This window comes from Leptopilina boulardi, unplaced genomic scaffold, assembly GCF_019393585.1.
Source record: "Leptopilina boulardi isolate dan_hultmark-lab unplaced genomic scaffold, ZJU_Lbou_2.1 LbouV2_137, whole genome shotgun sequence".
Lineage (NCBI taxonomy): Eukaryota > Metazoa > Arthropoda > Insecta > Hymenoptera > Figitidae > Leptopilina > Leptopilina boulardi.
Window position 1 is genome coordinate 1,956,215 of NW_026137682.1, and position 206,324 is coordinate 2,162,538.

At 26.3% G+C, this 206,324-nt stretch overlaps 18 protein-coding genes across 28 annotated transcripts; 10 read left to right on the top strand and 8 right to left on the bottom strand.

Annotated features, from left to right (window-relative positions):
- The first annotated feature begins 7,169 nt into the window (after window positions 1-7,169).
- On the top strand, window positions 7,170-11,504 carry LOC127291399 (breast cancer metastasis-suppressor 1-like protein). 2 transcript variants are annotated; one of them, XM_051320522.1, is made up of 3 exons: window positions 7,170-7,267; window positions 8,014-8,231; window positions 8,483-11,504. In XM_051320522.1, the coding sequence occupies exons 2-3, from the start codon at window positions 8,014-8,016 to the stop codon at window positions 8,955-8,957; spliced, it is 693 nt and encodes a 230-aa protein (XP_051176479.1). In that variant the 5' UTR covers window positions 7,170-7,267; the 3' UTR covers window positions 8,958-11,504. The 2 variants fall into 2 exon arrangements, with proteins under 2 accessions (XP_051176479.1, XP_051176480.1); XM_051320523.1 differs by having other exon boundaries at window positions 7,180-7,358.
- Window positions 11,505-11,866: 362 nt separating this feature from the next.
- LOC127291398 (homeobox protein unc-42-like) lies at window positions 11,867-69,937 on the bottom strand. Of its 2 annotated transcripts, none has more exons than XM_051320520.1 (7): window positions 69,805-69,925; window positions 59,443-59,694; window positions 46,762-46,889; window positions 42,755-42,862; window positions 20,922-21,104; window positions 18,254-18,353; window positions 11,867-13,288 (listed from the first exon to the last, which is right to left on the bottom strand). In XM_051320520.1, the coding sequence occupies exons 1-7, from the start codon at window positions 69,890-69,892 to the stop codon at window positions 13,182-13,184; spliced, it is 966 nt and encodes a 321-aa protein (XP_051176477.1). In that variant the 5' UTR covers window positions 69,893-69,925; the 3' UTR covers window positions 11,867-13,181. The 2 variants fall into 2 exon arrangements, with proteins under 2 accessions (XP_051176477.1, XP_051176478.1); XM_051320521.1 differs by having other exon boundaries at window positions 11,868-13,288; window positions 59,443-59,891; window positions 69,805-69,937.
- An 18,180-nt stretch (window positions 69,938-88,117) lies between these two features.
- On the top strand, window positions 88,118-93,734 carry LOC127291402 (multiple coagulation factor deficiency protein 2 homolog). Its single transcript, XM_051320528.1, has 6 exons — window positions 88,118-88,282; window positions 90,276-90,432; window positions 92,163-92,314; window positions 92,392-92,478; window positions 93,311-93,465; window positions 93,588-93,734. Exons 3-6 carry the CDS (start codon window positions 92,163-92,165, stop codon window positions 93,716-93,718), a joined length of 525 nt encoding a protein of 174 aa, XP_051176485.1. The 5' UTR covers window positions 88,118-88,282; window positions 90,276-90,432; the 3' UTR covers window positions 93,719-93,734.
- LOC127291391 (ribosomal oxygenase 1) lies at window positions 93,714-100,319 on the bottom strand. The gene is made up of 6 exons (XM_051320507.1): window positions 100,236-100,319; window positions 99,154-99,752; window positions 98,768-99,045; window positions 94,354-95,083; window positions 93,998-94,190; window positions 93,714-93,884 (listed from the first exon to the last, which is right to left on the bottom strand). Exons 2-6 carry the CDS (start codon window positions 99,750-99,752, stop codon window positions 93,813-93,815), a joined length of 1,872 nt encoding a protein of 623 aa, XP_051176464.1. The 5' UTR covers window positions 100,236-100,319; the 3' UTR covers window positions 93,714-93,812.
- A 9,019-nt stretch (window positions 100,320-109,338) lies between these two features.
- Window positions 109,339-126,369, bottom strand: LOC127291389 (protein argonaute-2). Of its 2 annotated transcripts, none has more exons than XM_051320491.1 (15): window positions 125,600-126,369; window positions 123,877-124,136; window positions 123,486-123,551; window positions 117,744-117,859; window positions 114,715-114,849; window positions 114,328-114,608; window positions 113,878-114,184; window positions 113,428-113,650; window positions 113,204-113,351; window positions 112,844-113,125; window positions 112,454-112,772; window positions 111,969-112,320; window positions 111,425-111,758; window positions 110,692-110,891; window positions 109,339-110,277 (listed from the first exon to the last, which is right to left on the bottom strand). In XM_051320491.1, the coding sequence occupies exons 3-15, from the start codon at window positions 123,503-123,505 to the stop codon at window positions 110,169-110,171; spliced, it is 2,826 nt and encodes a 941-aa protein (XP_051176448.1). In that variant the 5' UTR covers window positions 123,506-123,551; window positions 123,877-124,136; window positions 125,600-126,369; the 3' UTR covers window positions 109,339-110,168. The 2 variants fall into 2 exon arrangements, with proteins under 2 accessions (XP_051176448.1, XP_051176449.1); XM_051320492.1 differs by having other exon boundaries at window positions 112,862-113,125; window positions 125,600-126,367.
- On the top strand, window positions 116,623-118,824 carry LOC127291404 (uncharacterized). The gene is made up of 3 exons (XM_051320530.1): window positions 116,623-116,845; window positions 117,946-118,058; window positions 118,162-118,824. The coding sequence occupies exons 1-3, from the start codon at window positions 116,700-116,702 to the stop codon at window positions 118,308-118,310; spliced, it is 408 nt and encodes a 135-aa protein (XP_051176487.1). The 5' UTR covers window positions 116,623-116,699; the 3' UTR covers window positions 118,311-118,824.
- LOC127291405 (uncharacterized) lies at window positions 118,832-119,705 on the top strand. Its single transcript, XM_051320531.1, has one exon. The coding sequence runs from the start codon at window positions 118,832-118,834 to the stop codon at window positions 119,018-119,020; it is 189 nt and encodes a 62-aa protein (XP_051176488.1). The 3' UTR covers window positions 119,021-119,705.
- Window positions 126,370-129,883: 3,514 nt separating the features above from the next.
- LOC127291396 (proteasomal ubiquitin receptor ADRM1) lies at window positions 129,884-134,672 on the bottom strand. 2 transcript variants are annotated; one of them, XM_051320517.1, is made up of 5 exons: window positions 134,470-134,672; window positions 134,008-134,124; window positions 133,564-133,927; window positions 133,287-133,423; window positions 129,884-130,367 (listed from the first exon to the last, which is right to left on the bottom strand). In XM_051320517.1, the coding sequence occupies exons 1-5, from the start codon at window positions 134,668-134,670 to the stop codon at window positions 130,119-130,121; spliced, it is 1,068 nt and encodes a 355-aa protein (XP_051176474.1). In that variant the 5' UTR covers window positions 134,671-134,672; the 3' UTR covers window positions 129,884-130,118. The 2 variants fall into 2 exon arrangements, with proteins under 2 accessions (XP_051176474.1, XP_051176473.1); XM_051320516.1 differs by having other exon boundaries at window positions 129,884-130,535.
- Window positions 134,673-135,558: 886 nt separating this feature from the next.
- On the top strand, window positions 135,559-147,834 carry LOC127291392 (uncharacterized). 3 transcript variants are annotated; one of them, XM_051320509.1, is made up of 7 exons: window positions 135,943-137,496; window positions 138,489-138,703; window positions 139,239-139,921; window positions 140,972-141,394; window positions 143,088-143,582; window positions 143,802-143,924; window positions 144,014-147,834. In XM_051320509.1, the coding sequence occupies exons 3-7, from the start codon at window positions 139,276-139,278 to the stop codon at window positions 144,106-144,108; spliced, it is 1,782 nt and encodes a 593-aa protein (XP_051176466.1). In that variant the 5' UTR covers window positions 135,943-137,496; window positions 138,489-138,703; window positions 139,239-139,275; the 3' UTR covers window positions 144,109-147,834. The 3 variants fall into 3 exon arrangements, with proteins under 3 accessions (XP_051176465.1, XP_051176466.1, XP_051176467.1); XM_051320508.1 differs by lacking the exons at window positions 135,943-137,496; window positions 138,489-138,703 and adding an exon at window positions 135,559-135,711; XM_051320510.1 differs by lacking the exon at window positions 135,943-137,496 and having other exon boundaries at window positions 138,443-138,703.
- Window positions 146,191-152,503, bottom strand: LOC127291395 (peroxisomal N(1)-acetyl-spermine/spermidine oxidase). The gene is made up of 3 exons (XM_051320514.1): window positions 152,291-152,503; window positions 151,371-151,911; window positions 146,191-151,291 (listed from the first exon to the last, which is right to left on the bottom strand). The coding sequence occupies exons 1-3, from the start codon at window positions 152,466-152,468 to the stop codon at window positions 150,466-150,468; spliced, it is 1,545 nt and encodes a 514-aa protein (XP_051176471.1). The 5' UTR covers window positions 152,469-152,503; the 3' UTR covers window positions 146,191-150,465.
- Window positions 152,504-152,593: 90 nt separating this feature from the next.
- On the top strand, window positions 152,594-157,225 carry LOC127291394 (protein TAPT1 homolog). Of its 3 annotated transcripts, none has more exons than XM_051320511.1 (7): window positions 152,594-152,999; window positions 154,608-154,762; window positions 154,894-154,991; window positions 155,164-155,495; window positions 155,706-155,803; window positions 155,918-156,133; window positions 156,259-157,225. In XM_051320511.1, the coding sequence occupies exons 1-7, from the start codon at window positions 152,804-152,806 to the stop codon at window positions 156,850-156,852; spliced, it is 1,689 nt and encodes a 562-aa protein (XP_051176468.1). In that variant the 5' UTR covers window positions 152,594-152,803; the 3' UTR covers window positions 156,853-157,225. The 3 variants fall into 3 exon arrangements, with proteins under 3 accessions (XP_051176468.1, XP_051176469.1, XP_051176470.1); XM_051320512.1 differs by lacking the exon at window positions 152,594-152,999 and adding an exon at window positions 153,189-153,361; XM_051320513.1 differs by lacking the exon at window positions 152,594-152,999 and adding an exon at window positions 153,657-153,675.
- A 1,240-nt stretch (window positions 157,226-158,465) lies between these two features.
- Window positions 158,466-163,144, top strand: LOC127291444 (GTP-binding protein 2). Its single transcript, XM_051320589.1, has 7 exons — window positions 158,466-158,623; window positions 159,837-160,113; window positions 160,413-160,694; window positions 160,916-161,176; window positions 161,280-161,673; window positions 161,814-162,099; window positions 162,193-163,144. The coding sequence occupies exons 2-7, from the start codon at window positions 159,846-159,848 to the stop codon at window positions 162,475-162,477; spliced, it is 1,776 nt and encodes a 591-aa protein (XP_051176546.1). The 5' UTR covers window positions 158,466-158,623; window positions 159,837-159,845; the 3' UTR covers window positions 162,478-163,144.
- Window positions 163,010-174,800, bottom strand: LOC127291420 (uncharacterized). The gene is made up of 10 exons (XM_051320549.1): window positions 174,662-174,800; window positions 174,384-174,489; window positions 173,973-174,194; window positions 173,285-173,523; window positions 172,906-173,198; window positions 171,854-172,128; window positions 165,738-165,941; window positions 164,965-165,197; window positions 163,797-164,089; window positions 163,010-163,694 (listed from the first exon to the last, which is right to left on the bottom strand). Exons 2-10 carry the CDS (start codon window positions 174,478-174,480, stop codon window positions 163,355-163,357), a joined length of 2,196 nt encoding a protein of 731 aa, XP_051176506.1. The 5' UTR covers window positions 174,481-174,489; window positions 174,662-174,800; the 3' UTR covers window positions 163,010-163,354.
- A 413-nt stretch (window positions 174,801-175,213) lies between these two features.
- On the top strand, window positions 175,214-179,715 carry LOC127291441 (zinc finger protein 37 homolog). The gene is made up of 2 exons (XM_051320583.1): window positions 175,214-175,411; window positions 175,878-179,715. Exons 1-2 carry the CDS (start codon window positions 175,355-175,357, stop codon window positions 178,758-178,760), a joined length of 2,940 nt encoding a protein of 979 aa, XP_051176540.1. The 5' UTR covers window positions 175,214-175,354; the 3' UTR covers window positions 178,761-179,715.
- Window positions 179,716-179,999: 284 nt separating this feature from the next.
- LOC127291442 (protein O-GlcNAcase) lies at window positions 180,000-189,759 on the top strand. Of its 2 annotated transcripts, XM_051320584.1 has the most exons (13): window positions 180,000-180,411; window positions 180,737-180,788; window positions 180,864-181,197; window positions 181,302-181,746; window positions 181,823-182,403; window positions 182,571-182,903; window positions 183,014-183,188; window positions 185,047-185,100; window positions 186,506-186,591; window positions 186,722-186,891; window positions 186,959-187,154; window positions 187,310-187,469; window positions 187,629-189,759. In XM_051320584.1, the coding sequence occupies exons 1-13, from the start codon at window positions 180,342-180,344 to the stop codon at window positions 187,760-187,762; spliced, it is 2,790 nt and encodes a 929-aa protein (XP_051176541.1). In that variant the 5' UTR covers window positions 180,000-180,341; the 3' UTR covers window positions 187,763-189,759. The 2 variants fall into 2 exon arrangements, with proteins under 2 accessions (XP_051176541.1, XP_051176542.1); XM_051320585.1 differs by lacking the exon at window positions 185,047-185,100.
- Window positions 189,760-189,823: 64 nt separating this feature from the next.
- LOC127291448 (uncharacterized) lies at window positions 189,824-190,798 on the bottom strand. Its single transcript, XM_051320596.1, has 3 exons — window positions 190,598-190,798; window positions 190,382-190,502; window positions 189,824-190,036 (listed from the first exon to the last, which is right to left on the bottom strand). Exons 1-3 carry the CDS (start codon window positions 190,672-190,674, stop codon window positions 189,908-189,910), a joined length of 327 nt encoding a protein of 108 aa, XP_051176553.1. The 5' UTR covers window positions 190,675-190,798; the 3' UTR covers window positions 189,824-189,907.
- On the bottom strand, window positions 190,714-193,286 carry LOC127291421 (uncharacterized). The gene is made up of 8 exons (XM_051320550.1): window positions 193,107-193,286; window positions 192,838-193,002; window positions 192,246-192,435; window positions 192,021-192,176; window positions 191,806-191,944; window positions 191,052-191,156; window positions 190,891-190,973; window positions 190,714-190,814 (listed from the first exon to the last, which is right to left on the bottom strand). Exons 1-8 carry the CDS (start codon window positions 193,284-193,286, stop codon window positions 190,714-190,716), a joined length of 1,119 nt encoding a protein of 372 aa, XP_051176507.1.
- Window positions 193,287-193,780: 494 nt separating this feature from the next.
- Window positions 193,781-205,336, top strand: LOC127291443 (homeobox protein 5-like). Of its 2 annotated transcripts, XM_051320588.1 has the most exons (6): window positions 193,781-194,027; window positions 196,350-196,485; window positions 197,899-198,015; window positions 198,488-200,581; window positions 202,512-202,674; window positions 202,783-205,336. In XM_051320588.1, exons 3-6 carry the CDS (start codon window positions 197,917-197,919, stop codon window positions 203,028-203,030), a joined length of 2,604 nt encoding a protein of 867 aa, XP_051176545.1. In that variant the 5' UTR covers window positions 193,781-194,027; window positions 196,350-196,485; window positions 197,899-197,916; the 3' UTR covers window positions 203,031-205,336. The 2 variants fall into 2 exon arrangements, with proteins under 2 accessions (XP_051176545.1, XP_051176543.1); XM_051320586.1 differs by lacking the exons at window positions 193,781-194,027; window positions 196,350-196,485 and adding an exon at window positions 196,839-197,448 and having other exon boundaries at window positions 202,783-205,335.
- The last annotated feature ends 988 nt before the right edge of the window (window positions 205,337-206,324 follow it).

Consider the following 206,324-nt stretch of genomic DNA (forward strand, 5'->3'; position numbering starts at 1 on the left):
ATTTTTTTACATTTTGCGAAATTTGGAAAAATTTGCAGATATTAATTTTGAGACACTTAATAGAGAAACAAAAGAGGACTAATTCAATAATGAAGTAGTAAGAAAGACGGTGAATTTTAATTAAGAAAAGACATTAAGGAAGCAATTCTGTGTTACTTAAATAGATACGAATTACTGTGCGCGGAGGCAACTTGAAGAAAGAGAGAATCATTTTTTAATTTGTAATGCAATCAACTTTTGGAGTACAAGAGAAAAAAAAAATTTTTTTTTTTTTTTATGTAAGAATTATACATGATTAATTTGGAAAAGATGGTTTTCTATATTGAATTTTAAAATAGTTACTTTTTTTTTTCAAGAAAATTTTCCTGAGACCGCATTTGTAATTTTCAATGGCGAATTCTCTTGAAAAGCTTCGAGTCATACGAAACTACCTCGTCATCAGAAATAGCGTCGGATCTCTGATAAAAGCCGATGTTCCAATTCGACTAAAGTATCATGGGGACATATCTAGGGACAAGATCAACACACTTGTTCTTGAATGAACCCTTTAGACTTTCTCCTCTTTTTCTTTCACATTTTCATTTATCAATTAAATTTCTATCATTTTTTTTTCTATTACCATTTTTAGTCGTTACTTTTTTTCTCCATTTTTTTTTTTTAATTGTATTTTTAAAATTTCTGTACAATTTTTTAATTTTTACAATTCCTTTTTTGTTGATGCGCATAAATTAAAGTAAAAAACCTCCTTTTTTCTCTAAGACCAATTTTTGAAAAATTACATTTTCAAATTTCATTTCTCTCTTCCGCAAATTCATATACACAATATAATATTCGCAATAATATCGATCATCTTTATGTAATTTCACAATTTGAAATAAAAAAATGAAAAAAAAAATACATTGAAAAGAAATTGACGTAACGTCAATATGTGAAAAATGTCATATAGAAAAAAAAAGAAATAAAAAATTTTCTAAACTTTTCAAAAAAAGGGGCAATTGAAAAAAATATGCTCGATAATTCACATCGACAGCAAAAGAAAAAAATCTAAATATTGCAATTTCTCAGAATTATCAAAAGAGAATCAAATATATATATATATATATATATATGCTTATTGTCGCGCGTGTACATAATTTTAATATTAAAAAAAAAAACATATTCATAATGGTGTGATTATAATTTGATTGTAATTTCATTATATTGTAATTGAAATAATAACACTTTTATGAAAATTGATAATGAGGTCAATTTGAACCTTCTATTTCTTTTTATTTGAGAAATTGAAATGTTTAGAATAGCTGTAAAAAAGAATGTGTGGATGTGTCTCAATGGGCCTTTAAGGTCCAATATTTATATATAATAAGCATATAAAATAAAAAAAAAAAAAATGGACCCGCGTCACTATGTCAATTTCCCTGGTGGTACTTAAGATATAGGTCCAGAAATACCTTCTTCCTCTCCCAGAATCTTTATTCACTCTCCCAATTTCTATTATTTCTTCCCCTCTATCTCTATCTCTCTTTCTCTTTTTATATCTCTCTTTTTTCTTCTCTCCGAGGTGAAGTACTAGACGCGCTATTTTCGCGACAATTTTCCTCAAATGGCTGCTGGAAATTAGCCAAAAAAAAAAAAAAAAGAAAAAAATTACTCAAGGGTATAAAATCTAGAAATTGTTTTTACAAATCAAAAATCTTGTCAGAAAAAAGAATCTGCAAAAGAGATAATAATTTATCTCTAATATCCTGATACTTTATATTCGTGAAGAATATTTTTTTAATCGAAAATATTCGTTTGATTTGCTTTAAAAAATATTTTTCTTCCGAAGAATTCTTTTTTTTTAATATGCAAAAAAATTTCTCAATTTTCAAATCATCTTTTTGTTATACGTACTGACTTTTGAATTCAGAAAATTTTTCTATTCAAATAATTAATTTTTGTAAAAAAAATTTTCTGAAAATATTTTTCTTTTTTTTGTTTTATTAAAAAAAACAATACTTTTTTCTTTAAAATATTTTTATACAAGAAAGAAAATTATTTAAATTTTTATATCTTTTAAAATTCATTTAAATATATATGTGTCAAACAAATAAATTTCCCTCAGTGTAAAAAAAATGTATAAAAAAAAAAAAAACAAAAAAACTAGGTATATTATTATCTTTATTAGAAAATCAAAATTTATTTCAGTATATAAACATTTACTGTACATAAGTTATATATTCAGTAGAAAATATTTATTCTAAAATACATACTACGTGTAATATGAAATATTCATTTTTAAATGTATAGATTTCCCTCTCATGATAAAAAATAATTTCTCATAATTGAAAATTTCTTTTTATTTATAATTAAAAAAAAAATCAACTAGTTTATTTACAAAATTAATTATAATTAAAAATTAAATAAATTTTTTTTTAAATTATTATTATTAAAAATATATTATTATTGGTTTAAATTGGAATTTAAATATATAAAAAGAAACATTGGTAAACCCTTAAAAGTATATATATATATATATTAAATATAAATGTATGTTTTTGGGATGCAATAAAATTGTTTCCCAAAATTTGGAAAAATAAAATAAAAATAGTATATAGTTTATATGATTATAATGTGTCTATATGATAAATATTTATAATATAGTGATCGCAAAAATTTTGTAAATATATAAGTAACCCATTCGCTTACAAAAATAACGTCTGTAAGACTGATAACATATAGTTATATGTATACACATATCGATATCGTCGAAAGCTCCCGCGCGTGCGATGGGCGCTTATAATAAACTTTCTCAAATAATTAAGACATTTATAAAATGCCTTAATAATAAATTTTTGCAAATAAGTGTGTGTGTATATCGAAACGTCCACAGTATAATTATTATTATACATATTAAATATATATTACAAGTCATCAGCCTATCCAAAGATGAAAGCTCAATTTTTTCATTTTTCTCAAAATTTTATTGCAAGTAAACTTTATTTTCTTGCAAATAATTAAAAGCCCCGAAATATTTATTATTATAATGTTTATTTATTTGAAAAATAAATTTTCAGAAAAAAAGAGATGAGAATAATATTCGTAAAAAAATATTTTTATTTTTTTATTTTTTTTTTTTGACAATCACGCGTTGTATAAAATTTTCAATTTTCCATTGTCATACTTTGACAAGCCTGCAGTTGCATTTATCTCACCATCATTTTTAACAAGCTTATCGCCAAGAGTCATTGTGAGTTGAAACTGCTTCAGATCCTTTCAATTAAAATCCACAATCATTTGTTCTCTCCGGTTGGGTTAAGAAAATTTTCCAGACTTTTCTAATTAAATTTCTTTCTATAATCTTTTTTTTATCGTGAGAATTTTTTTCTATTTTTTTTTTTATATAATATTTACTACTTTTTTTTTCTATTATTTATTCATAATTTTCTTGAAATTATTAATTTTTGCTATAACTAATTTCTACTATATGGTTATAATTTAGTGATAGTGATAGCTTTTTTTTTTTTATTTAAAAATTTGACAAGTAAAATTTGTTCATTTATTATTCAATATGTGATTAAAAATCTTGAGAAGGAAAAGTTACCTTTAATTAAAAGATTTTCCTTGATGTATTTAAATTATTTATCATGTTGAAACTGGTTTGCAAGTGAAAGTAAATATTATACACACTTCTGTTGGTAGCTGAGTAAATTTGGTATTCCAGAAAAAGCTTTTAGCTACTTGACTAAGTTTCTTTGTTGAAATATTAAATCCGTCTTAAACACTCTTATTATAAGTATAAATTTGACATTAGGGAATTTCTCTATTTTCTAAATAAATGTCCCCTTTTACTTGAAAAAAGTAAAATAAACACTTCCGTGAGTTGAAAAATAATTTTTTTTTAAATGCATTTTTCAATATTCGAATTTTATTTAAATTTTTAAATAATGCAACAAATGTGAAAATTAAAAATTGAATATATGTTATTATTTTATTAATACATTTATTATCACATTTATTAAAAATAAAAAGAAAACTTTTTTTCCAAATAAAAATTTTTAAATATCATATATATAGAAATTAAATTTATAAATAAATGCTAAATAAAATAAAAAATAAAATGAACTTTTCTTTTTTTTTTTTTTTTTTTTTTAATTAAAATTTATTTAATAATGAATAAAAAATGTATATTTATTTAATTCATTTTTGGAAAGCTTGTTTTCTCTATATCGGAAATAAATTCCTTCTTTGCGAATTTATTTTTCTTTTTCATTACACAAACTTTCATGGACTCATCGTGACTCGTAAATTAAAGGAGAAAAGTCTGGATTAAGAGATATTTAAAACATTGCATTTGATATTCTGACCTGTCTCCTGAAATGCTACTCTGTCATGCGCATACTAAAGTAAGAGGGTCAAATCGATGTACTTTTTTTTCCTGAAAAATCGTTATTTGGATCTCATAAACCGGTAAGCGAATGGGTATACAGAGCATATATATATATATATGAAAACTCACCTCGGAGAAAAATTCTGTGTTCACAAGAGAGGAAAAGAATAAAAAAAAAAAAATTAAGAAACAGGTGTGTTTCCTCGTAAAAATAAACAAAATGTGCATAGGTATATTGTCACGAGAAAAATTATCGTTCCTAAATGCACCTCTATCTCTTTCTCTCTCTTTCTCTCTTATAGCGAAACAAATTTAACGTTGATCGTTAACCAATACTGTATACAAACCTTAAGAATACGATCGCGGGTTTCAAAATATTTTTCTTTATTTATTAGAACAATGAAAATTTTTGGAAAATAGAATTTTTAAAAAAATTTTCAAATTATTTTCTATTATACAGAATTATTTCAAAAATATTATAAATATATTAATTAGTTTTTCTTTATTTTAAAATTTTGTTATATTTTTTTTTTTATTATAATAATTTTTATTGTCTATTGTTGTTTCTTTACTGTTTTTTTTTTTGAATTTTATTACCTATCTTATTATTTATCTATTATATTTATTATATACTGTTATTGTTAATTTTTGTTAATAATTTAGAATTTTATACAATATATTGTTAATAAATATTAATTCACGTATGACATAAAATAAAAATGATATCACGAAAACTAAATTGAATTTTAAGAATTGAAATATATATATATAAAAAAAAAATTTATATATAATATTTTGAATGTAACCCACGATGGTATTATACGATAAATGTTGCATGTTAAGTCTCGTTGAGGTTTTCGTCGCACGGAATGTTAGAGACGTATACGAAACTTAATTCGCAAAATAAGAAAATAATGAGAAATTTTGCGGAAATAAATATTTAAGAAAAAAGGAAAAAAAAAATTGTTCAAATTTGCACGCAATTGGGGAATTAAAAAAGTTTTTTTTTTTTTTTTTGTATAAAACAATGAAGGCTTCTTATATAAATATATAAGAAAAAGAAGAAGAAGTAAAAAAAAGAAAAAGGAAAAAACTAAGTTTCATACGAAATGCAGAAATTTTTTGCGACTTTGTAAACTTCTATTCGCGAGATGAAAAAAAAAAAAAGATATTTAATCGAAAGTCTTCAAGAACAAATGTAACTGAAAAACATGCGAATAAAAATGAAAAAAAAATTATATATATATATATATAAATAGAAAAAAAAATTTATATATATATAAAAGTATTAATATATTGCTAGGATACATATATACTATATCGCACAGTTATGCGAATGTTGCATTATCTGTCTGTTTGTTCTATACAGGTCCAAATGTATTATTGTATCTGATGGAATATTATATAACGAAATATATAAAATATATATTTATCTCTGAATTTATTGATCCCATTCTAATATGTTATATTTAGATAGACATTCAATTTTTTTTTTTTAATTTCGTTTTTTCTCATGTATACGTTTTTTATATACAAAATAGATTTCTTTTAGTATAAAAAATTGTATTTCAAATGTCTTTTTTAATTACAAATATAATTTATTAGTTTAATAAATATTATAGTAAATAAATTAAATAATTTATAAAATTAATTTTGTCCACTTTTGAGAATATATAATAGATTTTTTAATAAAAATATTCTTTGCCTTTTTTTTTGGAAAAAAAATATACTTTTTTGTTATATAGAAATCGAATTTTATTTTTTTGGTGAAAAAAATTATTCTTTTTATCCGAATACAACTTGTACTGATTCATAATAGAATCTGGGAGCACTAGAAGAGATTTTTTTTTTGGGTCAAGCACCTCCAACACTAATAAGGTAAGAGAAAAGTCTGTAAAGAATCACTAAAAATAAATAAAATATTTATTCAATTTTTCTCTTTTTTTAATATATAGAAAATCTTATAGAGCATATATTGTCAAAACTGTTAAAATTTGTTAAAATTTTTGATTTTATAAAAAATAAAACATGTACAGAAAAAAAAGTTTTTTTATGCACAAAAAAATAAAAATTATTCAATTTTTTCCCTTTTTTTTATGTACCTAAGCTTTTTTTTTTCTTTTGAACCATAAAATAAACAAACTATAGCTATGAATAGTTTGTATAAATAAATAACAAAGAGAGGAGAAATTTCTGCGCGTAAAATGTTCTAAACTTTTCAAGCGTTCAGTTTATTTTTCTCATAAAAAATGTTTATTCAAAATTACTCGAACAGTGAAAATTTTATGAATCTTTCATCGCACATCTATATATATATATATGTGTGTGTGTTTTTAAAGAAAACAAAAAATTTGTTTAAATAAGCAATAATACTTTAGACATTCAAAAATATTTGTTTGTTTTTTTTTTTTGTTGCTTGAATTTTGAAAAAGTTTTTTTTTTTTTTAAATAACTTTTGCATAATAAATGCTATTTAAATTAAAATAACTTAAAATTCCATAACTTTTATTTAACATATATTAAAACAATACTGTATATTTTTATTATTCTTAAATATTTATTATTTTTTTTAATTCATCACACCCTCTTGTAATTCATTTTTTAATGTATATAATATTAAAAAATAAATTACCTTCAATTTGTAAATAATTTTAGAAACAATTCAAACAAAAACTTATTACAATTTTAATTAAATTTTATTGTTTTGAATAAGTACGAAATTCAAATTTAAAAAATTCCCACCAGAATTATTGCGCCTGGGCAAAGGCTACGTGTAATACTGCGCAGGCGTCGACATAAATTAATTGCATATGGCCGACAAGTGTTGACAGGTCATTTTTCTGATAAAAACAAACATTTTTTTTTTTATAATACTTAACATTGAGATAAGAATTTTATATCGTAAGTAAATTTCTACAGATTATTGCCTTGTTGTACTTTATTTTTTTATCATTTTTGTGTCAAAAAACTTGAAACTCCCATAATTAACACTGTGAGTATTTAAGATGTTTTCTTCGGAAATTTCGCGCTCTTTCTAATTTCTTATTATTTTACATCTTTAATCTAAATATTATTTATGTTTTATTTATACTATTTTTATTATATTTACAGTAATAAAGTAAATATCTAATTTAATATTGATAATTTAAAATAAAGAAAAAAAAAGTTACATAACCTAAATAAAGTTATTACTTCGTTGATATAAAGTGCGTGTTGTTAATTAAAAAAATTAAGTTTTACATGAAAAAATAAGCATTAATTTACCATTACTTATTTTTATTTATTTATTTACATTGCTTTTATTTATATTAGTTTTTCTCAGATTACTTTTGTTTTGAGGTTAAGTTAGCATTGGATTGTAAATTCTATAAATTTATGTACATACTTTTTTTTCCTTCTTAATTTTAAAATAAATTTTATGAAAATTGTATCGGTAAAAAATATCTTATTGAAGTAAAATATTTTTTAATTCCCTAAATGATGTTTATTGATAGTTTTTTTTTTATAGTTTTACTCATTTCAATTGTATTTTATATTTTCTAACATTCTGTTGAACCTTATTAATTTCTATTACTAGTGCCCTTTTTATTGTTATTCTGTTGTAAATGAAAAAACAGTTTTTTTTCAAAATTTTTTGCATTTTGCAGATGCCAAGTGTAAAAGATGAATCTGAACCAGAAGGCGAGGAAGTTTCTCACGACAGTAATGACAGTAATCAAAGTTCAGCATCCTGTGACAGTAGTGCAGAACACACGGACAGTGATGATTCTTCTGAAATGGATGAAGACGAATGTGAAAGGCGAAGAAATGAATGTATAGATAATCTTGTCGATCTAGAAAAACAATTTTCATTTCTCAAAGAGCAGTCAGTATTCCTTTACTTTTAGTTGTTGTATTTAAAAAAAAAAATTTAAATTTTGCATTAAAAATTTAATTTAATTTTTAATATTAGAGTTTGAAAATAAATAATTTAGAAATATAATTCAAACCAAAAGTAATAATTATAAAAAGGTTTAATTAAATTATTGTTTAAGTATGTTTATTATTTTTATTGTAAAGAAAGGAATTTTTTCTTCAAAAAAAAAAAAATATTTTAATATTTAAAAATTCTTATAGGCTTTATCGCGAACGAATCACTCAGGTTGACACAAAATTGGGAGAGGTACGGGTTGGAAAATCAGAGGAATATCTCATTCCTCTTGAGCGACTAAGAGAAAATATGAAAATAAAACAAGAAGTTGCTGATATTTTAAAACAATTTCGATTGCAAAATATTCAAAATAAATATGATGCTGAAGAGCAAGCTGCTTCGCAAAATTTGAAAAGTGAAAAACAACTTATTTGGGATGCAATTCATAGTGATCTTCAAGAAAAAATTCGCCGACTTGAAGAGGACAGAAATAATGTTGATATTCACGCGGATTTATGGCAAATTTCAAGTGGTAGACGAAGAAGAAATCATACTGATCGAAGAAGAGCAGTTTCCGTAACTGGTCCATTCATTGTTTATATGCTCAAAGACGAAGACATTCTAGAAGATTGGGCATTAATAAAGAAAAGTTTAACCAGTCGAAAGACGGAAATTCTTTAAGAATTACACAAAATAGAGGTGAGGAAAGAATTTTTTTTGTTTCAATGACTGATACATATAAATATAATAAAAAAAAAAAATAGTGCATTAAGAAAAAATTTTAATATGTGTAAAAGTGACAAACTTTTCATTAAGAGTGGCTCTTGTGCTTTTGAAAATGGGAGCAATTTTTCAATCCTAAAACATTTTGTGGTAAATAATAATAATAATAATAATTATGTAAAGAAATATATCTTGATAGTTGAGCGAATAATTATTTTCCGTAGAATTCTACGAAAAATATATTTATTTAAAAAAAATGTTTGCAATAATTTTTTTTTTTTTTTTTTTGATTTTTGAATAAGTTACCGACCAAGTTTACTGGTTGAAAATTTCGCTGACTGATTATACCGACTTTTGATAATAAAATGATGGTAGAAAAAAAATGTCGGTAATAAGTAAAATCGATAGAAAAAAAAGAGAAGCTAATTTTTTAATTAAAAAATATTCAGGAATTTTTCTTTTGCGTATCTTTAAACGCGAAAATTATCTGTAACCTAATGAGAAATATTTTCTTAAAAGATACTGTTTATATTACTCATCAAAATGATGAGAAAATGTAAATACATAATATGTAAAATGTTGAAAAAAGTTTTCCTGAAATAAGTAGAGTTTTTGCAACAATTATTATCTTTTTTCTCTTTATTAATCACAATCATATTGATTAAAAACAATTAAGAGCAATAAAATTTATAAAAGATTCATCTTCATTTTTTATTTTATTTTTGTTAGACAAAAAAAGAATTACAAATTCTAAAAAGAAAATCGAAACTACTTTTGAATATTTTATGTTATGGTATATGTTACAATTACTTTAGTTTTTCTATAGCGCTTTGTACTTGACATTTAATATTAATATAATAACTCTACGAGTGTAAATAGAGAATAAAATATATCAAGGATTCGAAACTGAAAAACAAGATGGATACTTTTAAATGTTAATTTTTATTTAGGCTATTTACAACACATACGTACAATACGTGACCCTTATTTAAAATTATGTTGCGCTCGACCGAAATGGCGCTCCCGTATAATTCATAGTCCTTTTTTTTTTTTTTTTTTTTTTTTTTTCTTATACTTTTCCAATGTTCAGTTTTGTTCGTTACAAGTTCGTCGCTCATTTAATCACGCGAGCATGTGATATGTTACAAACTTTTAGGAACATTTTCACGAGCGATTTTCTGAAAAGTCGCCAATAAAACAGCACCCTATGAAACAATTCATTTGCAGATTTAGCAAATAAGGGATTTTCAACCTCTTTTAAAAAAAAAAATAAAATTACATATTTTTTATATAGAAAATTTTTAATTTAAAAGATTTTTTCTTTTTATTTATCACCAATTCAATTAAATTATTAGGAGAAATAAAAATGAATTTAAACATTTTTTTTTTAATTGAATAAAAAAATTTCTCGTTGAAATTATGCAAGTGTAATTTTTGCTATTTCTGCAAGTGATTTATCTTCATGTGCGCAAAAAACAATGCAGCTCTCTGCAGTTTTTTTTTACACCTCAAGTCCTTACAATGAGTAGACAGTTATCGCAAAGTGACACCAATATAGACAATTGTCGATTGGACAGATTCCAAATATCACGACAGAACGACGCCAGGGTAAGGACGATTCACAGTATTAAATAATTAATAACTTAATGAATAACACTAAAAAAAAAATTAATAGAATCCTTAAACGCAAAAAAAGTTTTTTTTTTAAGTAAAAACTTGATTTTTTGATGAAATTAAATTTTACGTTTCTTTTTTGCGTTTATTGAATCCATTAAATATTTTTTTTTATTTGTCAAGAATAATATATATAAATAAAATTAGAACGACGGCCCTGGCGTCGCATAAATTTCGAACTTAAAACATCGTCTTTGTCGAATTTTTAACAACCAAAGCATATTGAAACAAATATCTAACAGTTTATTTTTAAGGGTAGGATGCATACATTTTTAAAAGGACATTGAAAAATCGCATACGCTAGAATATCTGTTGATTATATACTAATATACGTGTCTATCTCCCTCGTTTATGTACAGCGTTCCTCCTAATACGAGAATCTCACTCCTCCTTTTTTTTATGTTTAAATTTTAACAAAAACATTTTTCACAGATCGTTGTTAAGAAACTAATGAAAGAGCTTGCAATTTTTATTAAATACTTTCAATTTTTAGATTTACTCGAGTCCTGTACAAGGAAAATTGGAAACGCATTAAAATATCATTTTTTTTTAGATTAACTTCCCCATTAATTATTATTATTAATTGTGAAATTACTAATTAAGGTACTTAAGTTGCGTTAATCTCTGACAAAAGTTAATGCTAAGAATAGCAGCTATTTTTTTATTGACTATTTTACAAATATAACTCAACATAGTAAAACAGATTTGTTATTTGATTTTTAAATTTGTTTTGCACTTTTTTGTGTTATTTACAAAAAAGGATGACGGATTTTTTTTTAATTTTTAAATTATGTAAAAACGATTTCTTCTACACTTTTATGTAATTTACAACAGAAATGTATAATCAATTTATTTTATATTTTTCAGATGTTTGTTATTTATTATTCTTCAAATAATATTTTAATGAGATATAAAATTACTTAAATTTACAACACGTTTTAAAATCAATATTGTTATGAATTTTTAATTAAAATTTTTTTTAAATTACAATTACTTTAGTACGATGATTTTTTAATGAAAATAATATTTAATTAATGGAATATTTTTATTTTTTCCAATTTTTTCCTTAAAAACATTCTTATTATTCTTCTCTCTTATTTGAAAGTAGCAAATAATATTTTTCTAGAGATAAAAAAATTTTATACATAAAAATAAAATATTTTAAAAAAATTGTTTGCTAAGAATAAAATTAATGGGAAATTTTTAAGCTTTACAAAATAATTTTAAACTTTATTACAATATCGTGATATTTGAAAATTTCGACGTTTTTCTTAATTTGTAAAATACTTGAAAACTAAAATTAAAGAGCAAAATATTTATTTCTAATTAACAAAAGCGAAAAATTTCTATAATCATTTATTGAGTATACAACAAAATAAATTATTTACTTGAAAACTAAAATAATAATTAAAAAGTATTGAATTAATAATTTTAATAATTTTTAATCTTAATTTTTTTATGAAAAAAAATAAAATACTATTTTATTAAAATCTTGTGGATTATCAGCGTTAACTTTTAGCGGAAACTATACTCGCACATAAACTACCTTAAAATAATTTCCAAATTTTTGTCTCAATTCATAAAGAAAGAAAAAGAAAATTTGTATAATCTCCCACCGCCCACTCATATAAATAGCATAAGACTTTTATTTTGTGATTTAACCGCATTATTCACATTCGGCTAAAAATTTGAAAATCCATTCAATTTTCATTATTTTTTTTTCTTCACGTTTTGTGTGTCTTTCACTGGTCACAATAATATTATAATTATTACTGTAAACTTTCTTGGACATGTAGACGCGTCTACTTAAATATAATATAATATAATGCTCTTACTCTGATATGAGCGATATAACGAACGTTATTTATAATAAAAATAGGCGATCTCAATGACGTAGACTCGTGTGACGATAAAACACTAAAAAATTATCATTGGGACTAGATTTTTGACTAGCGCGAAACGCGTAGACTTCCTTTGTACAAGAAATAATAATATTGATTCTGTCGAATATTATATTTGTAAATAAATTTACTGTTTTTTTTTATAAGATATTAAAAGATTTGCAAAATCTTCGTAATAAAATCTTTTTTCTTCGACATAATCAATATTAATTTTTTCACAAAGACTTTTATTTTATTTTTTTTTTTTAATAATATTAGCACTTTCTTTTACGTGCAAACGAACAAGTTCCTTCAATATATTTTCAAGCCAGTGAAGTAACTCATTCTTTTTTTTTACTTTGACATATATTATTTCATTTCTCTTTTTTTGTCTATTGACAATATTCTTGTTTTTGTTTGTTTGTTTGTTTTTTTTTTTTTTTTGACTGGGGCGAAATTCTTTTAGGACTTCGTTAATGTTTCATGTCGAATTTCGAATGCGATCAGTTTGCTGATCGAACCACTGACTCGACATGGTGGTCAGCAGTTTTGTAGTACCGAACGAAAGAAACGAAGGTCCTTCTTCATCCTTCATTGGAGAACTCTTCGCGCCCTTCGTCGCCTAAAATTATGTTTGATATTGCAGCATTGGTGCTGCAAGATTTGGATGATGTGCTGTATTCATTCTTAGGGCTGAGATACTTTTATTGTACCATTCGTCCTCGGCAGACATTCCTAAAAACAAAATTTTTATTAATATATTATTAACAAATATTCTTTTTATATAAAATAAAAAAAAACGGACAAGTGCGAGTTAAACTCGCATTAAAACTGAGGGTTCCGTACACTTAAACTTAAAATTTGAGGGGTTTAAAGTTTGAAGGCCTAGATAGAAAACATAGACATAAACATAGAACATAATCTAGGCATAAATTTGAAAATAATGTGAACACATAGATTTGAAAATAAATTAATAAAACTAAAAAATAATAAAAATATTAACAAATAAAAAATGTCAAAAGATAAAAAAATAGCAAATGGTAAAAAATAGAAAATGGCAAATTATAAAGAATGGCAAAACACTACAAAAAATTGGGCAAGCACAATTGGAGTTGAAAAAAAATCAAGAATTTGCCACAAAAAAAAGAAGAAAATTTTATCTTTCTGGGTCAAAAATTGTAAAACTTAAGGAAAAAGTACACTTTTTAAAAAAATTGTATGTTTTGAAAAAACTCAATTAAAATAATTGCCTATCATGTTTATTAAATTTTTACTGTAATCTGCATGCAAAAATACGTAAAAGTGTATAAATTTGAAACTTTTTAGATAAAATTTTCTTCATTTTTTGGGGAAAAATCATAATTTTTATCGAAAATTATCAGTTTTTCCTTGAAAACGCTATGATAATCAACTCGAATTGTTCTCGCTATATTTTTTCTGTAATCTACACGTAAAAAAGTATAAATTTGGATCCCTTAGGATAAAATTTTTTTCTTTTTTTATTCGAAAAATTCATTATTTTTTTTTTTTAAATATGAGTTTTCCCTAAAAACAATATGATTATCAACTCCAATCGTGCTCGCTATATTTTTTCCTGTAATCTACACGCAAAAATACGTAAGTATACCAAATATGAACTGTCTTGGTCAAATAGTGTGTGCGCTAGGTGGATTAAACGCTTTTTTTTAAATTTTTGATTTTTCCTTGACAACGCTATGTAAATTGATCCGAATCATGTTCGCTATATTTTTCCTGTAATTTTCACGTAAAAATACATAAGTGTACCAAATTTGAGCTCTCTATGTAAAAAGATGTGGCAACCAGGGGGGGGGGGGTCATAGTCATTTTCAGGGATTTTTCGTAAAAATTCATGGTTTTTCCTTGACAACACTATGATAATCAATTCCTATATGAGATTTGCTATATTTTTCCTGTAATCTACACGCCAAAATACATAGGTAAATTTCAGCCCTCTAGATAAATTCGTGTGGCCCCTAGGGGGGGGGGGTATATGCCTTGCTTCACTAGTCTCATTAATAGTTAAAGTTTATTTGATTCAAATAGGTAATCAGTTACTTTGATTTTTATGAAATAAATGTTTATTTCTATTAAATAATTTTTATTTCAGTCAATTATGACATTTGTTACAAATACAGAAATTATAGATTCAAATACAATTTATTTAATTTAAACAAAAATTATTTGGTTCAAGTAAACATTTATTTGGTAATAGTCAAATAACCGATTATTTGAATCAAATAAATTTTATTCACTGTACTCTCTACATTTGAATTATTAGCGAAAATTTATAATAATTTTTAGTTATTTTTCACTAAAAATTTAGTTAAAAAAATATTACTAAATCAAATTGTAATATTTTACTACAAATTAGTAAAAATTTCTACTAATTTGAATTAGTTAACGAATTCTCACTAATTCAGATTTAGAAAGTAGGATAACGTTTATTTTTGTTTCATTTTTTTACTAATAATGTAATAATAATTAAAATTGTGTATTGTAAAAATATATAAATATTATAGTAATTATTATTTTACAAGCAAGATGATGATACTTTAAATTTCTTTATTTTATTAATTAAAGTTTATTTATATGACATTACTTCGAAAGTCTATTTCGATATATTATATCAAATAATCGTGTGTTTATTTTAAAAAAAACAGAAAAAAAGAAACGGAAACAGAGCAAATCTGTGAAGGTTTCTGGGTGTATACGAAAATCGCTTGCTTCAAGACGCTCCATTTCCGCTGAAGCGCCGTCTTACATCATTTCCGGCACAAGATGGGAATATCGCTTCTAAATCGAATCAAGACTATTCGCGAATTGCCTATCGACTTCTCTAGAGCTCTTTACGATCGACAACGTCGGGATATCTGCTTTCATCAACGATTTACCGTCGATTAATCATTTCATTTTCCATCAGACGGATCACGAAATTTAATTTTTACATCAATTTTATTTTGATCTCATTTATTAATAAAATCATATTTTCACATTATTTTTTTTAACGTCAATGTAAAACTTTATTCTATCAAAATATATTATAAGAAATTTATATAGATTATTCAGGGACGCTTAAATAAGTTCTAAAAATCAATTGTTAGAATTTTCTTTTAATAGAATTTCATTACATCTATAATGATCTGGGTTTTTATTGCCAAAAGGATTTTCTCGACTAATGGAGTCCGGGTACCTATTTTGACTAGTTACTTTAAATCTCGCTAGTTGGCGTGAAGCGCCATCTACGTTTCTATTAATTTCGGAACTATTTCTTACTATGATGTAGAGGAGAGGTGTAGTCATTGACGAGTCTTTATTTAATCTTTCGAAAGAGAATATATTGCTTAAATAAAAGAACAATAAAATATACAAAAATGAAGTATTACAAAAATGATATGAAGAAAAGAATCTATACAATGCAAATAAAATAGTAAACTCTAGGAAACATAACGATAAAAAGAACTAGCTATTCCAGTGGAGCGTTCGCTGAGGCTCCGATCGCGCTCGTCATTAAGGGGGGAACACCAGTTGTAACTTTCGAAAAATCGATTTTTTTTTGCATTTTCTTAAAGTATACATATTTAGAAATGTGTCTGTAAATTTTAAACTTGATCCGGTAAAAAATAAATGAGATATACAGAACACTGCAGCGGCGCGTCCCGTGGCTTCAGACAAGGTGGCCAGCCATACCTGACCCTAACGACAGATGGCCTTTTCCTATGATTTAGAAACGGCAACCACTGCGGAAGAGTTATTATATGGTCCAGGAATCGATGACTCTTTGTAAATTGGAAACAAAATTTCTTCTGAACAAAAAAAAGTAAGTTGAAACTTTGAATGCGTTTTTCTCAAAATGACATTTTCCAAGTCGGTGACCACGATTACTCGAATACCATTAAACCGATTTATTTAAAATTTAGTGTGCTTCATTTACACATATAAGTCTAGTTCGTGATCGAAGGATTTTTTTTTATGCAAAACTTTTTTTTATATAGCTGAAAATCGACCGTATTTTTTTAACGAAAATCATACTTTTGACTTTGACAGGTCGCCATTTTGTCAAATTTTTTTTTTTGAATCCTTCGATCACGAACTAGATAATCTTATAATAAATGTAAATCAATTTCATTTTTGTATTTCAGACGAAGTATACTTGCAGAATGCTGGTCACCGCAATTCGCCTTTTTTCTTAAGGCGCCACTTCAATGGCTCATATCTCTAAAAGTTTTTGTTAAAAAAATTTTTTTTTTCTTTCAAATCACAGCTTTTAACATGTACTTTTAAATAATAAATAGTATTCTTTAAAAAGATTCATTGTTCTTTTGGAAAATATTCTTGTAAAAAGCATTATTTCTTGAGTTACAACTGGTGTTCCCCCCTTAATTCAGAATTCGCGATAATGTTGGTCAGGACGACGCGTATTACTTTCACGTGGGGTACTTTCTAGAATTTACACCCTAGACGACGGTACGGACGGATACTAGGGTCGTGCACGCTAGGTCGATTATTATTCGTAATCGGGAAGAAGCTAGATATTGGATTCGGTTCCAATATTCATGCCCGACGCGAAGCTAGTGCAAAGTAATATTCACTAGGTGTCTCCACCCGAGAAGCGCCTCGAGGACGCAGGAGCGTCTACAGGAACAAGTAAAGCTCCTTCTAGGAAGTGAGGAGAGCTCTGGTGTTCAGAGAGACGCACCTCTACTGAGCACAAGGTAGCCAGAAGTGAGTCGCTTCCAACTGTCAGAGAAGTACTTCTAGACGAATTGGAAGAAGACTGACGAAAAAGGTGCGAGACGAAAGGTATATCACTAGCAGCTAGGTGACAGCGAGTGGTGGGGGAAGAGAGTGACACTACTATTTACGCTGTCTACTTTCTCTCTTTTCGCCGGGCGACTATACTATGATATTCTATCGTTACACATCTAATTTTCATTGGGTCAAATTTTATTTGTTCGAATTATTATTTTGCAGAATATTATCATTTAAACGATTTTTTATATTAAAGAATTTTTATAAAACCGAAAATTCACTTCACAGAATTTTTATTTGCTCGAATTTGCATTTTCTATAATAGCCATTTAAATGAATTTTTATTAGGTAGAATTTTATTGCATAGAATTTTTTTTAGATGAATTTTCATCTTTTCGAATTATTTGATAGAATTTTTATATAATCGATTTTTTATACTGCAGAATTAACCGAAAAACCATTTAACAGAATTTTTAATTGATAGAGTTTTCATTTATCCGAACAAAAAATCGACAGAAATCTTTCGGCGCAATTTTTAAAAGTAACCAATCACAATTTTATGAATAATTTTTGATTGGTTGGTTTTAAAAATCGCACCGAAATCTTTCTGTCGAGTATTTATTCGGGCATTTGCAATGTCGGACAAATGATAATTTTATCAATTAGAAATTCTATTAAACGATTTTTCGGTTAAGTATAAATTCTGTAGTATGAAAAATCGATTTTATGAAAATTCGAAAAAATAAAATTCGGCTTAATTTATCTTTATCTGATAAAAGTATATTTAATGAAAATTTCAATAATTAAGTTTTATATAACTTATTTCTTGTCCCTGTTATTTCTTGTTATCAAATTTTAATAACATTTTTTTAAGTTAAATTTTACTAATTACAATATATTGAAATAAAAATATTTTGCAAAAATTCTCACCCATTGCATCTTGCCGCATGCCAGTAACTGCGGACATATTCGATGCGGAATGCGACATCGAGAAGGGTTGAGTCATGCTTGGATATGATGTCGTTCCCATCTGAAACAAATATGAGAAAATTTAATTTTGCAAAATTTTTTTTTATTGTCAGGCAGATATAGATTACTTAAAAACAAATGAATCACAGCAAAAAAAAAAATCTTAAATTAAGAACCAGTTATAACTTTTTAAAACTTGGAATCTTATTTTTCCGGAATTAAAAAAAAAGTTTTGAATTTTTGTTTTTTCTGAGTATTTATTTTTGTAAAATGTGAATATACCTGTTAGAAAGATGAGATTCAAAACTATAATTTTTAAATTTACTAGCTAATTATTTCTAGATGCTTCTTTGATGTTATTTTATTTATCCTCTTTTTATATTATAAAAGAATAATGTTTTATTATTATATAATAAACAGGCAAAGGAATGTTTCTTTGATTTAAAAAAATGATTGATATTTATTTTTGTAATAAAGGTACTCTGCATTTGTTTTAATAATATGAAATTAAAATACTATTGAATTTTTTTTTCTGTCAATAATAATCATGGAGGAAAAATTTATGCATATTGTAAAATTAGGAAAGTTTCGTTAGAAATCTAATAAAATGGCTATATAGCAGATGTGAAATTTTTGCTATAGTGGTTTTGACATTAGGTAGAAATTATTGGTTCAATTGATACGATAGGCATTCGGTTATCTATCCGACCCAACTAATTAGTCCAAATGCAATTTACCCGAGTCGGCGAACGGCTAGGCAGACTCATATGTAGATACCTACATACGTACAGCTGTACTTCAATTTGATACCTTGGTTTAAATCATTAACGAGAAACGCATCGAATTCATTTGCTCGATCTATATATGTACCGGGATTTCTCTATCCGGTTTGCAGAACTATATATTATTATTATTATTATCTATATATTATTATATATACTACCTAATAGAATTGCATGAATTGAATGTAAATTTAATATTTAACAAATAAATGTTATGTTTTTAAGCTTATGTTTCTAGTAATTAACATTCATTAAATTTCTGTAATAATTAATTTAATACGTAAAACATTTCGGAAGTTAATGGTAACCGGAGATGAGTAAAAATTTTCAAGGTAAAAATCAACTCCAACAGTGAGTTAACATTAGATTAACTTTCTTAGCATTAACTCCGTGGGCATGAAATTAAATTCCTTTGCTTTAACTCCAAAATGGTGGGAGTTTTATATAGTTAATTTTTACATTTTTTACAATGTATAGGAATTCTGTAATAATTAATTATGCCTGACTAAAACTATATCATTTTACTGTTGAAACCAGAATTAATTGAGCCGCACGTCTGACTAAATATGTCCTTCACTACTGAGAAGATTTCACTGCACTGTAAAAAATATTTCGTGAGTTAAACGGCTATCAGAGTTAGGAGTAAAATTTTTCAAATTAAAAATCAACTCCAAAAATGAGTTAACATTAGATTAGTTCCTTTATCATTAACTCCCTCATAAAATTAACTCTATTAGCGTCAACTCCAAAAGAGTGCGACTTTTATAGAATCTCGTTGGGAGTTAGAATTTAACTCCCTTTTTTACAGTGTACAGTGTAAAAAACTATTGTTTTTTTTACCGACGCAAAACGATAGTTTATATTTAATTCATTTCAATTTAATTTAAAAGTGTTAAATTAATACAAAAATTTTGATCAATTTAATACTCTTTCCGTGTAGAAATTGCCTTACCAGGACCCTAGTAGGGAATGAAACACCACATCTGATCAGGGCCAAATCAGGGCGACCAGAAAATGTGGATTTCCTAATCAGGGCTACATCAGGCGCGGCGTTTCATTCCCTAATAGGGCAGCCTGATCTGGCCCCGATCTGGGCCTTGGCAAAATTTCTGCACTAGTACCTATATCAATTTGATATATTTTCAAGTTGTATATATAAAAATGAAAATTATTCTTTCAAACTAAAACTATATTCTGCTACTGAAATGAAAATTAAACAATTTGCCTGACATTAATATATCTGTAACTTTTAATTTAATCTTACATGAAACTAAAACTAAATAAACGTTTGATTTATTTTTAAATATTTTCCAAACGAAGAAAGAATTTCATTTGGTGAGACAAAAAAAAGTGTTTTTTTAAATTATTTATTCTTAAATAAACAATTGTTTATAAACTGATTATTCTAGACCTTTATATTAATAAATAAATTATAAAAAAAATGTTTCATTTAATTTGGTGAGATTACTCCGAAAAGTGCTCTCTAATATCTGAATTAGTAGTTTTCTACTAATGAAAGAGTGCGGATTCGTTTACCAATTGAATTAGTAACAGTTTTGACTCTTTTTTAGTAGAAAACTACTAATTCATGAAGTAAATCTGCTTACTAATTTAAAATAGTAAAAAATACGATTTACTCTATGAATTAGTAGTTTTCTACTAAAAAAAAGTCAAAACTGTTACTAATTCAATTGGTAAACGAATCTGCACTCTTTCATTAGTAGAAAACTACTAATTCCGATTTAGAGAGTGATAAAAACAAAACTCATAAAATGGCACATATAAAAGAATTAAAAATCTAAAATTAAGGATAAAATATAATTATTTAATTAGACTTTTAAGCTGACCTGGGGGTAACGATTTATTCCGTTTATACTGTTGTGTGGGTGGGGATAGGGTTGATAACCTCTGCCAGCACCGGGGTAAATGTTCCTCATCATAGCTCCCTGACAGGCAGGAATTGGTGCAAGAGCTTTTTGCAGTTGTTTTTCCTGTTTTCTGTACTTCGCTCTCCTATTTTGAAACCATACCTGCAAAAAGAAAAGTGTTACAATTTAAGACATCAATAAAATGTAGACAATCGAATAAAATGATAAAAAAAAAAAATAAATAAAAGTTATGGACTCTAAAAATTTAATTCTAAACAAATTTATTAAAACTTATTAATAAATTACAAATACAAATTACAAATACTTATTCAAATACTTATTTTATATTATATACTTTTTTTTATTTTTATACATACCTGGAAATACTAAGAATATTTTGCAAAAAGTTTTAAAGTAGACCTGATAATTATTTTTGTTTAAATAATTTGTTTAAAACAATTTTTTTTTCTTTTTTCTTTATTTTTTAGAATAAAATGCATTTTAGTTTGCTTTTTATGGATAAAGTAAAAGAATCTGGTGGAGAAAAAACTTTTTATTTTGAAAAATAAAAAGAAAAATGAAAAAAAAATTTTTTAAACAAATTATTTAAACAAAAAGGATCATCAGGCCTATTCTAAAACTTTTTGCAAATTATTCTTAGTATTTCCAGGTATATAAAAATAAATATAAATATATATTTAAAAAAAATTAATTTTTCCATGATCAAGGCTTTGACAAAAATTTTTTTATTATACCTAAACGTATTAAGATTGTCAAATTTGTCCCACTTTTTTCATTTGAAATTTATTCATCCATCTCTACCAAAAATTAACAGAGTTTATCTATTTTAAATAATGACCGCAAAATTATGTTGTGGTCCAATCTAAACAAACTGTATAATAATATGACTTTAGTTACAATATAAACCCAACAAAAAATTGTCAGAGTTGACTAGTGGTACCAATATCGCGCCAGTACTGCGCCAGTAGTCAATTTTTGATACACGGAGAAAAATGGAAAAATACTTTAAAAGTAAAACCTGAACTGACAGCAGTTTCTGCGCATTTCTGGCAATTTTTACTTTAGAAATAGTTAAATTTACTCTGAAAATAGTAAAATTTACTCCTAAAATAGTAAAAATTATTCCAAAAATAGTAAATTTTACTATTCCTGGAGTAAAAATTGCCATAAATGCGCAGAAACTATGGACAGTTCAGGTTTTACTTTTAAATAAGCAGTTCAATTTTCTATTTTTCTCCGTGTAGGGAAGTATTCTGAAAGTAAGAAAAAATTCTTAAAAAGGAATATCTATTTGGAATTTATAATAAAATAATTTTCAAGAAAAGTGGAAAAAAAGGGATAGAAATGAAAATTTTTAATGAAAGGTATCGATAACGGAAACGTGAATATCGCCATTTTGTATCGGTCAATTTCCATTGTTTCGCGGGATTAGTAAACCCATAATGGGGTTGCCCAAAATGCCACCACCATAAACCCACCCTCACGCGACCCCTCTATAGCCATAAAGAGAGATATATATATAGAGAGAGAGAAGCCTGCGGCTTTTGTCGGCAAAGAGGATCGACGAGGGTGTCCACCTCCGCGATTACGTCACTGGTGCACCACTATTGGCCAGTAACAGGCGCCTGACGTCACTTCTCGCCCTCTCATTGGCCAACACGTTTTATCGACATTTCCATCCACCCCGGAGTAGCTGCAGGGAACACAGAAGCATGGCGTTTTCAAACGAGTCGCTTCGCTAAATATCTGCAATGATGTTCATTTATTGGCAAAAGAAAGTTGTGCAAATAAAAAAAAAGATGAAAAAATTCAAATTAACTAAAGAAAAAAAAAATTTATATTAGGGTCAGAATTTCTTAAACGGTTCATCTAAACACAGTTTTCCTAAAAGTATCGAATTGAGACCAAAAATTGCATCAAATCTTTGCAACGTTTTGATGCACATAAGTTATATATCAAAAAGAGATCGTTTTGTGTATCATTTTTAGATATGATACACGAAACGGTCTCATTTTTTGATGCAAAAAATTTAATCAATTTATATCAATCATAGCCGAATTGAATCGACTCAAAATTAAACGAATTTTTTTCAGATATTTTGGTAATAGTACAATTGCGGAGACCATTTCACTATTTAATTTGAAAATGAAAATAACAGAAAATCAAAGACAATGTGCAATTCGATAATTAAAAAGTGACAGCTTATAAACATAACCTAAAATGCATGAGAAAAAATTTGTCGATAAAATCAATATAGCCGGGCTTTTTAGAAGGTAGATGGCAGCACTCATCTATTTTCTTTCTTTAAATTTTTTCTGAATCGTTTTTATAAAAAGCAAAACTGCCATCTACCTTCTAAAAAGCTCGGCTATATTGATTTTATCGACAAATTTTTTCTCATGCATTTTAGGTTATGTTTATAAGCTGTCACTTTTTAATTATCGAATTGCACATTGTCTTTGATTTTCTGTTATTTTCATATTCAAATTAAATAGTGCAATGGTCTCCGCAATTGAGTAGCTGCCTGCAATAACTCGCCGAGCGCTTGGCCGATCGCTCTAACGCCAGTCAAACGTTCAAAAACGTGAAAAAAATGAAAAATCAAAATTTTGATTTTTGAAAAGTGCAATCTTGTAGGACATAAGATGGCGCATCTTTTTTTCCTTTGAGTTTTTTTTGTAGATCAAAAAATAGAGTTAATATATGCAAAACACTTAAAAATTTTATTTCACAAATTTCATTCAATTTTTAAACATAAATCACAGTATCTTTGACAAATTTCAATGAATCTTATTGAAAATTAATATACATACGTATTTAGGTCCATAGAAGACGACAACATAATCAAAAATATTAAAATCATCAATTGTTTATTTATAATTAATTGTAAATGAAGACTTGTCAATAATAATGTTTACTTACCTTTGTCGACATAAAGTGTGTGGGGAACTTCAGAGTTGAAGAAACTTCCAGTGAGACATTTGTTTATCATAATGTAAGGAAGTTTTTTGTAAAATTGAAAAACAATTTATCAACAACTTTAGAAAATATAGAACGTTTAAGAAAACATGCGCGACGCGCTAGCGAGTCTCCGCGCGAAGAATTGCACACAAGAGTTAAGAAGGACGTTATGTTATGTTGTGATATATTATGTTTTGAAAATGGAGCCAACATACTATCACTGTTGATATGTAACAATACACTAATTTCTTAAAAAAATGAAGAAACAGAAAATAAAGATATACCTTAATATTAATTATTAAAAAACTTATTTGGAAACTGCACAAACAGTACATACAAGCACCAAAATATTTTAAAACTATTGATTATTTAGTAAATATTAAAAAAACAGTTGTTCAAATTTAATTTGCATTTTCATAAAATTAACACATATTTTATTTGAAAAACATTTCTAAGAATGTAGTGACAATATTTGTTTCTGTATTTTCGGTCCTCTACAACTCTTGTTTGCAATTCTCCGCGCGGAGACTCGCTAGCGCGTCGCGCATGTTTCCTTAAACGTTCTATATTTTCTAAAGTTGTTGATAAATTGTTTTTATATTTTACAAAAAACTTCCTTACATTATGATAAACAAATGTCTCACTGGAAGTTTCTTCAACTCTGAAGTTCCCCACACACTTTATGTCGACAAAGGTAAGTAAACATTATTATTGACAAGTCTTCATTTACAATTAATTATAAATAAACAATTGATGATTTTAATATTTTTGATTATGTTGTCGTCTTCTATGGACCTAAATACGTATGTATATTAATTTTCAATAAGATTCATTGAAATTTGTCAAAGATACTGTGATTTATGTTTAAAAATTGAATGAAATTTGTGAAATAGAATTTTTAAGTGTTTTGCATATATTAACTCTATTTTTTGATCTACAAAAAAAACTCAAAGGAAAAAAAGATGCGCCATCTTATGTCCTACAAGATTGCACTTTTCAAAAATCAAAATTTTGATTTTTCATTTTTTTCACGTTTTTGAACGTTTGACTGGCGTTAGAGCGATCGGCCAAGCGCTCGGCGAGTTATTGCAGGCAGCTACTCAATTGTACTATTACCAAAATATCTGAAAAAAATTCGTTTAATTTTGAGTCGATTCAATTCGGCCATGATTGATATAAATTGATTAAATTTTTTGCATCAAAAAATGAGACCGTTTCGTGTATCATTTCTAAAAATTATACACAAAACGATCTCTTTTTGATATAACTTATGTGCATCAAAACGTTGCATTAGAAAAAGATACAACCAAGTTTACTGTGTAAATTTAAAAATTTAATTTTCAAGGTTAAATATGAGGCATTATTACACCCAGAGAAAAGAAATATTTGTCTCAGAGGCAAATAAATATTTATCTGATTTAAATAAAAAAAAATTTATTTACTTTAAATAAATTGGCTATAGTAAGCTCTGAGACAAATATACGTTTATTTCTCATTTCTCTGGGTGTTGAATTGAGAATTTATATTAGTTACTGATACCAATTAGTTAGTCAGCTTAACCATTTGGTTAGTAAGGTAACTAATTAAATAGTTATTCTAAACAAACTAATTAGTTAAACCAACTCATAAAATAGTTATGGATTATTACTGATAGAATCTAGATTGCTGTCCGTATATGTAAGATCAAATATGGTACCTGGTACTATCTAGATAGTACCCCGTACCATCTATTTCTCTCCGTGCTCAATTGGAAAAAAGTTAATTAGTAAATTATTATTTAATTATGTAATAATTCAATACTTAATAATTAATATTCTTTATTAATAATAATGCGCAATTAGCATTTAAATCCACTGTCTCTTTTTATATAATGAATAATAATTGAATGTCCCGAACAAATAACTCGACCGACGCTCGGACGATTAACGCTCTATTACCAGTCAACTTTTTTCTCTAATTGAATGTTATTTTTTTTACAACAGTTTTATACTTAGAATTGTATGCAGAATATTAAACAATTTATAAATTTAAAGAAACAAATTTTTTTGTTTCAATATTTTCAGAAACTTATTTACAATTAGTATAAAAGTGAAAAAAAACTATTTAACATTATTGAAAATTAATAAGTTTTCAAAAAATTTTAGGCGATTCATTTGAGAAATTCTGACGCATTGTCAAATTATAGTTCTAAAAATAATTATAGAAATAGTGAAAATATAATTTGTTTATATTATTAAATTTATAAAGTATTAAATTCAACCGCAATTATCAAACAGGACGCAATTGAGCTTCTATTAATGCGTCATAAAATCTTTATTTGCTAAATTAAAATTCTTTTAATTGGATCCAAACAGCTTCCTTCTCCTAATCAGTAATAAATGATTTAATGTTGAAATGAAACCGAATAAAATGGTATTTTTCTGCTTAAAAGATAAATTAATGTAAAAAAAAGAAAAAATAACTTTAACATTATAAAAGGCACTCAATTCTTAATGCAACATTACTATATATAATATATATATATATATATATATATATATATGCTGGTGGAGAGATACTTTTTTTCTGCTTCTACGAAGAAACTTTTTTTTTCTAGAACATGCTTCCGTGTCCGTGAAAGAGCACCCTTACAAGAATCGGAAAGCTAAGAGTTCGCAATTTAATAAACGTTTTCCCCTTGGATCTCTCTACTCCTATACTTTTATCCTTCGACGCCATTATTTATGGAGGTCAACCAAAAAAAAAGGAAAAAAAAGAGAAAGTTGACTGATGAAAATAACTGACGTGAAATACTGAAAAACATCTTTACAATATCTGTTTTTACTGTTTTTAGTAAAATTATAAAACGAGTTTATATAATGATCTGTGTAGAAATTGCTCCACTTTGCCCTATTTAAAATAGGATTATGGCCAGGGTATCGCCAGTTTTCCCTATTTGAAAAAAAGTGTAAATAAACTAAGTACTGAATTTTTATTAACAATATCTTTTCTGGATCGTTGTACTAGTCACAAGGAAAGCTTTATCTAGACCTTATAGTTTAAGTATAGAAGTTTGAAGTTTAACTATATATAGAATAGTAAAAGTTTTAACTGAAACAATTATAAATTTTTCTATTCTAGTAAAACCTTTCGCTGTTCTAGATAAATACTTTTTTCGATGGTGTTTTAATAATTTTTTTATTTTAAAGAACCATATTTGTTTTATTTGAACCAAATATAATATATTTGAGTTAAATAAACGTATATTTGTCTAAAAGTCTATTACTAGCCCATTTATTTATGGCGTAAATAAAATTTTTTATTTAAATCATATAAAAATTTATTTGAATCAAATAAATATTTATTTGGCTGTGAGACAAATATATATAAAAGGGAAATAACACGTTAATAAGCTTTACATTTTTAGATTCTTACGCTTGCTTATAGGCAGTCCAAAGCAGATGCACATTTATTGGTAGGCGCTTGTGGAGGGGGTTATAATGCGAGTTTGGAACTGAGTCCAAGTATGCTTAGAATGTGTGCAAAGCGGTGTGGACCGTTTCATTTAAAATTTAATGCAATAACTGCAATCTTTTTGTAACCTATATTATTATATTTATTAATCAACACATTTATATTTCTTGCGATTATTAATAAACTAACTATTTTTCATTATTATTTATTTATGTTTCTATAAAAAGTATATATATTTACTTTTATTAGAATATTCAATTTGGAAACTAAATATAAAATCTAAAAATAAATTAATTAAAAATATTAGAATAGTTTTAATTTTAAGCAGCTTTTCAGAGGGATTTTTATTGTATCTTTAAAATATTTAAACATCGAATCTCTTTAAAAATTAAATCTAAGTTTTTTTTTATCTTTTTCACCAAAGGCTTTGTTTTTAAAAATTTTTTTAAAAAGATTCCGCACTTAAATATATGTATGAAGATAAATAAAAATCTCATTATAAAGATTTTTAAAATTCAAAGTTTTCTAACATTTTTATTTATTTCATTCTAGATTTTTTATTGAATTTCCAATTGAATATTCCAATAAAATGATAAATGTTTCCTCATGGAAACATATTCATAAATATCTCGAATAGAATAAGAGATAGATAAATAATTTTTTTTTATTAAATAGGTCTCTCATTTTCGGACAATTAATGCGAGTACTTTGGCTAGATAATTAATTTTTTTTTCATTTAAAAATTTTTCAAAACCCGTTTTTTGCCTCTAACCTTAAAAAATCTTGTTAAACTTATTGTTAGAGATATATTTTTTTATTTCGTAGATTTTTTCAAGACGAATCTTTAGACCTATTAAACCTACCCGAAAGTTCTGGTTGAAGATACATGGAGTTGTTCCCTTGAATTAATTCATCATTAGCGTTTGATTCATTCATTATAAACTAATAAAGCACGCACACAATTAATAATAAATACCGGTATATACACGCGGATGATTTACGTTTATAATGCCCGTTCCGGGCGTAATACAATGGTGATCAACATACTGACACGAGCGCACAGCGCAGGCGCGTCTATCTCTGCTGTACCTGTGTGGTTGCACCGAAAAAACGGTATTCTAGTTTTAAGATTATTATTTTCTTAAAAAAATATTCTTAAAAATATTCTTAAAATATTCTAGTTTTAAGAATGTTATATTCTTACATAAATATTCTTAATAATATTCTTAAGCAAATTCTAACTTTAAGAATATTTTCTATGTACTAAATCTTCTTCTTCTTAAAACAAGAATATGCGCTAGAATTGACGTGCTGCTAGCTTGTTCGCGTCGACATTGACTAACGAGTCGTCTTGCGCGTCAGAGTTTTTTTTTTGACAATCATAGTGAAAAATGGAAGAAGTTACCGCCTGGCTGCGGAAAAACTCGCTAGATGAGTTAATCTTTAAAAATTTAATAATAAAGTTTAAAAATTTATAAAAAAAAATATTATTGCGTTTCTTAATCTTATCTACGTAATTTAAGTTTTTGTGATCCCAAATTGAAAAAAATGTTCGACAATTGGTTAACATTGTCTTTAAATATTAAAATTGTGTTCTTTTTTGAAAACTTTAATAAAAGTAATATTTTTAAAATAAAAATGCTGTACTTTTTCTTCATTTGAAATTATGTATATTTTGGTTTAAAATTAAGTATTTACTATTCTTAAATTAAGTTTACAGTATTCTTAAAACTGCTAAAAGTATATTTCTTAATACAAGAAGAAAATATACTTATTTTAAGATTATATTCTAAAAAAGTGATTCTAAGAAAATATTCTTAATGTAAGAAGATTCTATTCTTAATTTAAGAATATATTCGTGGCGCCTATTTAAGTCTCGCATATTCTTAAAATAAGTTGAAAATTCTTAAAATTAGAATACCGTTTTTTCGGTGTGTGTGCTTATATGAGTATATGACTGACCAAAATCGTTTGGGAATGAATCCAAAGAAACTTGGAGCGAACAATCTGCTTCAAGTAAACGCCAATACACAGTTTCTAATCATTTAAAAACTGAATTGAAATAAATGTAAATATAATAATTGTTCTCAATACTTTGCGAGTTATAATACATTGCTTTCAAAAATACTAATATGTACACAATTAATGCAACCTCTAATAAAGACTTCAATTAAGATTACATTTCTCTCTACAACACGATCATAAAATTTATTTTAAAGTTATTCCTTTACGAGTTAAAACAAATCACGGAAACTGATAGCACTCGCTTAAAGGAAAATATTAGCGTTTACTAAGATGTTTAGAATTCATTTTAATTGATAATCATTATTAAACTTTTTGGGATAGAAACCTAAACTTTTCTACTCATTACTACGGTAATAGGAATTATTCCAATTGTTTTATACTCAGTCTGATATCTCAATTTTCATTTTTCTCCGTGCGATATTATAATATATAAAAATTAATAAACGTGGAGAAATTTTTTTAGCAATGTACACGGAGAGAAAAATCTGCCTTTTATAGTATGAAATAGATTGCTGCTATTTTTCTTTAAACTTTTCATACTAATAGAGCAAAGATTTGAGAATTTTTAGGATAGTATTTGTCCGTACTAAAAAAGCATAGTATATATGCTTCTATAGTACAAAACATGTAGTTTAATAGCAACAACGCCATGCGAAGATCGCACATAACATCATCCTACTATGTTTGCATAAGTTCTATGCTTTTTCGGGGATAGGCTCTTGCAACTGGCGATTAGGCCACGCCCACCTTTACTGAATTGGAACTGCCCTAATCGCCAGTTGCAAGAGTCTATCCCCGAAAAAGCATAGAACTTATGCAAACATAGTAGGATGATGTTATGTGCGATCTTCGCATGGCGCCGTTGGATTAAAAGTATAATAAGTATGTAATAAGAGGCTATATGACAAACTTTATTAGCATAGACAAGTTTCATGCTAAAAAGACATACGATTGTACTATAATTACTCAAATTTCATGTCTATATAGCATAAAAAATTTCTGTGCATTAAATGTAAACCTTTCTATACTATAAAAGGCAGATTTTTCTCTCCGTGTAGAATCACATAGCGTATATTCTTCTACGTGTTTAAATAAATAAAGATATATAAAATTGAAAATATAGCGAAAATTTCTATATGTAAGTAGATATTGACTAGTAGAAAAATTTATATTCAGTCAGACAAGTGGTGATTGATAGTTAACCAGTCAGTGAATTAGTAGCGAAATCCATGTTTAGTCAGACAACAAGAAATAGCTCATTTCATTGAGAAGTTTTGCTTTTTTACAAAAATAGTATATTATTGTATAGTGAATTTTTATTATATCTATATAACAAGATAACGCTTTTTCTTCTTTATAAATAAATTAAAATAAATAAGATAATAAGACCTCACATAAAAATAAAATCTTTGTTATAAAATATTCTGATCAAAAATCGAATAATTAACGTAAAAAAAAGGGGTCAAATAAAAACTCAACTAACTTAAGATTGAAGCTTCTTTTTCTTTTATCTCGCCCTAATGGAATTTCTTGTGCGCGGTGATTTGAGAATTATTCTTTTATACTGCGACACCATCGTTTTAAACAAAACCATTATCTTTTTTTTACTCGCTCAATATTATATTATATGTTTCGATTACGGTTGTTATACGCAGAAATCAAAGAATATTATTTATTTTTTTGTTCTACACGGAGAAAAAAGATTTCTTTTATAAAGTAACTTTTACTCCAAAAATAGTAAAATTTACTCTAGAAATAGTGAAACTTACTACGGAAACAGTAAAATTTACTACAGAAATAATAAATTTTACTATTTTTGGAGTAAAAATTGCCAGAGATGCGCAGAAACTTCGAGTTGGTCCAGTTTTACTCTGAAAGTAGTAAAAATTACTTTTTCTTTTTCTCCGTATATAAATCAATTTCTGCAATCTACATAAATATAGAACAAATCTCAAAACAAGTTTCCATATTTTTTTAATACTCCCCTGGTAGAATTCAAATTTATTAACGTTTAAAAAGTCAAAAATTTTGGAAAGATACATGATTAAATTTTTTTTTTTTTTGAATATTAAGTACTAATTTTACTCAGTGCCACAGAAAAAACCTGAATTCAAATTGAGTATAGATTCTATACTCAATTTGATTCGCAACAAAAATGAAACTGGTTGTCTCATTTCGAGTTCTAAGGTAAAAGTATCAAAATGAAACAGGCAAGTTTCATTTTGAGAAAAAGAAAAATGGAAAAATATTGTGAAATAACGAATAATTTTGCACAAAAACATGAAATATAATAATTACAAAGAAGTAAATAACACGCTAGACTTAATATATTTGATTAAAAATTGCTTGTAATCGCGTAATAAAATAATAAAGGAAATATGTTTTTAGGTTAGAAAAATGAAAACATGTGTTTTGACAACAGGAACGGTACTGCCAACTTAAATAATAGCGGTAAATTTAAAAACTTATGAAATTAATTATTATCTACGTAAATAATAATAAATAATTTTTATTTAAAAACTTCTAAATATTCGTACTGGTCAAAATAATCTTTCTGGTGTTGTTGAAATATTAGAAACAATAATTGAAATACAAAATTACTCTGCTTATGATGCCAACTTAGAAATCTGAAATTCCAGCCAATATCATTTTGAATAATATGAAGTTTGTCCCATACTCATTTCGATACCCAAAAGAAAATGAGTTGCAACAAAAATGAGTCCAAGTTTTTTCTGTGTGTTCAAATCGTTCAAATCCATTAAAGTCAATTTAATTCAAATTATTTTTTTTTTAATTTTTATTTTAAAATCTTTATGCAACCCTTTAAACTATCATAACTAGATTAAAGAATTTTAAAACATACCTCGATTGATCTATTTTGTGAACCTTTTATGATCAAATATATTATACGGAGCTATTAACGCGCTCTCAAAAATAAAAAAAATTTTTAATAAAACGTGATTTTTTGAAAAGTTTTAGTTTTTATAGTATTCAAAAATTTTATAGAAACGCATCTTTAAAAAATACATCTTGAAATCACTTTTTAAACGTTTATAAAAGTATCAGGGTGGGTATAAGTGTTTTCATTTTTTTATACTGCACTCTCTAAATCTGAATAAGTGAAATTTCACTTAAAATGTGTCAAAAGTCTTCCACGTAGAAAAATAAGTGTATTTGCACTTTTAAATAAGTGGTTTTCACTCAAAAATAAGTGAAGTTTCACTTATTTTTAAGTGCATATACACTTATTTTTCTACGTGGAAGACTTTTGACACATTTTAAGTGAAATTTCACTTATTCAGATTTAGAGAGCACTGAAAAATTAAATTTAAGAATATCATCTCAAGTGTCAAAATCAATGAATATTTTTTGTTTTTTACAACACTCATTCATTCAACACCATTCATTAATTACGTAAGGGTCCTTAGGGGGAGGGGGGGTTATAAAATCTCTACATGGTCTTAAGTCGGGAGGGGGAGGGTAAAAGCTAATCTTACGTAAGATTTTTCCAAGTATTTTCCATTTGTATTGTTGTAATTAATTTTTTAATTACATTAATATTGTTAAAAACTTACGTAAGAAGGGGAAGGGGGGGAAAGGGGGGAGGTTCGAAAAATCTTATGTATCCTTACATAGGGGTAGGGAGGGGGTCAAAATTAGCCAAAATCGTCCTTACGTAATTAATGAATGGCCCCTTGAATGGCTCTACAGTTAACTAAACTTTTGGTTATCAATCAAGAAAAATTTCATTTGGCTCGATCAAATTCTTTCTTCGTTCGAAAAATTTATTAAAATAAACCAAAAACGTTCATTTACATCAAATAAATTTTATATTGCTTTAACCAAAAAATTGTGTAAATACAAAAAAATGGTATATACTTGGTTATAATTACGCCCCGGTATATCTCTCCTAAACGTTTGGTTTATTTTGATAAATTATTCGAACGAAGAAAGAATTTGTCGAGCCAAATAAACTTTTGATTAATTCAACTATATAAAAGTTTAGTTAACTGTATAGCAATTCATTTATTCAATATTGATTCAACAAAATTTTGTTGTTTCAAACAAATTTTTTCTAAGCGTGAAATAGAGCCTAAGTAAATAAATTTCTAATATGTCATCTTAAAATTATATTCAAAAGCAATATAATTATAGAAAAAAAAATACCTAACTAAAAAAGCGAAAATTTTGTCATCGAATTTAAAACAAAAATTGCGTTAGAAAATTCCTATTTAAACGAAATGGCGATACGATGCTGGACAAGTATACATGTATATATATAGAGAGAGAGTGAGGGGGTTGACAGAACGCAAGTGATAGAGCTTGGGGGTGGCGCGTTTGAAGGGAGATTGAGAGATGAGGGGACTTGAGAGGAGGCATCGGAGGGCTACACGAGGGAGGCAAAGTTGAGACGAGTTGGGGTTGGGCAACTCTATACCAGGGCCTGCCATTATATCTGAGCCGCCATTTTAAATTGAATTTTCTCCACCCGAGATAGATCTGAAACGTCTCTACCTTAGTACGCGGAGGCTCTTCGCGTTGGGGCCCTCTTTCTTTACGAATACGTCCCTATAGCAAAGCCATCTCATCTCACCCTCTTGCGATGGATACCTTCCTACAAACTCATCCCCCATGTTCGTTCTCCGCGAAAATGGCGAGGGAGGATACAACAGATGTATATATATAAGCGAAAGTCTAATTGAAGATGCTCGAGAAACGTGACTCCCTCTTTATGTGTTCTTTACTTTTTTTTTTAAACAATTTTTTCAAAATTCACAACATTTTTTAATATTTCAGTTCAAAATACCTTAAAAGGACTTAGTAGAACCACAAAAAAAAGAGAAGTGTTATTTTAGCATCAAATTTGGTGTTTAAATAACATATGCACACTCTAAATCTGAATCAGTGAAAATTTCACTGAATTCAAATCAATGGCTCAGTTTTCTTTAATTCACCAGTGGAATTTCACTGAGAATCAGTACACTGAAAAAAAATTTTAGTTAGAATAACCAGAATTCTAGTTAGAATAACCAGAATTCTGGTTAGGGTATATTTAACATTTTGTTTCTGGTTAGGTTAACCAGAAAACCAGAATCAAAATGTTAAATATATCCTAACCAGAATTCTGGTTATTCTAACTGAAAATTTTTTTCAGTGTACTGATTCTCAGTGAAATTCCACTGGTGACTTAAAGAAAACTAAGCCACTGATTTGAATTCAATGAAATTTTCACTGATTCAGATTTAGAGTGTTCAACAAATTTTAACCATGCAGTGAAATTTTAACACCACGTTCGATGTTAAAATTACTTTTTTTTTTATATATAAAAAATGTCCTAATTTAATTTAAAAGAGAATTTTATTTTAAGATAGACATTTTTAAGACAATCTTTATATTAATTATTTAAGGAGATTTTCCTTAGAAGAAAAATGAGTTTGCTATTATACATGAAAAACTAATTTTTATTTAATTATGCGGTAGCTCATAATTAACGTTTTGATCTGCTTTATGAATTAAAAAAAATTCATTTGATTCAAATATAATCGGCTACTTGACTAATTCTTAAATAAATATTTACTTGAAACAAATAATTATTATTATTGAATTCAATAAACTGTATTTGAATCGATAATTTCTTATTTGAACCAACAATTTCAGTGTTTAAAACATAAATAACATTTAATTGACTCAAATGATAATTATTTAATACAAAAAAAAATTATATAAGTAACCGATTATTTGATTGAATCAAATAAATTTTTTTTCTTTAGGGATCAATTTTATACCATCAAGTTAACAGAGTGATCCTGATTTTAAGACAATTTTTAATTTAAACGACAAAAAGGAATCTTACACCCAGAGAAAAGATATATTATAGTCTTAAAGTCAAATAAACTTTTATTTGTTTCAAATAAATTTTATTTCTGGCAAATATAATTTTTATTTACGACAAATAAAAAAGTTATTATAGGTATTATATACAATTTTAAAAATATATTAAAAAAAAAATTACAAAATTTTAAACAGAATAATTTCTATACCTATAATAAATCTAAAAATAATTTTTTTAATAAATTATCATATTTTAAGAAAAAATATTTTAGAATTATTCTGTACAATAAAAAATTGTTTCAACAATAGAAAAATTGTTTAACACATAAAGAATTTAATGAGTTTTCTCTAATATATATAAAAATATATGAGAGACCGGAGTAAAAAATGTGAAACTTTTTTGAGAACAAGATAACATTTTAATTAAATCTTTTTGTAATAATTTGTACTAATGAGTGTAATTTAAAAAAATTGTAAAAATTTCATTAAGAAGAATTATGAAACCACTTTGTGGCAGGGTTTTCAGGCTAAACCAAAAATTTCGCAGGTCTCGGAGAGCGAATGGCTAACACTTTGTGCATGGCTTATAACCGGTGACTAAAAGCAAACCGCGTTTCACTTGGCATAGCAATTTAACAGGGTTAAGTCGCAGCGGTTCCCAGGCTTTTAACACAAACAACACTGTTGCATTATATATCAAAAGAGCGAAACGCAGCGTTGACTGTTTTAATATGTACCCGTACTGAAATTCTTGGACCGAGAATACACAGATTATATATGAAATTTGTACAGATCACGTCAACGAATATATATGCATATATACATATGTAGATAGAGACTGATATATATATTTATTTATATGGAAGGAAAAATATATTAAAATTTTTTTTTTACCTAATAAATTAATATACATGTATATATAAAAATATCAACATTCTATATAATCTAATTTACTAATAGATTTTTCTACATATCCTTTGAAAAGTAAATAAAATTTATATTTTTTAGTAGGTACATTTGAAAAATGTTTTTATTATTTGTCTTAATAAATCAATAAATTACATTATTTTAGGACAGTAAAATTGTCCTAAAATAAAACACCTCTTTTTTTACATAACCTCAAAATTCAACGTCAAGAGAAACCAACCTAAGACCTATGTTTTTGACATATATGGTAAGTACATAGGTCTTAGGTTACTCTTAAAGGCAGGTCAAAGTACTTAGAAATGTATGCAGAATATTAAACAATTTATAAATTTAAAGAAACAAATTTTTTTGTTCCAATATTTTCAGAAACTTATTTACAGTTAGTATAAAAGTGAAAAAAAACTATTTAACATTATTGAAAATTAATAACTTTTTAAACAATTTTAGGCGATTCATTTGAGAAATTCTGATTCATTCAGAGAAATGTTTTATTTGGCGTACATAAAAATTTTATCATAAATATAAAATTTGTGACAAATAAATATTTATTTGGCTCTGAGACAAATATATTTCTTTGGATGTTGAACTAAATAATTTTTATTTGAATTGAATAAATTGTATTTGAAATTTTAAACTAATAATTTTTAGTTTTTACTTTTGAAACAAATAATTTTTAATTGCGACCTAAATAATAATTATTTAATACAAATAAATATATATTTGATAATTATCAAGTAATCAATTATTTGAATCAAATAAATTTTTTTTAGTGACGTTTATTTTGAGATAAATAAAATTTATTTAAATTAAATAAAAATATATTTGTCTCAGAGCCTAATCATTTTTTATTTGTTTCAAATAACAAATTTATTTAAATACAAATAACATTTTTATTTAAATCAAATACATATCTTTTCTCTGGGTGTATATATATATATATAAAAAACTAAAATTGAAACACATATATTATAGTTATGAATTGTGAATATATAGTGAAAGTATCAAAAAACAATGTAATTTTGTTAGTGGAAGACAAAATCCATCTGATCAGTGCGTAAGATAGAAATAATCGACAGTCCATTATTATCCTCTGAGCGAATTCTCAATCCCCGAAAAACTATATGGGGTGTCTTTGGATTGACATTTGCGCATGTAATTTAATTTTATCACCCTACACATGCGTCTTTGATTCAATTACAGATGAGTCATGATAAAAATTTAAGCAAAAAAAAAAGTCATTTTTATTTTATCGAAAAAAATTTTTTAAACAAAAGTCTATATATATAAAGACAAATAGAATTTTTTGCATTTTTTGACCCAAATTTTTTTTTTCTATTTTTCTTCCAAAATGGTATATTAAGAAGTGATTAGAAAATAATTTTGAATATCATTTTTTTAAAAAAAAGAGAAAAATAGTATTAGTTAAAGAATAATAGAAGTTAATTTTAATAGTCGAACAAAGATGACTATAGAGTGGTAAAACAAAAGAATAAAATAGAAGAAGAATGTTGACTAACTTCCTAAATGATTACTTGGAGAAAATATATACATCTGGTATTATGTGAAACTTTAATGTACTTAAATCCTCAGTTCAGATCCGACCATGTTCTATATGTTCTTTACTTTAATCCATTTAAGTCTTCGCCTAGATTTACATGGTTCTGCACTCATATTAAAAAAAAAAAAATTTAATAAAACATACGCAGATACTTTTTTTCAATTTACGTAACTAACTATATAGAAGTGTAAAATAATGTTGAAAGTTTTCAGAATGTTTAAAAAAAATAACATTACTTACACCGAAAAAAACAATCTATTTAATACTTTAAACACAGAAAAAACCTAGTCTCATTTTTGTTGCAAATCAAAATGAGCCAATGCTAAACGACATAGACAGTGGCGCCACCAACCTGGTTCATTTTTGTTGCACATCAAAATGAGCCGCCTACACGGCGCATTCTGAGTTCAGTTTTTTTCTGTGAAGGAATCTTTTTATCTTAAGTGGATTTTCCTATTAATAATTATTAGAAAGGATTTCCTCTTAGGACAACAGGATAGTCCTTTAAAGTTTATCCTTTATTAAATGAATTTAGTTTACTATTAAAAGAAATTGTTTAATAGGTTCAATAAATAATATATTTTCTTAATTAATAATAATAGATTATTATTTTTTAAATTATTTGTGACGCGATCTAAAGAAAGGGATATTAGAAGCAAAAAAATTATAGGTATTCTAAGGTCCCTTTATTCAGATCGCCTCACATTTATTAGTAACTATTAATGATTAATTAACGGAGTGGCTATATCGCCCGTCGCGGGCGAACTAATTAATTTCTGTTATTTCGCCCGTCGCGGGCGAAATAGATACGACTGTGTGAACTGGCTATTTCGCCCGTCGAAATGAATGTGTTTTAGAAAACGGGCAAAATAAGAAAAATAGATTATTTCGCCCGTTCAAGAGAAAATCGAGTATCTGGAAGACGGGCGAGTATATTATTTCGTCCGTTAAGTATAGACAGCTGTTTTTTAGATAATGAGAAAAAATAATTTTACTTTTTTTAAATATAACAAATAAGATGCATAGAAAAAAGACGTCTGAGTATAGGTCTAATATTATTTATTTATATCTTTTGGAGTATTTGGTTTAATAAAATAGAAGAAATTTAAATAAAAAAAAAGTTCTTAAAAATTCTTAAAATTAATACTTAATTATTTTGTGTTTTTTTCAAAAAATTTTATTAATTAAAGTTTTGAGAATATTTGTAACATAAAATTTGTTTGTAATTATTAACTTAAAGATTTTTCAAATATTTATTTTACACGTTTTTGAGACGTGACTTTAAAGATCTTTAAAGTCACGTCTCAAAATTTAAAGATCTTTAAAGTCACGTCTCAAAAACGTGTAAAATAAATATTTGAAAAATCTTTAAGTTAATAATTACAAACAAATTTTATGTTACAAATATTCTCAAAACTTTAATTAATAAAATTTTTTGAAAAAAACACAAAATAATTAAGTATTAATTTTAAGAATTTTTAAGAACTTTTTTTTTATTTAAATTTCTTCTATTTTATTAAACCAAATACTCCAAAAGATATAAATAAATAATATTAGACCTATACTCAGACGTCTTTTTTCTATGCATCTTATTTGTTATATTTAAAAAAAGTAAAATTATTTTTTCTCATTATCTAAAAAACAGCTGTCTATACTTAACGGACGAAATAATATACTCGCCCGTCTTCCAGATACTCGATTTTATCTTGAACGGGCGAAATAATCTATTTTTCTTATTTTGCCCGTTTTCTAAAACACATTCATTTCGACGGGCGAAATAGCCAGTTCACACAGTCGTATCTATTTCGCCCGCGACGGGCGAAATAACAGAAATTAATTAGTTCGCCCGCGACGGGCGAAATAGAAACAGCCATTAATTAATTACTAGTATTATTTGTAAATTTCACATAAAAAATTAAATATTCTGAAATTAAGAATAATAAATAAATAAATAATAAAAAATAAAATAAAAATATAATCTAAATATTAAAAATATTTTTTCGCCATTGACATGAAAAAGTGTCTTTTTTGTGCCTGTTTTGGGCAGATAAAGTAGCCAACTGCCTAAAAAGACTTTTTTTCGCCATTGACATGAAAAAGTGTCTTTTTTGTGCCTGTTTTGGGCAGATAAAGTAGCACTTTTTAAGGCAGTTTGGGCCAACTGCCTAAAAAAGACTTTTTTAGGCAGCAAACTGCCGTATAAAGTCTTTTTTAGGCAGTAAACTGCCCTATAAAGTCTTTTTTAGGCAGTTGTTAATTTTTGCATAATTTTTTTTTTTGCTTTTATTTTATTTATCAATTTTTATTATTTTTTTTCTTTAAAATTGTTTCACTTTTTCATAACAATGGCGAAAAAAATAGCGTATGTGGCTCGCACGTAGTAATTTTTAGGTTCGGATGATTTCAATACTCGCTGTCTGTGCGACTTCGGTTCGACTCGGCTCGCTTTCGGCTCGACTCGACTCGCCTTCGGCTCGTCTTCATCTCACCTACAGCTCGCCTTCGTCTCACCTACGTCGCACTAACGACAGCTCGTACTGAAAATTACATCCTCACCTAAAAAGTACTACTTTACGTGCTTGCCACATAATATACTATTTTAGGTAGAAAACTGCCCTATAAAGTCTTTTTTAGGCAGTTGTTAATTTTTGCATAATTTTTGTTTTGATTTTATTTTATTTATCAATTTTTATTATTTTATTTTATATACTATTTCATATATATTATATTATATATTATATATATATATGTTACGGTTAAAGTGCGAAGTCCGGTGAATGTGCACATTAACCGGTCAATGTGTACATTCACCGGGCATTTTGGTAAAAGTGAGAAATCGGCCATTTGGGGAAGATATTATGTACATTTACCAAGTAAATTGGTGATTGTACACATTGACCAGCCTTGGTTGGTAAATGTGAAAATTTGAAATGAGTGATTTGTTAAATAATTTTTTTATGCATATAAAATGTGAAAATGGAATGAATATTATTATTAATAAATTGATAAGATAATATTAAATATAAATTGTATTAAAGGAATAGAATTATAATAAATGAAAATGAAAATTATAAACAGAAGTAGGAAGACAAATATAAATAGAAGTTCAAATGTAAATAAATATATTAATTGCAAAAATAAATAAATATTTTCTTCCTACATAGCTATATTTAAAGTTAAAATTTTTAATCCCAAAAAATCTATATATTATTCAAAATTCAATATTTTCTAAAATACTTTATACTTTAAAAATAGCAAAAAAAATGTCAAATTAAACAAAATTTCATGAAAGTCGCCCCTGCAAAAATAAATAAATATATTTTTCGTACGCAGCAAAATTTATTTTAATCAAAACGATTTGGGTGAATGTGTACATTTACCGTAGACGAAGGCGAGCCAAGTCGAACCGAAGTAGCACAAACAGCGAGTATTGAAATCATCCGAACCTAAAAATTACTACGTGCGAGCCACATACGCTATTTTTTTCGCCATTGTTATGAAAAAGTGAAACAATTTTAAAGAAAAAAAATTTATTTTTTAATAGAATTTATATATATATGTGCCATTCCAGGAGTTTTTTAGCACTTTTCGGAGTAACCTTTCCAAATTAAATGAAACATTTTTTTAATAATATTTATTAATATAAAGGTCCAAAAAAATCACTTTTTAAGTAAAAACAATTGTTTATTTAAAAAATACAACAATAAATAATGCAAAAAATTCACTTTTTTCCTGCAACTCCAAATAAATTGGTTTAAAGATCAAAATTTTCCTTATCTTTCAAGCTTTAATACCGCACAAGAAACATTGAGTCCGGGAAAATATTCAACTCACAATTTTTTAAACAATGTTTGTTTACTTTTTTGTATTTTATTTACTGTGAAACGTCTGCTAAAGCTGCGCGCGACGTTTGGAAGTTGTCGCTTTCCTTATTGAGCAGAAGCTCATTACACTAGCGTAGTAGAAAGCATGTTGTGCGAAAAGTGAGGTTATGTTGTCATTAAATGAAACGTAAAAATTTCTGGTTATCACATTGAATGGTTTTTAATTATCTACTTTGCAGTAAAAAATCATAAAAAACATTTTTGAAGGATGAAAAACCTCACTTTCCACACAACATGTTTTTTACTACACTAGTGTAATGAGCTTCTGCTCAATAAGGAAAGCGACAACTTCCAAACGTCGCGCGCAGCTTTAGCAGACGTTTCACAGTAAATAAAATACAAAAAAGTAAACAAACATTGTTTAAAAAATTGTGTGTTGAATATTTTCTCGGACTCAATGTTTCTTGTGCGGTATTAAAGCTTGAAAAATAAGGAAAATTTTGATCTTTAAACCAATTTATTTGGAGTTGCAGGAAAAAAGTGAATTTTTTGCATTATTTATTGTTGTATTTTTTAAATAAACAATTGTTTTTACTTAAAAAGTGATTTTTTTGGACCTTTATATTAATAAATATTATTAAAAAAATGTTTCATTTAATTTGGAAAGGTTACTCCGAAAAGTGCTAAAAAACTCCTGGAATGGCACATATATATATAAATTCTATTAAAAAATAAATTTTTTTTCTTTAAAATTGTTTCACTTTTTCATAACAATGGCGAAAAAAATAGCGTATGTGGCTCGCACGTAGTAATTTTTAGGTTCGGATGATTTCAATACTCGCTGTTTGTGCTACTTCGGTTCGACTTGGCTCGCCTTCGTCTCACCTACGTCGCACTAACGACAGCTCGTACTGAAAATTACATCCCCACCTAAAAAGTACTACTTTACGTGCTTGCCACATAATATACTATTCTTCTTATTCTTAGAAATTATAATAGAATTATAAAAAAATGAATTGAAATATTTTAAAATCGTTTAAAAATAGTATAATTTTCATAAAAATCTTTGAATCTGAATTTTATTAAATGGATTAATTAATTTAATTTCTAATTCTGAATCTATATATATTAAATATACAATTAAAAAAATAATAATTTCTTTTAACGCTCAACAAAAACTGTACTTTATCTTTTAACAATCTTTTACTCACTTGAATTCTGGCTTCGTTCAATTTCGTGCTCCTCGCTAATTCCTCTCTGCAGTATATATCCGGGTAATGGGATTTCGCAAACGCCGATTCCAATTCCGCTAGCTGCTCCTACGAAACAATTCGAAACAGCACTAAAATACCCGTCTGGTAATGGTCAAGGGAAAATACAGTAATACTCGAATAACATCCTCGACTAGGCTAATGAAATATCCAGAACAAACGATTCATTGAGGAGAAATAAAATACGATATTACTTTCAAAATTATTTAAGAATATTATTTCGTAATTTTTGTTTCAAAAATGGGATAATATGATTATTTTGTTTTCCCTTCTATTTCAATTAGTTCTTGTTGTTTTTCTTTTTTGTTTTTCGTACACAATTATTTCAATAGAAAATTTTACATTGCCATATAACAAGAATACACTCTCATTGTAAATGTAAAATTTTTCAAATTGATTTTTCATTCTTTTCCGATTATGGATATTCGCAAATCAAACATGTTTTCTGTTTCATATATCGTTAATGATGATAATATTGTTCTGTCATATAAACAAATAATGGAAAGAAAAATTTTAAATTCTACTATTTATATGGAAAAATTCATTCATTCACGTTTTAACGTTATAACTATAAAAAATTAATAAATTTAATAATAATAAAATCATAATAAATTGTAATAAATAATAATCTTTTTTTAAACCATTTTCCTTTTGCGCTGAAAAAATCCTATCTTAAAAACGAGACGTGTAATTGCCTAACTTCAAGTGTAGACACCTATCCTTATTGGTAGAATTCAAAATTGTGAGTTGTGATTGGTTAAAACTGACGACATACTTTCATCAGATACTTGCAACTAACTTCAAGTGTAGACACCTTTCTTTATTGGTTATTTTGGAGACGACTGCTTTTCCCCGAAAGGACAAAATGTCGAATGGACAAAACGTCGAATAGCAAAACGTCGAGTGGACAAAATATCGAAAAGCCAAACTGTCGAATGGACAAAATGTCGAAAAGTCAAGACGTCGCATAGTCAAAACGTCGAAAGGTCAAAATGTCGAAAAGCCAAGACGTCGAACAGACAAAATGTCAAAGAGCCAAAATTTGAACAGACAAAATATAGAATTGCCAAAATGTCGAATAGTCAAGAAGTCTAATGATTGAAACGTCGAATAGCCAAAACGTCGAACGGACAAAATGTCAAATAGCCAAAACATCGAACGGACAAAATATCGAATCGCCAAGACGTCGAACGGACAAAACGTCGAATAGCCAAAATGTCGAAAAGTCAAAACTGCGAATGGACTAAATGTCGAAAAGTCAAGACGTCAAATGGTCAAAATGTCGAATGGACAAAATATCGAGACGTTATTTTGCTCTGAGTTTCCCTTCTATATAATGCACACGAGTTTAACTGTTTAAAATTAAAAGTTTGTATTATTATTATTATTATTATACTATAATAATTACTTTACTACTATTATTATTATTATTATTATTATTATTATTATTATTATTATTATTATTATTATTATTATTATTATAAAAAATGTAAGAAAACATTAAAAACAATACAACTGGCGATATCTATCGAGTGTTAAACGCAACACAAACTGGTGCATTATATAGAAGGGAAACTCAGAGCAAAATAACGTCTCGATATTTTGTCCATTCGACATTTTGACCATTTGACGTCTTGACTTTTCGACATTTAGTCCATTCGCAGTTTTGACTTTTCGACGTCTTGGCTTTTCGACATTTTGGCTATTCGACGTTTTGTCCGTTCGACGTCTTGGCGATTCGATATTTTGTCCGTTCGATGTTTTGGCTATTTGACATTTTGTCCGTTCGACGTTTGACTTTTCGACATTTTGTCCGTTCGACGTCTTGGCTATTCGACGTTTCAATCATTCGACTTCTTGACTATTCGACATTTTGATAATTCGACATTTTGGCAATTCTATATTTTGTCTGTTCAAATTTTGGCTCTTTGACATTTTGTCTGTTCGACGTCTTGGCTTTTCGACATTTTGACCTTTCGACGTTTTGACTATGCGACGTCTTGACTTTTCGACAGTTTGGCTTTTCGATATTTTGTCCATTCGACGTTTTGTCTATTCGACATTTTGTCCTTTCGGGGAAAAGCAGTCGTCTCGTTATTTTGCACATTCTTCTTAATTTTGATTGGTTAATTTTTTTTAATTGAAAAATAAAATTTAATATTTAAATATTTTCTTTAAGGTGTACTTTCACCATTGTTTTTTCATATAATTTTGATTCAATTATAGTTTCCAGGTTATATAATAACGAAAGATAAAAAGAAATTAATTTATACAACATATGCATAAATTATATTTTTTAAGGTCATTTGTATTTAAATAAAATTATTTTTAATTGAAACATTTGTAGTAATAAAGGTGCATAAATAGAATAAACATGACAGAGGGCATGAGCTTATGCATTAATTGATGACAGTAGGCACATGATAGCACTATTGAAAAATTTGTGTCAGTTTGTTATTCATTGTGAGTGATTACAGTGTTTTCAGTATTCATGATAATTTTTTTTGTGAGAAAAAATTGAGAGTGTTAGTTTGTAATTAATTATAGTGACTTCAGTATACATAATAATTTTTTTGTGAGAAAAAAATTGAGTAATAATTTGTAACTAATTGTCAGTGATTACAGTGATTTAACTATTAAAAATAATTTTTTGTATTTTTACAGTGATTTCAATTTTTGTGTTAAAGAAGTTATGAACTGGGCAAGAAAAATGTATTGTGTATTATATTCTTTTTCTTTGTTATTGTCATATTTAATTGAACTTATCTATTTACTAATTTGATAAGCAAACTTTTGAGATGTCTGACTTGATCTGTGCAAAGATGTATTTAATCATGGTCAATTATATGTTGCATTTTCACGAATTTGGTCTTGGAAATCTCTCAAATTTTTTTTGAAAGTCAACAAAGAAAATATTGTTAAAAATTATGTATATATACAAAATTATAGGGGAAAGGGCCCGTAGATGGACATTTGATATAAAATTTTCGTATAAGTATATATATCGCCTCATAATTTTTTTTTCTAATTTAGTTTGTTTAGATGAAGCTTTTTATATAAACACGGATCGGAAAGAATTATTTTTCTTCCTGTAACATATATCACGTGAATTTTTCGTTTTAAAAAGTTTTGTAACAGTTTTTATTTCAGTCGGTAAAATTATCTATATTTTTGATTTCGAATAGGTGCATATCGTAATAACCTCATTCAATTATCGTATAATAATATTCTAAAATGATTCGGTTGACACTGTGTTTGTAGATAATTTTTATTTGCACCAAAAAAAATAGAGTCATTGTACCTATAAAATGGACAGTCTGGTGGCCCTAAGATGCACCTCACACCTTAATTTTATTTATTTTTAATGTTACAGTTTCTTAATAATGCATCTTGGTGCCACTTTTTTCAAAATCAAAACTATGTCCATCTTGGGGCCCTCTCCCCTACATTTATGATTTAAAATTAATAAATAAATGTTATGATTCGTTCAAAATTTTTATGTTATTAAATTACAAAAAATTAACACGCGCGCACAAGCGCGGTCTCGTTATAAGTAAAAGACTCCAGGAAATGTGTTTGGCTAAAATTCATTTATCAAATTGTAAAAACAAATGTTACTAAAGCTTTAAATGAAAAAATCTCCAAACTGGTCGACTTTTATTTACTTTAAAAATAAAAAATTTTAATTCAAAAATTTCAATCATAATTCAATATTCTATATATATATATATATATATATATTTATAATTTTTATTTACAAATTTATGCAACTTTTTATGTATTTATATATCTGGTTTTACGTTATATTTTCCCAAGATTTATTTTATTACAAAAATTAAATTAATTAATTAGATAATTTTTAATTGCACTTAGGTAAATCAACCCTTTATTAATAAATCTTATAGTGATAATTATTTAAGAGTAAAAAGAAGAAGAATAAAACGAACCTGGGTAAAAGTGGTTCTATGCCGCCGTCGAGCGGGGGTCGGACAACTTGCGGTGGTTGGTGTGTGACCAATGTGTGGGCTTGAGGCGCAGGGTTCCGGTTTTAATTTTTTGAAGGCTCCTTCGATTCCTGAAACCAATAAAAGCTCCACTCAATGTTTCTATAAACAAGATTTTAAATTAAAATTGCTCAAACAAAAATATATATTATATCATTAAAAAAAAAAAAAAAAATTATATAATGAAATCATCAAAATATTTTTGTTAACTTAACAAATTTTTAATACTTCAACTGAAACTTAAAAACACAGTTAATTTATAAACATTTTTAAAAAAATACCATTTTTGGATTTAATTTTTTTTCCAATTTGGTAAAAATAAGGTAGGTCCGATCGCAGAAAAACAATTTTTTCAATATTTTCGTAATTTAAAAAAAATTTTCGAAATTTTGAATTTTTTTTTTTAGAAAAATAATACTAGAATAATAATAGTAAAAATTATCAAAATTCTGAAATTTTTAAAATATTTATAAAAAAAAATTTGAAAAAAAATTCTAACAAATTCAACGATATATATGCTGGAATGGAGGAATCGTCAGTGAACATTTTTTTTTTTTTTCAGCGAATTGAGATAATTGAATTTTTTTTAAATTATTAATCTCCAAGAATACGATGGGGACTAAAGAATAATAATTATAGGATTCCCATTTGGGAATCGTACCGGGGAGTCATATAGACTGTACCTCACCCAGCTTTATGAACGGAGTAAGCGACGAGGTAACCGTATAGCCAGCGAAGTCCCTCGCACTATGCTAACTTGGTTAGAGCGTTAATGACCTAATCATGTTACATGCTGATTCAATGTTCAAGGATGAATGCTGTCCACTTTACATACCTTGCCCCATTACCTAGTGAACGAGAGGAAACTCGGTCAAGTTCGTTCAAGAAAATCAAGCGACAGATATAAACTTATCAGCCACACCTCCGCGTGAGAAGACGCGCGTCCTTTTCAATAATTCCTTATATATGAGGAAAAATTCTGAAGTGATCCAAATCAAAAAAAAAATTTCTTAGATCGGGCTGCAATTTGCATAACATTTAGTACTATGGGTTAGTCATAAATTATTATTAATTTTTATCAAAAGCTGTAGAGGGGGGAGATGATTCAAATTTTGGTGGAATATAAACAGTGGATTTTTTGAAAAATCATAACTATTGTATAAAAGGATGAAAAAAATTTTTACCTATATAATTTCGAAAGGTTTTTTCCTGCTCTTTCGAATGGTGCAAAATGTTTTTTTAAAAATTCAAAATTTACCTCTTTTTTGAAAATCAAAAATATTTTTGACTTTTTTTTTAATAAAGGACATTTTTTATTTCTTTTTTTTACCCTTTAAAATGAAGCTTAAAATGTATGCTTTTAATAACAAATTAAACAAAATGTCTTTTTTTTATTTTCGAAATATTAACATTAATTAATTAATATCACTAAAAAAACGATATTTTTTTAAATTTGTTTATTAAAAACATAGTTACATTTTAAGCTTCATTCTAAGAGGTTAAAAAAATGTCCTTTATTAAAAAAAAAGACAAAAATATTTTTGATTTTCAAAAAAATGAGTAAATTTTAAATTTTTTTAAAAATTAAAATAAAAAATTTATTAGGGGCAGTTGGGGTAAATAGAAACAAGGGGTAAATCGAAACAGTAGTTATTTCAGTTAAATAAAAAATTTTAAAAATAAATACGGCCTCAAACCTTGTTGGGGGTGATCTAAGGTTCAAGATTTGAGGCCGTATTTATTTTTAAAATTTTTTATTTAGCTGATATAACTACTGTTTCGATTTACCCCAACTGACCCTATAGAATTTTGAACTTTGAATTTCAAAATCTGTACATAAAAAATCATTTGAAAATTAGTCAAAATTATGAGATTTAGAAATTAATTTTTTAGTAAAATTGTATTAGAAATGTATACTTTTGGAAATATTTATTTATGAAATTCTAAAATTCAAAAAAACTATAGAAAACCCTTTTTTATATTCGCAAATTAACACACATAAAAACCCATAAACGGAAATTAAAAATATATTCTTGACGCCTTTTTAAGAATATTTTATACTTAAATTTAGTATTTATATTCTTATTTTAAGAATAATATTTACTAAATTTAAATATAAAATATTCTTAAATATGCGCCAAAAATATATTCTTAATTTCACTTTACGATTCTTTCAGTGCATTCAAAAAATTTATATTTTCTTGATTTAAACATATTTTCTCTTATAGGGCTTATTGGGTCGAAATAAATGATTGAAATAATTGGAAAGGTGCATGAAAAAAAAATGCCATTTAAAATCTGTTTAACATCTTTTTCCATACAATAGATGTACGGAAAATTTGGAGTAATTTGAAGATACTGAAAAGGACATATACATATTATAAGGAACACCTGGACAAAAATGGATGAAAATAATTAGAGATGCGATGATTTTAACTAAAGTTTGGACATTATTAAGCCTTTTGACGTTTAGCGTAAGCTTCAGCTGTCATTTGACCACTCTGGACCACTCGCCAGCATCTGTCGAGGATTACAGTCATTAGAGATTTTGTCACTTTTTTTCATGTCACTAAATTGAGAATTTTGTATTGGGAAATAATTTTCTTCTATATGAGGCAAAATTCCTGAAATGTCCGAACAAAAAATTAAAAGTTCTCGAATTTAATCCATACTTTTCTAAAATGTTGTTATTGTTGGTGAAAGTCTAAAAATCAATTATTATTGAATTTAATAAAATAGTTTTTGAATTACAACGTTTTTAATTTTTGACTTTTGAAAAAAAAAATTTTTTTCAATGTACAATATTTATAAGAAGAATGCATAAAAGTTAACATATATATAATGATTTTTGAAGCTTTTTTGACGAGCTACACGCTGTTAATAAAATTTTTTTTTTTTAAATAACATTTGACCTTGAAATTCAAGGTCAAAATGTTAATTTATGTTTATCTCAAAATCGGATTTTTTAAAATTATTTTTAACTATCTCAATGGAAAGCTTGACTAATTTCCTACAAAACATGTAATTTTCAGAGTGAGATCTTTTAAAGTTTTTGAGATATTAATTACTTAATTAATTAATGTTTATAACAAATGAAATATTTTACAAACGAATAAAGTTACCGTAATTCTGAAGTTAGTAATTGAAAGTTAACGTAATTCCGCATCCAACGAGCCCTATATGAAGTATTTTGGATAAGTAGATTGTTAATAAACAATTAGTTAACATTGCAATTGTTTATTAACAATCTACTTATCCAAAATGCTTCATATAGGGCTCGTTGGATGCGGAATTAGCTTAACTTTCAATTGGTTAGTTTAGATTTACAATAACTTTATTTGTTTGTAAGATATTTCATTTTTTATTGTTATTTAACTAAAATTGAACAAAAATACTTCATATAGGGCTTTTGGATGCTTGTTGTTAGTAAAAAATAAAATATTTTACAAACAAATAAAGTTATGGTAATGCTGAACTTACGAATTGAAAGTTAAGGTAATTCCGCATCCAACGAGCCCTATATGAAGTATTTTGGATGAGTAGATTGTTAATAAACAATTGCAATGTTAACTAATTGTTTATTAACAATCTACTTATCCAAAATACTTCATATAGGGCTCGTTGGATGCGGAATTACGTTAACTTTCAATTACTAACTTCAGAATTACTGTAACTTTATTCGTTTGTAAAATATTTCATTTGTTATAAACATTAATTAATTAATTAATTAATAACTCAAAAACTTTAAAAGATCCCACTCTGAAAATTACATGTTTTGTAGGAAATTAGTCAAGCTTTCCATTGAGATAGTTAAAAATAATTTTAAAAAATCCGATTTTGAGATAAACGTAAATTAACATTTTGACCTTGAATTTCAAGGTCAAATGTTATTTAAAAAAAAAAAATTTTATTAACAGCGTGTAGCTCGTCAAAAAAGCTTCAAAAATCATTATATATATGTTAACTTTTATGCATTCTACTTATAAATATTGTACATTGAAAATTTTTTTTTTTTTCAAAAGTCAAAAATTAAAAACGTTGTAATTCAAAAACTATTTTATTAAATTCAATAATAATTGATTTTTAGACTTTCACCAACAATAACAACATTTTAGAAAAGTATGGATTAAATTCGAGAACTTTTAATTTTTTGTTCGGACATTTCAGGAATTTTGCCTCATATACATTTATATCCCTATTAAAATATATCGTAGACATTCAACAAACAAAAACGATAGAAAAATTAAACCAAAAAAAAAGGTGCCTAATTCATAAAAAATGTAAACGTTGAAAAACAAATTATCTAAATCTCAATGCAAGAAAAATAATTTGATCACAATCCCAAAAAAAAAAAACAAAAAAAAAACAAAAAAAAGAACAGAAAAACAAAAAATAAATATTTAAAAAATAAAAATACAATGTTTAAGAATAAAATGCATAGGAAATATTCTTAAATATGCGTTAAGATATTCTTAAAAAAAATTCCTTTTTTTTGAATATCAAAACAAAAATTTGTTTCTAAAATTAACATAATATAACAAATTATAAAATAATAAAAATGAATTTAGAAAAATATATTTCGAGACTGATCCATTCTTTTCAAGGTCAGGGATTTAAAAAAAAAAAAAAAAAAAAAAGATGAAGAATGAATCAAAGTTTTTCACGTTAGAGTGCAATTGTAATGCAAATGAAAAATTGTAACATTGCTCTGCGATGGTACACCAGAGGGAAAAAGGTATGAAGTGGAAATAAAGAAAAAGTGAGGGAGAGAGAAAAAAAAAAAGTTGCACCTAGCGTTTGGTTGAGAGAAGGGATGAGAAATTAATGTAGTTAACTCTACAAGTTCAGTGAGGTATTAAAAGTACCTTGTCGATGGGCTTTTCCCACCCACTATTTTCTTGCCTCCACGTTAATAAACGTGCGCGTAATTTCCTCTCTCAGAACGGCGGAAGACAGAAGATTCGTCTTATAATTTTCCCAGTCGGGTGGAAAAAAAAAAAAAAAAAAAAAAAAATCTCGAGGAAAAGTATAGCGACAGAAATAACGTTGATGTCGCACGGCGTACTCAAGAAAAATCAGACCTTATAATATGGATTTCCGTCGAATCAGAGATAAAGTAAACCGGTAGTTGAAAAAAAAAAAATTCAGTGAAAAATTGCCAGTCTCATTGTCTCAAAAAATTATAATAATTAATTTTCGCTAAAGCAAAATTATAGATTATATTTATATATATTTTTATCTCACATAAAATTGTAATATCAAATTATCATTTTATTACTAATTATAAATATGTTAATGTGAAAAATTTGTTGATTATAAATAAAAGCAAATTGCCGCAATTAAATAAAATGATTGTATATAATAAAATTATAAATCAATGACTATATAATATATATAAAATGATTGACACATGATAACAAAGAAATAATTTATTGTTGCATATATAATGGGCTTATTTGTTTTATACTTTGACATGGGGAAATAATAATGAAATGATTTGACAAAGTAAATAAGAGAATGTAATTTTGAACTACATGTATATGTGTATATATATAAATTGAAATTAATGAAGTAATTAGCTTGATTAAAAAGACTCAAAATTTTGTAAATATTTGTTGTTATTCTCTGTGGAATTTAATAAAATTATCCTCTCCTCGCTTTTTTAGTTTGAATTTAATTTTCTGAAACAGCATTTCATTACATGGTAATGAACATCTGCATATTCATGAAAATGGTTCAATATATGAAGCTATGTAATGACGAGTAATTAATGCACTCTGATGTGATTATCATGTGTGAGAACGTTAGCGATTTGTGTGTATGATTTCACATTGCAAAATGTCTTAATTATACTATATATACAGATTTTACAAAAGAAAAAAAAATATAATATATTTTCTCAATAATAAAATAATGATATTGGAAATTTTCAATAAAAATATGAAATTCCTTTAATTACATAAAAAAAAAAAATTTTGGCAGAATAATTTTAAAAAAGTAATTTCAAAACTGTAATGAAAAAAAAAATCGCCTATAAAATAATTTTTCTCAAATCTTTTCTTATTTTAATTAATATTGTTTTTATTTATTTAATGGCTTAGATAAAAAAAAATGTTATCGTATAACTAATAAAAATTTTGAAATTCGTTAATTAATATGTTTGATGTTCATTTTGAAAGAACTAAAATTTTGACTTTGTTGAGTTGAATTTACGTTTATGATACTCGAAAGAAAGTGTTAAATAAACAATGAAATTTAATGATCCCTTTCTGCAATGGGGAGGTTATTCGAGGTGCCAGATTCGAGTGATTCCTATATATATATGTATAATATAACTCAGAACTGCACTACCCCATTAGTGTTTCCCCTAGTGTTAAGTCCCCTTAATCCCCCATGAGCACATAATAATAGCCCATAGAACAGGTAGTACCATATGTCTGCCTCATTTGTCAATACGTCGTGCCGGCTTGTCACAGTACCACCAATGTACATGTGTATAGTACAGTAGGTACTTAAGACTCAACAACCGGAAAATTTGTGTATCTCGAGATGACACGTTGTCCATTTTTTCAAATTTTATCGCATAAATATATATAGGCATTTCTATTTTCTGTGTTTATATTTTTTTGATAATATACACCAAGAGAATTTTTTTTTAATAAATAAAATGTCTTTCAATTAAATAAAAAATATATTTTTCTCAGAGCTAATTAAATTTTCATTTGAGGCAAATGAAATTTATTTAAAACAACTAAATACTTCTTTTGTTATACGATAAAGAATAGAAAAAGAGAGGGGATAAAAAATAAATTCAAACATAATCAATTTTAAATAACGAGACAAAAAATAAATAAATAAAAATTATAAATATTAATTATAAATTACGTATAGAAATAACAAATTGTTTATAATATTGATACTAAAAATTAATGTGTAAAATTTTACTATATCCAAAGTTTATTGAAACAATTTACAATTTATTTAATTCACATAAAATTATTTCGTTCAAGTAATTATTTATTTGATAATAGTCAAGTAAAGAATTATTTGAATCAAATAAATTTTTTTCAGTGTATATAATAATTAATTCAACAAAAAAGCCACAAAAATTCAGATTTATCTATTTAATATTTTAAGAGTAAAATTCCTGAGAAAATTAACATTGTGAACCTAACAATCACATGCTATTAAGAGTGTCTTTATTCAGCTCAAAAAAAAAATTCAGATCAGATTTATTCTACATGAAGGGATCGTAAAAAACAATTTTTAAATATTTTTTTTTTTTTTGAAAATGAAAAGTGGAATAAACCCTTAAACAAAAAAAAAAACTGCTATTATAAGGAAAAGATAAAAGCAATAACAGTAATTGAAGAAATTTGAAGATTTTTCAAAATTAAAAGATGAATATTATTTATAGTTTTATAAAGGAAGTAAATTCTATAATTATACTGCATTCAGAATCTACCTATGATAATTCAATTATTTAAATTTTTGTGTCACCTTGAAAAAAATATAAATATTTATGTTCTTCATTGAAAAAAGAAAAATTTACTTTTTGGAAAAAACTAACCACCCTTATTTAAACTTTTCAAATTTAATGGTTCAATATAATGCACTTAAATTAGTATTAATACGACGGTGTTAACATGTGATTTGTTATCTAATGATCTAAAGGGCTTTTGCCTATATGCATGTACTTTTAATAAATTTTATTTATTTAATGAAATTAAGCTCCTACACTGAAAAAAACTAGTAGGTTTTACTACTTTTTAACTACTCTGAGTAGTACAATAGGTCCTCAACTGAATTTAAACGGTTCTATTAACTATATAAAAATAGTTAAACCAATTAAAAATGTAATTGGTAGAATGACATTTTGTGATTGTATTAACTCAATTTAAAAATGTTAAAACAACTCAAGATGTAAGTAGTAGATTTTACTACTTAAAGTGGTTCAATAGGCTTTAAGAACATTTTTTTGGTACATTCAATAAATCTTTTGCAATTGAAACTACTACTTTATATAGTAGATTTTACTACTTAAAATAGGAAAATAAAATTATTTTTTATTTATAATTGTTTATTATCAGTAGAATTGCCTTTTTCATCCTCTCTCCTATACTGACGCTTATTTTATGCCCTAACGATTATGTACCTAACAGATAAAATTTCTAACCGACGGGAATTGAACCCTCGACCCTAACGCTCGCAATTCGATACCTTAACCAACTAACCACGCACGCTCGCTACGACAGTCTGCAAACTACTCGAAGACTACTTTCTGCTTGTCCAATTGGTAATTTAACTACAATTTAAAGTAGTCATTTTTACTACTTGTATTAGTTGCTATAACTATCCTTTTTAAGTTTTGACTTGTCAATTTTTCATCTTTTAATTATATTATAAGTTGTTTAATTGCATAGTGCAGTAAAATCTACTACTTAAAGTGATAGTTTTAATTGCAAAGGATTTTCTTAAAGCCTATTGAACCACTTTAAGTAGTAAAAGCTACTACTGAAAGTAGTAGTTTTAATTGGAAACGATTTGTAAATTTTACATCAAAAACGTTTTTTAAGCTTATTGAATTAATTAAAATAGTAAAAAATTACTACTTAAAGTAGTAGTTTTTATCACAAAGGATTTGTTAATTCTACAACAAAAATGTTCTTAAAGCCTATTGTACCACTTTGAGTAGTAAAATCTACTACTTACAGTAGTAGTTTTAACTGGAAACGATTTGTAAATTTTACATCAAAAATCTTCTTTAAGTTTATTGAATCAATTAAAATAGTAAATCTACTACTTAAAGTAGTAGTTTTAATTACAGACGACTTGTTAATTCTACAACAAGAATTTTATTGAGGCCTATAAAATCATAGAAATTAATAAAAAAAGTACTACTCAAAAAGCAGTTATATTAATTAAAGAAAATAATTCCTTTTACTGCATTTCATATAACTGGTGAATAGTAGTTGGATTTACTACTCTACCAATTTTGAGTTGACTACAATTTCACTTGTTTTTACTACCTTAAGAAAGTTAATTTTACTACCTACCAGTAGTTGTACTTTAACTACATATTTCCGTAAAATCAACTATTACTTATTAACTTCTTAAAAATAGTTACATTAACTACATCAACATGATTAGATTAACTAAAAAAGTAGTTATTTTAACTACTTTCTAGTCAACTACCCAATGGTATAGTTAAATTTCTCAGCAACATTTTTTTCAGTGTAGGGCTTCAAGCCCACTAAGGAATGAAGTACATATAGTAATTATGAAATCTTAATTACATAGTAAAACTAAATATCGAATATAATAGAAAAGAGTATATATAGTAATAATCATATAGTAAAAATAATAACAACAAGTTAGGTATTAATAAAGCCTCAATTGAAATAGAAAAGAAGAAATAGAAATTTTATAGCATCAAAATCAATTCAATTTAACAAAGTTTATCAATAAGTAATATTGAAAAACCCGTCATTGGTTTTAAATAGAAAAACAAAAAATAATCTTTTAAAGGTATATTGGGATGAAGCTTCTAAAATTGTTTGGTAGCTTATTCCACATTCTCGCACTTCTCACAATAAAAGACTTTTGCATTTTACAAGTTCGGTTAGAGGGTACTGTTATAGGGGATATCTTTTCTTTCTTGGAGTCTGGTATTTGCTTCTCTACTGAATTTAAAGAAATCGAGAAGATATAAAGGAGTCTTGCTGTTAGTAATAATAAATTGTATAATAAGTATATAAAGTATAATAAATATTATAATAAATATGTATAATAAATTGCCTTCTAGTCGCAACATTTAATAGTTTCGATTTGACTCTAAATTGGGTGATATGCTCAGTCGTAGGTAAGTCATACACAAAACGGATGCAGGCATTCAATGCTCTTTTCAGCTTATTATTCAACTCATCGGTAATGTCATCATAAACAGGGCTGCAGTAATCATAAAAGGAGAGAATGAGTGATTTAACTAATAATAAGCGAGTAGCCCCGAGTCGAAATTTTGATTCTTCTTTGATTCTCTTAAACTGTAAGTTTTCGAGAATAAAGAGAATCAAAAGAGAATATTATTGTATGTAATTTTTTTGATTTCAATTTCCTGGAAGAGATAAATAATAATTAATCGATTATAAATAAACTAATACAAATACCCCGCTCGACATATGAGCATACTATAGGCACATACACGGAAAAAAATTTGGAACGAGCTATTTGGGAATATAATTAATATGAAGGAACGAAACATCCAACGCTGTGAATAAGTTTCACCGCAGCAGCCGAAAGTTTAGCCAATTCGGCTATAGTGAATTTAGAGTTTAAGGGGAGGGACCGCTGAAATTTTAACACATCAAAATTAAAGCTGTTTAAGGGTGGTCAATTTTTTTTCTGACAATATTAATTATTTAAATGTATAATATATCATGAAAAATTGAAAAACTATAAATTTGTTAATAATTTTTAAAATCAAATTCAAAATTCTCGAAAATTTAAAATTTAAACTTCTCTCACAATTTTAATTATTTTTGACTGCCGATTTTTTTATACGCTTGTTTCATGATTCTAAACAATCAAGCGTATGGATTTTGAAAAATTTCAATTTTTTCAAAAAATGAAAATTTTGAAAAATAAAAATATTTGTAAAATTGTTAAAAATTACCTTTTGTTGTTTTTCTCAGTAGAATAAGATTTTTGGTTGAAAAAAAATGTTGAAAAAAATTATTACCCCTAAACAAGATCAATTTTGATTGCTTTCAATTTTAGTGGTAATTTTGAAAAAAATTCAACTACTTCCACAATTTTCATTATTATTTATTGTCGAATTTTTTTTACGCTTTTTTCACGATTTTAAACAATCAATCGTATGGAATTTAAAGAAATTTAATTTTTCCAAAAAATAAATTTTCTAAAATGGCTAAAAAATTTTTTTTTTAAATTTTAATAATTTATAATAATTTTGGATCCTAAATTATGCCAGAAAAAAATTGACACTCTTTAACAATAATAACTTCAGTAGGCTGAAATTTCACCGGTCCCTCCCCTTAATCTTTCTAGTCAGCCATTTTGGCAATACAATATCGCTGGTTCATTTTTGACGAAATGTTTAATTGTTATGGCGAAAAAATTCTCAGATGCAGTTGTACTTTTTTTTCCGTGTAATAATTAAATAATATAAAATAATCAATATTTCGACCTCTTGACACATAATTTGACACACTCTAAAGATTTTTGTTAAATCTTGATCATTAAAGTCATTCAAAATAAGTAAAAACAATAATACTCATCCAATTTTCGGAGAGATTACATATGAGTGAAATTGATACACACAAGCAAAAATCCAAAAGTTTGTTATACATCTGACTTGGGGAACCCCAAGTGATGCTTTCTTTTACTTCATTGACCTCGCGATAATCATCCCTCGAGATGTGGTGTCTTGAAATCATTTGTATAAAAATTCAAAAATAACTAACGGCCACACTTTACACAAAAAATATTATCACGTAAATTCACAAAATAAAGTCGAAATAAAGAAAAATAGAACAAAGTAAATTAATCTACCTTTCTGTGTCCTCGGCCGGTACATGAGAGTATGGCCATTCTATGTCTGTGTCGATGAAAGGTGAAATTATGACTAAACTATTCAATTAATTTCCTCGCTTTGACATCCAAAATAGTGCCCCCACTCTATGGCCATTATAAAAAAAATTATTTTAAATTAGAGAATGATGAGAAGTAATCAAGAATCACCATGGTATAAAAGCAAAAGAGAATCAAGAAAAGTAATCGAGAATCAAAATCATATAATTTATATAAAAGAAAAAGAGGACCAAGAGAAGTAATCGTGAATTAAAATCATATAAAATCAGAAGAGGATCAAGAGAAGTAATCGAGAATCAAAATTATATCATCAATAAAAGCAAAAGAGGATCAAGAGAAGTAATCGTGAATTAAAATCATATAATCTATAAAAGCAAAAGAGGATCAAGAGAAGTAAAAGAGAACCAAGAGTAGTAATAGAGAATCAAGAGAAGTAATAGAAAACAATAGAGTATCAAGAGTATCAAGAGCATCAATAGAGAAGCAACAGAGGACCAAAAGAATTAAAAGAGATGCAAAATTTGGACTCGGGAGAAGAAGGAAGGGAGTATTTGTTTCTATTCAACTGCTTCAAAACCATAAATATTTTACGCGAAATATTGTAAACATGTTCTTTCCATGATAATGTTCGGTTAAACATTAAACCAACAGTTTCACTGTATGATATATGGGAGTACCATCTATCTTAAGAAAAGGGTAGGCAGATAAAGTTTCTACAGAGGGAGTAGTTGATTATGTAAATATCATGGCATGAGTTTGTATTCAGTATTTAAAGTAAGTGCATTATTTCTGCATAATCAATGTCCGAATGTACATTTTTAAGCATCTCAAAAAAAGCAGATAATGGATAAATTTTAAATTCATCAACATTCTTTTTAAATATTAAACTATTTTTACATTTTACGTTTTTAAGACCTAAATGATAAAAGAAAAAGAAATATATAATTTCCACCAATCATTGTAAAATTTTAAGAGGTAAGAATTGAATTGAAGAAACTAAATAAATAAACTCACCAACAGTGCTGGCCGATCCAACGCTATTTCTACCGGGCGTTGCGGCGGGCGTCGGTGGACTCGCCTCAAGTCCCTGATGAACCCCATAGAGACCAAAATCCTGTTCATTCGAACTGGTACTGCTACACTTTCTCTTCTCTTGATTGTGATTCAAATGAAATGTATCATTATCAACAAGACCAACGCCCAAGAGACCAAGATTTGGTCTTAATTCGTCCATAAGTTTATTTTGTCCACAATTTGCAGCGGCCGCTGCTGAAAAATTAAGTTGCCTACTAAATATTGCAGGAAAAATATTGAATTGCTGATGATCCAAACTCAATGCAGTTGTTGATAATGATGATCCACTACCGACGGATGTGCCACCGACGGAACCAACTCCGCCACCCGGCCCGGTACTTCCTGATAAATCGTTAGCCAGGATGATGCCGGGGTGACCTTGCCGAGGTCTACCAAAAGTAAAAAAAAAATTTACACTCCTTTAAATGAACATCATCTCAAATTTCACACTCACAACATATATATATATATTTCTCATTCACTGATTTAATATAAATTTTCCAAAATATATATATATATATATAGATGTACTTGAAAAAATTTCTTTCAAGTATTTTTCAGAATTATGTTGTTTCTAAATAATAGAATGTTGTTATTATTATTCTCTTTCTTCTAAATATTCTTTTTCTAAACTATATTCCATATAGTTGATATTGTGTGATGTTTGACAAAAAAGGCCAATAAATTTTTTAGTGAACAAATCAATGAAAATTTGGCAATTTTATAATGATGTATCCATTATGTTTTAATATGCCTTATGTATATCAGTTTTCAAATGTTGAAGGAGATTTTTACTGGTCTTCATTTTGAAAAATTAAAAAGAAGCTGTTTTCGAGCAGCTTGTTGACAAATTTTCAAACTCTGGATGATGACTAATAAAGAAGCTATTATATTATTTAAAATTGTTCTTCATAGAAATAAATTGTATGTGTAATCACTGTTTATTACAATCACTGCTTCTTTCAATCACTATGTTACAATCACTGTATTAAAATATTTTGTGATTGTATATCATTGGTAGCAAATGCAGCAGGTACTAAAGTTGGATGCAATTTGAAAAATTTCTTTATTTGTATTTTTAATTTCTTTTTTGTATTCCAATTTGATTTCACTTTTTAGTTACAAGAAATATTTTTCTAATAAGAAAAATGTACAAATAAAATATTCTTTCCCTTATGCAATATAAAGAGGTAGATTACAAAATGATAGATTGCAAAATGCTCATAAACTTATTTACAAACGATTTGTAATCAAAATTTCTTTTTTTATAATCGATCATTTTTCCAATAATATTTTTAACTTATTCTTCCGTCAATCGATACTCTTCTATCCAAATATTGATATCTTCTCTGGCGTTAATTTTTCCCTTTATCTTAATACTGATTTTTTTTTTATCTCTTGTTTACATAAATTATTTCGTTTTGAAATATCCGTTTTTTATCCGTAACTGCGATCCTTATTTCTTCTTCTCTCAGATTCCAATATTGTTTCACATAAAACGCAAGTTCGTAACTTTTTCCACAAATAAAATCCAAATGATAATTGTAGGAAATTGACAAATTTCCAGTGACCTTCACCTCACCATTAAGGACCAATGACCCGAAAACAATCGCGGACTCCGGAAGAAGAAGAAAACAGATTTGTGTGTGTGATGCCGGCAAATTGTTTATATATATATATAGTTTCGATTATAAGATCGAAGCGCCACGACACGAGATATACGTTAGATGCGTCGTGGTTGGCCTGGTCCGATTCGAAATTCAAATGACATTATCGTCGTCAATCCAATTAGGGTTTCCTCTCCCGCGTCGTACTTACGGTGGGTGGTGTTGGGTGGATGAAATGGGCAAGGAGGGGAAGAGAGTGAGAGAGAGAGAAGTGGATATATTTCGTAATCCGTAATGGGTTGTAAATCGAGGGGGGTGAAAGGGGGAGGGGACCGCGCGCGAACGGCCTTGAAAATTCAAATATCGAAATAATTGGACCCAAATGACGTTATATGCCGAGAACACCCAAAAGAGAAACGAGGATAACAACGAGAGACGATTATATATATATACATATATATATATTTGTGTGTATATATAGGTATATATATATATATATATTTGACGACGAGTTGACGAAAACGTTGAGGATCAGTAAGAGAGAGAGATACACACCGAAGGGGTACCGCTCACCGTGAGTTCTTGCGGGATTCTGTCCGCGAAATGCAGTTATCCTGCTGACTTGGGGGTTTGGCGGGAGGGGGGGTGTATTATGGGGGCGAAACGACCCCCCCAATACAACTAGAGTCTCACCATCCCCCAGAATACGATGAGAGGAGCATAGCGAGCTGGGATTGGAGAAAGCGGGGAAGCGTTACCATGACAACGACCAATCGGCATTGAGCTCACTACTTCGCTACCCTTAACAGACAAAATGGCGGCCATCCAATGAAAATTCCTCCGGAAAATAGCCTGCAAGCGATTTTCTTTACCCGCTCTCTGCGTCTTCGTCCCTTTGCCATCACCCTTGTCATCATTCCACCCACCAACCGGTGACGCTTTTTTTTTTCCTATCCTTTTTTTTTTCATCATCTCGCGGCAGATAGCTTTTTTAATTCTTTTTCCTTTTTCGGGATTTGATTGTAACGTATACCACACCGTTGTACACGCGATATCTATATTGAGAGGCTGGGAATAAAAAGCGGTGTATGAGTAAAGATGTTGATGTTAATGTAAGTCCTCTGTATATTACATATATATATATATATATGTATGTGTGTGTGCACACTATATATCACCTGCGATGCACACATGCATCCAGTTACAGAATTCTAGATAATGCGAAAGTGGTTTCCTCTTCGCCGATTCACCTTCTGCTTTAGATATCTAGTTGCTTTCTTGTGTCTTCCTTGTATACATATTGCCAGCAAAGTTTCTTTCTTGTAAAGGAATACGGAAAAGAAAGATTATTTCCAAGCCGCGGATTCAGATATCAATGTCTTCAAACTGATGAAAAAGTTGGTGCAAAAGTTTTCGGAATCTTGAAAGAAGATGAAGAAGAAGAAGAAGAAAAAAGAAAAGAAGAAGATGGCAACTGAAACTGAAAAAACAAAATTTTTTAAGAAACCGAAACCCTTTATTATAAAAAATTTTAAACCATTATTTCGAAATCTAAGTTTTGTTTTTTTTTATTTTTAATATTAAAGTAGACAAAATTATTCGAACAAAAAAATTATTGTTTGCTGCAAAAAATTAATGAAAAATTTTAATAAAATAATTATTTTTATTTTGAAAATTCTATATTGTGTTCGATTATTTAAAGTTTTAACCCTAGAATGGAAAACAGGGAGGTGATTAGGCACATCACGCGAAGTTAAAAAATATTAATTTTTGAGAAATTTTGGTTTTTTATATTTCGTTTTTCTAACTTTTCACACATTTCTTTTTACTTTATTAAAAAAAAAATGAATAGTACCATCGTCTTCCTTACTAAATAAACGATATAAAAATTCACTATAAGTATACTAAATCTCTTTTTCAGTATAATAGAAACCTTTCACAAATGTTTCAAATTTCCATTAGAACGTAAAAAAATCATATTTCCCGAGGGGGAATTTACTCAGGTAGTCAAGTGTACACTCTTCCTGTAATACTTGTGTAATAACATGTAATACCGTGTAATAATGCGTTATTACAGCGCTGTAATAACTCAAAAAACTCTGTAATATCTCTGTAATAATGTGTAATAACGTGTAATACTTAGTAATACCGGTAGTCAAGTGTACACGTTTTTAACTAGTAAATTCCCCTTCGATATTTCCATTCTAGGATTAATATTCATATTAAGCTAATAAAATAAATTTATTAGTAAATTATGAGTAATTCATGTATATATTTTTGTTCTAAATAATTTAAATCCACACAAATATTTTCATTCATATTATTATCAAGGAGAAACAACCAAAAAACTAAACTTTTTTAAAAACCAGAAACTAAAACCAAAATTTTTGACATTAAAAATTAAAAGTTGAATACCGAAACCGTAATATATAAAATACTTAATAAATATTTATAATATTAAATATTTTTAAGAAAAACCGAAACCGAATTTTTTTAAGAAGAATATACAGAAAAGTGTAAACCGAAATATTTTAGTTTAAACATTATTAATAATTTATTAAAAAGATTTCCTTATTTTATATATATTATACTTTTGCTATATGTCACTGTCCATAAATTTTTTAGCATGTGGGAAGGAAATTGTAAGATTTACAATGAACTGTTGATTTTATCAATAAAAAATGAACTGAATTTTTAAAAATAATATAATTAAAAAAATGAATAAAAGGAATTTAACTTTTTAACAGTATATATATATATATATGATTCACAAGCGAAAATGCAATATGAGGCTTTTTTTTAAACGGACCAAAAACAGAACGCCCATGACGCGTGTCAACAATTTCAGAACTATAATTTCGTCAACAATAGACAAAAGAGTTAAAAAGCGGGCCAATTCAAAACCAAAACTGCTTTTTATTGAGGTTTTATCAAGACTTCTAAAAGTTTCTCATGCCATTCAAATTCAATTACTATATTACAAAATAAAAAAAAGTATTATACATATTCATGAATTTTTCATAAATGATATTCAACTATTAACTTTTTTTCAAAAAAAAAAAAAAAAAAAATTACAAAAGAAAAATACAATTTTTATTGAATTTTATCATATATAATATAGTTAGAGACTGAGACCTTCCTAAATAGCATCAATCGATCCTTTTATTATGCACGCCATGCATCCGACTAATTCCACATTTACAATTATATCGAGACTGACTTGCGTGCTTAAAAACTATTTTCCTCTCGTTTATCAGCTAAAATTATAATTCCCTTACAACTTCTTTGTGATTTTAAATTATTAAAAGTTCTTTTTTAATTTAAAATTACGTATAAAATAGAATTTTTTAGTAATAAACGGAATAAATAAATAAAAAAAAAAAAAAAAACAACAGAAATTTGTTTATTATTAATAAAAAATTTTTTTTACAAAATTCTTTAAAAAATATAAATTATTCAAAATATATTGCACTGAAGTAAAATTTATTTGATTCAAATAATTGGTTACAATACTATATTAACAAATAAATTTTTTACTTGAACCAAATATACAATTTATTTGAATTAAATAAATTATAATTAAATTATAATATAAATAAATTTAATTATAAATTATAATAAATTAAACTTTTCTCTGAGTGCGTGTGTAAATGTTAATTATACCAACTTAAAAATTGTTTTATAAAAATATCAAAAATTATTAAAAAATTTTTATGCAAAAATATATTATAAAAAAGGGTTTTTTAAAAAAAAAAAAAAAAAAAAAAGAAGGGACAAAAAAGAGAGGGACACCGACAACATTAAAAATTTTTAAATTCCCCTCTGATATTACGAGCTATATACATATACAGTAACGTCAAACCACTATTTGTATATGTACACGATTTTAGCTCGATCTCTGATCTAATTCGCCAAAGGGTAGATCGTAGAGCAGATTAGATTCGATGGATAGAACAGCGCTTTCTGCAAACTCCGCGGACCATATGCAACTTGTACCTCGTATAAGGGCACTTTAGTTTCCCCCAAGGATACCTCGACTTGACGATTCTATGTTTTAAAAAGTCGATTTTCAATCGAATTTAGGTGATGGTACTGAGAGCGCGCAGTTTGTCGTACGTATACCTATATATATATATGTGTCGCTAATTGAACACATCAATTCGATCAAATCAAAGCAAATATTGATCAAAAACAGCAAAAATACATCACTAACCCTCCATCAATAAGTCAATTATTTTTTAATTTACGAATGAACGCTAATATCTCTTTAAATCTCTCAAATAAACATCAAATATATCTTTGTTACAATGGAAAAATTATTTGCATTCAACTTTATTTGGAAATTGATAATTATTCTTTTTCTTATATGAAAAAATAATTGAAAAAAATTGAATTCCTGAACTAAATTTGAATTAGTTAAAAATAAATAATTTGGTAGCAAAAAGTCATTTACTGATTCAAACAATATTACTTTTTTCTCTAATTTCACTGTTAAAAATAACTAAATTAAATTCACTTTTAGGTTATGTGACAAAATAACGAAAATTTTTGGTAATTTATTCAATTAGTCAAATTTGTCAATGTTTAAAGTTATTTTTCCACTACAAATTAGTTATTTTTTACTAATTGCTGAAGCAAAAAGTCAGCCGCAAGATTTTACTGAAAATTAGTTATTTTTAACTAATTCTTATTTAGAGAGCAAGAAATAATTAATCTAAAATATATTGATAACAATTTGTTATGATTAATCAAATACTACCCAAGCAGCACGGTATATTCCCTGAATATCCGTTGAATACCACAGTGGAATATTCTCATGATCTTCTAGGAAAATCAAAATGTCCGCATCATGGGAATATTCCACAGTGACATTCAGGGTAGATTCCAGTGACATTGCGAGAGAATATTCCTCGGTGACATTCATGGAATATTCCAGTGACATTAAGGGGATATTCGAGTGATATTGTGGAAATATTCCAGTGATATTGAGGGAATATTCCACGGTTACATTGAATTTTTTTTTAAAATGTGTTTTTAATCTTCCTGCTTATTCAAATAACAATTTATAACATATTTCTATTATTTCAACACTTAAAAAAAAATTCAATATAACCGTGGAATATTCCCTCAATATCACTGGAATATTCCTTTAATATTACCTTCAATGTCACTGGAATATTCCCTGAATGTCACCGTGGAATATTTCCATGAGGCAGACATTTTAATTTTCCTGGAAGATCATGGGAATATTCCACGGTGGTATTCAAGGGATATTCAGGGGATATACCGTGCTGCTTGTGTATATAGTTTACTCTGGCAAAAGTTTCCTTAGATAGCACGTAAGCTTGCAGCAACCTTACGGTAAACTTGCCGCGCAATATTGCCAACCTTGCACGGCAAACTTGACGCAAGCTTCAAATGTACCACCTGACCGAAAGCTTGCATGGTAAGCATACCGAAAGATTGCAGTGTAAGGTTACAGCGAGATTGCACAGTAAAATTATCGCAAGATTGCTTAGTGAGCTTGAATGGTAAGCTTGTAGCAAGATTGGTGCAGGGTTGCCAAATAACCTTGCTTTGAACCTAACAAAATTTGTTTTTAATGTTTTGTCTAATTTATATAATAAAATTATATAAATTAGACGAAACATTAAAAAAAAAATTTTTTAAGGTTTAAAGCAAGGTTATTTGACAACCTTTCACCAACCTTGCTACAAGCTTACCGTGCAAGCTTACTGAACAACCTTGCGATAATCTTATTTGTGCAACCTTGCAGTAATCTTACATTGAAATCTTTTGGTAGGCTTACTGAGCAATTTTTCGGTAAGCTTACCACGCAAACTTGGGTCAGGTGGGACATTTGAAGCTTGCGTCAAGTTTGCCGTGCAAGATTGGCAATATTGCGCGGCAAGCTTGTCGCAAGGTTGCTGCAAGCTTACGTGCTATCTGGAAACGTTCCCTTACTAGTTTGAAGTAAATTTTTTTTGAATTAAGAAAATTAGTAGTTTTCTACTAACAATTCATCAAATCGGTTACTAATTTATTTAATGAACAAAAATATCCATGAATTTATAAATTTAATAAATATATACATAAAAAATGTATCCTTCTTTGAAAAATCATATATATATATATATATACTAAATTTGTGTTAGTAGACATTCAATAATAGTCCTTTGTACATGTGTTATATCCGCCTACCAATTTCCTGCTTTTAGATTCATGTGCACCGCGAACTATATATCACTATTGTGTGAGCCATACAAGTGCCAATCGAACCTTTTACTGTAATTTCACGACTTCAACATAACGAAATAATAAAATTTTCACAACCTAAAAAAAAGAAGATATTCCTAAAAACGAACAGAATTAAGAAAAATATTATTACGAATTCTTTAATTATTGTTTTTAAAAACAGATATTCATCAAATAAAAATTATTCATCATTCAAATCATCAAAACAATAAATAATAAATAAATATTGTAAATTGTTTTTTTGTTTATCAAATAAAAATGTTATTATAAATCCTAAAAAATATACTATTCGCTTAACGGTTGATGATTTCGTTATACAGTGCTTATTTATCAGAAAAAAAAAAAAAAAAAAAAAAGAAAAGAGTAATAAAAATTTAAAACATTCTGTTTTAGACGACCGACATGATTGAGTCGATGAGTCGCTTTTCGTCCAGCAAAGAGACCCGCAGATCAAAGCTAGTAAATGCTAGGACTCTATTCGGAGGGTGACAACGGGGGTGGGTCATGGGGTACCATATCGGTGAGGCGTGGTCGAAATCTGTCACAGTAGCCACGAATAAACTACTATATAGAGTTGAAAAGAACTCATACAATCATATGTCTCTTCATATCTCACAAGTGATGTAAAATTATCACAATAATAATTATTATTGTTACTCATAATTCAGAAAATTCAATCTTCGTCATATTCCATACAAAAAAGATCAAATTGAACATTTCCACATGGAGAAAAATGGAAAACAAAAATAAAGTAAAAAAAATAAAATTACTTTAAAAATAAAGTAATTTTTACACGAAAAAAAATAGTTAGCTATATTAGCTAAAATTTAGTTAATTTAGCTAACCCCAATTGCTATTATATGGATATCAATTATTGTTAGCTAATACAGCTAATAATTAGCTTCCATATCCACACAGAAAAAACTTGGACTCATTTTTGTTGCAACTCATTTTCTTTTGGGTATCAAAATGAGTATGGGACAAACTTCATGTTATTCAAAATGATATTGGCTGGAATTTCAGATTTCTAAGTTGGCATCATAAGCAGAGTAATTTTGTATTTCAATTATTGTTTCTAATATTTCAACAACACCAGAAAGATTATTTTGACCAGTACGAATATTTAGAAGTTTTTAAATAAAAATTATTTATTATTATTTACGTAGATAATAATTAATTTCATAAGTTTTTAAATTTACCGCTATTATTTAAGTTGGCAGTACCGTTCCTGTTGTCAAAACACATGTTTTCATTTTTCTAACCTAAAAACATATTTCCTTTATTATTTTATTACGCGATTACAAGCAATTTTTAATCAAATATATTAAGTCTAGCGTGTTATTTACTTCTTTGTAATTATTATATTTCATGTTTTTGTGCAAAATTATTCGTTATTTCACAATATTTTTCCATTTTTCTTTTTCTCAAAATGAAACTTGCCTGTTTCATTTTGATACTTTTACCTTAGAACTCGAAATGAGACAACCAGTTTCATTTTTGTTGCGAATCAAATTGAGTATAGAATCTATACTCAATTTGAATTCAGGTTTTTTCTGTGCATATCCATATACTAGCAAACTTATTTTTCTCCGTGTACTACTTTCAAAGTAAATCCTTAACTAGCTGTCCGGAATTTCGGTCAACTTTTACTTCGGAAATACATACAAAAAAAAATACTATTTCCAGAGTAAACTTTACTATTTCAGAAGTATTTTTTTCTATTTCCACAGCAATATTTGCTAGACATGCGCAGAAGTTTCGGACAGTTTAAATTTTACTTTGTAAATATAGTCTTCATTTCAAAGAAATTTTTTATTCAATTCAAATAAATGTTTCTTTGACCGTCATATTAATGTTAGAATCCCTTTGATTTAATGCACAAATTTCTTTCATTCAAAGAAAATTTCTTTGGATCAGAGAAATTTTCTTTGAATGAAAGAAGTATTTTTTGTTTCAAAGAAATTGGTTTCTTTAATTTAAATCAAAGAAATCTTTTCTCTGGGTACGAACCCCTATTTTTTGAACATAAAAAAACATTCTTGATAAACATTATTTTTTCACTATTTTTAATAAAATAACTTTATTATTAATTTGGTTATGAATATTTTGGCTTATTTTGAATTTTTTTTAAAGTTTTAAAAAAGTTTAGTTGAATAAATCAATATTATTATATATTTAATTGAATGAATAACATTTTAAATACTAAACTTCACTTCGAAATATTATTATTATAATAATAAAAAATAAAAACACCAGGGTGTCTAAAAAAGGCACATCCTACGAAAAAAAGGCGTGTACTGTAAAATTGGCCTATTCAGAAAATGCACAATATTTTGACGTGGTTTTATCGAGGACACGTGCTTAAAACCAAATTGGTCGACACGTGTCAACTGACCGAGAAGTAAAGTAATAATATAGTAAAAATAAAAATTTAACTCACTTTGCATTATAGCCAAATCGCGTCCTTCAATTGAGATGTATGTATTCTTTGTATTCTTTATTCTTCTGTTTTTGTATAATAAAACCATGTATGTAGGTATAGCGCGGTGCGCTTATATATTACCGAAATTAGGAGTAGAAAATAACTTTTAAATAAAATAATCCACTTTGAGTTTTTTTGATTGCCTAAAAACATAAAATTAATAATTGCTAATTATTTAATAAAAAATAATTAAAATAGTCTCTAAATCTGAATTATTAAAAAAGTTTACTAATTTGAATTAGTGACTCACTTTTTTCTTTTCAATTAGTAAAATTTAACTAATTCTAAAGCAAAAAGTGATTCACTAATTAAAATTAATAAACATTTTTACTAATTCAGATTTAGTATATACATATATAGTTATAATTTATAGTTTTTACTTTTTGGAAAAACAAAAAAATGTTATCAAACAAAAAAAATACGTACACTGAAAAAGAGTTTATTTCATTCAAATAATCGATTACTTGACAATAATAAAATAAATATTTCCATGAACCAAATACTTTTTATTTGATGAATAAATTTTATTTGTTTGGAATAAAGAAATTAGGGTATTGATTAAACACAGTTTATTTGATGCAAATAAATATTTATTTCATAATAGTCAAGAATAACCGATTATTTGAATTAAATAAATTTTTTCAGCGTCTTTAAGTAGAAAGATTTCTATTTGGTCAGGCAAGTGTTTCCCCTTCATAGGAATTATAGTTTTAAAAGTGGAATAAATCAGTTTTGAGTAAGACGCACCTTTTACAATGATTATACTTAATTCTCTATTAATTTATTAAAAATAAAGATATTAACCCTTAATTTTTAGATATAGGTATTCACGATTAATATCTAGTATTTTTTACTTTTACTATATTAGTATTTCTAGCCAATTTTTAAATTTAAAAAAATTCATTCTACCAATTTTTAACTATGTAATTTATTTCTCTATCATATAAAATTAGCAAAATAAATTATGATTTCTATAAAAATTTCAAAAAACATTCTAAATTAAAAAAAACAAATCGAAATTAAAAGAAAAATATAAAATGATTATTACTTATAAAATATGAATTTGACAGAATTTGTTATATCTTCTTGTAAAAGAAGTAACATTCTTTTTTTTTTCTTGCACAAGAAAAAAATATAATTTCATCTTGTCCATTTTTCTCTCTTGTAAAATACTGCCATGTAACAAATTTATCTGCAACGTTCGTTTCCTGTAATATACTTTCTTTCATCTCGCAATACTTTCAACACAGAGAATCAGAGAGCATAAGAAAGAAATGCTCGTCTACCTCTCGTCCACCTTTCCTTGAATCCTCTTCAAGGATCTTAGAAGGATCTTTCGGAGAGTTGAACTTCGGCATTACATCGCCGGATATCCTGGTACTCGTCGAGCACATTTTCTTTCTTTCTTTTTTTTGGACAGGTTCACTCTCTCTCTCTCTCTTTCTATCCCTTTTTATCACACATACTCTAGATTTCATCTCTCTTTCTATTTTCCCTCGATCGAGTCATCTCTCTATATATCTCTCTCTCTCTCTCTCTCTTTCTCTCGTGTGTTTCATCGAGAGCCCTCACGACGGCGGAAGCGTCACGTACTGCTCTGAAACAAAAACGTAGCGACGTCAAATGCGATTACGAGAGCTGCGAGAGCTCCAGAACGCGGATGCTGCGCTAGGTTAGATGGGCCAGGGGTATAGAGAGGAGTTTCCAGAGCCCGAGGGGTCGTTGGGTGGATACCAGGGTGGATGAGAGGGTGGTTTACAGGGGGAGAAACGAGAGTTGGGAGATTCTGCGAGAGTCGAGAGCAGAGGCTGTGCGGAAGAGTATGAGAGAACCCTAGAACGAAAGAGAGAGATAGAGAGAATGCGTGTGAGCACGTGTGAGTGAACGAGCTCTTTATCTCTCTCACTCTTTGAGTATGTATTTACCTGAATATATATGTACATCTACATTCTACACCTAAATCTGCCAACCTACGTGTACACGAAAAATCGATCATTCTGTTCGACGCTTGCCGAGGTGTACCTATCATTCCCGGGTTTGGGAACACCTGCCACACAAAAAAGACGCACCAATACCAAAATTTTAGAAATGATCCTTCTGCGCACAAGGGATTTAGATGGGACCGATCGATTCTAAAACGCATATCCGAATGAACCGCAGCATTCCTATCTCTCTATATATATTTATATATATCAACATCACTTTTTATCTCTCTTCAAAATGGAATAATGCGTTTATTTCTTTTGAGGAAAAAAAGGAGGTCCTATTTTACATTTAACTTTAAAGTGAGAGAATATTTTCAAAATCAAATATCGACTGTCAATAAAAAACACAGTTTTCCTAAAAGTATCAAATTGAGACCAAAAATTGCATCAAATCTTTGCAACGTTTTTATGCACATAAGTTATATCAAAAAGAGATCGTTTTGATGCAAAAAATTTAATCAATTTATATCAATCATGGCCGAATTGAATCGACTCATAATTAAACGAATTTTTTTCAGATATTTTGGTAATAGTACAATTGCGGAGACCATTTCACTATTTAATTTGAAAACAAAAATAACAGAAAATCAAAGACAATGTGCAATTCGATAATTAAAAAGTGACAGCTTATAAACATAACCTAAAATGCATGAGAAAAAATTTGTCGATAAAATCAATATAGCCGAGCTTTTTAGAAGGTAGATGGCAGCACTCATCTATTTTCTTTCTTTAAATTTTTTCTGAATCGTTTTTATAAAAAGCAAAACTGCCATCTACCTTCTAAAAAGCTCGGCTATATTGATTTTATCGACAAATTTTTTCTCATGCATTTTAGGTTATGTTTATAAGCTGTCACTTTTTAATTATCGAATTGCACATTGTCTTTGATTTTCTGTTATTTTCATTTTCAAATTAAATAGTGAAATGGTCTCCGCAATTGTACTATTACCAAAATATCTGAAAAAAATTCGTTTAAATTTGAGTCGATTCAATTCGGCCATGATTGATATAAATTGATTAAATTTTTTGCATCAAAACGATCTCTTTTTGATATAACTTATGTGCATAAAAACGTTGCAATAGAAAAAGTTACAACCAAGTTTACTGTGAATTACAAAATCATTATTTGTATATATAATACTGAGGGAGGATTTTAGTTGTATATCAAAAAATAACGCTCTAAAATCTGTATTATATATCCCATGCAGAAATTTCTCTACTAAGACCCTAAGTAGTGAATAAAATGCCACGCCCAATCAGGGCCACGAGAAAATGTAGATTTCCTAATCAAAATTTCGTTTTTTGTTTTCAATATATTATTAATTAATATATTAATAAATATGAGAGAAGCAGGCGCATATGGCGCCTCCATTACAGCACGGAGAGAAATAGATGGTAAGAATTTATGATCTTAAGATGGTAAAAAGTAGATGTTATCCGGTACTATCGTTAGGCTACTCGGTACTATCAAAGATGTTACAAAAAGTATTTTTTTATAATTTTTCTGGATACTGGCATTCGGTATTGAATTAATATTGACCGAGTACTGGTTTGACATTACTGTCTCAATAATACTGGCTAATTTTAATGTGCAACAAAAATGAGTCAAGTTGGTGGCGCCACTTTTTATGTCGTTTAGCATTGACTCATTTTGAGTTGCAACAAAAATGAGACTAGGTTTTTTACTGTCTATGCAAATTGCAGTCCGATCTATAAGAAATTTTTTTTTTTAATTGGATCACTTCAAAAATTTTGCCTCATATATTAAATTCTTGACTAAAAATGAAACTTTAAGACAATATAAAAGGGGAATATTGATTTTTTGAAAATTGGAATGCTTCCCCAGAATAGAAGAGGGATAATATACGAAATTAAAATTAGTGCTTACCAGATTGCTAATTTTCGTTTCATGAAAAGGAGAAATAAGATAATAGCGGAGAAACTAACGCCCGTTAGGATCAACTTTTCGTTGCTGCGTCAACTTGTGAGTGACGATGGTCGCCAAGCCTCCATTAAAAAGTTGTTAAACGCAGCCTGACGGTGCCTTGCGGCAAATTGAAATCTCATCATAAGTCTTGCTTCCTTCGTTATATATACAACATATCTATGTATATATATATATAATATATATACATGGTTGTTAAACAACCCCAAGTTATTTTCCAGACATTCACGTAATTAAGTACTCGTCGACATTTCCTTTAAAAAAAATTTAAATAACATCCGTTAACAAGAGTTTTTACAGATGAATAATTTCTTAAACTTTCAATACTTTAATTTTGTTGAAATTTAAAAAATTCAACAAACATGGTCCTGCATAGAATCAAGTTGAAAAAAAATTTTTTATTTTTTAATAAAAAAGAAAACAATACTAATTTTAGAAATTTAATTTTCTGGTCAATCGATTATTTGACTCAAATACATTTTTTTCAGTGTAAAAATGTACGACTGTTTCATATTTAAAAACAATTTTTATAAAAGAAAATTTAAAAAAAAACAGAAGAAACGATATATTTCAAAGTATAAATAAAACTTTGACTTCCTTACATTAAAAATAATTAATAATTTATCAAGAATTCTACATTTCTTTTTTTTATTATCACGATATAGTGGAACGCGTTTGACCTTTTTCTCGCTAAATTTTTTTTTCTTTCTTTCTTCCTTTTTTTTTTTTATTTTATTTTCACAAGAAGGATTTGCAACGCAATACGCCTTTGCTTTTTCTTTTTTCCTCTCTCAACCATTCTAAAATAGATAAAAACGAAAGAAAGTCATTCGAAGGAGTTCGAGGCTTTCTGTGTAGTATATACGAACTAGAAACTCTTGGCCGAAGCGCAGAGAAGAGCTGAAAAATAAGAGAAAAGCGCGACGTAAAAAGCACCAGAGTAGCAGGGGTTACGGATGGCTGGCTTAAAAGTACCTACACAACACTAACGGTCTCTAAAAATAAGACGAAAAAATATAAGATAAAAATGATTTTTGTTTAGTATGTACATCAATTTCTTTTTCACGATAGAAACTGATTTATTATTTCTTTAATATTAGAAAGAAAAAAAAATTTCTTTTTTAATTAAAATACTCCCTAAATTTTATATCTAGTTTTAGAATACATTTTTTAAATTTACTTTTGCACAGGGCGAAATAGATGGTACGGGGTTCTATCTAGATATTACCAGGTACCATATTTGATCTTACATATACGGACAGCAATCTAGATTCTATCAGTTACTGTCCAGATAATACCGGATAACATCTACTTTTTACCAACTTAAGATCATAAGTTCTTATACCATCTATTTCTCTCCATGTGTAAAACAATTTTTTGGTTGACCGAATTTTCATTTAAAAGAATTTTAACTATAAGTCATATTTTTAAAATCAAATTGTCATTTGATAGAAATGCTGAAATCGACAAATTTTCATTTAACTGAAATTACAATAGTTCAAACAAATATCCGACAGAAAATTTTTCCAACAATATATAAAATTTCGATGAAATGGAAACTCGCAGCTATTTAAAAATTCGACTAATTTAAAATTCTGTTAAAATAAAATTTTGCAAAATAATAATTCATTTAAATAAAAAAATTTTTTAATCAAAATTCGGCCTAAATAAAAGTTTTGTCAAATAGAAATTAATTATGTTAGATATGCATGTGAATTCAGTTAAATCAAAATTCTGTTAAATGAATATTTTGCTAAATAAAAATTTCATTAAAATTCAATTATATGTTCCTTTAAATATGAATTCAGTTAAATAAAAATTCAATTCAATATATAAATTCTATAAAATTCATTAACATAAAAATTCGAGCATTAATTTCGAAATCGTTTAAATTCCACCAAGTGTGTAGGAAATATATAATGGATTAAAAAAAATGGGTTATAAAATTGTTAAACAAGTTAAAATGTTTCTTGGTATTTGAAGGTACAAGTAAAAGAAAACATCTTATGAACAACGTTTAGCAAAATATTGAGAAGAATTTATAAGTGACAACACAGCAAATGAAAAAAGGATTATCTTGAAAAACCTATGTACATAATGTAGAGAATGACCACAGGACGATAAAAGGAGTGCAAAAAAAAGAGCACATCAAGTCGAAAAACCACACCGGCATATCCAATTCTTTTTGCCTTGTATGTACGCACGAGCGTAGGTATATAACCGTCCGGGCTGGGTCAGCTTTCAAGCTAACGTGGTTAAGAAAATATTTTTAAAATAATTTTGCACTTAGTTCCCCGCTGGAAAAAAGCATAGCTTGTAGAGAGAGAGAGAGAAAGAGAGTCGAGGGTCGGAGTAGGAAGGGATCGCGCATTACAGACCTTTTTACCTCCACGCCTCGTCCTCTTAGGTGTATTTAGAGGCAAAAAAATTCTGAAGAAACTAGAACGACCTGCGTTGACTATATACATTAAGGACCAAATAAAAAATAAATAAATAAAAACGAAATAAAATTACACGAAAAAATCCACATATAGGCATGTATCGTATTTGTTGACGCAAATTTAATAAAATTTACATTTGCGAAAAATGAAAAAATAAATTTGTCGCTTTTGACAACAAAACGTTTGATTGGTATTTGTATACAACAAAATTCTTTTTTGATTGGACCTACAAAATTTTGGTTAGGGCAATATTTAAAAATTTTTTTTAAATTCAAAAAAACAAATTTTAAACACGTTTGAATTTTAAAAACTGTTAATATTTTTTAATTTTTATTTAAAAAATTTAATTTTAGTTCAAGTAACAAAATTTTAGCTGAATTAACCAAAATTTCATTTATTGAGACATTCAGAAAAAAAAGTTTTATTTCAAAATTGAAAAATTTTGTTTACCTGAATCAAATTTTTAGATTAGGGTTGGAATAATTTTTAAATACGTCATTTTTAGAATTCATTTATACTTTCGCTTTGGCGTCGATCCGTTACCATAACAACCGTTACCATGGTAGTAAACTAAATAAAAAGTGTTTTATGTTGTTTAAAAGAAATTTTTGTTGTAAACATTTAAAAAACAATATCAGACAAGAAAAAAAATAAAAATTTCATATTTATATTTCTTAACGTAAAAATAAAAACGATGCACATGTACATAACTTGAAATATCCTAAATAATAATAATAATAATAAAAAAAAATTTGAGAATATATTTCTCGACCCTACTCGAAAAATACTAATAATAATTTTTTCGAGACATTTTCACATTCCCTTTTTTGGTATAAGTGAATTTTCTATACCGGAAAAAGGTGATGGAAAAAAAAGTAATGTCCTCACATGGTCGATCGCTTTTGATTCAAGAGAGGAAAAAAAAAAAAAATTCGTGACCCTATACATGCTCGATTGTCGAAGATGAAAAATATGGTCGAGAATATAAAAAAAAAAAAAAGTAACGCGACAAATTGAAACAAGATTTAATTATTGTTTTCTTTACAAAATTTAATATTCGATATCATACACTGAAAAAATGGTTTGGTATTGACAACCAAACGTTTGGTTGGTATTTAAGCAACCAAATTTTTTTTGTTGAATCAACAAAATTTTGGTTGTCCCAATCAAACTTTAGTTAGGACAACAAAAATCCTTTTTTTCTAATTTTGGTTGTGTCAAACAAATTTTGATTGAGACAATTAAAATTTTGTTGATTCAACAAAAAAAATTTTGGTTGCTTAAATACCAACCAAACGTTTGGTTGTCAATACCAAACCCTTTTTTCAGTGTATATATATATATATATATATATATATATATATCTTTTTTTTGCCTTGAACATTGCAAAAAAAAATACAAATATGTATTTCAAGTTAAAAACAAAAAAAATACAGAGAAAAATATACTTCTCTCAATTATTGAACGCATGATTTGCGTAGCGATGAATTGAAAAGCAATGAAATGCAAACGGAACTGGCAAAAGAGAGTACCATTGGAAGCATGGGTTGCTGAGGGGGAGGAGGGATTGATAGGAGAGTCGCGTTCAACCATCCGGAAGCTATGAATATATTATTTGGCGGGCAGTTTTGGTAGACTCTGATCGGATAGAGAACATCGATCACGGAATACGGATGGCGCATCCCTTTGGGCAATTTTCATGCGTCAAAATACAACGTTCTCTATGATCGGATATATTGCAGTTGAAAAAAGAAAAAAATAATATAGGTATAATAAATAAATGTCAACATGTTTTTCGAGTTTGGTCAAGTTCGCTCCTTGCGACTCAATTCCCAAAAGATTCAAGCGAAATACACGCCAAAGCTTTTCATTGACTATATATATATATATATATATATATATATATATATATATATCCTTTCCTTCCTGTTCCTCCTCCACTTCCTGAGTTTCCCCAAATAAATAATTTATCGTTTCAAATTTCACGCCCCAGAAGCATAAAGGACAATTAACCTCTCTTATACAAAATAGAATCATCACTGAAACGGGTAAATTTCATTGCGTTTTTTTAAAGCAAAAAAAAAGTGATTAATTTAGAAAATTTACATTTAATAAATTATTTACTGTCATAGAAAACAAAAACTTGAATACTTGGGTTCTTTGAATCTGAATTTGAGAAATTACCACTTATTTAAACTGTCTACTCTGCCTTACAACAGAAAAACATACATGTGTATGAATAAAAATTCTAAAAATCAATTGTTAGAATTTTCACATTGTGAGAAAAGATTGTTTAGGGTTACCATTTTTAGTTAGTAAACTATGCTGCTAATTTATTAGTTATGTTTACTATTTTTATTGGTTAGCGTAACTATATATTTTATTAGTTGGTTTAACTAATTAGTTTATTGGAATAACTATTTAATTAGTTACATTACTGACAAAATGGTTATGCTGACTAACTAATTGGTATCAGTAACTAATATTAATTAGCAAAAATACTCTTACTAACAAAATGGTAATCGCAACCAATCCCCACCAAAAATTTCAGTATTATACCAGAGTTGACTACTGGCGCAGTACTGGTTCAATATTGCCTGTCGAGGCTGGTCAGTCTGTACTGAACCAGTACTGGTATTTTCATTGTATCAGTACTGGTGTTCTAGAGTGAACCCGATGAATCTTTTTGTTTAAATATTTTGTTCATCAAAATTTTTTCAACTTGATTTTATTTTTCAAAATTAAAATCTACTTTAGGGTAAAAGGTACAGTGACCGACACCCAGACAGTGAACGACACCTGCTATTAAAAACGATAATAACTATAAAAATAATAATATTTAATTAAATATCACTAGTAAATTAATTAATATACAATATTTAAAAACTTATACAGTTTATACAAAATTTTATATGTTTATATTTTCCTCAATATTTAATACTTTCTAGAAAACTAACCTCAAAAAATTTGCTTTATTGATTACAAATTTTATAAATATGAAAAAATTGTTAAATAATTATATTTTAAAAGCAACTTTTTTTGTACATTAAGTCTGAATAATAAAATTTATGATAATACTAATAAATATCATGTTACTTAAATAGAAGTTTAAATATTTTTTATTTTATTAAAGGGTGTCGTTCACTGTTTTCATACCATACATTTTTAAATTAATATTATAAACTCTTATCAAGGTGTTTTTTAATTTTAAACTTGTGTACTATAAATTTTAACCCAAATCTTTTATTTAAAATTTATTTTATAACTAAATCTTTAATAAATTACGATAAAATGTCATTTAAAGTTGAAAGTATGCCCAGGGTGTCGGTCACTGTACCCCTTACCCTATTTTGCTTTTCTGTGGATAAAATTATTTAACCAAAAAGTTTCCTGAGACCAAGTCTAAAACATTTTGCAAGATTTTCTATTTGTTTTCAGATATGCAATAAACCAAAAAAAATTTTAAAAGTTCAAACTAAAAATAAATAAATTTGTTTATAAAAAATTAATATTTTTTAAAATAAAATTTATAATGTAAATTTAATTTAAAAAGTTAAATACAATCGCAAGTAAAATTGCACAAATGTTATATTATCAATAATATAAAATATATAATTAACCTTTCTTAATAAAAATTATAAAAAATAGTTAAACCTACAAACTTATATATTTCAATGGTCAATAAAATTATTGTAATTTGTTTCTGGATGTTATTCTTCAGTTTTTTTCCAAAAGTGAATTATAAACAAAAATTTAATGTTAATTTAAAAATAATTTAGATAATTTTTTTATTAATTAGGGTCAACTGGGGTAAATCCGAACGCTTTTAGTAAGTTTCAACAATAACATAAGTTTTTTCTTTAAAAAAAAAATACTTCCGGTATTCTGGTGCATGAAGTTGTTACTTTACTTCCATAGAACAATTTTATGGGGTAGAAAAATTTTTTGATAAATTACAATCGCAGGAAACTTAGCGTTCGTATTTACCTCAATACTTTGCAACTTTCCTAAAATATGGGGGTAAATACGAACGCCACTGTATTTCAGAAAAATCTTAGGGAAAATAAATTTAAAGTATTGCAATTGTTAAACTTATATAAAAACTCAAAAAAAATACGATAATAAACCTATTATGTAATAATGCATCATATATAAATACAAAAATCAAACAGGTTAAAAATTAAAATGCATTACACAATTAAAACCTTCAATAACTTTATCAAATCATAACGGATTTTTGCAAAACTTGGTACAGAAAGTATTTTGGAGTGATTGAATGTAAATACAAAAATAAAAGTCAAATTTTTTAAATTCAAAATGGCGTACTTTCCTAAAACTTATTTTTAAAAATGATCAAATTTGCTAACCCTGAAACCCCCCGAGTAACAATTTTCGAGCGAATCCAATGAATTTTTTAATTCTCGTCCGCCATTTTGAATTTTGAAAAACTGACTTGAAATTGGTAATTAGCGACCCCAAAAACCGTAGAATACCAAATTTTATTAAGATCCTGAAAAACTTTTTTCAACAAACCATTTGGCAAAAAAATTGAAACACTCCTTCGAGAGAACAGAGATTAAGTTTCTGCTTATTAATTACTAACGAGGATACGTATAGAAAGAAAAACTTTTTCTATGTACTTTTATAATGTTAAAATAATAGTGTAATCAAATAAAAACAATTTTGTGTGGCTTTGATGTAAAAAAAAATTATTAAAAATACCGTTCGGATTTACCCCAGTTTTCCAATTTTCTTGGGTAAATACGAACGGTCTGATATTATTAATAAAATTTTACAGAAGGCAAAAATCAAATATAGTTTCTGTTCTAGTATTCATAACAAACAATTATAAATAATAAAATGAATTTTTAGCTTCTTTTTCTTCAAATACGAGACAAAATACTGAAAGAGTGTCATCTTTGATTTTCAATCTTTTTTGCAATACTTGTTATCTTTGTTTATGCTGTTGCTAATTAACAAACAAAAAATGGGATAATACTTAGAATCTCTTCAAGAGGATCTGAGGTAAAAATTCTCATATCGAACTTATTTTTAAAAATTTTAATTAAGCTGAAATAATTAGCGTTCGGATTTACCCCCCGTTCGGATTTACCCCGACTGACCCTACCTAATTTCAGGAATTTAGTATTCATTATTTATTAAATCATTATATTTGTGATGAGTTAATTTGTAAACTAATCAACTACTAAAACCAGGGTGGCCGCAAAATTTTATTTTCAAAATTCCATGACTTTTTCCTGACTTTTCCCTGACTAATTTTTTATTTTCCCTGACTAAAAAACTTTTGAATTATTTAATATTCTGCATTACTGATTGAAATTTTTATAATGCTTTTTGAGTAACAATTTTATTCATAAAGGAAAAGGTAAGATAATTAAAAATTATTTAATAACAAAATTTTATTATATTTAAAACTTTTATTATAAAAAAAGTAAGTACTTTGAAAAATGAAAAATTTGACGGCACCATTATTATGAGCTATATATTACAAAAACGTCTAAATAAAAAAAAACTGAATTGACATTTTTATGTATCAAAGTTTTTTAATTTGTGATTTCTTTTAATCAAAATTCCCTGACTTTTAAAGAATTTTTAAAAATTCCCTAACTTCTCCCTGACTTTTCCCTGACTAACAAAATTCCCTAACTTTTTCCTGATTTCCAGTTTTTCCCTGATTTGCGGACAATCTGTAAAACTGAAACAACTACAAAATTTCGTTCTGACAACTACATTCTTGGTTATTTTAACTACTTTTTTATAGTTAGTACAATTTTTTAAATTCAATTGAGGACCTATTGTACTAGGCAAAGTAGTTAAAAAGTAGTCAAATCTACTAGTTTTTTTTCAGTGTACTGCAGAATTTATACTTAACCGAAATTGCAATTGGCCGAACAACTTTTAGTTCACAGTTTTCTGAGGCTCTCAAATTGAGATCATAAACAGCATCAAAACGTTGCATTATCAACAATTTAATACACTTTATGGTCTCAATTTGAGATCCTCAGAAAACTGTTTTTAAATTAAACTGAGGTAGTGTTACTTTTATAGTTTTTTAATATTATATATCATTTTCAAGTTGCAATTTACCTCAGAAGGGGTAAATTTATAAAGCCAAAATAATAATCGACTCAAAAAACTGTGTACACAAAAAAACCTGAACTCAAATTGAGTAGCGTACGCTACTCATTTCGACGTGCAGCAAAAATAAGTCGGGTTGGTGGCGCCACTTTCTATGTCGTTTAGCATTGATTCATTTTGAACTGCAGCAAGAATGAGACTAGGTTTTTTCTGTAATATAAAATTTTAAGATATTTCTTCGCAATTTTAGAACATTGAACTTTTTACATATGTATATTTTCCCATGGGAAAATAAGGGGTAAATACGGCACTCCTTACTCTCTTAATTTGAATCAGTGAAATTTCACTGGTGAAATAGCTAGAAGTCGGTTACTGAATCATTTAGTGAAATTTTCACTGAAAATCAGTCATATATCACTGATTTTCAGTGAAAATTTTACTAAATGAATCAGTCAGTCTGTTTTACCCATTACCGATAATACCGATTGACTGATTCATTTAGTGAAATTTTCACTGGAAATCAATGATATATGACTGATTTTCAGTGAAAATTTCACTAAATGATTCAGTAACCGACTTCTAGCTATTTCACCAGTGAAATTTCACTGATTCAAATTAAGAGAGTAATATTGTCTGATCAAGAAACAAAAAAAAACTACTAATTTTTTTTTATTTTCTTATTTTGTAAATATAACATTGACAATAAAATAAAATAATTTTTTTTCATCCCACAAAATAAAAATCTCTTTTTCTATTAACTTAAACAAAAATAAGACTAAGTTTTTTTTTTGTAATTTTGGACAAATGAAAATTCTATCAAACTTCTGTTAAATGATTTTTTGGTTAAGTATATAAATTCTGTAGTATATGAAAAATCGGCTATATGGAAATTCTATCAAATAATAATTCGAACAAATGAAAATTCATCTAAAAGAAAATTCTATGCAATGAAATTATACCTATAATAAAAATTAATTCAAAATGGGTTAAGAGAAAATTCGAATAAATAAGAATTCTGTGATGGTTATATTTAAAAATTCTTCAATATACAAGGAATAAAAGGATTTGCTTACAGATGCTAACTGATGTTTGCTATATCAGATCTATCAAAATTAGTAACCACCAGCTAAATTTTTTCCTATGACAACGAAAATGTTTGCTGTGATAAACAATATCAGTCTTAATTTTTAAAAATTTTCTGTCACAGCAAACTTTTTTGACACTACAGCAAATTTGTTCGCTGTCCCTATATTAGCTAACGTAATTTGCTATGGCAGCAAATAGTTCGTTGCCACAGTAAACTTCTTCTATCCATGTAGAAAATCGGTTTAATGAAAATTCTGCAAAATAATAATTCCAACAAATAAAATTCGGCTCAATAAAAATATTATATCTAATGAAATTCTATTAAATAAAAATTCTAACAATTGATTTTTAGAACTTATTCATGGGTCATAAAAATCAGTAGAATTATTCACTGATTAAAATAGTCTACTCTGTTTTACCGATTAATGATAATGCAGATTTGACTGTTTAAATCAGTAATAGTTTGACTGATTTCCAGTGAAATATGACTGAATTTCAGTGTAATCGTTACTGAAGTAAGCTGATAAATTCCATAGCTATTTTATCGGTGAAATATCAGAGTTGTTCAAATTTAGACAGCTAGACTAATCTTCATTTTAACTAAAACTTGTATCTATTAACAATTTATAAAACTGTAAGATATACATAAAAGTCAGACTTTTTTATCCTTAACTTAAAAAAGGGCTTTCTTAACTTCAGCTTAGAGCTTGTTTTTGTCTTAATTTAAGCTCTGATAATCAGTAAAAAAAAATATCCAGATGAAATCAACAAAAGCTATCTTAAAAATGTTATACATTATAAAATAAGACTCCTGTACTCCCTTAAAAAATGATCCCTTTTTGCAAAATAATATAATACCTATGATACAATTTTCAGGGATTAATAATTGATTGAAAGTGAGACAAGTTGGAGAAATGAGATTCCCCTTCAGAGAAATAGGCATATCAGTTTTGAAAAGCACGTGTTCTCCGCTACAGGTACCAATTTTACGAAATGCGTTAATTTCCCACTATCCAGACGGATGAGAGATAGAACAGAACGAAACATCCACTCCTGTACATTGTTTGCGGCTTGGAATCAATAAAAGCATAGCTTTAGGCTACACTGGTTACCGTGGCAACCTGAGAGACCCATCCACTCTCTCTCTCTCTCTCTCTCCCTTGCTCTCCCTCTCTTTCTCTCCCTCTCTCTCTCTCACCCTGTTAACGCTCAAAAGTTCGGGCCCGCCTACAACGGGGGATCATCCTCGAAATTTTCAACGAGGACATCCCTATGCATTGAGATCCTTTTCTCCGTGGCTTTTTTGTCGGTCATTGTATCTTCGGGGAATGTGACGGATTAACTCAGATCTGGATATTCAAATTAGTTTAGAGGAATTTTTTCACATTTTCCATATATACAGGAATAATGTCGGGGGGTTTTTTTTTTTTTAGAAAGGAATTTCTTTTTTTTCATTTTTTTTTTTTTTTTTCATGAAAAATAAGTAATCTGTATGGAAATTAAATATTTTTTCCGACTAGTCATTAATTTTTTTTTTTTTTTTAACGTAGATTGTATAAAAAAAATTGTATATAAATCGTTATATAAGTGGCATTTCATATAATGGGATATGCAACCCTTTGTAATGAAATTATCTTCGATCAAAACATTGGTTTCCAAAATTTTCAAAGGAAATTTAATTTCATGTTAATTTGCATAAATGTGAGAGTAGAATCAAAACGATATTTTCTTTAAATTGCGCGAGTATTATCTATATATATATATATATATTGAAGGGAAAAGACTTGAAAAAATGTGCGATAAATTAAATAAAAATAGAATTATTGAAATTAAATTTGAATGACATTATTATTTGCTTTTTCTTAAAACCGTTTTTTTAAATAATTTTTGTTTGCAATATGAAGGTATATTAAAATTAATTAAAAAATTAATTTTTCTTTAAATAGTCAATCAAATAACAATTTCTATTTGTTTATTCGCAGAAGACAATTCAGAGAAATATAGTTATCATATAAATTTTTAAAAATTAAATTTCAAACTATTTTTCAGTTTTTATTTATTTTTTTGTTTTCTATTTTTTATTTCTGGAGCATCAAAATTTAAATTTTCCAATAATTTTTTATTTTTACAATCAATACAAAAAAAAAATGTATTTTAGTAATTGAAATAAATTTAAAATGCTTCTCTCTATATAATGTCTATCTATATACTTTTCTGACTGTCTGTCTACATTTTTTTAAAATATATGTTTGATTTTATAATTTACACCAGGCTATAAAAATGAAAAATTATGCATTAATTTTTTTAATACTACACTCAAATAGTGCTAAAGTGGAAATATTTTCAGGAAATAGAATTACATATATATATATTAAATTTTTTTTATTATTGAAAATAAAAAATCTGCAAAATTGTACAAAAATTTTACGTGTAACAATAAAAAAAAAACCTAAAGTTTGTAATAAAAATCAAATTTATTTTATTCTTTTTAGTTACAAAATTCAGGTTAATTGGTACATATAAAATTTTTTTATAATTTTACCAATTCTCCATAAGGGGAGGGACCGGTGAAATTTTAACTCGACAAAATTAATGTTGTTAAGAGATGTCAATTTTTTTTTTGTTATTATTTGGGATCTAAAAGTATTGTGAATTATCAAAATTTAAAAAAAAAAATTTTTTTTTGACTATTTTTAGAAATGTTATTTTTTGATAATATTAACATTTTTAAAAATCCATACGATTGATTGTTCAGAACCATGAAAAAAGCCTACAAAAAAATTACCCATAAAAAATAATAAAAATTGTGGAAGAAATTGAATTTTTAAGGAATAATTGATCAAATTCAAACCAAACATATTTAGTTTTGTTTAGGAGTAACAATTTTTTTTTATATATATATTATTAGAACCTGAAATCATATTTCATTATGAAAAATAAAAAAAAGTAATTTTTAACAATTTTACAATTTTTTTTTTTATTTTTCAAAAATTTTCTATTTTGAACACTTTGTATTTTCCCGCAAAATCCATACAATTGATTGTTTAGAATCATGAAAAAAGTTTATTAAAAAATCAGTAATGAAAAATAATAAAAATTGTGCGACAGAAAAATGTAAATTTTCAGTTTTTGAAAATTTCGAGTATTATTATTAAAAAATTATTAATGATTTAATTTTTATTCAATTTCCCATAGTATATTAAATTAAACAAAAAACAGCCTTAATTTCGAAAGGTTGAAATTTTAGCGGTCTCTCCCCTTAAAATAAAGAAAAAAACTAATATCACTAAATTACTGAGAGGAATATTTCTATTTCCCTGACAAAAATTTCAGATTAAATTTAAATCAATTTTAATAAATATTATTCCGAGACATTCCAGGTTTAATGAAAATTTTTTAATTTCTATATCTATAGGTTGATTTTAATTCTCGCGGCAATTTCCCGATTTTCCAGTCTATTACCCGGTTATAGTATCTAGATGTATATATATACCCAGATAACCAAGCGTACTAATCGTTATTTACGAGTACGGCGTACTAGTATTATACTAGTTTTATACAAGTACAAAATAATTATATATGTCGTACCAGTACGGTACTAGTACAATAAAAGTATGTCGTACTGTTAGAATTGTAAAATATGATTACTCGATAAAAGTATAGTACTAGTACAATACCAGTACGTCGTACTTCTGAAATAAGAAGCACAACATACTTGTACGATACAAGTATAATACTGGTACGTCGTACTGGGAATCTTTGCTGGTAATGCCAACCCAACCTCACTTTCTTGACAATTGTCAAATATGAACGCGTCACTGAAAACGGTGCATTAAATGTTGGTGAAAAAAGTCGTTTATGATGCAGCAAAAGAGTTTTAACGTTTGTAACTTGTGCTTCTGTACTTATATATTATATATTCGGTCTTGATCATATTGATATATTTTTAAATTCAATTGTGTGTTATTTCGTTATAGTTTTTCTTATACATATAACATATTTATAGGTTAGGATGTGATAATATGTTTTTCAAAGCAAATTTCAAAGCAATTTATAACATCAAGTTTAAAATTCTTTTGAAATAATGTTTAAATGTAAAGAAATAATCAATTAATATTTGATAAAGTTAAGTAATTAAAATAATATAAAATACCAGATATTTTAAGATAAGTGAGAATACAAGTTACATATATGATGTAAATAAAAAAAATGATTCAATAAAAATGAATTATTATTATTTCAGTTCTCCCACAGATTTTCTTTTGAATAATAAATGAAAATAATGAAAATACTATTGTGGGAAGAGAAAGGGGAGGGTATATAATATTTTATATTGTACATCATACTAGTATTGTACCAGTACAATAACAGTACGTTATACTAAGTCACAAAAGTTTTCAGTACGTCGTACTCGTATAGTACTCGTATTCTACCGATATTGCATACCGGTACGCCGTACTAGTACAGTACCTGGTACCGTGCGAAGGTACATGGCTGGTACAGTACTAGTACGTCTAGTACGTCGTACTAGTATTATACTACTACCGTACTAGTACGTGTGTTATCTGGGTATATATATACCCTGTGAAAGTACGAAAAAAAAGTCGTTTTCAATTATAAAAATAAAAAAAAACAGGGTAGATCATCTATTTCATCCCCTAGATTTTTAGAAAGCCAAGTGGCGCCACATGGAGAGAAAATAGAAAATGATACAGAATTGAATGTGAAGAACATGTTATATTTTGTGCTTTTGGAGCAACTCTCAAAATACGCAAGCTCAGGGAAAAACGTCGATAAACGTCGAAATACCATACCCACAGTCCCGGGAAACACAGAAGGAGGATCTAAAACCCATTTTTTGCCCCATCAATACATACAGGGTGAGTTTTTTTTTTAATTAATAAGAATGTCAAAAAAAAAAAAAAAATTAAGTGTTAATAAATTTTCGATTATTTTTAATTCTCTTAAAAAAATTCTACTTTTAAAAAAAATTTTTTTTTATTAAAACCTTATTGAAAGATGTAACAAGTTCCCCTGTAAACATAACCTGAGTATATATAAAGGACGAATGAGTGAGAGAGAGAGAGAGAGAGAATTCTGTAAAAGCATTCCTCCTCACCCAGCATCCCTTATTCACCGAGATTAATGAACGCCGATAGTCACAACGTCTGCGTTCTGGCGCGAGTTATTTGAAATGTTCAGATGTGGTATCAAATTTCTCGACATTCATTGAGGGGTTGTTATAAATTCTAAAACTTATGTATCTATCTCTATATGAGTATTATTAAATTATTAATTTTATCTTCATTGGAAACATATATCTAAAATGTAAAAAATTGAAATTAGAAATTCTCCATAATACAATATCTCTAACTAAGACACTAAAAACTAAGAGGAAAATAATCCTTTTTAGAAAAAAATTATATATAGAAATATTTATAATTGTGAGATGAATTTTTAAATTTCCATTAAAAATTTTAGCGAGGAATAACTAAAATTTTGCAAAATTTAATTTTCATTTGAAAAATTCTTTAAATCTGTTTTAACTTTTTTATAAATCTGAATAAATTGAAAATTTTTACGTAATTTGAATTACTAACTAATATTTTGTTATGAATTAGTTAAAATTAAAATTTACCAATAAATTATCAAAAAAAAGTTTTTTGATATGAACTAATTTATTAGTAAAATTTAACTAATTCATAGCAAAAAATAAGTATAGTCAATAATTAAAATTATACTATTTTAACTGATTCAGATTAGTTACAAAAAAAAATCATAACAAAATATCAGAATTGAAAAAAATTGGCCCAGTAGTTTTTTAATATTCAAAATTTAAAAATATTTTTATTTCAATTTCTTAAAAAAAGGACAAAAGTACTTTTTTTTATTATTATTATTTACGATTCATTTTTATTTTTTCACTGATTCAAGTTAGCTAAAAATATTATGATTTAAAGAGAATCAAAAAATTCATTAAAGATGAATCGAGTAAATAACCAGAACAAAAATTAATCCAACTTCATAATTTTATATATTTTAATAAAAAATAAATAAAATAAACACTAAAGTAGTACAAGTGTAAATAATTTAATTAACATTGAAGACTAGTAAAAGTTGCATTTAAATAAAAATTTCAATTGTTTGTGTTTAGGAAACGATTAGGAATTAGGAAAATCAATGTAAAGATTTACTAAGAAGTGTACATTGAAATAATAAAAATAATAAATAATATTTTTAAAAAAAACTAATTTGACAATAACTTTTTACAATTACAAATTTTTAACTCTTATCTAGGTGCAAATTTTAATTATTTCAAATGTTAAAAATAAAATTACTTACACTTTTACTAAAAAACTACTTCAATAAAAATTGTTTTCCCTTTATTAGCAGAGTTGCTAAAAAAAATTTTATTCTGTTTTTCCCAAACTTTCAGTCAGAATTAAAATTTTTTTTCCCTGACCCTAATGAAAATATTTCAAGACGTTTTCAATTATAAAAAATTAAGAAAATAATTTTTAGAAGCAAAAGTTTAAATTGAAAATTTCAAAAGTTATAATTTTAGTAGCATTTTTAGAAATTTGATATTTTTTTTGTACTTTTTAAAAAAATTCCTTGACTTTTTCCTGATTTCCCTAACCCATGGCAACTCTGATTAGATATTCATAACAAACAAAATATGAAGTTGGACTAACTTTTATTTTGACTATATCCGTCCGATTCTTCCTTAAGATCTGAAATTTTTTATATAAAATGAATGAATATATTAACTATAAAAAAAAAAAAGATTAATAACTACTTTTATTGCAATAATTTGCCAATTTTTCGAGAATAAAAAAAAAGAATAATTAATTTTCTATCTAATTGTTTCAGAAAATTTTTCCAAAAATTAATTCAACACATCATCTCAAGAAGAAAAAGACAAAAATTAAACACCTTAACAACCCTCTGTGGTGCAGTTTCGCATTTTATATAAGAAAGGAAGATCCTGGAGTATAAGTAGATTCGTCAGTGGTGAAAGGCGACACAGGTATACATATGGTCTCTCTATCGCTGAATGGACCAAATGATATAAATTATTTATAGATTTCGACACCCGACGGAGGCGGACGTTCTGTTCCTATTGGGGTGCGTACCCCCGGGGGGTCCACTTGCACCAAAAATCCCTTGGGGACCCCTCAACATATGCATTCTCGTTCCAAGCCCTCTGTAAGCTCATAAAATTGATTCCTAAGTACCGCATATATACTCGCGAGCGGAATTGACATCTCTCCTGACACCTACACTAGTGTTACATGAACATCTCTTGTCCAGGCAAACGTCTATTATTCACGTATGTTTTCAACTTTATTACACTCCTGTATTCCAAACAGTGTATCATTAACATTTAATGAATGACTATTTTAAAGACTAAATAAAATAGTCATCATCGTGAAAGAAATTTTAATTTTTAAAATTAAAAAAATTTTTAAAAACAATATTTAAAAAATTTGTTATTTTCAAAAATCTTTTTCATTCACTATATATATAATCGACTAAAAATTTTAACCATAAATGTGAAAAAATTGCCTAATTTTAAAAAAATATGAAAAAAATTCTTGTAAACCCTTGCATTTAATTTCTATTCTAATAAAACGGAAAATATCAATTTGAATTGATTTGACAAGCTCTAAATCAAAAAAGCAAAGTATTTACACTTGAGAATAACGATTTCTAAAGTACTTGAAATTTGAAACAAAATTCGAGATGTATTCTTGAATTCGATGCGATGTGTGGACCCCCCCAGAGTCCAATCTAAATCAATGGGCTTGTGGGTAATCGCATAATAATTACTCCGGGACCCCCTCTTACTGTACATCTGTCGAGCAAGAGTTTTTGCCCCCAAGAGGAAGAACGCAGGACAGAATCGTCGAACACGACGACCCAGCAGGTCCTATTGTTATTGTGCACTGCTCACAAAATATCGTGTGGGGCCTTTTTGAGTTACTGAATTTGAAATTCTTCCGATTTCTCCATCGTTGCATATAATAACCAATATCAAAAAGAGACCGATAATGAGAATCAATGCTAACTCTCCAGGAAGAAAATTCTAAACCCCTCTGGATCTACAAACATATATAACAAAAACTTTCTACTTATAAATTTCAATTTCATGGCATTTTGATTTTTATTTGATATTCATCGATGAATTTGTTCCAATAAATAATAATTATTAATAAATTTCGAAATTTTGGCACAGGGAAATATATGAAAATGTTTTTAACGTTTTGAAACTGGAATCGATTTCCTTGTATCAGAATTTTATTAATCATTTTGGAAGCCGGTGTCGAAACGTTAAAAAAATTTTGTACATATTTTTTCTTATTCCAAAATTTTTTTAAATTTATTTTGTTTATTAAAAGTTATTTTCAAAAACTGAATTTGAAAATTCAAATCGATTATTATAAATCAATTTAAAAATATCAATTATAATCAGTAAGAATAATAACAATTAATTATAATTTGAATAATTAAATTTAAATAATTATTATTATAAATTATTTACTAAATAATTAACTGAATTAATTATTTTTGTGTCAATAAAATCAATTTCAATTAATTAAACAATTGATTAAATTGATTTTTTTTCTCTACGTGTGACTATTATTGTTTTCTTCAAAACAAAAAAATTTATAATATTAAAATAATCCACCTACCTTTTTTTTTTTTGCCTTTTCAAAAATATATCTCCAAAACTGTTGCTCTGTTGATGTAAATTAGATGTTCCTGTTGCTTCTGATCAGTCTTCACTCTGGTATTGCATTTGGATTTCGAGGTCCACATCATCCACAAAGTAGCGTTTCTCATCATCATTACGCGCCTCAAAAGGAGATTAAACTCACTCAGGATGCTGAACTACTTCACGACACCTCGTACGTTATCTTTATAATAATCATAATCGAATTGTTAAATTTGTTTAATAAATAAAAATTTTAATAAATTTTTCTAGCCACTTGAAAGAAGATATGGGTCCGCTGGCGGATCAATTAGATTTATCAAAACTATCTGATCAGGAATTGGAATTTTACTATTTCAAGTAAGTTAATCACATCAAATTTAAAGAAAATAATAAGAATTCACTTTTTTAAATATAAATATATGTAAATTTAAATATTTTAAATATTAAAATAAATAAAGTTATATTTTTATCAGACGATGGAATATTTACTTTGGTTACAATTTCTTTTTTTTAAAAAAGATTTTTTTTTTTATTTATTGTTACAAATTTCCCTTGTTTTGGTGTTAAAATATTTGTCTAAAAAATCCATCATTCTTTTAATAATAATTCTTGCATAAATGATGAAATAAATTTCCATAAATTACCATAAATAATCGCATTAACTTCACAGTAAATTACCGCAAACTATTCAATGAATTTGCATCAATCACATTACAATTTTCCCACATAAATTATTAAATTATATTATAAAGTTTGTCTATAGTAAAAAAAATTTTCAAATTTTTTGCGTTTATTAACGTTTGGTTTAAAAAAATTTTAATCTTTTTATAAATATTCAAATAAACTAAATTTCAATAAACATTTACAATCACAATGGAATATTTGTTAGAATTTAGGATTCGAATTTGCAATAATTCATTTTTTTAAATGATTAATTTAAAAAAAAAATGGTAGTTTTAATTTTGAAATTTAGATACATATATCCTTAAAATTCGTTCATAAAAATAATTATTTTAATTTGAAATTTCCTAAACAGTTTTTTTTTTTTAATGGAATTTTAAATTTTTTTTTGAAAAAAGGGATACCAACTGTGTTCATTGTATTTAATATTTTGACTGAATATTTATATATGTAAAAATTTAAAAAAGAAAGAAAAAAGATATTGACAATGAACTTACATTATATTTAGACTCCACGACGTTGACAATAATACAAAGCTCGATGGTCTAGAAATACTCCATGCCATTCAGCATACTCTTCATGAACATGGGAATGAAGGAGATAACAAGGAGCTGAGTGATTACCAACCCAAGGAGCAGGAGAATGATTTGCCTTGGATTATAGGTAAGGAATCATATTATCTGTGGAATCATGAAAATTGAACAATTTAAATAAAAAAACAATAAAATTTAAAATACTAAAAAAAATATTAAATTAAATTTTCGAATTTTTTGTGTTTTGTTTAGAGCTTATAGATAGAGTTCTCGAAGAGGATGATTTGGACAACGATGGTTATTTAGGATATATTGAGTATATGCTTGGCCGACAACGGGACCAAGGTGAAAAGGCCTTAAAGGACAGAATTTTGAATATTTAAATACAAAAAGAATATTTATTTTTTACATGAGATAAAACTTATCAAGAAATTATATTATCAAACGCTTACAATTTTTTTTTTACTTACAAAAATATCATTCATCTCGTGGTAAAGGTCCATCTGTGACAATTAAACATTTTTCCCAAAGATCGTGAACAATTCCGAGCTGAGAGAAAAAGAAAATGATACAAAATCATATTTAACATAAATTATAATTTTTTTTTTTTTTTTTAATAAAAGGAAATACAAAACAAAATTTATGTAGTAAATTTTACTAACCTTGACATCAATGTCTATTTCGGAAGTTGGCAAATCTTGCACTTTAATGTAATTCGGATATTGGAGAATTATTTCTTTAATCACAGGTACTTGATAACGTTCAATCTCGAAAAATTGTGGCTCGTATTCATGATATTCCTTCGAATTTTCAGTCGAGTAGTAAATCTTAAAAGCATCTTCCTCCTCTAATAATCTTTTTGAAAAAAAATAATTTAAGTATTAATTCAGTAATTTTAGTATAAATATTATAGTAAAATATTAAAATTAAAAAATAAATATAAATAATTTTAAAATATAATAATTGATTAATAAAATAAAGAATTTTCTTCTTCTAATCGAATAATTATGAATAGTACCTTATACAGTGAGATCTTAAAAGACGAATTCTCGTGTCAGGTCGAATGTCAACACGTTCCTCAACAATTCCCTCGTTTCTAACAATCCATCCATCACGAAGCACGGAATTATGTTGCTCCTCGTCCCTCAAAATAGGTGGTAGAAAATCATGAAGATTATTTTTAGCAATCTCATCAACTGCCTCATCAACATCGGCATAATTTATAAGATCGTCAAGAAGAAGTTTTGCCTTCTCAAAAAATGCCCTTCGTTCTGTACTTCTGTCTTCCGAATTAACGAAACCCATAAATCTTGACGATCCAACGGGTAAACCTTGACGATAGCGATAGTCCGTTTTTGAAGCACGAGCAAGTGCCTTCGGCAATAATTTTTCAAATAAATCTGTCCAACAATTTTTTTGATAAACACTAAGCGTTATATGCAAACTATGTGTGTCTTCTATTGTCTCTCCTTGATGTATTGTACCACGTGGAAAATAAAGTAAATCACCAGCATTTAAAACAGTATCCATAATGAGTTCACCAAGTTCAGATTGATCGAAATTTCTCGACGAAAAACGAGCGAGAAATTCATCATTGCGTGGTTTATACAGTCTCCATCGTTTTTTGCCCTCAATTTGCAAAATAAATGCTTCAATGTCATCATAATGGGGAGCAAAACCCTGACTATTTGGTGGTGTCAGATAGGAATTGGCACCAACAAAACAGCCAAAAAATTCTTGAAGAATTGCTAAATACAACATAGTTCAAAATTAATTTAAAACTTTTTTTTTTACAATTTCAATTTGATATTTATATTATAACACCGTCCGACAAAATTCAACTTTTTTTTCACACACGAAAAAATCAATGATTTTCAGAAACTAAGACCAAGAAAAAGATATCCGTGTCTGGCCGTTTTGCTAGATCAGGTCATTTTTTGCTTTTAGGGGTAAAAACAACCCTTAAATGAAAGGTGATAGGAAATCATGTATAAATTAATAATTTTTTATGAAACCTGATATCTCGGGGTTTTCCGGGTCGCTGATTACGAATCTGATGTTAGATTTTCAAAATTCAAAATAGCGGATCCAATATGGCGGTCGAAATTTATAAAAATTCGCCAATTCATTTGAAAGTTGTTACTTAGGGGTTTTTGGGGTCGCTAATTACGAATATGATGTCAGGTTTTCAAAATTCAAAATAACGGATTCAATATGGCGGTCGAAATTTATAAAAGTTCATCGAATTCACTTGAAACCTGTTACTTGAAGGTTTTTGGGGTCGCTGATTACGAATATGATGTCAGGTTTTCAAAATTCAAAATAACGGATTCAATATGGCGGTCGAAATTTATAAATATTAATTATTTTTTGTAAAACTTGGTATCTAGGTGTTTTTGGGGTCGCTGAGTACGAATCTGAAGACAGATTTTTAAAATTCAAAATGGCAGATTCAATATGGCGTTTGAAATTTATAAAAGTCCGTCGAATTCACTTGAAACTTGTTAATTGAAGGTTTTTGGGGTTGCTGATTACAAATTTGATGTCGGGTTTTCAAAATTCAAAATGGCGAATCCAATATGGTGGTCGAATCTTTAAATCGTAAAAATAAGCGTCTAAAATTTACACAAACGTAATACAAGAGTTGTTATGATATGTTTCTATTAATTTTAATTTATTGCATTATATTTGTTTAATAAATTTTGATTATAACCTTTTGAATTTATTAATTCTAATAGAAACTTAGTTAATAAATATACAAATTTTCAGATTAAAAATCACTTAAAATAAAAATTTTTAAATGTTGGCTTGCAAATTTTAACAAAAAATTGATCGAACATTTAAATTTTCCAAATTATTTTTCAGATTTGTGATCTTCACCTTTATTAGATTTGGCGTTTTTATTATTCTTATCTGACATCACTTTCGTACTTAGAGACGCCGAAAGCCCTTAGATACCAAGTTTTATAAAAAATTAATAATTTTTATAAATTTCAACCGTCATATTGAGTCTGCCATATTGAATTTTAAAAATCTACAATCAGATTCGTACTCAGCGACCCCCAAAACCCAGAGATACGAAGTTTTATAAAAAACTAATAACATTTATAAATTTCGACCACCATATTCGATCCGCCATTTTGAATTTTGAAAACCCGACATCGAATTCGTTATTAGCGACCCCAAATACCTTCAAGTAACAAGTTTCAAGTGAATTCGATAAACTTTTATAAATTTCGACCGCCGTATTGAATCTGCCATTTAAAATTTTAAAAATCTGACTTCAGATTCGTACTCAGCGACCCCAAAAACCCTTAGATATCAAGTTTTACAAAAAATAATTAATATTTATAAATTTCGACAGCCATATTGGATCCGCCATTTTGAATTTTCAAAATCTGGCATCATATTCGTTATCAGCGACCCCAAAAACCCCTAAGTAACAACTTTCAAATGAATTGGTGAATTTTTATAAATTTCGACTGCCATATTGGATCCGCCATTTCGAATTTTGAAAATCTGACATCAGATTCGTAATCAGCGACCCGGAAAACCCCGAGATACCAGGTTTCATTAAAAATTATTAATTTGTACAAGATTTCCTATCACCTTTCATTTAAGGGTTGTTTTTACCCCTAAAAGCAAAAAATGACCTGATCTAGCAAAACGGCCAGACACGGGTATCTTTTTTTTGGTCCTAGTTTCTGAAAATCATTGATTTTTTCGTGTGTGAAAAACCGTGTCGGACGGTGTAAATTTAAAGTTTAAAATTATCAAAGAAGCTAATGAAAATAACACAGTGGTCCTCAAGCATCGACAGGTTCGACTAAAATGGATCCAAAAATTGAATGAACAAGCTTTTAAAAGACTATTCGTAGATGTAAAAACTGGTTTTTTTAAAATCCTAGCTGATCGTTTTCTCGAAAAAACTCAAAATTAAGTTTTACGAAATGTATTTTTAACATTGTATTATATACTGTTCAATAATCAACAATTATATCTTTAATGTTCTTTGGTAAACCATTTTAGTGCACAGTACGTACTCACTAAGCATTAATATATTTGACTTATAGTAAAATAAATACAAAAGCTTGTAGAATAGCTCATTAGATTACTCTTTATAGACGCTAAAACGACTTTGTCTGAAATCAAAACCAATTTTTTTCGAAATATTTTTAAACTGCGTTTTACAATAATTTTTTATATTTTAAGATTACCATTATGCTTAACTTATCATTTAAGCTTTATTTATCTATTTATATTTAAGTTGAAATTCCATTCATTCATCCATTCATATCAATGTATTTGTGCATTAGTTTAGTAACGTTTTGTAACAACTGACTGATTAACTTATTGCTTGTGCTCAAGACCAATTGCTTTTTCTCTATTTTAAAATGAGTTCACATGAGGAGAACCGGAAGAAAATATGTGCACCTTGCGGTCAGAAAATTGCTTTTAGAAAGGTTAAACCAGAAAAGTTTCTTATAAACAAAAAGTTCACTAATTTAATTAAAAAACTTATCAACAATAGTTTTAATTTAAATGATGAGAAATTTTTATTAAGCATTTGTAGAATATGCTATCTTACTTTTCTTGATTACGAAAAAAGTATCTTTAAAAGGCCAATTTAAATTAAAATTATTGTTGATAAATTTTTTAATTACATAAATTAGTTAACTTTTTGTTTATAAGAAACTTTTCTGGTTTAACCTTTCTAAAAGCAATTTTCTGACCGCAAGGTGCACATATTTTCTTCCTGTTCTCCTCATGTGAACTCATTTTAAAATAGAGAAAAAGCAATTGGTCTTGAGCACAAGCAATAAGTTAATCAGTCAGTTGTTACAAAACGTTACTAAACTAATGCACAAATACATTGATATGAATGGATGAATGAATGGAATTTCAACTTAAATATAAATAGATAAATAAAGCTTAAATGATAAGTTAAGCATAATGGTAATCTTAAAATATAAAAAATTATTGTAAAACGCAGTTTAAAAATATTTCGAAAAAAATTGGTTTTGATTTCAGACAAAGTCGTTTTAGCGTCTATAAAGAGTAATCTAATGAGCTATTCTACAAGCTTTTGTATTTATTTTACTATAAGTCAAATATATTAATGCTTAGTGAGTACGTACTGTGCACTAAAATGGTTTACCAAAGAACATTAAAGATATAATTGTTGATTATTGAACAGTATATAATACAATGTTAAAAATACATTTCGTAAAACTTAATTTTGAGTTTTTTCGAGAAAACGATCAGCTAGGATTTTAAAAAAACCAGTTTTTACATCTACGAATAGTCTTTTAAAAGCTTGTTCATTCAATTTTTGGATCCATTTTAGTCGAACCTGTCGATGCTTGAGGACCACTGTGATAACGAGATAAAAAAAAAATTAGTATAAATATGAAAGTAATATAAATTTTTACCATTCAAATCATGAAGTTGAGGAACAAAAGTTTGAGGATTGAGCATTCTGATTGAACAATCATTTCCGAAAAAATCCCAAACAATACTTGGTAATGCCCGGCCAGGTGGATTATGCGTTTCTCTCATTCCATTAGTATACGAAGTTACATCGACATTTTTTGTAAATAAAACATGTTGTTCTCGTAAAATAGTGTCCATCATAGGAGTTGAAAGTAAAAATTTATAATAATCAGAATCCTTTCTTTTTATATGAACTGGTTGTTGCTCCCAAGATTGTCTGTAATTTGAATTAATTAAATTAAATTTTAATACACAATCAAAAAAAAAAAAAAATTTTATGTATACATTAAACTCATTTTTCAAATTGACAAGAAAAATAACTTACTCTAAGAATGTGTCAGCGCTAATTGGCGAAATTAACCATTCAAAACATAGTTTACTTTTTTTAAGTGGATTAACATTAATATCTTCATCAACGGACATTGGTTGTTCTAAATTATTCTTTTTCTTTGATTTTGTGATCTTTATTTTGTATTCATTAGAATTATTTACATGTTTTTGTCGAGCAATTGTTTGAACGTTTGATATATTTATTGTTTTATTTCCCTTGAGTTGCCTTAGCTTTTCAATTTTGTCTAATTTTTTATTCTTTTCATTTTTTGTAATGAAATTTTTTTTTGATTTCTTTGCATTTCTATTTTTCTGAAAAGTTACAGGTTTTATTTTTTTAGTTATTTTAACTACTTTTTCCAATTCAATTGAATTCGTAAATTCAAAATCATTTCCATTTTGCTTTATAGGTTCATTTAGTTTTTTCTTTGTTGACGAGTTATTGCTTTTTGTTTCTTTACAAAGAGTCACAACGTCAATAGAATTCTTTTTTTTATTTTTGAGTTTTTTGATATTCTTTGGTTTTGAGGAATCTTCATTTTTCCGCTTCATAGAATAAACCGCAAATGCGGAGATTGGCTCGTCGTTTACCATCTATAAAGAGAATTTTTTTTATATACTATATATTTTGATCAATATTGATTATAATAAAAAAAAATTATAATTATATATACACCATTACAATTATTAGAATATTAATTTAAGAAATATGGTAAGTAATAATTGATATGTTTTATATTCAATTTTTTTAAACGACATAACCTCAATGAGAGTAACAATAATTAAAAATTCTTACAAATTTGTAAGTAATACGTAATCTTATCATATAATTTTATTTTAAAATAATGAATAATTACTAATTACTTTAATAAACATTAGAATATTTCAGTATAATTATAATAAAATAAAATTCAGGGAATTGTGAAAATTTTGGAGGGTACTCACAAACACGTATAAGATATGTAAAACACATGTGTTGTTTGAAACACTTATCAAATAATTTTAATTTTATTCTAGTTAAATTGAATTTATACTTAGAATTAAATTAAACAAGAAAAAGTTTATAAAAATTCTTACCCGGAATGTTTTGATGATCCTTTTTCGTTTCACGTGTTGCGACTCCAATTTTTTTTTTTTTTTTCAACACTTCACTCACATTACACGCATGCGCTAACTGTTCACTTTTCTTGGCGGAAACTTATTGAAAATTTAAAAACCAATAATGACCACAAAAAATATAATTGTTTTGTCAAATTTAATAAATTAATTTAACAATTGAATATTTTTACCAAAATTATAATACTTAAAATAAATTTGTTTATAGATTTAAAAATAATAAAAAAAATAGAATTTATGTTATAAAGATATGCATACAATAAATAGGATGGAATAACGCGAGATTAAAATGTAACAAAATTTCTGGATTAAGCATTTATTCGAATTCTGGCATTAATTATTCTAACACACGATTTTTTATGACTACGTATAATCTAATTTATAGAAATTAATTAAATTATGAAGAGCATTCTTTTTGTTTTGTCAGTTCATAATTATTATTTTTTTTTTTTTTCATAATCATCTCTCAAAAATAATAATAATAACGGTAAAAATCGATTTAAAATATTGCAGAAATACATTAAATTTTACAATGAGATGAATTTTCTTTTTGTTTTGTTTATAAACTATAAATCCAATATTTTACAGACAACTCAATAAATAGAGTTATAATAATTAATTAACAGATAATAATTATAACCCGTATTCCGAATTATGAAATGCTATCCAAAAGCTCCTTTTTTTATACTCCATGCAGCAACGGCTTATAATTTAATACGAGGCTTACTACTCCGAGAAATTATTATTATTATTATTATTACTATTATTTCATAAAAAGAAGAAGAAAATCGTTTCATAACATATTGTACCCAAGAAATAATTTTTCATATCCCAAATGAAACGACATATAATTTATTAACCCTCTGCCTATACTAATATGTGATCGTTTATATCATCTATAATCGTCTTTTCGCACGCTTCATGGGGACTAAAGGAATTACGTTTTATTAAACGTTAGATTGGGAATTTTTTTTTTTTTTAGCATAAGCAGAGGGTTAATTATTAATAATTTTTTATGTAAATATATCACGTATATACAGCGATGTAAAACGTCAATAAGTTATGTCTTTACACAATTCTTATCGTTTGTTTATCTATACAAAGATTCGTTTAACACATCATTAATTATTAAACCACCGCGTTTACAAACCTTCATCTTTCAATTATGTGATTAATGTTTTACATCTAAATACAGATGGTGATTCTTAATTACTATAGAAAGTTATGCCATACTTTTAATTTTTTATTTTTATCTTATAATTTTATAATTCTGCTTCTTTTTTTCTTTTCACTAATTATTTATTATAATAATAATTAATTAATAGTGGGCATTTAAGATTTCACTTTTCTTATTAATATCGATTTAAAAATTACTTTTAAAAATGTCAATTAGGTACATGAATGAGACACTAAAGCGTCAACCATTTACTTTTTTTTTTTTTTTAAGCGAATTCGAAAATTTCTATTTTCTCTTTTTTTACACAAAGGGGAAAGGGGGGGAGAAACTTTATAGAATATTTTATAGGAATGAACTTTTAATTCCATAAAGTTTCTCATATTTATATTTTACAAGTCATATACAATAATGACGACACATAAATCATTCTCTCTGATTCCTGAACTTGAAGTCATTTTTAAAATTAAAATTTCCTCAACTAGAAATTAATAAAGGCCTCAATTTAATATGAAATTCATTATAAATAGCCAATATTCTAAAATCGAGAAAATGGATTTTATAGTCAAAGTGCAATTTCTATTTGAAAAAAAAAAATCACATTAGAAAAACGTTTCTTTCCTATTTTAATAATAAATAGGAAAAAAAATGTTTATTTTCTAAATGATTTGAATTAAAAGCAACGATTTTTTTTTTTTACAAAAGAAAATTATTTTTATAAATTTTGAAAGAATTTTTCTTTAGAAAAAAGTCTGTCCGGAAGAAAGTCCACGTTATAAAAATTCTTTGTTTATTGTCACTTAACTAGAATCCACAAACAATTTTATATCGCATTTTTTTTTTTAATACTTCATATCTCTCTATATATATAATTTATAATACAAATAAAAAATATATAAGTTTATACTTTCACATTTTATTGCCATTGATATTTTAGTGTGTGGACTCTTACCGACAGAATTTGGCTAGATATGAGATTAGCGTTTTTTATTATTTGAAAAAATAGAGTATTTGAAAAATAACACCATAAGCGTATATCTTTTGAATATACTACAATTTAAGTTTTATTGCAGTACATTTATGACATTTGACAATGAAAAATCGCAATGAATGCAGAGAGAATTAAAAAAAATATATATTGCAGAATATTTTCTTAACTTCTTTTTTATTATAATAATGAGAAAAATGAAAATAAGAAAAAATTTTGCTAAGCCTCCATTTCTAATTATTTTGTTGTCAAATTTCTCTAATTCGAAAGAAAAATGATTATTTTCTAAAAATAAATCTAGAAGCCAAGCAAATTATTATTATTATATATGTATACCTGTAAATAGACAAAAAAGAAAGAATTATAAATTACATTTCACATTTTTTTCGTCAGAACTTTCAACTAAAATCGTAATGCGTCAATTGCGAAATTTGTTTTTTTCTGCTTATCGAACTTTTGTTAGTTTCTTAAAATTTAGATATACGATTACGATTTTAGCGAATTACAAAGTCAATCATATCTACAAACTCGAGAAATTGAGAGAACTTCTTAACATCGATTTACTTATACAATATATATGTATATTAGATGATGTTCATTTAGACTCTTAAATGTAATATTATATTTTATAATATATATATAATAAGGTATGTCATATATTATCTTAAAACTAGTCAATAACATTCTTTTTACGACTCTCAACAGACATAAATAATGAGTTATACTTTCAGCATGCACATACAAGAATTTTTTCATTATTTAAATTACCGAAATCGATTATTTTTCTTCATTATTCTCTTGTGATAGAGTACGATGCATGCACCGTTAAATTCACTAAATTAATTATTATCATTCAACCAATTGCGATTCAAGGATTTGATATTTTTTAGAATTTCCAAAAAATTTTTTCCTATTCACAAAGCGCCCAGGCACTTTATAAATGAGAAATTAGTTTTCAAAATTATAATTCAATTCAATTCAAATCATAAATATAAAATTATTTGAATTCAATAAATTGAATTTTTTAATTTTCAAAATCACACCAAAAGAAAAATAATGAAAAATTGAAATTAAAGCAAATCTTTATTATTGTCTAGATTGAGTTATTTAAAAAAAAAATACTAAAAAATTTCCATAATATTCCAAGAATGTTATCAAAAAGAATATTGTAATACAGACATAAACTTAATATAAATCTGAGGCGAAATTTTTTAAAAGCAAAATATTCCTATAAAATTTTATTTTTTTTAAAAAAGACAAAAAAGGGCAAAACGAAAGAAGTGAAAAAATACATTTTGAAATTTGTGATTATTAATAACTAAAAATCTGTGACTTAACAATAATAATACAAGGAGCTATTTCAAGATAGAATAGAAAATTTAAACAATTTTGAATATAAATTTTTCTTTTCGTAAGCTCCTTGAATTATTTTCACGTAATGAAAAAATGAAGACTTATAAACTAAACATTTTTTTTTTTTTTTTAAATGAAAAAATATTTTTCGATATCCGTGGGCGCTGACATTCTTAAAGCTGAAAATTATTATTTCTATATATTTATACTTAAAAATAATTATATGTGATCTTTAATGAATTGCCATTAATGGATATAATTATGTTAACCGCCCTATATATATAATATATATAAAGTATTTCATTATTATTCTTCACCGTGTGCAAGCTTGCTAATCCGTAATCTTTTTCTCTTACACAATTTTTTTTTTACAAATAACTCAACTTTCATTGCAATCCAGTGACGTATAACGGTTCAAAACGCAAATTTTATTTATTATAATTTCGATTTTTTTTTTAAATAATGTCTTATTTACAACAAAAAAGTGATTAATAATAATAATAATAATTAAAAGAAAAGGACAATGTGTCCAGGCAGTATAGAGATGGTGAGGTCTAAAGATGCAAAATATTGCATTATTTTGTAACAGTTTTTTTTTTTATCACAGATGAGTAGCCATTTGCAAGATTTTTTTTTTCATTAATAATATTCTACTTGCACAAAATGACGGACAGTTATTTTTAAGTCTCGGTGGTTCTTTTCATTTTTTTTTTTTTATTAAAGCGTATTTCTTACCGATTATTTAAATCTAATTACCGTTCTAAATAATTTATTTCATTTTAAGATATTAAACTCAAAGGGATAAAATAAGGCTTTCTTTCTATATGTATTTACAAAGAAAATTTAGCAGAAATGAAAAAATGTAATCTTTTATGTTCTATGAGACAAATATTGATCTGAAAAAAAAATTTGAAAAATATTCAAAATCGATATGAAATTACCCGGAAAAGAGGAATATAAAAAAGTAAATAAAAAATGAGATTAAAATACAAGACACTTAATAAACACACACAATTCAAAAATAGACAATTTCTCCTAGTATTTGTGTTTTTTTTTTTTTTTTTTTACTTTATTCGCGCCCGTTATTCGTCACTGCTGTCTTATTTTGATATTCTTTTATTTCTATCAAAAACTCGCACAAACGCATCATCAATTGTTCTACACTAATTTTGCTTTTCTATATATATATATAAATATATATGTATAATCGAGTTTCATTCTAATGTTCAAGTACGAAAAACACTTGTTTTAAAGAATTCAAGTGTAATTCGAAAAAAAAAACTCATTTTTCAGCTAGAAATTTATTTAGAAAATGGAAATTTTATAAATTCAAAAACTATAACTAAAGAAACATAAATTTAAACAAATTCCCAAAAAATATTTTTAAAAAATCATCGAAAATCCAGAAAATTTTGAAAATACATACTACAAATCTTAAAAAAAATAGAATAAATTTAGAAAATAAGTTTGGAGAAATTTTTAAAAAATAAATATATATTTTTTTTTAGAAATTTTTTCAATTATAGCCTATTTATATAATACATATATAAATATATATTCATTAAAAAAGGAACAAATATTAGTAATTTCTTACTAAATTGTTGAAACTCATTTAAAAAGCAGAGAAAGGGAGAGAGACAAAGAGATGACAATTATTACAATCGTGTTCTAAAATTTGTTACATATAGAACTTTTTTTTTTTTCTTCAAATTTTAGAACTATATTGAATAATGTATATTATGTGATACATGCATTTGCTTGAGAAGATATGGAGGAAAAATATTCTAGAAAATATCTATTATTATAATAATAATAATAATGTCGAAAGACTACTAGAAAAATATGTACAATATTGTGTACAAGATGTTGTCCGTCTAACGAAGATATCGGTTAAAATTAATTGTTTTTAACCTTCGCCGGACTGGATACTTTTTATATACACGGTTGACAAGATCCCACCCAGGGTGGGCCAAATGTTTTCTTCTTTGTATATTGCAATAAAAACTTAGAATCATTCAGTTTTTTTCCAAAATTGTTATATGTTACCAAATAATATATTTTATTAATGTTTTGTTGATTTTTTATTTGTTTAAACAATTTATTATTAATAATTTATAACTTTTTCAAATATACATACGACAGTAGAAGAATTTTATAAATTTGTTACCTTTTCTTCGTAGTTATTAATTCAAAGGTTATAAATAAAATAAAATATATAATTCAATTTGTAACAACTATTATTATAAATTGTTTAAACAAATAATTGTTGCTATTTATTAACAAACTTCATAATATTCCTAGAAAATTGCAATTTTTTTCTAATTTTGCAACTTAACAAGCACAACATAATAACACAAAGATTTTATATGAATTTACTATTTAACCAATTGTTTAAACAAATAATTGTTGCTATTTATTAACTTTCTTTATAATGTTCCAAGAAAGTTGCAATTTTTTTCTAATTTTGCAACTTAACAAGCTCAACATAATAAACATGAAGATTTTATATGAATTTAGTATTCAAACGATTGTTTAAACAATTTATTGTTGTTATTTATTAACTTTATTTGTTTAAACAATTTGTTGAATTAATAATTTTACATCAAATCTATCTTTTATTATATTCGGCTTGATGAGTTGCAAAATTAGAAAAAAACGGCAACTTTCCAGGTGCCGTACAAAAAAAGTTAGTAAATAACAACAATAAATTGTTTAAACAATTGTTGAATTAATAATTTTACATCAAATCTATCTTTTATTATATTCGGCTTGATAAATTGCAAAATTAGAAAAAAACTGCATCTTTCTAGGTGCAGAACAAAGAAAGTTAATAAATAATAACAATAAATTGTTTAAACAAATGAAAAATGCAATATAATATTTTTTATATATATTATTTGACATCATAAAACACTCACAGTGAAAAGTCTGCATGATTTCAAGTCTTTTTGTAAAATAGAATTAAAAAAATATCTGAATCATCCCGGTTATCTCCGTACATACATTGATAAAAGTTATAAATAATCAAGAAGAAATTTTTTTTAAAAATTTCTTTTACAGTTTTTGAAAGTTCTTAAGATTTTGTTCAGTGACTTAAAATCGCGATTCAATTAAGGCAAAACTTTAGAAGATATGGCAATTTTAATTTGTCTGGCCCACCCTGGGTGGGCATCTTGTCAAGCGAAGGTTAATAAGTGTATCATATGTATATATATATAATAATCGGCATCTTCGCGAAGGCAGCATTTCGATCGCGAATACAGCATTATAATGTGTAATCGACAATTATAAGCCTAAGTGCGTATCCATTTATGAATGAATGGTGTGAAGGTGTATTTTGTAAATATATACATACAATATATATATATATATATATATAAATATAAATTATTCTATGTCCTTAAATTATTAATTTAACCGCAGTGCTTGGATCCTTTCATACACCCGTTTATCAAGTTTTCTTTTAAATGTTATATTACCTACTATTTTATTCCCTCAATAATCGACAATTGTTTTTTGTTATTCTTTTTTTTTATATATTTTATGCTTTCTTGAGAATACTTGCAGTAATTGCCATTAGATAAAGAACACATTGTAAAAGCAGTCCTATCGACAAAAGAAAATCTACAAAAAAATAATTTAAAAATAAATTCTATTACTATTATAATATAAAGAATTAATATTAATTAATTGATTATTAAATTAAATTAATTTGAAGGATCTCAAAAGGAAAGAACTTTGTACTCCGAGAAATTTACTTTGACAAAAAAAAAAAAAGAAAAAAAAAATCTAAGGCTAAAAACACAGTAATATATTTACAATTCGAGGCTCTCAAAATGCGAGAAATTGTCATTAGGAATTTTTTTTTATCAAATCATTATTTGATGTAACATTTCTTTTATTCTAACTTAAAACTTACAGCATATTTTTTTTATTTGTTTTTGACAATTTCTCACACTGTAAAACTTATAATTACTATTTAAATCGGTGTGTAGTAATTTGTGTGAGTAATTATTGATTTAAATGGTCTCGTTATGATTGAACATTAACATTTTTTAGCACAGCAAATAATTGTCTGTGTTCAATCTTTAGTTTCTTTTTTTTTTTTTTTATTTTTTTGATACTCGTTAATTCCTAAATAACGCAATTATTTAATAAAAACTTTCAATGTTCTAATTGTATTTAATCCATTATATATCTTCTTTTGAGTTATCTTTTGGTATTAATTCAAATTGCTTCATTTGCAATTCAATGAATTACACATTCGAGTTTTTTTTAATTACCAAAAAGATATTTTTTTTTTTTTTAGCAAAATTGTCTAATTTCTTTTTCGTCTAGGCTGATTCTAAGAATTTGAATTTATACAGGTATGTAACTGTTATTGATCATTTTCTACATTACTCATAATTATATCTAGAATAAATATTACATGAGAGTCGAGGTCATTTTCATACTTTCGACGATAATTTTTTTTCTTTTCTTTCCTTCATTCTCTCTTTTTAATTATTAATTAATTTTGCTCAATCAATTATAAATTATTATTATTAATTCTTGTCAAAAGAATTTCAAAATTATTAAAATGAAATTACAAAATAATGTTCTACTGTGAGTGTGTGTGTGTGTGTGTGTGCGAATCATAGGTAATAATATACCTAATTGAATGATTTTTAATCATTTCATAAAATATTTAAAGTCTGTAAGATTAATTAAATGCCTTTAGAGTTTTATGTTATTATGACGATTATTGTGGCAATTGAGATTTTTGAAACATAATGTAAGAATAATAAAATATGATCGATCAAAATACAGAGTACAGACTCTTCGAGAGATTTGTATATAATTATACGTATATAATGTTATAGATATTTTGTTTTCTTATTCTAATCATCCCGTTTAATTTGCTCTTTATATTATATTATAATATAAGCAACGATTCCTTATTTCTCGATAGGATTGGTATGATTTTTTTTTAAATTGGGAGAGTCCTACAACTAATTGTTTTTTTTTTTACTGCACGCGATGTTAATTTAACTAGGATATTGTGATTTAGAATAGTTTAGTAAAACTGATTGATGAATTGTGTTTTCATTTATATATGGGAAATATTTTGTCTATCCCAAGTTGTGATTACACAAAATTTTGGTCATTTTTCCCGGCTGACATAAAAATTTTGATTGATAAATTTCAATATATAGAACACATTGTAACGAGAGAACAATCGTAATAAAAAAAAAAAGAAAAAAAAAATTTAATTGTTAAAAATTATTTTTTTCAAATCATGACGTAAATATATATATATGTATATATTTGAATGTAAAGCGTAATTCTAACGGCAATAATTAAGAATCTAACATTGAACAGAAATTTCTTAATTAAAATTTCGCCACAATTCCTAATTTCTTTTTAATAAAATCCTAAACTTACTTTGGCCATTCTCTTATATAACTCTTGGCAAATCAGCTCAGTATCTTTGTATGTTATAATCAAGCGTTTTCATTTTATGACGAAAGTAACTCAATTGGTGGCCAATTTTTTTTTCTCTCTCTCTCTCTCTCTTTCAATTTATTATTAAACCAATCCTAATGTTAAGTATTAAGCTCAAGCCTCGTAATTGCATTTTTGTTTTTAAATTAACATATACATTATGGTAAAACATTATGATGGCAGTTTAGTGTTTAATGATTGCAGGAATTGTGTAAATATATTTTTCAATTTTTTTTTCCCCCGATATGATAAAAATGCTGGTTTCAAAAAAAGAGAGGTAAAATAAATACCTCAAGCAAAAAACAAAAAAAAATAACAAAAAATAAGCGTAATTCCGGCTCAAAAGCCAAATCTTTATAAAAGAGAAAAAAACTTCACTAATACATTTAGTGAAATTGCGAAAAATCTTAATCTAAAACATGATTAACTAAAAGAAAAGCACCTTTTCATTATAAAAAATCTATACAATTTGTCTCAAAAAACAAACAGAGATCAAAATTTATCTGCCGGAAGATATTAATTATAAAATCCATTAAATTCATTTCATGATTTCATTGTCTAGCAGAGATATGACATGATATTTGTAAGCAATCTATACGAATGTATATTTAAAAAAAAAAAATTGGCCGACCACGAGCTTTCAAACGTCAATTTTTCTTTCTTTTTTTTTGTTTTGTTTTGTTAAGTAGCCTACGATCTTTACTCCGTTTACTTTACTCTTAAAGACACTGAAAGAAATGATTTCGAAGATAATATGATCATTTTAAGTTAATATTTTAGCTATCAATCATTAGCTATTTGTTGTTTTTTTTTTCGTTTTGATAAAAAGTAACACCCCCCAATCGTTTCTTTCAGTGGATATGGCGATTTCGCAGATGATCAACATGCATATAAATTACGCAAAGTACATAACTCTCTTTGTATCAGCGTGAACTGTTATTGCTCGTGCCATTGCACCTGGCGTTCTATCTTCACTACAGCCTGATTGATGAGATCCTTCTCCACTGTGAATAATATATTTAATCAATAAATTGAAATTATCAATTTTTAAAACAAATCGAATTAAAATAATTTCAAAAAAACTTAATCTTGAAAAATGAAAATTTTTTAAAATTTCAAGTTTAATAAAAAAAAATCAAGGCGAATTCATGGATTTCAATATTTTTAACCCTTTGAAGACCAGTGAGTTCTTCTCTTAAAAAATTTCCAAATTTCAAACTTTGGCTTTAAGACAAAAAAAAACCTTAATAAATTTTGCTGAAGAATTGTTTAAAAATCCAAAATCGTGATTTTTTGAGAAAAAATTTAGTTTTTAAAGGTTTGAAGTAGTACGATGGTTTCATTCTAACGTACCAGAAAGTGACTTGATAAAAAAATACATTAATAAATACTAAAAAACAATACACAATTGTACATACCTATCATGTTCCTTTTCAACTAAATGATATCTAGCACGAAAAGCAACCAGATGAGCATAATAAGCTGGAGCTGGTATGCTAACCGATCTTGTACATCTGACATAAGTGTGACAAAGTTGATAGGTGAGACATTGCAATTCATCACTCTCAAAATTATTGTCATCCCAAAGCACGTGATAATGTGAAGGTCTCGATGTTCCCTACGAAATAATACAAAAAAAAAAAATTAATGATTATGTAAAATAAAAAATTATAAAAATTAGAGGAAACAAAATTTTGAAAATCAACTCACAGTTTTATTTAGGGTTCATTTAAATTTCTTCATTCATAAAATATACTTCAAATTAATCAATAATTCTTCCATTTCTTCGAAAAAAAATTCTCAACACCACACTGACTTTTCTTTCATAAGAAAAAAAAAAACTATGAAAGCAATTTTTAAACGCGAAAACAAAGGAAACGTAAATTTTACAGCATTCAAGGCTATAAAATTAAAATAAAAACAAAATGATCTATGAACATTTCACAGATCAAGTGAATTTCTAATCAAACTTAAATTAAATTTTAGTTCTTTTCAAAAATGAACCAAATTGGCAAAAATATTTTAAAAAATGCACCATATTTAAAAAGTAAGTATAGTGAAAACTCTTCCTTTAAAAAATAAAGGGCGAAAACAAAGTAAATTAATAACGATATCAGAAGAAGAAAATTTATAAATCTCTTTTGAACTTACCTGAATACCTTGATGACTGCATAGGTAAAAGTCAAATTCAGTAGGATGCGTGATGCACACATCGACAGTAGTTCCCGCTGGAATATTTCCACTTTTACCACTTTGTTCCCTTTTATCAGCGCAGAACAAACGCGTGTGATGTCTCTTTTGAACAGCGATAAAGGTGATACCAGGTCTGTATTCAGCTTCTAGTTTAATGCAAGCTTCACGAATCGCAGTCAATTCATGTTGGAGAACGTGCAAAAATTGACCTTCAGATATACCGTCACGATATAAAATTATCCTAAGAGGCTTATAACCACCGGTACTTTTGTAGAACATTAGCAGCAACTCCCTATTTAAATCACAAGTTACAAAAAAAGAATTAGAATAAAGAAAAGGAATAACGACAATCATTCATTAATTTATATGTTTATATAATTTAACAATAATTATTTTACTAAATGTGTACAATGTAAGAGTTTGAAAATTAATGTAAAGACCTACTAAAAGTGTATATATGTAATAAATATTATAATAAAATATTTTAGAAATTTTTACATACCTGACCATGGAACTGAGTTCTTGAATGATTTCTTGTCTGTGTTGTTGAACGCGAACAGTAGCGGCATACCGAGATGGATGAGCGTCCATGCTACCAACAACAGCGGCAATGCTTGGTTTTTTGTTATCGCCTGCAGGTGGATGTGTCACATCAACTCCAAGGAATATAACTGGTTCATTAAAGACCTTCGGTCTAATGCTAGGTACCAAAATACTATTGATACCACCGAGTTTCACGTTAATCTTAAGGCAGAGATTTGACAATGTTTGCGGTGATGTTTTATTAACATTCTTTGCCTGAACACATTGTGTTGCCATTCCTAATAGGGTATCGCCTACCCTTTTAACTTCGGCTGAAAAATAAATTTTTATATCATGAAATTACCATACAATAGCTAAAAATATTCTTAAATTTCTTTAATAAAACAGATAATTTCCTTTAATTGTTAATCTAATCAAAATTATTTGTGATAAAAATAAAATTACCATAGACAGGAGTTTTTCCAGGTAGAACAACGCAAACCAGTTGTAAGCCTTGGAATGTTGATTTAAGATATCGGAACATTGGTTCAACTTGATCAGGACCAGTGGCGTATTTGCAGAAACAAGGTTGTCCGATAATTGGCATTCCAGCATCGCTACTAATTTTTTGAAGCTGTGTGGTAAACGTACGTAATGCATCTTCTCTTACTGTTCTTTGAGGTGCGAAACACGCAATTGCCCATACTCGAATTTCAACACCAGTGAAAAATTGTTTACCTCTCATATCCCATACACCTTGATTTGGCAACGCTTGTTGTTTTGCCTTTGTTTAAGAAAAAATACAATTTAAATAATTTTATATTCATTCAATTTTATGTCACTATTTCAAATTACCTCTAAATAATTCTTTACCTGTCCAGTGAGGGAACTAACTCGTCCTCCATATTGTAGTTTAGGTGGTGGTAAAACACGGCCCCTAACTTCCATCATATTATTGGAAATGGTTAAACCAAATTCTTGTACGTAGGAGTCATTATTAAAATCAGCACGTCGAACAAGATTGTTGATCTCACGTTCTCGATCAGGAGCCGAACGTGCAGTTGCTTTGATCATTGTTGATGTTTGCATGTCCGTCAATTTTTTAATACATCTTTGTCCAGCTACGATGTTGCAGACCTAAATTAAACCAATATTTATATTACTGAACATTCATTTTTCTAATTAAGAGAAATTAAAAACAAAAATAAAACCAACCTCTAGTGGTAAGTACGTGTGTTTGTGCTCCTGACCAACCTGAAGGCACGGAAGATGAGGGTATCGCAGTTTCATTTTATACTTATCTAAGAAGTACTTGGCAACTGTACACTCGACTGTTTGGCCATTTTCTAGTTGTAATGGAAATCTAAAAAAAGAAATATAAATGTTAATAATAGAGAATACAAAATGGCATAAGAAATCTTTGAAAATTAAAAACTTACGATTGCATCTGAGCAGGTTTGCGCGTCACATTGCAGACTCGATATTTTCGTCTCATGGTCCCACAATGTGTAATTTCAATTTTAAGTCCTTTTATTTCTTTGGTAAATTTTACACGTTGCGAATCTGTCAATGGTTTTCTTTGTTCATTAATGTCTCGAATATCCAAAACTTCGCACATAAATTCAATTACTGGTTGAGCTTTATAGAACGCAGTTGCAGATACTGAAAGAAATAAAAATAGATCTTAAATTTCGCCCTTTTCTCAGTAAACTAAATCAAATTATATACTTTACAAAAAAAAAAAGATTCGAAACAAAGATTAGTTTAACCATTTCAATTAAAATTACAATTTTTCTAACAAAGTAAGAAACAATTTACGTAATCTAAAATTTAAAAATCGTTTCTGTGCATAAAATGAAACAAAATATTCAATAATTAAATAAATTTACCATCAATATTTAACATCATTTTCCATTGAGAAGGCCGCACAGATTGATGAAAACCAAACCAAACTTCCCTTCCGCCACCCAAGGGATGATAGTATCCATCTGGTGTACTAAAGAATGATCTTCCAACTGGAGTGTAGGTCATGGATGGTAAATGCCTCATGACCACATCCAATGCTAGAATCGCATCAAATGGAATTTGTCTAGTTCGACCTTCTAGTGCCTCCTCTAAAGCGAACAGGGAAACTTGAGCCACCCATTTAATCACAACTCGAAAGACTCTGTCTTTTCCTTCACCAGGCAGTATCACCTATAAATATATAAAAAAAATTTAATTCACAAAAAAATAATATATAACTAACTAAACTTTTACTGAAAATATTTTAGAGATTATTGTTTTAATATAATTGAAAATCAATTGAAAAATAATGAAAATTTGAATTTAATTCTTACCTCTAACTCTACTCTATCTGTACCAATTGGTAATGGGTCCCGGGTATATAAATTGCTTCTACCATCGAAAACAGGCTTAAGAGATCCAAATATTTTACTATAAGCGTGGACCATAGTCTCGATAATTTCTCGATTGACTTTACGCGGACATTTGTCGGGTTGAATGTTAATGTCATAATGATGAACATAACCCCGTGGCATTGTGATTTGGAAGTGATTGGCCCTTAGACCGATTACACGGCCCTCGCGGCCTATGTTTGGCCTTCTTGGACATGAAAACACTGTAAATGAAAATAGCGTAATGTAATAAATAAATTAAAATATGTATCGTGTTTTATGTTAATGTTATCTATTTTTAATTAAAATTTTTGTTTTTATATCACATACCCGGCAGATCTGGAGGTTGAGGAGGCGTGTGTGTTTGTTGGGCGGGAACCAGGTTCAAGGAACTGGGAGCAGCAACACTACTTCCAGTTGTCCCAGCTGCTCCCACGGCAGTGCTTGTCGACCCCGGCGGGGGAGCTATAATATAAAAATTAATTAATAATTAATTCACAATGTCAAGATAATCAAGGTTACTGTGATTTATGAATTAAACATTTTTGTTGATTCTCATTTCAAATCAAACCATTTTTCACACAGACAATATTATATTTTACAACTTTGACAAAATTAACCTCAAAATACAAAAATAAATTAAATTCAAATTTAAATAAAATATCTTACAAAATTCAATGAAAATTTAAAGATTTTCTATTATTTCACGATTAAAAAGAAATTTCTTGACAATTTTTTATTTTCAATAATCTTGATAAAATGACGAAAATCTCTGTGTGTAAAAATTAATAATATTGGTTACAGCTGCTTTCATTATTATCATTTCTTTTTATTCTCAAGTCTTAAAAAAGATCACCTATCTGTTTTAAATAAGAAAATAAGTGACTCAATTCTAAATATTATTTTATAAGAAAACCAAATTATAATTAAATATTTCTTTTTAAATCAAAGAATGTTAAAAATTATATAATCATTTTAGAATAATTTTATATTTATTTTTACATTTTTATCATTATAAAAATATAACAAAAAATTAATTAAATATTAATAATAAATCCACTTTTGTAATAGGTAGTGAAGAAATTAAAATTATTTTTAAAAAAACTATAAAAAATTTGTTTAGCATTTTGTGTAATTATTGTGCACTAAGCATTTTGTAATGTAGTCATAATAGGAAAAAAAAAAAAAAAAAAAAAAAACAATAAACAGATTCCAGAAAACAGAAAGAAGAGCAACAGTACACATTTTCCAAATGTGTATTATTGGGAAAGGAAATCAAACAATCGAGAATAGGTCAAAAATTCAATGCTACGTGGTATTATTTATTGATTTTCTTTTCGACTGTTTGTAGCTAAATCATGCATGAAATATTAATAATACTTTAATTTTAATGTTATTTTCATCAAATTCTTATGATTAATCAGCAAAAAATAAGCATTATTAAGAATTAATAACTATTTCTCTAAAATAATGTGACGGATCTAATGAAACAAGTAACGACACATGCGCCTGTTGAGCGGGGGGGTTCATTCGGGGTCATTCCTAATGCTTGCTACTATTAAAGAATCTTGAAGATTTCAAGCAACGAGCTTTATCAAATGAAAGAAATCGTTTTTTTCACTATAATATGGCATTTTTTTTTAGAAATATCCCCTGAAACGTGAAGTGAACAAAGAACCCCTTTAGAGTGTACACAGACGACAAGGTTTTAGAATCAGCCTAAGCAAGCGAAAGAGGGAACCTTTTTATCACTATAATTTACGCCATTTTGCGAGAAAAATCAAGAAATTCACTACTCACGCTGTCCCACAGGATACATATTTGCTGCTGCCGATGAAAAATTATCAATTATCACTAATAAATAAGTAAAAAATTTAACACAAGACCCGATAACCACCCAACACACTTCTCAACAACACACTGAAGCGAAACCAGTTGTCTGCCTCCCACAATGGCGGATGCTCAGATGCTACTCATTGGTTCCTTTATAACCAATCATAGGACAAAATGACCAGCAGAAGATAACTTTTTCGCGGGTAAATTCAAAATCAATACATTATTTATTATCATTTAAAAGAATAACAAAAAAAAAACTAATATTAATAATAATTATTAATTCAATTACTAATAATTAAAATTAAAAACATTCTATAAAAATGTGTAATAATTCAAAATTATTTTAAAAGATAGCATTTGCAGGAAATAATGTTGGCAACATTATACCAACTGATGGCGATTGGCAATACTGTACTTATCATACAAATGGTTGATCGGTAATCTATAAAAGCGCTGTTAATTTTTTTTTTTCGTGAAAAATGTCTATTACATTTAGTGGAAGAAATTCGCGATCAGCAGGTGTAATAAGTGCAATTGCAAGGCAATTAAAAGTAATAAATTTTAAGCCAGCAAAGAAAATTACAGTCGAGTTTGATCCATTTCATGAAAAATCCAACTCAGTGAGGTTAGTTTTCAATAATATATGTACTTTCTTTCACAAAATGCGCACAAACTACAAGATGAATGTTATCAATAGGCAAAATGAATTTTAATCATGCATCTACGCATTTCAACAACATTATAAATTAGCGTTAATAATTAAAAAAAAAAATAAAAATCCTTTGGCAAAATGTTATAATTACAGTTTGGTGATAAAGATACATTGTTTGTGTCATTACTTTCAGTCTTGGAATATGATCCATTAATATGCTCCATAGGACCATAGAAGGGGAAATGAGTGTTTAATTGGAAAAAGCGTAGTAAGGACTTGATCCTTTAAAATAATACGTAACGATTTATGTTGATTCTGTGTGTTTGTATGTTCCTGTGACGTCGATAAGTCGCACATGCGTATTTACATTTTGCCAGTAGACTAGCAGACGATCAAAAGCGACGTCGTTAAATTATTTTTAACAAACAAGTTCTATTTTTTGTGTAAAATACAAGAAAAAGTTTTTTTAAAAAACCTTGTGTCAAATAAATTACTTTTTTTTAAATGTTAATTGTAAAAGGTATGTAATCGATATTTAGATATTGATCAATAATTGTTGTTCTATTTCAAAGTCAAGTGTGTGTGTGATTAGTTTTCGTTCGATAATCCAATAATTGTAAGTTACTTTATGACCCCAATTTTTTCTTTAAAAAAAAAATTAATAAAAGAAATTTTGAGTGAAAATTAAATTTAAAATTATTCAATTTATTTATTACTATTAGTTATTTTTAAATTTTCATTAGAGTTTAAAGAAAAAAATTATTTCTGACAAAAATAAGGGAAAGTTATTTTTTTTTTTCTTCACTATTTTGGACTACGAGAATATTTTGTATTACAGAAAAAATAAAATTATCTATAAAATGTTGCTTACCTGCACACTGTCCACAGCCATACGCTTTACCTAGCATAGAAACTGCTGTTGTTATTCGAATAGTGCTCAAATCCGGCACAGGAATAGGAATTTGCTGTTCCATTTGAGCCATTGTTCTGAAACATTAAATATTACAATTTTTCATAATTATTTATTTATCATATTTCATATTCTAATGAATGTTTTTCTTGTCTGTTTACAGGAAGTTTATGTATTACATAAGTGCACAAAAATATAAAAATACAAATCCAAAATGTTTGTTTAAAACATCCATTGTTTGCGATCGATCAGAGCCAACAATAACAGTTGATTTAGGTAAATAAAATCAATTTTGTATAATATAATTGTGGCAATTTTCTACTTTGAATGAATTCAATGTTTTTAACGAAAAGAATCATTTTTTTTTCTTTTTTTACAGAATCTGGAGATAAATTGGTGATGAAAAGCAGTAACTTGACAACAGTAGAATTACTTCAATTGTACAATAAGCATGTAACATCCCTTGTGCCACCTCCAAAGGAAGAAGATAAAGTCGCAACAAAAGGCAAGAAATTAAAAAAGAAATAATCAAATTTCATTGCAAAAAAAAAGAAGCACGATGAATTAGTAAGTTTACTAATTATATGATAAAATTTTATGAAAACAAAGATTGCCTTCAATTTTATAAGTTTACGAGCATATTTTATTTTTTAAGCCAAACTGTGCTCTTGAAAATATAAACCAAAAAAAAAAAAGTAAGAAAAACGCTTTCATGAATTTCTTTTCTCTTTTTTAATCCACATATTTAAGGAATATAAACAATTTGAATATGTCCTACATTGTCAATTTATGAACGAGTACTAGAAAGATTAATCCCAGCGAAAGAAACACAAATTAAGCTCCAAACTTGTTTCAAATTTTGGAGATTAATAGCGGGAAAGTAGAAAGAGCTTCTTTTAAATATATAAAACGTAGGGCCATCTCAGGTTTTCTTCACAAATAGTTCTATAAAAGAATCGTGTCTTCAATTTAGAATTTACTTTCCTATCAATCAATAAAATCTCCCAAAACTTTCTTTTTTCTTTGAAAAAAAGAAAAAGAATTTAAAAATGACACAGTACGCACGACACAAAGATTATAATCTAAAATTAATAGATACACTTTATAATCAAGTACCAGCATTTACTGATGTTTTTGACGAAGAAACTTGGTATATCTTTGTTGGTTTCTTTGTGGCAGGAACTATTATGCTCGCTTTTATTTTATCTAGATTTATAACAATAAAACCAGTCGATTAATAGAATTTTTTTCTTTTAAATTCGAATATTTTAATAGTGAAAAAAATGAAATATCAAAATCCTATATTACTCTCTTGTTATAGAGAAAATAGTATCTAAAAAAAAAAAGAAAGATTATCGTTTATTTCAATATTGGAAACTTGATATATCTTTAGATGAATAATGAAATAAACCAAAGCAAATCTGAAAGCTTAGAACTTGTATCTCCATACATATAATGAGCATGAATGTATTTTTCATTTATACACTTGAAAAAATCTCGTACAAAACTTTATACTCATCTAAATATAGAGCAAATTAAAATTAAATGAAAAATATGTAATCCCATTAAAGAGCTTTATTCAAATGATTTTGTCCAGGAGCGTCGCAACAATTTTTTTTTGTTTTTTTAATTTTTCTTGACCAATATTGATAATTCGACTGATTGAATAAAATTAAAAAATATAAACAACTGAAATGTAATGATTAAGCAATATATTAGTTAAATATTTTCCATTGAATGGACTTGAACAATAGTATACAATTTTATACTTGTTTAGATTATTCTAAATAATCATTAAAACAATGTTTCGAACTATATATACGTTAAAAAAAAAACTCAAAAATGTTATGTATTAGCAACTATTTACCGTTCTTTTTTTTTGTTACTAAAAAAATGTGTTAAATAAATATTTAATCATTGAAATTTTGATCTAGTTTTTATGCAAACTTATTTTTCTCTTAGCTCTTAATAATATTCAAAGAATAAGAGTATTCATTTCGTTACCTTGTAAATAATACATTTCAAGTATTTTGTTACCTAAAGGATTTCCTATTTCTAAACTAAGTGAAGTTAAAGTTAAAAAATTTTTTTTTTTACTGCAATTTGATTTAGCAGAATTTAAATTTAACAGTTTTCTAAAATATTTATTTTACTTTTTTTTTTTTAATTTTTCTTCAATTTCTTCGAGTTTTTATTTCCTTAAATTTTGTGATATATATATATTAATATATTAATATATATATTATTTATTTATTAGGGTATCTACTGAACGGAAAATCAAAAATGTTAAACTAATTTTAAAAACTTCTAAAACAATTGCTTCAATGGATGATCAGCAGGATGATATATATTATTTAATATTATTATTAATGTTATAATTTAACAATTATAAACTTTAAAATTTTGTTTATTTATGTATTAATATTTTGGATTCTTTAAAAAGTTTATTAAAAAAGTTTCATTATAAATATGTAATAATAATGATTTGTTTAAAATCATAAAACATTCAATGCATATCAAATTTTTGGATTAATAAAAATTAAAGTGAAATTAATTATTTTATTTAATATTCATGCATTTTTAATTGAAAAGTAATAATATTCACTTTGAATGAAATTACAATATTAATATCATTTTGTAATAGTAATTAATACATAATAATAATAATTAGCATTTAAAACAATGTTTTGAAAATTAATTAACATTAAAAAATTAATAATAATATTTATAATTCTAAATAAAAAGAAGAAAAATTTATTTTTAAATAGATAATAAATAAATAAACATTCAAAATTATAATAAAGAAACTATAACATTAACTTAAATATGTAAATTCGAAACTACAATATACAGGGTGGCCAGCCAACCGGGAGAAAGACGGGAGAAATTTGAATCGGGAGAAAACCGGGACTGAAAAATTAATCCGGGAGATTTTATGGGTTTTGTGATTCGCGCAATTATTGGAAAATTGTTCAACTTTTAACCATCTAAAATTTCGTCTTAATTATGTAAAATATATGAGCAATTCCACGTGAGATTGAAGGGTCTATCCTCAGATTCCTTCTATACTACGTCTAATCTAATTCTGTGTCAAAAAAAAGAATATTACATAAGTATTACTAAAAATCGAAAATTAATTATAAAATGTTATTCAGAGAAAGACTGAAAAAAACCGTGCCGAAAAGGTAGGAAACCCCCGCTAAGTAAACGGAGTCCGATAATAAATTAAAAAATTAAAAACAAATTTTATTTTTTAAATAAATAAATAAATTAAAAAATTTTAATTTTTCAAAATTAATTTTTTTTCTTAAACTTCAATATTTTCTGAGCAAAAAACGTTTAGGAAACTTTTTTCTAGGACTAAAAGTGAAAAAGTTATGAGTAATTGAAAAAAAAGTTGCACTAATTTTTTAATGCAAATATCTCGAAAAATAATAAATATTTTTTTCAAAATTTTATTTACTCAATTAGACCCATAACCTTTACCCAAAAACGTAGTATAAAAGAAATCAGAGGATAGACCCCTCAATCGCACGTGGAATTGCTCATATGAGGCATTTCATATCAGAATACGGGGTCATGTCTCAGATTTTTCTCAAAATTCGTTAAATTGTAGTGATAGTGGTGCTAAATACGTGTACAAATTTTGAATTTGAAATTTTTAATATTTTTCGAGATATTTACAATAACAAATTTCAACAATATTTTTTTGCTTTACTTAGAACTTTTTTCCTATTAAAAATAGAGAAAAATGTTGTAAATGTTTTTTTACGCGGAAGATCTTAAACTTTTAGAAAAAAATTATTTTAAAAAAAACATTAATTTTTAAACAATTTGTTTAAAAAATAAAATTTGTTTATAACTTTTAAACATGTTCTCCCTCATTTAGAAACGCGAAAAAAATCATGAATATTGTTTAAGTCATAATAAATTGATGGTTAAATTTTTGAGATGGCATTATTTTTTGTTTTCGAGATATTAATTAATTAACTAACAAAAGTTAATAAAAAATGAAATATTTTACGAACAAATAAAATTAGAGTAATTTTAAAAACACCATTAGAATGCTTATCAAAATCCGTATCCAACGAGCCCTATATGAACTATTTCTAATAAACGGGTGTTAAATTAATAATTAATAATAAAAATTATTTAAATAATTAATAAGAATTGAAGAAATGAATATAAATCGTCAATTCTTTTTTTATTTAGAAGAACATCTAATTCTGTATTAAATAAAACCAGTGTAAATAACATTTTTAACAAATCTAAATTATTAAAAGATGATTATTGAAAATTGAGGTTTCAGCACCCTACGACACAAGTTGGAGGAAGCTGCCTACCTACTCGGCATGGTATTTTTCAGTATTTTTCTAAATAACATTTTATAATTAATTGTTGATTCTTGGTAATACTTAATATTCTTTTTTTGACACAGAATTAGATGGTCTTCAAAATAAAAAAAGAATTGACGATTTATCTTCACTTCTTCAATTCTTATTAATTATTTAAATAATTTTTATTATTAATTATTAATTTAACACCTGTTTATTAGAAATAGTTCATATAAGGCTCGTTGGATGCGGATTTTGATAAGCATTCTAATGGTGTTTTTAAAATTACTATAATTTTATTTGTTCGTAAAATATTTCATTTTTTATTAACTTTTGTTAGTTAATTAATTAATATCTCGAAAACAAAAAATAATGCCATCTCAAAAATTTAACCATCAATTTATTATGACTTAAACAATATTCATGATGTTTTTCGCGTTTCTAAATGAGGGAGAACATGGTTAAAAGTTATAAACAAATTTTATTTTTTAAACAAATTGTTTAAAAATTAATGTTTTTTTTTTTAAATAATTTTTTTCTAAAAGTTTAAGATCTTCCGCGTAAAAAACATTTACAACATTTTTCTCTATTTTTAATAGGAAACAAGTTATAAGTAAAGTAAAAAAATATTGCTTAAACTTGTTATTGTAAATATCTCGAAAAATATTACAAATTTCAAATTCAAAATTTGTACACGCATTTAGCACCACTAGCACTACAATTTACCGAATTTTGAGAAAAATCCGAGACATGACCCCGTATTCTCATTTGAAATGCCTCATATACCATCAACAAAAATTAGCTACTTTTATTTCTCACAATACAAAATTTTTTAATTCTACACTGAAAGAAAATATATAACAAAATTTCGTAAATACTTTTCAATTTAGGGAAAATGTATCAAACTGGAAAAAAATGATATAAAATATATTAAATCTCAGTAAAGATTTTGTATGATTACTATAAATTATGTTGAAGTTCGTAAATATTTACTCAAATTTGAAATACATTTCTTAAAGAATGAAAAATATTTTCAGAAGTATATTATTTTTTGTATCAATATTTCCCATTTTTACATGTTTTCCCTAAATTGAAAAATGTTTACTAAAATGTCTACTATACACTTAATAAAATTTGTTATATTTTATTTCAATGTACTTCATAAAACTTTAATTTTATAAATTTTCATAGAGTGCTTTTGGTGTTCATTATTTTTTACATTTGCATATTATATAAATATAATAGATTTGTGTACAGAAAAAATGCGTATTTTAAAACCGGGAGAAAACCGGGAGGCAAAATTTCTAAAAATAGTGGCCACCCTGAATATAAATTATTGAAACTACCTATACATATTTTTTAAACTTACTTATCGTTTGAAACTGCCATCAACAGGAGATTTTTGATTACTTTATTGTATATAAACTATCTGTGTCTGAAATTATTTTAATTATTTGAAACGGCAGTTAATCAATACATTAGAAATTAGCATTTTCTTTATAAATGATGCAAAACTTGTATTTTTTTTTTATAATAGATACTCATTTTTAAAATGTCATATGTGCTATTTTTTTTTAAATTATTGAAACAAGCAAAAGAAATAGGTTTTTAATTTTGTTTCTATTGATTTGACTTAAATTTCTTGAAAAATAAAAATTTTTGTTGAGTTACAATAAAATTATGACAACACTCAACAGGTAGTAGAGCTTGTGTCGATACAAAAAGAAAGCTTGACCTCAAGTATAAAGTGTTGAACTCACCTCTCTTTATATTCCGGTCTCTTATTTTCTGCAAAATAATCCTCTCTACCTCTTTAATAAGAAATCCGAAATCACATATTTTCTGCTGTTTCAAGATTATTTCATACAAAATATCATGGATTACGTCCACACATGTAAAAGCTGGGTATTTTTTTTTCTTATCTGATATCGCAGATTTCACTATTGGTTTTTAACTGCCAATGTTGTAATTTGTTCTTGAATGCACATTTTTGCAAAACAAATAGCGAAAAAAAGTAAATCTGAAATAATGAAAATAGTTTACATGAAATATAATGTAATGTCAATTATAATGTATGTTCGTTTCTATGATATTTTAATTAGATGTTGATTGAAGTGATTTTTTTTTTTTTTTTTTACAAAACATTGTCAACAGATAAATGAAAAAACTGTTAAATTGGCTTTTTTTAAATTAGAAAAATTCTGAAAAGTTATCTTTTTATTTTTAAAAGTAAAAAAAAATATTTGTACATGAATATGTACTCGAGAGCTCGCATTATGCTTGTCTGGCTTCTTTTGTCGTCCAGAAATCAGAAGGGGAGAGAAAGAGGAAAAGGACAATTCGTCGCAGTGAAGAATGAACAAAGATCTTGCGCGTTACATGCTCTCTTACTGGACTGGTAAGTAACAAAAGATGCCAAAGCTTTATCAAAAACAACAAAAACAAACAACAACAAAAATGCCTTTTAAATATTTCGATTCTAAAGAAAATTTTTTTTTTTAAATGTTAAACTAGAATTGCACTTGTTTCACAATAATTGAAAAAAAATTCACGAATGGGAGAAAATGATAAAATTTAATTAATCAATTAATTGTGAAAAGAATTGATTGTTTCTAAATCATCAAACAAGTTCTTTGAAAGCTTTTAAAAGTTGTCGAACCGAACTATTTTTAATCTAGATTATTTTTAAATCCAAATGTGAAATCTTATCTGGTTCGTATAGCGTGTACCATAAATGAGTCAGTGGTAACAACCATTCTGAGTCAGACGCGCGCAGTCACGTGATTTTTAGCATTTTATTACATTTCAATAATTGAAGAAAAAATTATAAATTGTATAAAACTTTTTAACAATCACTCGATGTCAACGTACTTCATAAAAAAAAAGATTTACCAAAATATATAATTTAAAAAAAAACCGATAATAATTTAATAAATCCTTTTTTAAACTTTGACAATTGTTTATAAAATTTTGGCAAAATTATTCTAAAAACTAACCTTAAAATTTAATAACATTTTCAAAAAATTGAACTCATATAGGTAAACCTTTTAAGTTAATTATTACAGTTTACACTATTCTAAAATTGTCGCACTAAACTGACAACAATAGGGGAACAAATTTATTTTGTACAACTTGAGTAAAAAAAAAAAAAAAAAAATAAATCGAACTACGATATGAAGATAACAAATTGTGAAATTCAACAAGACTCGTTTAATAAAAAAAAAAAAAAATCAGCGAGGAAAAGTTTAGTGACTGATAAAGTATCTATTTTTATCAAAAGGTAATAAAAAAAAAGCTTAAATGGCAATTTAAAAAATAAATGTCCACCTTATGTTTGCAAAAGTAGTCTAAGAAAAGACGCAATTGATAAAAAAAAAAGAAAAGTAAAGTAACTTCTGTCGCGTGGCGATTTGCAAATGACGTTCATGAATCGGTTGAAACGCACCGGTGAACTTAACATGAACAAAGCACAAAATTACATACAAGTGTGTGCACTATACGAAACATCCGTGGATCCGTGTCGATGACACACAAAGTCGCAAATCCAATATTGAACCTTAGCAAAGGATTATTATGTATATTTTCGCAAATGTTTGTCGCGGCAGCTTTCACCAGGATGACGCGAACATATTCATTCTCCAAACGAATTATACTTTACACGAGCCGCCAAAGACACGATCACCAAGTGTCAAGGTTGCCATTTTATACAATTTTATATATATATATATATATATATATGTGATGTATATATACATATGAACCCTCGAGACGCCTTTGACACGTATGCCTCCACCAACTAACACAAACATATACACGCGCACTGAAACTATTGTTTCCCCGCGCGCTAAACCACAGGCGGTCTACTCACGCTGTCACAACAATCAAATTATCACCAACAATCACGTATATCATACAATGACATGATTGAGAAAAATTTGAAATAACTTTTCCACACAAATCACCAACTTAAGGGATGGTAACAATACAATGCAAATGTTCCGGCGATTTTTTACAAATTACAAAGGATTCAGCGGTCAGTACACCCCCCACTACTTGTTCGATTCTGAGTCCAGTGCGCATGCGTCGCGACTTCAGGGCCGTAATTTCATAAAATGCCCCACCCTTTCTCTACCACCGTTATTCAGCCGCCCACGACACGATTCTGCTTCTTTTTTTCATTTTCTTTATTTCATCATGACAAGATTATTAATTTGTCTGCCATCGAAATTATTATTTTAAAGAAGAAACTGTTGCGCTTTACAATAATCCAGCTTAAATTAAATTAATTTATTGTTATTTATTATTATTAATTTGTTTATTTACAATATTAATGATATTTTCTTTAATTTATTATAATAATCTATCTATTAAGATTTAATTATTATAAAACATTTAATTTAATATTTACATAAAGTAATTACATAATACTTTATTAATTATATTAAATATTAGTTTTTTTCTAAAATAATTTACTAAAATTTATTAAAATAATTAATAATACACTTTTACCGATAATTTTTGATTTTAGATATAAGTGATAAATATTTTTAAAAATATAATATGTAATACAAGATAAGAATTATGATAAAAGATTAAAATTGAAAAAATTTATATAATTAGTACATAATATGTTTGTTTTTAAAACACAATAAAAGAAATAATTATTTAAATTGAATAAAAATGTTAATTTTAGATGTACTTAGTCAATTATTTATTTATAAATGATGAATTATTTTTAAAAAAATAGGCATAATAAAGTTAAAAATTAAATAACAAACTATTGTTAATTATATATTCACTCATTGGCAGTTATTATTTATTTATTTATAAATTAATAATATAATTAAAAAATAAATGTATTTAAATAATTAAATAAATAATTTAAAATTTGAAGTAAAAAAAGAAATTTGTTATTTAAACATTAAATTAATAAATTACATACTTTAGTGCGATTCCAAGTGAGATTTTGACTTTTTCGGAGTAGGTTAACCGATTGCAATGAAACTTTGGAATTTTGTTATATATAGTAAGACTAATCTTTAACGTAAATTTCAGCCTAAAATATTTGTTAGTTTACGAGATTTGCAATAATAACAAAAAATTTAAAACTGCTATATCTTCCGTTCTAATAAACGGATTGAGGTCTACTTTTTTTTAAAATGTCAAGGAAAATGAGAGGAATAAATCTCTTTCAGAACATTTTTTTATAATTTTACAACTAAAAAAATTATTAAATAATAATTGAATAACTTTCGCGCGACTAACTAAAATTCAATCACTTAAACGCTAAAATGATCTTACCTGTGTTTTCTTTAATGTTCCAAAGGATTTTTATTGTAAATGTAAGTTTAACTTAAGAAATTTTATTAATTTATTAGTATAAACAATTGAGATTTCTGCTAGTTGACGTGCAGACGACATTGCGCACGCAGCATTCTCACATAGCCAACTGACGTGATTCGTGGACTAAATTGGCTATGTGAGAATGCTGCGTGCGCAATGTCGTCTGCACGTCAACTAGCAGAAATCTCAATTGTTTATACTAATAAATTAATAAAATTTCTTAAGTTAAACTTACATTTACAATAAAAATCCTTTGGAACATTAAAGAAAACACAGGTAAGATCATTTTAGCGTTTAAGTGATTGAATTTTAGTTAGTCGCGCGAAAGTTATTCAATTATTATTTAATAATTTTTTTAGTTGTAAAATTATAAAAAAATGTTCTGAAAGAGATTTATTCCTCTCATTTTCCTTGACATTTTAAAAAAAAGTAGACCTCAATCCGTTTATTAGAACGGAAGATATAGCAGTTTTAAATTTTTTGTTATTATTGCAAATCTCGTAAACTAACAAATATTTTAGGCTGAAATTTACGTTAAAGATTAGTCTTACTATATATAACAAAATTCCAAAGTTTCATTGCAATCGGTTAACCTACTCCGAAAAAGTCAAAATCTCACTTGGAATCGCACTTTAATGAAAAATTAAATTTAAGAGTACTTTATTTAAATTTTGACTCATAAATGGCTTGATATCAATATTTTATACTGTTTTAAAAATTGGACAAGAATACAGTGAAAATAATTGGAGATTTATACTTAAAATGGTGAAAAAAAAAATATTTTTTAGGGGTTGTAAATCCCTGAGGGGTTTCACCCCTGATGAAAAGCGGCGAACAACACGTGCTAGGGTCCTTTGTTGTGAAAACGTCGGATACAGTGGTAAACACGAGCACATGCTCTAAGATATCGATTATTCTAGCTAGACCAATGAAAATCTTGTGCGTCGTAAACAAAACAAGTTGATTCGAAGAGAATTTCCCGCTAACCGGTACCTTAAATTCAAAACTTCTGAGTTTGCGTAAAAGTGTTGTTTACAGTCAGTGACATTTAATTTTCATATTTTTCAAGATCGATTTCCTATTATTAAATGACAAATACTACGTATAGTTCAAATTTTACAAAGTTTCGTTAACAACTAAGATTTAATGTTATATTATTCTTTAATTAATTTTAATTTTGAAAAAAGTAAGCAACTGCTTTCAAAAATTTATCATCGATAAATCATATCTTTCACTGATAATGATATATTTTTAATTCAAATCTATTCTCAGATTTCATTCTTGATTTCTATTTTTTATAATTCCATTCAACTAAACATAAAATAAAAATAGACATTAATTTAGTAAAAAACAAAAAGAAAATGTCTTACTAAATTATTTTCATTTTTGTTAGCTGGAGTAGGTTACTTATTTTAAAACAGTTGAATAAAAAACATCTTATTGTGAACAGTTAAAAATAAGCAGTGTCCAAAAGGAAAATTTCAAATTAAATTAAAAATTAAATAATTCGCGAGGTATTGCCAAAAATTTTCTGTGTCAAAAATGAATTCAATTCTCAAACCAAATATACAACAATCAAATGTTAAAGAAAGAATTTTCAAAATTCAAATCTAGTGTTTAAAAAAAAAAATATTTGTATAAATATTTTATTTAAAAACGAATTCAAGTATCAGCTTATGAAATTTAATTCTCCCAACATACCAGAAGATAGTTTGAAGGCATCCTTGAATATTTTATCGAACGATAATATTTTCAATTTACAAATTTGTTGCTATATAGTTGGACAAGACGACGAAAAACACTTGAACACAGTACAGGAATCTGGAATTTCTGCAAAAATTGTCAAAAACGTAATTCTTTTTGATATTAATGTCAATAACTTGGACTGTCAACGTTATCTGCAAAATTGTCAGAATTTTCTTATTTCCCATTTGTTAATACAGAAAATTAGAAAAATTTTTTTATCAATATTTTATTTGTGAAAAATAAAATTTTTTCTTCCTGCCTTAACATAATAAAAGAAAAAAATGTTTTTATTGATAAAGATTCAATTCTCTATTTATAAAACAATAAAGTTTTCAATTATAGAATAAAAAACTATTTTTTTTATAGAAAATGAAACCATATAGAAAAAACTGATTTTTATTAACAACAAGAAAATTGATTCATGAGAGCAAATTAATATAATTTTTTCATTCAATAAAAAATTCTATAAATTTATATAAAATGTTATTCTCTATTGAATTAGATTAAAAAAATAGTCTATAAAAAATACAAAATTATACTAAAATATATTATTAGTAAAGAAAAAGCTATCAATTAAAAATATAAACAATGAAAAAAAAATTCCAATATCTGTCTTTTTTTCAATTCAGACAATGATGCAAATAGAAAAAATCAAAATAAATGAAAAGATTCTATATATCATCTTTCAACAAAACAATTTTTATTATATAATGTGAAACTTACACGCTACGATTTTTTTTAAATCGATATTGCAAAGAGATACACAAGTCGTAATGAAGCATTAGTAAGAATAATTATTCAAGTTACCAGTATATCCAGAGCAGATTACTTCGCACGACACACAGACATTACAAAAAAAAAAAAAAAAAAAAAAATTAAAATAAAAAAAAGAAGTGTCGAATCAAATCCAGTCCTAATCGAAACACATTCCCTCGTCATCCTCATCTTTCTTATCAGTGGATCCAGCTCCCGATGATGGAGGAGGTTGCTTCTTACTCTTGTCATCCTTTCCCTGCTCGCTACGATCCTGTTGTTGTTGTTGGCCATCCTTGGTCTCGAACTCGAGGGCACTCACGAATTCCTCGAGATTTCCATTGGTCGCCGCATTGACTGCCTGCGTTCCCAGGCCAAATTGACGGATGACTGGGCCAGCCTGGCCGGACTGCAAAGCAGACCAGAACATTGATAGCGCCTGGGAGAACTGAGGAGACGATAGCGTGGTACAGAGGTTGTCCCCGGGTGGCAAGTGTTCTTTCATTTCTAACTCGAGGTTCTCGGTCGACGATATCGCCCCTGGGATGGAACTGGTCAACTCGCTTGCTACGCCCCTCTGCCGGACAATAAGCTGTGCTGTAGCCGAACGAGAACAACAAAGTAACCTGGAGGAGTTACTACTCCAACTGCTCAGCAAAGCCAAAGCCTCCGAGAGCCAGGAGAAGTTCATACGAAGAACACTACTGAGCAGTGTCAAAAACATGCCACTTTGCCTATACCAACGCTAATGTCTTTATGAAAAATTATTTTGTTTCTCTTTCTTTTTTTTTCACCTTAACACTCACCGTTTCCAAGTAGTGGCAACAACTATAAATGGAAGAGGGAAATCTTCCCTCTGATTACTTTTCCATTTCTTCATTGAAAGAATACCAAATGTCAAATTTTGTTATCAAATTTTCCACAAAAAAAAAAGGAAATAATTCCCAAAATATGAATTTAATTAGAATAAAATTTTTTTAAAATTTTTTTCTTTAGTCTTTCAATCACATGGTATAATTTCAAAATGACAATTCCTCATACAAGTAAAGCGCAATCACTGTATTTTCAGTTTATTGAAATTTATCTAAAAGTAAAAAAATTTTAAAGATTACCAAACAGGTGATTAAAATATTTTTTTTCGATATAATAAAATATATAGATAATACGTACTCTTTTTAATTACGAACATTGGAAAATAATAGTAATAGAATTGAAAAAAAAAAAAATTTAATGCTTTAGAAAAAGGAAGACTATTCTATCAATGCTAGGTTAATACTGCCAAAGTTAAAGAACAAAAATGATAACTTTGTTAACGAGGTGATAAACCAATTATACTTCTGGATAAGAAACAAGATTATTATTGCGAGTAACGTAAAATGAAATTACCGTATCATATAAATTATCTACAAAAAAATATAACTTGTGAATAACGTAATTCTTTGATTTGCCGATAAAATGTGACGAAATAATAATTTCCATTAACAAAAATTATATATCCATTTTAAAATAAAATTGATTTTTAAATTAATTAAACAAATTATTTAATAAATTTGTTAGAAAAAAAAATTTTAATATTTTTTTTTTTATTAAAAACTGTTTTCCATTTTTATTGTAGAATTTTACCTATTAAATATGATAAAAAGAAGAATTTTTATGAAAATCATGCAAATGATTGCGCTTTACAATTGTTTGGTTCCCGATAAGTCTGTGACTTTTTGCATAGAAAAGTATGAAAACTGAATAATCTTATCAAAGTAAACTCGGATAAGAATCTCAGAATTTTAAATAGAAATTGTGAGTTAGTTAAAATCTTAAGTAACTACAAAGTATAAACTTCTATCTGCAAATAACGAACAATAATAAGTCAATATAAAATTTTTTAATGCTTTTTTTCTTCTTTTAAATGCATATTAAACATGATAAGAAAACAAAAAATGCAAAAGATTCTTTTGAATTTTTAAAAAACATTTTTTCATATTTTAGAAAAGTCCTAAACTTTCATCGTGATAAGAAACAAATAATTTTTTACAAATGAAATGAAAAAAGAACATTGTTCCAAATATTCTTTTGAAAAAATTATAAATTTTGAACAGTAATTAAAGAATTATTATAAATTAAACATACGCTTTAGATTTATATTGTTCTTTAAAAGTTAAAAATATAAATTTCAATTATTTTATAATATAAAATTCACTATTCAATTGTTATAAAATTAAAGTACAGTGCGACCTCGCACACTGCTCTACCTCTCAATAATGTCGGAAAATAAATTATTATTCAAAAAACAACGTAAATTTCAAGAGCTTAAGCTTTCACTTTTTATCCCATCAATAAAATTAAAATAATTTCACTTAAAGAAATTATCAAATTTCTCAGTTTAAATATTTTACAAAATAATTTTAAAAATTATGATTGACATTATTCCGTATTTAACCGAAATGATATATTATATATATGTAACTTATAGACGAAATTAAAATGAATGTTTGCGAGGTTGCACTGTATTTTGTAATTTCATAATTTTCAAATTCAAATGTTTTGTAAATTCAATAATTTTCAGAATTAAAAGTTTTTTAATTCAAATTTTTTGTTAATTATTATAATAGATCTACGATTTTTCGATTGACATAAAATTTGAAACACTTCTCGTTTCTTTTCAATTCTTTTTTATCTATTTCTCTAAATTATAACTTAATTTCTCTACTTTTTCCAGTTTTCGCTAATAGAACAGAGGTATTTATTTAAAAAACAGTTTTAAACCATTTTAGGTTTTTTTTTCTAAATCGCAATATCGAAACTATTTTTATATATTTCTTCAAAAAAGTTGAATAAAAATTTTGAATTACATTTTAAAAATAATTTAATAATATTTTTTTAATTAATTAAAAGTATAAATTAATTTTCCAATAAAAATCATTGAACTTGATTAATATTTAATTATGAAAATAATTGAATTTTAAGTTCAATTAAATGAAAAAAGATAAATTTAAAGAAAATTATATATTCTTAATTTTTAAAATAATAATATAAATATTGCTTATTTTTTATTTAAAAGTTCAAAATAAATATCCGCTAAAGTTAATTTGTTTAAAAAAAAATACTTTTCCCATTTGGAAAAAGAAAATGCGATTATTTTTTAATCAAATAATAATCAATTACTCAATACAATTTTCTATAATGAAATTAAAACTTAAAGAATTGAATAAGAAAGTTTCTTCTTATGAATCGTTTAAGACTGTAGGAATATGTTTGTTATTTGCAGTAAGAAAATAATTCAAATTTTTTCAAAAAATATTTCAAGTTTAATATTATAAAAGTGAAAAATTACCTGATCAGTTCGACCCTCGGAAGGCGTTGGTATTTCAGAAAGGTATTGTACTAAATCACTGACTCTGATTGGAGTTCTTGAATCATCTTCTGTTCCAGAAGTTGGTGCTGTCGTTCTACTTGAAGTTTTAGAACCTCCTATAAAAAAAGCATATGGTTTAAATATAAAAATACATATAAAAAGAAAAACAAAAGGAATTGAAAAATAGTATAAATATTAAAGTGTTAAAATAAAAAAATAATAATTTTAGAATTATAAATAAGCTTCAGTAGATCACCAGTTGATCTGGATGTTTCGGTGGTGGCAGCTCCAGCTGAAGCTGTGGCAGTAGGTGCAGGTGTTTGAGATGCAGGTGGCCTGGTGACGATAGTTGTTGCAACTGGCGTCGAGGAAGTCGTGGTTGTTGTTCGAGCAGTGCCATGAGGTCGATTCATTGTTCCCAATAAATTTCCTAATCCTCCAATTTGTCCCACGCCTCCGAAAAGTTGAATCAATTGCTGCTGTGACATATTATTCAGGAGATTTTGTAAATCACCTTCTGGATTTGCACCACCACTTCTTTGAGAACCTGGTGTTGGTGGATTATTGAGAACTTCATTGATCTTTTTGCAGTGCTCATCATCTTTATCAGTTTTGAGATCCTAAATAAATTCAATATTATTTTTTTTTTAATATTATTAAACAATATTAATAATATAGTTAAAAATAATAGTAAAGTTACCTGAAGCCAAAAGAAGAATCTTCTACTAGATGATTTAAATTTTAAAAGGTACACTCTACCAGTAGTGCATTGAGGAACATGTTTAAATTCACAGTCATCGGGAAATATAATCAAATCCTAAAAAACAAAAAATTTGCAATTTAAATAAAATTCCAATTCCAATAAAAACAAAAACAATAAAAATGATAATTAAAAATGCTTAATCATCCAACATAACCTTACATGAGAGAAAATATTAAACTAAATTTAATTTGTATGTTTAATAACATTAAATTAAATATGCAATATTATCAAACCAATATTATTGTAAAAAGTATAAAAATAAAATAAAAAAAGCATTAAATTATACTATTAATCTAAGTTTCTTTATTTTAAGGTTAGAAAACAAAATTCAACTTCATAAGTTACATTTTCGTAAATGCATTGGTTTAATAAAAATTTGAATTATTATAATTTTCTTACATCTTCAACAACTCCAGAAGTTCTGTCTTTCCAACAAAAATGCATTAAACAATCATCCGATTGATATACATAAAGTTGTCCTTTCCTATTATCTGGATAAACCTTGCTGCCTTTCATTGTCATTTTTCCGGCTTTAAATTCAACGAGGTTTTTACTTGCGCCTCGAGTAACATTATTACCAAAAAGAGCTCCACTCGACATTTTTTATACACGTTTAAATAAAAGAAAATAATTACTTATAAACTGACTTAGAAAAATTTTACAAAACAGCTTCTAAGAGATGACAAAGCTGAATGTAGTTGAAATTAAAAGATGGCGATAATTTTCTTGTATAACGACTTAACGAGCGTAGAAATTTCGTATATTGACCGCATGGAACAGCACCGTCGCTATAATAAAATTGAGCGATTTGAATTCAAATTCAAATTTTTGACTCGGATATTAAATAAATAGATTGGCAAACAACTATCTGGACAATCCGACTGTATTATACGTGGAATAAAATCCTTACCCATTTTTTTTGAACACTTTAAATAATCGACATTCGATAAGGTAGAAACTCCAAGTGATTGAAATTCCAAATGGTCGAACTTTTATTTGATCGAAATTACAAATAATCGACATTTTAATAGTAGTAGACACTTTTTTGGTGTATGAGTTTTTTTTCCTTTTTCTTTCTATGGAAACCACAGAAAAAGAGGTATTTTAAATAAGAGCGCCTTTTTCTACCCATGAGATAGTATAGTAGCGCAAGCGCAGTTGCGTTTGGTGACGGTCTTTGGTAACTCTGCCGTTGACGTCAATTAGAAGAACAAAGGAAAGGAGGTATGAAAATGACTTAATATGAACCTAATCAAAAAGATTAAAAAGGTTACTGAATATTTACAGCAGTTTTGTAATTTTTCTATTTTTTAAATAAAAATTAAATATATTAATTTATAAATTATGGTTGTTTAGAAAACATAAATTGTTTGTTTTTTTTTAAGTTAGTGAACTATTAAAATACAGTGAATATAATTAAATCATTTAAGTGGTAGAGTGAAAATTTCCTTTACAATGCGAGTAGCAAAACATTAAAATTTTAAGGTTATATTTTTAAACTTCAAAACAAAAGTTTTTTAATATTTACATCTAAATGGAGATAAAGTGTGCCATAAAAAATATTTACAACCATTTATTGAAATTCAACATAGGAATTTGAATATGCAAATTCAACTAAATTTAAAAAAAAATGTCAAACAGGTTTGTTAAATTATTTAATAATAAATCATTTTGTTATTCATTTTTTGACACATTTCGCAATTATAAATGAAATAGAAATATAGCCAAAAAGAATTGAATTTTAAAGCTATTTTAAAATAATTATTTTAAGTGAAACTTAATTTTATTACATATACAAATTGATCAAAACACACACGTGTCATTTCTTTTTGCAGATAAACATTTTATTTAAATATGTATATCATTTTGATAAATTGTCAATATATATATATCAGCGATGTACATTTTGATAAAGTTTCCAATAAATGAATGAGAGTGTGTATATGTGTGAAATCAATTTGTTTACGTAATTATAGCTCATGGAACTTAAAAATGATATCACCTAAATATATCAAAACACACAACCACACGAAAGTAACATTGCATCAAGTCGCGCAACGATCGAACAAAGGGATACAATTATATTGAAAATGAAAGGATTTCTATATATTTACAATTCGGTACATTTTTTTCTTACATTGTCTCTTAAAATATTAATTTCATTTGCTTTATAGTAATAATATTAATTTTTAATTAACTTTAATTTATTGAATTTAAAACAATATTCATTTTTATAAAATTCTGCATATGAAAATAATCAAAACAGTACATCGTGCGAGAACTCTTGATACACTACTATACCACACGAGAGCGATTGGTATGCGATTTGAAAGCCCACTTGTGACGTAGGCATGACGCAGCTTCAAGAAAGTGATCTACGGTCTAATGTTTATTTTCAAGTTTCCTCCTCGAGAGTCAAGTGTTGATATGCAGTCAAACCAGTAGTGTGAATTGCTTGAAATTATTTTACTCTCCAGTGTTCCCGTTGCAAAAATACAATTAATTACAATCGTTTCAGAATTTAATAAAAAAAAAAAAAATTTATTGTCACGTGCAAAGGCGTAAAAACTTTTTGTTTTCCCGTGTATATGACAAAATTTGAAATTCCCTTGACGTGAGGTGGCAAGCAAATCTTGACGATTGATCGCTCACGTTGTTCATGTGACCTCTCTTCTCGTGTATGTAAAACATATACCTATAACTTGTTATTTTTCTAATAGGAAAGAATTTAAAAACATGATTTTAAATATTCAAATGAAAAAAAAAATTGTCATTATTGAATATTAAGCAAACATCAATAATAAAAAATAAAGAATGCTAGAAAAATGATAGCTATATAGATTAATATTTCGTGATGTTTTGCTGCTGACGAAAGTCATGGTCATCAGGCGCGCAGGTCGTGAACAAGCGAGCGAGGGCTATGTAACTTGATTCTTCGAACATCAGACTGAGACAGAACATAATCAAGACAAGTCAAGACGTGTATATATTTTTTTCATCAGTAAGAAAAGTGAAGTTGACAAGCGTTGTTCATGTGTTATTATTATTCTTTTTTTTGGAATGTATAATCGGTGTGATGTGAACAATATATTTGTATATAATTAATTTTCAAATAGTTTGCATTGTCATTCAAAGTGGTTCGTTGTACTCCCACGCGAACTTGGCATATACACGCGTATCAGTAATGCAATGCGTGAATTTCCTGCTTTTTCAATTTTCATAAGCGCTTATCAATATTTTTAAGAACGTGAGCGCCAGTAAGCACGCGCCATCAAGTGCCATCGGGTCACAGATGGACCCTCCCTACCAACGTCTAGTTGCTTTGTTTATGTTTAGAGTGTGCAGAAGACTCGAACTACTGCAGCGCGCACAAGTTTACTCCAATATTTATCATCGTTTACACGTTTTAGGCCGCGTCTACACTAGGTAAAATTTTAGTGGAAATTGTGTAGTAGAGTGTAGTGGAGTATCGTGTAGCTAGTGTTGCCAACTGCCGCGAGAGAAACTTCAACACACACTGAGCGGCGTAGAAAATAGCCTCAAATTGTGGGTCATCATTTTATCGTTCGTCGCATACCTAATAAAAATTAAATAAAAAAATAATAAAAAAGTTAATATTATTAACTTTGAAACCATTAAGTTGTATAATTGATTTATTTTCGAAAATATTTTAATTCGTATTGCCGCAAGTTTAGTTGCTATTTAGATATATATTGCTATTTATTGTAATGAAATGAAATTAAAAAATTTAATATGTAAAATTATGATTACTTTTAATGATTGATTATAGTATACAAAATAAATAGATTCCAAAGTAGCACGTAATATTACTGTAATATTACACGCTTATTTGAAGAACATAAAAATTTAATAATTTAATTTCTGGATAATTTGAATTTTTGCGAATGTCGTCAACTAAAATATACACAAGTTTCAATGTTAATAAATAAATAAAAATCTCGGGTAATTAAGGCCAATGAAAATCTTAAGACTGTTTTAATTACGGCGAGGGAAAAAATTTGATCTCACGTAATTAAATTAATAATTGTTTAAATGTACATCTTTATTAGAAATTTTATCAAAAAAGATTAAAATAATTCTTTTTAATTATTTTGCAACAGTTATATTAAACATAATAGTAATAATAGTTATTTTTTATGAACGCGCCGTAATTGGTATACTTACCCTATTTTTATTTTAAATTATTTAAATTAATAATTATTATTTATATCTGCTGATTTGAGGCTATTTCTACGCCGCTGAGTGTGTGTTGAAGTTTCTCTCGCGGCAGTTGGCAACACTAGCTACACGATACTCCACTACACTCTACTACACAATTTCCACTAAAATTTTACCTAGTGTAGACGCGGCCTTATAATCATATCAATGCTTCATTAATGTTCACTATATATATATAGTGAATTGTTTTTTTTCCTGAATAATAATAATTTATACATCTATTCGTACAATATTGTGAAAATCGATTTTCCCCCAAAAGTGTGTTTCTATATCTACTCATGGAAAAAGAAAAAAAACAAGTTATAGTGAGAGTAGTGGGGCAATTCTAGTTGGATTATTCGAGGTAAACAAAGAGACTCGAGGAATAAACTCAGATGCTCATCCATTGAAAGTGGTTTGTAAAAATAGTTTTTAAATTATCTAAATCTAATTCTTTTCATTTTCTCATTATAATATTAAAATCTATTTTTCCTTAAATTGAATATAATGTAATTCTGAATTGAAATCACGTAACTTTTTGTCAACACGTGGCAAGATCTGTATACATATATATATTTATATAATATTAACAATTGTTACCTTTTTTTTTGAGATTGGTGAAAAATACATTATTCATAAACACATTGATTTATCATTATTCGTTTCGTATCTCTTTCGTGTGGTTGATGCAAGACATAAAATAAAAAATTTAAGTTTTCTTAAAACAATGTTAATTTATCATAACCTTGAGATTGTGAAGAGAGAACAATTTAAAAAGAATCACGTTATAATATTAAAATTGAACATTTTTATTTCAAAAGTGAAACTTTTTTTTTATATTTAAATTGCACGATTTTAAAATCTTTTTTTTTATACAATAAAAGGAAATTAAAACTATAAATTAAATTGAATTAGCGCATAGCGATTAAAAAAATTCTTTTCTTTTCAAGGTTTTACAAAAATAATTTCGACAAATTCCTGTTACAAATGGGGGACTCATCGGTATATCAGGAATTTTTCCTCGAAGTAGGAAGTAATGCAATGGATGAATTTTCAATTAAACATGAATCAATAAAACAGGAACCTCCAACGGAAATGGGGACATCGGCATCGGTTCCAATACCATGTGGACATCGTGGTATACGTGGTGTTTACGATCAATTTTCACCGTCACCATTGGCAATAAATTCCGTTTGGGGTACACGACCCGATCAAATGGATTCACCATTTAAAATTGATCCACTTCAATTGGATTCTTCTTTTAAAATGGACGACGACGATATTTTTCAAGTTGATAAAGCCGATCTCATTCAGGGTCCAACGCTCGCTGAACTTAATGCCAATGATGATACTCTCCTTGGTGATTTGAATTTTGATGATTTACTTTTGCCTGAGGAGAAAATTCAATTTAGAGTAGGAACCGATAATGTGCCATCAGTCAGTTCATTATATAGTAGCAGTGGTCCTTGTTTTGCACCAAGTAGCTTTCCTCAATCAGCTCAATCATTTCGCAGTTGTCCAACATTTGTTAATACCACGGGTTTTAATCTTAATGGTGGCATTAGTCTCATGGACAGTTTAGAGGCGGTTAGTCCTTCTGCATTTGCCAGTCCTGGCACAAGTAATATTGCAGGTAAGTTAAATTTTTCAAAAATTTATTTATTTTTTTAATTTTACAAAATTAGAAAATAACTAAAAGTCTTAGAAGTATATATTAATAATAATAGAGCACTCTAAGACTTTTGTAGAAAAAAAATGTTTCGATGATCTTTTTATAATTTATTAGCCTTGATAAAAGGGATATATATATTCAATGATAAAAATTGAATGTCAAAAAGCAAATAACAGATATATTTATTCGTTTTTTCTTTGTCTAGTTTTAAATTTGCCATCTATTTTAAATATTCTGTATATTTACAGGCCTCAGATTATACGACTTTTTTTTCAAAAATATGACTTTTTTCGACTTATTTTAATGAAATGCCACTTTTTCGACTTTTTTTTACATTTAAAAAAAAAATTGTAAACAAAATACGTTTTTTAGTAAACAATGCAGATCTTCTTCAGATCTTCTTTATTTCAATTATTTAACAAATTTTTAACTAAAATTCTTTACTAAATTAATTAATTTTAATGAAATTCTTTACAAATTCAATTATCTTAAACTATTTTTCAATTAAAATTTTTATCAAATTTAATCATTGTTTATAATTTTAAAAAAATTAGCAAATAAAATTACCAAAATTTTTTAATGCAAAATCACTTGAAATTTAATTATTTGCAAAAATTTCAATTATTTTTAATGAAAATGTTTTCAAATTATTTTATTTTTGTCTGCAATTTCTAATAAATTTTTTTATAACAGAAATCATCAAAAAATTTTAATTAAAAATCACTTGAAGTTCAATTAATTTCAAAAATCAAAATTGTAAATCTTTGAAAATTCAATTACTTTAAAAAAAAATGTTATCTAAAATTATTTGATAAATTAATTTTAGTTCTGTAAAATTTAATTATTGTGTGAAAATTAACAAAATCTTTTGAAATTCAATTATTACTAAAAATTTCAACTTTAACTATTTAAAAATTATTATTTATTTAAAAATAATTTTTATTTAAAAATCTGTAAAACTTGATTTATTTTATTATAAAAACTTAATTACAAATAAACATTTAAATTCAGGCAGTTCCACGGCTAGTTCGTCGACATCTCCTCATCCAATTAGCAGACCAACGGGACAATCGACTCTACATGAATTATTGATGAAAAAGGGCGAAAATCCTCCAACCAGTCCAATGTACAGTCAAATGGAATCAGTTGGCACGTCTAGTAAAAGTAAAGTTTCAAGGCTATCAATGTCCGCACCGACGCAATCAATGGGATTAGAACAAATCTGGGCAAGAAGGGAACCTAGGCCACATTTACTAAGTACCGGAAGTACAGCGGGTTTAGGATTAACTGAGGCAGGCTCAACGAGTAGTTTGAGTACAGGTGGTGCTTTAAGTCCTGATCCTCTAGGACATCTTGATCCACTCAGCCATGATGAGGGATATGAGGATAGCGATGATGACAGCGATCATTATGATGATTACAGCAGTGACAATGGTAGTTATTCCACTTTTTTTTTCTTTAATTTTAAAATAATTTTTCGAATTTTTTCCCCCCTTTAATTTGACAAGTTTTTTCTCCTTTTTTCAAATGATTACCAATTTTTTCCCTCTTTTTTTTTAAATTTTTACTGTGAATTACAATTGTCTCTATAATTGAGCACCTTGATGAAAGAACCAGACATAACGCATTTAATTTTAATGGACTATGTCTGTTTGTTGCATCAAGGTGCTCAATATTGTTACCTTATTAATATTTCTCATAGACAAACAGTATTAGAATAGAAAAGAAAGATATTGAAGAAAAAAAGGGGAAAACATGTTTTATGTTCACATGAAGTAACACAAGGAATTTTATTATTATCAATTATATGAAATACAAAAAAAATCTTATTATCAAATATTCGTAAAGTTCCATTAAAATATAATTCATTTTCACGATTAATTTTTAAATAGAAATATATTTTTTTTCTTCATACAGATAAGATATTTCAATAAAACTAGATATGCTAATTTGGTAAACTGACATTTTTAAAAGTATACATGCTTATGCAAATTTAATTACATAATTAAAATAAAATCATAAAAGCTCTAAAATTTAAAATTGCTCATAAGTATTAAATTTAAAATATAGTAGTTTTCAATTTTTGTTTTTTTTTTTCAATTTTTAATTGATCTATTTTTTATTTTCACTTTCTTTTAAATACAATATCTATGTGACAAATGTTTTATGTAATTTTTTAAAATTTATTATAGATTTCACATTTAATGTAGTGTAGAATTTTGAAATATTTATATTTAGATTGAAATATTTTAAATTTTTCTTTATTTTATTTTTAATTAAAAATCTGTAGAACAATTTCAAAAACATGCTTTCAAGAAGATTTTCTTTTTTATTCTAAAAGTGTTTTATTATAACATTTTTATGAGTAAACATTGAAATCTAAAAAAAGAATAACTTATATAGCATTCAATGTGCACAAAATATGTTGATCTTCAAGGTTATTATTATTATTAGGTAAATTCTAAAATGGATTAAGTCTAAAAATTGTTAAAATCTTTAAAAACTGCAAACACTTCTAACTATCAATTTTTGCAATAATTTTTTTTATTTACGACTTTGTTGTCTTGTTATAATTAGTGTTGTTTGTTTTTATAATTAATAATTATAGCAAATATTTATTATTATTTAAAATTAACATATTTAGTTGATTCAATTGTTATAAATTATAAAAAAGTTAATTTCTTTCGAAACGCATATCTATTTTTTATTAAAATTTCTTATTAAAAGAAAATACTTTCAAAATAATTTTTAAATATTCGTTCCGTGAATCAAGAGGAAAATATTGAAAATATTTTAAGAAATTTTCTTTTTTACAACCGTATAAAAATATATGTAAGAAAATATTCATATCAGATCATTCTTATCTATTATGATTAAGATTATTTTTTTCTTGTTTCTATTCTTATCATTGACATCAGTTTTAACCAAGTTAATTGTTATTTTTATAAAAATACATGAATTTTCAATATATATATATATATATATATATATATATATATATATATTTATTTTCATTTTTTTTTATATTATATTGCAAACTACACAAAGAGAAAATAAAATATGAAATTTTATAAAACTATTATTACAAGTCGTGGAAAATATGCTAAAAAACAAAATTTTCGTATAGGAACAGGTGGGAGTGACGGTGAAGATCAAGGAAGTGTTGGAAAAGGTGGTGGCGGTAGCAACGAATCAACAAAAGAATCAAGACACAAAAAAGAAAGATTCTTTTGGCAATATAATGTCCAAGCCAAGGGTCCAAAGGGTCAACGTTTAGTTGCTCGTGCACGTTTAGAGGATCCTCATGTTTTAAATGAGGTGACAGATCCTGTGTTTAGTCCACATTGTGCATTGCGAGGTATAAAACATAGTGGAAAAGCAAGAAAAGGTGATGGCAATGATCTTACGCCAAATCCACGAAAATTATTTAGTATTGGCCGTGAATTGGATAAATTATCACGCGTTATCAACGACATGACACCCGTTTCGGAACTGCCATTCACAGCACGGCCTAAAACGAGAAAAGAGAAAAATAAATTGGCTTCTCGCGCTTGTCGATTAAAGAAAAAGGCACAACATGAAGCAAATAAAATTAAACTTCATGGCCTTGAACAAGAACACAGTTGAGTTTATTTGTTTTGATAATAATTTTTTCAAAATTAAATAATCAATTTTAGAAGAAAAAAAATTACATTTTCATTTAACAGAATTTTTTAGTCTTCCAAAAATAATAAGTTTTTAAAAAATCTAATTTGAAAATTTATTAATAAGTAAATTTTTTTTAGTTAACTGTAAAAAAATTTCGATATAAAGATTATTTTATTAAAACATATTGTTATAGAGCGGCTAATTCATGGCATATCTCAAATAAAACAAACGTTGGCTGCTAAATTAACGGAGCCAAATCCAGAAGTTCAAGAGGAATTGACACGGCAAATGGATAAGTACTGTAAATTGGCAACAAGTGAGTAACTTAAAAATTTATAATAAATCAAAATTCAGAAAATGTAATTAATTGAATATTTTATTTAATTTTCTTCTTTTTAATTTCAGAAGTACGAATAGCGAGTCATTCGACAGATTTTGTAAACAAAGTGTTGGATAAAGTTAGATCTGGAGTACCTGATGGAGGCATCGATGAATTTTAGTATATCTTTATCGACGTAGTGATTATGTGTATGTAGTGATGAAGAGCTGGCCATGCGATAACACTGCTAGTGCAGTCTTCTATATATTTTTAAGATGATCCGAAATGTCGCAAAATATTAGATTTTATTGGTAAGCTTTAACCATTTTCAGTTTTTAATCCTCTTAATAAAATCTAACGTAAATAATGAATATCAACAACAAAAAAAAGAAAAAAAAAATTAAAAAAGAAATCATAATAATTACGTTAGACATAAAAAATATAACGTAAATAAGTTATTTTGTTGAAATAAATTATTTTTATAATATTGTTAAAACTTTAAAGATAATAATTTAAAGAGTATTTAATCATACATTTATTTGCTAATTTTTAAATACTTCAAAGAAATATATTTATGTATAAGTTTAATGTATCTTTAAATTACTTTCAAACACTTTAAAAGTTTAAAAAAATGTTTTTTTTAACTTTATAATTTACACAATTTATAGCGAAATGAATAATAATGATATTTAAATTTATAATAAGAAACAAATATTAAAATTTTTATTTTTTTAAATGTCTGTAAACTTTAATTTATAATTGTTACTTAAAAAAAGTTAAACATTTATTTTAAAATTGGAAAATATTTTTCTTGGTTTATCAAAAATTGCCAATTTCAGTCAAATAAAGAAACATTATTTTCTTGAATAAAGAGAAAAATAAATATTTCTTTAGGTAATTTATGAAAATTTGTAATTTCTTTAAGAAATATTAATATTTTCTTTGTTTATGAAAATTTACAAACCGTATGTAATTAAGTAATATTAATTATCAGTTTATAAAATTATTTTTTATCTTTATATATATATTTATATCTACAACCAATCAAAAGTAAAATTAGAGATTTAATAAAGAAAACAAAATATGTGAATGAACGATAGAGTTAAAAATAGAGGAATAATGTAATTTTTTAATGTCAAATAATTTCATGTTATATAAATTCTCTATTTCTCTTTTTTTTGAAGGTGGTTAAGGCTCACTGCGTATTAATTTATTAATTAAATGTAATTCATATTCGTAGTTTATAATTAATAATTACCTATAAATGCGTCCGTGCTTGAAAATTGCAAATTCGTCGTTTCCGATTTTTTGTTTTCATAATATTTCACTTTTTTAAATATTAATTTTCTACTTGTTATATATTTTTACAAGACAGTTTTTATTTACTGTACAATTAGTTATGACTCATTTTTTAGTTTTTTCGTGAATTGTTATCTACGTTCTTGGAATTCTTAAAGTTTTTTATTTTTTTTAAACTTTTTTTTTATTTTATTGTAGAATTCTTGTATTTAATTTTAATTTTTTTTTTTAATATAATTTTTATGTTTTTTCTTTTCAAATTTTGTCTTTATTATTAAATTTTTGTGTTTCTTTTTGTAAAACATTGAAGTTGAACGATGAAAATTACATTCGAAAAATTGAAATGAAATCAAATGTTTTATAAAATATAATCAGATGGTGATTAATACATTTTTAATTTTTTTATAAAACATGGAATAATTTTTTTTTTTATTTTATAAATCGAGTTTTCGATAAAATTTACAAATAATTTTTTATTTTTATTTTTTTATATGGTTTTTTTTTAAAAAAAAAAAAAATTATATTGACGAAAAGTCGACATTTGTCTTTCAAGCATGAAGTAGTGGCTGACTTGGTCTACCTCAGATGAAACGCTATACCTGTGTAAAAAAAAATTAAGCGACAAATTTAATATAAATTTATAAAAATTATTATTAAGAGTTATGATACGCGTATAATTATAAATATATTATAAGAAATGCATATGCATACGTATATAAATAAGAATATATATATATATTTTAATGTAAAATATTGGAGAATGTAGCTCTGGTAGCGATTCTCATTTAAAGTTTACATAATGTCGCGTTTGATTTTTAAATATATATTTTATTAATATATTAAGTACATTTAACTGCGATAAAAATATTTTTCATGCTCACAATAGTGCAGCTCGCGTCAATTGAAATTGCCTATGAAGTATATTTGCATCATAATAGAATGTAAGATACTATGTTTCGAATAGAAATTCATTTTTTTTTTAGCGTAAAAGTTTACTGTACAGACATGTTTCATTTTTTGACTTTGTTAAAAAAAAATGAAAAATTTATTTATTCGAGAATTCAAAACGCGTCAACTCTATTTAAAACAAAAAACTATTTTTTTAAATTCAGTTACACAGTTTTTTTTTAATTTGATAAAAACAGTTTTGTAATTTGATAAATTTGTGAATATCGTGATTATTTATTATTGTCTCGTTGACTGTATAGTAATGATGTAGTTGATTATTTCTTTAGGAAAATTTTGTTTTCACTCAATGAAAATTTCAAATTAATAACTATAAAAAGACACTTTTAATTTTTGTATCGAAATTTTCTTATTAGGAAGAAATAATTTTGGAATAATAAATCTTTATTATTTTATTATAATTATTATTATTATTTTATTAATAATAATAATAATAATAATAATTAGTAATAAATATTTTTTGAATAGTGTCTTTTATAGAAATATATATTACTAAAGACTTGACACGAATGTAAAGTTCCATAAGCAATATTTAAGTTTCTCACTTGTAATTCAAAAAAATTGAAAAATATTTGTCAATGTTAATATATTTAGAATATTTTTTTTAAATGTTAAGTATGTAAATTTTATTACCAAGCATAATTATTTAAATTAGCAACAAGTGTTATTGTCATGAGAATATGTCCCAAAATTGTGTTTTTTAGTATATCTATTAACTGCGTGTTAGTAATTTTTCTAGTTTTATCAAAATTCTTTAACGAAATTAGAAAAAAAAAGAAATAAAAATTTGTTTTGTAAAATATAATAAATATATAATTGTCGAGAATTGATGCATTAAAAATTTTTTGCTGATGGAACACGACATTATGTTGAAAAAATATTGTATTATTTAATAACAGGTTTAATATTATCCAATCATTTTTCAATTTTTATTACATATATTCATATATATAACGCTTATCAATTGTAGGATAATATATCGCGCTTGAAAGTAAAAGAAAAACAAATAACAATGAAGTTAAAAGTGATTTATTGTTTTCTTTATATATATATATATATTTTTTTTTTGTAAGAACAATATTTTCACATGATAGACGACTAGTTTGTTTGAAAGTTTTATTTTTTTTAAAATGTTATTTTACACTGAAAGTGAATATTATGATATAGAATGAGAATGAAGGCAGGATGTAATTGCCAAAGCTGTTTTGTTGAAAGGTGAAAGAAAATAAAATCCTATTTGATAGTTTCTTTTTTACAGTATCTCATATTATTTTATTCACATTGTATTTGTAATATCTGTTCTATAATATACATGTGTATAAATAAATTATACATCATCTCTTTATGGAGTATTAATTATAAATGAAATTGGCATTTAAATCACATAGGCAAACGCTATTTTTTTCACAACGCCGATGTCTATATGAATAGCTTTTTTTTTTCCTTGGATTTTATAAATTCAAAAAATAAATAAACGAAAGAGAAAAGAACGGTACTACTAATTCGATTAAGATTTGTCAGTCAATATATTTAAAAAAATACGAATGTTGCTTTGGTATTGTGCAAAATACAAGTGATCCATACACTATGTATTATGAAAATTATTTACAATGTGAAATATATGTTTGTGTTTTATCCTGAATATCTTGCAAAGTATTTTTACTCTTTTTTTCTCCATTGGAGTAAATTAAAATTTTTTGAGAATTATGATAAAGAACATGTTTAAATGCGTCTCCCAAGTTCTCAAAATTTGAGGCAGTTTATCTATTTTAGCCGACAAAATTGGTGTTGATAAATAAATTCAATTGAAAAAAAATTGGTTTTTGTTATCGAAATTGTTTTCAATAAAGTAAATCAATAAATAAAAATTAGTTCTGAAAATCAAAAGTTGAACTTCAAAATTTTCGACATTAATTTTTAATAAAAATTTTTAATAGATAAATTGCCTTGAATTATTTTTTGTTTAGTCAAAAAGTCCAATTATAACAAGAATCCAAAGCTTTTTTTAATTGATATTATTTACTGGGAAAAAAGTGATATAGACAGTAATTTGTTGTACAATTTGTTTAAAACTTGTTTTGCAGTAATTTGTAATTCTCTTATTATAGGGCTATTGGATAAAAAAAAATTTTTTTGTTATATATTTAACTCTGTAACGTTTATAGTTTCTTTTTTTATAATAATTCAATATTTAATAACTATAAAAAATCATATGAGTAGATTAAGTTTGAATCTCACATTTGTATATCGTTACATTTTCCAGATTGTTAAAATAAAATAATTTTTAAACTCTTAATTTTTCATTTCATTTTCCACACAGTTGTATTGAATTTTAAAAATTGAAAATTTCAATTAAACATTTTTTTTTATTTCATTTATTTATAGATGCCAATTTTTATGTCGTCTGTAGTTTATAATTTTTTTTAAAAAACTTAATTTCAATGATTTGTTCTTCACATCAAAAAATATAAAATGCAATTTCTCATGCTTGGAAAATGTAAAAGACCAAAATAAATAAATACTATGAACATTTGACTTATAATTAAAATAAAATAAAAAGTTAATTATTTTCTTAAAAATAATCATTTTTTTTTGTTATAAAAACGTGTCAAGAAGAAAAAACTCAAATAACTTTTAATAAAATAGTGTTTTAAACGCTAAATTAATATTTTATCGACAACGACAGTATTTTAGAATTTTTTTCCATAACTAAATAATAAAAAATACAGTTATTTAAAAAATAATATTACAATCAAATATAAGAACATTTTTGAGAAAAACAGTAAGAAACAAAAAGTTTCAAATAACAAAAAATTAAATATGATTTTTAAAATCAATATCAAATTCACTGCACTTAATAACATCAATTTTGAATATTTTTACAAATTAGAAATTGAAGACATAATAATTATTTTAATATAAATTTTTCAGATTATTTCAAAATTTGCATAAGCTTTTTTTAATTCTTCAAGTCATGAGTATAAAAAGTAAAGCGATAATAAAAAAAAAGTTCTTCAAAAAGAACACATAGAGACTTAACTTAATGATAAACGATATATAATCGACTAGAAAAGCTTTGCATAATAATTTAACAAATAATTTTCCAAATTATTCAAAATATTGCCAGAAAAAATGCATTAATTTTTGTCTGACTGTTGTATCACATCTTTTTTTTCCTTTTATAACTGGCAATGTTATATTTAGTATTTCAGTATTATTTCATTAAGAATAATAATAAATATATTATATCTAGTCTATATAAAAAATGCGCACATTAAACTTATAAATAGGCTAATCTTTTTTATGTACAAATGCACGAAAAATTATTAACTATATATTTACAATTTATCAACTCGTTGCGTGTTATTTAGAGAACACCAGCAAGTTGGTGAAAAATGTGTACAAAAATTTTTATCTTTTTGTAGAAAAAAAAGAAAATTAAATAACGCCTAAATAGAATGATCCTATCGCGAATCTCCACCAAAAGTTAATTTTTTATTTTGCCGGGTATTATTCAATTTAAAAAAAAGAAAACTGAATTAGAATTTATTTTTTACCATTTTTGGATATTAGTTAATAAAATTTAAAAAAAATTTCAACTTAAGAAGTTCAAAAATCTTTAAGTAATTTTATGAAAACTTAACTTTTGGTAGATACTAACGCAAATCTTTAATTTTTAACGTAAAACGTATTTCAAATCTAATGCAAAAATTTTACATTAAAATAAATTAATCTAATTGTAGATTCGTATTAGATTAAAATATTAATATTTCTATCCTGTGCTTTAAATAATGATAAAAAGTATTTAAAATGAAGGAAGTAAAAGTTTCAAACTTTCTTGTCAATTTAATTAGTTATTAAAAAATTCAGCCCCTTAATTTTATTCACAGAGCATAATTATTTCTCAAAATAAATAAGATTTTCGATTTTATTGAATTTTATAAAACCAAATTTCGAATTAAGTTAAAATTGATTTTTAGTTACGATTTTCATTGAACCGAATTTTCATATTCTGTAATTTTTATTTTATAAAAATTATTATTTAATAGAATTTCAATTTAATAAAAATAAGAATAAAAGAGTATGAAAATTTTACTTTCGCGAATTAAATTAAATATAAATTAGATCAAATGAAAATTTAAACTATTTTTTTTTGTAAATGTTCGTGCGATTCTTATTTATGAAATTCGTTTTACGTTGTATTAAATTTTTTTTTGAAATTATTAAGAAGCTCTTTGAAATATATGTATATATATATATATATATATAAGTATTAATGCAAAGAAATTCCTTGTATCCAGGAACTAAGATCACTGGTATCTTCGCAATTAATGCTGAGAGGCTGTTTTTCATTTTTTTTTCTAGTTTCAAGGCATAATTGGGCAGCAGTTCTTCCCGTGAGATAAGCACCATGAACAGTGCTATAAAACGATGAATGCGTATGTTCACCGGCAAATGCTATTTTCACTTTAGTTTCATTTGGTTCAATGAGTGGTCGAGCGATACTCTCAATATCAACTTGACTCGCTCCAATGGCCATTGATGTATACGATCCACGAGTAAATGGTTGTGAATGCCAACTTGTTCTTAAACAACCTTTTGGATCGGGAATATAAGGATCATTTAAAAATCGTCTTAATATCGTCGTACATGCCTCGGACACTTCTGTTGTGCTCAATTTCTCCATATATTCAGCGGCTTTACCCGATATCCAACCAAGAAGAAGAGTATCCGAAATTTTTGTAAATGAATAAATTTTTCTGAACCACGTTTTACTGAGATCTTTTTTCTCATCGTCCGACAATTTTCTATCATCCCAAAGAAGCATTACCTCCGAAATTCCAGGATTAAGAAAAGGTCTTTCGTATTCGAGAAATATTTTATCAACAGTACCAAACATAAGACGATCTATGGCTTGAATTTTATACAATGGTAATGGTGGATCGAATATTTCTTGAGCTTTTTCCTTAAGAACACCTAAAGGTAATGTGCATATTAATTGTTCGGCTGCTATTTTTTTTCCATTCTCACATTCAACTTCAATTAAATCAATTTTTTCTTTTTCACTAGAAGAATCGTTCGTCGTTGATTTTCGCCATCTGAAAAAGAAAAGCAATTTTATTTTCATTGAATAATTATAATATTGTGAGATGAGAACCAAAAAAAAAAAAAAATTACCTAATTTTTGTGACGTTATGTCGCGATAAAACACGATCACGTGGAATATGTTTTGCGACAGGCGCCAAAATTGAACTGTAACCACAGGGAAGACTGATATTACCACCTTGTAATTCAGCGTAAGATCCCATTTCTAAAAGATCAACTTCCTCCATTCTATCACAGCCAGTAATGCATGTCTCTCGTTTGAGCAAACAATCAAATAATAATTGTCGAATTCTTCGATTTTCTGATGGCAATGACGATAAATAAAGATCGGCCTCTAATGAAACATGTGCACCAACGCTATTAATCCCTTCCGGTGGACTGTATGAACTTAAAAAATATTCTTCGCAACGCCTCAAAAAACACACGTAAGCCTCATAAATTTCCTCTAAAATTGGAAATGGCAATTGTTTTCCATCTTCCATTGTTGCAACTACTTTATGTGGTTTTGGAACACTTATTATATCAATAAGTCCATTTGCCATTGCTAGCTCAAATATCGGATTACCTAAAACTCCATGAATCCAATTGGCACCCAATTCCACTTTTTCTTCACCTAAAATATTCGTTATTTTAATATTTTCAATTTTCTTTCTTTTAAATATAATAGAATAAAATTTGAATTTTTTTTTTCGCTAAAAAATTTACCGAAGTTTAATTTCGTGGTATTTGAATTATTTTTTCAATTAAATATGAAATAATTCCTATGTAATAAACATAAAACATAATTAATTAATCATTAAAACTTGTTTATTTATTAAATTATAAAATACAAGTTTTAATTTATCAAATTATTATTATATTAATAATCCAAGACAAAAAAAATAAATAAATGAAAAATCATCTCTATATTTAAATGATAAATTAGTAAAAAAAAATCTATATTACAAAGTAAAAATTGTAAATAATATAGGATTGAGGTTACATCGTCTTACCAATTTGTGTGGAAACAATACGTCCCCCTATACGTTCTCGCGCTTCAAGAATTAAAAAATTTGGTTCGGAATTTTTTAACAAATGATTAGCGGCTGATAAACCAGCCATTCCAGCTCCAATAATTAAAACTTTGCATATTTTTCGGTCATCCACTGAATCCTCTGTGGATGCCGCCATGTTTATAATTTCAGGCTGTCAAAATTGCAGACGACGATAATGGAATAATTCAAACGGAAATACACGATATAATCCGAAAATAATCGACTTGTTCCGAAATTAAACAACGAAAACAAACGTTTAGAACCGATTTTTACCGAGTAGCAAGTTTCGCGAGACGAAAGAAGTCGCATGGCATGTCATGGCATATGGAATTTTATTGAAATTTATTATTATAAACATTTATAAATCTTTGACAGTTGTCTGTTTTGATAAAACAACGAGGTTATGTGACTAACAACAAATTACAATAATAATATTTTGTGACTCCCTTATGACGGGACAGACACACGTTCATGTCAAAAGACAACAACATGATGGACAACACAAGTGAAAAAGTCAATTTAATATCGAATAATACAGAGAAAAAAAATATTCGTTTTCGTGGAACAAATAAGAATATTAAATCTCCTGGTAATCGAGTCGAGAATATAAATATCCATGAGAATAATCCACAACATATGAAAAAACATGGGTCTACTAAAAAATGTGGTTTGTTTTTATACACACAATTCTTTTGTTATAGATATATATATATATATATATATATATATATATATATACATACTATATTTTTAAATACTGCTTTGTAAATATAAAATCTATTTTGCATTATTACTTAATTTTTAAAAATACACTTTTAATGGTAAATCTCAACAATATAGTGACGGTGATTTTTCATTAGTGTTTTATTGTTATACATATATGTATACATATATATTGTATATAAAATAAATATCTTCCTTTGTGTCATCTGTAAACATTGAAAAAAAAAAAGATTTTCTAAAGTGATATTTGTGATTAAGGGAGTGATAATCTCTATGGAAATTTTTATTTTTTTGCCATTTCCTGCTGTAAGTGAATTGAAAGTTTCTGATGATGTGGTAATAAAAATAGTGTATTAGTTATACAAAGAAATTATACAGTAGTACAAACAAGAATTGAATAAGCTAGTGATTAAATGACACTTGAAAATTTTTTTTTACTGTCATTGAATACAGATGTATACATTTGTAATTTGAATATTTAACATGTGAAGGAGATAAAAAAAAAATTATTTAAAATTTCTAATTTTCATGACTTATAATTTGAAAACAAATGCAACACACGCATGAAACTTTCAACTTTGGGATTTAAATATCTAATAGACTTTCACCTTGAATCTAAAGTAACTATATATTGAACTGTGAAACTTTCTTTCAATTATTTTTAATAGAATGGAAATGCTCTCAACAAATGTCGCTATGTAAATGATACTTCATGGTGTTTTTTTTTTTATTAGTCGCGGGCTAAAACAAAAGTTAGTGAATTATAAATTAATCATTAAATTTTAAAATTGTAATTTTAAATTGTTCTATTTGAATTGCTATTAATTACTTAATTATTAATTTAAATAATTGTAAAATTTAAATTAATTTAAAAAATTTTTATTTCAATGTTTGTTAAATTATTTCCTTATATTTAAAATTTTAAATTGTCACGTTGATAAATTGTTTAATTAAAATGACAGTTAATTTTCTTGAGTTTTGATTAAAAACAAAAAAAAAAAGAATGCAAAAGATTTTTAAACTTTTTTTTCAAAACTGTTTATTGAATTATGTAATGTTATAATGAATCTTTTCCATTCATACGCATAATGAATCAAGAACCTCATAAATAACGTCACAGGTATTTATACTTGTAAATTGTGACGAGATTTAGTCTATATCGTCTTCATATTTTTTTTTATTTATATTTACATCATCATCATCTGCCTATTATGACTAATAACTTTTATGACGTTTTCAATGAATTGAAAAAAAATGCTTATATCTAACTTTCAAGGTCTTTTTGTTTTTTTTTTTGCAAAAACCTTCAATAGTTATTCAAGATTATTCTTGTTTATATAAATAGATTTTTAAGAAAATACACATACTTGACAACATTCCGACAATAATTTTGTAATGCAAAATATATGTAAATTTATCATTAACAAAAAAAAAAAAAAAACAATAATTAAAATTTTTTTATATCATTTTTCTTTTATGGAAATTAATGCCTAGATATGATAAAATATAATTTTCATTTTATTTGTTAATAATTATGTTGTATATTTTCCAGGTGTTTCACTGATACAATTTTTAAGGACCGAACTTACACGAGGCTATCATCTTGAACAAGATGAAGAAAGATTTTCTGCTCAGAGAGAGAAAATTTATTCTTTTATGAAAATACCAAGAGAAGTGGAGAAATTTATGTTTTATGGTTTTTTTCAGGTAACTGAAATTTATTGTTTCATCGTTGAAAAAAATGTTTGCAGTAGAAAACTTTTTGAAGAAAAATAAAAAAATTTGTTTCTTCATTTTTATATAGATAAATTTGTAAAAATTCATTTCTCCTTTTTCAGTGTGCTGATTCATTTTTATTTGTTTACACTTTTTTACCTTTACGATTTATGATTGCATTGTGGTCTGTTATTACGAGGCCTGTTAAATATTGTCTGTGGTAAGTTTATTTATTTTTTTCTACTATGAAAAAATCATAATATTCAATCATTACATTATTAATAATAAAAGAAATTAGTGTAAAAATGTTTTTAAAAAAATATGTTTTATAAAAATATATAATTATATAAATTATAAAATAGTAAATAAATCTAATAAAATATTTATTGTAGGGGTAAAAAATTTGGTAAAAGGGGAGAAAAATTTTTAAGATCAGCAGAAGTATGTGATTTATTGAAAGGAGTTGTGGTATTGGGATGTTGGATAGCAACTTGGAAAGTTGATACATCAATGATGTATCATTTAGTGAAAAGTCAATCTGTCATTAAATTATACATATTTTATAATATGTTGGAAGTTGGAGATCGGCTTTTTAATTCCTTTGGTCAGGATACAATAGATGCTTTGCTTTGGACAGCAACTGAGCCTAGATCACGATCGAATTCTTCTCATTCAAATCATCTCGGCACTATACCACATTTATTTTTCGCACTTGCCTATGTCTGTATCCTTTTACTGCTTTTAAAATTTTTTTATATTTTTTGCAGTTCTATAGCATATAAATTAAATGAATACTTTTTCATAATCTTTTCATTTTTAAAAAACATTTTTAATAAACTTTCTAGTTTATTTATTAATTAAAAATATTTTGAAATAAATTATAAATAGAAATATAATTTTAAAAAAATGTTGTACCTTAACAAATTTATAATAGTCTTGCATACAGTATTGGTTTTATTTCAAGCAACAACATTAAATGTTGCAATAAATAGTAGCAACAAAGCTCTTCTCACAATTATGATGTCAAACAATGTGAGTATTATTTTTAAAAAAAAGGATATATGTTTTTTTTTGTTATTTTACTAATTAATAATTTGTTTAATTTTAATGATGAGAAATATTAAATAGAAATTATTTTATTCACAGTTCGTCGAATTGAAGGGATCGGTTTTTAAGAAATTTGATAAAAACAATTTATTTCAATTGTCATGTAACGATGTACGAGAACGTTTTCATTTGACAGTGTTACTTTTTGCTGTTACTTTACAAACAATGAAGGAATATGCATGGCGTGTTGATCGTCTTGCTGTTCTTTTACCAGATTGTATAATGTTACTCATAGCAGAAGTGGCAGTCGATTGGGTAAGAATTAAATTTAAAAAATTTCAATATTTCCTAAAAAAAAATAATTAATTTTGAAAAATAGTAATATTAATTCTTATGTTTATTTAAAAAAATTTAATTTTTTTGTGAATTTTTAATTAAAGGTAAAGCATGCATTCATCACGCGTTTTAATGATTTACAATCGACAGTCTATACGGATTATCGTGTGAGTTTAGAGCACGATATGTCACGAACGAGAGAAGCATTTTCTGATCCTTCAGATTTAGTGGCACGACGAATAGGATTTATACCATTACCTCTTGGTGTTGCAATGGGACGTGTATTGTGCACAACAATTACACCATCAGCAAAACCTATTAATATTGCACTATTTGTTCTCTCCTATTTTGTGCTTGTTGTATTTCGTGTAATAATTAGTCTCGTCATATTGGGAAAGGCAACAACAATACCTGTATCAAATCATCATGATGGTGCCAATAATGACAATGAAACATTCAAAAAGCCTTCAACGTCAAAAAATTCCGAATCTAGTCATGCTGATATCAACAATACAAATTTAACAATGCCTATGTTCTCGAACAGTGCTGTTAGTTTAAATAATGTTTGTTTGAATGATGCTTTATTGGAAAATGAGGAGAATGTGAAATTTGAAAAATTTCAAAATAACATTGAAGACACATTGTCACCACCAAAAAATGTCGTTAGAGCCGGAAGTGAACCACTTCTTTCTCAATGACAAGTAGTATGCGGGTAATTCTTAAAAAAAGTAGCTTTTTTTATCATTATAGACAAAAAGAAAACTGTACATAGAATACTTGTAAATATGTTAATAACATTATGAAAAAAATGGGTGATATTCGATAAGTTCGTAAAGTTTATTATTGAACTCAAATTGTTTTAACTCGTAGTTTTTTTTAAAAAAAACTTTACACAATTCTTTATTGTTATTATTATTGTTTTTGTAAACTCTTCAAATAGATCATATTTTACAGTAAATGTCACTGAAATTCGATATTTTCACTATTATGCCTCATCTTGGCGTTGAATTTTTTAAATTTATAATATTATAAACAATGTCATTGATAATAATTAACGAATTATTATTATTATTGTGACATTATTTTTAGTAATTTTATGACTTCCCGTTTATATATAAGTCAATTATAATTTAAAACTGAAAATATACAAAATAATTTTTTTTGTTGGATTTTAAAAATAGGTTTTACAAATGAAATTATTTAATTTCTGTTTAGTTGTACTATATTTTAAGTTTATTCATAAAAGTTGCCAGTTTAAATATTTTAAACTGAATTATAAAGAAAATTAAAAGTTTGTAACTTTTTAAAATACACAAAATAGTTTAAGATTAATTTTCACAATATATAGTTAATATATATTATAAACGACGAAATTTAAATGGAAATTAATGTTTTTAAAATTATTTTAATAATGCACTTATTTCAAATTATCTCAGGAGAAAACTCTTTGTCAACTAAATTCTCTTGTTCAATATTTTAGTGATGGTTTTAATATTTTTTTTATGTACATATATAATAAATGTATAATTTTTAATTTTTTTTTTTTTTAACTAATTGTACACGTGTTCTTTTTTATAAATATAAAACGATATCAGTTGCGATGAAAACATAATATTTAAACATGTCATAATGATAAATATTTACAATTGTCGGATGATAAATTGTTAATTTAATTCTAAACACTAAAACTTCTTTCAATAAAATTAATTATAATTTTTTGTTAAATCACTGTTAGTAATAAAGTTTAATTAATGGAAAACGATCAACAATACATATTTGAAAATTTATAATTGTAAGTACTTTTATGAATCTCTAAATAAAAAACATTTAAATGCAGTACAATATTTAACTTTTTGTTTACTAAACATTTATTATAAATTTTTATAAATAATCATGTAAAAATGGCGCCCTTCATTTAAATAGTTAAAAGCTGCAGGCGTATTTTCAAAATTTTAGTGGCTCCATCTACTTCCAATTGGCGGATAAATAAAATATTTTATGTTTTTTAATTAATTTAATTATTAACATATGTTTATACACTGAAATAAAGTAAATTAAGTAAATTTCAACGTAATATATTTATATATAATATTTTATTAATGTATGAAAAAATTGAAAAAAAAATTCTCATTTTTAAATTTGTTTTAAAAATATTTGTAAATTTCCCACAAAGCACTTGGTGAAATATGTTCAATTAAAGATATGGGAATAATGTTTTAATTTTAAAATAATTTTTTTTACTTTCTTTTAATTTAAATCATTTAAATTGTAAATTTTACAATTTTTTACTACAAACATAACCTCAAAAATTATTTTTAAAGACTGTTTTGCGCAATCTCTAGATTTTCTGCAAGTTTGTTCCTGTCAAAGTGAACCAATATGGCGAAAGTATGTTTTGAGGGTCGTAATCGAAAGACGAAAAATTAGTAATTTGTTCTAAAGAAAAAGAAGAGGCTTTCAATATTGGACGTAAGTTTTTTCTTTTTACTTGTATGTTTTTTTCTATAATACAATAACAAGTGTTGAATAAAGAAAATGACATTTTAATCATGTTTTTCAAATTATTTCCGTATGTTCTTTCTTATATATGTATCACTTTCCCTTTTGTTAGCAAACAAGATTTTATGATGAAATGTCAAAATTTGATAATTCGTCAAGGTCATTGTTTTTTTTCTTTTTTTTAGTACAAAAATACCATCACATTTTTTATTTCGATTGTGATTATTTAGAAAACAAATGACAAATTCTATTATTTGTCAACACAATTGTTTTAAACTGTCAAACTATCACGTGACTATATGTTTTCAAAATTTGTTGTGACAGCATTTTCTTTTCAATCATAATGATAAGCCAAATCATTAAAAATGATAATTTTTCATTGTTCATTCTTTTGAAAGTAAAAACAATAACTAATAGTTTTAATAATTTATGACAAAAGTATAATATTTTGAGATTACTTCATAGTATGATGAAATTGGATAATCTTTTGCCCAAGCAATGAATTTTGATGTATAGTGTGGTTTTTTTGTTTTTTATATTAAGAATAAAATTAACTTTTACTTTTTTGTTTTAAAGGAATTTCCAGTGATCTTTTTATATCACTATTGGGAATTTCCGAACTTTTATTTACTCTTTGATTATAAGTTGTTTTTTTTACATAAATCAAATGTTTAAATAATTTTTATGTAAATACATTTTTTTCAAAATTATTAAATAATAAACATTATATAATTTAACAAGAAAAAGAAATAGTGGTGTATAATACAATATTTCATTAGTATAGTTTTACTATTCCTGTAGATACTTGGCGATGTTACAAAAATTTAGTTTTATACCTATATTGTTTTTATATATTTATAAACTTATTTCCTGTGACATTTAATCTGTCCTTTTTAAATTTCAATAGATATACTTTTATTAAAAAAATATATTTAAAACTATCTCATATTTTTATCTCCCAGTTTTATATTTTTTCCATTTTTTTTTATAAACTTTAATCAATTAACGTTTTATTGTTATTATTTATTTTATATCTAGTTTTTTTTTATCTATATTTTATTAGATTATTTATAGAACAATAAACTCAAAAACTATATAAAAAGAAAGAGAAATTAAACAAGAAATTTGTCTCTAATATTAATTTATATTGTAAAACACAATTTAATATAATGTTAATTAATAGTTTGCAGATATGGAGTCCTTTTTAGAATTATTTGAACCGGAAGAATCCAAGCCAAGGAGAAAGAAAAATTGGGAGCCAGGAGGTGTAAATGAAAATTCGGACAATGAAAATTCTTCAGAAACCGATCAAGAAGATCGGTTACCACCTGAACCTGAACAAGGAAATATAGAATACAAATTAAAATTGGTGAATCCTTCCAGTCAAAGATTTGAACATCTTGTCACACAAATGAAATGGCGTCTTCGCGAAGGACATGGAGAAGCTATTTATCAAATCGGTATGTACTTTTTTTTATATTGAAATTAAATTTCTCAAAATATCTTCCCAATGTTTGTATATTCTTTATTTTTTTTAATTATTAATATAGAAATGTTTATTTTTAACTTTATTCCCACTGACCTTGAACTTTTCTTTTTTATTCTCGAGAACAATTCATTTTACAAATAAATCTCGAAATTTCATTAGTTTAAAATTATAAAATTTGATTATGTAATTAATTAATTTGAATAATTCTTTGTTATTTAATACGATATAAAATTTATAGTTAAATTAAAAAAATAAATATTTTTTCTCAAGGGGTTGAGGACAATGGAATTTTGGCCGGTTTATCGCGAGAAGATATGATGTTGTCATTAAAAACATTGAGAGACATGGCAAGCAGATTGGGAGCAGAAACTACAGTTCTTCGTGAAAGAGTTGCAAAATGCAAATTACGAACAAGCAAATTGGAAGAAAAAAGAGTGGCTGAAGTATTAGTTAGAAAAATACGAAAAGGTGATGCTGACGATCAAGATGTTGTGATTGACTTGAGACTGGCTGTATTAGGAGGTCAGGATGCTGGAAAATCTACTCTCTTAGGTAAAAAGAAAATAAAAATTTAAATAACAAATTTAATACTTCAAAATGTTTTATTTATTCTTTCTTTTTTCAATTAATTAAATTCTTAAAAAAAAATTGATCAAATAATTTTTTACTCAGCAGGATGTAAAGTTCAAAATATTACTAGGATTATATTATTAATTTAAAAAATTATTATTATTAAGTAATTTCTAGTTTTTTTATTTCGCGTAATATTTAAGGTGTACTTACGCAAGGTGAATTGGATAATGGCCGGGGGAGAGCCAGACTAAATATATTTCGTCATCTTCACGAGATAAAAACAGGTCGCACATCTTCCATTTCGCACGAAATTCTTGGATTCGATAATGACGGTCATGTTTTAAATTATTCTGAAATGAAAACAGCCGAAGAAATTTGCGAGCATGCATCAAAGGTTGTTACTTTCATCGATTTGGCAGGACATCGAAAATATTTGAGGACAACACTCTTAGGACTCACAGGTATTGCATCATTTTTTTTTCACAAATATAAAAAAAGTCGTATTTTAATTAATCATTTATTTTTATTAATTTATATTAATTTCTATAAAATTTGTATTCACAGGTTATTCGCCCCACTACGTGATGTTGGTCGTTTCTCTTCCGTTAAATGAAGCTTTTCAAGAGCACTTGACCCTTTGCTTGGCATTGCGAATACCGTTTGTGATTGTCGTCACTAAAATAGATATAGGATATAGAAATCCTCATGAAATTATTCTGCAACTTGAAACTGCATTGAAAGCACAGGGCTGTTCAAAGAAATTGGTGCTACACACAAATAATAATGATGAACATAATGTTTGTAACATTGACGCAATACCATTATTTCTCGTTAGTTGTGTGACGGGGGAAGGTCTTGGAAATGTTACAAATTTCATTAAAGATCTATTACCCACAGATCCGACTCCTGCCGAAAATGATCCGGAATCTTGCCTTTTCCAAATTGACGAAACTTTCAGGTATTTTTTTAAAAATTTTGTTGATCTTTAATATAAGGATATTAAAAATTTTAAATGTATTTCTACGTAAGTGTAAATTTTCTAAAATGTTTAATTTAAAAGTATATTAAGAGTATAATTTATTTTTTTTTAATTTTCAGGGTAGTGGGATTAAATGAACCAGTGTTGGGAGGATTACTTGTGAAGGGACTTATCACACCTGGTACTCGATTATTGATTGGTCCATTACCAGATGGAGAATTTAGTCCGGTTAAAGTCGTAACTCTTCATCGAAATAAAACACCCTGCTGTGTGGTGCGAGCATCGCAAAGTGCAAGTTTAACTATAGAGCCTTTATCAAAACGTGATCCACCTTTACCTCATCTACGACCCGGAATGGTTCTAGTGTCTTCTCGTGAACATCCTCATGCTACACTATTTTTTCAGGTGAGACTGTGATATTTTTTGATTGCTTGAATATTCTTTAAAATATTTTATTATTACTCAATCTGAATAGATAAATATAAATAAATATTCCAGGCAACTATATTGGTTGTTTATCATCCAACGGCAATATTTCCCGGATTTCAAACGACCGTACATACGGGAAACGTTCGACAAACTTGCATATTTGAAGGTATTATGGAAAAGAAGGACGAAGGCCTCCAAACTAATGAAACAGCGTCCGTACTCCTCAGATTTGTATGTCATCCAGAATATCTTCATGTCGGAATGAGACTTTTGCTGAGGGAGGGAAGAGCTAAAGCAATTGGAAAAATTACTCAAATATTTCCTTTGATTGGATCTCAAAATGCCACGGCATAAAAAATTATATAAAAACGCCAAGGAATCATATTGAGTAAAACACACCCCCCAATAAGATAACATCAATCCACTAGAAAGGAATTTCTAGAAATAATTCAGTTTTATTTTTGTTTTTTCGTATTTTTTTTTTTTTTTTGACAAAGATAATAATGTTTAAATGTGAAATGTAGTTCTAACATTGATAACAGTAAACAAAACTTGTACGACCGTTAGTAATCATTTACAAAGAGGATGGTACAAATTTACAAAAATATGTTCAGTTTGCGAATTAACAAACTTTTTTTTTTTGTTTCTTTCATTTTCGTATTGATTGTTTCAGCGATTTTAACTAATTTTCTTTTTTTTCTTGTAATGATTGGTTTTCTCTTGAACTAAAAAGAAAGAGTGATAAATATGTGATTAATTATTCTTTTTGCAAAAAAGTATGACTACGTTTTGTTTAATTTTTTTTACGTTCGATTGTATCAGAGAGAGATAAAAATTGATATTTATTTATTTATAAAACAACGAAAAACTGGTTTCGTTTTGAAAAAAAAAAAAAAAAACCTATTATATTGACAATTTATATGTGACGTAAAATCTAGTACTGAGTACTTGATCAGTTTAAAAAAGTTGTCCTGTAAAAGAGTTGAGCAATATTTTTTTAATTACAAAAGTAATTGAGTTATTTTTTGGGTTATTTATTTAATACACCCAAATTTAATTTATTATAGAAATTAATTTTAATTAAAATTAAAATTGACGAAATAATATTTAAATTAAAATAGAATCCTGCATTTGAGAACAGAATAATTTTGAGCATTGATAAAAAAAAAAAAAAAAAAAAAATTTGAATCATTCGTCTCGAATTATTAATTATAATTTTATTGATATCATATCAGTCTGATTCTGATTCTGAATCCGATGAAATATTTGCCTCGGGATAAACGAGGACTTCTTCTCCCCAAACTTGCATTTCTATCCAGTCTAAATATGGAAAAACAGCGGTGTAAACGCCTGGTACAACACTTCCACATGCTGAACCAAATGAAGTAATACCAATTAGAGATTGAGCATTTTTCTTTCGTACTATAAGTGGCCCTCCACTGTCACCTTGACAAGCGTCTGCTCGTCTTGTTACATTTGAATCTCTACTGCAAATCATTTTTTGATCTATTCCATTTGGAAGTTTTCTAACTCCTTTGTACATTTTATCACATTCAGTTCTATTAACAAAGCTGTAAAACATTTAGGATTTAATTTTATAATATTTATTATTATTATTATTTATATTGTAAATTTATTGTAAATTTTCCTCGAGAACAGGAAATAGAACTTACTCTAAGCCAGGAGTTTTCATCAACTTTGAAGATCTCTCAGTATCAAAACTTGTTGCTCCGAATCCAATTACAATTAATGAACTGTTTTGACTATCCTCATTGGACACAAGTTTTGTTTGAAGACAAATAGGCCTGACAGAAGTTGTCAATCGAACAGGATTTCGTAATTTTATAAGTGCAATATCATAATAATGAGCATTAAATTTATATTTTGGATGAGGGAATGTTTCGTCGATCAAAATACGTTGCGTAAATTCTGTGGTGGTATCAAGATTGATAGAACCTACTTGCACCTAAAACAATGGTATTATTTCACAAAATTGAAGTTATTAATTATATTATTATGTTCAATTTTTTTTTAAATTTTCCATAAGTTTTGTACAGGATTTGTTTTTGTTTACTTATCTAATGTAAACAACAGTTCTGCCAAATATTAAATATATATAAAATTTAACTAGTTTTTGTTAGAATAGGAATTTATTTTAAATTAGTTTTATCATATTTTTTTATACCTATACAAAATGTAAATTTAACCCATGAATTGCATTTTTTGTTGAAAAAAAGCATTATTATTTTGTTTACAATATGTACTTGAAAAACAGGATATTTGTTTAACAATTCTGCGTACAATTTTTGGATGTTGGTAGTGCATGCCTGCACTGATTTTTTATACTTGCAGATAACTTCAGTCGTTGGCCGTTCAATTGAATTGTAACCGAAAAATGTGTTATTTCTTAATTTAATAATTTATTTGCCGATAATTGTAAAGTAAATGGTAAGTATCAAACAATTTTAAACTTCTTTATATCTTATTTCTCAATCAAATATTATTAATAAATATATAGTTATAAAGTTTTGTCATGAAATTTGTACGGACAAAATTCTAACCTAAAAATTGCGAATTCAAAACGAGTATGAGCCAAAAGTTTTGAACGTTCATATGAACGAAATTCTTTTTTGCAACTTCTTTAAGTACGAATTTTACTACAAAATGTTGTTTTAAATATCTAAAAAGAAGTTATTTAATTTAATAATTGTTTAATTTACTGTTTTATTTTACATTGACCATCATAATTTTTAATAATTTATGGATTGAAAAAAATATTTCGTTCATTTGAACGTTCAAAACTTTTGGCTCATAAACGAGTTTTAAATTTGAAATTCTCACCTCTACTGGAACTTGATTATTTATATTTATCATACAATGTGCAGCAGTTAAAACATAAAGTGTTGAGATCAATGAGCCGCCACAATTATAAATAATGACATTTTTGTTTTCCTTATCGCGATATCCTAAAGCTGCCATCGAAGGAAATTCATCTTGAATCGCTTCTTCTCCATTAAAAATATGAAAACGTAATCCCTCATTTATAGGAATTTCATTTTCAAATTGTTGACAAGCTAACAATAAATTAAAATTTAATTAAAATTTTCCTTTCAACCTAAATTTATTGCAATAAAATTGTACAAAGGTTATAGGTATTATAAATGAAAAATTAATTTTATATTATTCTTTAAAAAGGAGATAATAAAACAATAAAGGAAATATTAATGCAAAAAATGTCATTCTGGAAGGCGTTAAAAATTTATTCATTTTGATGAGAAAATAAACGCGATAGATTTAAATTTCCAGCCTTATCGAAAGCAAAAAAATAGACTGTCCATTATCTTTATGAACGTAAATGATATTGAAAAAAACCGACGTAATAAAAGCTGTATAACAAGATTCGAAATTATTTTTTCTTTGTTAATATGATTGAGGAAAATTTGCATTTTAACAACAAAAATTTTATATTTTCAAATTTTGAAGTAAATATTTTAACCCGAATAGATTATAGAGCATTTAACGTTAAAGAATAAAAATTAATTTTATATTTTCTTTTAAAATACATTAAAATTAAAATTTGTTTTTTAGATAAAAAAAAAAAGTCACACGCTTACCTATGTCAGCAGGTCGAAGACCAATTTTATCATGGAAATGTTGTAAGGGACAACAAACAATTTCCATAACACCTACAAAGCCACAACGATCACTTGAATTTATATTTCTTAAGCCTAGACGAGTTTCCTTTAATTTTTTTGGACATTGTGTTATACTTTTGCAAATGCCTTTTTCATTCTTCTCAAGTAAACAAGGACTGCCTTCTACAATGTTTTTTTTGTTAATAACTGTGAGTATTATTATTGTTTATGCTTAAAAATATTAAATTCAAGATTAGTAATTTTTTTATCATAATAACAAAATGTTATTTTAATGTTTTTACGAATTTCAATTTTATCGTTGCAAAAAAAAATTAAAAAAATAGTTTCAATAATAGCATTAATATTATGAGGAAACTTTTGAAACGCAACCCAGTAAACACGCCGACAGTGATTCCCCTTCGTATTATTTGCGAGGGAAATCACATGTGAAAATTCTTTTATAAAACTCGTTTATATAATTTTTTTTTTATTTGAATAACTTTAAAAAAAAAAATTACAAAAATTCATGTCGACTTTATAAATATATTTTTGACATTTGAAATTTTCAAAAATAAAAATTTTAATTGCAATATAATTAGTGATAATGTGACTTAATAATAGTATATATATAAATATTAACATCAATTAAACTCGTAATTATTCAATCACTAAATGTAAAGTGGGTTATCAAAATTCTGCTATACACAAGATATGCTCTCATTTTTATTGTTAGATAATTTTATCAATAATAAAAAAAAATGTAAGAGAGAAATCAAAGAAATATGTACATATACTATATATAATTATTGATAACATATTCGAACTATGAAGTTTTTAAATAAAAATTAATAGTAATTACCATAAACTTCTTCTTGGAACGTAAATTCAGCGATACAAACAATTATCATCAATTGTATGCATTGATAATAGAACAGAAAACGACAACTCATTTCTTTAATTCATAAAAATTTATATGCTCACGTAATCTTCTGAAAATATAAATAAATTTTTACAAGGCTTTTAATAATTCGTTTTCACACGTTTCTTCTCTTGTTTACTTATGTATAATTTGTTTTTACAATGAGAAACAGAAAAGCTATATTTTATAAAAAATTAATTATATTTAAGTTTTTTTTTTTTACATTTTCACGAGATATTATTTTGTATTATTGCCTCGTATTCTTTTTTTTTTTAATTTAATTTAATTTAATTTAATATTTTTATTACTTTTTTAAATTGTATTTATTGTCATTTTTATATTCTCAATTATTAATTTAATATTTCACTTAGACACAGAAGTTGTATATCACTATTTCAAATTTTAATCAGTATATAAGAGAATGGTAAATTCTATCCTTCGATCGCGAAATCATCAGTATAACTAAAACTGAAAAGAATATTCCTTTCATCGCGTTTTATCAAGTGCACGTGTGTTTAAAACTCACACACATAGTTTAAAACCAGCCATCGTGCAAGTATTTATATGAAAACTATATAGTTAACGTATTTCATTATGTATATATGCATATCCCAAGTATTATAATATACGTAAATTGCATATATAGTTTTTAGTGTAACAGGAAACAGTTTTTTTTTTTATTTTAAAAAAAGGAGGCGTTCATTTACAAAAAAAGAATATTCGAATTATATTGAGGATAAAATAAAAAATACTAAAAATCATGCTTTTTTTATTTACATAAAAATAAATGAGTATAATAATTAGTTACTCTTTTTTTTTTTTTACATTCTCATCATAATGAGAAGGTATTACATTTGGGCGATTTTGAGCCTTCTCTAATTCCAGTGAATCTCGACGTTTTGAGACTTTCTGATGCCGAAAAAATGGGTCTTAAAAAAATGTTTGTCTGTATGTATGTCTGTATGTATGTATGTATGTATGTATGTCTGTAGACAAATTTTGTCCGACGATAACTCGAACAAATTTTAATGAATCGACTTCAAATTTGGTATACACTTTAAGTGTACCAAAATCTCGCCTGAGTTCGTTGGCCAGATGATTTCGTCAAAAATCAACAAAATTATTCAAATTTTGAGTTTTTAAAAATTTCAAAAATTCGCATTTTTTAAAAAAAAATTTTTTTCAATTTTTTTTCGAAAATTACGACTAAAAATAAACACTTTTTTCCTTTGACAATTTTTAATAGCGATTAAAACAAAAAAGTTATAGCACTTTTTTGAAAAAAGACAAAAAATGACAAAAACGGATGAAAAATGGGTAAAATGCAGAGCAAAATCACTTTATTTTGAAAAAATGTGTTCAAATATGTATTATTTCTCTTTAAACCACCTTCAATTAACATAAATTAAAGTAACTTACACATAAAATACCGAATTTTTTGTTTTTTTTTTTTTTTTTTTTTTTTTTTTTTTTTTTTTATAAGTGAACCATTGCTATCCATTTCCAAAAATTGCAATTTTTTTCATAATGTTTCTGATTAGTTCATGTTGCACTGTTTTTACTAGAATATCGTAAGGTTTTGATTGCTAAATTTTGAATTTAGTGAACTTCTTTTATTTTTAGCCCTTTTTTTTTATCTAACCCCTTGATAGTCCATGGCTCATATATATCCCAATAAAAAGACGTTCCGTTTTTGTGATTTTGGACGTATTTGTACACATTTGAAGAAAATAGTAAATCTTTTTCTATTTAAGTATCAATGAGTACACTGTTGTTTTCGAGGTCCCTGAATTCGAATTTGAGGTTAGATTTAAAAAATCTAAAATGGCTGGCCCATCATAACGGAATAATTTAACATTGATTCGATTAGTTTAAAATTCGGTACACGGAGATTTTTGGTGTCTATGAATCCCAATTTTGAATTTGTTAAATCGATCCTCAAATTTTGATTTACCGACCCTACAAATTCACTAGCACCGAATTTTGAACGAAGCATATCAATTTCAAATTTTTCCGTCATATTGGGTAGCCATATTGAGTCCGCCATTTTCTATTTTTTTTTAAATTTTTAATTAAAAATTTATTTTTACATTCTCATCATAATGAGAAAGTATTACATTTGCCCGATTTTGACCAACATCTAATTCATGTATATCTCCACTTTTCAAGCCTTTCTGATGCCGAAAAAATAGGTTTTAAAAATTACTTTATTTTGAAAAACTATGTTCATCTATGTATTATTTCTGTTTAAACCACCTTAAATTAACACCAATAACAGTGACTTACTCATAAATTTCCGATTTTTTTTTTTGTTATAAGTCCAACTATTGTTTTCTATTTCCAAACATTTCAATTGTTTTCAAAAAATCCTCTATTTTGAAATACTTTATATTGCGCTGTTTATACCACAATTTCGTATTTTTTCGATTATTTACTTTTGAATTAGTTAAAATTTATTTATTTGTAGATTTGTAAACTTTTTTTTCTTTAACACTTTTCTATAGAGATTTAAACAAAAAAGTTAAAAAAGTTATATTCTATAACGATTAAGGTAACAAAAATTTTAAATTATTTTCGATGTGTTATTTTACTCATTAATTTTTTGCGTCCCAGTTTTAACCTATTTTGCCATCTTTTCTTTTAGCAACTTTCATCTCTAGATTTAAAGTTTTTGAAGCAGTATTCCTAAAACATTTTTTCCACTATAACGAAAGCATTGTGAAGTGAAACAAAAATAATAAGTGTAGCAGGCGAAATTATAAAGAATTATGAATTAACTAAGTATAAACATTGCTATTTTTTAAGAGAAAATTCATTTTTCAACAATCTTTTTAACAAATTTAAATAAATCTTTCTACTCCTTGGTTTTTAGGTCGCTCATTACGATTCTGAAGTCAGTTTTTAAAAATTCAAAATGGCGTATTGGAACATTTTTGACACCATATTTTTAGCATTTAAAGGTATTCTGAAGGGATAAGATTTGAAAAATTATAAAAACTGAACAAAAATTCTAAAAAAATCTTTTTTTTAATGCTTGTAAATTGGTTATTTAAAAATTTTCGGTTCTTTTAGTACACTATTTGATAGAGCCTCAAATTACCTGTAAAAATTTCGTTAATGGGTTAATGCATGCCTCCTTTTCCTATTGTATGTTTCTAATTTTCGAGCGTGAAACGCGAGTGCCGTGATGAGAATGTTATCCTTAAAGTCAAAGTACTTTAAGAAAATGAAATTTAATTTATAAAACCCAAAAATTTCACTTATATAAATTGTACAAAAAAATTTTTATGAATAAAAACATGAGAGCGAAACCTCATATAATAAATTTGTTGCTTTAAAAAATGCATTTACTTTAAAGTTCTTTTTTTAGTGTTTTTAAATTTTCAGTGCGATTCCAAGTGAGATTTTGACTTTTTCGGAGTAGGTTAACAGATTGCAATGAAACTTTGGAATTTTGTTATATATAGTAAGACTAATCTTTAACGTAAATTTCAGCCTAAAATATTTGTTAGTTTACGAGATTTGCAATAATAACAAAAAATTTTAAAGTGCTATATCTTCCGTTCTAATAATCGGATTGAGGTCTACTTTTTTTAAAATGTCAAGGAAAATGAGAGGAATAAATCTCTTTCAGAACAATTTTTTATAATTTTACAACTAAAAAAATTATTAAATAATAATTGAATAAATTTCACGCGACAATCTAAAATTCAATCACTCAAACGCTAAAATGATCTTACCTGTGTTTTCTTTAATGTTCCAAAGGAACATTAACGACATTGCGCACGCAGCATTCTCACGTAGCCAATTTAGTCCACGAATCACGTCAGCTAGTTATAGGAAAATGCTGCGTGCGCAATGTCGTCTGCACGTCAACTAGCAGAAATCGCAATTGTTTATACACGTAAATTATTAAAATTAAATAAGTTAAACTCGCATTTTTTGTTATTATTGCAAATCTCGTAAACTAACAAATATTTTAAGCTGAAATTTACGTTAAAGATTAGTCTTACTATATATAACAAAGTTTCATTGCAATCGGTTAACCTACTTCGAAAAAGTCAAAATCTCACCTGGAATCGCACTTCAATTAATTTTTTCTTTTACTCAATTGAAATTAGCTCAAAGCGGAATATCTTATTTTAGTAAATAATTTGGTTTGTCGATTTTCGTTAATTACAAAGACCTGGCCAATCCACGGCGCAATATTAAGGAACTAAGTTTGAACAGCTACAGTGCCGTCATTCTTCAGGGCGCACTCACACCTCTGGCTGCCTGCACAGGCAGCCTCCCACCACGCAGAAAACGTACAAGAGTAAGAGAGACAGAAAATTCAAATTTAAATCTACTGACTCTCTGATTGGCTCTCACTGGCTGCCTGTGCAGGCAGCCAGAGGTGAGAGTGCGCCCTCAGTGCCCGATAAAAAATTTATTCTAATACCTTTAAACCTTACCTATTTCTATAATTTAATTTAACGCATTTTAATAAAGACTATGAGTTGTTTCTAATAAATTTTTCAAAACAAGTTGATTATATGAACATCCACTTTTAAAATAACTACTTTTTTACTTATTTTAACTCTGTATGTAATTAATTTTATTCTTTTTAATAAAATTAATAAAAATAATTTCTTTCTTCTTGACATTTTACTTCAAAATTAATTAAATCAACTACAAAGTCTGAAACAACTACAAAATCTCATTCTACCAAATAGATTCTTGGGTCATTCAACTACTTTCTGGTAGTACAATTAATACAATTTTTAAATTTAATAGGAAAATTTTTGTATTACAGAGTGTAGTTAAAAAGTAATTAATGCTAATAGGTTTTGAATTGTAATAAACAAACAAAACGCGCGAAGCGCGTAATAATATCGGACCGCGAAGCGGGACGATTATTCTTCGCGCGCCCCGGGGCGCGCTCAAACTAGCGAGCGAAGCGAGCCCCTACGCGCGAAGCGCGTGATGAGAATGTGGCCGCCCCCGCAGGGGGCTGCCAGATTTTTTTTAAAAAAAAACGCTTTTATTAAAAAATATAATTACAAGGAAAAATTTATTTGACACTTGTTTTTCTTTTTAGAATTATTTTAAGATTCTCTTTTATTTTCTGTTGTCGAATTAATAATTTTTTTTGTTACAGATATAATAATTGATGTGATTTTTCTCGTCTATTAACTCCGAACCTGAGTCTCTATCCAATCTAAAAAGTGATAAATTGAAATATACACTGTTGGAATATTACCAATGCATCCGATACCAAATGAAATGACACCAACGAGAGAGAAGGTATTTTCATTGCGTAAAAATAATGGACCACCACTGTCACCTTTACATACGTCGTATCCTCTCATATCATTCATATCTTTACCACACTTCATACTTTCATCGAGTCCAAATGGAAGTCTCAAAATTCCATTAAATTCTTTTGCACAAAGAGATTTATCCACGAGTCTGAAAAAAATTGACCTTTTTTAGTCACTTCTCTCTATAAAGGTAAAAAAAAAAAATTCTTTCATTATAATATGTATAATTATAGTTTAGAATTAAAAATTTTTTGTATACCAAAAATCATTCGAAAAATTGGTGAAATTTTGAAAAAATATCGAAAACCGATTGTAAAAGATTTATTTCATATTTTTATATTTCGATATTTTTTCACTTAATTTTAGTCTAGTTAAAAGTGTCTGGAAAATATTTCAAAAACATTTCTGAAATTCAGGTAAATATGGAAAAAATTCGAAGTTGATTTTTTTTTTTTTTTTTTTTTTGATAAAGTTACTAAGAAGTTGGAATCTTTCTCTTGAAAAATAAACTTTTCTTTTGATTAGATAATTATCAATAAATAGTCAGAGTTTCTATACTAATCGGAAAATCCGCAAATTTGCCCGGGATTTTATTTATCCAAATGGAAATTTCATTAAAGTAGAAATTTTAATAAAATTTTTATTTTCGTTGAAAATTGCAGCTTTTTTTAATTCTTTTAAATTATCATTTATATCGCTTAAATAAAAAAAAAAAAAAAAAAAAGTCTTTATAAATCGAACAAAACTAAGAAAAAAATTGAAATTTTTAATAAAAATAAAAACTTGTTTTTTTAAATACGTGTTTTCAAATTTTTATTATTATTAACTATATTATTGGAATATGACGTTCATTATTTGTTTTCTTTGAATATCGTATATACCGCGAACTTAAAAATACTCAATACATAATTTAAAAATCACTTACTTTATATCGAAGAATTTCAAGACTTTTGCAGAATTTCCAATACCAGCTTTTTTTAAATTAAATCCGGCTGTAAATAAATTGTCATTTGTTGCAAATTCACTTGCAATTGGCTTTCTATACAAATTAATTGGTCTAACAATTGAAGTTATTTCTGCAGGTTTTTCTAATTTTATCAAAGCAATATCAAAATAATGAGCATTTAGTCTATAATTTGGATGAGGATAGAGATTTGCTATTAAAATGCGTTGAACACCATTGGTAGAAATTTTTTGATTTACAAAACCCAATCGCACCTAAGAAAAATTATTCAATTTAAATTAAATTTGACATTGGATAAAAATTCTTCTTAAAAAAAAAATCTATATATTTATATTCTTACCTCTATTGGAATGTGGTTATTTTCATTTATTATACAATGCGCAGCAGTTAAAACATAAAGTGTAGTAATTAATGAACCACCGCATTTATAATTTATATTACTCAAATTACTATTGGAATTATTATATCCCAATGAAGCCATGAAAGGTAATTTACCCTCAAATGCCTCCTCACTTTCAAATGCAGCCTCAAGTAATTTTGCAATTTTAAATTCATCTCCGATTTGTTGACTATTTTTTTCTAAATATCAAACAATAATTCTTTATTTTAATAATTGATTTAATTGAATATTAATCAATTTAAATTAAATTAATTGATTTTAAAAATTAATTGTTTAATTAAGAAATTTTAATTTATTTATAAATTTGAATAAGATGTACAAGAATATTTGAAGAGTCGATTTAACAAAAAAACATTCATTATCATTATCTAATAAACAATCTAACAATTTAATTATCATAATTATCATCAAAATCTTTTCACGAATCTTTATTTGAAAATCATTATTATTTTTTAATTCTAGTATAATTATCTGGATTAAAATATAGTTGTATTATTAAAATTAAATTGTAGATTGGAATAAAGTTATATTTATTTTTGATAACTTTACTTATATAATACACGAGGTCTTCGCATTCGCGTAGATCTAATGGCTTTTTATTTTTTTAAATACTTTTCTATATACTTGCCTACGTCACTATTAGGTCGAAGGCCAAAATCGTCAGAGGTAGAGACAACCTGTTGTTCTAATGGACAACAAACAAGGTAGTTAAACCCATAAATGCTACAATGATCTTCAGCATTAAAATTTCTTAAACCATTTTCTATTTCACTTAATATTTGCGGACATTTCAGAAATTCTTTGCAAGTTCCATTTTCATTATTTCCGTTTAGTAAACATTCGCTACCATCTCAAAAATTTTAATTATAATTAGCAAATTTTACGTGATGAATATTTTAAAAACTCTATTTTTAAAAATGATTATTAACTAGATTGAGTTTAAAAACTTTGTATTAACAAATTAAAAACCGTTCAAGTTTTTAATAGAAAATTTTTCAATAATATATAATTTATTTTATAATAATTATAATAGAATTACCAAAAAGTTGATCTGGAAATACAAAGTCGGCATTCAAGGCAAAACAAATGTTTATGAAAATTTGAATGATCTGTAGAGAAAAGTGACGAAAAATCATTGTGATTTTCTGAAATTATAATATGAATGCCATAAAAAATCATTAACGTTTAAAATTTAATTAATTGATAGGTTTAAAATATTATTATTTAAATAAATCAAAATAATTAAAATAATAATTCAATAAGAATTTCTTAAAAATAAAAAAACATAATATTTATATTTGAAAAAAATTTACTTACGTGAAAAATTTTAAAATTTAAACATAACTTTTTAGAAATTTATCTATGAACCTTGATCCTATGATCACAAAATCGAAAGTTTGACTGCCAAACTTAAAAGAATATGTATACATAATTCTGGTTTCTCGTAATTTATTATGAAATCCTAATCGCATAAATTAAATTGTCTTTTCTCGTTTTGGAACCATTTTAATTTACATCATTAAATTATAAAAAAAAAATTTTATTTATTTCTATAATATCTGTAAAAAAGCAAGAAAAAAATAAACGAATTTTCTTCATTAAAATTTAAAAAAAAATGCTAAAAAATTGTGTTAGAATTTGTTTAGTGAAAAAAATTTATAAAGAATTTTAAAATCTCATTCGGAGTCATAATAAAATTTAGCAGATTTATAAACAATTTAAACTAATTAGTGCTAATAAAAAAATGTTTAACTATAGGCATTAAATTTTTAAAATAGAAAATTTTGAATTTAAAATTTTCCTTTTAAAAAATGTTTTTCTACTTTATCGTCTGTTTGATTATAAAGTTATCTACATTTACTTTTCACTTTGTGTACAAAACGCAATTACTGGCAGCACGTGGCACTTAAAAAGTTGTTTTAACAATTTTATTATTCAAGACAAATACAATAATATAACTAATTATGAATTTATGAAAATTAACTCGTAAACATTGTGAAGTAATGAAAAATGTTTAAAAGCTGTCAAGTGATTTTAACGGACATCAACAATGTGCAAAAGTTAGAGGTTAGTTATTCAATATTGTTGTTTTATTTCAAATTTCTTTGTTCATTGAAATTGAATTTTTATTCTTAATTATTTTCAAGCTATTTTAATTGCAATAAATATTTTACTAAACTAATCTGTTTCTTAGGTTTATTCAAATTTATCTTAATTGTTACGCAATAGATAAATAATAAAGAATATGCGCTTATTATTTTTATTAAAAATGGAAATTTTTTTTATAAATAAAAAAAAATTCTATTTTAAAAAATTTTGATATTGTTATTTAAAAATAGATTTAATTTTAAAAAACAACAAGCGAATTTTGTTCTCTTAAATTTTAATACTTAAAACTATTTTTTGTTTATATATATTTATTTTATTTTTAATTAATTATTTAATGATTTAAAAAATGTTTATATTTAATTTATTTATTAACATTTCTATTATATTGATTTTTTACAATATCTAATGATTATTTTTTTTTTAGCTGCAAAATAATAAAGAAGAAAATGCCTCTACTTCTAAGGAACATTTAGAATTAAATGAAAATGGAGTACAAAATAGTTTTATAAATAATTTGACTGTAAATAGCAATGAGCATACAAGAATAATAGCAAAACCCACAAAAGTTCCTATGGTAATGGTTGAAAAATTGAGCGAAAAAGCAGGCACTTTAAAAATTCCCATAGTGAGCATTGAAAAACTATGTGATAATGAAATCAAAAAATATACTGAAAAAATTCTTTTAATGAATATTGAGAAAGTGCCGACAAATGGAATTAAAGGAGTATGTATTGAAAAATTACATGAAAAACATGAACTAAAAATTCCAATAGCTGAGAAAACGAAATCTTTCAAAATTCCAATAATAGAAATTAAAAAACTTTATTGGTGCACGCCATGTCAAAGAAATTTTCAATCTAATCAAACTTTACGAGATCATATAAACTCAAAAAATGAGAAACACGATTTTAATGAATCGAGAGAATTTATTGCTACTAGACCAGTCAGGGAAGAAAATGATTTCTCCGTTTCGTCGGAAAATCGAAAAAATTTCAAATCTACTCCAATTTCATTAAATTTAAATTCGTACATCGAAGAAGGCGAAAAAGATGTTGAAATAAAAGTGACAGAGATAACTAATCCAGTTTGTGAAGAAGATTTTTTGGAATCCACACAATGTCAACGAAATTTATTCACCTCTCATAATGAAGAAGAAGAAGATGATGATGAAAATATAGAAATAGATGTCGTGGGGAATTCAGACCAAGATGAAGATTTAGATTTAGGATTGCTACAAATTCAAAACCAAAGATTTGAATTAAACAATTTTTTACATTCACCCAGTGAAACTGAAGATTTAATAGTTGAACCGAATGATATTCTAACTAGTCAAGAAGAAAATAATCAAAAATCTCCCAATAATCGAAGAAATATTTGGAAAGATTCTTTACTTTATGAAAATGGAGATATTGAAGAAATGGAAATTATAAAAAGTTCAGAAGAAAATTTTTTTTCAAAATCACCGCATAATTGGAAATGTATTTTCAAAGATCATTTACATTTTCAGAATGAAAATAAAAATATTACCGAAATAGAAATTACAAAAAGTCCAAAGGAAAATAATTTTTCAATATCGCAACGAATTCGAAGAAATTTTTTTAAAGATCCACTACATTTTTTAAGTGAAAATGAAGATGTTGAGGAAATTAACATTGGGAAGAGTTCACGAGTTAAAAAGTTTTCGCCCCAAAGTCAAAAAAGTATTTTAAGAAGTCGTTTAAAAGATCCGCTACATTTTTTAAGTGAAGATGAAGATATTGAGGAAAAAGAAATAAAAAAGAGTCCACGAGTGAAGAAATTTTCAAGGTCGTCACAAAATCAAAAAATTTTAACAAATCGTCTAAAAGATCCGCTACACTTTCTAAGTGAAAATGAAGATATTGACGAAATAGACATTAGGATGAGTCCAGGAGAAAAAAAATTTTTAAAGTCACAGAATCAGCAAAATATTTTAAAAAGTCGTCTAAAAGATCCGCTTCACTTTTTAAGTGAAGATGAAGATATTGAGGAAAAAGAAGAAAAAAAGAGTCCACGAGTGAAGAAATTTTCAAAGTCGTCACGAAGTCAAAAAAGTATTTTAAGAAGTCGTTTAAAAGATCCGCTACACTATTTAAGTGAAAATGAAGATATTGAGGAAAAAAAAATTAGAAGGAGTCCACGAGTGAAAAAATCTTTTAGTTCAACACAAAATCAGAAAAATATTTTAACAAGTCTTCCAGAAGATCTGCTACATTTTTTAAGTGAAAATGAAGATGTTGAGGAAAAAAAAATTAGAAAAAGTTCACGAATAAAAAAATTTTCAAAGTCGTCACAAAAGCCAAGGTGTCTTTTGAAAGATCCTTTACATTTTCAAAATAAAAATAATGATGTTGAAGAAGAAATAGACGTTGTAAATTGCAGTCCACAAGAGAACATTTTTTCAAAATCTCCACAATATCAAAAAAGTTTTTTAAAAGACCTATTACTATATCAAAATGAAAATGAAAATATAATTAATACATCATCAATGATTAAAAATGATTCCATTCACATTAAAGATAAAAAGAATTTATACTCTTTGATAAACAATAATTCATTCTACAAGTGTGACATGTGCTCAAAACAATTTAAAATAAAACAATCACTAGAAACACATATAATAAAGCATTTGGACGAGAAACTTTACACATGTAACAAATGTGGAAAAAGATTTATTGAACCATCAATTTTAAAAATTCACATGGCTTTTCACACTGGTGATAGGCCTTTTGATTGTGGTGTAAACAAAAGTAAAACATATTATCGTAGTGACGCATATTCAGAAGGAAATCCCCTGACCAAACTCAACACACCTTATAAATGTAAAATTTGTCAAAAAAATTTACGTACAATTACCCTTTTAAAATCTCATATGCTCGGACATTTGGGTGTTAAACCATATGAGTGTCACATTTGCCATCAGAGATTATCAACAAAATCTTCGCTAACATCGCATGTGCATATTCATAAAAATGAAAAACCATTCTCCTGTGATATTTGTTCGAAATCATTTCGTAAATTGGATTATGTCAAGTATCATAAACGAATACATATGGAACAAAGACCCTATCAATGTTTGATATGTAACAAAATGTACAGTCGTAGTCACGATCTTAGAACTCATATGTCTCTACATACGGGAATTAAACTTTATCAATGTCAATATTGTGATCAAGGTTATTCGAGGAAAAAATTTCTCTCCAAACACATGATGATCCACAATTATGAAATTTCATCTAATCAAGAAAATAGCGATGAATCTAATTCTAATGATGTTTACTTAAAATAGTAATAATTGAAAGACACAGATGGATTTACAACGAAAATTTAATTATTTTTTTTTGCTCAAAATGAACCGGTGATTTATCAAGTATTGTCGATTCAAATATGATGAAGAATTTGCAAAAACCATCGAATTTTTATTCTCAACATAAAAGAAAATTGTATTTTCATTCTCAAAATGAACCAGTGATTAAAACAAATAATGATTTGAACATTATTATTTATCAAGATGTGATAAATTGAAAAACAAATATCGATTCGAATATAATGAATGATTTTGCAACTTAAAACGAATTTTTATTCTCAAAATCAACCAGTGATGGAAACAAATAATATTGATTCAAATATTATTTATCAAGAGACGCCAAATTCAAAAATAAATACCAATTCAAATTTTGAATGTGATATGTGTAAGAAAAAATTCACGACTCACGAACGCGTAAAGAGATATATAATTCGTCATATTAATGTGATGAAATTAACTGAATATATTTATTGTTGCTCAATTTGCGTTAAGAAATTTACTCGGCAATGTTACTTAAATAAACACAAGAAAATTCATTTTAAACTGAAAAATAAAATTGAAATTAAATTTAAGTGCACTTTTTGTCACTTAACATTCGGGCAAAAAAAATTTCAATCTCAACACGAGAAAGTATATGTATTTTTTAAAAAAAATACTACAGAAGAGAATGCATTTTTAAGTAATTTCAAATCATACAGCGAAATGGAAAATAATGAAAATGGCGATTTAGAATTTTAAGGAAAAGATATTAAAATATAATTTGTTTATATAAATAAATAATTTCTTTCTTTGTGGCGAAAAGTAATTTGTGATACAGTAGTTTTTAAAAAAAATCAAGCAACTTGATTATTTTATTTTGTTAATTAAAAAATTTTAAGATGGTTTTTTAAAGACACAATTTTTTTTTGTTTATTATATAAGTATTTTTACACAGTTTTTATTTTATTGTTTACGCACACAATATACTTAAAAAAAAAATGTATTTTTCCAAATAAAAAAAGATTAAAAAGAAATTTAAGATTTAAAAAAAAGTTAATATTTAATAGTAAACCTTGTAATTTTGAAATATTTTATTAATTTAAATTATAAGAAAATAAAAACTTATTTTTTTTTTGGCATTTAACTTTTTAAATTATCAATTACAACGCCGCCAAGCGGCAAAAATTTGAAAACACGTTTCAAACACGAGTTTCCTTTCTATATAACTTAAATTTATTTCAGAGGCCGAAAAATCGTGAGCCAAAAATTTTCGGAATTTTACCAGTAATTTTTAAATATTTAATTTATTTATGATTGTAAGCATAATCAACGAATATTTACGTGTATTTATAATAAAATAATAATATCGTCAATTGTAGAACTAATTAGAAATTATATAAAATGTGACATTTTTTAAAAATTAGTAGAGATTTATTTTCGAAGGATTTTTTGCGCTTTGCGCTTATAAAAATAACGTTCTATATTGAAAACGTGTATTTCGTATAGTATACTTTTTCTTAATTATTGTTTTAATATAAAAATTTATTGAAAAATTCACAAAAAAAAAAAAAAAAAAAAAAAAAAATGACGGAAACAAATGGTTGTGCTAATTCAAATACTAAAAATGGTAATTTTATTTGCGGTGTCGTAGAAGGTGAGTAAAATCTGCAATACTTTTCTATACCTTTGACAGAATCTTATGTATATAAAACATCTGTCTTTTAAATTCATATTTTTATTTCTTTATTTGTGAATATTTCTCATTTATTTCTATGTGTTATTTAAAAACGGAAATTAAAAAGAAAGGCAAACATTTGTTATTTACAAAATGTTAAAAAAATTTGTTTAATTTTGAAATGTTGCGATAAATTGTGAATTTTTATAATTTTATCACTTAAGAAAGTATTATTTTCTATATAATATGTACTATTAATTTCTTTGATAATTTATTAGAATCTAATGATTTTTTTTTTATACAGGATTTTATGGTCGTCCATGGACCACAGAACAGAGGAAGGACCTTTTTCGAAAGTATGTAAAATTAATTTTTTTTTTTTTTTTTTGCAAGTAAAATGAGTAAAATGTAATAAATATGTAATTTTTTAGATTAAAAAAATGGGGAATGGATTCGTATCTTTATGCTCCAAAAGACGATTACAAGCATCGTGCTTACTGGCGAGATTTGTACACTGTCGAGGAAGCTGAGCATTTAACTGGTTTAATCACTGCCGCCCGAGAATCGGGAATTACATTTTATTATGCCCTATCACCTGGTTTAGATATAACTTACTCTAGTGCAAAAGAAGTGACAGCTTTGAAGAGAAAATTAGAACAAGTTAGTCAATTTGGATGTACTGCTTTTGCTCTGTTATTCGATGATATCGAGCCGGAGATGAGTGAAGCGGATAAGGAAGTATTTCAATCATTTGCACACGCACAAGTATGTTATGAGATTGTTTTTTTTTTTCTTCAGAATTTCAATAATATCTTGTAACTAAATAATTTATTGAATTGAAATTCTCGTAAAATAATAATATTTTGCAGGTATCTGTGACAAATGATATTTTTCAACATCTTGGACAACCACGTTTTCTTTTATGTCCAACGCAATATTGTGCGACACGTGCAGTTCCAAATGTATCCACATCTGAATATCTTAATACCCTTGGTAGTAAATTAGCACAAGAAATTGATATAATGTGGACTGGTCCAAAAGTTATATCACGATTATTGTCCGTTGAATCAATAGAAGAAATAACAGAAGTCCTTAGACGACCACCTGTTATTTGGGATAATTTACACGCAAATGATTACGATCAAAAACGTGTATTTCTTGGACCATATTCTGGAAGATCACCCGATCTCATTCCAAAATTACGTGGTGTTCTCACAAATCCCAATTGCGAGTATGGTGCAAATTTTATTGCAATTCACACATTAGCACAATGGAGTAGATGTAATGTCGATGGAAAGCGAGATTTAAGTTTAAGTAAATGGAATTTAATAATATCGTAATAAGAAAATGAAAAATTATGGACGTTTTTAATTAAATTTAATTATTTCAGATGACACTGTTTCGGCGGACATAAAATTAGAAACAGAAACAGAAGATGGTGTGGTGGGTGAAGATGTGCCTTCGACATTATCGGCAAATATGTATCATCCGCGGCATGCGTTAAAAAATGCAATTAACGAATGGTTGCCAGAATTTGATAAAAAACGAGCTGCATGGGGTATTATAGCGAAACCACAACCATGCGTCGCGCCAACAATACCAATACCAATTATTCCCTCAGTGAATACGTGTATGAGTTTAACATCGACGACGAATACAACGGTGGCAGCTGCTCCAGTGGTGATAAGTAATTCGAATCATCTTCAAGCATTAGCTGAAGTTTGTACCAATGTATCGGTGAATGATAGTTTTATACCACCAGTGGGTCCTGTTATGAATTCTTTAATATCGGAGACAAAAGTCGTCAGTGAACTTTCCTTACCTCCATCAGGTACAATTGCCGCAGCATCAATAACAACAACAATTTTACCTTCCACTGAGCCAATGGATTGTAATACAACTCCTGGTAACTCACCGGCACATGTTGCTAAAACTCCCATTGAAGATGATGTCATGGTGGAAAATTCTTCAGTAATACATTTTTTTTTTAATTCGATTTTTATAGTGCCAATTATAATCAATTCTTTTAAAATTCGACTTAAAAATTTTAAATTGAGTTTATTTTTATTTTAGTTTCTTTTAATTACAATTGATTGAAATTATTATTATTATAAAGATTGGAATATTTTTTTTTTCAGACATGCAGCGGAGCTTCAGGAAGTATGCAAGTAGAGGTAGACAACACTTCACCAAGTATTAATGGCAATCAAATGGTAGTTGAAAATGATAATGAAAATCATGAAAATATTGTGAGCAATGATAACGCGAGTCCAAGTCAAGAAAGTTTGAATATTAAAGAGGCTAATAAATTAACACATGAAGATTTGTCCCTGCTGTGCGATCTTTTTTATTTGCCATTTGAACATGGTGGTCAGGGAATTCAATTACTTCAGGAATTTAATTGGTTAAAAAGCAACGCACAAATTGTTATTAAAAAATTGAAAGATGAAGAACCCAGTTCGAATGCCGATGTGAGTAATTTAAAAAAGAATTTATTTTTTATGTCAATAATGGAAATTATGTTTATTATTAATAACGTTAAATTAATTTTAATTACAAAATAATATTTAAATTTCTCTAGATTGATGAGTGGCACTCTCGAACAGCTAAACTAAATGAAATGTGTAATTCAGTTAATAGACTTTTTCAACGATTAACGTACTGTAACAATCGTGAATTATTGTACGATTTATATTCGTACGTATGGGATATGAGGGGAGTTGTTTCGTTATTGAACAGTTACATCAAGTGGCTCGGTAAGTTATTAACATTTTTTTTTTTCTCATTTAAACATTAAAGCACGTTATTGGTTCTAAAAATATGATGATTGTTTTTAAATAAAGATATTATCTCGAAATTAAAACTAAAAATTATTAAATTAATATTAACATTTTTAATTGAAAATCTTATGATTCAACTGTGAATACATTTTTTTAATATACAAAAGAAATATACACTAAAGAAAGTCATTTCATTGTACTAGTTTGCTGATAATGTCATAATTTTCATTTGTATCTCAGTAAATAGAAAATTTTATTCATAGAAATTTTAATTTATCAATCAATTTAGTAGTTGCTATATTTTCTTTTTTTATTTAAATATATTGCTATTGATTTATTATTTCACAATTAAATTGCGTGCCAACAATATTTTTGTACACTTTTACGAATATTTTTTTTCAAGTCTATTTTCAGAAATTATTTTACTGCAGGTAAGTTTAACACTCATATATTTTTTTTTCGATTTTTCACACATAAATACAAAATCGTTTGGCAAGGAAAACTTTTTTTTTTGTCACAAAAATATGAGACAAACTTAATTATTGAAATTCTTTTTAAATTTAACTATAATTATTATTACAGAGTTACAAATTTTAATTCATTTAATAAATTTTTCAATATTGAAACTATCTTTTTGACGACTAAAAAATTGCTTTGCAAAACGAATGGATTTTTTCACGTGCTTGCTAGTCATTGTTCCATTAAAATGATTTAATAAAATAGGAAAAAAAAAAAATTAATTGTATTTTATTAAAGAGTGCATTTTGGTAGAATTTTTGGCTTAAAATTTTTTTTTTTCTACTTATCTATAGAAAAAAATGAAAGAAAAAATCGAACAAAGAAAAACATTGAATTTTTTACACTTTATTGTTTACATGTACTTCTGCGCTTTAGAGGTAAATGTAATGCGCGCGGTGTCCAATTTATATAAAAAATTTTAAAATTACTATTCTACTAGATGAAATTCAAAATTAATAATAATGTTATGAATTATTTCCAACAGTTTTAAGTTTAGTTTGACACACTTAAGAGGTTATGATGCTTAGATAATAATAATAATAATTTAAATTTACGTTTTGTGCAATTATTTTGATGTAATATAAGAATAGAAAGATGTAAACCGGAAGTTCGTCCGAAACCGAAAGGTGTGGACTATGAATAAATAAATAAAAATAAATAATAATAATAATTTAAATTTAGAATATATTCTTTAATTAGTAAACAATTTAAAAACCACTATTGGACAATATTCTTAACAGATTATGTATTGAATTCTAGAATTTTTATTTTTTAATTATTTTTTTAGTAAATTTTATTTTATTACATTATTTATATTCATTTGTAAAGGAAATATTTTAATTATGTAATTTTTATTTGTTTGTTTAGTTTCTATTACTATTAATTATTATTCTTTTATTTAAAAATTGTTGTTTTTTTAATTATTCAAATTAAAAACCTTAATATTTTTGAGAGAAAATTTTAAGAAGATTATTTTATTATTAGACGAACTATAATTTATTGATGAAACAATTTTCTTTTTAATATTATAATTGAAAAAAATGAATCAATAGCATTGTTTACTGAATTTGACTGCAGCAACTGTAAATATCAATTGACTTTCTTTTACAGTTATAAAAATAAATATATATATATTGGGAGGAACGTATTCGTTTGATAATGTGCGGTGATTAGCGGATCCAATCAAGCTGCTGGTAGAAAGAAAAATAAAGAGGAATACGAATACTTTCCTCCAAAATCAATTTCGATGTGGAACGATTATTCTCAACAGCATTTACTAATTATGCTTTTTGTGGTTTTTTTGTCTTGTTTATAGCATTTGGCAGATTTCCATCATCGATGACAACGTTTACACAAGGAAGCTATACATGTACGAGATTCTTTGGATTTTTTTGAGTAACAACGCATGACGCGCGATTTGCCAAGTTTTTAACTTTTTACAAATTTATTTTTTCTTCTATCACAAAATTAATTATTATCAATAATAATAGTAATATTATAATTTGATTATATTATTTATAGAAAAAAAAGTTACAGGCTCGGCAGTAAATAATATTTTAAGATTCTGTTTAAAGCAAGAATCATAAGCGCGTAGGGGTGAGATTTTTGTCAAATACATTTTTTTGAAAGTAAAATTAAATTAATTACAAATTTTTTAAAAATTGCAAATTATGAAAATTGATTAACTAATTAATTAAAATTTTAATTTCTCAGTTAAATGAAATTAATCATAAATAGAAATATAACAATAATTAATAAATTAATTTTCTCAATTTATGTCAAAGAAATGTTTTGTTCGAAACACAACTGCTGGTAATTTAAGAAAATTTTACAAAAAATTCATAATCTCTTGATATTCCTACAGAATGTATGTAAATATATGAATAATTTTAATCGATCAAGGAAACGGTTTTTTTTTTATTTATTTTTCTTGATTGTTTTGGCACATTTAAAAAAAAAATAATAATGGTATCGTATAAAAACTAAAAACAAAATTGATTATAGATATTTATATTAAAAAATTTATTATATTTTATGATTGAAGAAGTAAATAACAAAGATAATTATTAAAAATTTGCTCATTTAATTCATATTTTTTTTCTAAATAGTAATTTTTCAAAATTCTTGATCAATTAATAAATTGCTCATTCTGCCAATTTGCCAGCACTAATTTGTTTTCCTTTAATTTCAGACTGATATTTTTTGCAGGAATAATACAAGTTTCATTTCAGGTGCATTTTGGCATTATAAACAATTCACTATTATAATTATCACCTTATCAACATTCCTTTTTAATTATTTATCAAGAGATTATGATGCGCGACTGTAAATTTAATACTTCTTTTTGAATTTAAAATAAATTTATTATGATATTTACAATGCTTATTAAAATTACAATATTGAAAAAAAGGAAAATATTTGTTGAATTTTTTTTTTTAACAAATCAAATTATTAATGAACTATCAGAAAAATTTAGAAATTAATTATTATACTTTCAGTAAAAGATGATTTAATTTATTTATAAAGAAATTTTAATAACATAAAAATTATAGTCAAAGAAAATTTAAATTATTACATTATTAAAAAATGTTTATTATTTTGATCACTTAAAATAAAAATAATAGAAGTGCTAAATTTAAGGTATATTAATGAAATTTGCTGAAAAAAATGCATGTTTAAATAAAATGGCCTTAAAGCAGCGGAGATTATTCGTTAGATATATATATTGAAAAATGTATTTATTAGTTTAAATAAAATTATTATTTTTGGGATAGGGTTTTCAAATGGGTGGAAGGAAACTTTCATGAGTGGAGATCAGGAGCCTTGGGTGTTTCGCGGTGGTCTCACAGCTGATCTACAGGTATAAATTATGTTTAAAATGATTATTTAAAAAGAAAAAAATATGTTCCATTTGATAATTAATTTAAAAAGATTTACATATATATATATTTTAAAAAAGAATATAAATATATTTCTCTTTTTTTCAATAGAGATTAATACCAGTGGACAACGGAAATGATTTATTTGTCTACAAAGCTCCGGAAGTGCCTACAAGTGAAATTTACACAATTAGACCATATTTATCGAGTGACGAAGATGCGGTTTACGCTGTTTGCAATCGAATCACTGGCTGTACAATGTCATCTGCTGTTGCCGATAGGTAAAATAATTTTTTAGCAAATTCTTTTAATTATATATTAATAATCGAATTTTAATTGACTTATTAGACTTGTCGGAGAATTTTTAACATTGAGTCCTGAGCTTTGTATGGTCGTAGAAAACGAAGACGGTATTGTTGGATATGCATTGTCGGTATTAAATATTATAAATCATAATAAAAAATTGTCAATTTCGTGGATTCCGGAAATGTGTGCGAAATATCCATTAAATGAGAGTGTCAACGAGTTGCCGCAAAATATTCAGGTATTTTATTATATTTTTTCAGTTTTTTTTTTAATAAATTTATATATTTGTATTTTTTTTCTGTTTTCTTTGTTTTTATACTATTTCACAGCAAGTTTGAACATTTTACTTTTGATTTTACTGTTTTATTTTTTAAAAAAATAATGTTTTATTAGGAGGCGATTCAGTATTTCCACTCATTTGTTCCTGATGTGCCAGAACAATTGGAGAGACAACATCCATCACGTATTATATGTTCAGTATTATCTACTGTTACTGATCAATCAGTTGCAAAAAGACTAATTACATGTATTCTCGCCGCATTGAGAGCTAATGGTGAGATTTATTTTTTATAACACTAACGCAAATATTCATTTATTACCATATCAATGCAATTTTGTTCATATTTCAATTTTATGAATTTAAAATTGAATTTCAGTCAATTAAACATTTATGAGAATAAAAATTAATTAATATTTTGAAATAAATTTTCAGGATCTTTTGGTGTTCATACAACAATATCAAATAGTGATAAGGAAATGCATGAATTCTACGCCAAACTTGGATTTGTGGATTATTCGCCAATGAAGAGTGATAATTCTCCAATTATCATGTATAGAAGTTTCTAACGAAAGGTAATAACTGAATCAATATTTTCTAATAATCTACTTCAATCAACTTCGATAATACAGAAGTAGAGATGATTTCTAGAATTTCAAAAAACTTTTTTTTCCTGACAAAAAGAAAGAGGAGACTGACTTTAAAAAAAAACCCACTCTTATTCTTTTTGCAAGTGAAACAAAATGGTTGTAGAAATAAGATTTTTAGACAAATTTTCCACAACGATGTGTATATGTTATTAAAAATAATACACAAAACATTTTTGCCTATTAGAAAAGGTAAAATACTTTTTGAAAAAAAAAATATATATATATATATATACACGTCAATCTTTTTCTATATCACAAAATTGTGAAAATGGCTCTTTGATATCGATTCACGCATTACTGTGCATTTTATCGTAGATAAACAAAGAAACAAGAAAAAAAATAAGAAAAAAAGATCGAGATTGTAAATACAATTGGACAAATTCAGTACGATGGATTTGCAATTTAGTATACTTAAAATTAAAGAATAAAAATAAATGCAGTAGTGCGAGAAAATCGATAGAAATAAAGTACAGATTATATAGTACTTTAATAAGCGCTATTAATAAATTTCTACAAATGAGTTTAATTTCTCACTTTTTAAATATATCTAAATAAAACAACTCAGCCTTTGAATTCATATTTATCTTTTTTAGATGGAAATTTTAAGTGTAGTTAAAAAAAACATTTCGTGATTATGTGCGACATATAATGTCACATTTCTTATTAGGATATACACAAATTTAGAGCAATATTAATTAATTAAAGAAAACATTTTTAATGTTATAAATGCAAAAGTTAGAGAGAAAAATTTTAATCGTTTCAATTAATTCTCGTTGTACACATCATTACTAATTAATGCCTTTTTCTCAACTATATGAATTAATCGATCGCAATTTAAAAATAGATTTTTCAGTGTTTTATAATTTTTTTTTTTTTTTTTTTTTTTTTAATTATTTATATAGAAAAACGCACATTATCTATATTAAAATTATAGAATAAATATACTTAAAAATTTGTTGAAATGACAATTTAAATTTTTAAGTTGATTTATTAGTCAAAAATATTGAGACTTATTTTTTTTATATAGGGTATATAGAATCGTTTCTCCAATTAATAATGTAGAGATTAAATATTTGTCTTTTGCTTAGGTATACATAATTATTAAAAATGTTGATTTTATAAAATATTAGAAGAAAATATTTTCTAAAAATTTAGTATCGTGAAAAATTAATTATTTTGTTTTTTTAATTATATGAATAACGGAAATGTAGGAAGTTTTTAATTGTTCTTTTTTTGTAGTAAAGTTAATTTTGATATTATGCATTTAATTTTTATAGATTTAATAGTGTAAACGGTTATGCAACCTTAACAAAATTTATATTATTAATTTTGTTTTTTTTTTTTTTAATTTTTTGAAGTTTTTGCTGTGTAATTATTCATTTCATATAGATTTCTATGTTTTCCAGAAAATAAGTAGTATATTATCAATAATGTTTTAAGTGTACAAAAAAAAAATGCATGAAAAATTTTCTCTGTATGAAAAACAAATAATGTAAAGTAAATCATTTTATTGGGTAGCTTGCTGAAAATTGAAAAAGGAAAGTTAAAAAAAAAAAAAAAGATTATATTTATCTCCATTGTAATGAACGTAGCTTTCTTACTACCCGAGTACATTGCAACTGTGAAATAAAATATTTAAAAACAAAAATTTCTTCGATGTAAAAGAAAAAAAGAAATGTTTTTTATAAATGTAGAACTTTCTCACAAATAATCTACGTTTACTTTGTATTAATATTTATAAATTTCATAAAATTCTTTCCATGTAACATTCTATAATGATCAACAGATTAATTTACAATGTTATTAATATTGTCGGAATAGTTAATTTTAACTTTTTTTTTTAAAGCCATAAATGAATTTTATTTAAAAAAAAATTATGTGATTTTGAAAAAATATACTTTCACTTTTTTATGTAATTGTGTGATTATCCATGATCCATTTACACTATTATCATTTTTTTTTAAATAGTTAAATATTATTTGCTGCAGTCAATATTAACAATTATGAAAATTTTGAGTAGATCTCTGTAGAAACAATTAGATTTTTTTTTACCTTTGATTTCTGTTAAATTATTATCGGGGGTGGTGGAGCTTTATATGATTTACAATCCATTTCTTCTTTGATGAAAAATGGATCCATGACGATATCGTTGTACATTTTAAGATGCTTGATTGAGTTTTGCAAATCTAGGATCTGCAAAATTATAAATTAATATTTTACAATGTACAATAGAATTTTGTTAAATCGAATCGAAAATTCTTGTTTTCTTCCGTTTTATTTGACTTTTTTTGTGAATTTCTTTAAAAACTTTATTAATTTTAAAGTATTTCCCTCGAATTTCAATTTATTGAGGTTCCACTGTACATGAATTAATATATTTATTGTTAGGAATTTTATACAAAAACAATTATAACAATTTGTATTAAATTTTTAACATTAAAAATGTATTAGTTTTATTATTGTTGGTATGTTTATTACTTTTTTTATTTTTAATAATTATATATTATTTATTTCTCAGGTTAAAAATTGTTAAAATACCTTTTGCATTTCAGCTTCCAATAGATTTTTATTGTGTTTCGTATTTGAATTTTCGGGTAATTGAGTTAATTTAAGTTTATTTAGTGACTCAAAAATTTGATCGATATTTTTATTTATATCTCTGAAACAAGTAATTTTTTAAATTACTTTTTTTATCTTAATAAAAATTCACATTTTTTAAATTGTCATCTGGCAAATAACTATTATTATACTCACGTGATTGGTTCTTCAAAAATTATATTTTTTGCTGTAGACATTTTCTGAATGTAAAAAGATGAAATTAAAATTTTCATTATTGCAATTTTTTAATTTTTAATATAAGTTGTAATTATTTAATTACACATTAGTTTTAATAATGAATCTCGTACCTTTTTCACAATTGGTTGTATTGAAATTGGAATAAGATTTGAATCTACAGCAAAGGGAATATCTTCTAAAAAATTGAAATTCGGAATGAAAATTAATTTCGAATTATTTAAAATTTAGTAATAATTTCACGAATTATTTACCTTCTCTTCTATTTGCAGCTTTTCTCATACTTTTATCGTAGCTACTACGATCATATCTCCATTTTTTTAAAGTAGCTCTATCTCTGAATAATGAAAACGCCACGAAATTGATAAATTTAATTTTATTAAATAAAATTTGATAAAATTTTATAGAAGCTTACATTAATCTTTGAAGTTCTAAAGCTCTTCTGTCCAAAAATTCCTTTGCTTTTTTCATTTTTAAAAGTCGAATTTCTAAATATTCATTTGGCTTGTAATTCTCACATCTAGTTGTTAAAAAAATATTTTTTAACATTTTTGAAATTTTCTTCTAACATTCTCATCGAGAAGGTATTATATTTTAATTTCTTAAACGTAAAATGAAAATTCTAATATTTAAACAGTAGTTATTTCCTCATAGGCTTGCAAAAAAAAAAAAATTTTATTTATTTTTTTATGTTTAAATAATTTTTCAAAAAATTTAACATTAATTTAGGATTCTTTAATTGAAGGGGATTTAATTTTGTAATAATTGCATTCTTTGTGATAATGTCGAATTCTCGTTTTTCCACATTATTTCCATATAAGTATTTAATTTGATTTTTTTGATAATCTCGACTCATGAGATCTATTTTCAGTGTATTTAATTGACAAAGCTTTAATGTATTCTCTTTGTGACTAATGAGATTGTAAACATTATTTTTTACATAATGAGATCGTTGTATTGGTCCTAATTTTGTAAAATTATAATAATAATTGGAAATTGCAGTAATTTGGGACTTTTTATGATTAACATTGACATGTTTCATTGAATTTCTTTTTTTACAAGAATTTGAATTTTTCATTTGTTCATTCAAATTTAAATTAGCACAATTTTTACATAAAATAAGCTCTTCGTTATTTTTTGATGTCGATTGAAAGGAAATATTATTATACCTGTTACTTGGTTTATAGTTCCATCTACGCATTCTTGTTGATGATTTTTCCTCTTTTTTCATTGGTATTTTCAAAAAATGTTTACTATTTTTCTTTGATTGATAATTTAATACCGTTGAAGGATTTAACGAAATTTCATCTAATTAGATAAATTAATCCTAATTAATTAGTTAATTTTTAGTTTTTATAATTTCTTTTTCAAAATTTAATTTTACCTTCTTTAATTTCAATAGTTTCTTTAGGATTTATTGTATTCCACTCCTTACGTAAAAATTTTAAAACTTCATTTGAACCGAGATTTAAAATCTCTGCAGGTGGATAAAGCAGAGGATTATTTGCTGTTTGGAGATTTTTCAATTTTAACAGTGTACCTGAAAAAATGTACAAAAAAAAATTTAGAATTTCAAATTTTTTGTAATATAAAACAAAATATTAATTACCAAGTTCGATTGGTAATTTTTCCACTTTATTTCTCTGAATTAAAATAGTTTCAAGATTTAAATGTCCTTTCACATTCAATGGTAAAAATTGTATTTGATTATTACGCACATCAAACCATTGAAGAGATTTTAGATTTGTAAAAAGTTCTTCTGGAATTTCATCTAATTTATTTCCTTCCAAATAAAGAAACTGAAAAATAAAATATATTATTTCAGTATAACAATATTTTAGATTTTTTTTATTCTATACAAATTTAATAGATTAAATTAAAATAATTGATTTATTTGAATTATTAATTTTAAGCAAATTATTATTTCAAATTATTATATCAGTGGAATAACAAAATCTAACCTTGATATTTAGAAATTTATCAAATATATATTTTGGAAAGTAAGATATTCCAGAGCGATTTAAATTTAAAAATGTTCCATCAGAAGATTGTTCTATTGAAGAAAATTTTCTACAGGAACTTACAGTTTTGTCAAATTTATCATTTTCATTTATTTCATTATATGAAAATTTTTCATTTTCTAAATTTTCATTCTCAATATCTTTTTGTTTTAATTTTTTAAAATTATTTTCCAAAGAAACAGTATCGTTTTCTAAAGTTGCAGAACTTTTTTCCTCACAAAGTTTATCAACAATATCGACATATTCTAGGGAAAAATCTTCATCGTCAATTACTTCTTCGTCGCAAATTGATGATTTGTCATCTAGAGTTGAAAATCCTTCTTCACATTGTTCAATAGTATCTTCCTGCAGAATATAATTTTTATTAATTTTTTTTTTTTTTTTAATAAAATATTTTTTATGGACAAATTTTTTTCGTATTTAAATAAAAAGAAAGTATCTTAAAGCACCTTAGATTCTTCTATTGTTAAAGATTCTTCTTCATTTTCCAATGATTCGTCAATAAAGGAAATATTTATTTCATCATTCATTATTTTGACACTCTCGTGAGTTGATAATGTTTTTCCAATTTCGGTTTGTCTACCGAATCCATAATAAGTTGATAGCAAATTTTGTGTTAGATCAGACATTTTTTTAAATATCACTTTTTAAATTAAATGTAAATTAAGTGACTAAATTTTTACAATATATTTTCAATATTTAGACTTCGATTGTTTCGTTGACAGCCTTTTATTTACTTATCGATCAAACATTCCATTGGTAACTCAAGGTAAATTTGAATCGTTTAAAAATGAAATTATTGCAATTTATTTATTTTATATATAAATATTTGTATAAATTGATTACAATTGTATTCCAAATTTTTTAATTTATTCCAATTTCCTATTTTAATAGGATTATATATTATTAAATTTAAATTTGAATCATTTTCGCGCCATACAGTGTAGTAAATAGAAAAATTTTTCATCACTTTGAAGAAATTTAAAAATTTACCTATTTAGTGTTGGCAACATTTGCAAGCAGCAGCTATCACTAATAGCCAGTAGAGTGCGCTAATTTTAATAGTCTCGTTAGAAAGAGACAGATGCTTCATTGTTTTAGATTTAGTTTCACCGACGACAACGACGAAGAGAACTGCTGGATTTTTAATTTAAAAATTTTAATTAAACAAGTTTTTAATAACTGACAGTAGCTACAAATTGTGCAATAATTAACCAAAGATAATTAACCATTGTTTATAAATTAAATCAAGAGAAATCAAATTGTGCCGGATTTTTCCCAATCGACTTTCATCTCAGGACTCATTGGATGTGTGGTGTCGATATTTTTCAAAATTGAGCTGAAAATTTTTGAATACATTCAAAAAAGGGGTAAGTGATTTTCTTTTTTTATACAATAAACAATGAAAAACAATAGAATAAAATTTATTTGCATTTTTATCAAGTTCAATGAACTTTGTCAACAGTTTCTATCAAAAACATTAGAATACCGAGAATCCCGCCATTTCCTGTCAAATTCTCGGAATTCAATTTCGATTGCTTTATAGCACATTCGGTTATGTTGCTCTGAGAGCGCCCTTACTCGGAGCAAGAGCAATTGGCAACTTTGCCACAGAGTGCTTTGCTTCAGAACGAAGCAATGTGTGACGTCATTAGCAGTGATCTGCCAACGATCTGCTCCATGGCAGAAAGGCAAATGACGTAATAAAATAAATTCTTTTTCAGAGCACTCTGCTTGCGAGCGACTGGAGTACTCCAAAGCAGATTTTTCAATTTAGCGCGAAGTAAAATTTTTTTAAAAATTTTATTTTTTGAAAAAATTATTAGGAACTAAATAAAAAAGCGCATATAAAAAATTGTCAATGAAAAATAATAATTATTATTATTATTATGAAAGACGTAATAATTTTAATTTTTCGAGAATTTCGAGTTTTATTAAAAAAATTATTGACTAATAATAATAATTAAATTTTTATATTAATTTTATTGATTTAATTTAATTTATTTAAAATTAATACACAATAATAATTAATTAATTAGTTACTAATGTTAGTAATTAATAAAAAATTAATAACCTATTTACTTTTAGCTTATTCCAAAATGTTTCCTTTTTGACAGTAAAATAATTTCTTATAATATTAAAAAGATATAATTTGAAGAACTTTCCTTTTATCATAAAAGAAAATCCTCTTAAATATAAATATTAAAAGGAAAATTCGTTTACGATGAAAGGATTCGTTTAAAATTAAATAGATTGTCCTCTCAGTGTATATACATTTAAAAAAAATTTTTTTTCTCTTTTTCTGATAATAGTAAAATTGAACAGCTTGAGTAATAAAAGTGAAAAATAAATTTTCAGAACATATGTAACCAAAGGTTGTAGAGAGTAGAAATAAGTCTGATTTGAGAAAAAAATTTATTGTTTTATGGAGCTTTGAGTCTTTTAAATCGGTAAACAGGAAAAGGTTTTATTGGGAGGCCTGTTCTATCCTTTTTTCTATAAGAAATTCATTCATAACTTCAAAAAATTCATTATCACTATCATCACTAGAACTTTCTAAAAGTTCAAAAGCTAAAGTCAAAGTTTCTGCTTCAATTTCCATTTTAAAATTCAAAATATGACATGCGCAGTAAGATATTTAAAAAATTATTGCTGTCGCTCCGTCGAAAAAGATGGAGCAAGATTTCTTGCTCTAGATTGACTCCGGGGTGGATTTATGTTACAAACCGAATACGTTTTTTGCCCTGTCGTGGAGCAGGATTTGTATCTCGAATACGCAAAATGCTCTGTGACGTAGCGGAGCGTGTTACACGAACACGTGTTCTGCCTGCTCTCGGAGCGGTGTTGTCAAGTCGAATACGCTACACGATATGCTCCGGGGCAGAGTTGCCAACCCGAACACATGGTTCTGAGTTGGAGCACTCTTGGAGCAGTTTAGAGCACATAACCGAATGTGCTATTAGAAATGGACTATTTTTATCTGTTTTATTTATTTCTAGTGGAAAGTTAACGTTTTTTTGTATGTTTTTTTTTTACATTTTTAATTTAAATTTATAAAAAAAAAGTTATAGTAATTATTTTTCTATGAAATAAATGATTTTATTCTTTTCTAATATTATGAATTCTGTCTGATTCTGAGAAACAAAAGACAACCTTAAATTCTCGGAATTCGCAGGCAGCTTTCTTTTCTTTATAAAATAGTACTAAGTATTCTAATTTTTTACTGAAATTTTTTTCTAAATAGGATTAAAATATTTAAATAAATAATTAAATAATTATGAACAATTTGAAAATATATTAGTAATAAAAATAATTGTAATAGAATTTTCAAATTTGTTATTTATTAAATTTAAGATAATTATTTGAATTTTTCTTTTTTATATTAATATATTATTTTTAATATTTAATATTTTTCTCGTTTTTTTATTACTTTAAAGAAGGTATAATAGCTAACAGAAAATTTATATACATTTAAGTATATTTATCTTGTTTGATAAATTTATATGTATAATTTAACTTTAGTGAATATGAATTATTTTCCTATTTATTGTAAAGTTTATGTAGTTTTAATTTATATAATTTCCAGTTAATAAAAAGTATTTTTTTCCTTGTTCTTTGTTTGAAGAACAATAATAAGAATAGTTCAAAATTTTTTTGTGGAACAATATATTAATTATGAATTTTTTTCACAGATTTCATTAGAAGTAAAACCATAATATAAAAATCTCGTGTATTGGAAAGGATATAAAACTACATACGAATTTAATTGACAGCTGAAAATTAAAACTGATCAGCGATGGACTAACTGCGAATTCAATTTGAATCGAGGTATATAGTAAAAGAAAATAAATTGCATTTAGAAAAAAAAAAATGTTACTTTAACGAATTTAACTTTAATCAAAAAATCAATTCTCTGATGTATTTTTGTAAAAAAAAAAAAAAAAATTTTTTTTTAATTTAATTATTAATTTTCATATTTTTTGTAAGGGAACGATATCAAGGCTCTATGAAAAAAAAAAAAAAAAAAGAACTATCAAAAAGTTTGGATTAAAAGAATGATGATCAAAAAGTAGATATTAAAGTGAACTCTCGTTCGTTGACAATTTGATGTAGTTTTTCAACTTCGCCTAGATATCTCAAGTGAAACTTAGTACAGTAATGTACATAAATTGCATAGTCATAGGGGCTTAATCAGTAAAGTTGCCAGACTCTTGTGTGTATATAACGTTGGAAATGAGGCCGCGGCCGTGCTCAGCCCGTCAGTTGTGCTTTCGCACGATGCTGTCAATAGGTCATTTCTACCTCATCTAAAAAAAAACCCCCTCCCAGCAATTGACTTTTTTAGAACGAGGATATATCTCTTCTCTTTTTTTCTTTCTTGTCAAAGACAATATAATCCCAGTAGTTGTCCTGATGATGAGTCAGTATTAATATTGTACATACATATCTCTCTGTTTAATATGAGCTGAGAATCAATCGCGAAGAGAGCGCGAGATTATGTTTTGATTGTGATGCGGGTGATGCGGCTCCTCCAAAGTGTCATGTGTTGTATAAAACGCAATGACCCTACTGGGTAGAATGCGCAGTATGTGCGGGTGTGCGTGACAAGTATGAAAGAAGAAGTGGGAGGACGACAGGCGCAGGGCGCACGAGTCGCGAAAGAGTAAAACGGAACGTTAAATGGCAGGCGGTGGAAGCAGGTGGAAGTGATTTCCAATATAATAAATGGCTCTTTCCGAGGTGCAAAATTTGGCCGCGATCATCGGAAACAATGCTCTCACCGTTGGCAAGGTATAGAAAAAAAAACACGTCACTCCGCGCCGGGTTTTTTTTTTTTAAAGTGTGAGATCTATCGCCGTCCAATTTTGACTTCGATTCCACGTAGCTCACGGTTTTGTTATATACATATATGTATATGTATATATATATATATATTATGATCCAATGTTGTCCAGCTTGCAACTGCGACATACGACCGAGATTTCTAATCAGCTGTCAAATGTAAAATAGTCATAGGTCTTTGAATTCGTGGGATTGAAGTCAATGGTTCATGACTTTCTTTTGCCAACTTGATAATTGCTTTGACCCTGTTTTTAATTTTTTTTTTTTTTACGTCCTCCAAATCTCTCATCGTTATTCCTCCCACGATTATCGATAATAGTGTCTGTGTTTTTTGTGTATAAATTTTTTTTTGACATTCGAGTGTTTTTTAAAAAATTCTTTTTTTTTTTTTTTTAACAGATTGAACACGGCATCAGCATGTACGGAGCACCAGGCAGCAACTGCACAACGGGTAATCGCCGCTCAGAATACAATCCCTGGAGCTGCGATCTATTCGTTGGCAATTCCAGTATTAAAGTAAGTTCCTATTTTTTCAAAATTAATTTTTTTTTTTTATTTGCAAGAAAATTTGGTAATTTTTTCTTATTTGAAGAATTAGGTGGCAAAAAATTTTTTTTTTTTCCGTGTATAATCGTCTGTGGATAATAAATTATAGTACATAATGTAAAGGAGAAAATTATTATAAATTTGAAAAATATATATAAAAGGTTAAAATTTGCATGTTTATGTAAATGACGTGATAGATGAGCCATCTCGTCGTTGACCTAAGTTAAATTTTATGCTCAATTCCAATTCGTGATTTGAAAATTTTCAGTCAATTTTCCAAAAATATCAATTATTCTAATTTAGATAATTTATTAAGTTATTGTTAAGAGAAAAAAAATGATTTTTTACTTTATTTTTATTAATTGATAATTAATTTTTTTTTTTTCTATGATTTTTAACGTTAAATTAGAATTGGAATTACGTTTTTTTTTTCATTTTACAGGGAAACGTTGATGACGAAGAAAGTCAAGACTTAAATAATTCAATGGTGAACGATTTAGTTGCGAAAATTTTGGACGATGATTCGACAGTGGGCGACGACGTCTTTATGGGTCGTTACGTTAATCCATCGTTGCGATATTATTCAGACGCTCAAATGTCAAATTTTTCACAAACTTCGCAAATAAATAAAATTAGGCCTGGTGATGTAAATCATTCAAGTAGTAACGACCTAAATAGACAAACCTATCAGTATCAATCGAAAAGAATGTCAAACGATATTCCAGGTATTATAGAGAGTGAACGTGATATGGGCAACATTTGCGGTGGACTGAATAATTTAAGTCTGAATGTATGTACGGGACTTGATAAAGGAAATATTTTTGCCAATGGATTCACAAATAATTCACATCATTCTGATATGCAGCAGCAGCAACAACAGCAACATCATCATCATCATCATCATCATCATCATCAACAACAACAGCAACAACAACAACATCATCATCATAATTTGATTTCCAGCGAGCAATCTAGTAGAAATTATCCCACTCCGTCCAATGGACTGTTGACAACGACTAATGGAATGGATTATGGTTCGAGACCATCAAATTGGACAGAATCTTTCCAAAATACAGAATGCCCTAAGGATTTATTTGGAAGTTATCAAGTACAGTCCTGTCCAAATACAGATTACAATTTTAATGTCGCTCGTAATTTAACCCTTGATTCACCGAAAAATGTCACATTAAACGATATGCAATTACATTGTAATGTGGGACAAAATATATCACAAAATATGCATACAGGCAATCTCATGCACAATGTTCACGAGACATATAATTTGACAACTGCCAATGGCCAATCCTATAGACCAAGTTCAGCAATGACTGATCTCAGCGCCGATTCTGGATTTCTGTCAAATTCTCCATTACAACATTTTTCGCCTGCCGATTCATCATTACAAAATTGTTTTCCAAATAATTTTTCCCGCAATAATTATGAGGATTATAAAGATTTACACGATGTAAATGTTAATATCGGAAATGTAACATCCAGCAATGAACAACAACAACAGCAGCAGCAACAACTCTATTTTAATCAATCACACGCCTATAATAAACAAGAGCGATTACCCGAGCAAAATTATAAACGTTTCTTGAATCGTTATCCAGTTGCTACTAATGATTACACAATGATGTCAGCGACAAATGATATTAATAGCTACGATACAATGTCCATCAATCAGGATCAGAGGATCGATAACAATCTTCTCAAGATGCTCAGTCCAAAGACAACAAAATCCAGGGAAAAAGTTGTCTACTCACCAATTAATTTACCACGAACTATCACCGCTCGTAATGCAACATTGGAACAATCAACAAAATACAATTATCAACAAGCATCGAATGGTTATCAACGATTCATTGGCAACAACAGCAGTAATAGTAGCAACAATACTTTGAAAACTGTTTCACAATGTTCAAATTCAATGGGTTATCCAAATGGTTTAAAACGTGCTGGCACACCATCTGTACCGTATAAAATGAAAGGATTTGATCTTACTAATGGAATTCCATTTTCTGCAAATCATCTTACACAACAATTACAAAATACCACCGCTATTGATAATAATGTACTCAATCGTATTGCCAAACAACGTCAACAACGTGCAAAGGGAATGTCAACGGTACCATCGGCCGATGTTCTATTCAAAGGTTTAATGCAAAGTGCAACTGGAACGGCATTATTTCCTTCGGTGATGCCAATGCCACTTCCAATACCCGTTCCACCACATCATCCAATGTCAGTTTTGTTTGATAATTTAGGAATGCGAAATGGAAATGCATCAATAAAACGTACGGGACCATCAAAAATATTGCATTTGAGATTGGAGCAAACTTATGAGCAATTCAAACAATTGGAGAAGGAACGCAAAAAATGTGAAGCTGGTCTTGCTGCTCATTTTCCAGGGAAAAAAGTAACAAGTGCTAATAATATACCAACACCACGTCTACAGGGAAGTCCATCAAGGGTCGATCGCTTAATTGTTGACCATATGCGAGAACATGCGCGTGTCATTACACTTATTGCCAAAGTAAGTTTATTTTATTTTCATAATTATTAATTTAATTCATATTTTTATTTTGATTCATTGAAAATTTTTTTTTTAAATCATAAGAAATTTTTCTTTATTTAATTTTTTTTTTTATTTAAATTTCTTCTTTTTATTTAAATACTACTAAACGAGTATTTATTGATTAATTATATAACAGAATTTACTTTTGAACGAATTTTTTTTAATATAATTTGCATTTCATTGCATTTTCATTTTGTTTTTTAATTAAATTTTCTTTTTAATATAAAATTTGCATTTGATTGAATTTTCCTTTAAGGGGGGTTTTTGGGAGCATATCTCAGAATTTTTTTTTTATTATAAAATAAAATATTACACCAAATCTTTTTACATTGATTTATTCTCATTATGAAGTGTTGAAAAAAATTATAATCGATTATTTTTTTTACTAGATTTTGTTATTTATATTTAATATTAATTTTTATAACTAAAAAAATGCTGGCGCGGATAATTTACAAAAATCTATCCGACAAATTTGCTCCAAAATTTTTTTTACAGCTTATTCTACACAATCATAATTATGGCTATGGCCCGAATTAAAATAAAACATTTTTGTTAATAAATAACAAAATGATGAACTTATAGAGAATAAAAAAATTCAAAAATCATCTGTTTTTTATTGACAAAAAGTTAAAAAAGAAAAAAGGTTATAAATAAAATTGCATAATTTTACTTCGGACCATAGCCATGGTTGGGTAAAATAGCTGCGTAAAAAAATTGGAGCAATTGGTTGGATAGATTTTTTTGTTATAAAAATTAATATTAAATATAATTAACAAAATCTAGTTAAAAAAATAATCGATTATAATTTATTTCAACACTTCATAATGAGAATAAAACGATGTAAAAAGATTTGGTGTGATTATATTTTATTTTATAATAAAAAAAAAAGAAAATTCTGGAATAAGCTCTCAAAAACAGGCCTAACTACCCCTTCTTATGAATTTGCTTTTGATCCAATTTTTATTTAACCAATTTGTTATTTGATGTTTCTTTTGAGTGGATTTTTTATTTCGGTAATTTGTAATGTAGAAATAAAAAAAAAAGAGAATTTTTTTTAAAAATATAAACAAGCAGTTTCCTTTGAAGTGTATAGAATATTTAAAGAAATTCATATTATTACATAAGATATTTCCTCAAAGAATTTTCACCATACAATGAATTGTATGGTATTCTATAATAGATTGTATAATATAATACATATAATATATTGTATAATAATCTTATTTTCATTATAATCATTTTATAAATGGAAAAATTACTTTAAAATTTATATACAAATTAAAATAATATTGATGGTAAAAATTTACATTTTTTTTTTTATTTTTGTAAAAGATAATGGAAAATGTAGGAATTTTATAGAAGCCTTTTCTGTCTTCCTAATTTTCAAATATTCCAGTTTATATTTAAAACCATTACTGGCTAAGAAAATCATTACTGTACGTGTCATCTGTTTAAGGTAATTTATTTACAATATTTAAAAAACTATTTTACAATGACACAACTTATAGTACGTGTATTAATTACATTAATAATTCCTTGGAATAAGTTTCCTTCAACTTGGACTTTTTAAATATTAATTTAAGGTCATGTGACACATTATAATTCAATCAGTTGAATTAAAAAAAAAAAAAAAAAATCATGGTCTCATTTTTAATTTAACAAAAATTATTAAAATTTTTAAACTTACAAATCTAAAAAGAATATAAAAAATTTTCTTTAAATTGTGTAATTTAAAAAACAAAATTAAATTTTGGCTATAAATGATTTTTTTTTATATATCACACGTCCTTTTTAAAAACAAAAATAAAATGTAAAAAATTGTGTAAAAATACAGTGTGAAAAATGATATTTTATTATGAGAAGTAATAATAATAATTCTTTTTGAAAGATGGAACGTTTACGAGGAGCCTCAATGCATCAGAGAATTCACAAAGCTATGGAACAGTGGTTGGAGACAATCAAAATAGTACAAGAATGTCGAAGGCAAGAAATCACCAATGCTGCAAAACGCCAAAAGGATATGCCGTGTATGGCGTTACACGATGATAGAGGTGGGTAAAATTTAGAGTTATTTTTTTTAAATAATACCATTTTTATTATGAAATATATTAATTAAAAATTTTAATAGATATAATTTAGTAATTAATTAATATTTACAGAGATTTTAGCCCTGGCGCAGAGTATTCGCAACCTGACAAAGGCATCACGCTACGCGAGAACTGGTATGTATAACGCTATGCAAGCTACACTCCTTTGTGATATGGAGATTGAAAAAAAAATTGTTGACACTTCGAAAGACGCGATTGTCACACTTAAACCAAGTGGTGAACAAACATCATCACCATCATCATCGTCGTCATCGTCGTCGTCCGTTGATGCTATCACAGAGTCAACAGATCGCACTTAGCAAATTCGCGAAATTATTGCAAATCAAGGACATTATGATTCTTGATTTCTCGCATTTTTATTAAGAATCATGACGTTTCCTTTCATTTAATTTATCCCTTTTGAAGATTTTTAATTAATTTTAACTCTCGATCAGCAATCAACTTTTGACACCTATATATATATATATACAATTTTCGCTTTTCAACTATATATATATATATATAATAACATTCTAATGTTGCACAAAGTGTATTTCCCTCTTGATCGATGAGAGCGTTGAAAATGACAAAAAAGAAATGGTTTATTCGTTTTCCATTTTTTCGTAAAACGCGCATTGATTTTTAATAAATCAATTGTGCAATCAGCATTTTATAGAAAATCAATTAATGATTTTTCTATCAATGTCCGAGACTTCCAGGATGGAACTGAATACTTAGAGACTTTCTTCCACATCTTTAATCGCCTTTTAAAGACCAGCCGAGTGGAAGGGGCAAAAATTAATAATATTAATATTAATAATAATTTTTATCAAAATATGATAATCACAAAACTACACGACCATCGTCCTCGCTCACTCGATCCCGTCGCATCCCGTTCTTCAGCAACTCCGACTTTTTTGCTTAGATAGAGATTACGGGTCGAGAGATCTAGACTAAAAATTTTACGAGTGTGTTAGTTGAGAATGCTAGATAACAATTTTTCTTAGAATAGTTCAATGTGGCCTTCCTTAAGTGTGTGACCCAAATGTGTGTCAAGTAGCCCAAATGCAAAAAAGATTTCTTGATGAAATTCAAGAAAATTGGACTTTAAAAAAAAAGCAGGTCCGAAGTGTGAATCAAGTTTGAAAATAAAACAAAAATGAAAGAGAAAAAACTTGATTTGAAAAAACAAGTTTGATTCTTCTCTGCCTGCAAAAATAATAACGTCTAAAATAGAATCATGATGTGAACGTCAAAAAAAAAAAAAAAAAAAAAAAAAAAAAAAAAAAATTCAATATCGATGTTACGAAGCAATACTGTCCATTGTACTGTGTACTATAATAGATATGTTCACACAATAACAAAAAACAATATTCATCCGCGCAATACTTCTTTACATACATATACAAACTTTGCAGACAAAATACACAAAAATTGAAAACTTACAAGAAGCTATTTAAAACAAAAGGCATACACTCGCAGCATAAATAAAATAATAATAATAATAATAATAATAATAATAGTTTCAGGTTAATAGGAGCGTGAAAGTTTTACTACAATAATACTTATATTAATATATATCTCGACTGTATAACTTGCAAAGGTAAAAAAAAAAGTTTTAAGTCCTAAACTTAATGCAGTAATATTATTGTACTGCTATATATTAATAACTACAAAAATAATAATAATAATAACAATTAAAACTAGTTCCGTATGGCTGAATTGTTTAGCATTTTTTCCTAGTCGTCACTAGCACGGCGTGTTTGATATGAAGAGATTTTCGCTTAGAATTTTTGTACCAGGATTTTCGATCCGAGCCGAGTGAACCTTCTTAACGTATATTATAGTTCTTTGATACATTTCGTCCGTGAACGTTAAATAACTCTTCCGAGGAAAAAAAAAAAAAAAAGAAAATGAAAAAACCTGCCGGCTTTCCTTACAACGAGTTTTCATGATTGGGACCCCATTTTTGCGATTCTCTATCGCTAATTACGATTACATATAATCGATAACTTTGCTTTGTCAACTCGTTTCTGATTAAAAAAAAAAAAAATTCATATAGAACGTCGGACGAATTCGCTTTTAAAGCTGCACATTGCTCACGCACTACGCGCATACACTTTGTTCTAAAAAAAAAGAGAAAAAAAGTAACAGTATCGGTTATTCAGCAAATTTTCAAAAAAAAAATTTTTTATTTCTTTCAATTGGCTAAGTTTTTTTTTATGTTTACTGTCAAATGTCTTTTATTATGATTTATTAATTAAATTTGTCAAAAGTTTATTGCTTTTTCTTAGCAAAGAATAATTTCTTAATTATATTTAACAAGGAATTGTAATAAATAGTTCTGAAACTAGTAGATTCTATTTTAAACTTGAAAATTATTGATTAAATTATTTTCTTTTTAATTTTCATTTTTTACTGTAAGTTTAATAATTAATTTACTATTATGTTTAATATTTATGTTTAATTTAATATACGTAAAGAAAATTCTAAAGGCCTAAATTTACAATGAAATTTTAAATTTGTAATTTTTCATTACATTAATAATTATTATTAATTTATTAATAATAATTGAATGTCAAATAGTTTATTAATTGTACTATAGTTATGAGCTATGGAAATTGTGATTTCAGTGAATACTTTTGAGACTGTAGAAAATTCGATTTTTGTATTAATTTTGAAATTTTTATAGAATTATTATTATTTTTTTTTTCATTAAAATTAAAAAATTTAAATTGAATTTATTTCAATTAATTTTGATTTAAAGTAAATAAAATATTTATTGAATTTAATTTTGATTTTAACTATTTGTGGGTAATTTAATATTAATAGAAATGTTAAAGGCCTATATTTAGAATTAAATATTAATTATGAAATTTAAAAATTTTTTATATTAAATATTTTTTTAATTCTCATTAATTTAAATCTATTTTTGAAAGTATAGATAAAACAAAAAAAAATTCTAGAAAAATATTGTCCAATTTTTTCGATTTCACTGATTAATAATAATAATTTTAAAATTGTAATTTTTAATGTAAACTTAAAAAACTTAAAGGTAGTTTTATAAAATATTTTTACTAATATTGAAAATCGAATTTTATTTTGTCTATTAAGACAATTTGTTTATTATTTAATAATCATTTGACAAAATAATTTTTTTTTTTCTAATAAATTTTTCTTTAAAAGAAAATTTTTCATTCTATAAAAGAGAGAAAAAAAATGAGAAAAATCATTGATTCAAATGGAATGTAAAATAAAATGTAAATTTTGCTGAATTTCCGATAAAAAAAAAAAAGGCCTTCCGTCGTTGAAAATGACGGACATGTCGGGACCCCGTGTGATCGTTTCGCGAGACACGATACAATCGTTTCACGTTGCAGCGATAATAAAAAAATAAAAAAATAAAAAAAAAAAAAAGTAGACGGATTTGCTTGAAGCTATACAGCTGCATATTGCTCACGCACTGTAAGCACACAAAAACACACATTTTTACGCAGGCTGTAATATACCAAGAACTAGTGAGAATCATTTTTTGTTTTTTCTTGCATTCTTTATTAATGACATTACAATATTTAATAAAATTAATAAAATTTTAAAATGAAATTTTAAATGCA

Coding starts and splice junctions, on each gene's coding strand:
- LOC127291399 (XM_051320522.1), top strand. CDS start 8,014: ATGCCAAGTGTAAAAGATGAATCTGAACCAGAAGGCGAGGAAGTTTCT. Junction 8,232..8,482: donor TTTTCATTTCTCAAAGAGCA/GTCAGTATTCCT, acceptor AAATTCTTATAG/GCTTTATCGCGAACGAATCA.
- LOC127291398 (XM_051320520.1), bottom strand. CDS start 69,892: ATGGTTTTATTATACAAAAACAGAAGAATAAAGAATACAAAGAATACA. Junction 59,695..69,804: donor CGATTTGGCTATAATGCAAA/GTGAGTTAAATT, acceptor ATTTTTCAGCAG/CGGCCGCTGCAAATTGTGGA. Junction 18,354..20,921: donor GAATAAATCGTTACCCCCAG/GTCAGCTTAAAA, acceptor TATTTGTTTCAG/ATGGGAACGACATCATATCC.
- LOC127291402 (XM_051320528.1), top strand. CDS start 92,163: ATGTTCCTGTTGCTTCTGATCAGTCTTCACTCTGGTATTGCATTTGGA. Junction 92,315..92,391: donor GAACTACTTCACGACACCTC/GTACGTTATCTT, acceptor AAATTTTTCTAG/CCACTTGAAAGAAGATATGG. Junction 92,479..93,310: donor TTGGAATTTTACTATTTCAA/GTAAGTTAATCA, acceptor CATTATATTTAG/ACTCCACGACGTTGACAATA.
- LOC127291391 (XM_051320507.1), bottom strand. CDS start 99,752: ATGGTAAACGACGAGCCAATCTCCGCATTTGCGGTTTATTCTATGAAG. Junction 99,046..99,153: donor AGCGCTGACACATTCTTAGA/GTAAGTTATTTT, acceptor TTCAAATTACAG/ACAATCTTGGGAGCAACAAC. Junction 94,191..94,353: donor TTAAGATCTCACTGTATAAG/GTACTATTCATA, acceptor TTTTTCAAAAAG/ATTATTAGAGGAGGAAGATG.
- LOC127291404 (XM_051320530.1), top strand. CDS start 116,700: ATGTCTATTACATTTAGTGGAAGAAATTCGCGATCAGCAGGTGTAATA. Junction 116,846..117,945: donor GAAAAATCCAACTCAGTGAG/GTTAGTTTTCAA, acceptor GTCTGTTTACAG/GAAGTTTATGTATTACATAA. Junction 118,059..118,161: donor AACAATAACAGTTGATTTAG/GTAAATAAAATC, acceptor CTTTTTTTACAG/AATCTGGAGATAAATTGGTG.
- LOC127291405 (XM_051320531.1), top strand. CDS start 118,832: ATGACACAGTACGCACGACACAAAGATTATAATCTAAAATTAATAGAT.
- LOC127291389 (XM_051320491.1), bottom strand. CDS start 123,505: ATGGCAGTTTCAAACGATAA. Junction 114,850..117,743: donor TGGCTGTGGACAGTGTGCAG/GTAAGCAACATT, acceptor TTTATATTATAG/CTCCCCCGCCGGGGTCGACA. Junction 112,773..112,843: donor AGGTAAAGAATTATTTAGAG/GTAATTTGAAAT, acceptor TCTTAAACAAAG/GCAAAACAACAAGCGTTGCC.
- LOC127291396 (XM_051320516.1), bottom strand. CDS start 134,670: ATGTCGAGTGGAGCTCTTTTTGGTAATAATGTTACTCGAGGCGCAAGT. Junction 133,928..134,007: donor GATTCTTCTTTTGGCTTCAG/GTAACTTTACTA, acceptor GAATTTATTTAG/GATCTCAAAACTGATAAAGA. Junction 133,424..133,563: donor CGAAACATCCAGATCAACTG/GTGATCTACTGA, acceptor CTTTTTTTATAG/GAGGTTCTAAAACTTCAAGT.
- LOC127291392 (XM_051320508.1), top strand. Junction 141,395..143,087: donor TGATTACAGCAGTGACAATG/GTAGTTATTCCA, acceptor ATTTTCGTATAG/GAACAGGTGGGAGTGACGGT. Junction 143,583..143,801: donor TGGCCTTGAACAAGAACACA/GTTGAGTTTATT, acceptor ATATTGTTATAG/AGCGGCTAATTCATGGCATA.
- LOC127291395 (XM_051320514.1), bottom strand. CDS start 152,468: ATGGCGGCATCCACAGAGGATTCAGTGGATGACCGAAAAATATGCAAA. Junction 151,912..152,290: donor TATTGTTTCCACACAAATTG/GTAAGACGATGT, acceptor CGAATATTTTAG/GTGAAGAAAAAGTGGAATTG. Junction 151,292..151,370: donor CATAACGTCACAAAAATTAG/GTAATTTTTTTT, acceptor TTTCTTTTTCAG/ATGGCGAAAATCAACGACGA.
- LOC127291394 (XM_051320511.1), top strand. CDS start 152,804: ATGTCAAAAGACAACAACATGATGGACAACACAAGTGAAAAAGTCAAT. Junction 154,763..154,893: donor TGTTTTATGGTTTTTTTCAG/GTAACTGAAATT, acceptor CTCCTTTTTCAG/TGTGCTGATTCATTTTTATT. Junction 156,134..156,258: donor CAGAAGTGGCAGTCGATTGG/GTAAGAATTAAA, acceptor TTTTAATTAAAG/GTAAAGCATGCATTCATCAC.
- LOC127291444 (XM_051320589.1), top strand. CDS start 159,846: ATGGAGTCCTTTTTAGAATTATTTGAACCGGAAGAATCCAAGCCAAGG. Junction 160,114..160,412: donor AGAAGCTATTTATCAAATCG/GTATGTACTTTT, acceptor TTTTTTCTCAAG/GGGTTGAGGACAATGGAATT. Junction 161,177..161,279: donor AACACTCTTAGGACTCACAG/GTATTGCATCAT, acceptor TTGTATTCACAG/GTTATTCGCCCCACTACGTG.
- LOC127291420 (XM_051320549.1), bottom strand. CDS start 174,480: ATGATTTTTCGTCACTTTTCTCTACAGATCATTCAAATTTTCATAAAC. Junction 172,129..172,905: donor TTGAAATTCTTCGATATAAA/GTAAGTGATTTT, acceptor AATTTTTTTCAG/ACTCGTGGATAAATCTCTTT. Junction 165,198..165,737: donor TCTTCGACCTGCTGACATAG/GTAAGCGTGTGA, acceptor ATTTATTGTTAG/CTTGTCAACAATTTGAAAAT.
- LOC127291441 (XM_051320583.1), top strand. CDS start 175,355: ATGTTTAAAAGCTGTCAAGTGATTTTAACGGACATCAACAATGTGCAA. Junction 175,412..175,877: donor ACAATGTGCAAAAGTTAGAG/GTTAGTTATTCA, acceptor TTTTTTTTTTAG/CTGCAAAATAATAAAGAAGA.
- LOC127291442 (XM_051320584.1), top strand. CDS start 180,342: ATGACGGAAACAAATGGTTGTGCTAATTCAAATACTAAAAATGGTAAT. Junction 187,155..187,309: donor AGTTGCCGCAAAATATTCAG/GTATTTTATTAT, acceptor ATGTTTTATTAG/GAGGCGATTCAGTATTTCCA. Junction 187,470..187,628: donor CGCCGCATTGAGAGCTAATG/GTGAGATTTATT, acceptor ATAAATTTTCAG/GATCTTTTGGTGTTCATACA.
- LOC127291448 (XM_051320596.1), bottom strand. CDS start 190,674: ATGAAAATTTTAATTTCATCTTTTTACATTCAGAAAATGTCTACAGCA. Junction 190,503..190,597: donor ATTTTTGAAGAACCAATCAC/GTGAGTATAATA, acceptor TACTTGTTTCAG/AGATATAAATAAAAATATCG. Junction 190,037..190,381: donor TGGAAGCTGAAATGCAAAAG/GTATTTTAACAA, acceptor ATAATTTTGCAG/ATCCTAGATTTGCAAAACTC.
- LOC127291421 (XM_051320550.1), bottom strand. CDS start 193,286: ATGTCTGATCTAACACAAAATTTGCTATCAACTTATTATGGATTCGGT. Junction 193,003..193,106: donor TAACAATAGAAGAATCTAAG/GTGCTTTAAGAT, acceptor TATATTCTGCAG/GAAGATACTATTGAACAATG. Junction 192,436..192,837: donor CAACTTTAGAAAACGATACT/GTTTCTTTGGAA, acceptor TTTATTTTTCAG/TTTCTTTATTTGGAAGGAAA.
- LOC127291443 (XM_051320586.1), top strand. CDS start 197,383: ATGGCTCTTTCCGAGGTGCAAAATTTGGCCGCGATCATCGGAAACAAT. Junction 197,449..197,898: donor ATGCTCTCACCGTTGGCAAG/GTATAGAAAAAA, acceptor TTTTTTTAACAG/ATTGAACACGGCATCAGCAT. Junction 198,016..198,487: donor TTGGCAATTCCAGTATTAAA/GTAAGTTCCTAT, acceptor TTCATTTTACAG/GGAAACGTTGATGACGAAGA.